The 288,358-nt window shown below is 41.2% G+C and overlaps 2 protein-coding genes across 2 annotated transcripts; one reads left to right on the forward strand and one right to left on the reverse strand.

Moving 5' to 3' along the window:
* The first annotated feature begins 32,094 nt into the window (after nucleotides 1-32,094).
* MAOB (monoamine oxidase B) lies at nucleotides 32,095-153,082 on the forward strand. Its single transcript, XM_068962953.1, has 15 exons — nucleotides 32,095-32,217; nucleotides 73,245-73,339; nucleotides 76,222-76,359; nucleotides 122,783-122,887; nucleotides 123,587-123,678; nucleotides 130,356-130,497; nucleotides 131,934-132,083; nucleotides 133,080-133,239; nucleotides 138,518-138,614; nucleotides 139,770-139,823; nucleotides 143,056-143,113; nucleotides 146,444-146,541; nucleotides 149,945-150,056; nucleotides 150,800-150,862; nucleotides 152,074-153,082. Exons 1-15 carry the CDS (start codon nucleotides 32,172-32,174, stop codon nucleotides 152,224-152,226), a joined length of 1,563 nt encoding a protein of 520 aa, XP_068819054.1. The 5' UTR covers nucleotides 32,095-32,171; the 3' UTR covers nucleotides 152,227-153,082.
* A 20,527-nt stretch (nucleotides 153,083-173,609) lies between these two features.
* On the reverse strand, nucleotides 173,610-253,498 carry MAOA (monoamine oxidase A). The gene is made up of 15 exons (XM_068962044.1): nucleotides 253,426-253,498; nucleotides 236,423-236,517; nucleotides 225,145-225,282; nucleotides 201,929-202,033; nucleotides 200,919-201,010; nucleotides 197,436-197,577; nucleotides 191,293-191,442; nucleotides 190,518-190,677; nucleotides 189,543-189,639; nucleotides 184,211-184,264; nucleotides 177,969-178,026; nucleotides 176,673-176,770; nucleotides 174,454-174,565; nucleotides 174,141-174,203; nucleotides 173,610-173,954 (listed from the first exon to the last, which is right to left on the reverse strand). Exons 1-15 carry the CDS (start codon nucleotides 253,496-253,498, stop codon nucleotides 173,808-173,810), a joined length of 1,584 nt encoding a protein of 527 aa, XP_068818145.1. The 3' UTR covers nucleotides 173,610-173,807.
* Nucleotides 253,499-288,358: the final 34,860 nt, after the last annotated feature.

The raw sequence follows: 288,358 nt of genomic DNA on the forward strand, positions 1-288,358 counted from the left end.
TAGAGTAAAAAAGAAGGTGAAAGCAATTGACCCCAAGAGTCTTTTTCACTAGAAATATAGTTAAAGCTAACTCTTGAATGATTTGAACAATCTCTCAAAATACCCCAAATTCCAAATAATGTATATTCTTTTTGTTTTTAATTCTGCCAAATATTTTATTTTTTTTCTAGATGATCCCCAAGTAGTAAATATTAAGTAAATTTTAGTCGGACATATTGGTATTTAAAACTCCCTCTTTGAATGAATACATTTATAGATGTGACTGAGTCACTCTTCTGTGCACCTGAAACTATCACAGCATTGTTATCAGCTATACTCCAATATAAAATAAAAAGGTTTTTAAAAAAAGAAAACTCCCCTTTTGAGGAAACTAATGACATAATTACATCTGCTTTGATTCAGACCTCTCCACCCCTTTCCTGGATGATGGAAATCCATAGTTTCTTGACAGTCTCGGTTCAGTTCAGTCACTCAGTCGTGTTCAACTCTTTGCGACACCATGAATTGCAGCACGCCAGGCCTCCCTGTCCATCACCAACTCCCAGAGTTCACTCAGACTCACGTCCATCGAGTCAGTGATGCCATCCAGCCATCTCATCCTCTGTCATCCCCTTCTCCTCCTGTCCCCAATCCCTCCCAGCATCAGAGTCTTTTCCAATGAGTCAACTCTTCACATGAGGTGGCCAAAGTATGGGAGTTTCAGCTTTAGCATCATTCCTTCCAGAGAAATCCCAGGGCTGATCTCCTTCAGAATGGACTGGTTGGATCTCCTTGCAGTCCAAGGGACGCTCAAGGGTCTAGAGTCCCCCAAATCACATTAGGTTGCTGAAGTCAGCAAGATCAGTCTGAAACACAAATTCTTTTCCAGCTTAAAATTATTCAGTGGTTTCTCTTCAATTTTGGGATACATATCAAATTCTTAGCCATGAAATAAAAAGATGCTTACGCCTTGGAAGAAAAGTTATGACCAACCTAGATAGTATATTCAAAAGCAGAGACATTACTTTGCCGACTAAGGTCTGTCTAGTCAAGGCTATGGTTTTTGCTGTGGTCACGTATGGATGTGAGAGTTGGACTGTGAAGAAGGCTGAGCGCCAAAGAATTGATGCTTTTGAACTGTGGTGTTGGAGAAGACTCTTGAGAGTCCCTTGGGGTCGCAAAGAGTCGGACACAACTGAGCGACTGAACTGAACTGAACTGATCAAATTCTTTATCCTTGCTATGCAAGCAACATGATTATGCTCCTGTGTCTCTCCACCATACCTTCTATCATACCCTTCAGATTCTCTTCCTTTTGGGAACATTAAGATTGCCTGGATATTCTGCTGCGTTCATATAGCTATTCTATACCCTTCTCACACAGTTACAAATCTTTCAAATACCGTCTATTCATCTTGTAAACTCCTACTTCTTCAAAATGAATTTTTGTTTGTAACATTCTCCAGAAAGCCTCCCTAGTTAAAACTTAATTTTCAAGTAACAGATACTACTTAAAGGTAGGTTTAAAAGGTGTGTGTCTTTAGTAAGTATGGTAACAATGCTTTGGTCAGCAAATCATCATAGAGGAGAGACATGATAAGATAAACCTTTATGAATGGGGAGGACTTAGATAGGAGAAGAGACTTAAACTTTTAGGCAAGAAAGAAAGGTTCAAACAAAAGTATTAGAAGAAAAGGTAATTATGCCATATTCTGAACAGAATGGTTTTAATATTTATTCTGATCCTGGTATTACAGTTTATGAGTAGATATTCGTGTTTACCTTCTAAGTTAAGAGTATAGACATCATGTACCTTTAAAGATTTGTAATGTATAAGGAAATGCCCTAAGAAGATAAGCTTGTGTTATTACAGAGCAATTAGAGACTTTGTAGATTAAAAATAAGGACAACACATACTAAAGGGCTGCGAGGGAGATTAAGTAAAAAGGATATTGGGACATCAGTGAGAACTGGTGAGGAAGAAACTCTAGACTTAAATTCCTTGAAATGTAATACATTTTGCCCTAGTTAATATCAATGGTCTGCATGTTCATGGCTTTTTAGTAAAATGCATCTAAGGGAAAGCATAAGAATAGCAAAAAGAATGAGTTTCAGCTTACTTTGGCAAAGTAATCCCTTTAAGGTGTAGGGCACATGAGATATTAATGCCTAGTTACAGGGCAGAAGTACTGGGATCTCAGTGGACTCACTATGAATGAATAATGAAAGCTGCTCAGTCGTGTCCAACTCTTCACAACCCCATAGACTACACAGTCTATGCCAGAAAACTGAAATGGGTAGCCTTTCCCTTTTCCAGGGGATCGTCCCAACTCAGGGATCAAACCCACGTCTCCTGCACTGCAGGCCGATTCTTTATCAGCTGAGCCACAAGGGAGTCACTATGGATAGCAGTAAAATTATGTCGTGATTTAAAGTGGGTGACATTATCATGAACCACCAATTAAAAGCCATTTTCTCTACCTTTTTTTCTTTAAAAGAAATGTGATCATAAAATATATAACGATGTATGAAAATGTACTGATTGTAGTTCTTTCTTTATTCTCAAAATGAGCAGAACCATGCTAAAATGCCATTTCTATGCCATGCTCTCTGATGTAGGACATATCTAAAGACCTAATAGTTCAAAAGAGAGTCACTTGGTCCAGGAGAACAAACTCCATAAAAAACTGTCTTTGTTTTTGCCGGAGAATGAGATGACCTAGGAATCAACTTAATAGTGCTTTAAATATACAAAGCACGGTTTGATGAGAGTGAGGTTTATTTTTCCGTTTTATTGAAGAACTAAAGCAAGAATTTAGCAGGATGAAGCTCTTAAATAAGATGGAAGGGAAGAAGGACTTTTTGATAATAAGAAGCTAATAAACACTCAAATGACCTTGGAAATTGTCCATCCAAGTTTTTTGTAGACAATCACCAGTGTGCTGGGCTGGAGATCAAAAGATCTTTAAACCTTAGTCACTAATTAGTTCCATGACCTGGGACAAGTTACTTAGCTTCTCTGAGTCCTAATTTCTGTACCTGTAAAAGGACACTTGATTCTTAGCTAGATTCTCATCTTGCTGATATGATTCCTATCTCAAGTCAAGGAAATGGGTTAGATTTCCTTGCCAGGCTACCTAATGACTTACCTTTTAAATAATGCTTTTCCTCTTAAAGCACTAATTCTTCATATGTACTTATCATTTAGTCAGCATTCTGAAATAGAAAAAATGCAAAATATCCTTTTTTCTAAAGTTTCATGTCAAACATATAGTTACACTGAAAGGTCAAACTTCTATGTTGCTTGAACTTTTTGTTGCTTTGCAAAGATTACGATATGATTTCTTGGAATTCTTTCTGACAATTCACCCAGTACCAAGGATAACTTCACAAAAATGTTCTCTATGCTATGATGGAGGCACATGTGTGAGTCCAGAAGGGCCCAGAAGAAGGTATTGGGGCAAACCAAAGTGCTCAGGACATTTGAAATGTATCCTAAAGAGTGAGTAAGAAAGCATTCCAGTTAGGGTGGCCAGATATAATACAGACACACAGTTTAATCTGTCTTACTCAAACAATTTTTAGTATAATTTTTAGAGTAAAGATGTCCCAAATATTGTATGGGACATACACAAAAAAGTATTTATTGTTCATTTGAAATTTAAATTTAACTGGACATCCTATTTTTTCATTTGTCAAATCTGGCAGCCTGGATTCTAGCCCCAGCTCTATCTGCTCATCTATGCCCCTGATATATTACCATAATCATCTTTCTCCAAGGCAGCATCTCACTTGTACAGTATCTTCCCAAAATGACCATCTCTGACCATGCGGTCCCTCCTTCATTAAAGTTAATTACTCTCTACTTTGTGCCAACACCATTCTTTAACATTAATCTCTATATAAAGACATCACATTGTATTGATGTTATTACATTTTATTATCAAATAAGAGCCAAAAACACACAGTGGGGAAAAGGCATTCTTCAATCGATAGCACTGGAAAAACTGAATGTGTGTGTGTGCTTCATTGCTCAGCTGTGTCCAAGTGTTTGTGACCCCCATGGACTGTAGCCTGCCAGGCTCCTCTGTCCATGGGGATTCTCCAGGCAAGAATACAGGAGTGCGCTGCCATGCCTTTATCCACGGGATCTTCCACCCAAGATCAAACCCAGGTCTCCTGTGTTGCAGGCATATTCTTTACCATCTGAATATTCACATGCAAAATACTGAATATTCACATGCTTTCTCTTATACCACTTTAATAAACCTGAAATAGATTAAGGGCGCAATTGGAACTGTAGCCATAAAACTTCTAGAAGAAGATATAGGAGAAAATCTCTTTGACATGGGTCTAGGGGATGATTTTTTAAGATTTGACACCAAAAATTCAAATGATGAAAGCAAAAATAAACAAGAGACAATCAAATTAAAAATTTGCTGTACAGTAGAAGTAACAATAAACAAAATGAAAAGACAATATGCAGAATGGGAGAAAATATTTTCTTTTTTTAAAAAAAATTGGTTGGAGTATAGTTGACTTACAATGTTGTGTTAGTTTCAGGTGTGTATTGCAATTATTTGTTTAGTGTCTATCTTACTATTGGAACATAAGCTTCCAGAGGACCATATCTTATTCATCTTGATGTGCTCAGAATGCCTGGAAATAGATGAGCTCTCTGTGAACATTGTTGCCTAAATGAATATATGGATGTGGATATGAGTGAATGTCCCATGTACCACTGATTTCCAAATGAATCAGAGAGCAAATAGAAAAGACACTTCTAATAAGGTCATTTATATATTTTTTAAAATTTTCTTCTGCAAGCTAAGCATATTGGACATTTGTTGCTTGGTACACATTTTTCTCCCTTTTGATTGCCCAGGATCTAAACTTCCTTCTTGAATTTGGGGAATCTACTATTGAATTCACACAACGACATGGTGGGAGACAGGTCCTGACAACTAGAGCATGGTCATGTGACCCAAGCCCAGTCAATTGATATGGACTTTGAATTCAGAATGCATTCGGGGTTTGGAAATCAGAATGAATGATAAGGAGAGTTTAGGCTTTATTCTGCCATTGCTAGTGGTGGCCAACAGTGCCCAGGGTTGACATGCTAACCAGTGAATTTTCCTTCTGCATGACTGTATCAGTCCTGAGTACTATTTGTCATTGACTTCCAGTTCTTTCCTTCCTCTGGAAACGTGGTACAATTTCATTTTCTGGCTGCCTTGTTGTTGGGTGCAGCCATGTGGCCAGTTATGGCCAATGAACTGGAGTGGAAGTGAAGAGTGTTCCTTCAGGACTGAGAGTTTAATTGGTCAAGTGGTGGATCCTAGTAAAGAATCCACCTGCCAACGCAGGAGATGGGGCTTCCCTGGTGGCTCAGAGGTTAAAGCGTCTGCCTCCAATGTGGGAGACCCGGGTTCGATCCCTGGGTCGGGAAGATCCCCTGGAGAAGGAAATGGTAATCCACTCCCGTATTCTTGCCTGGAGAATCCCATGAACGGAGAAGCCTAGTAGGTTACAGTCCACGGGGTCGCAAAGAGTTAGACACGACAGCGATTTCACCTCACCTCACCTCACCAATGCAGGAGACATAGGTTCAATTCCTGGGTTGAGAAGATCCCCTGCAGGAGGACATGGCAACCCATTCCAGTATTCTTGCCTGGAGCCAGAATGGACAGAGGAGCCAGGCAGGCTACAGTCCATGGAGTTGCAGAGTCAGACATGACTAAGGAACAGAGCACACACCCACACAATCCACTAGAGCTATCTTTTCCTTCTGATGTGACTACTGGCAAGGTTTGAGATAGTGGCTGCCTTATCCACCTAGGGCCCTGAGGGACTATGTTGAGCAGAGATCCTTTGTCAACTCAAAATGGACATGCGGATTGAGTAAGAAATAAGACTTTATTGATTTAAGCTGCTTAAACATAACCTAGCCAACCCTGTAACTTTGATTCCTGTTTATTAGCCTAGTTCATAAGTCTTCCCACTGATTCTGTTAACCAACCTGTATCTTTCCAACACATTCTTTGTTTCATAAGGTAGATAGAATTGATTTCAGTTGCTTACTCAAGAATAATGACAACTGTGACAGAAGATGGTCATTGCAATGTCCTACCTTTAATTTGTAAGAAGAAAATTATTTTGGCCTAACAGCTATTTTTTTCCAGATTGTTGTAAAGAAAATGTAGAATCTAGGAGGAAAGAACATTGTTAGAAATCCTAATATTTTATGGCTTGGTAGCTATGCTACCTCTGGAATGCAGCTGTCACTTTTACTATTTGAAATTGATTCCTCCAGGGCTGATGTGAAGGTTAAACAAGAAATGTCATGTGAAAATGTTCTGTAACTTTAGCAGGGTTGTACAAATGTGACACCTTATTCCTGACCCAGGCTGGGACTGAGCCAGTCTAGGCCATGGAGAATTGAAGGAGTCCCATTGCAGTAAAATTTGAGACTGAATTATCAAGTCATTATGCAAAGAGCAGATCACTGCAGTCACTGTGCAAATATGAGAGGAAAGTAGGGACCTTAGGAAGGAAGAAACCTGAAGACAGCAGCTAGAGTCTCAGCTGGGGTTGGTTACATGGTGTGTTAGTAAACATCTGCCTGGATGTAAACTATTATATATAGAATGGATCAGCAACAGGGTCCTGCTGTATAACACGGGGAACTATATTCTATATCTTGTGATAAATATAATCAAAAAGAATATATATATATATACATATATCGGTGTCACTTTGCTATACACCAGAAAGTGAAAGTGTTAATTGCTCAGTTGTGTTCAACTCTTTGCAACCCCATGGACTGTAACCCACCAGGCTCTGTCCATGGAATTCTCCAGGCAAGAATACTGGAGTGGGTTGCCATTCCCTTCTCCAAGGGATTTTCCCTGGTCTCCTGCATTGCAGGCCATTTTTTTACTGTCTGAGCCACCTGGGAAGCCCCTCAAGGAAGAAAGAAAGTTAAAAAAGAAGAACTTCCTGCCCACTGAAGCTGTCACTGGGCCAGAAGTGCTATAGGCTAATGGAAAGAGCATTATATTCAACTGAAGATTCACTTGAAAGCTTGTTGTTTATCATGAGGCACCTGCTTCTGGATCCTTCTTCTACTTGACGAAAACATTGTATCAGACCCTTCAGATGCATTGCCTCAAATCCTCCTAACACATCCTTTGTTCCCACTTTTGAAGTAACAGTTTTGCCCAGGCATATGCTCATAGTTCTGTCATTTATCAGTTGTGTGATGTTGGAAAAGCCCCTATCCGTGGTACTCTTGATCTCGAGTGGCCCTTGGCCTACAGTGGTTTGAAGCGGGATTTCAGTTCTCAGCCAGAGACTGAGGTCAGGTTGTCGAGATGAGAGCACCAGATCCTACCCACTAGACCAGTAGTCAGTGACGAGGCCCTGGCCCTGTGGCTTTGCAGAAAAGAATTCCCACAAAGATGAAAAGTAGCGAAGCAAATATTTATTAGGGGGAGAAAAGAGTACCATGTGTGTAGGTAGATACAACACATGGGCAGACTCAGAGGGAGGGTTGTACCCTTATGGCGGTTTGAGTCACGTTTTGGGGGCATTTCTTCCAGGTTTCTTTTGGCTGATCATTATTCATTTGCTTGGTTCTGAAGCCATAGTTGACATGTCTCAGGGTCCTCCCATGTGTGCCTGCTCATCTCTTAGCCAAGATGGATTCCAGCGAAGAGGTCTGTGGGTAGCTGACATCACTCATTATGAGGTGACTACTCCTCTTCCTTTATTGACCTCCAAGGAGCCTTTCTGTGCATGCGTAGTTGGGGGGTTTTAACTTCAAGAATGAGGAATATGTGGCCTTTTATCTCTTATCTGGACAGGGCCCAGCCTCCTCCATCATCCTGCTTTTATGGAGTTTCTACTATTATGGAGTTTCTGTCCACAAGGGAGAAACTGTTCAGTCTGAGGCCCATCTATCTCCTGCCTCCCGATCTGCGTGTGTTTTTACTGAGGAGGTGACTTGGATTTCAAGTCATCTTATAAATAACCAAAGGTATGTCTGTGACCTCTGGAATTCGGACTTTGCCACCAATGTCCCTCTGACATTGAGGGCCTCTACCAGTTCCCACTCTGGGGTATAGCCACTCCCAGTTAGGAGGTCTCAATCACTTTGTTATCGCTTGCGAGGCTATTTTTGCTCACAGTGATGGAGTATATATATCCTTTATTTTAGAATTATTTGTACCTTGGCATTTATGGTTTTATACATTCTTTATTTTGTTTTATTATTGTTCTTTAGTTGCTAAGTTGTGACCAACTTTTTTCTGACATCCATGGACTGTAGCCCACTAGGCTCCTTTACCCGTGGGAGTCCCCAGATGAGAGAACACTGGAGTGGATTGCCATTTCCTTCTCCAGGGGATCTTCCTGACCCAGGGATTGAATTGCCATCTATTGCATTGGCAGGTAGAGTCTTTATCACTGAGCCACCTGGGAAGCCCCCTTACTCTGCTTAGCCTATTTTAAATTATTTTTTTTATGGCTTAGTACATCATTTTCTGGCTCTATGATTTATTCCTTTAAAAATTCTTCCTTTTGATTATCTCTTTATTTTATATGATCTTTAATTTTAAAAATCACCTTTATAGTATTTTCATTCTTTAATTTCAAGACATTAACCAATTATTTTCATTTCAACTCCTTATATTTTCACCATTCTGTTTAATTTTATGTAATTGTTTATGTGCTAAATATCCCTTTTAGTTATATGTTTTCAACTGTTACTTTTCCCCATCATTTCTAGCATTCATTGTAACTGAAACCTGCTGTTACAGTTTTTTCAGAAAGAAACTTTTTTCCCCACAGTCACATCCCAAGCTGAGATAAGTTCTTCTTCTACCTTTCATGCAGGTGGCTTGTTTCCAATGAACCTTTCACTGAACCATTCTTTTCAGTGTTGTGGCTTCATCCAGTGGTCTCACCTGATGCAGCATGTATCCAAAGCACTGCCTCCTGCCCTGTGCTGCGCTTAAAAGTCAATTCCCTTCATTGGGAAAATCATATAGCCCCACTAGAGCTATAGTTTCATATGATCACTTGCATTTCCATCTGCCTCCTAAGTTTTAGCCCTTCATAATTTCTACCACTTTATTATTAACCTGGCCACACATGTAAACAGATGTTTGTTACATCTCTCTCTGTTTTGTATTGAGAGAAATTCCACATAACATGAAATTGACCATTTTGAAGTGTACAGTTTAGTGATGTTTAGTACATTCACAGTGTTGTGCAATCACCACCTTTGTCTATTTCTACAAATGTTTATCACCCCCAAGGGAAACCCTGAACCCATCCAGCAGTTAATTCCCTGTTTTCCACCCCTCAGGCCCTGACAATTGCTATGCTGCCTTCTGTAATTATAGATTTACCTATTGCTTATATTTCATATAAATAGTATCATTCTATCTGTGACCTTTTCTGTCAGCCTTCTTTTGTTTTGCATTATGTGATGTCTGTTATATTTTATCTAGCATTTTTAGCTGTTTTGTATTGGAAAAATTTTCAGGGCATCTACTATATACATCATGTTGCTGGAAATAGAAGTCCTATATCTGATTATTACCATGAGTAGGAAATTAAGGGACTTTACTGAAAATCCCTTTGATTATCTCTTGGAGTTCCAAAACTTTCACTCAATGTTTTACTTTTTAAAGAAAACAAGGATAAAAGAGTTTCTTCTAATATTTGGTCAATAATTCCCTAAAACAGTGTGCATTCAAAGTATACATTCATTTAATCTATTTTTGAATCCATTAATCCATTGCACTTGATAAATTCCTAGAAAAAGTGATTTTTTTCTAACTTCACTAAAGGGAAAAATTTCTTGAATCAGGAATACATCTTGCTTATCTCTCCCATAGAGATTAATTCTTAATTAACTTCCAAATAGTAGCTTGCTGTGTTGTTTAGTTGCTAAGTTGTCTCTGACTCCTTCGCTACCCCCAGGCTCTTCTGTCCATGGGATTCTCCAGGCAAGAATACTGGAGTGGGTAGCCACTCCCTTCTCCAGGGGTTCTTCCTGACCCAGGGATCAAACTGTCATCTCCTGTATTGGTAGGCAGATTTTTCACTGCTGAGCCACCAGGGAAGTGCCAAATAGTAGTTAGCAGAGAAGAAATGAACTCTCTAGGATAAGATAGCCAGAGATGAACAATATGGCAACTACCTGTTTTGCTGGAATAATTTTGAATATGCAAAATTTTCAAGCATTTTTGAATTAACAGAAGTGTTTATCAGCTAAAGAGCTATGCCTCTTGCGAGGGCCTCCAGATTTTCAAGGGTCTTTCTTTTTTTCCTTTATCATGGGCAATTTTTTTTCTCCCCCCCAAATTGTAGATATAGAAGCATTTATTAAAGGTAATCATCTCTATAATTAGCCAGTAATGATTTCCCTTTCATTTTCAGATGCACTTATTTTAATGAGCAAGTCTGATGAGGTCAACCCAGGACCACTGAAGTCAAGATCTTTGAAGTGAATGTGTGTGATCTTAATGGGTACAATTCATCATTTGCCTTTTCATCATCATGTATTCATGTCTGGCAGCACCTTTATTCATCTTAGAAATGAGCTTTTCAAATGCATAGGCTTTATTTGCTCAAATTGTCCCTGATTTGTCTCAGTTGGATAGGAAAAGAATTATATTAGAGACTTGTTAGACATCTAATTCAATCAGTACAAGGTGCTTTCATCTAGACCAATGGTTCTCAGCAGGGGCTGGTTCCCCCTGCCCCCACCAGGGGACATTTGGCAATGTCTAGAGACATTTTTGTTTGTTGCATGCAAATGATGGGGAAGGGGAGAGCAGTGGTGGTGCTACTGGTATCCAGTGGGTAGAAGCCTAGTGTATCATTTAGGGTTCTCCAGAGAAACAGAACCAGTAGGATGGAGATATATAGATGATGAGGAATTGGCTCACACCATTGTGAAGGGTGAGAAGTCCCACAATCTGATCTGCCATTTGCAAGATGGCAACCCAGGAAAGCCAAAAAATGGGGTTCTGTCCAAATCGGAAAGCCTGAGAACCAGGAGAATCAACCAATGGTTTAAATTCCAGTCTTAGGGCTGGTAAAGATCAGATGAGATGTTCAAAGTTAAGCAGGCAGGCAGGAAACAAGAGGGGCAAATTCCTCCCTCCCCCCTTCACCTTTTGTTCTGTTTAGGCCAGCGGATTGCACGTTGCCCACTTACATTGGAGAGAGCAATCTGCTTTACCTAGTCCACAGATTCACATGCTAATCTCATCCAAAAACACTCTCATAGACACACCCAGAAATAATGTTTAATCTGGACACTCTGTGGCCAGTCAGTTTGACACAGAACATTGACCAGGACACCAGGAGTCCTGCCAAGCATCCTGCAGTGCTCAGGACAGCCACTATAACAAAGAATCGTCCTGGCCAAAGGGTCAACTGGGCAGAGGTTGGGAAACCCTGATCTAGCCTGAAGCGATTTCAGAATTTAAATCATGTTCCTTCTTGGTCTCAGATTATTTTAAAAGACTTATAAAAATGCATTTGAAGTCTGCCAGGCCAGAGAGTATGCTGTTCTATTAACACTTTCATATCAAAATATTAGAGATTAAAGATTTAGTCTCTCACTTTTCAGTGTTCCAAGTCAAGAAACTTAACACCTATATTCGAGTTAGACATTTCCCAAAATACAATCCTTAAACCACTAATGAGTGACAAGGGTTCCCTGCAAAGCTGTAAACATACCTAAAAATGTAAATTTTTAGTGTTTCTGATTACATATAATCCCATAGACTTTTACTGAATTTTGTTGCACTAGTTCTTTTCCCACTGGAAAGTGCAATGAGTAGTTTCATCAACAGTTATGAAATTTTTTTCTCTGCTGAAGTCTTTCTCAGTCAAAAAATGATTGAGAACCACTGCTAGGAAAATTTTTCCTTTGAACAGCTCCTCCCGCTCAGACTCCTGCCAAGATTAGTTCATGCCTTCTCTCTACTGCTTTTTACCTATAGATCTTGATCTTCCTTCAAGACCCACCTCAAGTTCCCTAACACTCATGGGTGTATTCATTTACTTGTTCATTCATTACACACACTGAGAATCTAGTAAACATCTCTACCACTATGCCAAGGGCTGGGGACATCGGAAAAACCCCTAAAGACAGAGTTCCTTGAGTAACTCATTGCTGGAGGAATTCTAACCTCTGCTAACACTTCCCTTTCATTACAACCCACAATTTAATAATTATATCTTGCTATTTTTTACTCTCAAATTGACTTTTTTGATTTCTCCTTCTGAATCATAATAAAATATCTTTTTTGGGCTAGGGTTGCCAGATAAACTATGGGCCATCCAGTTAAATTTGAATTTTGGATAAACACTGTCTAATGTTTTCAGGATGAGTGTGTTGCAAATGTCGTATGGAACACCTTTTGGGTTCCAGGCAAGAATACTGGAGTGGGTTGCCATGCGCTCCTTCAGGGGATCTTCCCGAACCAGGGATAGAACCCAGGTCTCCCACATTGCAGGCTCTTTACCGTGGGCCGGCAAGGATGTTTCACCCTTATATTTTAAAAGTTTATTCAGACAATAAGGTTCTACTGTATAGCACAGGGAACTATATTCAATATCTTGTGATAAACCATATTGTAAAAGAATATGAAGAGGAATTTATATATATATATATACACACATATTGTACATTGCTGTACAGCAGAGATTGACACAACATTGTAAATCAACTGTACTTCAATAAAATAATTTTTAGTATAAATTTATTTATTTTAATTGGAGGCTAATTACTTTACAATATTGTATTGGTTTTGCCATACATTGACATGAGTCCGCCACAGGTATACATGTGTTCCCCATCCTGAGTCCCCCTCCCACATCTCTCCCCATCCCATCCATCTGGGTCATCCCAGTGCACCAGCCCCAAGCGTCCTGTATCATGCATTGAACCTGGACTGGCGATTCGTTTCACATGTGATAATATACATGCTTCATTGCCATTCACCCAAACCATCCCACCCTCACCCTCTCCCACAGAGTCCAAAAGACTGTTCTATACATCTGTGTCTCTTTTCCTGCCTTGCATACAGGGTTATCATTACCATCTTTCTAAATTCCATACATATGCGTTAGTATACTGTATTGGTGTTTTTCTTTCTGGCTTACTTCACTCTGTATAATGGGCTCCAGTTTTATCCACCTCATTAGAACTGATTCAAATGTATTCTTTTTAATGGCTGAGTAATATTCCATTGTGTATATGTACCACAGCTTTCTTATCCATTCATCTGCTGATGGACATCTAGGTTACTTCCATGTCCTGGCTATTATAAACAGTGCTGCGATGAACATTGGGGTACACGTGTCTCTTTCAATTTTGGTTTCCTCAGTGTGTATGCCCAGCAGTGGGATTGCTGGGTCAAAAGGCAGTCCTATTTCAGTTTTTTAAAGGAATCTCCACACTGTTCTCCACAGTGGCTGTACTAGTTTGCATTCCCACCAACAGTGTAAGAGGGTTCTCTTTTCTCCACACTCTCTCCAGCATTTATTGCTTGTAGACTTTTGGATAGCAGCCATTCTGACTGGCGTGAAATGGTACCTCATTGTGGTTTTGATTTGCATTTCTCTGATAATGAGTGATGTTGAGTATATTTTCGTGTATTTGTTAGCCATCTGTATGTCTTCTTTGGAGAAATATCTGTTTAGCTCTTTAGCCCATTTTTTGATTTGGTCATTTATTTTTCTGGAAGCAAGCTGCAGGAGTTGCTTGTATATTTTTGAGATTAGTTGTTTGTCAGTTGCTTCATTTGCTATTATTTTCTCCCATTCTGAAGGCTGTCTTTTCACCTTGCTTATAGTTTCCTTTGTTGTGCAGAAGCTTTTAATTTTAATTAGGTCCCATTTGTTTATGTTTGCTTTTATTTCCAATATTCTGGGAGGTGGGTCATAGAGGATCTTGCTGTGATTTATGTCAGAGAGTGTTTTGCCTATGTTTTCCTCTAGGAGTTTTATAGTTTCTGGTCTTACATTTAGATCTTTAATCCATTTTGAGTTTATTTTTGTGTATGGTGTTAGAAAGTGTTCTAGTTTCATTCTTTTACTATATTCAATATCCTGTGATAGACCATATTGCAAAAGAATATGAAGAGACATTTATATATAGATATATATATACACATTGTACATTGTTGTACAGCAGAGACTGACACAACATTGTAAATCAACTATACTTCAATAAAATAATTTTTTAAAAAGATTATTCAAATGTAACTGAACATCTTGTATTTTTGTTTGCCAAATGTGGCTATCCCATTTAGAGCAAGAATTCTCTAGTATTTTTCCTACATCTCCAAAGATATATGAGAGAGGCCTGGAATGTGCAGTCAGGACTCAAATGAACACTCTTATTAGCAGTTGTCTCATTCCTTTGAGGAACACAGAAAGTTAAAATATTTTTTCCTCCAAAGGTAGGGACAGTGAGTATTTTGTTCTAGTTGATAGTGACATCATAGTTAAATCAGTTGTGATCTGAAGCAGGAGCAGGCTTCCAGGAAATCATGGGGTTTAGGATGTAACTTCTAAAATATCAAATTAGGAAAGAAGAGAATCCAGGCTCTAAGAATTTTTTTCTCCCCCATAAGGATAGAGTGGGTGAGAGTCTGTCTTTTAGTCCCATCCATTCCAGGGTGAGTTTCACACAGGGCATTGGTAATATTGATAGTGCAGGGAAACAACTTGTTTCAGTCTCAATTATTTGGACAATCAATCATGGAAATTTAACCATGAATAATATTTTCTTTTCAATCTAGCACTTTGCAGTCAAAGAACACTATGCTTTTTCTACAGTCAACATTGTAACTGAAAATACCCAGAGTTGCTCCTGAAATCTCGGCATCAATGAAATGACTTGACTTAAATGCCCAGAAGGCATAAACAGCCATTGTTAAATAGCATCCATTTTGAGCCCAGCAGGTTTCTATTTGCAATGCCAAATAAAAGTATTGCTTTATGGAGCCTGAAAATGCCCTGCTACACGGAATGTGTTGGTGAATGTCACACACAAATAGATAGCCCAAGTATTATATAAACAGGCATTACTGTCACACAAAATTACTGCCATGGCAACTTCACAACGTGAGCTCTTTAATACTTGATTTTCATCACCAGGAGTCCAGCATTCTAATCTTGGCTATATAAATGAGTGCTGCTGTTTGTAGGAGAAAGGGGTGTCTGAGATGATATTGCTTCCTGTTCCTGTTTAAAACCTTCTTTCTGTCCCACCGCCTCACTATTAGGGCCTACCTGACTCAGACCTTGAGCCTTGATCCCCAGGCTTACTTGTGGAGATGTAGACCAAATAGCTCCAAATGTTTTTTCTGACTCTGTGGCCCAAATCATCAGTCCTCTTAAGTTGGAAAAGTATTAACTTATCTGTTTTGAGGAGATGAAAATTTCATCTGAATTTGTTCCAGATTATTCCAGGTGGAAAACCAAATAACTGAATGATTTACAAGAGTAGGAAGTAAGGAAGTTGGGGAGGAAACTTTATTTTCTTTGAAATGCAGCAAATCTTCTATTATCCAACATGACTGGACAGTATTTTTCAGATTAACACAAATTTATCAACCAATTACCAGTTTTTAAATCTTTTGTGCATAATGAAATATGCTTAACAAAATATAGTCAACAGGTTTTAAAAACATTTAATTCTGAAAGTTTTCATGAATGCACATAAGTAGAAATTTACACAGTGAAGTAAGTCAGAGAAAGACAAATACCATATGACCATCACTTATATGTGGACTCTAAAAAATGATATGAATGAACTTATTTACAAAGCACAAACAGACTCACAGACCAGACATAGAAAACAAGCTTATGGTTATCAAAGGGGAAAGAGGGGGAGAGATAAATTGGGGGTTTGGGATTACCAGATGCAAACTACTATATATAAAATTGATAGGCAACAAGGACCTGCTGTATAGCACAGTGAACTATACTCAATATTTTGCAATAACTTACATGGGAAAAGAATCTGAAAAGGGTATATATATATATATTATATATATTATTTTATATTATATATAATATATATACACCTGGATCACTTTGCAGTATGCCTACAATATTGTAAATCAACTATATTTCAACTTAAAACTATAGAAAATGGTATAACTTTTTCTTCATGCACCTATTACCTATCACCCAATTTCAATATCTGTCACTACTTTGCCAGTCTTATTTTATTTACATCAGTCACTATTTTCTATTTTCTCTTAGTGTATTTTAAAGCAAATCTTAAATATTACATTGTTTTACACTCTAAAAATTTAGTATACATCTCTAATTGATAAGGTATTTTTATATAACCACTATGCCCTTATCACATATATCAAAATGAACAATAATTGCTTAATATAATCTAGCAGCCAATCCATAGTCAAATTTCTCCATCTGTCCCCTAGATATAATTGGTTTACTCTAATCAAGATCCAAACAAGTCTACACATTGCATTTGGTTGAATCTCTTGTTTCTTTTATAGTGAGCACAATTTAATCTCTTCACTGGACAATTTAGAAAACATTCCAGAATTTCAGAGTCTTCTGGGATTCATAGTATAATAATAATTATACTTCAGATGGCTGGATATCTGTGAGTAACTAGTTAATAATATGCAGAATATGAGACTGTGGTTTAGGACTTTGGGATAGAGAGCTGCTTCCAAGTGATACACAAAGAACCAAAGAGAGATCATGGTCTTTGTCACGTAGTTTCTTTCAGAAAATATGTAAAGGACTTAGTTGAGCTTTGTTGGCTTTGTCATACAAATGCTTTCAGCTAACATTTTCCAATTTAAAGCAAACACCTCCAAAATATCTACCTAAAGTCAAGCTTTTTATTAGAGAAATCACAGTATTAGTAAAATTTGAAGATGTTTCTACTGCAAGGTTTTTTATGGGTGTAAGGTATGTCAAGGAAGAGCTAATGGGTCATTTGATTTGCTGAAAGAGAAAACACACTATTTCTAGTAGGATAAGAGACTTCATCAAAGCAAGCAGCAGTAACACCGAAGGTACATGGGGCTTCAGCCAAACAACTCAGAAGAAGGTACCTGAAAAGGGCTAAGAGTAGAGGAGAAAGAAAAATCCTGACATTGTGCATTAATCTGCCATAACAAAGTATCATACACTCGGTGGCTTAAACAACAGAAATTTCTCATTTTGGAGGCTTGGAAATCTGAGATCAGCACGCCAAGCTGGTCGAGTTGTAGCCAGGCTTCTCGCCTTGTACTTGGCCACCTTTTCATTCCCTCTGCCTTCTCACTTGGCATAGGAAGTGGGCAGGGGAGAGTGAGAGAGAGAGAGCACTAGAGGGTTTTGGTGTCTCTTTCTAATGAAGGCACTAATCCTGTCATTAGGGCCCCACCCTCATGACCTTGTCTAAACCAAACTACCTCCCAAAAGCCCTACACTTAAATATCATCACAATGAAGAAAGGGCTTCAGCATAGGACATTTTCCCATCTTTTCTCTTAATATTATTGTATCTGAGTCATTGTTAGAAAAGTTTTCCCTACTCCTAGTTTATAAAGTATTTTTTTGAGCACTTGTATAGTCTAATCTGGAGAAGGCAATGGCACCCCACTCCAGTACTCTTGCCTGGAAAATCCCATGGATGGAGGAGCCTGGTAGGCTGCAGTCCATGGGGTCGCTAAGAGTCGGACATGACTGAGCGACTTCACTTTCACTTCTCACTTTCATGCATTGGAGAAGGAAATGGCAACCCACTCCAGTGTTCTTGCCTGGAGAATCCCAGGGACAGAGGAGCCTGTTGGGCTGCCGTCTATGGGGTCGCACAGAGTTGGACATGACTGAAGTGACTTAGCAGCAGTAGCAGCATAGTCTAATCATTTACATTTAAATTGCTGATCTATTTAGAATATATCCTGGTATATAATGTGAGATATGTATTCAATTTTATCTTTTGCTTTATGGCTATCTAGTTATTTAAATGCCATTTATTAATAGCTCCATCTTTGGGGTGACATATCAGAAAGACAAAGAAGTCAGCTTGAAGGGGCACCCCAATTCACAGACAATTTGAACATCAAAATAAATATAGTAGTGGATTAGAATCTATTGAATAAAATAAGAATCCATGAGTCCATCCTGTTGTACATCGTAAGGGAAATACATTGAATAGTTGATGAGGAATAAGATACAGTGTTTCTCAGGTGGCTCAGTGGTAAAGAATCCTCCCGCCAATGCAGGAGATATAGGAGATGCAGGTTCAATCCCTGGGCTGGAAAAAACCCCTAGAGGAGGGCATGGCAACCCACTCCAGTATTCTTGCCTGGAGAATCCCCATGGACAGAGGATCCTGGTGGGTTACAGTTCATGGGGTTGCAGAGTCAGACACAACTGAAGCAACTAAGCACAGCACATGGTAGAGGTGAGGGCTTCCCAGGTGGTTCAGTGGTAAAGAATCTGCCTGCCAGTGCAGGAGATGCAGGTTCAATCCCTGGGCTCGGAACCCCTGGAGGAGGGCATGGCAACCCACTCCAGTATTCTTGCCCAGGAAATCCCATGGACAGAGGAGCCTGGCAGGCTACAGTCCATAGGGTCACAAAGAGTCAGACATAACTGAAGTGACTTAGCACACATGCAAAATCTCAATAAAACAATAGAAATGGAATATTCAAAGATATAATAAAACCAAAGACCTTATTCACAATAGAAAAAAATCTAGACATAAAATTAACACCATATGTCGAAAACCTATGTGAAAAAAATTACAAAACAGTTTGGAAATACACAAAATTATACTTGATTGAGTAGAAAAATATTTCATGTGCTTGGATAAAAAGAGTCAGTGTCAGGGAAATATTGGTTTTTCCCAAGTTAATTTTATAAATTTAACAGATCCCAGTAAAATCTGTCAGCCTCCTTTAGGGGTTGCCTCAGCTGTCAAAACTCATGGCACCATCCCCAGGCAGCCCAAAACCAGCAGAGAATCAAGGCAAGAGTTCAGAGGCCTGCTCCAAGGAGACACAAGTCTATAGGGGCGGTCCAGTCCCAGAATTCCCTGAGCAGTTGGCCAAATCTTCCAGTGGGACTGAATTACAGGTCAACTTCTTCAGCTTCCTGCTCCCTTCCTTTCCCTTCAGGGATCCTAGATCCTGAGAGCACTCCCTAATAAATCTCCTGCTCGCTAACCTCAGTCAAAGTGGTTAAACACTCTGATGCTTTGCTAGCCTATGTGAGCAAACTGATACCTAACCCAGTTCATGCACATGTATCTGAGAAATGGAAACTTAGGAACAACCAGTCATAAACAGCCAACTAGGTTTTCCCAGATAGGCAACTTAATCTCTAGCTAATTGAATGATTTCCTTGCTTTGCTTTCTTCTCTGCTGTGTGAAAAAGCCTTGCCTTTAGCACTGAATGCCTTCAATCACTTTCAGTTTGGCTTCCCTGGTGGCTCAGATGGTAAACAATCCGCCTGCAATGCAGGAGACCTGGGTTTGATCCCTGGGTCAGGAAGATCCCCCGGAGGAGGAAATGGCAACCCACTCCAGTATTCTGGCCTGGAGAATTCCCGTGGACAGAGGAGCCTGAAGGGCTACAATCCACGGGGTCGCAAAGAGTCAGACATGACTGAGTGACTAAGCACACCACTGGAAAAGATTGTTGCTCAAATAAACTCCTGTAACTTTTAATGTTCCTCGGTTTATCTTTCAGTTCAGTTCAGTTCAGTCGCTCAGTCGTGTCTGACTCTTTGCGACCCCATGAATCGCAGCACGCCAGGCCTCCCTGTTCATCACCAACTCCCGGAGTTCACTCAGATTCACGTCCATCGAGTCAGTGATGCCATCCAGCCATCTCATCCTCGGTTGTCCCCTTCTCCTCCTACCCCCAATCCCTCCCAGCATCAGGGTCTTTTCCAATGAGCCAACTCTTCACATGAGGTGGCCAAAGTTTATCTTTGAACACCTCTATTTCAGAGTCTGCTTCCTTAATAATCTAGACCATGACCCAGGCTGTAGGATGTGACTTGATCTGTGAGCACAGACTCCTCAATCCTGTGGGATTAGACATGGTACCCTCAGCCTCATGCTTTACTCTCTGTCCTTGAAGAAAATTATCTCGGTCTCAGTATGATACCACTATATTCCTGAAGGACAGCAACTTCCTGCAGTGTCTCTAGTTTTCCCTCTCATGTGGAATATTTTTCTTCCTTGTAGATGTGGGTGCCTGAATTTAAAAACATGATGATGTTATGCACATCTTCTGTAGAGCTCAGCTTTGCCTCTACATCCTCAGCTGCAGCTCTGCAATCTGCCACAGACAAGAGGATCTCAGTGTGAGCTGTCAAACACCCATTTTAATGACTTGTGTTATATCTACCTAAGATATATTATTGTATGTGAATAGTTATAATACATAATTAATTAATATAGACTACATTAACATATGTATAAGTAATATATAGCTCTGGGCTTCCCAGGTGGCTCAGCAGTAAAGAATCTGCCTGCCAACACAGGAGACTCAAGGGATGTGAGTTTGACCCCTGGGTCAGGAAGACACCCTGGAGATGGAACTGGCAACCCACTCCAGTATTCTTGCCTGGAGAAATCCCATGGATAGAGGAACCTGGTGGGCTACAGCCCATGGAGTTGCAAAAGAGTCAGACACAACTGAGCAACTAAAACAGCAATATGTAGTTCTATTATTATAATCAATATATTCAGTTCAGTTCAGTACAGTCCAGTTCAGTCGCTCAGTTGTGTCTGACTCTTTGTGACCTCATGAATCACAGCACGCCAGGCCTCCCTGTCCATCACCAACTCCCAGAGTTCACTCAGATTCATGTCCATCAAGTCAGTGATGCCATCCAGCCATCTCATCTTCTGTCGTCCCCTTCTCCTCCTGCCCCCAATCCCTCCCAGCATCAGAGTCTTTTCCAATGAGTCAACTCTTCGCATGAGGTGGCCAAAGTACTGGAGTTTCAACTTTAGCATCATTCCTTCCAAAGAAATCCCAGGGTTGATCTCCTTCAGAATGGACTGGTTGGATCTCCTTGCAGTCCAAGGGACTCTCAAGAGTCTTCTCCAACACCACTATAGGTTATATGTCAGAGGTATGCTCAGGTTTTCTACCCTTTGTAATACAGTTCAGGTTTTTGCAGTAGTTTGCCCAATTCCTGCTTCACTTATCTTTACAGTTATTCATAGTTTAAATCCCTAAAAGTCACAGCATCCATAGTGAAGAATATTTTTTCCTTCTTTAATACATTGATTTCAATCATTTCATAATGAGTGAATGTCTACTACTGAGAAGAGTTCAAGTCAATGCAAACCTCAGCTATTAACATCATTTTGTAATGTGTAACTGTCCCCACCAGGAACATGTCTTGCTGTGGTAGCCATCCATAAGGGCAGCTCTTCTTCTCATCTAATTACCATGGTTGCCAGACTTGATTGCAATCGTCCTCTGGAGTCCATTTCTTATAAGTAACACAAACGTCTTATTTATAAGAAAACATGGTGGGCTTTCCTGGTGGTCCAGTGGCTAATACTCTGCACTCCCAATGCAGGGGGCCTGAGTTCAATCCTTGGTCAGGGAGCTAGAACCCACATGCCACCAACAACTAGAGATCCTGTATGTTGCAACTAAGAGCTGGTGTAGTCAAATAAGTACATACTGAAAAAAAAAAATGAAAGCATGGAGAGATTACTTAATGCAGCACTACATAAAGATAGCCAGTGTTCATTCTGCATCCATGACCTCACAGTATGAAATGAGAATCATATAAAGAATAATTAATTGAAAATAACTTTATTGAATAACCAATAGCTAGCATATATAAAACAATACTCTAATAGTTATTGGAGTGTTGGGGCTCTAATACTCATTTCTGATTTCTTCTTCCCCCAAAGAATTGGTGAAAACGCTTAACTGTGTTCTTGGGAAACGTTCTGAGCTTCTCTTTTTCCTGAGCTGAATATTTTGCAGTTTGTTCTTCCTCTGTGGCTCCCCTACAATCCTTGTTTTCTGATTATCACCCTTGTTTAGGAAACTTTATTATGATTTCTGGAAATAGTCTCGACATACAGTCACTGTTAAAAAAAAATCACTTTGGTCCAGTTGGTTTAGCACTTAGGTTGCAGGTAAGAGTTGTTTTTCTTCATCAGACTCTGCAACATGTCTAGATATTACCTCTGTCTTTCTGAAGCCTTATTGCTTGGTAGCTTTGGCCTGAGGCCACGTGTTCTGGGGCCTGCCTCTGTCTGTTGTGCCTCTTTGTCCCATCCTTCTCTGTTGTGGCAATAAGGTCATGGAGGAAAGAGCCATCCTGCGGTTCTTTAAGCAGGAAGAGTCTTTTCTCTTCCCTCTCAATCTTGTGTCGATGGGCCAGCTCAGAGCATCCATCTCACTGCCGGCCTGTTAAGGGAAGTCATGCAGACCCACCTGTTTTTTGCCTTGTACCCTGCCAACTGTACTTTGATCCAGTTCGTGACCAGTCCCTTGGCCTTTGGCATCTTAAACCAGCGTTTGGATTTTTGAGTTGGATCTCAAGCTTGTAGCCCAATGCCCCATGAAGTGCTTTGATTTGGATTACAGCTGCACTCCCTTGACTCTCTGGCTGTTTGAGTATATGATTCCCCTCTAAAGTAAGTCCTTGAAGCCAAAAGTAAGGTTTTGGCCCAATGAAAGTTTCCTTACTGCCTTTTTGTTGTCCCCAAGGAGAGGATTTGGACACTCTCAGATTAGGATCCAAATTGATGACAGATTTTTCACTGGGCAGAACCGGAGGTCCTATAACATTTAACCATTGCTAAAAGTTGTTAAAATTCTTATTTAACATTGTTACAGAGAAGGCATGGCTGAGACCCTTTCATCTATGTTTCAGAAAAAGATTAACAGAGAAGTTGGGGAAAAGAAACTGGTGAACTCTAGAGGATCTAATTTTAAAACAAATTTTCTATCCCTTGTCAAGCTTTCAGCATTCAAAAAAAGTGAAATGTACAACGTAGATAATATCTGGTGAATTCTGCTCTGCACAGTCTGCCTCTTTATTGAAACCTCCTGTAGCATCATAGGAGACTCACTGAGATATCTGTTAATGAAAAGTCAGACAGCAAGAAAGAAGTAATAAGGACAGTTTATCTCTTTGGCAGGCTTCTAATAAAAAAATGAAAAGAAAGTAAGTTCATTTTAATTGATGAAAGAAACACAGATTTCATCAAGTTGGAAAAGGCAGATAAACACTGCTCAGGGCAAACAGCATTCTTCTGTGCTTCTTGGTTATAGATGCTGAGGATCATATCTATTAGAACATGAATTAGGCTCATGGTAATTGTCTGTTTTCATATTTGGTTTTTCCTAGGATTAGCATTGGAGAAGGCAATGGCACCCCACTCCAGTACTCTTGCCTGGAAAATCTCATGGATGGAGGAGCCTGGAAGGCTGCAGTCCATGGCGTCGCTGAGGGTTGGACACAACTGAGCGACTTCAATTTCACTTTTCACTTTCATGCATTGGAGAAGGAAATGGCAACCCACTCCAGTGTTCTTGCCTGGAGAAACCCAGGGACGGGGGAGCCTGGTGGGCTGTCGTCTATGGGGTCACACAGAGTTGAACACGACTGAAGTGGCTTAGCAGCAGCACCAGGATTAGCATAACAGTGACTGACGCAAAGTTGGTGCTCAACAAATTGTTTTGGAATGGATGAATAAAAGATAACACATGATCTCTTCCTGTAGGAATTTATTATCTACTTGGGAAGAGAAACATGCTTGCACACACACATACATACAATGCTTCCCACAATTTTATTCCTTGTTAATATTTCACTGTTGTTATTAATGCTTTCGAACTGTGGTGTTGGAGAAGAATCTTGAGAGTCTCTTGGACAGCAAGGAGATCAAACCAGTCCATCCTAAAGGAAATCAACCCTGAATATTCATTGGAAGGACTGATGCTGAAGCTGAAGCTCCAATACTTTGGCCACCTGATGTAAAGAGCTGACTCATTTGAAAAGACCCTGATGCTGGAAAGATTGAGGGCAGGAGGAAAAGGGGATGACAGAGGATGAGATGGTTGGATGGCATCACTGACTCAATTGACATGAGTTTGAGCAAAATCCAGGGATTACTGAAGGACAGGGAAGCCTGATGTGCTAGAGTCCATGGGGTCGCAAAGAGACACACGACTGAACAAGTGAACAACAGCAAGTCTGAGGTCAGAAGAAACTCAGGATTCTTTGGCAGCAAGTGGATATAGGGACTGGGGTGTGATAAGATAGGGGCTCACTTCAGGCTCTCATCAATTCACCAGACCTGGAGCCAGCCCCTTACCAGGCCCCCAGCTTCCCTATTCTGAACAGAAGAACTTCTCAATTAGTTCTTGAAAAGCCACCCTACACTGCTTCTTTCTGTTTTTGGTTCTCAAGGTGGCTTTTCAAGTGGTCTGAAAACCACTTGAAACCACTGAAAACCTCTATTTTACTACTTCAGCTTAAACACCTGTCATCTTGCTGAATCACCCTACTTTGGCATATCCCAGGCTCATAGCTAATTCCCCCTTGCTGCTTCAGGGCAGGCTCTGAATTCCACTGTGCCCCTCCAAAGTCTTGCCTGGACATCACCAATTTCCTGGGCTCCTGCCTCAGCAGCTCCCAGAGGGGACACACTGGGTTGCTCCGGGAGCGGTTGTCTGTTTTGATCACTTGCAAACATGAGAATTTTAAGATAACCTTTATGTGTTGCATTTGCAATACTAGGCAAGAGCCTGCGTGAGTTCACTGGGGGCTTCAGGGCAGGGAGAATGGGGACAGAGTGGGTATCCAGAAGGAGGATGAGCGGGGTTTGTGCCATGCTCAGTCGCTTCAATTGTGTCCGACTCTTTGCAACCCCGTGGACTGTAGCCCGCCAGACTCCTCTGTCCATGGGATTCTCCAGGCAAGAATGCTGGGGTGGGTTGCCATTTCCTTTTCCAGGGGATCTCCCCAACCCAGGGATCAAACCCATGTCTCATGTGTCTCCTACACTGGCAGGTGGATTCTTTTCCACCGAACCACCTGGGAAGCCCATGAGCAGGATTAAGGATCCCATTCAAGTTCAGTTCAGTTCAGTTCAGTTCTGTTGCTCAGTCATGTCTGACTCTTTGCAACCCCATGGAATGCAGCATGCCAGGCTTCCCCGTCCATCACCAACTCCTGGAGCTTACTCAAACTCATGTCCATCCAGTCGGTGATGCCGTCCAACCATCTCATTCTCTATCATCCCCTTCTCCTCTTGCCTTCAATCTTTCCAAGCATCAGTGTCTTTTCTAGTGAGTCAGGTTTTCGCATCAGGTGGCCAAAGTATTGGAGTTTCAGCTTCAGCATCAGTCCTTCCAATGCATATTCAGGACTGATTTCCTTTAGGATGGACTGGTTGGATCTCTTTGCAGTCCAAGGGACTCTCAAGAGTCTTCTCCAATATCACAGTTCAAAAGCATCAATTTGGGACACTCTCTGTCCCCCTTCTGATGTCTATGTCAGAAGCTTTCTGTCTCTTTTTATGCTTTAATAAAACTCTGCTATACAAAAGCTCTTGAGTGATCAAGCCTGGTCCCTGTCCTGAAGTTAAATCTTCTTCGGAGATCACAAATCGGAAACCGTTCACCATAAGATATCATCTTGGGGGCTTATCTGGGGTCTTCAGGACAAGGTAAGAACACTCAGAGCTCTAGCCTCTCTGCTTTCTCAGTATATGCATTTTTCTGCTTTACTTTACTAACTCTACAGTGTGCTTGTGTGAATGAATAACATGCCCTGCGTGAAGCAAGTGATGAGTCCTGCTCTGCGGTTTTGCAGTGCCTTCTAATGACTGAGTAAGTGTTAGTTGCTCAGTCGTGCCTGAATCTTTGCGACCCCGTGGACTGCAGCCTTCTGTCCATGAGATTTTCCAGGCAAGGATACTGGAGTGGGTTGCCATTTCCTTCTCCAGGGGATCTTCCCAACCCAAGAACTGAACCCGGGTGTTCTGCACTGCAGGCAGATTCTTTACCAACTGAGCTACAAGGGAAGCCCTCCTAATAACTGAAGGCAGTCCCAAAAAGGGGAGCCTTGTTGGGGGTTTATACAGACCTGCCAATGCCAAGAGACCCCCAACATCCCTGTGGGGGGAGCAGCCAGAAATGGGCAAAGCAAGTGGACTTTCCTTTCTTGGTCATCTTTTCCTGGTCTCTTTGACCATTTCATAATTGTGTGGGGAATTAGAAGTACTAACCAAATCCGTCAGATCATAGATTTCTGAGGAACTTGTGATCCATGCCATTACTGTGTACTTTTTCTTAGACCTCAAGCTTGGAATAGTTATGTGACACCCGGACTTGCTAGGAGCATGTTTGGGAATGAGGTGGAATTCTAGCTTCAGCAGCATTTCTCTTGGCTGCCTACCTCAGGGGCCAGTGACCTGAAAGTGAGTCCTTGTCATAGCTGTGCCTCCAAACTATATGGATGGACGCACTGCTAGAGAGCATGAGGTTTCTAAGAACATAGGTGGAGAATTCCAGATTGGAGGTACAGCTGGCTTCTTCCCTTGGTGGTGCTGTTAGTGGATCAGAGGAGGCTCTCTGGTGGCATTTGTCTCAACTCCTTAGATAATCCTTTTGTGAAATCTGTGGAAATGAACTGAAAGGATTGGCGCTAATAGTTTGAGGATGAAAAATCACTTTTTCCTCCATGGATGACCCTTCACTAATTCTTTTGCTATCACATATACTGGTGTGGCAACTCTCAGAGAAGGGACATCTTGGTTGTTGTTCATCTCTTTATGACTCCCCACTTCTACTGTGGTCAGTACTGAGTACCCAGTACTGAGTACCCAGTACTCAGGAATGTTCACAGACACACATAAAGATGGATGCTTCCCCTAGTAGGCCTGGCTTAGGAAACATTTCTGGGAAATCTACTCTGTTACACTCTGGGTGGCATCAGAGAAAAGAACAAATCAAATTGAAGGTCTTGGTGGTATGAAACTAAATCAATTTGGGATGCCATCAGGTCTACCTCTGGGGCATCTCCACCCTGCCTCGATGGTAGAACTGAGAGGGACAAGTAAGGCGCCTGCATCAGTAAGGGACAGACTAAGTCCAACCAGGGACGAAAGCTTCAGTGGAAAGTCTGTCTCCACCCCCATGTAGAGCAGGGAGGGATGCCTCTGGTGGAAAGAAGCCACAGCTGTGGATGCCACTTTTCTGTCTCTTACAGATGGGAGCTAATAGTTTCAGAACCACTCTTTTACAATGTATTAAAAAAAAACTGGGACAAGTTTGATCCCCAGAATTTAAAAAGACACGCCTGATCTTCTGTGATACTGAATGGCCACGATATCCTTTGGAAGATGGGGAATGCTGACCTGTTGAAGGATCTCAGTTATTCCTGTTTTACAACTAGACCAGTTCTGTAGAAAACAAGAGAAATGGGTACAAGTGCCATATGTGTTGCTCTTTATTTCTCTGTGAGACATGCAAGACTTATGTCTTTAGGATGCAAATTTGGGTGTGAAACCTTCAGCAGCCTCCTGTTCTCTTACTTTGCCCCTGTATCTGGGGCTCCCGACTGAACAGACTGAGAATAAGGGCACCCTTCCAGGAGGGGTTGCCCCAGTCTCAGTAGAAATATTATGGTCGAGACTATCGACAGGATCCAAAAAGTACACAGAGACTTTACGGTGCTAACTTTACATTATGACCTTACTTGGAGAGATACTTACTTGGGACAGACACTGACTCCTGACTCGAAAACTTGAGTTTTGGGAGAAGCTACTACTTTTGGAGATGAATGGCTTGAACGTGAGATAAGGGGAAAGAGGAAACACAAAATAGTCCTCCTCCCTACTGGGAGCCAAGCAGTTCCTATAACGAGCCAGTTTGTCAGGTGTAGTCTTGAAGGACTCACGTGAGTGCACATCCTGAGGCTTTAGACTATGCTAAGTTGGTTAACATAGAACAGGGAGAGAAGAAACTCCTGGTAAATGCCTAGGGAGACTACATGAGGCTCTCTGCAAGTTTACTGATGTTGATCCCAAAAGTTCAGAGGGAGAAATGATCTTAAAAGATAGATCACTCAGTTGGCTCCAAATACTTGCTGTACGTTACAAAAACAAGAGTTTGGACCAAATCAGTCTTTAAAAAAACTGTTATAGCTGGCCCAGACAGTATATTATGGTAGAGAAAACAAGGAGGAAAAAAGAACCAGACAAAAGACTGAAGCCCCAACAATGACAGTTAGATCTGATCTGAAACAGCCTGAGGAAAAATGTCCAGAGGAACCCAGTTGAAAAGGGATGGACTTGTTATTACTGTGGAAAAAGGGGGCATCTCAAGCAAGATTGCCCTCAGGCATCTATAAGCTGCCCCTGGCTCCATGTCAAGTCTGCAAAGGACCATACTGGAGAAGAGACTGCCCTCCGAGGTGTAGGCCCCAAAGGTGGAATCTCAAGACAATTGGGACTGAAGGTGCCCAGGGGTCCCCACACAAGCCCTTATTCTAATAACACCTGAGGAACTCCAGGTATTAATAACTGTGGAGGGCCTATCAGGGCCCCGTCGATTTTCTTTTGGACACTGGGGCAACTTTCTGCTCACTGAAGCCCCTGGTTTGCTTTCCTCCTGATCCACTACCATAATGAGGCTGTCTGGACAACCCAAATGCTATTATTTCAGTCATCCTTTAACCTGAAATTGGGACTCTGTGCTATTTTCTCAAGTTTCTAACCTTGCCAGAGTCTCCCTCATCCCTTCTGGGTAGGGATATACTGAGCAAGGTCCAGGCCTCTGTTTTCATAAATATGGAACCTGCTCTTTTAATTGAACAAAATTTAAATCCTAAAGTGTGGGCTGATGGAAAAACTGTGGGTCAAGCACAAAATACTGTTTCTGTTGTTATCAAGCTCAATGATCCTCACTTATTTTCACATTAAAAGCAGTATCCATTAAAGCCTGAAGTGTTAAGGAAAGGTTAAAACCAATCATTGAAAATTTAAAGGAACAGGGGTTATTAATTCCCTGTAACAGTCCATACAACACTCCTATTTGGGGTGTAAAAAAGTCAAATGATAAGTGGAGACTTGTTCAAGATATACAAATAATAAGTGTCTAATCCTTACACTTTATTGTCTGAAATTCCTAAACAAGCCAAATATTTTTCAATCATTTATTTGAAGGATGCTTTCTAGAGTTAAACCTATATTAGATCATCCTCTACCTATGATTTTAAAACAATTGAGAGGATTCTTGGGCATTACAGACTATTGCCGCATTTGGATTCCAGGTTATAGGGACTTGTCCAGCCTTTATATGAACTTATAACTGAGACTCAGCAGGTGCAAACCCACTAGCTGGTTTGGTCCCCAGAGACTCAAAAGGCTTTTAAGGCTCTTCAAACTGTTCTCTTGCAGGCTCCCACTTTGAGCTTGCCCACAGGATCAGAGTTTGTTTGTTACTGGAAACAACAACAACAACAACAACAACAACAGGCTATGGCCACCTTGCTTAAGGGTGATTATTACTATTGTTTTGCTAATGCTTAAAGCTCATAAGTTTACTAATGGGCAAAATTTTACTGTACTGACTTCTCTTGATGTAAGTGGGATCTTAAACTCTAAAGTTCAGAGCAAAGATGCTCCACTTTTAAAGCTGCTATAATTCAAGAGGTATTGAAAGCTCTAGGAATAGAATATCACTTACACTGTTTCTGAAAACCCCAATCTTCAGAAAAAGTTGAAAAGGCTAATGACATTATTAAAAGACATCCGTGTAAGCTAATTCAGGAAACACAAGACAGTTTAAAGCTTTACCTATAGCTTTAATGAGGGCTTGAACTACCCCTAAGAAGAAGGGACTGTCCTAAAACCTTAGAACTAACTATTTGAGTCAGCTTTCAGCTTTTCAACCTCCTCATCAATTGAAGGCTTCCCATGGTGGGTTTCTCCACTTCAAGGAAAGGACTTTCTTCAGCTCTGCGAATACCTTTACCAACAACAATCATATGTGACACCTCTTCTTGATCTGATGACATCTAACAATCTTAAGATGGACTGATGTAACTATGGACATAATGTAACTTTTAATTTTGATTAGGTTTTCAGTTCAGTTCAGTTCAGTCGCTCAGTTGTGTCCGACTCTTTGCGACCCCATGAATCGCAGCACGCCAGGCCTCCCTGTCCATCACCAACTCCCGGAGTTCACTCAGACTCACGTCCATCTAGTCAGTGATGCCATCCAGACATCTCATCCTCTGTCGTCCCCTTCTCCTCCTACCCCCAATCCCTCCCAACATCAAGGTCTTTTCCAATGAGTCAACTCTTCACATGAGGTGGTCAAAGTACTGGAGTTTCAACTTTAGCATCATTCCTGTTTTAACTTGATTTAATGACTATTTCACCTTACATCTGTAACTATATAATGGGGTTTATTTCTAACTGTGTGAAGGCTTTTAGGTTACAAATGGTTGTCCAGGCTCCTACGAGTGTCATAGCCTCCTCCAACTATTACTTGGGGCTTCTGGATCAGAAACCCTCAATATGAGGTTTAGGAGAACATGTTGCCTCAACAATTTTGGGATGATGCCCTTCAACAGCAGGAAGTAGTTATGGAATGAGAACGATCTCCCTTTCCCTTTTCAACATAATTCTCCTAAAAGAAAAGGGAGAAATGAGAGAGTCAGTTCCTAGCCAGGTTGACAAGAAGTCCAGGGTCCTCAAGGAGAAAGGGGTCTGGGGTTCTTGAGGAGGATAGGGGTCTGGAATTCTCAAGGAGGAGGAAAGGGCAAACATCTTTTTTTTTTTTCCCTCTACATTCCTTAGTCTTAGTCACGTAAAATGTTTTTTTCTTTAAGCCCGGAACGGATGATTACATAACAAATAACTCAGTTTGAACTCTGTACTAAGGATTATATAACAACAATGGATCCTGCTTGAGGACAGTTTCTCCTCCTGAGAACCTTCTGGCTAATCCTGTTATCTTAAAATGTAAATTATGAGAGTGGATCTAGTAAGATCTTTACAACTTTGAGACATTCTTTTGATTTATTGTAATAATTAATTAAAAAGTATCTAACTCCCTTGCTAACACTAGTGAAGGGGGCACTCTCTGTCCCCCTTCTGATGTCTATGTCAGAAGCTTTCTCTGTCCCTTTTTATACTTTAATAAAACTCTGCTATACAAAAGAAAAAGCATCAATTCTTCGGCACTCAGCTATATGGTCCAACTCTCACATCCATACATGACTACCGGAAAAACCATAGCTTTGACTAGATGGACTGTTGTTGGCAAAGTAATGTCTCTGCTTTTTAATATGCTGTGTAGGTTGATCATAGCTTTTCTTCCAAGGAGCAAGCATCTTTTAATCTCATGGCTTCAGTCACCATCTGCAGTGACTTTCGAGCCCAAGAAAATAAAGTCCGTCACTGTTTTCGTTCTCTCCCCATCTATTTCCCATTCAAGTACAATGCCAAGATAATGACAATCCTGGGTAGCAGATCAAGGTAGGGCTTGGAATCTTCCTGGCCCTCAGGAAATTGTTATTTCTGAGTCTTTCTCTTGTCTTTGCCCCTCCTTAACGACTTTATCTCACTTTCCTCATCCATAAAATGGGTTGTTGTAAGGTTTAACTGGAATTATGCATGTAAAATGCTGAGGACGGTGCCTGGTACCAGAAAAGCCTTCACATTATGTTTGCCCTTCTCTACTGCTCCATTCCAGGGAGTCATTTGAGGCGCTGGAGGAGGACATCCCGATCTGCCATCCTCCCAGTCCCCGAGCTGAACAGCGCACCCGGGAAGCTGATGGGAAAATACCGCGCAGCGCATAAGGCCAACAGGGAGTGGTGGCCCCGGGGATGGACTCTTGGGGGCCCTGGGTAACCTTTCTGCCCTGGCGTCCACCCTCCCCAGATTTGAGCCGCAGACCTCCGGGCGGGAACGGGGGCGGTGCGCTCCAGCCCCGCCGGCGCGTAGGCGGGCGGGCGGGCGGGGCTCCGCGACCCGAGCCCTGGGCCGCCAATATAGGCGCTCGGCGGAGGCGCTAGTGCGCGGGGGCAGCGCTGCGGGCGGGGGCCGAGATCCAGACACCGAAGCAGCTGGCACCCGGGTGGCCCGGAGAGGGGCGAGCAACATGAGCAGCAAATGCGACGTGGTCGTGGTGGGGGGCGGCATCTCAGGTCAGTGGCGGCTGCGCGCCCTCTTTCCCCCTCCCCGGGCTCCGACAAGTGGCCGCTCCGGGAGGCACGCGGGGCGGCCGTGCGGCGGGGTGTCCCCCGGAGCCCCTAGACTCTCCGTGCGCAGGAGGGGATCTAGAGGGTCCCAAGCGTCGCACACAGAATCCTCCCTCAGGGGGAGAAGGATTTGGTGGCCCCCCTCCCCTCCCCGGACAGAAGCCGGAGGATGTCTTTTGAAGGTCTGGGGCTAGACTTTGAACTTCTGCCCCGGACAGCTGCCAAGCCTGAGACTGCTGGAATTTTCAAAGCGCCGGGGGGCGGGGAGAGAGGGTGGTGGTGGTGAGAAAACGGGCAGGGGAGAGACTCACTGCTGCTGCTAAGTCACTTCAGTCGTGTTCGACTCTGTGCGACCCCATAGACGGCAGCCCACCAGGCTCCCCCGTCCCTGGGACACTAGGGGGTGGCATAAAGGTCAGTCGCTTGCCCCAAGCAAAGGTCAGTCCTTTTGCTCCAGCCCGACCTGGACACTCTACACCCTCACCCGGAGCAGGCATGGACCACGACGTGTTGTTATTCTGGAACCAGGAAAACGACCTTGAACTGCTTCCGGTTCAAAAAGAAGGGATTGGACCCTGGGGTATCGACCCTTTTGACCCCGATTCTTTCTGATTACACGATTGCCATGGGTCTACCTGTGGCTGCAGGGCCTTCTTGTCAAATGCCTTCTTGTCGAATGTCTCCTCTCCTTCTGCCCCTTCTTCTCCTCCCCCCACCCCCACACTCAGTGGAGGGTGGCCAAAAGGCTTAGAAAGGATGGGGGACAGAAAGTACCCTCATAGACACGAGGAAGGGAAGTGGGACTGGGCCTCGAGAAACAGACGCCAGAAGATGGATGGGGTCAGCTGGGGAACCCACCCTCTGAAGAGAGTCAGGCAGATCCTATGGGGAGGGGTCAGTGGAATATTAAGTGATGCTTCCAGAACAGCCTGTCTCACAGACCCCTGAGAATGCTTTGGTCCGACCCCCAGGGCCTCCTGGTACTTGAGCAATAATGAGGACACCTCCAAAATCCACCACTGTGTTGACTAAGACGTGCCCTAACCAGACATCAGGAGCCGGCCTCCAACTTGCTCCCTGGGGGGTGGGCAGGTCAGAGGCCCTCAGATTCTCTTGTGGCAGGTGAAGAAAGCAAGGTGCTGGATGTTGGATGCCATGCCTCCATTCCAGCTTTCCTCACCTTTGAGTCAGACCTCAGGCTATCCCTCTGTTTTCCGGGTCCCCCACCCGCTCCCCGGGCTCACCCATGCCAGGCTCTGTGCACAAGGCTACAGATGCTTTAAGTACAACAGCATGCTGTGGTGGGCTTTGGCTCTATAGATTCCATTTTCATTCAGTATTTTAGACATCATCTCTCCTAGAGGAACTCGGTGTGTGTCCATGCTGCCTTGCACAGCACTCCCATCTTATAGAAGAGGAAACCTCTCTTTCTAGACCTTCAAAGTCCTTTTCTTACCCAAACTATGTCTAACGTGTTCCAATTTTTCATTTCCCCCTTTATTTTGTTTTTTCTGATTCATTCTTCAAACCTTCACTCTCACTCAAATTATTCATGTAAGACTCATACTGGAAAGATAGATAAGGGTTTAGCTATTTTTTACAGCAGTGGTGAATCTCTGCTTTTGGCTCCCAAACTCTCCAAACAAGGGGCTGGTGAGTAGATCTGCCTTTTCTCAAGAATGTCACCTGGAATAAGCATTATTCTAAAAACTGAGAAAGCAGGGTTCCAAGGCCTTACTCAATTGCTTTATCTGCTTTGTGAGGATAACACCAACTAGTCATAGCTAGATTACAACATCAATCTAAAAGGTAGATGAAGCAATGTGTGTGAAAATGGCTTTGCAAAGTCTGATGTATGTATGACACAAGAGATTACAAGAGTTTTGCTCATTTATTCAAACAGTACACATTAGGGCAGGCTGTGGTTGATGATGCAAAGCTAGATCACATTTTTCTTGTCCCGGAAGATTTATCAGTCTAGGAAAAGAGATGCGGTATCCAGACAAAGACAATACAAGGTAGAAAGTGGTAGGTGCCACAAGAGAGGTCCATTCATTAGTTCATTATCCATTCATTCAACGAACATTTGCTTCCTGTCCCGCATCCTATCCCAAAGGGAAGGAAAGATGAATTAGTCAGAGCCATTGCCCCTGGGGTACTCACAAGCTGATGTGGGAGGCAGAGTCGTGAACGAGTGATACTAATGACCTACGATATATACCTTTCAATAGGACCTCCTACTGAAGGTTATAGGAAAGGTGAATGTTGACCTCTAGGTGAATGTTGAACTCTGCCTGAGAATATCCAAGCAGATTTCACAAGGATGGTGAAGTAGATCTTAAGGAATTGATATGAATTCACCAGGAGACTGGATGAAGAAAGTATCTGAAGCTAAAGAATAGCTTAAATCACAAATATGTGAGATATTCTCATGCTTAGGAAAGATAAGAACTTTAGCACAGGGACTTCCTTGGTGTTTCAGTGGTTTAAGACTTGTCCTTCCAATGCAGGGGGTTGCAGGTTCAATCCTTGATCGGGGAGCTAAGATCCTACATGCCTTAAGGCAAAAAAACCCAAAACATAAAACAGAAGCAATGTTGTAACAAATTCAATTAAGACTTTAAAAATGGTCCACAGGAAAAATTCTTTAAAAAAAAAAAAAAAAAAGAACTTCAGTGTGGAGAATTGAGGGGGACTTGTGGGAGACCAAGCTACAAAGGTGGGTTGGGATGAGTTGTAGCCTTGTATGTCATCACCCAAAGATTTAGCTCCCTGGTGGCTCAGATGGCACAGAATCCACCTACAATGCAGGAGACCCAGGTTCAATCCCTGGGTCAGGAAGATTCCCTGGAGAAGGGAATGGCTTCCCACTCTAGTATTCTTACTTAGGAAATCCCATGGACAGAGGAGCCTGGCGGGCTACAGTGCATTTGGACACAAAGAGTTAGACAGGACTGAGTGGCTAATTTTGGGGGCTTCCCAGGTGGCGCTAGTGGTAAAGAACCCACCTGCCAATGCAGGAGACATAAGAGATGCAGATTCGATCCCTGGGTCAGGAAGATCTTCTGGAGGAGAGCATGGCAACCCACTCCAGCATTTTTGCCTGGAGAATCCCATGGACAGAGGATAGGGTCACAAAGAGTCAGACATGACTGAGTGACTTAGCACACACGCGGTCAATGAATAGCCACTAATGAATTTTCATTCACAAAGTGATATGTCAAGTGACAGGAATATGATGTACAAAAAGAGGGATGTGCAGAAGAGCAGGTTTGGGGAAAGATGGAGCATCTAGAATTGAAGGTGCTGATAGAACACCCAGGGAGAGATGTCTAGCAGCTGTGAGTGCAAAGAACAGGTTGGGCTGACAGATTTGTGTGACAGAGACGTTTTAGTTGAAGCCCCTGAAGTCTGTGAAATGACCCAAACCAAGAGTTGAGAGAGAAGAGAGGATGCCTAGGACAGAACTGGTTGAGGGGGTGCTCACCTCCTCCACTGGGAGGAAGATATTTCAGTCTTTATAGTTTGATGAGAGAGATGAGGAAACTGAGAAACTGAAAAACACTTGCTGCTGCTAAGTCGCTTCAGTCGTGTCCAACTCTGTGCGACCCCATAGACGGCAGCCCACCGGGCTTCCCCGTCCCTGGGATTCTCCGGGCAAGAACACTGGAGTGGGTTGCCATTTCCTTCTCCAATGCATGAAAGTGAAAAGTGAAAGTGAAGTCGCTCAGTCGTGTCCAACTCTGAGCGACCCCATGGACTGCAGCCTACCAGGCTCCTCCATCCATGGGATTTTCCAGGCAAGAGTACTGGAGTGGGGTGCCATTGCCTTCTCCAGAAAAACATTGGTTAATCTCAAATCTTAGCTCATATGTCATTTACCGGGGGCAGCCTTCCCAAATCCCTCCAAATGGGTTGAGATGCCTTTGTTTAACTCTCCTCTGCCGTCTTGTTCTTTTCCTTGAGTTTTTAATTGTTCACATTTTAGTGTCATTTCTTGTTCAATCATTTTCTCCTCCACTACACTGTAGGCCCCTGGAGCCCTGGGAAGTGTTTCTATGTCTCCTGGAGGACCCCCAAACTCCAGCTCCAGAGCTCTGCCTGGCCTAGTTAGCACTCAATAAATGTGTTAAATGAACAAACTTTAACATTATCCCCACAAAACAGCAGTTGATTGCATCTGAAATTCACATCCACTTACTCCTGACCCTTTTGCATGTCCTGCCAAATCTTATTGAGTAAGGGAAAAATGGTAAAATCAGAATTTTAGGATTAGTTGGTGACTGACTCAGTTAACTTTGTTAATTATTAAACTTGGGCCATTCTGGTAGTTCTCTGATAGTGTTCGAAGCTGTCAGCAAATTCTAATCACTCCCTTTGGCTAAAGTAGAGATGGACTGGGGGTACAGATAGTTAATATATAACCTTTTCTTTTTTTTTTTTTTTTAGTGTTTGAAAAATTCCAAGGCGACTGTAGAACAGCTTTTTGTTTTGGGAAATGCGTGTGGCATATAAACGCGCACCTGCTGACATCTCTTTCACCCAAGGAGCAGGTCATCTCTGGGGACTTGGCAGAGTAATGGCATTTCCCACATGGAGCTGGACAACAGCATACGGCTTCTGTTCCGAGTCTCGATTTTAATGTTTGGTTTGGTAGAACCATGGAAACTATCTTTTGCAATTCTGAATGGCTCTTGCTCAAGCCTCAAAATAAAAGCTAAAAAAGGGAAACTTGAAACAGAAAGGAGATTTTTTTCCCCCAGGCTTGAGAGAAGTGATCTGGCCATCTGAGGGTGGCAGGCACTGGGCTGACAGCCTTTAAGAGTCAAAGTCAGCCTTCCAAGTGGTAATCAACACCTGGAAGGTGATCTGTCCAGCCAGAAGGGCCAGGGGGCAAGCCTGCTGCAGGCTGGAGGGACTGGCCTAGGCAGGGTGCATCAGAGAGGGCCCACAGGGGATCATGAGTTGAGGGATGTGATAGGCAGATTAGGCCTGTGTGTTAATGGCAAAGCCCCCGCCTCACCTTTAATGAAGAAAGATGGAGAACTTCCCTGGATGCCTATAACCCACCTGAATGTTCTAAGAAATTGTAATTGGATGGAAGTGCTTAGAAATGTGTATATCCCAAAGACAGGCTATAAAGAGGCAATATGCAGTGTTAAAAGAGCATAGGTCAGACGTCAAACAGACTCGTTATGAATTCTGTTTCCTCTACTTAGCTATTGTGTCACCTTAAAATTTCCCTCACCTCTCTGTTCTTCAGCTGCCTTTTAAAATGAGATTCCCAGCGCCGTTATTGGCCGAGAGCTTGTTGCTAGGAATAGAAAGAATGCACATAAAGGACTGTACACAAGAGGCCATTATGGCGATAGCTTGTTTTAAAAAGACAACTTGTCTTTTTGGAAAAGACATCCTTTTTTTAGCTTTTAGGGTTTTTTAATCTGTGGGAGCAGAAGCAGGCATCTCTGTAATCACGTCTTCCTCTTTACTGACCAGTCATTTTTCTTGCTGTGAGGCATTTATAAGCATTTATATGGATGCTGTGACTATAGGATCCATACAGGCATCATTCCGACCTCATCCTGCCCCACCCCCATCCCTTCAGTCCCTCCAATGAGGAGTCTGAGAACTCAGGCTTATCCTGGGCTTCAGAGCCACCAAACCCATTGTGTTCCTTATCAGAAGAAATTTTCAAAGCCCTCGATATGTATTTCATCACTACCCCAGCCTGGCTGCTATTCCCTTTCTGATCTGGTCTTCATTTCAGCCACCTGACACCCGTCTTAATTATAAGAAATAATAAGTGGGATTATTATTTATCTCGAATAATATTAATTATTTAATAATAATAGAAGAGTCAGCATTTTGAGTGCTCTCTGTATGTTAAATTGAGTAACAGTGAGGTGATCTTAATATTAGCATCTGCCAGGCACCAAATGAATTCAAACTCTTAGTGTAGAAATCTGTTCTGTGTTTAGAATCTCTGACATATTTACCTCTTAACTATATACAAAAATTAATTAGAATTTCAGAATTTTCTTTCAGTTTAGCTGCTACGTTTCTTACATCATCTGTGTTGGTAAATCATACACAAGCCAAGAAAGTAGGGCTGTGAAACACAGCCCTGTTATAAAACAATATTCCATGAGTGTGTGTGTGTGTGTGTGTGTGTGTGTGTGTGTTGGCACATGTACATGCATAGCCACTAAGCCACTAGCCACCTCCTCCAGGAGGGGGAACTCATTCTAAAAGTTAGTTTGTCCCAGGTGCTAAGACTATACATAAAATGGCTATCAAATCCAAAGATGAAACTAAAATTAGTGTGAGTTCCAAATCAGAGTGACATGCTACTGTACACATTTCATTTGTCCCAGGTGTCCCAGGTGACATTATACTATGACCTTGCCACCTGTAATAATTCAATATTACCTAATTCTAAATGTTATTTAAAATGCAGAAGTTCTAATTCAGTGTACATCAGTTAAGGGCATGTGCATATAGACTTTGAATCTTGACAAGAATAAAGAAATGTACAAACATTAGAATTCGGTGATAGCAACATTTGTTGTCATTACTGATATCTGGAGAAATGCTTGATACTGGAACATTTTATTGACTTTATTGTGTCACTAGAACATGAAAATGCCACTGAAGCCCAAAATATTAGAGAAATAAGTTAGAAACTAAATTATCTCATCAAGTTCACAGGGTAAATTTGAGTCAGAGCCCATCTGTATATTTATTGACAAAAATGTATAAATCATTAAAGCAGCTGATTTATTCTTTCATCTTTGGATTTGATGGCCATTATACATATAGTCTTGACTTCCCTGGTGGCTCAGACGGTAAAGCGTCTGTCTACAATGTGGGAGACCCGAGCTCGAGCCCTGGGTTGGGAAGATCCCCTGGAGAAGGAAATGGCAATCCACTCCAGTACTATTGCCTGGAAAATCCCATGGACAGAGGAGCCTGGTAGGCTTCAGTCAATGGGGTCACAAAGAGTCGGACACAACTGAGCAACTTCACTTTCACTTCATACATATAGTCTTAGCAGTGTTCCATGTGTGTGTCTATTACTGGATCTCACTTACCCTGTTTAAATTACTTGTTTAAGCATCTGTGAACGTTCACCTGATCATAGGCTGCTCAAAATCAAAGACTTTGTACAATGTATCTCTCTATCTCTGGTGGTTTAGCAAAGAACCCAGCTCACCTTAGCCTCCAGAAATTGAATTAAATTGATAGAATCCCTTGATCAAGATTGTGGGTCTTCTCAGGCTTTGGGTTCAGAGAAGGTAAGCCTTACAACCAGAGATCTATTGGAAGGATGGGACTAACTTTTTACTTCCTGGAGGAAGCAGGATAACACAGAAGTTAAATGCAAAAACCCTAGGAGCCTAACAGTTGGGTTTAATCCTACGTGTCCCTAACTGTATAGCTTTGGTTAGTTACCTACTTCCTCAGCCTCCAGATACTCACTTATTAAGTGGAGTGATGTTCCTGGGATGCTCAATCAGTGTTAACTCTGCTATTTTTATAAGTCAGCAGGCAGGGCTTAACTGAGGGGATTTTGGAAATGTACAAGATTGAATACACTTCTAGGTCCCCAGAACCGAGCCAAATGGAGAGGCCATATTTAGGATGAGGGTTTTTGTTCCCATAGTAGAACACTTTGGAAATTTCCTCATGTGAAAATACAGCATTATCATTTTGCAAGGGCCCCAAGCTTCTTGGGCTTAGCTTTTTAAGGACATCTCCAGTAGCTCTGCCTGCAATGTAGGAGACCCTGGTTTGATTCCTGGGTCAGGAAGATCCCCTGAAGAAGGGATACGCTACCCACTCCAGTATTTTGGGGCTTCCCTGGTGGCTCAGCTGGTAAAGAATCTGCCTGCAATGTGGGAGACCTGGGTTCAATCCCTGGGTTGAGAAGATCCCCTGGAGAAGGGAGTGGAGAAGGCAATGGCAACCCACTCCAGTACTCTTGCCTGTAAAATCCCATGGACGGAGGAGGTTGATAGGCTACAGTCCATGGGGTCTCGAAGAGTTGGACACAACTGAGTGACTTCACGTTCAATTTTCACTTTCATGCATGGGAGAAGGAAATGGCAACCCACTCCAGTATTCTTGCCTGAAGAATCCCAGGGACAGAGGAGCCTGGTGGGCTGCTGTCTATGGGGTTGCACAGAGTCGGACACGACTGAAGCCACTTAGCCACCACCTGGAGAAGGGAATGGCTACCCACTCCAGTATTCTGGCCTGGAGAATTCCATGGACTATTCCATGGGGTCACAAAGAGTTGGACAAGACTGAGTGACTTTCACTGACTAGAAATCAGTAATTCCCTTGATAATGGTATAAATTTTTTTCCTGACTTTGACCATCCAAATCCCATAAATTTCTTCTGAGCTAAAAACATGTTCTGAGGAATTCCCTGGTGGTCCAGTGGTTAGGACTCTGTGCTTTTGCTTCAGAGGGGCATGGCTCCAATCCCTGGTAGGGGAACAGAAATCCTGCATGGCATGTGGTGCAGAAAAAAAAATTTTTGCTCTAATAGAGTCATTGATAACTGAAGATGGAAGCATCTTTAGTTTTATCTACTAGTGACAGCATCTGGTTTTCCAGTGAATAAAGTCCCTGTTCTGGAGGATGAACCCTCAGCTTTAGGAGAAAAGGCAGTTGGAACAAGAACCTGACCAAATGATGCTATGTGGAAGATAAAAATGACTAACATTTTGAATGCACTGTTTTTACTTTCAAGTTTACAAAACAGATCCATGTTCAGGCTCTTTGGTTAACTCAGTAAACAAAGTACTACAGAAAATGAAGATGTGTAAGCCATGATCTCAAGTCATCGTCTGTCAGTTTACTTAAGGGAGGTACAGAAAGTCTTCTGTAAGAACAAGCTCTTACTCTCAGAAAACTTAAAATGCAATTGCAGACACAAGCCCAGCACATACAGGCAATAATAAATGACTAGAAGTAATAAATAATTGAGTTCTGTACTGTGGGACCCAAGTAAATCATAGAAGACCCCAGGAATTGGAGAAGTTCTTCTTAGAGGTGTGAAATTGGAATAGTTCCTGAAGAACAGTCAAGGTTTGGGGTTGGTAGAGAAAGAGAGGCTTTAAAGATGGGAGGAATAATATAAATCATAAGGCCATAGGCTCCAGTTTACAGGTGATATTTCTATTTATAAGAAGGTAAAAAGTGTAATAAGTCTAAGATAGTAAGCTATGGAGATATGGGTAATAAATTTGGAAGGAGGAGGGCAGGATCAAGCAATGAAATGTTGAAAAGCAAAGTGAGTTTGTTAACGTTTTTCAGTGGTTGGAACTAAGGAAGCATTGACAGTTTTTGCTAAAAAGATAAGATGGGCAGTTGTGAAAGAGGGCAGCCCTAGAGCCAAAGAAACCAAGAGATGGGTAGTAATTCAGGAATAGGTTGAGAGGTGATTAGCTGATTATCATGAATTGAGTTATCCTGAAGCTCAAAGCAGATTGCAAGAGAAAGTGAGGGGAGGCAAGAATGGGAAGAAGTTCTTCTGTTTTACTGAGAAAACACCTAGAAAAGAAGTATCACAAAAATTAATTAGTATTTTTCCCCTGAAGTTTCATAGTTGAAATGGAAGGACTTGATTGTATTTAAAATTTTCCTTTTTTGAAAAAATAAGATCAAAGAGATTTCATCCCTAAGGGTTGTGACCCAGCTTACTAAATGACAAACACACATCTTGAGCAATCTCAAACACAAAGTGAATAGTTCAACATATTTTGTAATGTAAGAGTTTTCATTGAAACCTGTTGTTTTGTGAGAGAGGGCAAAATCAGAAAGCGAGGTCAAAGTTTGACCTTTCAAATGTTAGGTATGTTACCAGAGTCTCTGTTTAATGGCATCTTAAATGTCATATTCTGGTTAAGTTCCATTTTAAGTCAGAAGTTTACATTCTTGATCTTATGTTAGTCATCTCTTACCTGGGTCACTTTCACTCTGGACTCACCATCAGTATCAACATTTAATCTAAAAAAATGATGCAAATGAACATATTTATAAAGCAGAAGCAGACTCCCACACTTAGAGAAGGAAACTAGTGGCGCTAGTGGTGAAGAATCCGCTTGCCAATGCAGGAGACACAAGAGAAAAAGGTTTGACCCCTAGGTCGGGAAGATTCCCTGGAATAGGTAATGGCAACTCACTCCAGTGATATTCCATAGACAGAGGAGCCTGGTGGGCTACAGTCCGTGGGGCCGCAAAGAGTTGGACACGACTGAGCGACTAAACACACATGGGGGAGAAGGCTGGGAGAAAGGGATAGTTAGGGAGTTTGGGATTGACATGTACATACTGCTTTTAATATATATAATGACTTGTATGTTCATTCATTTTGAGAAGCATCCATTTGCACCTTGTACCTCAAGCAGTCTTAAAAACTTGTTATAAACTTAAAAAAAAAAAACACGTTTGTCAGAATTGCACAATGCTGCAAGTGTCCTTCTAGGTATTTAGTTTTATTTGCTCTCCTTCCAACCTAAATAGCCCTCCCTCCTTTTAATTTATCTTGCAGACATTTCCAATGATTCATTTATAGTGAATTTGGAATCCTGACCTCATCTTTTGTGTTTTTTTTTTTTTATTCCTGTGATCCCAGTCGTGTTTCTGGGAAAAAATTGTGTCTTTATAATCATGTTTAATTCTATCTTACTTTTTGGGTTATTTTCCAGTTTTTTACATTAAAGCAACTTTGGAAAAATTTTGTTAACCAACACAGCCCCCTTTCAGATAACTTTGGGTAAAGGGTTAATCATCAAATTAATGACCAAAGTTCCCTCGAAAATTTTTAGAAAGATAGGCCACTGATGTAAATGAAAGATGCAATCACATTCCTTCTTGGTTATTTACAGCTTAAGGAGTTTTTTTTTGGAGAGGTAAGAATGTCTTTTAATAATGTGAGTTGAGGAATAATACATACTTATTGTGAAAATGTGTAAATTACAGAAAGGAGCAGAAAGAAAACAAAAATAGTCTATAATTGATGCCTACCAAAAAAGCCACTGTTATAATTGTCACCTGTATTTTCTGTTTGCAAATCATCTACTGGATTTACCATACTCACTGGTAGTCCTTTTAACACAAATAACAACATATTATGAATGTTTAACCATGTCTTCAATTCTCTTCTATACAATATTAATAACTTTATATTAGATTGTATTTATTTACCAATCTTCGATTGCTGAACATTTGTGTTGTTTCCAAATATCTATTTTAAACAAAGTTATTGTGAATATCCTTGTACCTAAACCTTAGTGCATAATTCTGATTACTTCTTTAGGAAATTCCTAGACATAAGTGTTAGGAATCATTTTAAGGCATTTGGTAATGATCACAAAATTGTTACTCCAAGAAAGTTTTGTCAATTTAAGGTAAAATTTTAATAATGGGCTTCTTAGTTATTTCTCTAGGAAGCCAGTATTTTTCCATCTTTGACATAACACAAAGAAAACCAGGGATCTTCACCAGTTCAGAGTTGTAATTTAATGAAGTTGTAGGTACTAGGTTTTGTAAATGTTCTTTAGTTTCATAAAATTTCAGTGGTGGCATGTAATTCTTGCTCTTCTTGCTCTCTATAACATGCAGGCAAAGCACTTTTGCAATGAATGCCTTATGCCTACCACTGTTTACTAGGTATTTATATATTATACAGTGCTTAAAAATTTTTTGAATACCATTATCCTGTGCTTCTAGAAGTTTTATATCATTAATTAAATCATTCTGTGTGTTTCAGCACAGAAAAGAAAAAAGAATAGTCCTGTGGCAAACCATTTTCTATGATTATTTTTGCCCATCTAGATAAGAAATTAATATTGCCTGGGTCCAAGGTCTATTGTAAAAGCTAATCAAACAGCTGTTTCATGTTTTACATTTTAATTTCCTTTCCAGTTTGCATTCAAATCCTGTGATAGATTTTGGTTTGTTTAGGAGTCCTATAAGATACAGTTGGCTGTTTCGGAATAGCCCTTTTATGCTATGCTTGTTAAAATTAAATAGCCCTTGTTAAGTAGTGATGATAGACACCCATAAACGCATAAACTCAGATGAGTTATCCTCATTTCATCAAACGTGTTTTATTTTGTTGTTTCTGCAGGGGAGAAAAAAGAAGTCGTTTGTTAATTCGTTGATTCATCCATTCATCCAATAAACCCTTATTGAGGGCCCTATTTACCAAGCATGGGGCTAGACATGGGAATATACAGATGGGTAATCCATGTTTCCTTCTTTGAAGGGCACACCAAGCAGAGGGAGGCACATTCAGCTACATACTGGTGAATTCTCTGAGCAGTGGTGGGTGCAGAGAAAGATAAATTCATCTGGTTCAGGTGATACAGAAGAGAGGAATATGGCAGTTTCATCTCTGGGCCTCAGAGGACCCAAAGGAAGACTTGGTGATAGGATTTATTGGAAAGATAGTTAGCCAGTTCAGATATTCTTCCACCAAATAGAGTGTTATGTGCTTGACATTTAAATCTACATTGGTATCTACCTCTATTCTTCCCCTAATCTACAACCATTTTATGGAGCTCCCTGTAGGATTTCTCACAAGGAATCAGAGGATACTGAAAGTGATTACAGAAATGGATGATGGAATCCCAGATGAACAAGAGAGAAAGTGACACTGTGAGGGAACTGTTGATAGGATTTGAGTGGAAAGGTTGATAGATTGAGGATCTTGGGTTAAAGGGCATTCATATTAGATGGATTTAAACAAGTGAACCAGAAAGATAGAAGATCATGATTGCAAGGGAGAGTGCTATAGTGTTTTGACAGAAAACCTTTTGATTGTACTTCTTAGAAATGACCATTAATAGCATTTACATGAGCTGCAACATTTTGAATCAGCATATCCAGAGATGGGATTCTCTGTGTGATTCAACAAATGGTTTAAAGGCCAGAAAAATAAATGCCTTAAAAAAAGTAATTAATCTGCTATTTTACAGTTGGGCAGAGGAGACAACTAGTCATTTAGTCTAAGTTTAGGGATGTCTGGAAGGTCCCTCTGCTGGACTGAGAAACGCAGGAATCTTGAAGATGATTGGAGAAGCATAGAAAAAGGCAAGGGCTATATATAATGCAGCATTATGTAAAGTCCAGTAGGGACAACACACTGTCCCATTCCATGGCAAAACAGGCGAGAGAAAGAGAAAGTCCATCCTTCCCATGCCCCAGCAGATCAAACGTTGTAGAGCTAGACTATTAGTATTATAATGACATTGACAATTGGAGGATTCTGTTCTCTGATTGAAAAAGATGAAGCCCATGACTTATGGAAATATCTGTAAAAGGAAATTGTGGTCTACTTTTTAATCCTGTGATTCAGCTTCTTCTGTTTGCAATCTATCATAAAATCTTGGCTGGCAGCATGCCAATCTGTCTTCATCCATCTGCTGCTAGTCTTAGATTGGGAAAACATTAAGTGAGAGCCTTTTTCACTCTCCTCTTTCACTTTCATCAAGAGGCTCTTTAGTTCTTCTTCGCTTTTTGCCATGAGTGGTGTCATCTGCATATCTGAAGTTATTGATATTTCTCCCAGCAATCTTGATACCAGCTTGTGCTTCATCCAGCCCAGCATTTCACATGATGTAGTCTGCATATAAGTTAAATAAGCAGGGTGACAATACACAGCCTTGAAGTACCCCTTTCCCGATTTGGAACCAGTCTATTGTTCTATGTCCAATTCTAACTGTTGCTTCTTGACCTGCATACAGATTTCGCAGGAGACAGGTAAGGTGGTCTGGTATTCCCATCTCTTGAAGAATTTCCCACAGTTTGTTGTGAGCCACAGAGTCAAAGGTTTGGGGTTAGTCAGTAAAGCAGAAGTAGATGTTTTTTCTGAAACTCTCTTGCTTTTTCAATGATCCAACAGATGTTGGCAGTTTGATCTCTGGTTCGTCTGACTTTTCTAAATCCACCTTGAACATCTAAAAGTTCACGGTTCACATACTGTTGAAGCCTGACTTGGAGAATTTTGAGCATTATGTTGCTAATGTGTGAGATGAGTGCAATTGTGTGGTAGTTTGAGCATTCTTTGGCATTGTCTTTCTTTGGGATTGGAATGAAAACTGACCTTTTCCAGGCCTGTGGTCACTGCTGGGTTTCCCAAATTTGCTGGCATATTGAGCACAGCACTTTCAGAGCATCATCTTTTAGGATTTGAAATAGCTCAACTGGAATTCCATCACCTCCACTAGCTTTGTTCGTAGTGGTGCTTCCTAAGGCCCACTTGACTTCACATTCCAGGATGTCTGGCTCTAGGTGAGTGATCACACCATCGTGGTTATCTGGGTCACGAAGATCTTTTTTGTAAAGTCCTTCTGTGTATTCTTGCCACCTCTTCTTAATATCTTCTGTTTCTGTTAGGTCCATACCATTTCTGTCCTTTATTGTGCCCATCTTTGCATGAAATGTTCTCTTGGTATCTCTAATTTTCTTGAAGAGATCTCTAGTCTTTCTGATTCTATTGTTTTCCTCTATTTCTTTGCATTGATCACTGAGGCAGGCTTTCTTATCTCTCCTTGATAACTTTTGGAACTCTGCATTCAAATGGGTATATCTTTCCTTTTCTCCTTTGCCTTTAGCTTCTCTTCTTTTCTCAGCTATTTGTAAGGCCTCCTCAGACAACCATTTTGCCTTTTTGCATTTCTTTTTCTTGGGGATGGTCTTGATCACTGCCTCCTGTACAATGTCACTAACCTCCGTCCATAGTTCTTCAGGCACTCTATCAGATCTAATCCCTTGAATCTGTCTGTCATTTCCACTGTATCATAGTAAGGGATTGGATTTAGGTCATACCTGAATGGCCTAGTGGTTTTCCCTTTCAATTCAGACTTTCAATTTAAGTCTGAATTTGGCAATAAGGAGTTTATGATCTGAGCTATAGTCAGCTCCCAGTCTTGTTTTTACTGACTACATATAGCTTCTCCATCTTTGGCTGCAAAGAATAGAATCAGTCTGATTTAAGTATTGACCATCTGGTGATGTCCATGTGTAGAGTCTTCTTTTGTGTTGTTGGAAGAGGGTGTTTGCTATAACCAGTGCATTCTCTTGGCAAAACTCTGTTAGGCTTTGACTTGCTTGATTTTGTACTCCAAGGCCAGATTTGCCTGTTACTCCAGGTATTTCTTGACTTCTTACTTTTGCATTCCAGTCCCCTATAATGAAAAGAACATCTTTTTTGGATATTAGTTCTAGAAGATCTTGTAGGTCTTTATACAACCATTCATCTTCAGCCTCTTCAGCATTGCTGGTCAGGGAATAGACTTGGATTACTGTGATATTGAATGGTTTGCCTTGGAAACGAACAGAGATCATTCTGTCACTTTTGAGATTGCATCTAAGTACTGCATCTCGGACTCTTTTGCTTACTATGATGGCTACTCTAATTTTTGATGAAAGTGAAAGAGGAGAATGACAAAGTTGGCTTAACACTCAACATTCAGAAAACGAAGATCATGGCATCTGGTCCCATGACTTCATGGCAAATAGATGGGGAAACAATGGAAAGAGTGGGAGACTTTATTTATTTATTTATTTTTTTGACTCCAAAATCACCGCCAGTGGTGAGTGCAGCCAGGAAATTAAAAGATGCTTACTCCTTGGAAAAAAAGTTATGAACAACCTAGACAGCATATTAAAAAGAAGAGACATTACTTTCCAACAAAGGTCCGTCTTGTCAAAGGTGTGGTTTTTTCCAGTAGTCATATATGGATGTGAGAGTTAGACTATAAAGAAAGCCGATTGCCGAAGAATTGATGCTTTTGATCTGTGATGCTGGAGAAGACTCTTGAGAGTCCCATGGACTGCAAGGAGATCCAACCAGTCAATCCTAAAGAAAATCAGTCTTGAATATTCATTGGAAGGACTGATGCTGAAGTTGAAACTCCAGTACTTTTGCCTCCTGATATGAAGAACTAACTCGTTGGAAAAGAACCTGATGCTGGGAAAGATTGAAGGCAGGAGAAGGGGACAACAGAGGATGAGATGGTTGGATGGCATCACCAACTTGATGGACATGAGTTTGAGTAGGCTCCAGGAGTTGGTGATGGACAGGGAAGCCTGGTGTGCTGCAGTCCATGGAGTGGCAGAGTTAGACACGACTAGTGACTGAACTGAACTGAAGTGAGAGCCTTCTATGTGCCAGGTGCCAGGAACGAACAATCAAGAAACAGTTCCAGTTTAACCAGGTGCACACACAAGGAAAGATGTTAAATTACATTTCTTGTGCCCATTTATTGTTATTGCATGCACCAAAATGTCCTTTTTTTTGATGAAAGAAGCTTTTGGGTACCTTTCAAGAGATCACCCTTGGACCAAGTCAGAATAGATGCTAAGATAACTTGGGGTTGAGTTTCCAAGTGTTATGTCTTATCCTAGCTTTTTTAGTCTTACTCATAGATAGTGTGATATTTCTGGCCTCAGGAGGAGAGGAGAACATCACAAACGCCTTTTCTGTCATCAGAAATTGGGTTTCATGTGGGAACAGTCACAATTTGAAAGGAAATCACATGGTCCACCCTAGTTGATAAAAGGCAGAACATCCAAAATATACTGTCTGTTGTCTGCTTTTCTCCCCTTGGTCCTTTCTTTCTGATTTCATGAAGAATATGTCCAAAGGGAAATGAGTTTTCTGTAGATAAATCAGTCTGCTGGCCCACAATATTGCACTTCCAGTGGACAGGTCTGAGAAATGGGGAAAAGTACAAAAAGGTTGAGCTGACTGTAAGATAAGGGAGGCAAAAATATTTTATTTGCAAAAGAAAAATCTTTGGGGTTTATGCTTGCTTTATTTCTGGGTTTTAGTTTATGAACAGAATAGTATGAGAAGTGATGGAAATGAGAAAGCATTTTCTTCTCCTACTGCATTCTTTTAAAAGGTATATTTCAGTAAACAGGTATCTTTTAAATCTGGCTTCCTTTCTGTTAGGTGTGAGAGCAAGTTTAAAACCAATCTTTAAAATTCTAAGCATTAGTGAATTATAATTTCGAAAGAATGCTTGTGTGTTAGGGATTTTAATTTTTTTCTTAGAAAAATAAGGGTTTTTAACAGTATTAGCAATTAGAGGAGCCTGGTAGGCTGCAGTCCATGGGGTCTCTAGGAGTTAGACACGACTGAGCGACTTCACTTTCACTTTTCACTTTCATGCATTGGAGAAGAAAATGGCAACCCACTCCAGTGTTCTTGCCTGGAGAATCCCAGGGACGGCGGAGCCTGGTGGGCTGCCGTCTCTGGGGTCGCACAGGGTCGGACACGACTGAAGCGACTTAGCAGCAGCAGCAATTAGAATTTAAACCAGTATTCGAATTGTGCATTCTATATAGAAACTCTTAGCATTATTTTTCAGTGTTTTTTAAATACAGTGGATAAAGATCTCAATGACAGTGAAAAATGATGTCTGCATTTTTCAAATTACAAGTAACTGGTAAAGTGAGAGCTTATTCCATCTTGTGAAACCATTGGAATGAGGTGTGAAGAACAAAACACATATACAAAATATAGTAACAGAAATATCTGCCTGACATTGCTAAAGGACCTTGATTACGTGCTAATATAAGGACCTTCTGTACATATAAGAACATATAAAGAAAGGCAATATTAGGATTTTTTCCTCCCCAAATACATCCTTCCTATAAGGTGGTATGTGCAGTATATTGATTTGTATGATTTTACATATAGTGGAAGGTCAGAAAGAGGTGGAATGTGGGACTGCATTGGAAGCTTTTATTTCAGTCACTGTGAGTTGTCTGGTTGAATAATGTTTCCTCCATCTTTGATATCTGAGCCTTGTGGTACAGGATAAGGGTGTTTATTTTTTGTATTTAACTGTATTTTATTTAACTGTAACCTTTTATTTAATAACTGTTTTCCAAAAGAGTTCCCACTGTCTGAAAAAAAAGATTTTTCAGCTTTTTATGCTATGTATTAACCAAGCATTTTAAAACAATACTTCTCATCACTCCCACAATCCCACTGTTTCCTGCTTCCCTCCTCCTTCTCTAGCTGCTCCTTCAGTCTCCTGGGGCAGCATCGACACCCTTCACCTCCAGTGTCCCCTGTTTTGGGAAACAGGATCACCTTCAGACAAGTTCTCAAGCCAAGCCCCTTGACATTGGTAGCAGACCTTGGAGGGGCCCCACTGTCCCTCCGCACTCCCCTGTATGGGGACCTATGGCTTCTGAGTGCTGCAAGTCTTTGACCACTAGAACCCATAAGGGGCTCCCACTCAGGACAGGGCTGCAGTGGGGTGGGGTTAATGCCCCCAAGAGCAGCCATCTTCCTAAGACTGACACGATGGCTCACCAGTTAGTTAGAATCACCAAGGCGTGTTCCACACAGTCTTCACAGGTCCCGAGCATGATCCATCATCAGTCGCCCACAGTGACAGTCTGCTGGCTACTACACCTTTGCTACCTCCTTCTCTTCTTTGCCCTGAGCCCTACCTGGGCTTCTTGAGGTTTCCTTACAAATAAACTAGTGGCATCCAACTCCTTGTTTCACGGTCTGCTTTGGGATATTAGACATTTTCTTCTTTTCTCCTTTTCTTCTTCCTAAAGCCCTATTAGTTGCAGTTTCAAAATATAACTTGGATCTGTCCATCTCACCGCCTCTGTGTCCCTGTGAATCTGGGGTTCTGCATGTGGGCCACTCTAGTTCTGAGTCTGCTTGTTTATGTCTGTCATTTGGTCCAGTCCTTCTCCAGTCCATTCTTTTTCTTTGTTTACAGTGACAGAATATGCATAATGTAAAAAATACCATTGTAACCATTTTAAGCACACAATTCAGTAGTGTCATGTACATCCACATTGTACAACCATCACCACCATCCATCTCCAGAATTTTGTCAGCCCTCTACATTGAAACTCTGTCCCCATTTAACACTAACTCCCCATTCCTCAATCCTTTCAGCCCCTGGTAACCTCTATATTACTTCCTGGCTCTATGCATTTGACTGCTCTGGGAACTTCATGTAACTGAAATCATGCAATATTTGTCCTTTTGTGTCTGGTTTATTTCACTTAGCATAATACCCTCAAGATTCAGCCATCCAGTCCATTCTTATAACTGAAGGAAGAAGAATAATTTGTCTTTAATAGGAAAGCACAGGTTTGATGTTTCTAAGTGACAAAAAAAATTTACTGTCAGAAGTGATGTAGACAAAGTTGTTCAGAGACAAAGCTAACTACCCGTCAGACTTTACCCCATCTCAGCCCTTCAGAGGTGACTCGTGTTGACAGTCTGGCATGTATCTTTCCAGACTTTTCCCCAGGAAGGATAATCTTCCCAAAATATAAATCTCATGAAGTTACTTGTGTGCTTCAAACCCTTCAGTGGCCTTCCATTACACCCAAGATCATGTCCAAAATGATGACTCTGGCCCAGACATGCTGCAAACCTGACCCCTGCCTACAGTGGAAGCCTGATCTCCCACGACCTCTTTGGTTCACTCTCTAGCCACCCTAGTCCACTTTCAAGTTCTCAGTCTACCGCAGTCTCTGGCCACTGCACTTGCTCTTCTTGTGGCTCTCTTCCTAGCTCTCGCCTTCCTATCACTTTGGCAACTTGATTGTCTTTCAGAGTTTATTTTAAAACTTACTTTTTTGAGAGTCTCCTTATCTAATAAGTTTCTGCACACTACCCTGCACCCCCCACTTCTTTCTTCCTATAGCACCTTGTTTTATACCTTTCTTGCCCTCCCAGAAATCTACTTTCTGTCTCTAGATATTTGCTTGTTCTGGACATTGCATACTGATGCAATCATACCATAAATGGCTTTTGTGTCTGGCTTTTTTCAGCATAAGGTTTTCAAGGTTCACCTACTTTGTGGCATGTATGAGTACTTGATTCCTTTTTATGACTGACTAATATTTCATTGTATGGATATACCACATTTTGTTTATCTGTTCATTATTTGATGGGCGTTTTGTTTGTTTCCACTTTGGAGTTATTGTGGATAGTGATAGTGTTGCTATGAACATTCATGCATGTGGGGACTTATGCTTTCATTTTTTTGAGGGGGTTGTTAGATGTCTAGAAGTGGAATTGCTCGGTTGTATGGTAAATCTATGTGTAACCTTCTAAGATTTTTTAAAATTTTATTGAAGGATAGTTGATTTACAATGCTGTGTTAATTTCCTCTGTACAGCAAATTGACTCAGTTTATATGCATATATGTGTTATATTGTGGTTGTTTAGTTGCTCAGTCACGTCTGACTCTTTGCGACCCCATGAACTGTAGCCCACCAGGCCCCTCTGTCCATAGAATTCTCCAGGCAAGAATATTGGAGTGGGTTGCCATTCTCTTCTCCAGGGGATCTTCCTAACCCAGGGATAGAACCCATGTCTCCTGCATTGCAGGCAGATTCCTTACCACCTATCCACCTTGGAAGCCCCACATGTGTGTGTGTGTGTACTTTTCCTTTATGGTTTGTCACAGAATATTGAATATAGTTCCTTGTGCTATATGGTAGGACCTTACTGTTTATCTGTCCTGTATATAATAGCTTGCCTCTGCTAACACCAAACTCCCATTCCTTCCCTTGCCTATCCCCCCAGCTTGGGAACCGCAAATCTGTTCTGTGTACCTAATGTCACCTTCAGTGGTTGTCTGGATACCACATTGTGTGGATGCACCTAGAAAGTTGGTATTTTTTGTTGCCTTCTGAGAGAAGAAGTTGACTGTATTAATCCAGGAAATTGGAATGAGACAGGGGGAATTTGCCTGCTTCTCCTGTATGCTTTCCCCAGATGATTGGGACTGAAAGAGATCCTTGGGGCAAAATGTTCCAACATTCACATGAAAACCCTTACCAAAGAAAATACTTACCTATATATTTAAGTATATGCTTATATAGAGAATGTGTATATTTACAGGAGTATATTTATGTGTATATTTAGATATTATATTTAACATAGAAGTATTTTTCTTAGTTACAATTTTTCTATGAACATTGGGGAAATTTAGTTGGCCTGTGAGCCTGGAATACAGATCATGATGCCAAATTCAGTCTCTTAATGGGTGAACAATAATTACATTGTATTCATCAGTTTAGAAAGCACAATATAAACAATATTATTAAGTTCCAAAATTTACAGGGTAATCTAATAAAGATATATTGGTGATGTTCAAAAAACAGTTAAGGGAAACAGCTCCTGAGCCTTAAAAAAATAATGTACATCCTTTGCTTTTTTCCCCCAATCCCATCATTAGGTTGTAATTGGAGTAAATTTCATAAAATATCAAGTAGTTGAGTTTATTAGATTTGACAGCTTTGGGTAAGCACTTCTATGAATTTACTTGCATGCAATTTTCTTCTGAAATAGGGAGGGTTGGTGTCAATATAAAGGCAGACTATGATTTACAGAGAAGTTTTGCAACTGTAGGACTCTAAGTGCTTAATTTTAGGTCTCTAAAAAGTATAAATTTATAACAAAAAGTCAATTATTTACACAGTGAATCCTGGAAATAGCCCAATAAACTAAACTACTCATTTGGCATCACGATAATTTTTTTCTTACTATTCCTGGATGAATTATTTTCATAAGTTCATTTTTAAGTCTTACCATCCAAAGAACCACTCTTAACACTTGGATGTGTTTTCTTTCAATCTTTTTTCATGCATTTGTTTGGTTTTCTGCGTGTGTGTGTGTGACACATTGATATTTATAGTCATAGTACAGACACAATTTTATATCTTTTCACCTGATATTAAAACATGAATATTTTCTACATTTTTACAGTCTTTATGAACACAATTTAATATCAAATAAGCTTACCATAGCTTACTTAACTAATACCAGATTATTGGACATTGTATTTTTTGTATGAGTAATGACATTAACCCAAAGATCTTTAGGAAAAATATTTTTCCACATTTGATATTATTTCTTGAATTAAATCATAAAGTAACAATATCTGATTTAAAGATATGGACAGTTTAAAGGTTTTGATAGATACTGCCAGATTGCTTTTCTCAAATTTCTTACGAATTACTATTCCAGCCAGCTTTGTTTCCTCACATTGTTGGCAGCCTTTAATACCATCCTTTTTTTCCAAAACTTTCTTAAATTGTGAGTGAAAATGGTATTTCTCCATTTCTCAAATTGAGAGGTGTAATAGTTGTTTGTAATTTTTACTTACTGAAAAGTTGAACATTTTTCTTCTATCTATTAGTCAATTACATTTTCTGGAAAGGCTACTATTATTTCATTATTTTTCTTAATTTGTGGTTAGAATATGGGGTGGAATCTATTCTTTTTGAATAAACCAGTATTTATGTATATGTTTTTGAACCGGTAAGTAACTAATACTAGAAACATTTTAACCAAGATATTTAAATGCTCTTTGAGAGCCATTATGCATGCATGCATGCAGTCTTCTGTGAACTTCTTAGCCCCTTTCAGGGTACAGATTTCACACCCAGGTGTATGGCCAGTAGCCATAGGATGGTTCTGATACTATAATTAAAGTGGTTTAATCCAATAAGTAAATGTCCTTGAACATGTTTTCCTTGAGGTATTATTCTATGCAAAATTCTTGCTGTGATTCTCCTGCTTTCACAAAGCACTCCTACGGGACAGAGTGATTTCAAACTTCACCTGTGCTAAGATGAGTCCCAAATTGCTACATATTTTCAGCCAAAGTCAACAAATGGGAAAATAAATAAGTAACTATTGGCTTTGTAGTTGGGTCAGTTATGAGAGACAGAAGGAACTGGGGAAGTATGGGATATAGACGGACATAGTAAGACGGAGCTAAGAATGTATTAAATACATGGAGCCCCACACACTTAGAGGAGCCCCAGAAATAGACTCACTAGATCTATAGAAATTCAGGGGGACAGAGGAGCACAGAAAAACAGAATATCACAGCATAACTTTCCAGATTTAGAATTTTGTTACTAAAGGCTGTTAAATATAATTTTTGCAACTGTGGGTTATGAGTGGTGATGCTGGCATTTTCAGTTCCATTTGCTCCTTCATCTAGAAGTATTTTGTCAAAGATCACAGGATCCCTAGTTCTGGATTCTACTTCCATTTAATAAGATGAAGTGGCCTTTCCCATTAGAAGTGGTTTCTCCTTTCAATTTGGAAGGGGGCTATGCCCAGAGCTTGTGAGTACAGAGAGTTTGTTTAAGGTACTTAAACACACACACACAATTTCAGCCAGGATATATTAAAACACATTTAATGTATAAGAAATTTGTGTAAGTAGGTAGTTCAACATAGGCCAGTTACCTTTCTGTCCCATAATCTCATGGTGCAGACTTAGGATTTAAATGCCCCAGAGGATTTAGTAATTAACAAAGCCTTTAAAATATCAGTTGCTCCAGTGATCTTTGATTGAGTTTAGTTTTCTGACCAGTGCCCAGGTTGTGTTACTGATTAAAAGGAACTCTAATGCCTTTAGAAGGCAATGGCACCCCACTCCAGTACTCTTGCCTGGAAAATCCCATGGACAGAGGAGCCTGGTGGGCTGCAGTCCATGGGGTCACTAAGAGTCAGACACGACTGAGCGACTTCACTTTCACTTTTCACTTTCATGCATTGGAGGAGGAAATGGCAACCCATTCCAGTGTTCTTGCCTGGAGAATCCCAGGGACGGCAGAGCCTGGTGGACTGCCTTCTATGGGGTTGCACAGAGTCAGACACAACTGAAGCGACTTAGCAGCAGCAGCAGCAAAGCCTTTAGATGTGAGGAAGGCAGGCAGGCTATGGAGCTGACATTATACTATTAATATTTGGGGGCCTATTTGAATCCTTAACCAGATGGAAGGCTCCATTTCTATACTGATACTTTTTCCCTTGAAAAATTTTATGTTAAGTTTGTGATTACAAGATATTCGGAACAGGAAATTTGGGGTTGAATATTTTAAAGGGCACTTGTAATCAAATGGTCACACTGACATTAAAATAAGTGTCATGATACATCAGATTTTGAGTAGAAATGCATTCTGATGAATCCACTAGAGTAAGTTCTTTGCAAGATGAGCCCCTCTTCACCTTTCACATCTGAGCTAACTAACTTGTCTGACTTGTTTCAAGCCAGCAACAAATATTGAGAATGTCTGCATGTCAGATACTCTCCCTGGTGCTGGGAATAAAGTAGGAAACAAAACAAGTAAGATCCCTGCCTTCATAGAGCTTATAATCTAGTAAGGAAGATCATATAATTAGTTCAGTTCAGTCGCTCAGTCGGGTCCGACTCTTTGCGACCCCATGAACCGCAGCACGCCAGGCCTCCCTGTCCATCACCAACTCCCAGAGTTCACTCAGACTCACATCCATCGAGTCCGTGATGCCATCCAGCCATCTCATCCTCTGTCGTCCCCTTCTCCTCCTGCCCCCAATCCCTCCCAGCATCAGAGTCTTTTCCAATGAGTCAACTCTTCTCATGAGGTGGCCAAAGTACTGGAGTTTCAGCTTTAGCATCATTCCTTCCAAAGAAATCCCAGGGTTGATCTCCTTCAGAATGGACTGGTTGGATCTCCTTGCAGTCCAAGGGACTCTCAAGAGTCTTCTCCAACACCACAGTTCAATAGCATCAATTCTTCGGCACTCAGCCTTCTTCACAGTCCAACTCTCACATCCATACATGACCACTGGAAAAACCATAGCCCTGACTAGACTGACCTTAGTCAGCAAAGTAATGTCTCTGCTTTTGAGTATGCTATCTAGGTTGGTCATAACTTTTCTTCCAAGGAGTAAGCATCTTTTAATTTCATGGCTGCAGTCATCATCTGCAGTGATTTTGGAGCCCCCAAAAATAAAGTCTGACACTGTTTCCACTGTTTCTCCATCATTTCCCATGAAGTGATGGGACCAGATGCCATGATCTTTGTTTTCTGAATGTTGAGCTTTAAGCCAACTTTTTCACTCTCCTCTTTCACTTTCATCAAGAGGCTTTGTAGTTCCTCTTCACTTTCTGCCATAAGGGTGGTGTCATCTGCATATCTGAGGTTATTGATATTTCTCCCAGCAATCTTGATTCCAGCTTGTGTTTCTTCCAGTCCAGCGTTTCTCATGATGTACTCTGCATATAAGTTAAATAAGCAGGGTGACAGTATACAGCCTTGATGTACTCCTTTTCCTATTTGGAACCAGTCTGTTGTTCCATGTCCAGTTCTAACTGTTGCTTCCTGGCCTGCATACAGATTTCTCACGAGGCAGGTATAGATAACCAATAAGTCAACCAGATAAATTCCTATCCATCTACACACATTGCTGTTGTTTAGTTGCTCAGTTGTGTCCAACTCTTTTGCGACCCCATGGACTGTAGCCTGCCAGGCTCCTCTGTCCATGGGATTTTTCCAGGCAAGAATACTGGAGTGGGTTGTCATTTCCTTCTCTAGGGGATCTTCCTGACCCAGGGATCAAATTGCAGGCAGATTCTTTACTGCTGAGCCACCTGTATATATATGTACAAAGTACTACCAGTGGTAAGTAATCCACGAAAAATAAAATAGATGGTGTGATGGAGCAGAGTCAGGGAATACTTCTTCCTTAGACTTGAAATATAAGTTGAGATCAGAGATGCTCAACATGCAAATATCGGGGGGGGGGAAATTATCATAGGAGATGGGAACAATTGATCCAAAGCCCCTATGGTGGGGAAACCTTGAAGTGTTCAAGGAACAGAAGGAAAATCAACAGAGCTAGAGTGGAATAAAGTGGATAGGAAGGCAGGATACATAGACAAGTGTTCATATGTATCCCGGTAAGTTAAGTAATGAGGTGAGGTTGTCTCTTTGCACTAGAAGTCATTGGAAGATTTGAAACAGGGAAATGTCATAAATTTGATTTTGCTTTAAAAGATATTCTATGCTATGTAAATTGAAACTTTAGAGATGTTAGAGTGGAAGCAGTTGCAAGGCTATTGCAATAATCCAAAGGAGAGATTCTGTCCTCTTAGATCAAGGTAATAGTAGTAGTAGTATGGTTGCTAAGAAATGGTTGTATTCAGGTCAAGTTGGAAGAGTCGGACACGACTGAGCAACTGAACTGAACTGAACTGACTTACTGATGTATTGTTTGAAGGTTGGAGTGGCCAGGGGAAAAAGAAGCAAAGACAAATTCTGGATTTTGGCCTGAACAACTGGGTGAAAAGAGGTACCATTACTGAGATGGAAAAGCATGCACAAGAACTGATTTGGGGGAGGGGACTCACTCAAGACCTCTGTTTGGAATGTGTTCAGTTTGAGATGATTTTTTAAATAGCTGAAGGCATAATTAAGGATCACCCAGAAATGATTTTTTAAAAAGAGGTCCAAGAAACCTAGTCCCGGGGTTCTCCAACATTTAGAAGCTGGAAAGGGGAGAAAATCCAGCAAAGGAGTCTGAGAAGGATCAGAGTTAGAGAGGAAGAATCTCAAAGAAGTGTGTAGCCCAGAAACCAGTGAAGAGAGTGGGTCAAGAAGGAAGATAAGAGAGTTCCAGGTGGCCTACTGGTTAGGATTCCAGCCTTTCACTGCCATGGCCTGGGTTTTATCCCCAGTCAGGGAAGTAAGATCCTGAAAGCTGCATGGTACAGCCTAAAAAATAAAGACATCAATGCAGATCCTACAGATATTTAAAGAGAGAGGGAGGATAAGAAGGAGGACAAGACCAGAAGCTGCTAAGAGGACAGGTAATTTAAGGACCAAGACTGGACTGTGGGGTTTGCACTATGAAAATCACTGGCATCCTTGACAAGAGTAGTCTAGGTGGAATGGTAAGGAAGAATGTCTGATTGCAGTGAAATGGGGAAATAGAGGCAATGGCTGAAGATAACTCTGTAGTATTATGAAGAGATGCAGAGGGAAGGGGTTTTAGCTAAAGGAGATATTGGGCCACAGTTAGGTTTTTTGATGATGGGAGATACCAGAGCAGTTTTGTTTGCTGATAGCAGTGATCCAAGAGAGAGGGAGAAATTGATGTTGCAGGAGAGAAAGTATATGATAAGAGGTTCAAAGCCCTGGGGGGAATAAGATCCAAAGAGAGTCGCGAAGGTTGACTTCCTTAAAGAAGCCGCTTCATTTGAGTCATAGGAGGTAAAGCAGCACATATAGGCACAGGTGAAGGTATATAGCTGGATTTATTATGAAAAGATAAAAGAGTTATTTTATTTTCTCAATAAAAAATGAAACAGAGTCATTAGTTGAAGAGGGCTGGGGTCAAGGGTTAGTGTCATGGAAGTTTAAGAAGAAAAGGTATGAAATAGCCATTTTGGACAGTGGGATGTGTGAGGATACCTGTCAAATAGGCTTCCCGACTGGCTCAGCAGTAAAGAATCCACCTGCCAATGCAGGAGATGCAGAGGAAGTGGGTTCGATCCCTGGGTCAGGAAGATCCCTTGGAGAAGGAAATAGCAACCCATTCCAGTATTTTTGCCTGGAGAATCCCATGGACAGAGGGCTACAGTCCATGGGGTCACAAAGAGTCATACACGACTGAGCGACTAAACAACAATCTGTCAAATACAATGGTCTTAATTTTAGAAAAGAGATTGCAATATTAATTCCAAGGATTACTAACCAAAAGATATTGCTTAGATTGCTCCAAGTCCATGATAAAAATGTTACCAACAGAGAAAAAATTGCTTTACCTCTTCTCTGCTATGGTCAGTGGGCACTCACACAGTCTATGATACAGTTTACCCATTTGTTTTGTATAGGTTAAAAATAAGGTGGCTTAAGATCCAGTTATTTTTTTGTTCCATCAACTCTGCCTGCAAGGGACATCCCTGTTTTACAGACTGGAATTAAAAGGAGTTTGGAAGTTACTTGCCGAAGATTTCACAGGGCCTAAGGGGCAGAGTGAGATCGGAACCTCATTCTTCCAATTTCAAGGCCAAATACTTCCTAAGATGCTGGATTCATTCATCCATCGGTTATTTACTGAGTATACACCATGCAACAGGCAATGTGCTGAGAGCCTTATATATTTGGCCTCAATTTCTTTTTACAACTACTTGACGAGGTAGGGAGTAAATAAGGGGGTGACAGATGATGAGATGGTCGGATGGTATCACTGACTCAATGAACATGAGTTTGAGCAAGTTCTGGGAGAGAAGGACCTGGTGTGCTGCAGTCCGTGGTGTCACAAAGAGTCAGATACAATTGAGCGACTAAACAACAACAAATACCTCCACTCCTTTACAGATCAGGGACTTGAGGTTTAAAGAAGGAGGATACATTTATTTAATCACCTAATTCATGGTAGACTGTGAATATGAGAGGGGTTGAATTTTTTGGAAAGAAGAAGATTTCCTTTTTAAAGTGATATAAAGGCAATTTCACACAAGGAATTAATAAAGACAATTGGATTGGTAAAGGTTGGGGCCCACTGCTCAGCATGAAATCTAGATATTCTGGCTAAAAGCACCCAAATTTGTTTCTGATTTGGGATAACTGAGTAGATGTCCTAAGGTGAATGAGGAAACTAGATCCCAGTTACAGATACCCCTGAAATAATTTGCCTAGACAGCAGTAGCTATTGTTTTCCTGTACAGTTTGGCACTAGTATTCATTTTTGTGTGGCAGGTCCTCTTTTGATATTAACCTGACAACTGAATCCAGGGCCTCTCACTGAGATTTAGAAATCTTTTTTTTAACTTTTTTTTTTGAGGTATTTTTTTTTCTTCCTTAGAAAGAATTGAACCTAATGAACACATAAGTAATTTCATCCGAGTTTCATTTGAGGCCTTGTCTTCACAGACGTTGCCAGCTCATTTTGGCTTTCTGAAAGGCTTTTATCAAACCACAGGCTGAGTTTTGAACAGACATGCAGTGCTTTCAACCTATCTCTGAACTGTTGATATGAAATAACAGGAAAATCCTCTTTCCAAAAGTAACTTGAGTGAAAAGTTTAAAATAATAGAACTCTCAAAATAGTCTTGGGGATTTAGATACAAATTCTGCCTCAGCCCCAAATGGCCTACTCATTCTTATTGTAGGTGATCTAAAAGGGGGTAACATATTAATTGTTATGAAAACCTCGACTCTGGGCTCCTAACCCACCTTGGGGTGGGGAGCTGGTTAGGGCAAATTGTCTAGAGCCTGAGCCACAATTTGGGGGGTGAGATGAAACTAAGTGAAATCTTTCCAGTATAACGAAGGTCTAGAAACACTAAATTGTGTGGGATATGGAAAGAATCATGGTGGGTGGGGTGGGGAAGGATTTCAATATTGCTGGAGTATAAGGTGCCAGGTGGGGAGCCTAAGGATAAAGATAGAAAAGTTGGCAGGGACGAAGTCATGCTGGATCTTTAGGGCATTAAGGGTAAGATGGGAGAAGGGACCAGGAAAATTAAAAGGTGAATTCCAGGTTTCATTCCATGGGCTCTTGGGCAAATGACTGGGCCCAAGTTATGAGTCAGAAAAAAACCTGGGAAAATGGATAGGAGTTGATCATTCACAAGTTTCAGGTTTGTCAGTTATCCCTACATTGTAAATATGCTGAAAACTAGGGATTTCCTTACTGGTTTGATGAACAGCCCTGCTTTGTAGTTGGAAGGACTGCCATGTTTGAAGCCATCTGAGGAGCTAATGCATCCATAAAAACCCAAGAAAATGGTGTCCTCTGCTGAAGCCATGTCACTATTAATGAGTTGAGGCCCAGATAGTAGTTTAGAGCAGAGGTTCTAAGCTGGTAGCCCATGGGCCTTCCTGCTGTACTGCAAGTCTTGAAAGAAGAAGAAAGAGAGAAACTTCTAGTTTCATTCTTGGTAGGACACTTTTTCCTTCTCGTTTCACTATTTTCCACTTGGTGGAACTAAATACACTTTTCAGCCTCTCCAGGAAGCTCCCTTTCCAAATACATTACAGTCATCTTCTTCCCACTGCTCTGGTGCCTCTCTTGTTGGGTGGTGTTCTTGTCTAGAAGCAAATCATGCTTGGGAATCAACTCCTTGACTATGTGCAGCTTAAGGACAATGGTGTGGTTGAGAATGTTTGACATGTAGGGAGAAAGACAGGAGGACTCTTTCTGAGAGGGGTTTCTGTGACCAACCTACCACCAGATGTAGCCACATTGACCAAATGGACCAGTTGCTTTAGGATAGTATGTCCCAAAATATATAAGGAGACATTTCTGCCTTTGAGAAAGTCATTTTCATCCCCTGTCACCCAATAGGTTATAGAGACTAAGAAATGATATAAATACCTGGGCTTCCCAGGTAGCTCAGTAGATAAAAAATTCGCCTGCAATGCAGGAGATGCAGGAGACATGGGTTTGATCCCTGGGTGGGGAAGATCCCGTGAAGGAGGGCATGGTAACCCACTCCAGTATTCTTGCCTAGAGAATTCCATGGACAGAGGAGCCTGGCGGGCTACAGTCCATAAGGTGGCCAACAGTTGACATGATTGGAGCGACTGAGCATGCACACAAGCAGGCATATGTAGTATCTGCTGATGCAGGTACGCGTGTTAGTCACTGAGTCATGTCCAGCTCTTTACGACCCCATGATCTGTAGCCCGGCAAGCTCCTCTGTCCATGGAATTCTCCAGGCAAGAAGAAGGGAGTGGATAGCCATTCCCTTCTCCAGGGGATCTTCCCGACCCAGGGATGGAACCTGAGTCTCCTGAATTGCAGGCAGATTCTTTACTATCTGAGCCACCTGGGAAGCCCTGATGGAGACATGCAGTACATTAATTAAAGACTTTGAAAGTCCCATCTGGATGGAAACCAGTTTAACTTGTGTGTGTGTGTGTGTGTGTGTGTGTGTGTGTGTGTGTTTATTTTATTTTACAGCAGCTTGGTAACATATTACTAACAGCAATTGTTGATACAGAAAATGTCAGCAAACATTTGAACGTTTGTACTTAAACAGTGCTTCACTCATCTTTAAGTTGGGTGAACCTTAAGTATTCTGCAATTAAAGATACGCATATGTGTGTGTGTGTGTGTGTGTGTGTGTGCGCATATATATATATATATATATATATATATATATATATATATAGTCTAAGAAAATCCACCTATTTCACACTTCAAATAATCATCCTCATAATTTTGACTTTATAGCCAATTTTAGCAAATAGAGATACAATTGACATGTACCATTCATTATATCAGTTTCAGGTACACCACATAAAGTTTCAATATTTGTATATCTGTGAAATGATCACCACAATACGTCTAGTTAACACCATAACCACATAGGTGATGTGTGTGGATGTGTATGCAGAAGGAAATGGGAACCCACTCCAGTATCCTTGCCTGGAAAATCCCATGGATGGAGGAGACTGGTTCATGGGGTTGCAAAGAATCAGACATGACTGAGCAGCTTCACTTTCACCACACAGGTACAAATTTTTTTCTCGTGATGAGGACTTTGAAGATCTACTTTCTTAGGAATTTTCATATGTACAATGTAGTATTATTAATTATAGTCACCATACTATACATCACATCATGATGACTTAGTTTATAACTGGAAGTTTGTACCTTTTGACCACTTACTTGATTTAATGTTTTTTTCCCCCAGATCTTTCTTATTGTGAAAAATTTCAAGGAATTATACAGTCAACACTCATATACCTACCAACTAAATTCTGTGGTTAACTTTTTTGCTGTATTTGCCTTATTCCATATTATCAATCTATCCGTCCTGCTCTTGATCCATCAGTCCTTCTTATTTTGTGATGCATTTCAGAGGAAATGACAGCATCAGAACCTTTTACCTCTAATTACCTTAGCATGCCTATCCTCAACCAGCTTTGTTTGAATCTGCATTTCCTGGTTCCAGCAGAGCACAAAAATCACATGTTTTTTATTAACACCTCTGGAGGTCACTCAAATTTCATTCTCCACAGGGCAGGCTTTGGGATAATGCTTTGGGGCTGTGAAGACACCACCTATATCATGAAATCTTGGATTATTTAAAGTTGTTATCTTGTCTCATGTAGACTAATCACAGAATGGAAAGGGGGTTGATCTATTCACTTCATTTTATAGATGGGGAAAGTGAGGGCTAGACAGGTGAGGACTCATGCTTTTCTACAGAATGCCTTGTTCTTGAATGGGGCTCCGTTTTCCCTTCACTCTAGTCCTTGCACACCACTGACTGCTTTGGTCTCTGGCTCACAAGAGTGTTTCTGAGGTGAAGTAAAACTCCTGGGCCAGGCTCCAAACTAGGCTCCCAAGTGACTGCTTTGTAACTTCATTTCTTCCAGTTACTTGTTAATCTCATCCAAATTTCTTTTCCTTAACAATGCCCACATTTTATTCTCTTCTGGAATTCCAAGTTGATCATCTCAGTTTTGGTGAATGGAGCTGTTTAAATGAGAAGTATTAAAAGTATTCTACAGCAGACTTCTGACCCTTTTCTGGGCATTTGTAACACCCAGCTCTTTCAGAGACTAGGGTGTAGAGAGTGGGTGAGCCGAAGTGGGAATGATATCTCTGCAATTTTATATTCTACCTTAAGGATGTTCGTGATTCTAAAAACCATATTGGTAAAAAAAATTTTTTTAATCATGTTGGTAAACCATAGGAGGGCTGCTGTCATGGCAATGAGATATTTCACCCTTAAATCATAGTCAGGGAAATTATGGTGGAATCATATGATTATTTTCGATACTTCAAAAACAGTATTGCTAAAGGAGTGTGTTTATTTATTTATATATATTCCATTGAATTTCCAAAAGGATTCAAGGCAGGTGAATTAAATGATTATAGTTTTATGTGCCGATTTAAAAAATGAAGACTATAACACACATATTTGGGAAAGACCAAGCTGGAATTTCTGGGTTTGTCTCCTTTTTTCTTGGGAGATCATACTGAGGTAAGACAAGAACAAATTTTGTCCACCACGATTGTAGAACACAAAAGATTACCCCACTCCTTTCATACTTAAAAGAAAGACAAGAGCTTGGCTATGAAACAAGACTCATGATGATGGCTGACATTTTAGGAAAATGCAATAATTTACATATAAAGCATGATAAAATGATTTGTATGGTTTTAGATGTATTCTCAGAGAAGGCGATGGCACCCCACTCCAGTACTCTTGCCTGGAAAATCCCATAGATGAAGGAGCCTGGTAGGCTGCAGTCCATGGGGTCGCTAACAGTCAGACACAACTGAGTAACTTCACTTTCACTCTTCACTTTCATGCATTGGAGAAGGAAATGGCAACCCACTCCAGTGTTCTTGCCTGGAGAATCCCAGGGACGGGGGAGCCTGTTGGGCTGCCGTCTATGGGGTCACACAGAGTCGGACATGACTGAAGCGACTTAGCAGCAGCAGCAGCAGATGTATTCTGAAAGGCCTTGGAAGGCAGTCTCATTGTAGTATTTCAGAAGCAGCACATCTGGAGAAAGGTTTCTATGGCAACTCATGAAAGTTTGATTTTTTTTTTTTCCTCTCCTTTTCAAGAGCATAAATCATCCTACGGCCTAAGGCTTCAGTAAAGGTCTCCTGTATTTTAGCAGCTATTGCCATTTGTTTTGGGGGTTGTATATTTTGACTGTCTAAGAGAAAACAGAGCAAAGGGCTTCCAAGAAGTCTTGGAGTCTTACATTTTTCATATTTGGGAGCAAGATGTCAATAATGTTATTCTAGAGTTTGCTTCTCCGTGATCAAATGGATGGTGCACATTGGTATGTTTGGTTTATAGCATGTGTTATTTCAGTTTTCAAGAAAGTTGTGGGACTTCCCTGGTTGTCCAGTGGTGAAGACTTGGCAGTCCCAAAGCAGGGGCATGGGTTCAGTCCCCAGTCAGGGATCTAAGATTCCCCCACATGCCATGTGGCACTGCTGAAAAAAAAAAGAAAGTTGTGATCAGTGTGTTCTCAGGAAAGAGGAGTCAGTCTAGACTTAAGAAGGAGGAACTGTTTGGCCAAAGCATCTCCTAATCAGTAGTTTAGTGGAGGTGTCCTGCTGTCTTCATGTCTGCCTGTGAATGACATGGTCCTGGGGTTTTGCACACTGATATGCTTAAGGTGGTTTTTATCAATATATCCTTTCCAAGAAAGGCAATAAAGAAACATTCTGTTTTTAAAACTTAGAACAGTTTTAGAAATTGTTTTAAGCAACTTTGGCCTTTGTATATTATAGGAAGTCACGTGACTAATGAAAAACACCCAGGACACAGAAACAGAGCTAAACTTTAGACCGGGCTCTGCCATCGCTAATTGTGTCACAGTGAGCAGGCCCTTGAGAATCTCTTTGAGCCTCCATTTTCTAATCTGAAAAATAGGATAAACAACGCAAGTCTCAAAGGCTTATTGTTAAGAACTGAATGTGTGTGAGTACTGGAAACCATAGTGCTGTACCAATGTAAGGTGGTTATTACAATTGATTGGCTGGCTTTCTTTCCAGCTCTTCTTCTTTGGTAAAGTCCCTTTACCATTTCTGATGTGACAAGAAGAAATCAGTTTCAATGTGCATAAATATTTTAGTTTTCTTATACTATGTTAAATATGGTTATATAGACACCACTGCAGGCAGTTGTCTATTTCTTGACTAAGTAATTAAATATCATCTTTGCTGAAGGCTATTAAATGAATCCAGGTAAGTGCCAACTGTGTACTCACATTGAGAACACAAAGACTAGGTAATTAAATTCTTATCATTCAGGAAATAAGTTCTCTGAGTTTGGAGGCCACAGCATGAGCTATTCAGGCTGATGCAGTGAAAGAGGGGGGATCGCAATCCAGCCCACACACTGCTAGCCAAGCATCAATGTGAGCTGTATTCACCTGAAGAAAGGATGCTTTTTTGAAACTTACCTGCTACAAGTGTAATTTCTTCTTTCTTCCTATAATTTACACAAAGGCGTGGAATGTGCTAGCAGTGGCCCTTGTATTTATGTGGATCGTGATGTTCTACAGAAGGCTTTCAGTATTTCATCATTTAGTATGAGGAAGACTGCTTTCCATGTTTGTTTTCTGGAGTTACATTGCCTAGATTTGAATACTGGCTCTACTGGTCGCCAGCTGTGTGACCTTGGGTACATTACTTGACCTCTCTGTGCTTTGCTTTTTACATCTGCCAACTTCATAGAGTTGTTAGGAGAATAAATAAATTTTGTAAAACATTTGGAATTGAAACTGGCATATAGTCAGTGCTCAAAATATTCCCGTCTTTTGGGAAGTAAACCACTAAACTACTTATTAAGAAATGCTTTGAGCAAACAGTTCCTCCTGTTTAAGTCCAGACTAACTCCTTTTTCCTGAGGACACACTGATCACAACTTTCTTTTTTCTTCTTCTTCTTTTTTTTTTTTTCTTTTGGCAGGACTGCACGGCATGTATGATCTTAGTTCCCTGACCAAGGATTGAACCCGTGTCCACCTGCCTCTATACTCTGTGTTGAAGAGTTCAGCAATTAATGTCTGAATTGTACCTATAAATGCCACTTTCCTTTAATGAATTTAGTCTCACATTGGTGATACTTTTTCTTCTTACCCCAGCCTCTTTTGTGTGTGTGTGCATGTGTTAAATAACTGAAAAGGCATTCTTTGTAGAGACATCAAAGTATTCTAGTTCTTTGATTAGAAGGTCACTTGGTTGTTTCTAGAATTTTCTCATAAAACCGTTGCTTTGTCAGAGGTGACAGATGTGATGAGGGCTATTTGCATGGTTTTGGCTTTTTTCCTTCCTAAGAGAGTGCTTATAAGGTTTACTAGAGTTATAAGTTTAGAGATGCTTTGAGGTATCGTGAATTTCTTTTTTTTCTCAGTTTTGATCAATGATACTTTTTTGGTAACTTTAAACTGAGAAAAAGTCCTTTGTAACATGGAAGTACTGATATTTGATAATGTTTTCAGAACAATTAGTCTTGTATTTCAAAGTGCCGAAAAATTCTGTTAAATATCAGCTTTTGAAAGGAAGGACATGAGACAGACTAACAAAGCGAAGAGTGAGGCAGATGGTGATTTTGATTTTTATCTTCCTTCAAATCCCAGCTCCTTCACTGTTCTTAAGACTCTTAGAAGAGGCCCTTTGGTTCCTTGCCCTGTGTACTTTTCAGTCTCCTACAGTCTCTAACTCTTAAGCCCTTTTCCGTGGCACAAAACAGGACGCATAGAATGTTAATAATGCTGCAAACCACTGATTTCTAGGTATTTAAAATAATTTGGGTATCTAATACAGATTGAAATATCCAAATAATTGAGATAGTCATCACTTTGAGGAAACATTTTCCAAGTGAACTATGTGGAAAGGGAGATACAATATTTTGATCATTTCATGCCATTAGGCTTTCGTCTACCATTTAGTCAGCTATGCCATACTATGCTTATTCATCCAGAGGAGACTCCCTGAGGCAAAATACCAAGGGCTACTTCTGAAAGTGCCAAATAATCACTTGTTTGTGAAATATTCATTGATCCTGCATATTAAACTCAAGTTTTTATTAGCTTTTTAAAAGTAGGCAGTGATTGTGTACTTGTTTCTAAACTGGTTGCCTAAAAGAGTCTGCCACAGTGTGGGAGACCTGGGTTTGATCCCTGGAGAAGGAAATGGCAACCCACTGCAGTATTCTTGCCTGGAAAATCCCATGGATGGAGGAGCCTGGCAGGCTGCATGCAGTCCATGGGGTCACAAAGAGTCAGACACAAGTGAGAGACTTTACTTTCACTCTCAAATTGATTGCAAAAATTAAATCTCTGTTTAAAAGAAAAACCAATACTTTAAGATTCTTCTGTTTAGATGGGCAGCAGAATGTTTTTAAGATATTGCATCAATCTGTGTATAGAGTTACTGCATTTTTAACTTTTGCTTTTTGGTCCAAGGGTTTTGGCTAAGAATTCCAGTTTGGGGCTGAACCCTCACCGTTTACTAATTGTATAGTCTATGGCAAGTCAGTGAATGTCTCTTAATCTCCATTTTTTTTTTCTTTTTAAAATGAGGATAATAATACCTGTCAGTACTGTGGTGAAAATCAAATGGGTTTTTTATGTGAAATGCTACTTCTTCACACAGAGCAAAGCAACGTTCAATGCTTTATGGTGGTTTGTTATTATCGTAGATATTTTCTTTTCCTTTTTTTAGCTGTTACTGCATTGTGTCAGGAAATGATTGCCTAAGGGTTTCAACAGCACTGATTACATTGTTTAATGTTTCTACTTTATATTATTTTTCACAATAGTATTACATTTTAAAATTCTCAGACTTCCAAGAGAATATACCATTTCTCCTATTTTTGTTTTATGGCACAATGTGTTAAAAGTTCCAAATTACTGACATAAACATGAACTCTTGGGAAACAACCCTGTTGTCAGCCCAGGGGGCTTTGGGTCCTTGTTGTTTGCTTATCTTTTGATTAATCAAACCATTAATCCTTTTGCCAGTCATCGGTGAGGAATCCCTTGAGAGCTCAGTTGCTCACTTGTGTAACACCGAACAACACCATGGACTGTGGACTGTAGCCCACCAGTCTCCTCTGTCCATGGGATTTTCCAGGCAAGAAGACTGGAGTGGGTTGCCGTTTCCTCCTCCAGGGAATCTTCCCAAGCCAGGGATTGAACCCACATCTCCTTGTCTCCTATATTAGAAGGCGAATTCTTTACCACTGAGCCACTGGGGAAGCCCCTCCCTTGAGAACTACATGTAAACAAACTTTTTAAATTTTCTTTATTGAAAAAAATTTTTATTGAAGTGTATAACTGGTTTACAATATTTGGGTTAATTTCTGCTGTATAGCATAGTGATTCTGTTATATCTCTCTCTCTATATATATATACACACATACATTGTTTTTAAAGTATTTCCATTGTGATTTATCAGAGGATATTTAATATAGTTCTCTGTGCTGTACAGTAAGACCTTGTTGTTTATACATCTTGACAGTCTTAATAACTTCTGGACCAGCCTCCAACTCCTCAGTTTCTTTGGTACCCTAAAACTCCCTCTTCCTAAAATGCAGAGGATGAGATGGTTGGATGGCATCACCAACTCAATGGACATGGGTTTGAGCAAACTCCAGGGGATAGTGAAGGACAGGGAAGTCCATGGGGTTGCAAAGAGTCAGACACAATTTAGCGACTGAACAGAAACAAACTGCAGGGACTTTCTTTAAGCTATTGTTATTTGGATCAATTATTTTTCAAATCAGTCTTTGTCAGTTGATGTCCAACAAGCATTTTGAATACCACCCCACAGGAGCATGAGTGAGACAAATTGTGAGGTATTTCCCACAACATATTTTTGTATTGCTCTATTTAAAGATACTTTTGTAATTTATATTTATGCCTTTTTAAGGCACACGAACCTAGAGAACTCTAGTCAATGATTTGATAAGACCCTGGCTCGTTCTAGTAAATGTTTCTGTATAGCATCAGGTACTTACTTAGTAGTATCTTTTGTGGAATATAAAATACTAGTGTATTTGAGTGATATTGTGTTTCATTCTGAGCCACTTTTTAAGCCTCAACATGCTTAGCAAGTCTATCTGATTTCCATGATAACTGCTGTTACTATGGCTGCATGTTATTTCATATTTCATTTGTTGAACTGATGCTTGATAAGAGAGATGGCATTGAATCGTGGGCAATTTTGATTCAGTAGAAACGTTTTCTTTTTTTTCCTTATGGAGGTTAAATTGGGAAACTGTAGTTAAAAATCCAAGCCTTGTATTTCTAAATTAGGGTTGTGCAATGCTCGTGCACACTGTGTGTGGGGGGTGGACTTTGGCGCCATCACCCCACCACCTGCTGGATGTTCTGGCCTTGACCCCAAGGACAGTTATCAGAAGGTGGATTAACTCAAATAATGAAACGTCACATCAGCCTCGTAAAAAAAAAAATGGGCTGCTTCTTTTAGGACAGTTCACAGAGGGTGAATGGAGCCTCCTCTTTTCATTCTGGCTTCAACGGTAGACTCATTTCTTATGTTCCGTGGATTCTTATCAAACCACAAGATACAAGTGTGCTTTCAAAACATGGTGACCCAAACAAAGTAAAAAACACTTTTGAAATGTAATTTCTCCCTGAAGCAGAAATTGAGAGATGCGATCTATGAAAAGGATGGCTCCATGGCCCCATGGAAACCAATGCTCATAGTGGTTATAGAAGCGGACACTGAAGTGAAACTGCCTGGCTTTGCTGCTGGCTCATTATGTGATCTTGGACACTTCTTTGTGCTTCAGTTTCCTGAGCCATAAAATGGGAATATCAGTAGCACCTTTTTTTAAATTGGATTGCTGTGAAAATTCATTGAATTGATACAATAAAACACTCAGAATAGCATCTGAAATGTGGTGCACACTATGGGAATATGAGCTATTTTTGTAGGGATTTTTTTTTCTCACTTGTACTTGTGCTCAGTTGCTCAGTCATGTCTGACTCTTTGCAACCCCATGGACTGTAGCCCGCCAGGCTCCTCTATCCATGGAATTTTCCCATCAAGAATACTGGAGTGGGTTGCCATTTCCTCTTCCAGGGGATCTTCCTGACCCAGGGATTGAACCTGTGTCTCCTGCATTGGCAGATGGATTCTTTACCACTGAGCCACCGGAGAAGCCCTTTTTCACACTGCTGCTGCTGCTAAGTCACTTCAGTTGTGTCTGACTCTGTGCGACCCCATAGGTGGCAGCCCACCAGGCTCCCCCATCCCTGGGATTCTCCAAGCAAGAACACCGGAGTGGGTTGCCATTTCCTTCTCCAGTGCATGAAAGTGAAAAGTGAAAGTGGAGTCACTCAGTCGTGTCCGACTCATAGCGACCCCATGGACTGCAGCCCACCAGGCTCCTCCGTCCATGGGGTTTTCCAGGCAAGAGTACTGGAGTGGGGTGCCATTGCCTTCTCCGCTTTTTCACACTGCTACTGCTGCTGAGTTGCTTCAGTCGTGTCCGACTCTGTGCGACCCCATAGGCGGCAGCCCACCAGGCTCCCCTGTCCCTGGGATTCTCCAGGCAAGAACACTAGAGTAGGTTGACATTTCATCTAAAAGTTCCAGAACTATTATTTTTAAAAGACAAGGTAGAAATTACTTCATTTCTCTTTAAGGCACAGCATCTTGGCATTTCCTTGATTTTATTTGATTTCATAAAGCAAATGAGTAAAGTATTTGGAACTGAGTAAATTCAATTCATTGTGATAAGAATACGAGTTATCTTGTCTGAAAAAACTCTTACTAAACTCTGTAAGTTAAAGATGCAGAATTTTAAGATTTGTGAGATCAAAAACTACATTCAGGATGTACTTATACCAAAAATTACATATTTGAACTTTACACTAAGCTTTATACTTTATCAAAACTCACTGAACTCATTGGTTAAAGTTTATTGTATGTAAATGTATCTCAATAAGCTGTTTTGTTATGTTGAATTCATGATGTTGGAATTGTAGTAGGCATAAAGTATTTTTGACTGCATTAATAGATGAATAAATGAATGAAGTCATTTTATTCTTCAGTGATGAATCCTACAGGGAATGAGGACAATTAAATGAGTTGCATTTTATGTCTTTGGTTTTGTAACTTTACATCAACTTCGAAAAGTTCAGTTTTAATAGTGAATTTAAGGTCCTTTCACATGCTTTGAAGATTGACTCCCCCCTTTGCTCCTTCACTTAAATTTATTGGATTTTCAGATTTACCTTGAGAATGAAGTCAATTGCTCCATTTGGTCCTGGGTTTGCTGGGGGCTTATACATTTCTATTTTATGGGGCTCTGTGTTTTCTTTCATGTTGTCAGACACATAATCATGTAATTTAGTCTAAGATAAACATTTTGATATAGTGACCAAAGAAGTTTTTTAGGGTTTGAGACTTTTACTAAAAATGAAACCCTTTTTATTCTTTCAAGAAATAGCAGTTGGTTTCGCAGACTTGGAATCTGGGTCTCTATAGAGAAACCCTAGACACCAGTAAGTTGGTTAAGTTGAACGTGATGATACGCTATGTGTATGAGCCAACATGGACTTTAATCATTGGCTGTTAGCACGGGGAGCTTATCTGGAGTTGAGTGTTTGGTTCTGATTTCTTCTTGTATTTTCTACCAGGTATGGCAGCAGCCAAACTTCTGCATGACTCTGGCCTGAATGTGATTGTTCTGGAAGCCCGGGACCGCGTGGGAGGCAGGACTTACACCCTTAGGGTAAGACAGTAAGAATGGGCTGGAAAAATATGACCCTGAAACTGAGTTTCCTTTTTTCTTTCTGAAAGTCTTGAACTTCACTTGACTCTTTTCAAGAGAGTGAAAATTACTTCAGAACACTCCATGGTCTCTCAATTTGCTTTCTTTCCATGGCTTTCTTCTGTCCCTTTTCTCTTCTTGCCTCATAACACTTGGCACTTTCCCCATAAACGATTGCCTCAATAATTAGATATTTGAAATACATTAGTGAGTAAAACAAAGATTCCCTGCCCTTGTGAAATATATATTCCCCCCTTTTTTAAGTGGGGGAGCTATAGTGACTCAGTTGGTAAAGAATCCGCCTGCCAATGCAGGAGACCCAAGTTCCATCCCTGGGTCGGGAAGGTCCCCTGAAGAAGGAAATGGCAACCCACTCCAGTATTCTTGCCTGGAGAGTCCCATGGACAGAGGAGCCTGGCGGGCTATAGTCCATGGGATCTCAGGAATTGGATGCAACTTAGTGACTAAATCATACCACCATACAATAAACAAACAAAAGCACAAAAGGAGGACCTGCTCTAGTGTCCCTGACTATTAGGAATCCAGTTGTGTTTGGATGTGTTCACTCTTTTTTAAAGGTTGGTCCTCAGTCATTGCAAATGAAGCTAATTCAAAACCATATGAAAACCTTTCTACTGAACATAAGAGCAATTTCAAAGGTTTAAATTAGGACTCTAATGCTATCTTTCAAGTATCTGGATTAACAAACCACAAAAGAAATGGTCATTTCCTGGATGGACTTAGAGTTTATCATACTAGGTGGAGAAAGTCACACAAAGAAAGAATTATCATATGATATCATTTATATGTAGATGCTTTAAAAATGATACAGATGAACTTACAAAAAAGAAACTGACTCACATAGAAAACAAATTTATGGTTACCAAAGTGAATAGAGGGGAAGGGAGTTTGGGATTAAAATTAGGAGTTTGGGATTGACAGATACACACTGCTGCTACTGCTGCTAAGTCGCTTCAGTCATGTCCGACTCTGTGTGACCCCATAGACGGCAGCCCACCAGGCTCCCCGGTCCCTGGGATTCTCCAGGCAAGAACACTGGAGTGGGTTGCCATTTCCTTCTCCAATGTATGAAAGTGAAAAGTCAAAGTGAAATCGCTCAGTCGTGTCCGACTCTTCGTGATCCCATGGACTGCAGCTTACCAGGCTCCTCCATCCATGGGATTTTCCAGGCAAGAGTACTGGAGTTGGGTGCCACTGCCTTCTCCGAGATACACACTACTATATATAAAATAGACAAACAACAAGGTCCTACTGTATAGCACAGGGAAGTATATCAAAAATTTCTAGTAACCTATAATGGAAAAGAATCTGAAAAAGAATATATATATATATATATACACACACACACACACACACATAAAGCTGAATCTTTTTGCTACACACCTAAAACATTGTAAATCAACTATACTTCAATTAAAAAAAAAGTGGTCCTTTCCTTTCTTGCTTTTCCTCTAGCATTAGGTGCCTCAAAATTAGCCAGAAATGCTAAGTAAAGAGAAATTCATCAATAATTCATAGTTTACAAATCTAAGCCAGTAAAACCCAGAGCACTGTGGTACATAGTGAGAATGATGGGGTTCAGAAATCTCTTCCTTATTTCAAGTCCAATCAATTTTGCTTTAAAATTAGGAATGATGCAATAACCATTTAGTTGCATGAATGAGGTAGAGTTGAGAACAGAGTCCAACTTTCTATAGATACTCCTCAAGGTGTGTCTCAGTTCAGGTCAGTCACTCAGTCGTGTCCGACTCTTTGTGACCCCATGAATCACAGCACGCCAGGCCTCCCTGTCCATCACCAACTCCTGGAGTTCACTCAGACTCACGTCCATCGAGTCCGTGATGCCATCCAGCCATCTCATCCTCGGTCATCCCCTTCTCCTCCTGCCCCCAATCCCTCCCAGCATCAGAGTCTTTTCCAATGAGTCAACTCTTTGCATGAGGTGGCCAAAGTACTGGAGTTTCAGCTTTAGCATCATTCCTTCCAAAGAAATCCCAGGGTTGATCTCCTTCAGAATGGACTGGTTGGATCTCCTTGCAGTCCAAGGGACTCTCAAGAGTCTTCTCCAACACCACAGTTCAAAAGCATCAGTTCTTTGGCGCTCAGCCTTCTTCACAGTCCAACTCTCACATCCATACATGACCACAGGAAAAACCATAGCCTTGACTAGATGGACCTTAGTCGGCAAAGTAATGTCTCTGCTTTTGAATATGCTATCTAGGTTGGTCATAACTTTTCTTCCAAGGAGTAAGCGTCTTTTAATTTCATGGCTGCAGTCACCATCTGCAATGATTTTGGAGCCCCCCAAAATAAAGTCTGACACTGTTTCCACTGTTTCCCCATCTATTTCCCATGAAGTGATGGGACCAGATGCCATGATCTTCGTTTTCTGAATGTTGAGCTTTAAGTCAACTTTTTCACTCTCCTCTTTCACTTTCATCAAGAGGCTTTGTAGTTCCTCTTCACTTTCTGCCATAAGGGTGGTGTCATCTGCATATCTGAGGTTATTGATATTTCTCCCAGCAATCTTGATTTCAGCTTGTGTTTCTTCCAGTCCAGCGTTTCTCATGATGTACTCTGCATATAAGTTAAATAAGCAGGGTGACAATATACAGCCTTGAAGTACTCCTTTTCTTATTTGGAATCAGTTTGTTGTTCCATGTCCAGTTCTAACTGTTGCTTCCTGACCTGCATATAGATTTCTCAAGAGTGTGCCTAGAACCTGTGAAATGCCAATCTGCTCTTTTTTTAGGGATATCTTTTTTATCTTAAGAAAATCATTTTCACAAATATTTATTTTTATTTCTTTCCATGGGAAACAGAACCAAAAAGTTAAATATGTGGACCTTGGAGGAGCTTATGTTGGGCCAACTCAGAATCATATATTAAGATTATCCAAGGAACTAGGATTGGAGACCTACAAAGTGAATGAAGTAGAGCGTCTGATTCACCATACAAAGGTAAGTTTGGACCAACCTTTGAAGGATTTGGAGATTTTTCTATCGGTATTTCCATGCTGCTCCTGCCAAGTCACTTCAGTGGTGTCCCGACTCTGTGCGATGCCATAGGTGGCAGCCCACCAGGCTCCCCCCGTCCCTGGGATTCTCCAGGCAAGAACACTGGAGTGGGTTGACATTTCCTTCGCCAGTGCATGAAAGTGAAAAGTGAAAGTGAAGTCGCTTAGTCGTGTCCGACTCGTAGTGACCCCATGGACTGCAGCCTACCAGGCTCCTCCGTCCATGGGGTTTTCCAGGCAAGAGTACTGAAGTGGGGTGCCATTGCCTTCTCCTCGGTATTTCCATATATTAGTACAAATTCCAGATTGTCCCCTCAGACAGTCTCCTTCATCCTTGAATGATGCATATGTATTTTATAAGTATATTTCAACCATTCTAAGAATTTTTTTTACTGTTATCAAAGGCTAATTCTAAACCTATTTGGGAAGGTTATTGATGAAGTGGTATTAACCATTTGGTAACATGTTGAACAAAACCAATAGAGAAAAAACATTTGTGATTTATTAAATACCTCTATTAGAATAATTAGGGCTCTTTCATGTGATATAAAAACTTGTGTACAGTTTTACAAATGCTATCTTAGACATCATGTGATAGAGTATTTGCAATATGTCTAATGTAATTATTTTGAAATTTGGTTATTATGTCCTATATATGGGCTAAACTCACTCTCTTTTGGAGATTTGCATAAAAATAGGTCAAGTCCCAAATTTCATCTTCTGTGGAAAAGCTCCATTGATCTCCCTCAAATTTCTATGAGTTTACTGGGTCTCACATTCTCATGATCCATTTGTGATCCACGGTTCTTGCTTCCATGATACATATGCTCATTCACATTCGTGGCCTGTGACTCTCTTCTTTCCTTTGCTCTATGTCAACCTGGGTTAGAATTCACCTCTTTGTCTTGACTTTCTCTGGACTACCCCGAGCATTTGTGTGCAGTAGACTGGACTGAAGTTTTGAACAGTGGGGGTGAGGGGTTCAATCACAGAAACAAACAACTTAGAACTTAATATTGGACATTGTAATTCTAGGTAGCTCTTCAAACTGGGTGCCCTTGGTGATTTCTCACTGGCTACATTTTTCTGTGGATTCCAGTCTCCCACCATGTTTCTCCCTTTAGACTCTTCTCACACCTCTCTGATGCTTGTTTTCCCAGCATCTCTGTCTTGGTACAAAATATCACTGATGTTCTCTGACAGTCACCTGTCCTGGATCCTACTCTGAAGTCCCACAGAAGGACTGGCAGACATTTTTAATTCCAATCTTTCCTCTTTTCCTCACTTATCTCCTTAAATGGAATTGAGCAATATAGAGACAAGTTCCTCACTGGAAAAAATTATACCCTTAGGAGACAGAAGAAACTATCAACAGTTAGTTTTGAATCACATAATAGTGTTGACGTGTATATTATTTGTGGGTGATAATATTAAGAAGGACAAATAATAGACTATATGTTGTGAATTGTTTAGTGAAACAGAAAATTAAAATCTATCTGATTTGGTATAATGTGGGTAATATTTATAAGAAATGTTTTGTTTGACCTTCAGATTTTGTTTTATGAGCCTTTTCACCTTGCTTCCATATGTGTCTAGTGGGAAAAGAGACACATGAATTAAAAATGAAAATAAAGCATGGTGATAGCGTGATTTATTGAACATTCATCAGCAACTCTTTGTAAACATCGTTCATTGTGTTCCCAGCTTTTATATGTAGATCATCTTGACTGATTTCTTCTGTCTTCATGTCCTAACATTTAAGACTTGCAGAGACTGAATTTCCAGAACACTAGGATCTCTTTTAGATTTCTCTGGACAAAGGAGATGATGACTAGAAATTAAATTCATTTTTCTGTCTTTGTGTGGGCAGAGTTTCTTGGCAGTCAGGGGTATGTTCAGGACGCTTTGTTTTTTCTGGAAATCTTTCCACCGACACTATGTTCCTTGTTTGAAAGAGATTGCTCATAGTCATCAGTTGTGGCAAGGATGTTATACTTGAATTTCTCAGAGTGATGACCAAATATGCTTCTTTCTTTAGCTATTTTGTATAATCCACATGTAGCTAAGAAAATAATTAAGCACTATCTCTGATTTGATACAGAATAAATACATATGCCAACATTGGTCTTCATGAAATTCAAATGAATGTTATTGCTTTCAAATTATTACAAAAGGAAAGCAGGTTTATTGTAAAAAATATAAGAAGAAAACTTGGGTAGAGAAAAACAATTTAAAAAACCCTTCAATAATCTTATCTAGAGAAAATCACTCTAAAATATTCTTTTGGTACATAGATTTTCATGTTCCTGTATTGCTATTTTCTGACCTCTGCTGGAGGAAATAAGAAATATCAGTACACTTAAAAATATTGTATACATATACATATGTGTATATGTTTGATATATTTACTCTTTAATTCTCATCCTGACACAATTAAAGCACTAATGAATTTATGAAACAAAGATTTCAGTTTTCAGTCGAATCCAGTGAAGTGTTACTTGATAATAAATAATAATAAAGATTTTAGAGCAAAAAAGTCCTCCCTAAACTAAAAATTTGTTCTCCACCACCATCACCTCCATGTCTTTGCTTATATGTTGTTTTTCTTCTTTTGAATCTGTAAAAAGCATCTGAGATGCTTCCATCCATTTCTGGAATTATTGACCAGACTTCTGACATCTGATCTCCTACTACATGACAAAGAATGTAGTTCAGAAATTTGTTTCCTCTGTAATGGTAGGAAGTACTTTAGCCGTTTGGACATTACCTGTTACCTATTTCAACAACTACTGTTCCCAAATGCAAACAATGATTCATGCAAATATCTAGTATATTTGTGCCTTGTTTCTTCAGTGGACCTGCATTGTATTTCTCAACCCAAAACCTGAGAATGTCAAGAGTATCAAGTGTGTTACTTCTCATATTGTCAGATCCTGCTATTCAAATCAGCCTGCTCAAGGACTCTGTGTTTTTCAATTTCTTACATGATTGTTAACATAAGACACAGTTTTACATGCAGTCTTAATAACATTAAGCTAAAGAATTTGAAGGTGGTGGTTGGAATTGAAACTGGTGAAATGGATGGTTGCTGCTGCTACTCACAAAGAGGGGTGAGGGGCTATAGCAGCCCGTGATAGGCTAGCTATCCAAAGGAAGGACGTCTTTTCCAAGAAACAAGGACCCTCAGTATCACCAGTTCCCTGATACCACTAGAAGAAGTGGTCTGTTGACAGTTGGGTTGTGCCCATGCTAGTCCCATAACAAGCATTCATCAACCCCTGATGTGTTGTGATATACAGGGCGTTTTGCTCTCTGCCTCTGATCTCCAGAAGTGTTTCTGTATACTGAGTGGTACTCATTTTTAGTGCTACAGTAGATCTGTCTTACGTTGCTAAAAAGTGACTTTCCAAACCCTTGTTCGTGAATCAAAAATGTGGTATCAAGCTATAAGAGGATTTAATTATCAGTGGGAAAATGATCGCTTAAGCTCACATCTATATAATTTAGAAAGTGTTTTCCACACTTGTCAAATCAGTGATGCAGTCCTTCATGCTTAACAATTATTGTGAAACATCTACTCAAGTTTATAATCTATTTCACAGATAGTCATGTTGATTTCTGCTAGGATGGTTTAGAAGGCAGTTGTTTACATGCCTTGGAAATGACTTGTGAAAAATGTCCCCTTTTAGAGACTAACTCATACTTAAAGAGAAAAATACAAGAAATAAAAACCTCTTAGGGAATGTTGCTGCATTTTGCTTTGTGCCTCTTCCTCTTTTATCTTGTGTGTGTGTGTGTGTGTCTGTGTCTTTGCATGCTCACATGTGTGGTTATTGTGTTGTTGTTTGTTTTTTTTTTTCTTTCAGGCTCATACTTTGAAGGAGTTTTGTACAATGTAAGCTATTGACATTCAGAGTTTCTCTGTCTCAGAAGTTTTATAAGTCTGAAATTTAGAACTAGTGTCAAGTGAAAGTATGCATGCAATTGCTTTAGGCCCAAAGGCTGCACTGTTAGGAGTCTGGTGAATGTAAAGATGTAGCATAACTTAAACTTAAGAGTCCAACTTCACACTGATAGTTGTGTGTTTCCAAACTTCAGCTCTTGTGATAAACTGAGAAAGAAAGAAAGAAAGAAAAAAAAGATGCTCTGGTCTTAGTCTACTTCCCAATGAGCAGAAGCCAAGATCGCTGTCAAAGTCCCTTTTGTGTTGTATGTGGTCAATATCAATGCTTGAAGGGATGAGGAGCCATTTCTCAAATACTTTGCCTACGTGTCACTGCTACAACTGCTATTGCTTAAACAACTTTGTGGAGGAGGCACCATTTGGAAGAACTTTTCTATTTGTTGAGAACGCTAAAAGCCAATAGAAAATACAGTACCCTCAAAGGACAGAAAGGCATAGAGTGGAAACTAGATCTCTAGTGATCAGACAAGTTGGGTGAACTTCTTTGAAGAGATCACTGTCTCTCCGTGTTGAGGAGCAGCAACAGAATTAGAGGAGACATTGAAAAAGAAAATACTCAAATTTGAATCACATTTGGGGGATGAAAATCATCCTAAGATGTAGGACCTCAGCATCTTACAGAAATCAACAGACCAGGAGTGTCCAGTCTTCTTCAGACTCTTAGTTTCCCTTTCTGCATGCCTCTCCCTCCAACATTATTAATCCAGAGAAGTCTGGATCAAAGTCGAGGGTGTACTTGCTTTTCTCACAATGACAGAAGAATCCAGGAACAGGTTGGACAAAATCTTGTATTTCACCCAGGAACAGCTGCCATTTTCCCATGAACTTCACACATGCCACCCAGAGCTCACTGGTTCTGAGATGGGCTTCCTGAACCTTCTCTTCCATATCCACCCCCACTCCACTTCATTTCTTATTTGTTGGAAACAGATATGTCTTATCATCATGGGAATATCCCCCCTGCTAAATATGTAGAATAGTAATTTCCTCTTCAGCAGGCAAAACCTATTTGTCTAGTGATCATTCTGAAGCTTATGTTAAGTTCTTCTGGAAAACAAAGTGCTAATTTGCATTTATGAAAGACAAGCAGATTTTTGACATGTGATTGATGAGGATGATGCTTTCAGTGGCTGAATGTGGGGGAATATTTGGAGGATACGAGACGAATTTATTCTAAGCCTTCAAGGTTTCCTTTTAGAATTTAAAATATGATAAAATCAGTAAAGAAAGTGAAGTCGGTCAGTTGTGTCCTACTCTTTGCAACCCCATAGACTGTAGCCTTCCAGGCTCTTCAGTCCATAGTATTTTCCAGGCAAGAATACTGGAGTGGGTTGCCATTTCCTTCTCCAAAATCAGTAAACATAGTCTCTATGTAAAAACACACATGCACACACATCTGGATAAATTTAACATAGGTTAGAGTTGTGGGTAATACAGAGTTTTAAATTATTGTGAAGGTAGAGGGTAGAGAATGTATAGAATTCAGTTATGGTGGTGAAGTTCATGAAAGGAAACAAGCCTGTGGCTTAAAATCTTGTGGGAAAAGTTTACAGCAGCTGTACCATATCATCATGGAGTATGGCCAAGTAGTCCAACTACTTGACTACCTGCATGCTCAGTCGTGTCTGACTTTTTGTGACCCCATGGACTGTAACCCATCAGGCTTCTCTGTCCTTGGAATTCTCTAGGCAAGAATGCTGGAGTGGGTTGCCAGGGGATCTTTCTGACCCAGGGATCAAATCCTAGTCTCTTGTGTCTAGGGCATTGGCAGGTGTGTTCTTTACCACTGTGCCACCTGGTGTTTGCTATGACCAGTGCATTTTCTTGGCAAAACCTATTAGTCTTTGCCCTGCTTCATTCCGCATTCCAAGGCCAAATTTGCCTGTTACTCCAGGTGTTTTTTGACTTCCTACTTTTGCATTCCAGTTCCCTATAATGAAAAGGACATCTTTTTTGGGTGTTAGTTCTAAAAGATCTTGTAGGTCTTCATAAAACCGTTCAACTTTAGTTTCTTCAGCATTACTGGTTGGGGCATAGACCTGGATTACTGTGATATTGAATGGTTTGCCTTGGAGACGAACAGAGATCATTCTGTCATTTTTGAGATTGCATCCAAGTACTGCATTTCGGACTCTTTTGTTGACCATGATGGCTAAGCAAGGCAAAGACTAATAGAGTTTTGCCAAGAAAATGCACTGGTCATAGCAAACACCCTCTTCCAACAACACAAGAGAAGACTCTACACATGGGCATCACCAGATGGTCAACACCGAAATCAGATTGATTATATTCTTTGCAGCCAAAGATGGAGAAGCTCTATACAGTAAACAAAAACAAGACCGGGAGCTGACTGTGGCTCAGATCATGAACTCCTTATTACCAAATTCAGACTCAAATTGAAGAAAATAGGGAAAACCGCTAGACCATTCAGATTTGACCTAAATCAAATCCCTTATGATTATACAGTGGAAGTGAGAAATAGATTTAAGGGCCTAGATCTGATAGACAGAGTGCCTGATGAACTATGGACTGAGGTTCATGACATTGTACAGGAGACAGGGATCAAGACCATCCTATGGAAAAGAAATGCAAAAAAGCAAAATGGCTGTCTGGGGAGGCCTTACAAATAGCTGTGAAAAGAAGGGAGGTGAAAAGCAAAGGAGAAAAAGAAAGATATTAGCATCTGAATGCAGAGTTCCAAAGAATAGCAAGAAGAGATAAGAAAGCCTACTTCAGCAATCAATGCAAAGAAATAGAGGAAAAGAACAGAATGGGAAAGACTAGAGATCTCTTCAAGACAATTAGAGATACCAAGGGAACATTTTATGCAAAGACGGGCTTGACAAAGGACAGAAATGGTATGGACCTAACAGAAGCAGAAGATATTAAGAAGAGGTGGCAAGAATACACAGAAGAACTGTACAAAAAAGATCTTCACGACCAAGATAATCATGATGATGTGATCACTAATCTAGAGCCAGATATCCTGGAATGTGAAGTCAAGTGGGCCTTAGAAAGCATCACTATGAACAAAGCTAGTGGAGGTGATGGAATTCCAGTGGAGCTCTTTCAAATCCTGAAAGATGATGCTGTGAAAGTGCTGCACTCAATATGCCAGCAGATTTGGAGAACTCAGCAGTGGCCACAGGACTGGAAAAGGTCAGTTTTCATTCCAATCCCAAAGAAAGGCAATGCCAAAGAATGCTCAAACTACTGCACAATTGCACTCATCTCACATGCTAGTAAAGTAATGCTCAAAATTCTCCAAGCCAGCCTTCAGCAATACGTGAACCATGAACTCCCTGATGTTCAAGCTGGTTTTAGAAAAGGCAGAGGAACCAGAGATCAAATTGCCAATATCCGCTGGATCATGGAAAAAGCAAGAGAGTTCCAGAAAAACATCTATTTCTGCTTTATTGACTATGCCAAAGCCTTTGCCTATGTGGATCACAATAAACTGTGGAAAATTCTGAAATAGATGGAATACCAGACCACCTAACCTGCCTCTTGAGAAATCTGTATGCAGGTCAGGAAGCAACAGTTAGAACTGGACATGGAACAACAAACTGGTTCCAAATAAGAAAAAGAGTATGTCAAGGCTGTATATTGTCACCCTGCTTATTTAACTTCTATGCAGAGTACATCATGAGAAACGCTGGACTGGAAGAAACACAAGCTGGAATCAAGATTGCCTGGAGAAATATCAATAACCTCAGATATGCAGATGACACCACCCTTATGGCAGAAAGTGAAGAGGAGCTAAAAAGCCTCTTGGTGAAAGTGAAAGAGGAGAGTGAAAAAGTTGGCTTAAAGCTCAACATTCAGAAAATGAAGATCATGGCATCTGGTCCCATCACTTCATGGGAAATAGATGGGGAAACAGTAGAAACAGTGTCAGACTTTATTTTGGGGGGCTCCAAAATCACTGCAGATGGTGACTGCAGCCATGAAATTAAAAGACGCTTACTCCTTGGCCGAAAAGTTATGACCAACCTAGACAGTATATTCAAAAGCAGAGACATCACTTTGCCGACTAAGGTCCGTCTAGTCAAGGCTATGGATTTTCCAGTGGTCATGTATGGATGTGAGAGTTGGACTGGGAAGAAGGCTGAGTGCCGAAGAATTGATGCTTTTGAACTGTGGTGTTGGAGAAGACTCTTGAGAGTCCCTTGGACTGCAAGGAGATCCAACCAATCCATTCTGAAGGAGATCAGCCCTGGGATTTCTTTGGAAGGAATGATGCTAAAGCTGAAACTCCAGTACTTTGGCCACCACATGCAAAGAGTTGACTCACTGGAAAAGACTCTGATGCTGGGAGGGCTTGGGGGCAGGAGGAGAAGGGGACGACTGAGGATGAGATGGCTGGATGGCATCACGGACTCGATGGATGTGAGTCTGAGTGAACTCCAGGAGATGGTGATGGACAGGGAGGCCTGGCGTGCTGTGATTCATGGGGTTGCAAAGAGTCAGACACGACTGAGAGACTGAACTGAACTGTGCCACCTGGGAAGCGAAGTAGTCCAAAGGAGATGCATTGACAGAGGCCCAGGTCATCAAAGGATGGTGACTAACAAGGGTGATCATGTAATAGGTCAAAGCTTCAGCAGCCTGTAGGGACTGGCAGGAAGTAGAAGATGGCCTAAAATATGTTAGCCTACCTTGCCACAGCCTCACAGAGCCCATGCCTTTCTATTAGCTTCTGCTTCAACTAGTAAATAATAACAATGGGAGCATTGCTCTGGCATGGACATCTAGAACCTTCCAAGTGCTTTCACACATGACCTCTTTGTTTATTATTATTATTTTTGACTGCTTGGTATATGGGATCTTAATTCCCTGACCCGGGGATGGAATCCACACCCACTATAGTGGAGTCCTAACCACCGGACCACTAAGGAAGTCCTCATGTTATCTTATTTGGACCTCACAAATGTGAGTGTCAAATATCTAGAAGTTTTTTCCCTGTTTAACAGATGAGAATGTAAAGGCTAAAGAGATTAATTGCATATGGCAGGAAGCGATGCAGTTAGAGCATGAACTGAGATGCCAAGAATACACATTAAAGAGCTTGCTGTCCTCTGTATGGGAGACTTTCTGTTTTCCATCTGAGCCCCAGCCCCTGCCTTTGTCCTCCTTCTTTCCTGCCAAACTTACACTCTAGCATCTTGGAAAAACCCAGTTGAAGATCTTTCCTTCTTTAAAATTATCTACAATTGACTCCAGTTATTCCACTAACTTCTTCCCAAGTCCTGTATCCTCCTCACTTTCTTAATTACGTTCTGTGAAAAGCGGTTTGGAAGTAGAAAATGAAAGTCACTCAGTCATGTCCGACTCTTTGCAACCCCATGGACTATATAGTCCATGGAATTCTCCAGGCCAGAATACTGGAGTGGGTAGCCTTTCCCTTCCCCAGGGGATCTTCCCAATCCAGGGATTGAACCCAGGTCTCCCTCATCTTAGGCAGATTCTTTACCAACTGAGCTGTATGGGAAGCCATTGGAAATAGAAAGAAGTCTGTTATTTGTACTTTAAGATTGAGGACCCTGCCCCCTACCTCCCACACACACAGAGAACATATTTTGTTTACATTGACATTCTTGGATTCTTATTTTTGTATTTTCACATAAAATTTTTAGGTTTGCTTTTGTCACTTATAATTATTCACAGATATTTTCTAATATCCTTAGATGTTCTTTGTAGATACCATTTAAAATAGATATATAATATTCTGTCCCAAGAACATTCTGCAATATAGTGGCTATTTTGCCAATCGGTTGCCTTAATTAAGCTTCTCCACTCTATTCAAATGGTCTAACATGTAATACAGATCTAATATAGGTTACTATTATGCAAGGAACAGGACTAAATGAGTTTGTGACAATTTTAAAGTCATTGTGGGATTTGTGGAATCAAAAAAAATTTTTTTAATATGAAAAGAAATCAAAAAAGGCACAGTGATTAAATAAAATATAGCAGGGGAAAAAAGATTTCCATGGAGCAATTAAACCAGGAAAAGACTGCAGCCATAGATCATAAAATTTGAGAATTGATGGCAAGAAAATTCCTGGCTGATGGCAAAAAATAATTCATTCCTGGCTTTTCAATCCCAGAATTACTCCATTGCTGAAAGCAAACGTGTTACAAAGTAAAAAATCACTAAGGGCTCCCACAGTTTCTCTTGGCTGCTTCAAGGTCATTATTTGCTCTGCTTTCCCAATCATCCAGGTGACAGTTTTACCAATGCCTTACCACTTTCTCTGGTGGCTTAGATGGTAAAGGATCTACCTATTAATGCAGGAGATCCAAGTTTGATCCCTGGGTCAGGAATATCACTGGCAGAAGGGAATGGCTACCAACTTCAGTATTCTTGCCTGGAGAATCCACATACGCCATGTACAGAGGAGCCTGGTGGGCCCCAGCCTATGTGGTCATGAAGAGTTGGATGCGACTAAGCTACTGCTTTCTCTACCTTTCAATCGTATGCCATTTCTTTTCTGGGCACTTGCACCAGGTCCACTAAGCTAATGGTACACAATTTAGAATTTTGTCTTAGCAGTGCTCCGCTTCGAGTTATCATCACATGGTGACTCCAAATAAAGAACTCTGAAATGGACCAGCTTGGATGAAATTGGCACTGAACATTAAATACATTTAAATAAAGATTTAAACATAAAGAATTAGAAGAATTATGATTGTAGTACAAAATGTACTATAGTTTGTTTTTTTAAAAAGCCCTTATATGGTAAAACATTATGGAATCTATAAAATCAGAATGTAAGGAAGGTGAGAAAGGAAGAAGTATAAGAAAGATGAGTGTTACTTGAAATTTTCCATCATAGCATGGAATCAGTATATACCAAAATTATACTTGTAGCTAATAACAAAAGGAGTCAAATCTCTAAATGATCTTTATAATCTTTTGACTTTATGCTACAGGGCTCTTTCTCTTGTTTTAGGCAACATGCATTTGAAGTTTAACCCTTTCTTCAATTCCCTTCAGTTTGTGTTTCTTCTGACTGAAGTGACTACGCATGCATGCATGTCATTAAAAATTTGATCTCATATATTTGTATTTCTTTCTTTGCTCCTTCTTCTCTTCATTTCTTACTTTTCTGTTTCCTCCCTCTTTCTCTCATTCATCCGTTTGTTCACTTGTCCATCCATACCAACCATCCATCCATCCTTCTTTTGATGTTGTAGACATATACACAGAGGTCTGGAATGTCATGTTATAGCTATTTTTTTTTTGACCTGGAGTAGGGAGATCAACCCTGGGATTTCTTTGGAAGGAATGATGCTAAAGTTGAAGCTCCAGTACTTTGGCCACCTCATGCGAAGAGTTGACTCATTGGAAAAGACTCTGATGCTGGGAGGGATTGGGGGCAGGAGGAGAAGGGGACGACCGAGGATGAGATGGCTGGATGGCCTATGGACTTGATGGATGTGAGTCTGAGTGAACTCTGGGAGATGGTGATGGACCGGGAGGCCTGGCGTGCTGCGATTCATGGGATCCCAAAGAGTCGGACATGACTGAGCGACTGAACTGAACTGAACTGAGTACGATTTGAAGTAATGTGCGGCCTTCTTCATTGTATTTTTGAGTACTGCTCAAACTTTTTATGAAGAGCTCCTTTCATTTTTACTTTTAAGATGTAATTAGACAAATACTCTACTTTTTCGGATTCTTTTCCATTATGCTTTATGCCAAGATACTGAATATAATTCCCTGTGCTATACAGTAAGAATTTGTTGGTTATCTATTTTGTATATAGTAGTGTATATCTGCTAATTCCAAACTCTTAATTTATGCCTCCCCATACCTTTCCCCTTCAGTAACCATAGTTTGTTTTCTATGTAAAGATGCTACTTTGACAGTTCATGGTCTATGAGAAGAGGTTAGGCCCAGTGTTTCCAGCAGATCTCTATTATTCTCACATGCCCAGGCAGCAGTCTCCTGGGTGACATAACTATTAACAAGAACCAAACTGCTTCCAGCCAGGTTTAGCTACTGAGCTTTGACCCTTCGAGTTTAGACAGTCTAGATCCCAAAGCAGCTGTTTGAATGCAGACCCTCAAAGATTCTGATCCTGGTATTAATGGGCTGCAGAATTTTCCCAGTGTATTCTACACACACACACACACACACACACACACACACACACACACACACACACACTTCATCATTGAATTTTTTCGTGACCTTGGCCATGTTATTTCTGCTTTGTACCTTGATTTCTCCATTTGCAAAAGGTGGATATTTGTACCTGTCCTATTTAGTGCTTTGAGATTTTAAAGAAAAAAGAGAACAGAAGACACTGATTAACATTATTTTCACCAATAAGACTACTGTGGTACACTGAAGATACTAAGAATGTTTTGATAGAGCCTGTTTCCTTTCCTTTTGAAAACAAACTTTTCTAATAGGCTCTGAGGATTCTTATTACCAAGTAAAAATTTAAATAGTGAAACACCAGATAGGATAAAGCTATACAAATTCTTTTCAAAAGAAAACCAGGTCACTAAACTCACCCTGAAAATATTTTAACAGGCGCCTTATACAATGACATATAACCTCTCTTACTATAAAATCCAACCTTCTTTATTTAATAAAGAAAAAATCTGTATTTATTTGGCTATGCTGGGTCTTACTTGAGGCATGTGGGATCTATGTCCCTGACCGGTGATCACATCCAGACTCCCCTACATTGGAAATACAGCATGTTAGCCACTGGACCAACAGTGTGTTGGCTGTTCAATTGTGTCTGAGTCTGCAACCCCATGAATGGTAGCCTTCCAGGCTCCTCTGCCCATGGAATTCTCCAGGCAAGAATACTGGAGTGGGTTGCCATTCTCTTCTCCAGGGGATCTTCCCAACCCAGGGATCAAACCCGGGTCTCCTGCATTGCAGGCAGATTCTTTACCATCTGAGCCACCAGGGAAACCCATTTGAACTACCCCCATACTAAGTGCTCTAGTGGCTACTGTATGGGAACACAGAGGCCTAGAAAGTTAGCAGATTCTGTGTATTTTTTTCCAAATGTTTCCAATCCAGCTTCAATTTTTTAAAAAGTTTGTCTAAAACATGTTGAGATCTTACAACAGAAATACTACATTGTGGCATAGATTAATTTTGCTTATTCTGGCAACTCCAAATATATGGCATCACAAAGAACTTGGAAATAAAGAGTGAAATTCCTTATGTGCCTGTTGCTTCCTAAGAGCGAACCAACTTCAGTTCAGTTCAGTCGCTCAGTCGTGTCCGACTCTTTGTGACCCCATGAATCGCAGCACACCAGGCCTCCCTGTCCATCACCATCTCCCGGAGTTCACTCAGACTCACGTCCATCGAGTCCGTGATGCCATCCAGCCATCTCATCCTCAGTCGTCCCCTTCTCCTCCTGCCCCCAATCCCTCCCAGCATCAGAGTCTTTTCCAATGAGTCAACTCTTTGCATGAGGTGGCCAGAGTACTGGAGCTTCAGCTTTAGCATCATTCCTTCCAAAGAAATCCCAGGGTTGATCTCCTTCAGAATGGACTGGTTGGATCTCCTTGCAGTTCAAGGGACTCTCAAGAGTCTTCTCCAACACCACAGTTGAAAAGCATCAATTCTTCAGCGCTCAGCCTTCTTCACAGTCCAGCTCTCACATCCATACATGACCACTGGGAAATCCATAGCCTTGACTAGACGGACCTTAGTCAGCAAAGTAATGTCTCTGCTTTTGAATATACTGTCTAGGTTGGTCATAACTTTTCTGCCAAGGAGTAAGTGTCTTTTAACTTCATGGCTGCAGTCACCATCTGCAGTGATTTTGGAGCCCCAAAACATAAAGTCTGACACTGTTTCCACTGTTTCCCCATCTATTTCCCATGAAGTGATGGGACCAGATGCCATGATCTTCATTTTCTGAATGTTGAGCTTTAAGCCAACTTTTTCACTCTCCTCTTTCACTTTCACCAAGAGGCTTTATAGCTCCTCTTCACTTTCTGCCATAAGGGTGGTGTCATCTGCATATCTGAGGTTATTGATATTTCTCCAGGCAATCTTGATTCCAGCTTGTGTTTCTTCCAGTCCAGCGTTTCTCATGATGTACTCTGCACAGAAGTTAAATAAGCAGGGTGACAATATACAGCCTTGACGCACTCCTTTTCCTATTTGGAACCAGTCTGTTGTTCCATGTCCAGTTCTAACTGTTGCTTCCTGACCTGCATACAGATTTCTCAAGAGGCAGGTTAGGTGGTCTGGTATTCCATCTCTTTCAGAATTTTCCACAGTTTATTGTGATCCACACAGGCAAAGGCTTTGGCGTAGTGAATAAAGCAGAAATAGATGTTTTTCTGGAACTCTCTTGCTTTTTCCATGATCCAGCGGATGTTGGCAATTTGATCTCTGGTTCCTCTGCCTTTTCCTAAACCATCTTAAACATCAGGGAGTTCACGGTTCATGTATTGCTGAAGGCTGGCTTGGAGAATTTTGAGCATTACTTTACTAGCATGTGAGATGAGTGCAATTGTGCAGTAGTTTGAGCATTCTTTGGCATTGCCTTTCTTTGGGATTGGAATGAAAACTGACCTTTTCCAGTCCTGTGGCCACTGCTGAGTTCTCCAAATCTGCTGGCATATTGAGTGCAGCACTTTCACAGCATCATCTTTCAGGATTTGAAAGAGCTCCACTGGAATTCCATCACCTCCACTAGCTTTGTTCATAGTGATGCTTTCTAAGGCCCACTTGACTTCACATTCCAGGATGTCTGGCTCTAGATTAGTGATCACATCATCATGATTATTTGGGTCCTGAGGATCTTTTTTGTACCAACTTAGAATCCCTTTTTAAAAACTCTCCCAGGTACCCAGAAAGAGGTCAAGTCCCTGAGGTTTTCATGTACAGTGAGCAAGTTCGAATTAAACAGGATTGAGGTAGTTAGAGATGCTTCCACAGAGAGTGCTTAGAACACTTCTCAAAACCTTGAAAGACATTGCTAACTAAATTTAAGGGGCTAACTTTGTGGAGAGCATAAATACTTTTCCTATGGTGGCATTACTTTAATATTATTTTAATTAAGTTGTTTAACTGTCCCTAACTGTGACTGACTCTGGAGAAACCAAAGAACTGGCCCAAAGTGTTATAAATTATTATTGTCTTAAAATAGAGTTAAGGAAAATTCCCACAAGTAATGAGCTGTAGAGAAGATAAAGCTATAGTTAAGAGAAAGATGTTTATTCATTTCATCTTTGAACACACATGCTGCATGCAAAACTTTGAGCCAAAGGGCTGCAGAGTGACCTGGAGCCTTTTACTGCTGACATTTACTGTTGCCTCTTTTTTAAGTTGGCAAATGTTAAGGGCAGCTGCTGCAGACAGTGTCTAGTCACATACAAACCAAGAAAAAAAATTACAATTCACAATCACCTATAGTTTAGGTTCTCACATGGAATCAAACACACATGTGCCTTGTGGTTCCTGGAAACTCAGTTCAAAATTGAATGTAGTAATAGCCAATACCTTTTGAGATTCAAATATGTGCAAAGCACCATTCTAACCATTTAATATGCATTATCTCAATCCTCAGGAAAGCCTTACAGCTATTACTATCTCTTATTTACAAATGAGGGCATTTTAGCACAAGATGTCTGGGTGATTCGCTCAAGTCTCTCAGTTGGTGAGTGATGATGCCCCTCACTCCAGAGTTTGTGTACTTGGCTCCATAGCTGCGGTGCCAACCCCAGAAATCCTTATGTGAAAGGATCGGAAATCTCAAGAAAAAAAAAAGAAAAGGGTAAAGGTGCTCAGAACTGAACTGTGGACTCAACCCTCCTCTTCTTTCTGCTCAGTCTTGCTCCATAAGGCTACCTTTTTTCTGTCTTATTCCTCATTGCTAATTTTTTAAACCTCCATTTCACCTCCTGAGACCTACCTGATCTCCTGGTGGCATTAGGAGCCCATGGAGGCCACTGACATGAATTTTCCTTTTGGTTTAATCAGAGGCTCTCAGTATCTCTATCTCAGAGAGATATTGAACCACCTCATTTCATTCATAATCCAGGAGTTTAAGAAAGTATTAAAGTTGCTCATTCTGGTAAGACTGCTGGAACTCTGTTATACCAGATCAGTCTGAGAGTAGACAGCCATACATGTGTCTCACATTTATTTCATTTTCCCACTGCAAATTGTAAACATAATATAGTTAGAAAAAGAAGCATTGTTCTATGTATAACTTGATGCTAAGGCAGAAAAGGAAAAGTAAGATTATATATTTAAGGGTGACCTATGTAGGGTAGGTGTTTTGGCAGTTGAAGGGGGTCATTATGATACCTAATGACATTAATCCTTTGGATTAGAAAGGATGAGAGTACTTCTAAAAAACAACAGGTTGTTTTAAGCTCCTACCTCTCTTTTCTAAGGCCAGGGTGGTTGTACTGCTGCTATTTTAGGGATCTCATATTTCTCCATTATTATTTCCAGGCATTTTTCCCAGGTCATTCTTGACATCTTTTCTATGAATACAGGCTGATTTCTTGACTGTAGAACCCTGGAAGAAAAACAGCAGTAAAAAATAAATTAGAATGAATGAAACTAAATTTTTATTATGGCTTACAACTACCTACATGCTATGCCCCTTCCAATGTCCTGACCCAGGTCACTCTAGTCTCCAGGCACTCTGGCTTCTAGTATGTCAAGTTTATTCCTATCCCAGGGCTTCTTCGCTTTGAAGTAGATTAAATATGAAACAATGATACAAATGAATTTATTTACAAAAGAGAAACAGACTCACAGGCTTCAAAAACAAACTGATGGTTACCAAAGGGGAAAGGTGGGAATGAGTGATAAATTAGGAGGTGGGAATTAACAGATACACATCACTATATATAAAATAGATACAAAAAGAATTTACTGTATAACACAGAGAACTATACAAATGTCTTATCTATAATGGAAAAGAATCTGAAAATAATATATATGTAGATATATACATGTATGTGAATCACTTTGCTGTATACTTGAAAGTAATATAATGTAAATTAACTATATTTCAAATTTTAAAACATTTTAAAAAAGTGACTAGATATTCTTTGACACCCCTCCCATGGGTAGGGAGAGGTGGATTCTATGACCACCTCCCCCTACTGAGAGGGCTCTGTTGCTTATTTGACAAGTAGAATATGATGGAAGTGATGCTGTTCTAGTTTTGGGGCCGAGGACTTAAGAAACTGGCAAAAACACTTCTGTCTTGGAACAGTCACTCTGGGAGCCTTTGAGTTACATCATATGTGAAGTCCAAATACCGAGACCACTGTGCTGGAAGAAACCGCATATGCATAATCTCCTGTCCCAGCTGAATGTATAGTCTCCTGTCCCAGCTGAATGCTGCCTTCCAGCCTTACCTTTCAAAGCACTAAACTTGGCAGTGAAGCTGTCTTGGACGTCCAACACAGTCAAGCCTTCAAATGACTCCAGTCCCAGCCATTCTCTGACATAAGCCACACTAGTAACCTCAAGCAACAACAGCCCAGCTGAGCCCAGTCAATTCATAGAACTGTAAGAGATAGTAACAGGCTAATGTTTTCCGACATGGACTATTTCTTTATGCATCAATAGATAACCAACACATACTTGCTGTTTTTTCCATTTGGAATGCCCTGTCTCAGGTCTCAGCTCAAAGATCCCCTCCTGGGAGACCTTCCCTGATAACCTCACCTTAAAGAGTAGCTTCTCCCACCCCCACCTAATATTCTCTATTCCTAATTTATCCCTTCCCTGCTTTATTGTTTTTCCAGTGCATTTATACATGCTTAACATCATATATGTATGTATTAGTGTTTTTTTTTTTAATACTTATTTATTTTTGGCTGCCTTAGATCTTGGTTGCAGCATGCGGATCTTTCATTGTGGTGTGCAGGCTTCTCTCTAGTTGTGGTGTGGGCTCTGTAGTTTGTGGCACTCTGGCTCTCTAGTTGTGGCGCACAGGCTTAGTGGCCCCACAGCATGTGGAATCTTAGTTCTGTGACCAGGGATCAAAACCACATCCCCTGCATTGGAAGGTGAATTCTTAACCACTGGACCAACAGGGAAATCCCTATGTATTCAGTTTTCATATGCTTTCTCCTAGTAGAATATAAACTCCATGAGGGAAGAATTTTATTTCTATTTTGTCCGCTGAGATACCTCCAACACTTGGATAAGGACCTGGTGCATGTTAGGCTTTAGGTAAATGTTTCTTGCATGAATGACTGAAAGAATGGATCTTCACCCCCATGTGAGCCTATCTTTTAGAACACAATTGGGCGGACTTTGATTTGGTATTGCTCTTAGGGGAAAAGTGAAATATTTTAGTCACAAGAAATCTAGTCTTACAAGATAACAAATGCCTACCTCATCTGATGTCAGGAAACCAGGAGATCCTACCCCCATCTCAATACATACACCACCAGTTCCCACCAGAATTCCACAACTAAAGACTTACTTTCTTTGTTCCCGTTAAGTTACAAATAAACTTACAAATACAGAGGCGAACAAAACATACAAAAATCCTTGTGTTCATGGAGCTTATGTGTTAACTGGGTAGGACTGGCGGTAAACAAACAAAATATACAGAAAACCCAACTTGTATACCTAAAATAGAACTAGAATTAACCATGTTTGGTTTTATATTACTTTTGAGGCACAATCAAGAAATATGAAAAAGTGCAAAATAAAAAAGGATATAAAATATGGATTTTCTTAAAAGTGAAGTTAATTCAAATGTACCAAAAATTCATATATTTCTTTGTCTGAAACTTTTTTTTAAAGTTCATTTATAATTTACCACTCTCAACTCTAATAAGTAATGAGTTAATTTTCAAATATATTTTAGAGTTAAAAATCAGTTAACCCACCAACTTGTGGAATTATGCAGAAAGCTTTGGCTTTTAAAACCTGTTACTTTTCCCATGTCAAGATTTAATTAAATTTCTATGAAGGGTTTAAACTTTTTAACCAGGTCTGCTAAATCCCGTGTATACATTAAAGCAATGTGTAATAAAACATCTGCTCAACCATATTTGGATGAATATATATATATATATGTTTTTTTTTTCTAGAAAGTCCCAAGTGCTACAAAGAATTGGAGGTATGGGAGTGTTAGAGAGTGGGATTGAATATCAAACAAAGTAGGGCCTCACCCAGGGGGTGACATTCCAGCAAAAACCTAACTCTAATCTGTAGGGTTTGCATGATGTAAATATTTCACTGTGGCTCAGGTCAACCTACCAACGTACTGTTAATTAATATAGACGTGGGAAGAGACAAGCACAGTGGGTTTTCCTGACTCAGTATGCACAAGCCCCAGCAACCCCACTGGAAGGTCAGTTCATATAGGCAGTTATAAGAATATCGGCTTTTATTCTGGGTGTTATGAGAATCCATAGGAAGATTTTTTTTTTTTTTTTTTTTTGGCTATGCCGTGGCATGTGGTTCCCTGACCAGGGATCAAACCCAAGGCCCCTGCATTGGAAGCACAGAGCCTTAACCCTGGACAGCCAGGGAAATCCCTGTTGGAAGATTTTAAGTAGAGAGGTAACATGATCTTAATTTTGTATACCTGTGGCGCACTCATGTTGATGTATGGTAAAACCAATACAATCTTGTAAAGTAATTAACCTTCAATTAAAATAAATTTATATATAAAAAGTTATATTCTACAGAAGTTCACTCATGAGAAAATAGATACTCTGTGTGTGTGTAGGCTCATATACATCTATGCACATGAGCACATGGTTATGTGTGTATTTCTTCTTCATAGATGTCATTCCCCCCAGCTACCACTCTGCTTTTTCTTTGGGGCAGATACAAGAGAAGAACACACATCCTTTCCTGTGAAGGGCTGATCCTTTTGCTTCATTGAGACATTTAGCCAAGAGCTTGCTGAAATAAAAATGCCATATATTATCTTAGCTTTTAAGAATATGTGGCTTATTCAACCCTAGAGCTTCTCATAAAAGCAAAATTCAAGATACGTGGTGAAGCCTTAAGTTGTCATCACAACTAGTTATATGCATTTCATTAAAAATATTCTTAGGGTCCTGCTCTGTCCTCCAGTTTGGAAGCTCATAGCATTCTATTTGAATGGATTTATGTACATTTAGGAAACATAAGGGTTGTCAGCAGACATTCAATAACTTTGAAGGGGAGCTTTTTGGAACTATACTTTGACAGTCTGCATTTCTCGTTGCTATGATCATCCTTTAAATCTAGTTTCAGTGAGCATAAGTTAGCTAGCACCTTGTGGACTGTTTTGGAATTTAAAACAACCATATGAGACAGTATCCCTGAATGGAATTTTACAATTGAAGCTATGCATATGAATGGTGTTAGAGGTATTTTAGGAACCGTCTCAGTTAATAGATTAATTTCAAGTGAGTCTAAATGATACAGACCAAAGAAAGAAAAAAAAAAAAAAAAAACTTGTATGGTGACAGACTTCCTGAATGTAAATACATAGACTTGGAGACAGAAGACGTGAGATGGTTGAAAATAAAGTCCAGAAGAACAAGGACATAAATGCTTATAAATTTAACAGTGACCATGAATATGTCTTAATTACAATTAATCTTAAATATAAGACATCTTAAAAAGTGTCTCTTAGCTATGAATGAAACAGCCTTTGTCTCAATAGTCTTTTGCTATGATCTTCCATCAGCTTGAAGATGTGTTGGCAGTATCATATTAAGGTTCTTCATAGCCTTGAAAATACATTTCAGGGAAAAATCAAAAGATTAAAAACAGCTCTCCCATCTGTAATAATATAAAGATTAGGAACAAAATAGTGCCACTTGGAGCAACATGGATGGACCTAGAGATTGTAAGTCAGAAAGAAAAAGACAAATGTCATATAAAATATTTATATGTGGAATCTAGAAAAATGGTACAGATGAACTTATTTGCAAGGTATAAAAACAGCATCACACATGTATAAAACAAACTTACGGCTACCAACAGGAGAAAGGATGTGGGATGAATTGGGAGGTTGGGACTGACATACATACACTACTATGTATAAAATAGATAACTAATGAGAACCTACTGTACAGCACAGGGAACTCTACTCAGTGCTCTGTGGTGACCTAAATGGGAAGGAAATCTAAAAAAGAGGAGATATATGTATAACTGATCCACTTTGCTGTACAGCAGAAACACAACATTGTAAAGCGACTACAATAAATATTAACTATTGGGATCATACGCTTAGAAGCCAGAGGATCTGAATTTGAATTTGAGTCACTACTTATTGGCTATGCAATTTGAGGCAAGTTTCTTAATCTTTCTGTACCTCTATTTCTTAACCTAAAGTGAAGATAATGATAACACCTTCCTTGTAGGTTGTTGAGAGAGAAATGAATGAAACTTGTAAAATCCTTGAAAGAATGCCTGGTCCAGAATTCCTGGTACAGAAAGTGTTAGCCATGGTGATGATGGTAGTTACGATGCTTGCCTATTACAATCCTTATTTCTCTTACCCACCTTCTTGCTCATGACTTCCCTTTTGCAGTGGTGGGTTTTTGGGTTTTTTTGTAAGCATATGGATGTCCATCAGAAGTACCCCTCAAGTGAATTTCTTTGAAAACTCTTTGTTCCTGATAAGAATTTTTTTCAAATAAAATGATACTTCTGGGATATTCCTTTCATCTCAGGCTGGTTGGTAAAGTTTGAATTCCCTTAAAGTGTCTACAGAGTGTGTGTAAAATTCACAAGTGGCCTCTTTGCCAGATTTGCCTCTTTCTTCATCTAAATTTCACTCTAGGTTTCTCCTGCCATGTCTCTTCTCTACCAGATTCCACCCCCAAGGATTAATGTCCATAACAGTAATGTTCATTTTGGGGCCAAGGAAACCTTTCTATTTATGCATAAAATCTCTTTTGATTTATTCCAATGTGGAGTTCTTATTTCAAAGCATTGCATTTGAAATCTTGAAATCTTCTGACTCATCTAAAGTGAATCATCGTTTTAGTCTGTACCGTTAGAGAAAGTAAACAATTTGCCCCAAACTATTTATGGAGTGAAAAGTTGAAATCTTTACTGGCGTTAATCAGTGGCTGACTTTGGAACTGGATGAGTTCTTCAGTGGAAAGTAGAATACATGTTGTGTTGGATACATTCAAGGATATGAATTTCCATCTTGGGAGAGGACCTCTCCATAGACGAAGGCAGACTAACTCGGGAGTCATGGCCCTTTGTTAAGTCCTGGGCTTTCAGAGAGGACCTCCCCATAGACGAAGGCAGACTAACTCGGGAGTCATGGCCCTTTGTTAAGTCCTGGGCTTTCAATAAATTCGCTATGGACTCTAGATATATCACTTACTGTTTCTTAGAACCCTCAATTTCTAGTCTGTAAAGAGGGACTACTAGTTTCCACTCCCAGTGTTGTCATAAAATTAAATATGATAAGATATAAAATGATTTTATAAATATCAGGTACTTTTACTATTTAAAAAAATCTTATGTGGCAGAAAAACCTTTCAGGTGGGAATTTTTTTTTTTTTTGATAATTTACTTTTTAGACACAATTTTTCCAGACCTAGATCATCATATATCCTCAGATTTCAAAATGATAGTATGGTAACCCAAAGAGGGTAATAATTGACATCTGAGGAAAAACCCATTGTGAGAAAAATTATTTCTTTTAGGAGACTTAATCTCTCCCTTTCTCCCCTTTGATGTTGTGTATGCCCAAGTTACAAAGAGCTTTTTCATCTTCTCATTACTCTATATAGTTTAGGGACATCAAAAGCATTTGGATAATACCTTTGAAAGACTGGGGACGCACCTGTCGTCTGGCACCTGTGAGCCCAGTGAGGCTACAGTTGGACCAGGAGAGGGGTGCAGTTGTTTGGGATTAGTTGAGCTGCTTTCTGAGGCTGGAGTTCAGGGTCCAGGTCAGGAGATTGAGAGAGTCCTTGACAGAGAAGGTGGCTGGATGAACACCTTCCCTGACAAGGGTGTTTTGGGGTGAGCAGTGAGGATTGATTGTTTTCTGCTGGTAAACCTCAGCATGCTGAGTGACGCCATAAGGGCAGGAAGCTTCGCACCTTCTGCTGCAAAGTCCTCCAGGGACTCACACAGTGGAATTCCCCTAGAGGACCCCAGGGCATTGTGTTTGTAAGGTTCAGTTCAGTTGCTCAGTTGTGTCCGATTCTTTGCAACCCCATGGACTGCAGCACGCCAGGCTTCCCTGTCCATCACCAACTCCAGGAGCTTGCTCAAACTCATGTCCATCAAGTCAGTATGTGTTTGTAAAGAGATATTGTATTTACTAAAATAATAATACTAAAATAAAATAAAATAATAATACTAGTATCCTTCTTAACACTTTACATATAGTAGCTCATGTAATCCTCTCTTCAGCCCTGGAGGTAGGTATTATTATACACATTTTATAAATGATGAAAGTGTCAGCAGTGTAGAGTAACTTACCTACGGTCGGTCAGAGAATCAGCCTCTTTCTATGCAATCTGTTTCTTGCAGTCTCTTGGCCTCTAAATGACAGTTGGTAAATAAAAAAGAATGAAATAATGCCGTTTGTAGCAACATGAATACAACTAGAGATGATCATATTAAGTGAAGTCAGAAAGAGAAAGACAAATACCATATGATATCACTTATCTGTGGAATCTAAAACGAGACACAAGTGAACCTATCTACAAAACAGGAACAGAATCAGGGAAGTAGAGAACTGACTGGTGGTTGCCAGGGGAGGGAGTCTGGGGAGAGATGGAGTGGAAGGTTGGGGTTAAGAGCTTTGAGCTATTATATACAAAATGGATAAACAACAAGGTCCTACTGTATAGCCCAGAGAACTATAGTCAGTATCCTATGGTAAACCAAAATGGAAAAGAATATATTTTAAAACATGTATATATATGTATAACTGAGTCACTTTGCTGTGTAGCAGAAATTAATACAACATTGTAAATCAACTATATTTTAATTTAAGAAAGATTAATTGGTGATACTTTTTGTGGAAAGAAAAGTGTAGGGACAGTAGTGATGATATTAGTCAGTATTTACCCATTTGCTATAGACAAGGCACTCTGTTAAGAGATGTACTGCTTCCCGGCAATGACACCATGACATTGGTTCTATTCAAAGCCATATTATACAGAGATTAGACAGTGGAAGGTGCTTGCCCGAGTTCATATGGTTACCTAGTGCTGGACATCACAAGCTGTGTTCTCATCTCTAATCGCGTGTAATTGGGCACATAAAGGGATATTTTTCAAGTGACTTCTGATGTCTCAATATTCTAAAATAAGAGTTGGCCACATTTACTATTAAGCCAGTGTCCCTTTTTTGCTAGGACTAATTGTATTTTTCAGAGAAGGCAATGGCACCCCACTCCGGTACTCTTGCCTGGAAAACCTCAGGGTTGGAGGAGCCTGGTGGGCTGCAGTCCATGGGGTTGCTACGAGTCAGACACGACTGAGTGACTTCACTTTCACTTGTCACTTTCATGCATTGGAGGAGGAAATGGCAACCCACTCCAGTATTGTTGCCTGGAGAATCCCAGGGACAGAGGAGCCTGTTGGGCTGCTGTCTACAGGGTCGCACAGAGTCTGATGCAACTGAAGCAACTTAGCAGCAATTGTGTTTAGTTTTATTTCTTTAATGTCCTAAAACCTACACCAACCAATTCTTTAACTCTTTACACATTGGCTGGGTAACCTACAGTTCAGTTCAGTTCTGACACTAACTACTTTGCCAGTTGAAATTTCCAGGCCTCACCTACTTCCGACTGACCAATAGAAATCAAAGGTTCCCAGGGCACGCTCTTCAGGTTCGAAAATTTGCTAGAACAGCCCACAGAACTCAGGGAAAACAGTTTACTATTACTGGTTTTATTATAAAGGGTACAGATGAACAACCAGATGAGAAGGTACACAGGATGAGGTCTGGAAGGGTCCTGAGCACAGTAGCTTCTGTCCCCAAGGAATTGGCATATACCACCCTCTAGGTATATGGATGCATTCTAGTTCACTGACCTGAGGCTCTCCCTTCTTAGGGGGTTTTATAGAGTTTTCATTATGTAGGCATGATTGATTAAATCACTAAGCATTTGATTACATCAGTAATCAGCAACCGCCTTCCTCCCTGGAGGTTCTGGGGCGGGGCTGAAAGTTCCGACTCTGTCATCACTCGGTTGGTTCCCTTGGCAACCAGATCCCATCCCGAAGCTATCTAAAGGCCCATTAAGAGTCACCCTTATTAGCATAAACTCTGGTTTGATTGAAGGGGGCTTGTTAGGAATAACAAAAGACACTCTTCTCACCCCAGTTGCTCAAGAACTCCTAAAGGTTTTAGAAGCTCTTGTGCCAGGAACTTGAGATAAAGACCAAATATATATTATCACAATATCACACTATTGAAGTAGCATTTTCCAAATATCTATATAAGTTCTTACAGCTCTTTAGTAATGGCTATTTTAATAAGCATTTGTTCTATTTTTTCCTATGAAAAAACCATATTGGATTTATTAATTAAACTCTAATATTAGAGCTGAGAAAACTATCTTTCATGTAAATTATTTATGGAGGATTTTATAAAGTCTTTTAGTGAGACTACAATGATCTTTTCTCTAATTTAAGATTGTGTATAAGTTAATGCAGCTAACAGAGCATGTTAAAAATGCATGGAAAGGAAGATTTCGATATTTAGATTTGTTTAAAATTTATTGGAATTTGGAGACCATGTGGATTTTAATTACCAGGTCCTTGCCTAAATAACTCAAAACATGCAATAGGAATTATTTTTTTAAAGTCCTTGGAGATACTTTTATGATGGCAAATTCACTCTTGCTCCTGGTACAAACCTCTATGTGACCTTAATGAGATTTTAAAATTATGACGTATGATATAAAAGTGAGTTTTGCTTTGTAGGCCTTCTGTCACCTGAAAACTTGGTTTACTCATGGGTGTCAAGCCAATAGACACACCCAAGTCAAAGTGAAGGAGAATTTATTATTAACTCGCAGGAAAGAAGAACACTGGGGATCTTTCCCAAAGCAGTGTCTCCCCACAGCAAAATTGTGCTGTGCTTAGTCACTCAGTCACGTTCAACTCTTTGTAACTCCGTGGAATGTATGTATCCCTCCAGGCTCCTGTCCATGGGGATTCTCTAGGCAAAAATACTGGAGTGGATTGCCATGCCCTCCTCCAAAGTATCTTCCCAATCTAGGGTTCGAACCCAGGTCTCCCGCATTGGGGTGCCTTCTTTACCATCTGAGCCACCAGGGAAGCCCCAGAATACTGAAGCAAGTAGACTATCCCTTCTCCAAGGAAACTTTCTGACCCAGAAATCGAAGTGGTATTATCTCCTGCATTGCAGGTGAATTCTTTACCAGCTGAGCTACCAGGGAACCCCCCAAAAAAGTTGAGGAAGTTAAAGGTATATGCATATTCATGAAAGGGCTTTAGCAAAGGAGAATTCAGCATAGAATTGGGACAAAGGTCGACAGAGGCCAAGTTTTAGTTGATTGAAGTCTGGAGCGTCATGGGGGCCTTAATTCCTGCAGAAGACCTCAAAGATATTATGTATATTCCTTGAGCAGGAACCAGGACTCTGCTTTAATGGCTGTGCTATTGTTTCTTATTCAGCTGCAAAGCATTGGATACCACTTAACCACCGAACAACAGCAACAACAAATTGTTTCTTGATTGCTCTTCCTTTGTTTCTGCATTCCCTCCCTTCCTTGATCAGCAACTGGTTGAATCTGCCTTTTGGAACTCTGAAAAGGTCAGGGAGGCTGAATGAAGCCTATTTCCTATGAACAGGAAACATGCATGCATGCTAAGTCTTGTCCAACTGCTTGAGACCCCATGCACTGTACCCCACCAGGCTCCTCCATCCATGGGATTCTCCAGGCAAAATACTGGAGTGGGCTACCAATTCCTCCTCCAGGGGATCTTCCCTACCCAGGGATCAAACCCACGTATCCTGTGGCTTCTGCATTGGCAGGCAGACTCTACCACTGAGCCACCTGGGAGGCCCCACAAACAAGAAACAGGGACTGAGGGTGGGACTCGGAAAGGATTTGTACCTGGAAGTCCTGCAGGGTCCTGCTCAGTTTCACTTAGTTTTGATTACAGTCTTTCTCCTCTCAATTTCCCCTGTCAGTCTGTTAATCTATCTGAATATGTTTGTAACAGCTATGGCTGTATTTCTTATTTCCTTTAGTGAGTCTCTGGTCAGGATCACAGAGAAGAAGATTGGGACCTCCCCACTAATCCTCCCCAAAGAAAACCCGTATTCTCAAAGGGGGTCCCGTTGTACCTGGTTCTATATATTTTCCTGAGATTAACTCCCCACCCCTACCCCCAGAGCCTGGAGATTGAGAGTCTTTAGACATTGCTACAATCTGTTGTGTCTATTCCGTTAAATGGCTGTTATGAGGGAGTTTCCCAGGAAGCAGATCTCTGAGATGGAGAGGAGCATCACTTCACTTCACTTTAGTTGCTCAGTCGTATTCAACTCTTTGTGACCCCATGGACTGCAGCATGCCAGGCATCCCTGTCCATCACCAACTCCTGGAGTTTACTCAAACTCATGTCCATTGAGTCAGTGATGCCATCCAACCATCTCATCCTCTGTTGAAGGGGTTCTCCTCCCACCTTCAATCTTTCCCAGTGTCAGGGTCTTTTCAAATGAGTCAGCTCTTCACATCAGGTGGCCAAAGTATTGGTGTTTCAGCTTCACACCTGTCCTCCCGATGAACATTCAGGACTGATTTCCTTTAGGATGGACTGGTTGGATCTCATTGCAGTCCAAGGGACTCTCAAGAGTCTTCTCCAACACCATAGTTCAAAAGAATCAATTCTTTGGCACTCAGCTTTCTTTATAGTCCAACTCTCACATCCATACATGACCACTGGAAAAACCATAGCCTTGACTAGATGGACCTTTGTTGGCAAAGTAATGTCTCTAGCATGCTGGAGGGTTATTGGGGAGTGCTCTGGGCATCAACAGCTGTGGACGGAAGGGGAAAGAGGCAGGACCCAGCAGAGGGAGAAGTCAAACTGTGATATATTTTCAATGGAATCCTCAGCCCACCCTGCAAGGAATTCTGAAGACGGGATGACACTTCAGAGCTGTCCTGACCAGGGCAGGAGGTCTACCCTCACATCAGTCAGTCACTGGAAGTGCGTTGCTCAGAGAAGGGAGCATGACCTTGGGTAAAGTGGTTTTTTTCTGCAGCTGGGGTCGTCTCTGAGCCAAGGGTTGCCTGCCAGGAACACTCTTAGCAGGTAAAGAAATAAGACCTTTACTTCCGAGTGGGGAGATGGCAAGCTCATCACAGCGTTCACTGTATTGACCATTTGGGTAGACCACTTAGCTCTTATGTAGTTCTAGACCAAGTTTTACTTATTGAGGCTTTTGTAGACTTAGCCCCCTGGCTAACAGAATGGCTCTGGATGGATATGCATAGGGGTGTTTGGGATAAGATAGCTGCAGTCACGAGGCTTCCTTTGTGGCTCAGGGGTAAAGAATCTGTGTGCAGTGCAGGAGAGGCAGGAGACGCAGGTTCGATCTCTGGGTCAGGAAGATCCCCTGGAGGAGGGCATGACAACCCAGTCCAGTATTCTTGCCTGGAGAATCCCATGGAAAGAGGAGTCTGGCTGGCTATAGTCCATGGGGTGGCAAAGAGTTGACATGACTGAAGCGACTGAGCACGCACGCAGGCAGATGACCTCATGAATCCTGCTGACTGCACTCTGCAAAGCTCCCTTTACAGCTATGTAGCCAGGTGACACCATGAAGTCAACCATGTGCCATGTTATAATTATGGTGCTGTAACTGTTTCCATGGACCTGCTCTCCAACTAGACTTTGGAGCTCGTTGAGCCTGGGATTGTGTCTTATTTCGTTTCTGTGTCTTCAGAGGGTCACATGGTGCTTGTCTCGTATCTGTGGTCAGTATGCTGTTAGTGATTGAAATAAATTGCCCTAATGTTCTTAGCACTTAAAAATTGATGCCTAGAGATTTTTCTTCTGGGCCTATCCAAGCCTATCATTAGGCTTCCCTGGTGGCTCAGATGGTAAAGAATCCACTTGCAATGCGGGAGACTTGGGTTTGATCACTGGGTTGGGAAGATCCCCTGGAGGAGAGCATGGCAACTCTCTTGGTATTCTTGCCTAGAGAATCTCCATGGGCAGAGGAGCCTGGTGGGCTACAGTCCATGGGGTCTCAAAGAGTTGGACACGACTGAGCAGCCGCTCAGCACAGCAACATCCAAGCCTATCAGTAAAATGATCTTAATTCTCTTCATCATTTAGCTAAATATAGTATCAGTTCTAATTTGATAGTTATCCTTTGCTTGGTCTTTTAAAGTCACAAACACATTTAAGCAGACAGAGTGGAATGGCAATGAGGTGGGCCACATTGGTGCCTGCTGTTGTTTATGCCCTTGGGACCATCCAGATCTTGGATCTCCTGCTGTTACTGAGTCCAAGTTCACTTTGCTTGCCGCATGACAGGCCAATGAATCTGAGAGATGAGGTGTTGAGGCCAAAAGAGACTTTAATAGGGGAGCCAGCAGACTGAGAAGATGGCAGGCTAGCACCTCAAAATCACCATCTTATTGGGGTCCAGATGGCAGGTTCTTTTATAGATCAGAGAGAAAGAAGCAATAAGTAACTGAAGTAAAAGGGCAGAATAGAGAGGGAGAGGCGGTGGGGAAGTAAAGTGAAAGGGTCTTAAGCCTTGCAAAACATCTCAAAGGGAGTGGCCAGCCTTTGGAAGGGGTGTGTTAATCTCTTCTATTCACAGGAGGCCACAGACAAGCTGTCTCTCCAGGAGCTTAACAAAGGCCCTTTAGTTTACAGTCAAGCAGAGGCTCAGGGTTCTCCAGGCAAGCCATTAAGTATGATTATAATAACAAGAGCAATGAAAAGCAAGTCAAAGAAACAGTTTCCAACGTGGAGTCAGAATTGGCTTTCTCCCTGCAACACTGCTGCATCATGAGAGGTGGCATGAGGTGGAGAACCAGCTTGATTTTAAGCACGGCTGAACTTGAACCCCTCTCATTAGCTGGGTGATCCTGGGGAAGTTGTTTATCCTAAGACTCGCTCTCCTCCTCTGTAAAATGGCTCAATACACAAATGTTCATGGACATTTCATATTCTTGTGTAGGTGTTTGGGGACCATTTTCTTGGGCATTTACCTAGAAGTGAGTCATAAACTGTGTGCATAAGCATCTTTAGTAGTTACTGCCAAAAGGTTTTCCAAAGTGGTTATACTATGTCACACCATCATGATCAGGACATGGCAGTTCTGGTTGCTTCTTAATTTCACCAACACTTGGTGTTGTCATCAAGCTTTGTCAACCTCAAATTCGTGACTCTTGAGAAAGGGCTCAAGTTAAGTTTCATTTATACTCTCTGGTTTTATATACAGAATTGTTTGTATATGTGTGCTTTACTGGAGAGATTACATGGTTTTCTACAGAGCTTCAGGGGGGCCCTTGTCCCAGAGAAGGGCAGGGGCCACGGCTTCAAGTTGTTGGCTTTCTTATAATCCTTAACACTGTAATGGTACACGTAGTGTTTATTCGAGCCAAGATTCCTCTTGGGAAAACTAAAACTGCTGGGTAGCTGTCTCTATTTTTGAAAAGCACATTATGGAAGGCCAAAGCACTCTGGCATTTTGCTAGTGCTGGTGGATGTCGGGAGATGCTGGCAATGTTCAAAATTTCATGCCCTAAAAAAAGTGATGATATTTATTGGGGGTATTTTAGGTGTCTGTGCTAATTTGATCAAATAAACACGTACGTGTCTACTAATTGAAAGAGTGAAAAAATTGGCTCAGGAAGATAGATTTTAGCTGTGGGCGTTATTCTGCTTTGGAAACAACCTCTTGACATCAGTAGTGTGTCCTGATGGTTTGCAATGTGATACAGCTGGAAATGGCTAATACAAGTAGCAGAGGATTAGAGGCATAAAATCCTGCATCCTTCTCAATACACTCTTATTCTTTGAGGTAAATGTATGGGCTTATTTTGAGAACTCTTTCCTGTGGAGCTCTCCATCTCCATCAGCAGGTATATTTAGAAAAGATTAGGAAAGTAAAGAGAACAAAGATACTGATCAAGTTTTGGTGGGGGAAGAATTACAATGTTCAGTTTCCTAGTTGAAACACTTAAAGTTTTTTTTCAGAAGATATTAAATTTCATGGTGTTTAGAAAGCATTTAGTCGCTCTTCTGTTTCAGACGGTGAAGAATTCCTCTTCTTATTTTAAAACTATTTGCCTTCATCCGTTTGGGTTGCTATAACAAAATACCACAGACTGGATGGCTTATAAACAACAGAAATTTATTTCTCCCAGTTCTAGAGGCTGGGAAGGCCAAGATCAAGGTCACTGGCAAATCTGGTGATGCTGTCTGCTCGCTGTGTTCTTGCTTGGCAGAAGCTTCCAGACGTTCTTTTATAAGGGCGCTGATCTCATTCATGAGAATGAAGCCCTCATAATATAATCATCTCCCAAAGACCCCCGCCTTCACATCCCATCACGGGGCGGGGTGCGGGAGTGGTTAGGCTTCAACATACAAATTTGAGGGGGAAACAAATATTCAGTCTGTAGCGCTATTTATCCAATCAATCATCTATCCATCCATCCAGTCATCCAGTTATCCAACAGTTGTCAAACATCAGTCAAATATACATCACCTTTAAGCATTATCAGTCAGTCAGTTCAGTCACTCAGTCGTGTCTGACTCTTTGGGACCCTATGGACTGCAGCACACCAGGCTTCCCTGTCCTTTACCATCTCCTGGAGTTTGCTTAAACTTATGTCCATCAAGTCGGTGATGCCATCCAACCATCTCATCCTCTGTCATCCCCTTCTCCTCCTGCCTTCAGTCTTTCCCAGCATCAGGATCTTTTCCAATGAGTCAGTTCTTCACATCAGGTGGCCAAAGTACTGCAGTTTCAGCTTCAGCATCAGTCCTTCCAATGAATATTCAGGACTGATCTCCTTTAGGATGGGCTGGTTGGATCTCCTTGCAGTCCAAGGGACTCTCGAGTCTTCTCTAGCACCACAGTTCAAAAGCATCATGGGAGGAGGTAAATGATTGATTTTTTTCCTGAAGTGGCTGGGGAAAGAAGACAAAATCACGTGGAACACCTAGAGAATAATGTTGAGCTGACATGGGCAAATATTAATATAAGTTACTATGGTAAGAATTCAAAATGAGGTGAACTTTGTGTTTTGAAAAGTAATGGGAGATGAGGTCAATTTTTGAAAGGCTTCCTGAAGAAAGTGAGTCTTGAGCTGGGTGTAGAAAGTAGTTTAAGTTTTGCACTGCCAGAAGTCAGAAGGCAAAGGAACATCTGAGGGCACATGGAGCCACGATGCAGGGGTCAGGTTGTCCTGCAGAGATCAGAGCACAGAGGCCTCTCCTTGGCAACCACCTCTTTCCAGCCTGGATTATTCCAGTGAGCAGAAGAAAGAGGATGAAACAGGCCTCCTTTCTGTTCCTTGTACATCTGTTTCATCTCAGGATGCTTGCCGGGGCCTCTAAGTAAAGCACTCTTTCCTCTCCCGCCCCATCACACTGAGAGTCACATGGTTCCCTCTTCTCTTCTTGTCTTTTCTTTCAAATGGTACCTTCTCAGTCAGGCCTTCCCTGACCACCTTATTTAAAATTGCAATCAACCCCAAACCACCAACACTCCCTCTTTGCCTTTCTTACTCCCTTTTTCTTTCTGCTTTTTAATCAGTGTAATTGCTTTACCATGTTGCATTAGTTCCTCCTATACGATGAAGTGAATTAGTTGTATGTATACATATATCCCCTCCGCCTTGGACCTCCCTCCCACCTGCATCCCCCATCTCACACCTCTGGGTCACCATGGAGCACCCAGCAGTACTTCCTTCATAGCACGTATCATCTTTTAATATACCACGTGATTTTCTTTTTTATGTTTTTAGCCTCTGTTTTATTTTGTTTCTGTCTATTACAGTGTAAGCTCCCAGGAGAGCAGAGACTTTTGTCTTTTGTCACTGTGCCCCCAGAGCCTGGAACAGGTGCTTAGGAGGTGGTCAAGAAATATTTGTTCACCTATGTAATTTTAAAATTTCTGTTTAAAAAAAATTATTTATTTTGATCTGAGGATAATTATTTACAAAAATGTGATGGTTTTTGCCATACATCGACATGAATTGACCATAGGTATACATGTGTCCCCTCCATCCTGAATCCTCTTCCCAGCTCCCTCCCCACCCCATCCCTCTAGGTTGTCACAGAGCAGCAGCTTTGGGTGCCCTGCTTCATGCATCAAACTTGCAACTAGTTATCTATTTTACATATGGTAACATATGTTTCAATGCCATTCTCTCAAATCATCCCACTCTCTCGTTCTCCCAGTCCAAGAGTCCACAAGTCTGTTCTTTGTGTTCTGTGTCTTGTTTTACAACAAAAAAAAAAAAAAAAAGAAGAAAGAAAAAGAAGTATCTGTGAGCTAATGAACTGGCATGGAAGTCACCTGAGGAGGGAGGTGGACTGGTCTTTGCCTGGAGAGTCACAGAAAAGATCTGGCAGGTTATTGAACACATCATTAGCTTCCACCTGGTTTGTAAGAATCTCAAGTGGTTCCTGGATCTAAATATCTGCCAGAGACCTTCTTGAGCAGCGGCTCACAGAGCTGAGATCTAAGTAAGTGCTTGAGCTCTAAATGCACAAACCTGAGATTAAGTTCTGTTCTACTTGCGTGCAAGCTGTGTGACCTTTGAACATATTACTCAACCTCTGTGTGCTTCAGAACACATCTGTAAAATGAAACATACAATTAGCAATTTACTCACTGGGTTGTGAGAATTAATTTAAGTAAAACCATTAACCTAGTGTCTGGCAAATGGTATTCAATAATTCTAATTAAAGGCTGGAAAGTTTCATGATCAAGAGCATTGACTTTTGAATGTCTGAATTTCAATCCTGTGCCACTTAGTAGTTGTGAGACCTTGATAATTATTTTACCTCTCTGTGTCTCAGCTTCTCCATCTGAAAGGGTGGCTGTGAAGATTAATGAATTAATACATGCAAAGTATACAGAACAAGGTCTGAATGGGGTAAACATTCACTATTAGCTGTTGCTGTTAATGTTATTATAATTCCTGCAGAACTTTGCCTAATGTTTCAGCCACTATCACAACCACCTTCCCTATTTCTCCCTACATGGACAATTCTGTTGCAGGAAGAGGGACCCTTCAAGGGCCCAAGAGTGAGCTCCTGTCTAACACTTGGAAATGGATTGCCCGAGGAGGTACACGTACTGACAAAGTGAGAGACTTTATTGGGAAGGGGTGCCCAGGAGGAGAGCAGGAGGGTAAGGGGACCCAGGAGAACTGCTCTGTCATGTAGACTGCAGTCTCAGGTTTTATGGTGATGATGTTAGCTTTCTGGGTTGTCTCTAACTAGTCACCTTGCTTGGTCTGACTCACGGTCCTTTCAGGTGGTGTGGATCTCTCAGCCAAGATGGAATCCAGCATGAGGATTTCTGGGAGGTTGTTCATCTCCTCCCTCTTTCGGCATCTCCCAAATTCTCCTGGCTATTTTTTGGAGGTAGCTTTCTATTCCTTATCAAGACCTCCTGTTGTGAGAAAGTCAGGCTGGCCTGGCCAAGGTGAGTGAGTTACCTAACCACTCCAGGCCTTTCCTGTACTAAGTGTCGTTGTCTGTGCCTCCCTCCAGCTTCATCCATGTGATGATGCAATCAGAACACAGTGTTGACACCAGGCTCCAAGCACTTAGAAATGAGAACACATTAACAGAGGAAGAAAGCCATTTGTCTAAGTAGAGCTTCCTGCCCTCCTCCTCCATGAAAGTGAAATTGAAGTCATGTCCAACTCTTTGCAACCCCGTGGACTGTAGCCTACCAGGCTTCTCCATCCATGGGATTCTCCAGGCAAGAATACTGGAGTGGGTTACCATTTCCTTCTCCAGGGGATCTTCCCGACCCAGGGATCAAACCTGGGTCTCCTGCATTGGAGGCAGACGGTTTAACCTCTGAGCCACCAGGGAAGCCTAACTTTCTTTTCTTCCAAACTGGAAATATAGATCAAAAGTTAAGCTCAGTCCTCCTCCTGTTTTGTCTGTGACTCGATCGGAGTCCTTGCCAAGAGCTGTAAAAATGACTGCGTTCTCGCCAGGTGGCTGGCTCTGGCTCCCAGGAGGAAGGCATGATTTCCATGAACAGCAGAGGAGACACTGAGAAGGAATCTGTTTTGAATCTGTTGTTTAGACTTTTAAAAGTCACCCTGTACCCCTTCTCCTGTAGTTGTGTTCCAGCCCTTCTTAGACTCTTTTCATTCTTGAAGATTACTGAGAACTGAAAGTAGCTTGGCCTCACCTGTTCTTACTGTAGAGACTGGGGTCAGCTTGGGAAGTTCAGTTCATTTGCTCAGTCGTGTCTGACTCTTTGCGACCCCGTGGACTGCAGCATGCCAGGCCTCCCTGTGTATGACCAACTCCTGGAGCTTGCTCCAACTCATGTCCATCGAGTCGGTGATGCCATACAACCATCTTATCCTCTATCTTCCCCTTCTCCTCATGCCTTCAATCTTTCCCAGCATCAGGATCTTTTCCAATGAGTAAGTTCTTTGCATCAATGTGGGAAATAAGATGGCAAAAGGGCTTCCCAGATGGGACTGAATTCAGGGTGGGTGGTCTTTGCCTCCAGAGAATGAGGGTCAGGAGAAGGGCAGAAACACCTGGAACATCAGGATTGTCACTGTCGTTAGTGATGTATGTGCCTGCCAAGCCAGCCCATCTCATTACGGGCCAAGAAGGCAGATTTCAGGTGTTTTCAATGGGCTTGCATGGCTCAAAGGCTACAAAATAAGGCCATGAGATAATCAAGTTGGTTGCTGGTTGTCTGCAAATTTCCTTTAAAATGTCACACATCAATCTCCTTGCTAGGTTTTCTGATTCTAGGAATTTACCCAAAGGAGATTAATTGATAAACCTGGATTTATGGGTAAGAAGTGGTTGTATAAATGACAGGGCATGCCTCATGATCCTAGAACTGTCAGCACCATCCATTTAGTGAGTGCATCCTATTTGCTCTGTACCATTTGGGTTAATTCTTATAATACCCCTGTGAGATGGGTACCATTATTCCAAATCTAAGGATAGGAGTACACAAATGTTGAGCAACTTGCCTGTAGTCACACAGCTATCAAGTTTCAGAGCCTGTTTTGAATCCATTCTTTGGTCTTTTAAAGCCACCCTGCATCCCTTCTCCTGTGCTTCTGTTTCAGCCCTTTTCAGACTTTTACATTCTTGAAAATTGCTGAGAACTTCAAGTAGCTTTGGCTCAAGTGACTCCATCTGTTTGTATTTTCCATATTAGGAATCAAAACTGAGAGTTTTTAACAATATCTATTAATTCACCTAAAGTGAAAGTGAAAGTTGCTCAGTTGTGTCCAACTATTTGAGACCCCATGGACTGCAGCACACCAGGCTTCCCTGTCCAACACCAACTCCCAGAGTTTGCTTAAACTCATGTCTATCGAGTCAGTGATGCCATCCAACCATCTCATCCTCTGTCGTCCCTTTTCCTCCCGCCTTCAATCTTTCCCAGCATCAGGGTCTTTTCTAATGTGTCAGTTCTTCACATCAGGTGGCCTGAGTATTGGAGTTTCAGCTTTAGCATCAGTCCTTCCAATGAATATTCAGGACTGATTTTTTTTCAGGATGTACTGGTTGGATCTCCTTGCAATCCAAGGGACTCTCAAGGGTCTTCTCCAACACCACAGTTCAAAAGCATTAATTCTTTGGCACTCAGCTTTCTTTATAGTCCAACTCTCACATCCATACATGACTACTGAAAAGACCATAGCTTTGACTAGACTATATATAGTCCATTTGAGTAGACCGTATATAGTCCACTAGACTATACAGTCCATGGAATTCTCCAAGCCAGAATACTAGAGTGGGTAACCTTTCCTTTCTCCAGGGGATCATCCCAACCCAGGGATTGAACCCAGGTCTCCTGCATTGCAGGTGGATTCTTTACCAGCTGAGACACCATGGAAGCCCAATTCACCTAAAGTAACAACAATACCCCTATGACAAGTTAAAATAGCTTTATGGAAAAAAAAAAAAAAGATGTTTTCTAAGGCAAACACATGAGTGAGTGGCATTGATTTTCATTTTTGTGTGTCTTTCCCACCTGGCTGAAGAGGAAATAGCTGGATTCTCCTATCTGCCTTTGGCATTCAATCTGTTGTGATATGTTGCTTTGTCCCTGAGCTGGGGACTTACTGTGATGTCTTCCCATGATTTCCTCAGATGAGACAGGCCTCCCTGGACAATATTCTAAATAGTAATAATCACTGGAATGTTTCTACAAAAGCTGAATCTGAGGCACAAAACTCTCACAGTATCTTTGGTCATGTCAAATAAATTTAGACCTTTCCCTGCTTCCCCTACTTATTCTCTGAAGCTTGAAGACTTGAGTTTTTATGGCTCTAATAATAGTTATTTCTTGGGTTCATCATAAGATTTCTGTAATCTTATACAACAATACAGTTGGCTCTCCATGTTTGCAGATTCAACCGACCACAGATCATGTATTATATTTATGATTGTGGTTGGTTGAATCCGTGGATATAAAACTCACAGATACAGAGGGCCTGCCCTGGGATTTGAGAATCCATGGACTTGGGTGTCTGCTGTGCGTCTTGGAAACAGTACCCCGAAGACACCGAAGGATGTAATCGCTTTTATAAACTTAGCTAAGGTTCTACTTGCTTGGATGTAAGACACCAAGGACTGTCAGTAAATGAGCACATAAAAAGGGTAAAATGTTTTATTCTTCTGCATCACAGTACTCTTTGTACATTGTTTGGTTTCCATTTACTCACACAGAGCTCTTTGTGGTGGTCACTTCTCACTTTGGTTTTGGCTTTAGAGTTCTGAACACATCTCCTGTCTATGAGCATTCCTGATTTAGGAGGGCTTTGGCAGCTGATCTCTGACCCCATCATGTTGCCAGAATGATTGCTGTTGGTGCAGCCCCCACTGTGTTTAGGACCCAGTTGAATGCCTGGCCTTCAGTGGGGGTGACGTCTCAAATGGGCTGCTAAGCTGGCATCTATCAAGTGCAGTCTTGGAAGCCCCTCGCCCACCTCCTTCATATCCTTTCCATATGATGTGTGCTTTACAAAGGTGTTATCCTTGAGAAAGGAGGGAGGGATAGTGGAGAGGTACCCATCTCACAATGGGTCGAAGGTTAACCAGGAAGGAGAAATAGGTCACTGTTGTTGGATGGGGCTCTCTGTGCAAGTCATGATAACTCTGCCCTCACCCAAAAGCTGTTCTTCACCTTTTCCTGGGCCAAACCACATGCATCACATGGAAGTTCACAATTTCTGAAGCCACTGCTTTTATGTTCCCAGCAGCTACCATGGCTGTTGGTGCAGACCTTGGCAGTGACAGAGCGGACACCAATTAACCAAATGTGCTGGGCTCACATGCTTCTTCAAGTCATCTGCTGGTGATTTCTGGCAGAAACAAAGTGTTTGTGAAAACAAGCACACACAAAGGGCTGAATAACCTGTCTGTCTGACTATTAATTTCTTCCCCTCCATTCTTGGTCCTGGAGCATGGAACAACAGACTGGTTCCAAATAGGAAAAGGTGTATGTCAAGGCTGTATATTGCCACCCTGCATATTGAACTTATATGCAGAGCACATAATGAGAAACGCTGGGCTGGAGGAAGCACAAGCTGGAATCAAGATTGCTGGGAGAAATATCAATAACCTCAGATACACAGATGGCATAACCCTTATGGCAGAAAGTGAAGAAGAACTAAAGAGTCTCTTGATGAAAGAGGAGAGTGAAAAAGTTGGCTTAAAGCTCAACATTCAGAAAACAAAGATCATGATATCTGGTCCCATCACTTCATGGCGAATAGATGGAGAAACAGTGGAAACAGTGGCAGACTTTATTTCCTTGGGCTCCAAAATCACTACGGATGGTGACTGCAACCATGAAATAAAAAGATGCTTGCTCCTTGGAAGAAAAGTTATGACCAACCTAGACAGTGTGTTAAAAAGCAGAGACATTACTTGGCCAACAATGGTCCATCTAGTCAAGGCTATGGTTTTTCCAGTGGTCATGTATGGAAATGAGAGTTGGACTATAAAGAGAGCTGAGTGCCAAAGAATTGATGCCTTTGAACTGTGGTGTTGGGGAAGGCTCTTGAGAGTCCCTTGGACTGCAAGGAGATCCAACCAGTCCATCCTAAAGGAAATCAGTCCTGAATGTTCATTGGAAGGACTGATGTTGAAGCTGAAATTCCAGTACTTTGGCCACTTGATGTGAAGAATTGACTCATTTGAAAAGACACTGATGCTGGGAAAGATTGAAGGCGAGAGAAGGGGACAACAGATGATGAGATGGTCGGATGGCATCAACAACACAATGGACATGGGTTTGGGTGGACTCCGGGAGTTGGTGATGGACAGGGAGGCCTGGCATGCTGCAGTCCATGAAGTCACAAAGAGTGAGACACGACTGAGCAACTTAACTGAATTGAACTGATTCTTGGTCCTAAAGGGGTTTGCAGCAAAAATGGGCTGTTCTTCCCATTTAAGGGGTGATTATTCAACCTGCTTGTGGTTTTACCTCTTTCTGATCTCCTTTACCTGTGGCAGAAGACCCAAATAGTCCAGAGAGAGGTCTTCAAGTGCCAGCCTTGGGTGTACTCTGTCTTTGCAAGGTCAGTTCAGTTCAGTCACTCAGTCATGTCCGACTCTTTGCGACCCCATGAATCACAGCACGCCAGGCCTCTCTGTCCATCACCAACTCCCGGAGTTCACTCAGACTCACGTCCATCGAGTCCGTGATGCCATCCAGCCATCTCATCCTCTGTTGTCCCCTTCTCCTCCTGCCCCCAATCCCTCCCAGCATCAGAGTCTTTTCCAATGAGTCAACCCTTCTCATGAGGTGGCCAAAGTACTGGAGCTTCAGCTTCAGCATCATTCCTTCCAAAGAAATCCCAGGGTTGATCTCCTTCAGAATGGACTGGTTGGATCTCCTTGCAGTCCAAGGGACTCTCAAGAGTCTTCTCCAACACCACAGTTCAAAAGCATCAATTCTTCGACACCCAGCCTTCTTCACAGTCCAACTCTCACATCCATACATGACCACAGGAAAAACCATAGCCATGACTAGACAGACCTTAGTCAGCAAAGTAATCTCTCTGCTTTTGAATATACTATCTAGGTTGGTCATAACTTTTCTTCCAAGGAGTAAGCGTCTTTTAATTTCATGGCTGCAGTCACCATCTGCAGTGATTTTGGAGCCCCCAAAAATAAAGTCTGACACTGTTTCTACTGTTTCCCCGTCTATTTCCCATGAAGTGATGGGACCGGATGCCATAATCTTTGTTTTCTGAATGTTGAGCTTTAAGCCAACTTTTTCACTCTTCTCTTTCACTTTCATCAAGAGGCTTTTTAGTTCCTCTTCACTTTCTGCCATAAAGGTGGTGTCATTCTAGGAATCAGCGAACTAAAATGGACTAGAATGGGTGAATTTAACTCAGATGATCATTATATATACTACTGCGGGCAGGAATCCCTCAGAAGAAATGGAGTAGACATCATGGTCAACAAAAGGGTCCGAAATGCAGTACTTGGATGCAATCTCAAAAATGACAGAATGATCTCTGTTTGTCTCCAAGGCAAACCATTCAATATCGCAGTTATCCAGGTCTATGCCCCAACCAGTAACGCTGAAGAAACTGAAGTTGAACGGTTTTATGAAGACCTACAAGACCTTTTAGAACTAACACCCCAAAAAGATATCCTTTTCATTATAGGGGATGGAATGCAAAAGTAGGAAGTCAAGAAACACCTGGAGTAACAGGCAAATTTGGCCTTGGAGTATGGAATGAAGCAGGGCAAAGACTAATAGAGTTTTGTCAAGAAAATGCACTGGTCATAGCAAACACCTCTTCCAACAACACAAGAGAAGACTCTACACATGGACATCACCAGATGGTCAACACCAAAATCAGATTGATTATATTCTTTGCAGCCAAAGATGGAGAAACTCTATACAGTCAAGAAAAACAAGACCGGGAGCTGACTGTGGCTCAGATCATGAACTCCTTATTACCAAATTCAGACTCAAATTGAAGAAAGTAGGGAAAACCGCTAGACCATTCAGGTATGACCGAAATCAAATCCCTTATGGTTATACAGTGGAAGTGAGAAATAGATTTAAGGGCCTAGATCTGATAGATAGAGTGCCTGATGAACTATGGACTGAGGTTCATGACATTGTACAGGAGACAGGGATCAAGACCATCCTCATGGAAAAGAAATGCAAAAAAGGAAAATGGCTGTCTGGGGAGGTCTTACAAATAGCTGTGAAAAGAAGGGAGGTGAAAAGCAAAGGAGAAAAGGAAAGATATAAGCATCTGAATGCAGAGTTCCAAAGAATAGCAAGAAGAGATAAGAAAGCCTTCTTCAGCAATCAATGCAAAGAAATAGAGGAAAAGAACAGAATGGGAAAGACTAGAGATCTCTTCAAGACAATTAGAGATACCAAGGGAACATTTTATGCAAAGATGGGCTCAATAAAGGACAGAAATGATATGGACCTAACAGAAACAGAAGATATTAAGAAGAGGTGGCAAGAATACACGGAAGAACTATACAAAAAAGATCTTCACGACCAAGATAATCATGATGATGTGATCACTAATCTAGAGCCAGACATCTTGGAATGTGAAGTCAAATGGGCCTTAGAAAGCATCACTATGAACAAAGCTAGTGGAGGTGATGGAATTCCAGTTGAGCTGTTTCAAATCCTGAAAGATGATGCTGTGAAAGTGCTGCACTCAATATGCCAGCAAATTTGGAAAACTCAGCAGTGGCCACAGGACTGGAAAAGGTCAGTTTTCATTCCAATCCCAAAGAAAGGCAATGCCAAAGAATGCTCAAACTACTGCACAATTGCACTCATCTCACATGCTAGTAAAGTAATGCTCAAAATTCTTTTGCAAGCCAGCCTTCAGCAATACATGAACCATGAACTCCCTGATGTTCAAGCTGGTTTTAGAAAAGGCAGAGGAACCAGAGATCAAATTGCCAACATCCACTGGATCATGGAAAAAGCAAGAGAGTTCCAGAAAAACATCTATTTCTGCTTTATTGACTATGCCAAAGCATTTGACTGTGTGGATCACAATAAACTGTGGAAAATTCTGAAAGAGATGGGAATACCAGACCACCTAACCTGCCTCTTGAGAAATCTGTATGCAGGTCAGAAAGCAACAGTTAGAACTGGACATGGAACAACAGACTGGTTCCAAATAGGAAAAGGAGTACGTCAAGGCTGTGTATTGTCAGCCTGCTTATTGAACTTATTTAACTTTGTGAGGTAGCCTGTCGTATTTCCTTACTGTGCTAGTTCTATCTCTTAACTCCTTTTATAAGTGCATCTCTGGTGTGTAGTGGGAAGGGGGGCAAGGATTGATGGTGGGGAGCTTCAGGGGCCAGGGGAGGGAACTTAAAAACAAAGAAGTTAATAAAAGCATAGGAAACCTGCTATAAACCAAATGTTTGTGCCCTCCCTCAAATTCATATATTGAAATCCTAACCCGCAGTGAGATAGTGTTAGAAGACAGAGCCTTTGGGATGTGATTAGGTCATAAGGACAGAGTCCTCATGAATGAGATCAGTGCCCTTATAAAGAGACCTGGAGAGGTCCCTTGTCTCTTCTACAGTGTGATGATACAGCAGGAAGATGATCATCTGTGAACCAGGAAGTTGGTCCTCACCAGATACCACATTTGCCAGTGTCTTGACTTTGAACTTCCCAACCTCCAGAACTTTGAGAAATAAATTTCTGTTATTCCTAAACACCCAGTGTATTGTATTTTGTTGTTGTTGTTGTTAGAGCAGCCCCAAAAGACTAAGACCAGAGATCTTTCTTAGAATTTAGGACATTGTGTGTCAAATAAGTAAGTTCAAGGTCACACACCTGAGATGATATCCAACATTTATTGTGAACTTACTGTGTGCCAGAAATCTATGCCCACAGGTCCTAGACATGCAAAAATAATAATTACAGCAGTGGTAACCGCTGCAGGAATAACAACAACATTATTTGTTGAGAACTGACAATATGCCAGTTGTCACAGTAACTCACGTGAGTCATCTCACTTTATCTTTACAGTACATCTATGAGGTAGTGACTGTCATCCCATTTTACACATGGGTAAACTGAGGACAGAGAGCTTAAGCAGCTGAACATAGCTAGTGAGTGGCAGAGACATGACTTAATCATAAGATTGGCTCCAGAGTGTGTGATCTTGTAGCTTAAAGTCCAGTGGGTAACACAGAGTGGTTAAATGACACTGGTGCAGTGGAGTTAGTGGCAGCAGAGCTCTGGGACATAGAGAAGGCCCCCTAACCCAGTTGTTTGTGGTAATCTGGACATACTTCCTGGAGGAAGATGATGGGGCCAAGAGTTGTCGAGTTGGAAAGATTGATATATGGGGCCTAATGAGATCAAGCAACTTACTTGTTCCATGTCAATCAGCTTTGGAGAGGCAGTGCTGGGGTGGGACTCACATGTCCTTTGTAACGAATGATCCTGTGGATCCAAGTTTTCAGAAATGTACAGTGGTAATGTACAATATTAGCATTAGGGAAAATTAGTTGAAAGGAATAAGGACACTTTCTGTACTGTCTCTGCAATTTCTCCATAAGTCTAATATTCTAAAATCAAAAGGGTACTTAAAACATAAAAGTCAACCAAGTGTTGATCAGGCTGCGGAGCAAGTAGAACTCTTGTACATTTCTGGTGAGAATGTAAAGCAGTAGAATCACTTTGGGAAACTATTAAACTTGAAAAGTTCAATGTACAGCTACCATGCAGCTCAGCCATTCCACTCCTAGGCATTTATTCAAAAGAAAAAAAAAATACATATGTATGTGTGTGTGTGTGTGTGTGTGTGTGTGTGACAAAAAGACCTGTACAAGGATGTTCATAATAGCTTTATTCACAATGAATCAAAACTGGAAATAATCATCAGCGGAGGAATGGATAAACAAACCATGGTGCATCCATACAGTGAAACACTCAGCAATCAAAAAGGACCACTGCAGCATGGATGAGCCTCAAGAACACCATGTTGAGCAAAAGAAGCCAGATAAATGTGGAATCATACATACCGCATGATTCCATTTGTTAAAAAAAAAAAATTCTAGAACAGGCAAAACCAATCTATAGAGACAAAAAACTGATCAGTGGTTGTCTGGGGGCAGAAAGGGAATAGGAATTGACTGGGAAGGGGTAGGAGAGAACTTTCTGGGGTGATGGAAATGTTTTATATCTTGACTGTCATAATGGTTACACAGGTACATACAGTGTGTCAAAAACTTCCCAAATGGTGCATTTAAAATAGTTTCATTGTATGTGAATTATACCTCATGAAAGTGTTAGTTACTCAGTCTTGTCCCACTCTGTGATCCCCTGGACTGTATCCTCTGTCCATGGAATTCTCCAGGCAAGAATACTGAAGTGGGTAGGCATTCCCTTTGCCAGGATCTTCCCGACCTTGGGATGGAACCCGGGTCTCATGCACTGCAGATAAAGTCTTTGCTAGCTGAAATGTGTAGTAGTTAATTTTATGTGTCAACTTCGCTAGGCCACAATACCCAGATATTTGATCAAACACTCTTCTAGATGCTTCTCTGCAGGTTTTTTTTAAGATGAGATTATCATTTAAATTAGACTTTGAATAAAGCAGATTCCCCTACATAATGTGAGTGGACCTCATCCAAGCAGTTAAAGGTTTTAACAGAACAACACTGAGGTTCCCCAAGGAAGAGGGAATTCTGCTAGCAGATGGTCTTTGGACTTGAACTGCAACTCTTCCCTGAATTTCCAGCTAGCCAGCCTGCCCTGTAGATTATGGAGTTGCCAAGCCTCTACAATTGCCTGAGCCAATTCCTTAAATTAATCTCTCTCTCTCATCACTCCCATGCACACACACATACACACACATTCAATTGGCTTTGTTTGTCTGGAGAATCTTGACTAATAGAAGAAAAGTAAGCCTATATGATAACTCTTCCCTGAGAACCTTAGGACGTTGTTGGAGAAAGAGCAATATGACCATAGAGTTTGTAATTAAAATTATTTCTGTGAGCGCAAAATCAGTATGAGATGAAACTTTGCTGAATGACTGAGACTATTGTGAGATATGGGTTGATTGTGGACCTTGAGTTACTCCAATTTGGTTGCAAGATGATGTCAGAATACACATCCTGACTTCTGACTCAGGTTTTCAAATAAACCAAAAGTGATTAATGGTAGTTTTCTTCCAGCATTAACAAGTTAAGTTTCCCAGAGATGACTTATATGCTGCCATATTAGTAATCTTTGCAGAAATATTAATATATGCCTTTTATCTCTGTGTTGAGGTATCCCTACTCTCTTGGAAGCACCAGGTAGTGTAAACATGTCACAAAGAGATCCTTGAAATCGTCTGTTATTGTGTGTGTGGCTGTAACTCTGCTTGCAGGATCTTAGTTCCCCAACCAGCGATTGAACCAGGGGCCATGACAGTGAAAGTTAGGAGTCCTAAGTGGACCACCAGGGAACTCCCTAAGTTGTCTCTTCTTTTTGTTTTGACCTTGATCCTTGGGAACTCTTGTGTTGACCTAGTGTATCTATTCCTGGGAAAAACTTGCTGGGTCCTCTTTTGTGACTCTTCCTAGAGATATTTCCATTCCAGCAATTGGTTTTCCATCCCCTTCTAACTTGTGTAATATTTATAGTTTCCATTTTCTGACCCTCCACCATGCAGGGATATCCTGGCTCTGAGATATTTGTAAGTACCATTGGAAAATGAGATTAGGTAACCTCACTTCTGTACTGCCATTTATATTTTACATGGTAAGAGTTCCAGTTTCAGAAAGTAGCTTCTCTATTATGTTGGGTGTGGCACCAAATTTCTTTAGTAACAGGGAATTCTGCTGGAAATCTTCATGCTTAAAAGTTAAGTTCTGAGGACACAAGGAACTAAAACATTTGAGTATCTATCACAAACTGATAGGGGGCTTCCCAGGTGGTGCTAGTGGTTAAGAACTCTCCTGCTAGTGCAGGAGATTTAGGAGACCTGGGTTCGATCCCTGGGTGAGGAAAATCCCTTGGAGGAGGAAATGGCAACTCACTCCAGTATTCTTGCCTGGAGAATCCCATGGACAGAGGAGCCTGGCGGGCTACAGTCCATAGGGTTGCAAAGAGTCAGACACTACTGAAGCGACTTAGCATGCACATACTGATAACATGATTTTGCTTACAGCTATTTAACATCGAAGTAAATGTTTCCTTTGAAAAATATCTTGTATCTCACAGGGCAAATCCTACCCCTTCAGGGGCTCATTCCCATCTGTGTGGAATCCTATTGCCTACCTAGATCATAACAACCTCTGGAGGACGATGGATGACATGGGACGAGAGGTAAAACTTCCACAAGCTTCTTTGATGACATTTGTATTCTTCATGATAAGTTTAGTCCTTGAAAGAAGGTGAAACATGTCACCAATGCCTAGCACATTGTGTAGCACAGTGACTCACAGTAAAGATTTGTGAGATGGATGAATAAACTTGTTTCTAACCTTTAAAAGAATGAGATGTCCAACAGGCTCCTATTTGTATACTACCAATGGCGGGGGGCGGAGGGAAGATTTTATATCATTCAGCTTTCCTGTGATAATGTTTCTAATGTAGAATATCTTCAGAAATAGCAAATAAGATTTCTGGATCTTTGAGTCATCACCATGCCCAGACCTGCATCTCCTAAGTAAACACACACAGAGTAAACACACCTGAAGGCCCAGTTTAAACATGATTTGGTGCAACTGGCTGATCTTTGTTAAGGCGTTGACTTTCTGAATTGTTCTCTCTAAATTAGTAACTTAGTAGTTATTTGGAAACCACCTGATTACAGCATCATGTCGATTTATGGTAGAGGAAAGGTTAGCATAAATTAAATATGGATTGAGTGAATAGGAATAGGAAATGGATTGTGCAATAAAAACCACTATTGAGGGAATTTGGAATTTTCTTTAAGTTAGAGTTTTTAATACTATTGAAATGGTAATTTAAAATGGAAAATTGCATTTGTTTTTTCCCCTCTGAATCATCACCCGAATGTAGATTCCCAGTGATGCCCCGTGGAAGGCACCCCTTGCAGAACAGTGGGACCTGATGACAATGAAGGAGTTGCTGGACAAGATCTGCTGGACAGAGTAAGAGTCGCCATCAGGCACAGGCGTTGACTGTGATCCACTTTCAGATGTATTTAGCAATTCCATTCAGCAGCTCTGAGATAAAGAGCTGTTTTATGTCTAAAACCACAGTTGGTCAAGTGGAGGGCTGAAAAATATTGGGATCATGTCCTAAAGGTGTCTATACATCAAACTTACTTCTTTGAAATAGGTTTGCATCACAAAGGTGATATTGGCCCATAAAGTCCTCAGGACAGTCTAGAATGTGCCATCTCTTTTATTTAGAACAGCTTAAAGGGAGACTTCCCTGGTGGTCCAGTAGTTAGGACTCTGTGCTTCCAGTGCAGGGGGCACTGTTTTAATCCCTGGTGGGGGAAACTAAGATCCTACATGGCATGGCCAAAGTAAATAAATAAATATGTGTTTTTTAAAAAGGAACAGCTTAAAGATCTCATTTATCAAGCTGTTGAAGTAAAGATAGTTTTGTACTCCTTGCTAAAGTTCAGGTATGGAGATAGTGTATCAGGATATACATTTCAAACACCTATGGAATGGGGTGCAACTCTTTAAGGCTTTGAAGAGGAACTTCTAGAGAAGTTCTCTGGATCATTCACAAGTATCCAGGAAACATGGATGACTACTCCCCATTAAGGAGAAACATGTAGCATTGAAAGAAAGTGTGCATGAGTCAAGTATTAAATTGCAGTTGGTAGAGTTGTGGAAGCTGTATAGACAGACATGATAGAGAGGCCTCACTGATCTTGGACAGCAGGGAAAAGGGAAAGGATTGAATCTCAAGCATGTGGTGAATTTGTGGTAAACAAAGTAAGAAAATGGAATTGCAATGAGGGTATTTGCCCATGCTAAACAGCATTAGTTGGGAATATGACTCTGCGGTTGATATCTTCATTCTCTAGGCATTGGGGAGGGAAGTTGGAGCTCTGGCAACTAAAAGTAAAAAAGATTTTAGGGATATCTGAATCTGAGATATGGAAATAATCAAAAGACATAAAATGTACATATGTTTTTATATGCAAATTCAACTTTTAAAAATTTAGCTTAAAAAAGGAGAGAAAAAAAGGAGAGAGAAAGGGAAATTCAAACCATTATTATTATTATTTTGGCCACGTGGCTTGCAGGACCTTAGCTGACCGTGGAAGCAGAATCCTCACCACTGGATCACCAGGAAATTTCCTCAAAGCATTATTTTTAAAAGGAAAATCGAAAGATCCCCAAATTGAAGATTGGTTAAATTAATTATGCTTTGTCTGAAAATTGGAATACCCTAAAATCTTTAAAATTTTGTTGTAGAAGAATATTTAATGGCTTGAAAAAATTGTATTATTAAACAAATAGAAAAGCAGACTATAATCAAGTATGTACAATGTGATCTCATTTCTAAAAAGAAAACAGTATATGCACTGCAAGCAATGGACATCCATCAGAACTTTTTTTTTAACATATATTACAGTGCAAACATTTGTCCGAGTAATTAAAATTCTTCATCAAACACCATATTTCATGGTTGCAGACTATTCCATGAAAAGTAAATATTATAATGTTTTTATCTATTATCATTAGACATTTTAGTTACTTCCAGTTTTTAATCATTGCCATTATTATTATATAATAGTTTGTGATGAGCATGTACTACTCTTATGTCTTCAGCCTTTGAAAAAAACCAATTTTGAAAGAATAAAACCCTTTTATTGTCATGAAATCATGCCTATTATTAATTACATCATTTTAACACGTGATTTACCACATTTTTTGAGAATGTAGCTTGTGATACAACTGGGTTTTTTGGTAATAAAATTGCAGTATTCAGTTTTAAATTTTATACATGAGATTTTCAAAATATAATGAGTATTTATTACCTGCATTTATTTTATAACTCCCATTATAAAAAGCTTTTAATAAATTCATGAGTTCTTCTCTCTCCAGAGAGCTTTAAAGCTCACTGAAGATAAGACTAATTATATTTCTTTGGTCTCATAGAGATCTGAGTTTTTCTGTCATAGTCCTTGGCCTTGTCCTCCTGTTAACGAATATTTCAGGTTGTTGGCTGACGAAATACTGCATTCTGAGATGTTAGGACTATATGAACACAAGCTAATTTTTAAATTTTTCCTAAGCAAGATAACTATGAGATCATTTCCTAGTTTCAAAGGAAGTAACCCTTGGGACTTCTCTGGTGATCCAGTGGCTAAGCCTCTGCTCTCCCAATGCAGGGGGCCCAGGTTTGATACCTGGTCAGGGAACTAGATCCCACATGCTGCAACTAAGATCCAATGTAGCCAAATAAATATTTTAAAAATAAATAAAATAAAGGGAAGGGGACAACAGAGAGTGAGATGGTTGGATGGCATCACCGACTCAATGGAGATGAGTTTGGGTAAACTCCAGGAGTTGGTGATGGACAGGGAGGCCTGAAGTCAAGTGTGCTGCAGTCCATGGGGTCGCAGAGTCAGACATGACTGAGCGACTGAACTGAACTGAACAAAATCCCCACCATATCCAACCTATTGTGATTCAAACTAAAGTACAGTCATACATTCAAAGATTAGTGTTGATCATTCTGTCTGTTATTATCATTTTATAATATGCTTTAAGAAACACATTGAATTTATGATATAGTCACAACTATGTAAATATACTTTTAAAAATCTATAACTAGAAAAAAATGCACCAAAATGAGTCTAGGGATTATCTTTGGCGGAGGCAGAAATGTGGAAGATACTCATTCTCTCATCTTTTTATTTTTATGAATTTTCCAAATTTTATAAAATATATTTATTTTTTTCCATGTAGAAAATATAGTAACGTTTACCTTTTAAAAAGTCAACAGGGCAAGGAACACAAAAATATTATTGCACTAGCTTCCTTGACCTTCCATCCCTCAAATATTTTTCTTCTAATTCTTTTTCCACTAAAGCTCCCAGAGTAAATCAAATAAAGCATTAGATATGGCCTGACCCTCCAGAGAGAGTGACTTATAGATATCCCTTGATTTCAAACCAGTTATTTCCTTCTCATCAAAGTGGCAACAGTAACAATCACAGCACTATTTTTATGTTTAATGTTGGTTATCTAGCTGACTCCCTTCACCTTATATTGTCCGAATTCACCTATAAATTAAAGAACAAAGGAAACAAGACATCAGGAAACAGTAAAGGATCTTTTTATTTTGAAGTAATATTTTAAACCATTCTTTGGATATTTGCTTTAGATAGATGACAAAAATTGCCTCTGCAAAGGAAGCATGAGTCAGCAATTTCCGTCCTTTCCATTATCATGAGGAGTTTTGCAAAACTAACTTTAAGTCACTTCAACATATATATTACACTATTTTCAGGCTTAATGATGGGGACTATCACAAAAGTGCTACCAGGTGGTTATGGTTGCAAACATTGTCACAAGTAACTGGTGTGTGTTATGTGATTCTACAAACTTCCAGAGCTAAAGTACACAAGGGTAGAGAGGTGTCCCTTGGTCAGGGGATTAGTCCCTTTGAGGTCAGCTGATTAATTATAAAGCATTTTGAGGTAATAAAAGCATGAGGTTTTAATCATGTATGATGTGGTTTACAGTGGTACCATTTAGTGAGCTCCCTGAGACTCAGTTTTGGGGCTTGTGAACTGTGGAAAAATAATAACTGTCATTTTTATAACAAATCAGTAAGACAGTGGGTTTAAAAAACCATGGAGTATGAGAGTTCAATAAGTGGAAGACAGTATTATTTATCCCATGCATTGTCAGCATTGCTGCTGCTAAGTCGCTTCAGTCGTGTCCCGTAGACGGCAGCCCACCAGGCTCCCCCGTCCCTGGGATTCTCCAGGTAAGAACACTGGAGTGGATTGCCATTTCCTTCTCCAATGCATGAAAGTGAAAAGTGAAAGTGAAGTCGCTCAGTCGTGTCTGACTCTTAGTGACACCATGGACTGCAGCCTACCAGGCTCCTGCGCCCATGGGATTTTCCAGGCAAGAGTACTGGAGTGGGGTGCCATTGCCTTCTCCGATTGTCAGCATTACCAGGTAGCAAATTTTGCCTCAGATGTAAAACAACATGCAAACTTTATGTCAAAGTCAAAAGCGAGGTTGGTCCTAATTAAAGATATCACAGATTACACATTACTCCTGGTGAATTTTAGGATCTGTTAGACATAACTGAGTTGTTGGAATTGCATGAGATCTTTCACCTTCTGGTGTGGCTACAGGTAGGACATAACTTCTCATCATTTACCTGCCACCCTCAAGCAAAAGTTCATCTCTTTTTTGCCTCCTCCATTCTTTGGGCTGGTCTTCCATTAGGTGGTAAAATAACTGAATAGCTAACTGTGACTAATTTTGCACTTGGTACATCACCTAGCATATCCTTTGAGCATTATCAGTTCAGTTCAGTCATTCAGTAGTGTCTGACTCTTGGACTGCAGCACGCCAGTCTTATCTGTCCATCACCAACTCCCAGAGCTTGCTCAACCTCATGTGCATTGAGTCAGTGATGCCATCCCACCATCCCATCCTCTGTTGTCCCCTTCTCCTACTGCCTTCAGTCTTTCCCAGCAGCAGGGTCTTTTCCAGTGAGTCAGTTCTTTGCATCAAGTGGCCAAAGTATTGGAGTTTCAGCTTCAACTTCAGTCCTTCCAATGAATGTTCAGGACTGATTTCCTTTAGGGTTGACTGGTTTGAGCTCCTTGCTTATAGATCATTTAAAAATAATGTTTAGGGAGTTCCCCCTAGTGGCCTAGTAGTTAAGGATTCCAGGCTGCAGTACAGCTTCAACCCCTGGTTGGGAAACTGAGATCCCACAAGTTGTTTTGTTGTTCAGCTGCTCAGCTGTGTCCAACCCTTTGTGACCCCGTGGACTGTAGCCCACCAGGCTCTGTCCATGGGATTTTCCAGGCAAGAATACTGGAGTGGGTTGCCATTTCCTTCCCCATGGGATCCTCCCGACCCAGGGATCAAACCTGGGTCTCCTGCATCTGCTGCACTGGCAGGTAGATTCTTTACTCCTGAGACATGAGTGAAGCTCTGCAAGTTGTGTGGTATGGCCAAATAAATAAATAAAATGAAAGTAATGTTGAATTGATATTTCTCATCAACATGTGTTCATTCAGTCATATAACAAGTAATCTATTAAGTGCTTACTATGTGCCAGACTATTTTATTAAAGAGGACACTATGGTGAGCAAAAAAGTTAAGATTCCCTTCTCACTGATGATATTCTAGTGTGGGAGACAGAAATAAAAAAATAATCATGTTTGGGAACACATGTAAGAATTAAAGATTTTAAAATTTAATAAAAAAAAAAATAAGCCAATAATTAAGACCGTGAAAAGAGTTTAAATGATATTGTGGTCAAATGATAGAGAATGCCAGTGTGCTGGGAATATAGAAGCTGGTGCTCACTTTCCTGAACATGTAAGAGTTCATTTGGGGCTTCGCTGGTGGTCCATGGGCCTGGTTGCTCTGTGGCATGTGGGGTCCTCCTCGACCAGGGATCGAACCCGTATCCCACATGCCATAGAGCAACTAGGCCCATGTGCCACAGCTACTGAGCCCACACAGCCCTAGAGCCCGTGCTCCACAGCAAGAGAAGCCCCATAGTGAGAAACCTGCACACCGCAACTAGAGAGTAGTCTCCACTCGCTGCCACTAGAGAGAAACCCACACGACGATGGAGATCTAGCAGAGCCAAAAGTAACTACAGAATTAACTAACTGAACAAAAATTTTAAAATTTAGTTTAAAAAAAGAGTTCATCTTTCTGAGGAGATATTAGAATAAATAGAGAAGGTACGGGATGAAATAGAAAACATAGGAATGGATTAGACCCCTTAGGACTTTGAAGGCTATGGTAAAAGATCTGAATCTTATTCTGGTTTTGAAAGGATGCCACTGGAAAGTTTTAAGAAGGTGGGGGGGGGGTGACGTGACTTGATTTACACTTGAAAAAGAGCATCACAGAGGCAAAGGCAATAAAAAGATTTTGGCTTCAAGCATGGTAAATAGATATTAGGTGTGGACAAGTGGAACCTTGTCCAGGAACCAGTCTGGAGGAAATAATTGCAATAACCTTGGCAAGAGAGGTTGCCAAATGGGTAGTGATGAAGATGGAGTGATGTGGTGAGAAACAATAGGACTTCCCAATGGATTGGGTGGGAGGGAGAGTGATGGAAAGAGAAATGAAAGTTGATTTCTCTAGTGTTGGCCTTAGCAAGTGGATGAATGGTGATGCCTTTTACTGAGATGGGGATGACTGGAAGAGTAGCAAGTGTGTGGAAAGTCATGCCCGACTCTTTGTGACCCCATGGACTGTAGCCCACTAGGTTCCTCTGTCCATCGGATTCTCCAGGCAAGAATACTGGAGTGGGTAGCTATTTCCTTCTCCAAGGGATCTTTGCGACCAAGGGATTGAACCTGGGTCTCCTGCATTGCAGGCAGATTCTTTACTACCTGAGCCACCAGAGAAGCCTGATTCTGAGTTAGGTCTTTTGATGAAGGGGAAAGTCTATCTCTTATTCCCCAAATCTCTGATGTCATGTTTTATAATATTAAATTCTAGTGATTACGAATTTCTGCAACTTGCCAAATTGCATTCCACTTAGCCAAGTAAATTTGCTGTTTGAATAATTTCCAGACAATGAAGAAGATGCTCCCCTGCATTTGTCAATGTTGCTCTTATTTCTTCCTGAGCAGATCTTCGAAGCAGCTTGCTATTCTCTTTGTGAACCTTTGCGTCTCTGCAGAGATCCATGAGGTCTCCGCTCTCTGGTTCCTATGGTATGTGAAGCAGTGTGGGGGCACGACCAGGATCTTCTCAACATCCAATGGAGGGCAGGTACCCATTCATACCCGGACCATTCCAATAAAAAACCACCACCACCTAATTGAAAGATCGCCATTATCCATCCTTCAGTCATGAACAGACGGAGCTGGAGGCACGCTTGTGGCTTTTGGAGTTTAAGCATAGCAGCTCAAAGTGACTTTTGAAAGGGGGAGTCTGTTGTTAGGTACCAAATGTCACAACTCAGTGGCCAATAGCATTTAAAAATTAGGCTTTTTAATATACTTTTGCAATCTTCCATTTGGATATACATCCAATGATTAGTATGTTTGCAAGAGACCAGCCGATGAACTGGGTACTTCTTAGAAAGCTCAACAGAGAAAATCAGAAATATATTTTCAATTAAAAACACATACACCACATGGAATTCATTCATTGCTTATTTCCTGAACCCCAGCCTTGTATAAGGGGCTGTGCTGGGCACTGTAGGAAATGGATTAGAGTTCTTACATAATGTGCTTAACAGCCATTTTCCTTTTCTCTCCTTACTCTTCCTCCCCCTTCCTTCCTCTCATCTCCCTTCTCCTTCTTCCACTCCATTCTCTTTCTCCTTTACCTTCTTCTTCTGAGAACTATTTGAAATAGTCTTTTTAAAATTTAGCTGAACCGAACATGTAGGAGGAAGTGGTCAGCTCAAATGTATGTACAATCATGCAGAACATTTTGAAGCGTTTTCCTGGGCTTGGGACAAGGGGGTTCAGGGAGGTGGAATGACCTCAGTGACCACAGAGACAGCAGGTACCTGACCCAGGGTGAGACAGACAGACTGTAACAGGGAATAAGCTGGCCTGGGGACGGGTAGGCCAGCAAGGTTCTGAGACTGAGTGACAGGGAAAGGGGAAACAGGCCTATGTGGGCTCAGGCAAGTGATTGACCCAGCAACCCAATCAAAGGATGCAGGTATGGCACAGAGCCGGGGCAGTGGCCAGGCAGGTGGGACTTGGGAGTCAGGATGAGGATGTCCACCTGAATTTGAAGCCTAGGAGCCCATCAGAACATAGCATGAAATGTGACTGTTAGAAAACCGGTGATTTTGTTGAAAGCGGCTTCCCAGGTGGCACTAGTGGTAAAGAATCTGCCTGCAATGCAGGAGACCCAAGTTGGATCCCTGGGTTGGGAGGATCCCCTGGAGGAGGGAATGGCAACCCACTCCAGTATTCTTGCCTAGAGAATCCCATGGACAGAGGAGCCTGGCGGGCTACAGGCCATGGGGTCTCAAGGAGTAGGACACGACTTAAGCTACTGAGGACAGATGCATCCATCATTAGTTAGAAAACAAAGGTGAAAAAAAAAAACAGCCACGAGAGCAACATGAAGCTAAATACCTCACACAGTAAAGATGTGTGAGGAAAACTAGCAATTTAGCAATTTGTATCTATTTTTATATTTCCTACTCACTCCTTGGGTCTTTTTTTTTTTTTTCTTTCCAGGAGAGGAAATTTGTGGGTGGATCTGGTCAAGTGAGTGAGCGGATAATGGAACTCCTGGGGGATCGAGTGAAGCTGGAGAGGCCTGTGATCCACATTGACCAGACAGGAGAAAATGTCCTTGTGGAGACCCTAAACCATGAATTGTACGAGGTAACCAAGAGCCTTAAACCAGGTGGAGGAGACCAGAGTACCATAGGTAACCAGAGCGTAAATAAAGCCAAGAACGCTCCAGATTTCACAGACAATGTCTTTGCCCAAAGTGAAAAAGCTACCTCTATCTGAAAGAAAGGAAAATGGAACCATAATATTTGGGGCTAAGTTGGAAGATTTATAAAATATATATTATCAATCCTCTGTATTGGGCTCCTGCAGAATTAGAAAACCAAAGAAAGCATTGATTTGATACATATTAAGTGTTTCCTATGTGCCTGGCTTTCTTCTAGGAGTTGGAAACATAGCAGTGAACAAAACAGATAAAATTGCCTGCTTTCATGTGATTTATGTTCTAGTGAAGGAGAAAAGCTGTAATCAAATATATAGTTAAAACATAGACGATGCCAGATAGTGATGAGTACTGTGGAAAAAACCAAGCAGGGAAGGGACAGGGGGATGATGCCAGAGGTGGGGTGGGCCATTGGTCATGCAATTTGAAATAAGGTCATCAAGGAAGGTCTCACTCAGAAGGTGATGTTTGAGAGCAGAACCCAAAGAGATGACCGATTGAGCCAGGTGGCTCTCTGGAGAATAATTTTTCAGATAGACTTAACATCAGTGCAAAGGCTCTGAGGTAGCAGCAAGCCTGGCATAATGAAGTAATGGCAAAGTAGTAAAAATGGTGATATTAAGAGGATTGTGGGGAAGAGTAACAGAAGATGAGATCAGAGATGTGACAGGGGTTCCTCTCATGTATGGCCTTGAAAGTGACTGTGAGGAACTTGGCTTTGACTCCAAGTGTGATGGGAAGTCATTGGAGGTTTTGAACTAAGGAACAATCAGAGCTCATTTTGATTTTAACAGGGCCCTTCTAGTTTCTCTGTTAAGAGATTAAGTGGGGGACAAAGGTAAAATGAGGGAGAAACATTAAAAAAAAAAAAGAGCAAAACCAACCCACCAACAATGTTTAATCACACCATTTTTTTTTTCCAGGCTAAGTACGTGATTAGTGCTGTTCCTCCTGTTCTGGGCATGAAGATTCACTTCAATCCCCCTCTGCCAATGATGAGAAATCAACTGATCACTCGTGTGCCTTTGGGTTCAGTCATCAAGAGTATAGTTTATTATAAAGAGCCCTTCTGGAGAAATATGGGTGAGTACTTTTCTTTGGTAGAAGGTCCAAGAAACTTGGTGCAAAGTTACACATTTGTGTATAACTGTTTTTGTTAGCATGCAGACATAAAACATTCATCCAGGTTCTAAGGTCAGTTCCATCAAGTAAAGTACATTGGCACAAACTCATGGAATTAACTTTCCTTAGAATATGATTAACTCTTTTTATGATTCAATATGGGCTTCCCAGGTGGTGCTAGTGGTAAAGAACACACCTGCCAATGTAAGAGACCCTGGTTTGATCCCTGGGTTGGGAAGATTCCCTGGAGGAGGAAATGGCAACCCACTCCAGTATTCTTGCCTGGAGAATCCCCATGGACAGAGGAGTCTGATGGGCCACAGTCCATGGGGTTTCAAAGAGTCGTACACGACTGAGGCAACTTAGCACAGCACATCGTAACTCAATATAATGTTTACTTAATCCTTTCACAAAATTTTGTGAAAATAGATTATTAACACTTTCTGATACAATTTTTTTAAAGTACGAGTTTATAGAGCCATTCACAAAGATGGGGATTCTGAAAATTTCCAGGCAATTTCTCCCTTGTGTCAGGATTCTACTGTGTAAAATAGATATTCAATAAGTGTGTTGCTCTGCTGGATAGAACATTACAGAGATGCCCACTAAAATATTAGATTCTGCAACGATGGAAATGTTCCAGAGTGATTCTCTCCAGTACAGCATACACTGATCACTTGTGTTGAGAATTGAATACTTGAAATGTAGCTAATGAGACTGAGGACCTGAATTTTTCAATTTTGTTTCATTTTAATTGCTTTAAGGTCAAATGTAAGAAGCCACACATGGCTACTTCATTTTAATTGCTTTAAGTTTAAAAATATTATGCAGCCATTAAAAAAGAGAGAAATAATACCATTTGTAGCAGCGTGGATGGACCTAGAGATTATCACACTGAGTGAAGTAAGCCAGACAAAGACAAATGCCATATGATATGACTTATATGTGGAATCTAAAAAGAAAAAAATACAAATGAATTTATTTACAAAACAGAAACAGACTCACAGACTTAGAGAACGAATTTATGGTTACCCTGTGGGGAAAGATTGTGGGGAGGAATGGTTAGGGAGTTTGGGATTGACATGTACATACTGCTGTTTAAAATGGATAACCAACAAGGTCATAAATGTATAGCACAGGGAACTCGGCTAAATATTCTGTAATAACCTAAATGGGAAAAGAATCTGAAAAAGAATAGATACGTGTATATATATATTAATGCATTAACTGAGTCACTTTGCTATACCCTTGAAAATATCACAACATTGTTTTTTTTTAAATTAATTAATTTATTTTTTTACTTTAAAATATTGTATTTGTTTTGCCATACATTGACATGAATCTGCCATGGGTGTACATGTGTTCCCCATCCTGAACCCCCTTTCCACCTCCCTCCCCATCCCGTCCCCCAGGGTCATCCCAGTGCACCAGCCCCGAGCACCCTGTATCATGCATCGAACCTGGACTGGCGATTCATTTCACATGTGATAATTTACATGTTTCAATGCCATTCTCCCATATCATCCCACCCTCGCCCTCTCCCACAGAGTCCAAAAGATTCTTCTCTACATCTGTGTCTCTTTTGCTGTCTTGCATACAGGGTTATCGTTACCATCTTTCTAAATTCCATATATATACATTAATATACTGTACTGATGTTTTTCTTTCTGGCTTACTTCACTCTGTATAATAGGCTCCAGTTTCATCCACCTCATTAGAACTGATTCAAATGTATTCTTTTTAATGGCTGAGTAATATTCCATTGTGTATATGTACCACAGCTTTCTTATCCATTCATCTGCTGATGGACATCTAGGTTGCTTCCATGTCCTGGCTATTATAAACAGTGCTGTGATGAACACTGGGGTACACGTGTCTCTTTCAATTCTGGTTTCCTTGGTGTGTGAAAATATCACAACATTGTTAATCAACTTTACTCCAATATGAAATTTAAAAGCTTAAAAAAAGAAAAAAAAATTCAAATGTACAAAAGCCACACATGCCTACTGTATTGAACAGTGCACTGCTAGAGTCTTATCACATTTACCCTCATCACAGCTCCTTTTCTTCCAAGAGGAGGCCCGGTAAGAACAGTCAGTACCTGAGACTGAGGGCAAAGGGAAGGGTGGACTGAGATGACGACCTAGATTACAGAAGATGAGAGGAAGGTTGTGCTGAAGGCAAAGGGGGAAAGTTACACATTTTTCCCTTCAGACAGTTCTTACTGTATCTACCCCTTTCCACTACATTGCGGCCTCCTAATCCTCCGCCTTTGCAGGACATTCTATTTAGGGCTGTTACTGGGTTGGTGCATCAGTTGAGCAAGTAATCTATCTTTTCCAACGAACCGGACAGTGACCCATCATGGAGAGCTTGCTGGTGCTAAGCTGCTTCCCTCTGTGACCACAGACATTTCTCCACATCTTGGCATTTAAATCTACTTTATTTCAACAAGTGAATAAACAGTAATTCCCTGTATGGCTCTATCAAAATGTGTCCAGTAGTTATGCTGATAATAGGCATTTCCATTGTTTTTAAGTTTTTACTATTATATACGATGCTGCAGTAAACAGCTTCTTCTGTATTGCTCTGAAGATTTGAATAGGAGCATTTCTTTTTGATAAAATCTGCAACTTTTATCATTAATAAGGCTTCAGAACTATGTAAAATCATTTTGTCAATTATCTCTTTATCCTGTGCTCATTAATTTTTTTTTCTGCATCTGTTGCAAATATTTTCTTCCAGTGCATCATTTTTAAAAATGTGTTTATGATGGTCTCATCCTACTAGGAAATATATCTACATGTGCTTTTCTGGACCAACCATTCTTTTTCTCTGATCTTTGTCACTGGGTTACAAATGTGTTTTTTTGGTAGCACTCTATATAAAAGGGGCTTCCCCAGTGGCTCAGCGGTAAAGAATCCGTCTGCAGTGCAGGAAATGCAGGTTGGATTCCTGGGTCAGGAAGATCCTCTGGAGGAGGGCATGGAGACCCACTCCAGTATTCGCGCCTGAGAAATCCCATGGACAGAGGAGCCTGGAGGGCTACAGTCCATAGGGTCGCAAAGAGTCACATAACACTGAAGCAACTTAGCACGCATACACATTCTCTCTTCATTATTTTTCCTATAATTTTGTCCTTGGTAAATATCAGTCATTCTTCCAGATGAATGTGATCATCAGCTCAGCATTCCTCCTTCCACACTCCCACACTAAAAAAAAGCTTCTCATGTATTATTTGATTCTGAATAGTCCTCTTTGCATGCATGTACTAAGTCATTTCAGTCGTGTCCGAATCTGTGTGACTCGCAGGCAACAATATTGGAGTGGGTTGCCATACCCTCCTCCAGGGCATTTTCCTGACCCAGGGTTTGAACCCACATCTCTTACATCTTCTGTGTTGGCAGGCAGGTTTTATTTTATTTTTTTTTAAACCACTAGCGCCACCTGGGAAGAGTCCTCTTTATCACTGACCATAGGTACAATATCTTCTCTTTTCTCCCTGAGGATGTTACTTGCCACTTTGGGGGGTATTTCTACTCTTTGTCTTTTTTTCCTGAGGGTTTTTTTGTTTGTTAGTTTGTTTCTGCTTTTGTTTGCTTCTTTTGTTAAAGGACTTTCTTAAATGTCTAGATGTCCTTGAATGCCCCTTTTTAAGAGTAAGGCTGGACCAAGTTAATCAGAAGTCCCCTATGCATGGGCAGAACTCCTCAGCTTTCTACCTACAAATGACAGAAATACTACTGTTGTCACATGACTTGTCCTGGCATGAACAGGACTCTTCTCTTTGCCCCTTGGTCCTTTGCTTCTTCCCAGTGCACCTGGGTGGTACAGAGGCCAAGCAGCGTCTCTGCCCAGGAAGCAGGGCCTCCACCCCAGCCAGTTCAGCTGACTGTGTGACCAGTGTGCCCTTGCTCTTTTCTCTTATCACATCCTATCTTCTTTCTTGTCTTCTTATAACATGGTGATTCCTTAGCTCTTTCTCTTGTATTCTTAAATCTTCTTAAATTCTCGGACAGACTTTAAACATTTCTTCTCCCCGTAGTTCAGTTTTTCTCAATGTTTTTTTCTAGCCCCAGTACACCTGAGGGGCATGCAAGTGCCCCTCAATCCAGTGACCAACTAGGATGTTGATTCTCACAGATGCAAAGTGGGGAGGGTCATGAAGGGAGACAGAGAAGCAAATGCGGGTTAAAAGGTCTACAGGTGTGCCTGCTCACACACAAGTTGGGGACATTGCATATCCTCCAAGTTCTTTCTCTAGTCTTTATTCCTCATTTTGAAGCCCTCTCATTGGATTTTCTATACAACCTTTGTTCCAAGGTGTCCCACCATAATTTTGTTCAAACAAGCCCAATTTCCTAGTAAATGATGGAGCAGGAAGAGTGGTACACTGTAGTCGGATCTTATTCTAACGTTTAAAATTCTGCCCTGACATTTTCACCATTGCTCTGTTGTATTCTTTTGATCAAATTACATATCTTTTTTGTTCAGGAGGGGAATCAGATAAGCACGTTTGTCCAGAATGAGCTGAAATTGTTTCCCAAGTTATTCTGGAGGTGCTATATGAAATGCTCTTTGCCCTATCTACAGATAATCAAGAACTGGTTAGAATAAGTACGTGTGCACTATGTCACTTCAGTCATATCTGACTCTTTGCGGCCCTTTGGACAGTAACCTCCCAGGCTCCTCTGTCCATGAGATTCTCCAGGCAGGAATATTGGAGTGGGTTGCTATACCCTCCTTCAGGGGATCTTCCTGACCCAGGGATCAAACCCACATCTCTTATGTCTCCTACATTTACAGACGGGTTCTTTATCTCTAGCACCATCTAAGTGGCCCCTCATAAAGTGTGAATGTTCGGTGCCTTCTATTTTACAGGAATAGACTAGCATGTCTTCGACACATCTTTGATTTTGTATAATTTCTTGTGAAAAAAGAAATGGGGACACACGTGGTAACAGTAAGGGAAAACAAGATTTCATTTAATGGTGGCCTAGGTTAATTCATGATATCACATTGCTTCTTTGCAGAGAGGAACTTAGCATTTGAGTTTTTCACCAAATGTTGGCTCCTTCATTCTCCAAACATCAGTTTGATTTGCCTTCATATATTTAGAGTATAGGTCTTATTTTCATCCTTTGGGCTTCTCAAATTGAAAACTGTATGCTTCATTGTAACTGCTACAGGCAGTTTTATAGGGTGATAAATGTCTTTTTCCATTTTGTTTTTCTCCAAGATTACTGTGGAAGCATGATTATTGAAGGAGAGGAAGCTCCAGTTGCCTATACATTGGATGATACTAAACCCGATGGCAGCTATCCTGCCATAATAGGGTAAGGCATGCTTGTGGTGGTGTGATGATCTTCCATATTGACAATATATTCCTATACTATCAATAATTGTGTCCCAAACTTTGTTCAATAATTTTTTACCCAATGTCACTTTTCTCCAAATCCAGCAGTAAGAAAGATCTTATTGATTTTCTGCAAATAATGTCTTCTGGTAATTCCCTGATAGTCCACTGGTTAGGACTCTCTGCTTTCATTACAGGGGACACGGGTTCGATCCCTGCTGGGGTCCTACAAGCCACATGGCAAGGCCAAAAAATAATTTTAAATAATATCTTACAATGAATAAAAATTTAGAAAGGGATTAAAATATCAATAACATTTTAAACTGTTATACTAGTTTTCTTCCTCATGTTTAGCACTGGGAGTTGATATATTATGGTAAGCTATCTTTTGTGAAAGCATGATATGAAGATTTGACTTATGGTGTTCCACTAAGAAGGCTTCTTGTGGAGGCTGCATGAGCATCAATGGTACTTATGTGGGATGCTGAGATTTCCCGTAAGAGAGAAGCCAAGACCAGCCCAGTTCTCAGTTTGGTAGGGAAGAGCAACGTAGATGTGGATGTCATGGGGATGGAGAGGTGGTGATTACCTGGAGCAGCCAAAACTGAGATGGGTCTTAGGATATGTATGAGTTTATTTCAGAGAGAGCCAAAGGTCAAAAGAGGGAGATCAAAACCAGTTGGTTAGTTGAAGACAATCATAGGGCTGGAAATGGAGGCAGATTCTAGAAGGCTGGGCAATTGGGAGAAGCATATTGAAGACAGAACCAAAGAACAAGAACTGGATGGAACTGTAAAATCTCAGGCACATCTTAGATAGGCATTTGAGACCCAGGGTGTATTCCTATTGACCACCATCCATATATGGGGAGATGGCTTAGTCATGGTATACCCCCAGGCAAAAATTAAGGCCAGTGATCTGTTTTTAGTCCCTTGAATTCCTAAAACAAGAAGGTATCTTTTAATGTCAGGAATGTAACACCTAGATAGTAAAACATGGAACATAAGATAGTGTGTTGTTTGTTTCTTCTGGTTTACTTTTGATTTGTACACTAGACACATGTGTAGCTATAGAAATGAGCCCAAGATGATAGCATCCATTGATTTTCCCCCATTTTCTTGATTGTATGTTTTAGATTTATCCTTGCCCACAAAGCCAGAAAACTGGCCCGTCTTACTAAGGAGGAAAGGTAAGGAAAAAAGTATCTGTTCTTTCTTTCCTCCCTCTCTGCCTCCCTCCCTTCCTTCCTTTCCACCTCTCTCCCTTCCTGCGCTACCCCATACCCCTCTCCTTTTTTTCTCTCTGTTTCTTCTTTCTACCTACTTTCAACTTCACTTAACTTTTTAACTTAGAGACTGCTTAATGTGTATTCCTAACATGACATGTCTGTTATGTTTCATCATGAGGGTCTTGTAGAGAGGCACAAGGCTGATAACTGAAGAACAAAGTATTCAAAATAATATTTGTTGAGTTTATCATATATAAGATACCATGCAAGGGGCTATGGAGAATACAAAAATGGATATAGCCCAGGAGCTGAAAACTTACTGGGGGAGGTGAAAACCAGGTAAACAAACGACCCCTTGCAGGGCACTCTGCCATACATCCTGCATGAATGATGCATAACAATGAAAAAGTATAGGTACAGACTGACTAGGTTCCCTGGAAGTGGCAATTTCTTTCAGCAGTTGGTATTCACCACTACAAACTATTTATTCCCATACCACCCCTGATAACACGGTGTGCTTCTGGCATGGTGTGCGTGCTTAGTCATGTCCGATTCTGCAAGTCCAAAGACTGTGTAGCCCGCCAGGCTCTTCTGTCCATGAGATTTCCCAGGCAAGAATACTGGAGCAGGTTGCCATTTCCTTCTCCAGGGCACATTCCCAACCCAGGGATCAAAGCCATGTCTGCTGTGTCTCCTGCTTTGGCAGGCAGATTCTTTACCACTGCGCCATCTTGGGAGCCTCCCTGATAACATACTTACCAACTAAGAGCCCCTGGAGGGCTTCCCAAGTGGCACTAGTGGTAAAGAACCCGCCTGCCAATGCAGGAGATGCAGGAGACATGGGTTTGATCCCTGGGTCGGGAAGGTCCCCGGAGAAGGAAATGGCAACCTACCTCAGTATTCTTGCCTGGGAAATACTATGGACAGAAGAGCCTGGTGGGCTACAGTCCATGGGGTCACAAAGAGTCGGACATGATGAGCGTGCACACGCAAGAGTCCCTGGATACATTATGGCACATCCTCTCCTGCCTCCATTCTTAACTCGCTGCTTTATGACTATTGCCACCACTGTGCTTGGCCAGGGCTATGGAGGTCTGATTGGGCCACTTATCTAAAAAGTGTCCCCACTAGAATATTAAGATCCAAGGAGGGATGGATTGGGAGTTTGGAATTAGCAGATGCAAACTCTTGTACATAGAGTGGATACACAACAAGGTCCTGCTGTATAGCACAGGGAACTATTTCCAATATCTGGTGAAAAACCATAATGGAAAAGAATATGAAAAAAAGAATGTACACAAATTACATACAATAAAACATGTTATAAACCAATAAGAAAGTAGTATTATCTGTAAATATTAATAATTACAGTATTAAGTAAAATAAAATGTTGCAAAACAGTAAAAAAAAAAAAAATCTATGAAAATAGGAAGTTTTGTCTGGTTGGTTCACTGCTGAATCTCCAGTGTGTGGAACAGATCTTTTCCCAATATGTCTTTTGATCATATGTATGGCTTATTCATTTTATACTATAGTAAAGATTTAGCTTTTTATGAAATTAGGTTGATCTGTTTTTAAAAATCATTGCTTCTGAATGGTCTATCATGCATAGAAAAGACTTTTCCATTTCAAGATTGTTTTAAATTACTCATTTGCAGTGCTTTTCTGTTTTCGCCTATTCTGTGTAAATCTTTAATCCTTCTGAAATATATTTTGGTGTAAGAAGTCACATAGGAGTCCAATTTTGCTTCTTTCAGGGTAGCCATTTGTCCCAGTGACATTGTATCAAATAACCTATCTTTTCTTCATGAGTTTAAAATGCTCACCTTTATGATTCTAAATTCCCTTATATATTTTTGGTTCTATTTAATTTTCTTTGTTCTGTTTGACTATTCCTCTGTTTCTGCTAAATTAGTCCTTTTATGTAAAAAGAAATTAGAAAGAAAAAATGAGAGAGAGAGAGATGGTAGGGTAGAAGGAAGGGAGGAAGGATGGAAGAGAGGGAAGAAGGGAGGAGAAATTAGGAATTTTCTTTTTAAATTTATTTTATTGAAATATAGCTAATTTACAAGGTTATGTTAATTTCTTCTGCACAGCAAAGTGACTCAATTATACATACATATACTAGGCATCTTCATATATTTTTATTTGTAGAAAGAGTTCCTGTATTTAAAATAATAATAATGATAATATTTTTGAAAATCATTGACCTAACTTTATATCACCTGTAAGATCCCATTTAACAATACTATTCTATAAAAATCAGAATCGAAATAAGTCTTTTCTTGTACCTTAATTAACTAATTATAACTTTTGGCTTATATCCGATTCCCCCATAATCTCTTAAGGGCTATCATTTATCAAGCATTATTACATATGTACCAGTTGTTGTGGAGATAGTGAGGGACAGGGCAGCCTGGAGTGCTGCATGCAGTCCATGAGGTCAAAAAGAGTTGGACACGACTGAGCGACTGAACAACAACAACCAGTTACTCAACTGGAAACTTTATATGCTTTCTACCCATGGTTCTCAAACTTAATCACCTAGAAGGTTTGTGAAATCACAGATGCTGCCACTGCTGTTTCTGAGTTGGCAGGTCTGGGATGAGATCTGAGAGTCTGCATTTCTGACAAGCTCCCAAATGATGCAGTTGCTACTGGTCCTGGGGCCACACTGTCTTACCGTGATTAGTGAAAAATTCAGGCGAGTTTGTGGACAAAACTAAAGGTCGAAGAGCTTAAGTAACCTGCTTAAGACTTCACAGCATGGAAGAGACAGAAGCAGAATTCAAAGTTGTTCTTTCTCCACTTTGCCCATTTCCTCTTAGTGGGATGAGGAGAGAAGGAGGGTAGCAGGAATCCTATCTTGGTCCTCCCAGAATTTCCAGTGCTTAGGAAATTGACAACAGGTACACAAGGTTTCCTTTGATGAATGAGTAAATTGCCCTGTGCCCCTGGTGATACAGGCAATGCATCCCTTTCTTTTCATTATAACTTTTTGTGACCTCGTAGATTTCAGATACTGGAACTAAAATAAAGTGCCTTGTTTTGAAAAGTTAAGATCAAATGTCAAGTGGAAGCAAAAGTTCAGAGGCTCAGAATCTTTTTGAATGATGAGAATCATAGGTACCTCTTCCACTTTTGCTTCCTTCTTCATTTTCATTTATTTATTTTTTCTCCCCTCTTCCCATAGGTTGAAGAAACTCTGTGACCTCTATGCAAAGGTTCTGGGCTCACAAGAAGCTTTGCACGTAAGGCTTCCCAACCCTTCCCTATGAGAGAGAGATCTTGCTTTTCTTTTTCTCTTTTTCTTTCTTTCTTTCTTTCTTTTTTTTTTTTTTTTTTCTGACTTTGGCAGCGCTGTGCAGCATGTGGGATCTTAGTTCCCTGACCAGGGATTGAATCTGCACCCTGTAGTGGAAGCTGGGAATCTTAACTACTAGACCACCAGGGAAGTCCTGAGAGATCTTTCTTTGTTGTCTTGGGCCTAGCAGTGATGGGCTCAGGCAAGTCAGGTTCTAGAGCTCATGTTTTCCTTGATCTTTTCTTGGAGGGGTGTGCACAACAGGGCTGGTCAACTTATGAGTTGTCCCAGAAGGGATGGGCCCTGGCTAGTGGCAGCTTGAAAAGTGAGTGAAGTCACTCAGTCATGTCTGACTCTTGGCAGCCCCATGGACTATAGCCTACCAGGCTACTCCATCCATGGGATTTTCCAGGCAAGAGTATTGGAGTGAGTTGCCATTTCCTTCTCCAAGTGGCAACTTAAAGACCCTGCAAACTAATGTGTTTTACGTGATGCTACCCTTGTCCCTGAGTTTAGAGCTGTTCCTGGAGCAGGGAAGCAATGCTGATTGGCTCAAAGTGAACCTTAGCTAAGCTTCCTAGACATCTTTGCAGGTAGTTCTCCTCCCCTCCACGTGGCTAAAGGCGGGATGATATGGGAGGCAGGGCAGTAGGGGCATTTGGTGATAATCAAAGGACCCAATGTGCCCATAACCAGTAACTATAACCACCACCCCCATCAATATTTAAAACAATAAGCCGACATTTCCTTCCATTCACCAGACTGCTGGGTTTTTAATGTTTTGACAGGGATTACATCACCTTTTGAAAGCTTTTATTAAATCCAGTTATCCATGAATCATTTGAAGACAATGGAAAACAATGTACAAATGAGCGATTAAAGCATAAGGAAAATCTAATGAAGGGGCTAAGAATGTTTAACTTGTTAAGCTTCTTAAATCCAAATCTCTGCACCGCACATCATGACCTAGTTGAACAGCTCCATGGCTTCATCTTATCTCTTGAACATTTATTTTGCTCAGCTTTGCAATGGCTGACTTCCTCTTAGTCAAAAGTTGTTGTGGTTTTTGAATTTGTCATTTTTTGTTCATCCTTTTAAAGCAAGAGTTACTTGTCATAGGTGAAACACATGCTCTTGAAGCTTCACAGAATTAATCCTCAGCAAATGAACAAGAATGACAAATTGATTGGTTTGGAGAGAAACATAATTATAATGAAGAATGGGTTTTGTTTCATTTTTCACTGTCATACACCATTTAACAAGATTAAATATAAGCATAGCCTCTGGACACAAGGGTACTGTGAGTGAGGTAGCAAAATCCAAACTCTATGCACATTAAAAATTAATCCTGTCACAGCTGCTAAAATTGGCTGGTCTTTCTATTTAAAAAATACAGTTCAAGATATTTCTTCCTGGTAGATACTCAAGCTTTGTTGAAGTTACGTTCTGAGACACCCTCAGGCTGAGGCAGTGCAGAGCTGAGGTTCCTCCAACCACCTGTGAGATGGTTGTTTGGGGAACCCCAGTGAGAGAGGAAAGCAGTTCTCATATTCCCAAAAAGCTGATCATTTTTAACAGGGGAACAGTCTCTTTTTCTTAGAAAAATATATATAATTAATTTCTGATGATAAAAATGAGTTGTTTGCTCTTGGCAGAGAGTGGCACTTGCTTTGGCATTTGTTCTGGGAGCAGGGAAAGGTGAAACATGAAGTCCAAACTTTCTTCTGATTGGCTGACTGGATATAGACAGAGAAGGATGCTTATCACACTCAGATGCAGAGAGGGAAGAGGGCTGGGCCAGAGACATCAGAGCCACTTATACCTAGCAGAAAGGGCCTTGTGCTTTGTTCGTTGTTACAAATAGCTATCCAAAGTCCCATGTGTGACTGCAATTGTTTTAAATGAAACATCTTTTCCAAATCTATTTTTACAACTAACATTTTTCTCTTAAGACTTGCCATGTTGATTTTATTAACTTTTCAAAATAATGCTTAATGATAAGACTTATGTTTACTTTTTTTAATACAACTTGAACTTCACAAAACCTCAGCTAATGTTTTGCCTATTCATGGCAAAAACCTATTTTTCAGGCTGATCGTTGCCTGCATGTATTGCCATCAATGGGCTTCAGCTGGTAAAGAATCTGCCTGCAATGCAAGAGACCCCAGTTCGGTTCCTGGGTCAGGAAGTTCCCATGGAGAAATGATAGGCTACCCACTCCAGTATTCTTGGGCTTCCCTTGTGACTCAGCTGGTAAAGAATCTGCCTGCAATGCAGGAGACCTGTGTTTGATCCCTGGGTTGGAAAGATCCCCTGAAAGAGGGCATGGCAACCTACTCCAGTATTCTTGCCTGGAGAATCCCCATGGACAAAGAAGCCTGGCGGACTACAGCCCATAGGGTCTCAAAGAGTCGGACATGACTGAACGACTAAGCACAGCACCACACCGCACATTGCCATCAACAGAATTGCCTACATCCCATGAAAACATTAATTCGTCTGTCCTAGCTTCTCTTAACAAAGTTGACTTGCACCGAAAATGTGAATCTGGTCATTCTTTTTATTTAACAGGCAGTCTTTCTACTTTTTTTCCTCCTCCTTACTCCAGTAAGCATAAATCCTTTTTCAAACTTGTCCTGAAACTATTAGGCACTAAAAGCTTCTTAATACCTAAGACCACTTTAAACATGGAGCTAGACAATTGCAATTTATGAACGGTACCTGGGACATGAATGAAGCAAGTGTGAAAACTGTCTAAGTCAGAATTTCTTAGAAGTTTATAACCAAGGACATTTACATGTCCAAAGTCATATCTCTGAAAACATCAGAACAGTAAGGCTTTATTTTAGACATAGGGCTTCCTCAATAGCTCAGTTGGTAAAGAATTTGCCTGCGGTGCAGAAGACCCCTGTTTTATTCCTGACTCAGGAAGATCCACTGGAGAAGGGATAGGCTACCCACTCCAGTATTCTTGGGCTTCCATTGCGGCACAGCTGGTAAAGAATCTGCCTGCAATGCGGGAGACCTGGATTCGATCCCTGGGGTTGGGAAGATCCCCTGGAGTAGGGAAGGGTTACTCACTCCAGTATTCTGGCCTGGAGAATTCCATGGACTGTATAGTCCATGGGGTCGCAAAGAGTTGGACACAACTGAGTGGCTTTCAGTTTAGATATACGTTGGTTCTCCAGTATGAAGCCTACTGTGATGTGTTTGATTTATTCTGGATGAGATCACTTCCTTTGATTCTCCTCTGAGTTTTTGTCACTCTGCCTTGCAGCCAGTGCACTATGAAGAGAAGAACTGGTGTGAGGAGCAGTACTCAGCAGGTTGCTACACTTCCTACTTCCCTCCTGGGATCATGACTCAATATGGAAGGTAGAGTAAAAGTGGGCTCAGTTCTAACTGAAATTCCCTGAACCCGAATCCATAACTCTAAGAAGGTTCATGTAGCTCTTCTCCCTTGTTTCTTATAAATGCTGGGGAAAAAAATCCCCAAATCTCCAGGTTCCTTTGTATCTTGTGAATCTCACTACTGCAGTCATTGCAATGCCACATCATGGTGGTGCTTTGGGCTCTGAATTCCTCTGAAGGAACAATCCCAATCAATAGAACCAAAGAAGACTGCAGCCTAAGATTAGGAATTTAGATAGGGGGTTCATGTATATTGTCAGAACTGTCTTTATAGCAAGTGTAGGGCTCAGTGAAACTTCCTCAAATGGTACCACATAAGTGGCAACATGGGTACAGCATTATAAAAACAAATTGAGTTCTAGACTGGGGATAAAGGGACTTGGGTTCCACTCCTGATTCTACCAATAACCAACTTTTCTGTCCTGGACAGGCCACTTCTCTCTGAACCTTATTTTCCGTATCAGGTGTATGAGAAAACACAAGGTAGCATACAGTAGACAAGAATCAGTATATTAATGAGAGCATACTTTTTTTAAACATCTTTATTGGGATATAATTCATATACCATTACTTTGCCAACAAAGGTCTGTCTAGTCAAAGCTATGGTTTTTCCAGTAGTCATGTATGGATATGAGAGTTAGATTATAAAGAAAGCCGAGCATCAAAGATTTGATGCTTTTGAACTGTGGTGTTGGAGAAGACTCTTGAGAGTCCCTTGGACTGCAAGGAGATCCAACCAGTCCATCCTAAAGGAAATCAGTCCTGAATGTTCATTGGAAGGACTGATGCTGAAGCTGAAACTCCAATACTTTGGCCACATGATGGGAAGAACTGATTCACTGGAAAAGACCCCGATGCTGAAAAAGATTGAAGGCAGGAAAAGAAGGGGATGACAGAGGATGAGATGGTTGGATGGCATCACTGACTCGATGAACATGAGTTTGAATAAGCTCCAAGAGTTGGTGATGGACCAGGAAGCCTGGCATGCTGTAGTCCATGGGGTTGCAAAGAGTCAGATACAACTGAGCAACTGAACTGAATTCACATACCGTAAAATTCACCCATTCAAAATGCATAATTCAATAGCTTTAGCATTTTATAGCATTCTGCAGACGAGTATGAATCATTAGTGTTTAGCTTATTGTAGTTAACAAGGTATGAATTAATAATACAGCAGTAACTATTACGACCATTAGAGTATTACTAAACCAAGAGATCATTTGGTACCAAGAGCTCAATCTAAACAGAATAGGAAATGTAGAGTGATGAGTAAAAGCCTGAGTATGCAACAGAAAAAAAAAAAGGGGGTGTGAGTAAATGTAAATGGCTAATCAATCTGTTCGTGAAAACCAGTCAAAGAAGGATTGAAACCTGCTTGTGAGAAGATACATAGTGGCTTTGGTTAGCACTGTCCCCTCTTCCTGAAGATGGCAAAATATCATCTACGAGATCATTCTGGGGTAAAAGGGCACCACCTGATTAGTTACTGGGTCAATAAGCTAATTTTTGTATATGCTAGTTGTAGACGATGTCAGTAATAATTGTTTCGTTCATCACTTATTACCTATGTGCCAACTATTTGCCAAGCTTTCTGCTGAAAACTTCAGTATAGGCAGACCTCGAAGATATTGAGGGTTCAGTTCCAGACCACTACAATAAAGTGAGTCACACAATTTTTTTTGTTTGTTTCCTAGTGCATAGTTTCCTTGTTGGTACAGTGATGAGTATCCCCACCTGTCAGGTGGGAGACCAGGGTTACATTCCCCGAAGCGGAGGTGAGCTCTTTTGGTGCTTCCCAGGTGGCACTGTGGTAAAGAGTCTGCCTGCAATGCAGGAGACTCCGGTTCGATCCCTGGGTTGGGAAGATCCCCTGGAGGAGGGCCTGGCAACCCACTCCAGTATTCTTGCCTGGAAAACCCTTCCTGAATACCCTTAGGCTCTGCAACCCATTCTGGCTATGGATAATTTCAGATGATGCTGTGTATTTTTATCAGCGTTCTAGTCTTTTATAATATCTTCTATTCTCCTCCTGTATTTTTTTTTTTTCTTGATGGCTGCAATAAGGGTAGGTGAAAGAAAACCCACCAATTCAAGCCAACTTTTGTTTTCTCTGAAAGGTCCAGTGGTGTGCAGTGTTGGCTAAGAGTGAGGATATTAGCTCTGGACATCCACATCCATTATCTGGAATATAATGGAAACATGGAATAGGATGAATAATGCCATATTGATGGTGCCTCCCTTATGGTATTTTTGTCAGGGTAACAGCAAACTACCCCTCTTAGAAACCAAGTGCTGTGACCTCCTGTCCTATTATGTAGCATATGGGCTTCTTGTTGCTGTTGTTTAGTCACTCAGTCATATCCGACTCTTTGCAACCCTATGAACTATACCCTACCAGGCTCCTCTGTCCATGGGGATTCTTCAGACAAGAATACTGGAGTGAGTTGCCGTTTCCTCCTCCAGGGGATCTTCTTGACCCAGGGATCAAACCTGCATCTCTTACATTTCCTGCGTTGCAGGGGAATTCTTTACCACTAAGCCACCAGGAAGCCCAGGGCAATTTTCTTTAGTGGAGGCAATAGCCAAACAGTGCTGACATCAGAAGACTACCTTTCAGCAGCTGGAAGTAAGTTCTTCATTCTTGAAGGAAGGTCTAGGTGGACCTAATGTCCACCATAGATCCTGTACCTCCATATTCTCATCTGCAAAATGAGGATAATGATAGTATTGACCTCATAGGGTTGTGGTAAAGATTAATGCACTTAGAGGAGCACTTGGTGCCCCCCAAAATGTTAACTGTTTATCAATTAATGCAATAAAACTCTTTGCACTGATAAAGTGCTCAATGAATGGTTATTGTGGATAGTGATATGCACAGATTTGTTGAATGTTGCTGGTAAGAAAGGTTTTAAAAATCACTGGATCGTGCCCCTTACGGGACGGGAAAGCTGGAGCTCAGTGAGAGGACACTTTGCCAAATTCACTGGTGGAATGACCAGGTGGGAAACTGGGGGCACGGGTCTCCTTGCTCAAACCTGGTGAATCATAAAAGGAGCGTATCCATGACCGGGCACATATAGTCCCTCACTTCATGTACTCGAAGCAAATGCTTCTTTTACCTCGGTTGATGGCAGCCCCTTTACCTGTAAGCTCTTGGGGCAGGAGTGAATTTTGGCTTTTATTCCACTTTCGTCTGTGACAGAGATCATGCAAGAACTGAAGGAAACTGTGAACCTCATTCCAAAATTGCCATTGGACCTCCTGACATTTAAAATCTGAGGGAAGTGATCAGCCTTGGTCTTTGTAGGAAGGCTCTCCTCTGGCTCTCTGAGACTGACCACTTTTATCTCTTTGCTTTCTTTTCAAGGGTTCTACGCCAGCCAGTGGGCAGGATTTACTTCGCAGGCACAGAGACTGCCACACACTGGAGTGGCTACATGGAGGGGGCTGTGGAGGCTGGCGAGAGAGCGGCCCGGGAGGTAGGGCCTGAGGTCATGCGCTGTGGAGAAGGAAGTAACTCAGGGTCCTAACAAGCAGGTTAAAGATGTCTGAGATCCTGGAGGCCAACTCCCCATTAACCCCCATCTGAAAAACCACAAAACACCCTTTAACAGTAGTCTCGGGTGAAATGAACACCTTAACCCCAAAGTAATGGGTCCAAGGTAAAAAGACTCCATGGGGCAAAATATCACCATAGCTATACTTGAGAGAGAACCTCGGTCTAATATGATGAAACCAAACATGTTTACCCTAGGACTCAGAATTCATTTATGTATTTTCTGACAGTTCTGCTGGTCTCATCCCTATTAAGGTGTGTTTGCAGCTACTAAGATTTATTGTGAGTCTAATGATTATGCTTAGTCTCTCAGTCGTGTCTGACTCTGTGTGACCCAGGCAAGAATAATGGAGTGGGTTGCCATGCCCTCCTCCAGGGCAACTTCCCAACCCAGGGATCGAACCCAAGTCTCCTGCATTGCAGGCAGATTCCTTACCACTGAGCCACCAGGGAAGCCCAAGATGCCACAGATGAAAGATCTTTCGGATATTTTTTGAAGGTTCAGTGGACTACACTGGCTTTTACCCTGGGGTGTTTAATGGATATCCTAAAAGACATTGTTAGTCTGTATTTAAAGAGCAGATTAGGAGATTAAGAGAAAGATTAGTAGATTGGGAGAAAGACAGTGTTGTTTTTGTTATTCACCAAAATGCTCTTTCTTTTCAGATCCTGCATGCCATGGGCAAGATCCCAGAGGATGAAATCTGGCTGCCTGAACCAGAGTCTGTGGTAGGTTCTATTTTATTTCATGAATTTAAATTTCTTTACTTTGAGAACAGTTATTTGCAAATAGAACACACTTGTATATATTCACAGACCCTCCCCGTAGTGATTCAACCCATGGATGTTTAAAGGGATGTCATGGGTTAGGGCAGAGGGGAGGGATTTAGAAGAACTTTGATAAATTTGTAGCTGCCACATGCCTTGCAGATTATCAGGAAAAATATTTTTTTGGTCAGGTGAGATTACTCAGAGAGTTCTAGGCTTATTAAGAACTCGATAAAGGTCTCTTGAATAAATCTCTAACCTGGTGATAGGGTGGAGGAAATGAAGGGAAGATAACTCAGTATCCTCCGTTCAGAGGGCAAAGAAGTAGAATGAAACAGAGCAGATTTAAATTAAAAATGCATTTTCAATATGCCTATCATTTTGTAATAAGACCCCAGGAGATTTTTCTGACTGGAAGGAAGGATACACAGAGGGATAGAGTGAAATGCATTGTAGAGGACAAGTGTCTGAAAGGTCAGAGTTACTTGTCTATCAGGTAGAAGGTCAAAGGCAATAGCCTGGCCACCCCCAAAGTCTTTCTCTTAGTGCTTCTGTCAGAGATGGGATTGAGGACTGAGTGGACCACAGATCAGTTCACTCAACACATATTTATTGTGCAACCTGCCACTGGCACAATACTTACTGTGCCATCAGCCACTGGGATAATGGTACAACCTCACTTTCAGAGCTCAGCACGTGGTGGGGAGAAGAGATGACAACCTAAAAGCCCCATGTGCGATGAAGATGACGTGCTGAGAATGTAAAAAGAGAGTCAGCTTAGCTTGTGGACACTGGAAAGGCTCCTGGAGGAAGTGAGGGGGAAACTGAGGCTTGAAGTTAGTGGTCAGACTTAGCTTATTCAAGGGCCCCGTGGTTGGAGAGCATCACTGACTCAATGGACATGAACTTGGACAAACTCTGGGAGTTGATGAAGGACAGGGAGGCCTGGCATGCTGCAGTCCATGGGGTCACAGAGAGTCGGACATGACCAAGCAACTGAACAACAACAACTGGTGGGGAATGGAGATGAATGTTCTGAGCAAAGGGAATGTGATGTTTCACGGCCCGAGGTTGGCAAATGTGAGTCACATTCAGAGAACTGGGGGAAATACAGACTTCTTGGAGCAAGGCGCACAAGCCCTGTACTGACACCAAGTATTCTCTGACCCCAGGATGTCCCTGCGAAGCCCATCACCACCACCTTCTTGCAAAGGCATTTGCCCTCCGTGCCAGGCCTGCTGAAGCTGATTGGATTGACCACCATCATTTCAGCAACTGCTCTCGGCTACCTGGCCCACAAGAGGGGGCTCCTGGTGCGAATCTAAAGAGAGGGCATCTGTAACCACACCCTGGTGTCTGGGTTTGGGGGAAAGCATTGTAATAAAGTTCCACAAAGATGCAAAGAATTTAGAGTGAGGAGGGGAGCATGACGATCAGTCAGACTTTCTGACCACAGGATACACAGTCTCTCTTTCTCCATTTGGACACCTGTGTATTGTCTAGTACCTAGCTTAGCACTCTGTCTCACCCACTTCCAAGTTCACTGGCTCCAGAATCTTTACAGTAGTTAAATTGGTTTGTGAAAGGTCCTTGCTACCCTACTATACATTGCCCAGGCACACACACACACACACACACAACACTACTGTTTTCTTCCCTCTATGGCTTTGTGCTCGTCCTTCCTCTTTCCTGTAATGTCCACAACCTTCCAGGTTCTCTGCATTTGTCCTTAGAATCCCATATTGTTACAGCTGGAAGAACTTAGACACCATCCCAACCCTTACTTTCTATTTTAGAGTTGAGCAAACTGAAATGGAGAGAGGAGGAACTTAATGGCTCAATGTCCACAATAAGCCACTGATATTTTGGTGACTAGGACACAGGTCCATTGCTTTATCCTGTCTCTCGGGATGGATTGCCCAATCACCCTTCTCTACTCCCTGCCAAGGTCGCTGATAGTGTTCCCTTGGGTAGATTTACTCTTTACTAAGTTGTTTTGTGCTACTCAGATGCTACTACTCAGTGTATATCCTTAAGTCTTACTGTCTTGGGCAGTGTGTCTTCAGCTCATTTTACTTTTTTTTTCATGGTAAGAGTTCTTGTCTTGTCTTCCTTTTGTATCCTCCACTGAATCTGGATACAAAGGTTGGTGCACATTTGGGTAATTCAATAATTCAAATAAAGTTGATTGACCAGATGTCTGTTGTCTTTTCTTTTTGGGTAATGACTTTCAGGGGTTTTGATAGATCAAATCAAGATTCAGTATTAGGCATATAATTGAGGCTTAAAAGCATTTAGTCAAAATTTCCTTGAAGCTCAGATGATGCATGCATTTTGACTGTGTGATCCATCATGGGTGGCGTCTATGTGAGCACTTGGCAAGTGATTTATAATGATATGATAAGGATGCTAAAAGACAGAGCTCCTTGTTCCTGCCCCCCAAAATGCTGTCAAAATAATTGACATATTAATAAGCAAGATGCTTTAACAATTAAGATAATTGCAATATTTCAGTTGACCTTGCATATGCCTGTTAATGCAAAGCTTTTTACTAGGTACACTCATTAATTTAAAACCACAGTCCACAGTCCATTAAATCCTATTTGAACTACTTTTTAAATGAGATCTTCATTTCAAAGTACTCATACATTTCAACTCCCAAGGTCAGCTTTTATCAGGATATATTTTAAATCCATAAATGACACTTCTCACATGCTCCTTTAGAAAATGAATGTTATTATTCTTAGCATAAATGACATTTAAGAAATCTCCCAGGAGTAATCAATAATAATATAGTTTCTGATTTTACAGTGACATTTACACTTGTGAATTTGTAGGAACTTTAGAGACTAAATGAGGAGATGAAAAAACCAACTAAGACTTATGAAGTGATTTCCCTAGCAGCTTGGTGGTTGGACTCCGAGTTTCTACTGCAAGAGGCACAGTTTGGATCCCTAGTCAGGGTACTAATGTTCCCACATGCTGTGTGGCACGGCCAAAATAAAAAGACTTCTGCAACAATTTTGGTTTTTGTATCTGTCTAGAAATATAATGTATTTGGCCTAGGAGTGTCTACTTGAGCATGTTGCCCTTTAAAACAGCCCCACCCACCCTGAGAGTTGTCGTACTACTCAACTCCAGCATATCCATTAAGTTAAAAATGTTAGTTGCTCACCAGGCTCCTCTGTCCATGGAATTCTCCAGGCAAGGATTCTGGAGTGGGTTGCCATTCCCTTCTCTGGGTTATCTACCTGATCCAGGGATCAAACCCGGGTCTCTTGCATTGCAGGCAGATTCTTTAGCATCTGAGCCATGAGGGAACACCCATTATGAAAGAGTCAAGTAAGGGATTACCTGCTTCAGGAATCTCCTGGACCACTCGTCCTCCAACCAGGCCAGTGGAGGATGCCCAGTGTTCTCCCAGTATCACTTCTTGTTCTGTACGACATAGAAAAGAAAATGAAAGTGTTAGTCACTCAGTCATGTCTGACTCTTTGAGACCCCATGGACTGTGGCCCCCCAGGCTTCTCTGTCCATGGGATTCTCCAGGGAAGAATACTGGAGTGGGTTGCCATGCCCTTCTCCAGGGGATTTTCCCAACCCGGGGATCGAATGTGGGCCTCTCACACTGCAGGCAGGCTCTTTACCATCTGAGCCGCCAGAGTAGCACTTAAACTGTGATACTGCAATTATGACATCTTGTTAAATTACATGACTTGAGGTGCCAAGTTACATTCGATATTAATTACCAGGGTAAATCCTGAGATAGATGAAAATGGGAAACTTTAAATGAAAGACCTAAAAACCAATTTCTTGTCTGATGAAACCTCTCACCAGTTTTGAGTGTATGAAAAGAATGAGAATTAATTTTTTTTCTTGAAATATAGTTGATTTACAATATTCTGTTAGCTTCAGGTGTACAGCAAAGTTATTCAGTTACATATACATATATACATACATACATACATATATTCTTTTCATTCTCTTCTGTTATAGGTTTTTTTTTTTCATGAAAATGAATATATGTGGAATCTAAACAATTATACAAATGAACTGTTTTACAAAACAGAAATAGACTCACATAGTACACAAACTTATGGTTACTAAAGGGGAAAGGGGGGAGGGATGAATTAGGAGTTTGAGATGAAAATATGAACACTACTGTATATAAAATGGAATTCCCAGGTGGCATTAGTGATAAGGAATCCGCCTGTCAATGCAGGAGAATTAAGAGACGAAGTTTCAATCCTTGAGTCGGAAGATCCCCTGGAGGAGGGTGTGGAAATCCACTCCAGTATTCTTGCCTGGAGAATCCCATGAGCAGAGGAGCCTGGTGGGCTACAGTCCATGGGGTTGCAAAGATTCGGACATGACTGAAGTGACTTAGCATACATGCATGAGAATATAAAATAAATAGCAAGGCCCTACTGTCTAGCACATGCAGGGGATTTGTTCAAGACGCTTCTGACTAGAGAGTGAGGGTATGCCACCGAAACTGCCAGAAAACAGAAGCTGCATGGGATCAACACTGAGGAACAAAGGAGGGGTCTTCCTGTGTTATGGTAGTCAAAGTTAGAAAAGGCCAGCACAAAATTCCCTGAAAAAAAAAAAAAATCTGTAAGTGTCCCCACAAGAAAAAGTCAGTTCTCATAACAGCCAGGCCCAGAGCACATAAAACTATCTTAGAAGAGGACGGGTCAAGTAGGAATGTTCAGGAGCCATTTTCCCTCCTCCCTTTCCACACTCAACCCATGAAGTCCCAGAATTCACAGTTGGCAAGATAAGCAAGGAGCGGAAAAACTAACCACAGGCTCCTGCAAGATCCTAAATCAAGTTTAGAGGTTTGCTTTTTCCACAATATTAGACAGCTTCCCTGGTGGCTCAGATGGTTAAAAAAAAAAAAAATCTGCCTGCAATGCAGGAGACGCTGGTTCGATACCTGGGTTGGAAAGATCCTCTGGAGAAAGGAATGGCAACCTACTCCAGTGTTCTTGCCTAGATAATTCTATGAACAGAAGAGCCTGGCGGGCTACAGTCCCTATGGTCACAAAGAGTTGGAGATGACTGAGGGACTAACACTTTCACACGTTTAATATTAGACATTCAAATTATTGAATTGAAGCTGTGCTTTGTGATTTAAAGAAACTTTAGGATTGCCTCTAATTTAAGAGTGATTGGTAAAATCATAGACCTGCCCAGGTTTTCAGCAAGAAGGGAAGACATTTCTCTCACTGTTCAGGTTTAAATGAACAACAGAAGATAAACTTGTGATGTCTATGCATCCTATTCAATGCACTGGTGTTATTGTCACCTATTCATGAGAGCAGAGACTGTCTTCTATTCATCTTTTCATCTTCCTTATCACTATAGTGTATAAACCATCAAAATTTCTCAAAAATAAATGAATAGATTCCTGTAACTTTCATTATAACTTTGGATTCGATGATCCTATCATACCTACTCTTTTTAAAGAGAATGTATCAGTGAGAGCTAATTTTCATGTTTCCTCATATTCATTTTGAAAGTATCAACTGCCTTGATCATATTTTAGTTGAGGTAGCTCTAATAAGTGGTTGGATCTGGTTTTCTTCTTGAGTAGGTGATGAGTCTAAAGCAATGATTCTCAACTGAGGGTACACACCAAAATTACTGGGGTGCTTTGGAAAGACCCACATGTCTTCACACTTTACATGGGGAGTTTAATTTAGCAGATTGAGAAGAAGGCAAGTATCTTCATAGAACTTTGTGAAGGTTTTGCATGAGTGATAAGTGCTAAGTCACTTCAGTCATGTCCGACTCTGCAACCCCATGGACTGTAGCCCACCAGGTTCCTCTGTCCATGGGATCCTCCTGGCAAGAATACTGGAGTGGGTTGCCATGTCCTCCTCCAGAGGATCTTCCTGACCCAGGGATCAAACCCATGTCTCTTACATCTTCTGCATTGACAGTGGGTTCTTTACCACTAGTGCTACCTGGGAAGCCAGCATATACACATAACTAAAACTAAAACTGAAAAATTTTTTAAAAATTGTTTTAAGTGGTCAGAAGTGGATCCTTGCAGGTAGGACAGCTGCTTTTGTGATCCTACTGCTCTGGCCACAACAGATTGGACTAGGGTTGATTCCTGAGTTAAAGGTAGAACTCTGTGAGTGGGCAGTAGCCCATGAGTTGGCCTGACCCAAAGCCTTTCTATGGCAGTAGTGAAGATAAAATGGACACAAGGAGGGGCAGACTAAGGCATTGGAATGGAGAAATGATGGCTGATTCCAAGGGAGTGACAGTAGAGTGGTTCCTGTGTCACTCGACCTATTGATGCCTCTCAGCAGCAATGGCCAATGTTCCAGGGCATTAGAAGTGTCCTGAACCCTAGTGGCCTAATCTCCCCGACTTCTACACTTCCTCTAGTTTTCCTATAGAAACTCAATATATCTAACAGAGATGTCTTTTTTTTCCTGCCAACATTCACCTCCCTCCTATCTGCTTCCTCTTGAACTTCAACTTCTGCTTGTCCCCAATGACCCCTGTCACTGTATACCTTTTAGGGTCTTGTCTCCTGGATAATCTGGTAGGATCCCTTAACTTCCATCTTAGCCTTGGCTCCAAACTAAGAAGAATGGGTTCCCATTTCCACAATAAATTACGTGTTGTAACCAAAGAGAGGACTTCCCAGGTGGTGCTAGTGGTAAACAATCTGCCTGCCAATGCAGGAGACATAAGAGATGGGAAAAGTCTAGAATGCTCTGTACTCTAAGTGAATGTAAAGACAGCTTGGTGTAATGTGGTGGTGGGTTTGTCATTTGTTTCCTGTTAGTTTGTTTTTTAAGTGCTGAGCAAGGCACATCCGAGTGGAAACTTCTCCTGGAGAGTGATCTTAATGACATTTCAGCCTGTGGACAGTGGAAGCCAAACCCCTGTATTAGAAACAGCTGATCTAATCAGACCCTGCACTTAGCCTGGGCTGCTCCTTTGTGATGTGATTGTTTTTGGCATTTCTGCTGAGATCTCACAGTGAGTCACTGACAAGACACACCACTCCAGCAGAAAGATATTTTAGCCTCTGGCCTCCATCCATGATCACTTTGACCTCTTCTTTCACCCTTCTTTACATCTCTAATCCTCAGCCATTTCTTCCTCAAGCATTCTGGTTCAGTTTATTCTCTTCAAAAATCCATTTCCATGCCAGGCAGAATGCTCAGTGGCACTGAGCTTTTTGCTCTTGAGTTTGACGTATATAACTGTCTTACCTCTAGGCCATCTTCATTGCATTACAGTTTCTTTTCCCTAACCTGCTGTCAAAAATCTTTTCATGACAACCCACTCCAGTATTCCTGCCTGGAGAATTTCATGGACAGAGGAGCCTGGTGGGCTACAGTCCATGGGATCTCAAAGGGTCAGACACAACTGAAGTTTCTTAGTACACACAGGCTTGCATGTAGAAGACACTGTACATCATCTCATTTTATCATGAAATCATCCCTATCTACATTTTTCAGATGAGGAGTCTGACTCTCAGAGATGCTATGAGCCTAAGGTCTCATAATCAGTTAAGAATGGACATGCCTTCTAAGCCACACTGTTATAGCTTTTCAATGATTATAATAACCTGATGTTAAAAAGTGAGTAGTTGTTTTTTTAAAAATGTCCTTTCAGCATTTGTGTTATATATTTCTGGAGCTCAGACACTTAGTTAAACAATCTGCTGTTGTATTGAGGTATTTGTTTATTGTCTGCTACCTCCCAAAGAATTTGAGACAACATCCAGCAGTACATGAACATATAAACTTAATAAAACAAAAACAGAAGCTCAAGACTCATGCCAAAGAGGAGATGATGGGTAAACTCTAAGTGGATAAAGAGAAGATGGATGAAGAGCTGGCCACAGGGAAGGACAACTGCTATCTAAGTGCAGAATCTGAGTTAGCAGGGACACATTGACCCAGGCCTGAGATGATGCTATTTTGTTTTGTCACGCTGGTGAAATATTACATTAGAAATCCTCTTGGATCAGGGTTTCTCAAAATGGACATTCAACTCACCAGGTCGATTCCTGGCAGTCTTTGTTGTTGTTCAGTCGCTCAGTCATGTCTGACTCTTTGCAACCCCGTGGACTGCAGCACACCAGGCCTCCCTGTCCTTCTATCTCCCAGAGTTTGTTCCAACTCTTGTCCACTGAGTCAGTGATGCCATCCAACCATCTCATCCTCCATTGTCCCCTTCTCCTCTTGCCCTCAATCTTTCCCAGCTAGTATAAATAAGCTTCATCAAATTGTGGTCAACCTAGAATAAAATCTACTCTGAAAATGAATTTCTGGGGAGCATCAGCTTGAGGTGACTGAAGAATGTTGGGAGGCCCAAGGATTCCTCCTTCCCCATGGCTTTCTGGGCTCCTGTTTCTGCCCTTTTCTTCCACATCAGCTTTTCCTCATGTATTTCCTTGACTTCTGCTAGGAGCCCTTTCAGTTCGTGTCCTCCTCCTTTCCAAGATCCTGTTGATGCCCAGAGACAAACCCACGCACCTATGATCAATTAATCTATGACCAAGGAGGCAAAGGATTCCAAGGAGTCAAGGAGAATTTTCCCTGGTGGCTCAGATGGTAAAGAATCTGCCTGCAATGTGGGAGACCTGGATTCGATCCCTGGGACAGGAAGATCCCCTGGAGGAGGGCACGGCTACCCACTCCAGCATTCATGCATGGAGAATTCCCTGGACTGAAGAGCCTGGCAGGCTACAGTTCACAGACTCCCAAAGAGGCAGACATGACTGAGTGACTCATGCTTTTACTTTCAAGGAGGCAAAAATATACAATGGAGGAAAAGACAGTCTCGTCAATAAGTGGTGTTGGGAAAACTAGACAGGTCCATGTGAAAGAGTAAAATTAAAACCCTCTCTAACATCATACACAAAAATAAACTCAAAATGGGTTTAAGACATAAATGTAAGACCAGGTACTATAAAATTCCTAGAGGAAAGCATAGGAAGGATACTCTTTGACATAAATGGTGCCAAGATCTTGCTGATGGAGAGAAGATGGTGCCATGCATGTCCAGTGTTTCCCAGGGACCAACAGGAGGATGCTACAGGATACTTTTCATGGCTTGCCCTCAGAAAGGTGGGTTCCTTATTTGAATGAGCTCCATGAAAAAGTGGATGGGTGAGAGAACCAAAACATAGGTGGAGGGAGCGGGGAAGGCTCCAATGAGTTTGGCTGGCCTTTTGTCTACAAAGCTGACCGTGGCCTGAGAACCTTCTCCCAGGACTTGTACCTGTGGATAGTACTATTTCCTCTGCCTCGAGTGTCCTTCCCTGTTGTCAGCCTGAAGAATGGCTATATTTTGTCTTCAGCCACTCAGCTCCAGAATATCCTTCTTCAGGAAGGCAAGGGGAAGAGAGCCAGCCCATATCCTTCCCCCTAAGCCAACCCATCGAGGCTTGTAGTGCCAATCACACAGAACACCTGGCTTGGTAGGGTGACCCGGACAGCTGAGTGGAGGGTGTTAGTCAGTCAGTCATGTCCAACTCTTTGTGACCCCATGGACTGTAGCTCACCAGACTGCGCTGCCCATGGGATTCTCCAGGCAAGAATACTGGAATGCCTTGCCATTTCCTCCTCCAGGGACTCTTCCTGACCCAAGGATCAAACTCAGGTCTCCTGCATTATAGGCAGCTTCTTTACTGTCTGAGCCACCAGGGAAGCCCAGGTGAGTGGGGCAGAACACCAGATCCCCGGTTGGTAGGTGATTCAGTCGTGGTTCCATGGAAACGAGTGCAAGTGGATTCAGGGGCCCAGACCTCAACAGGGGTATGAAAGGTCTACTTCAGCTGGGAGGGTGGGGAGGTAGGAGACTGGCAGCATCTGGGCTCCAGTGATATGTGTGTCTCATAGGGAGATGTGGTGAGAACAGGGTGAGATGCTCAGTGCTGACCCCTGACCTAGGACCACCCCAGACCCCATCTTTTCACAAAGGGTCTACCTGAGGGGACATGACAGAGGCTCCATGTCCAGTAGCCATCAGCAGTCCCCTGGGAATTCTGTGGGAGGCTCAGCCTCTGCTCATTGGCCTGGGGGAGGGAAAGCCTTCCTGCCTGAACTCGAAAGGGTATCCTGCCCCAGATTAAGATTTCCTGTTGTTATTCTCTGCCAACTTCCAGAGAAACCCAGACTGAGAATGGCTGGACCCTCGCATGGCAAGCTCTTCTTTTCTGCTGAATGCTCCTTGACCACCAAGACTGTCATTTCCCTTTGGCTCACCCTGGCTGCCCCCCTCCCCCTATCCCCATGATGCCTCTGCCCCAGGAGACAGAATTGTGCCAGGCATGGGCTTCTTCTTTCTGTCTCACAAGGACTGGCCATGCAGATCCAGTTTTCCTGGACATTGATCCATGAAGGATGTTATCTGCCAAGTGCTTGAAAGCACCCACCTGATGCTAAATAACCCTGCTGCATGCATGCTAAGTCGCTTCAGTCATATCTGACTCTGTGACCCCCATGGACTGGAGCCCGCCAGGCGCCATGGAATTCTCCAGGCAATAATATTGGAGTGGGTTGCCATGGCCTCATCCAGGGGATCATCCTGACCCAGGGATCTTCCTGACCCATGTCTCTGGCATCTCCAACATTGGCAGGCAGGTTCATCACCACTAGCGCCACCTGGGAAGCCCAAACAATGCTCATACTGTCCTAATACTGTCCTGTGTCTTTACCTAACTAGAAATGTCTACATTGGACATATTCAAGCATACTTGGCTCTGGGGGTGCAGAAGGTGGAGGAAAAGACTGGCCCAACTTTGAGAAGCCAGAGGTGACCCTCCTGGATGCCTCTGTCAGTCCCAGCCCTTGAAGTGAGCTGAGGCAAGACTGGATTTGTTCCTTCCTGTGCTTGTTAATTTTAATTTGTTAATTTTGTATTTCAGCCAGACACCTGGTTTCCCCTCAAGATTGGGCATGTCACAAATGATCGAGTGAAATAAATAATGAATAAATGCTTCTCCCTTGGATTCCAATTTAAATCCAAGGAGCCCTGGTGAGATCTGAGGACTGGTCTTGTCAATTATTTCTTCCAGACTGACCTCCGGTTACTAATTGGCTCATTTAAATTCCTTCTTTTGAGGACATGTTACAATGGAAGTAAAATAATTAAAGAGCAAAAGACTTGAGTTTGTGGTTGGATATGTTTGAAGCTATGTGATTATCATTATGATACTGGGCACCATATGAAATTGTGGGCCAGGGAAACGATAGAGGGTTTTTATAATTTTTCTCTTGCAGATGATGTTTCCTAGTAAAATCTGAATATTAATGAAGATCCTTGATCCTTACTTGCTTATATCTCTATGTGTACCCCAAATGCTATCTTTAAGGCAGTGCATTCCAAACTTTTTCACATCATATCAAAAAGAGGAAAAAATGATTGAATTTATATGGCATATTTTGTAAATGGATAAGTTTACTCCAGGTGGCTCAGTGGGTAAAGAATCTGCCTGCAATGTAGGGAGACCCAGGTTTGATCCCTGAATGGGAAGATCCCCTGGTGATTGGGAATGGCAACCTACTCCAGTATTCTTGCCTGGAGAATCCCATGGACAGAGGAGCCTGGAAGGCTACAGTCCATAGGGTTGCAAACAGTCGGTCATGACTGAAGTGACTGAGTATGCATGCATGCAAGGTCAGTCCATGCTTGGAAGTGAAGTGAGAAGCTTGAGTGCTCCAGCCATATGACACCTCCGCCCAGAGGGTTAATGGCCTCCAGATTCTGCACACATTTGAGGCAGCCTTATCATCTGGGAAGACATGAAACATAATTTAAACAAATATGTAATTTTAAATCTTTATGGAGGGAAAGTAAATACAGTGATGTGCTGTGCTTAGTTGCTCTGTTGTGTCCAACTCTTCGTGACTCCATGAACTGTAGCCTGCCAGGCTCCTCTGTCCATGGGATTCTCCAGGCAAGGATACTGGAGTGGGTGGCCATGCCCTCCTCTAGGAAATCTTCACAACCCAGGGATAGAACCCAGGTCTCCTGCATTGCAGGTGGATTCTTTACCATCTAAACCACCAGAGAAGCCCAAAGGCAATGATAAGGCATTCTAATGGAGAGTCCACAGTGGGGAAAGGATTGTCAGGACAGGCATCTCTGAGGAAGTGATATGTCATTGGTGACCTGAAGGATTTAGTCAAGTAAAGAATGGAGAAAAGAACCTTCCAGAAAGAGGGAACTGAGACTGAAAAGGACTGGCTGTGTCTAAGGATTTATAAGCAGAACTAGATGGCTGGAAGCCTCTGAGGGAAGAGAGTGGCTCTGGGCTAAGACAGGGAAGCAGGCAGGGGATAGAAGCTTTGTGAGCCCTGATCTATCACATCCACAGTGCAACAGCAGCCATTGAAGGGATGTTGTCTCTGACTGAGGCTCAGATTTGCACTTTTCTAAAAGATCCCTCAGGCTACTGGTGGTGTGGTAAACAAAAAGAAACCAGGGCATTTTGATAGAAGAAGACCAGTGAGAAGAGGATAGCACAGAGAGAAGTACTTCAAGTTGTATTTTTAGAAGCAGGAGTCATAATAGACCATGGACTGCTATTTGCATCTTCATTTTCTTTTTTTTTTTTTACTTTATTTTCAATTTAATTTTTCTTAAGTTGTGTCTGACTCTTCTGCAACCCTATGGGCTTTCCATGGGATTTCCCAGGCAAGAATACTGGAGTGGGTTGCCATTTCCTCCTCCAGGGGATCTTCTCGACCCAGGAATTGAACCCATGGCTCCAGCAGCATCTCCTGCACGGGCAGGTGGATTCTTTACCACTGAGCCACCAGGAAAGGCCCCTATATTGGACTATAGCTGGTTTACAGTAGGTCTATCAGTTCAGTTTAGTTCAGTGGTTCAGTCGTGTCCGACTCTTTGTGACCCCATGAATCGCAGCATGCCAGGCCTCCCTGTCCATCACCATCTCCCGGAGTTCACTCAGACTCACATTCATCGAGTCCGTGATGCCATCCAGCCATCTCATCCTCTGTCGTCCCCTTCTCCTCCTGCCCCCAATCCCTCCCAGCATCAGTCTTTTCCAATGAGTCAACTCTTCGCATGAGGTGGCCAAAGTACTGGAGTTTCAGCTTTAGCATGAGTCCTTCCGAAGAAATCCCAGGGCTGATCTCCTTCAGAATGGACTGGTTGGATCTCCTTGCAGTCCAAGGGACTCTCAAGAGTCTCCTCCAACACCACAGTTCAAAAGCATCAATTCTTCAGCGCTCAGCCTTCTTCACAGCCCAACTCTCACATCCATACATGACCACAGGAAAAACCATAGCCTTGACTAGACAGACCTTAGTTGGCAAAGTAATGTCTCTGCTTTTGAATATGCTATCTAGGTTGGTCATAACTTTTCTTCCAAGGAGTAAGCGTCTTTTAATTTCATGGCTGCAGTCACCATCTGCAGTGATTTTGGAGCCCCCAAAAATAAAGTCTGACACTGTTTCCACTGTTTCCCCATCTATTTCCCATGAAGTGATGGGACCAGATGCCATGATCTTCGTTTTCTGAATGTTGAGCTTTAAGCCAACTTTTTCGCTCTCCTCTTTCACTTTCATCAAGAGGCTTTTTAATTCCATAGTATTTATCTATTTTATATATAGTGGCGTGCATATGTTAATCCCAAACTCCTAATTTATCCCTCCCCCATGAATTTTTGTATTTAAGAATAACACTTACTGTTACCAACAGCTTTACCTGCCTTATCCTACTGAATGCTCAGAATAAATGAAAAGCTCCATTTAACAGGTGAGAAAATCTACATTCAATATCAAGATTCAAACCCAGGCTGAGCTGGCTCCAGAAACCTGAGTTGTTCACATTTAAGCTCTTCCCTGGTGGCTCAGCTGGTAAAGAATCTGCCTGCGATGTGGGAGACCTGGGTTCGATCCCTGGGTTGGGAAGATCCCCTGGAGAAGGGAAAGGCTACCCACTCCAGTATTCTGTCCTAGAGAATTCCATGGACAGTCCATGGGGTTGCAAAGAGTCGGACACGACTAAGCGACTTTCACGTTCACTAAGAAGGGTAATTTAACGAAGAATCAGTTTCCAAAGAAAATTCTTAGCACTCGTAAAGCAAAATGAACATGTAGGAATAGTAAGTATTCTCAGTTATGTGTGAAATCTTAAACTGAAACTACCATGTCAAAAATAAGTTGGCTACTTGTCCCAGGAAGGACTTGCTGCTGGAATACAAAACGTTGAACTAACAAAAATAGATTATTTATTGAGACTAACAGCTTGCTCATCAAGACTCACTTCAAGACCCCAGCCTCACTATGCTTCCAATTGTAAGCTATTATGTCATCGACTCTGCCAATCTGAATCAGTTTTCTGCCTTTCAAGACTGGCTTTAAAAAGCACCCACCCTAAATTGAAACGTATAGACCCTACAAACCCATAAAATCTATATACCTATAAGTGAAAGTGTCGGTCCCTCAGTCATGTCCGACTCTTTAAGACCCCATGTATTATAGCCCACCAGGCTCCTCTGTTCATGAGATTCTCCAGGCAAGAATACTGGACTGGGTTGCCATGCCCTCCTCCAGGGGATCTTCCTGACCCAGAGATCAAACTTGAGTCTCCTGCATTGCAGGTGGATTCTTTACTGTCTGAGCCACCAGAGAAACTCGTATACCTATAAACTCTGCTCTAATTTCTCCACTTTGAGACATGGCTAAGACTCTGTTAATGTGATGTTCACGTTTACAGCAGTGAGTCTAATAAACTAAGCTTTACTTGATTTGACATGTTTCCTGGTAATCTTTTGGGAGGTCAGCAGCTAAGTGTCTGGTAGGAAGCTAAGGGGAGGCCTAAGATTCTTATAAGAGCACACTACTCAGTTGTATGTAGAGTCTGAAATGTTTTAGATTAGAACAGGAATCCTAAACCTCCGTGGTCTGATGGTTGATGATCTGAAATGGAGCTGATATTATAATAATAGAAATAAAGTTCACAACAAATGTAATGTGCTTGAATCATCCTAAAACCATCCCCACCCCAACACCCATTGAAAAATTGTCTTCCACGAAACCAGTCCCTAGTGCCAAAAAGGTAGGGGACTTCTAGATTAGAAAATAGAAATTTACTTGGATAGGAGAATAGAAATTTCTGGTCTCTAGTTTATTAAAGGTGCAAAATTAGAGTCTACTTTTGTGTTTGTGTCAGGCAAACACATTTGCATCTCAGGACCACAGATTCCAATCTTTTTGTATCTAAAAGAAAATCTAATTCACTGCTAGACCTATTTGGTGTCTATTCAGTCTGGGGTGCATGGTTTACCAGCTTAGCTGCTGCTACTGCTGCTAAGTCACTTCAGTTGTGTCTGACTCTGTGTGACTCCATAAACGGCAGCCCACCAGGCTCCCCCATCCCTGGGATTCTCAGGCAAGAACAATGGAGTGGGTTGCCATTTCCTTCTCCAATGCATGAAAGTGAAAAGTGAAAGGGAAGTCGCTCAGTCATGTCTGACTGTTCGTGACCCCATGGACCACAGCCTACCAGGCTCCTCTGTCCACGGAATTTTCCAGGCAAGAGTACTGGAGTGGGGTGCCATTGCCTTCTCCAGCTTAGATGTTGCTCTTTTCGGGGCAGAGTGGCTGAGGTTCTTTCTATTTAGTTCCACTGAGATCCCATAACTGAACCTATGAGACTCTTTGGCATCATTTAAGATGTCAGACACTATTACCCATATGTTTTCTAAATTCATAGAGCCCAGAATAATATAGGCTGTTTGGGGGGCCTCCAAGGTGGTCCTAGTACAATATAATGTGTAGTCACAATTTTGACTCCCAATGCTTAATGAGTAGTTGCAGATGTTTATTGCACCAGACGACTCCAAGTTAAACTTCATAAAAACCCTCCTTACATTCTGTCTCCCTAGGCTGTCAAGGCAGCTTTTGAAAACCCGTCCTTCTCTCCACCTGCACTCGGTAGCCCCAAGTTGATTTTTCTGAAATTTTCTCTTCTCCTACCCTCATCCCTTCACCTGCTTTTCGCAAATTAGTTCCCTGCCCAATTTAAGTCGAAAGCAATTCCATCTCTCTCAGCTCCCACCAATATTCTTCCTCATCCATTGCCAAGATGGATACAACAGAGATCAAAGGACCAAGCAGTTCTAACCAAAAATCTTACTGGGTAATTAGGACAGTGGGAAAGCTGTGGATATTAGACATTAATATTTTTGACCCATGTTGCAACTGGAAACTAAGAGAAACACAGGCAAGTATGTTTGGAGGAAATTCTGAATGCAGGGAATGCCTTTTATTTTCTTGAAAGATGAAACTGTCTTGAACACTTCAGGATTTCTGTTGGAAGGAAACAGCAGTGTTTGGCCAGAAGATGGCACTCTTTGAAAACAAATTTAGGCAGCCCCTTAGCACAGAGGGCTGGCAGACAGTCCTAGTGGATAAAGATCTTGGAGTACAGAGAAGGGCCGGGTAGACAGGAACAGAAAATGACTGAAGGGATGAACAATAGTCAGTGGAGCAAAAGGGACTTAACATTCAGCGCTTACTGATGATACTTGTGGTTTTCTTACCATTTAGCCATGCTAAGTGCTGTGGCCTGAATGTTTGTGTCTTCCCAAAATTCATGGTGAAATTCTAACCGCAAAGTTGATATTTGGGGCTGGGACATTTGGAAGGTGATCAGGTCATGAGGGTGGCATCTTCATGAATGGAATTAGTGCTCTTATAAAGAGGTTCCACAGAGATCCTTTGCCCCTTCTGCCATGTGAGGACACAGCTAGATCTCTATGAACCAGAAAGCAGGCCCTTACCGGACCTCGAATCTGCCAGGGGCTTGACCTTGAACTTCCCAGCCTCCAGAATTGGGAGGAAGTAACTACTGCTGTTTATAAGCCATCCAGTTTATGACGTTTTTGTTATAGTAGCCCAAAGAGGCTAAGATAACAATCTTATTTTTTTTTATTTCCTTTCTCTGCCCTCTGTAAGGTTCTTTGTCTTTTATGTATGTGTGTATATATATATATACACACACACATAAATTTGTTTTTGGCTGTGTTGGGTTTTGTTGCTGCACAGGCTTTCTCTAGTTGCGGTGAACGGGGGCTACTCTCTAGTTGTGGTGCTCGCGCTTCTCACTGTGGTAGCTTCTCGCTGCAGAGCACAGGCTCTAGACACATGGGCTCAGTAGTTGCGGCTCCCAGGCTCTAGAGCACAGGTTCAGGAGCTGTGATGCACGGGTTTAGTTGCTCTGCAGCATGTGGGATCCTCCTGGATCAGGGATAGAACCCGAGTCTCCTGCATTGGCAGGCGATTCTTCGCCACTGAGCCATCAGGGAAGCCCCAGCCCTGTGTACGGTTCTTCCTGATGTGTCCCATAGTGATGATGCTTATAGAGGTTTGAGGACGGATCCTCAAAACCTCCCCTTAAATCTCATGTCCTTCTGGAAACTCCCCCTAGTGTCTCGTGAATGTGCTGGTGTCTGCAGCGCTATGGGCTCCATGAGGTAGGCTCTGTCTGTCTTATTTGCTGAATACCAGGGAACAGAACCCTAAGCTCTGACAGAGGAGAAGAGATTCTTACTAGATATCCAGCACCTTCCTTCGTTTGGATCCTGTTCCTCCAATGTCTCAGCCAGTTTCTCCAGGCTAAGGGATGTGTCTTGCAGTTTTACCACCATGTCAGTGTAAAGTGGATGGTGTGGTTTTTAAAAGTTGATCCATTCAATATTGATATGCTGCTTACTAGAACTGTATCATAGAAAAAAAAAAGAATTATAGTCAGCAGAGATTAAATGCTGACCGAAGAGCTATGATTTCTATCTTATAGAGGGGGTGCAGTTTTCCCAATAAACTTTGGCACTGCTCCTGACATGGACACAGCAGAAGATAAGAAGTGCCTTGGGATGGGCCGCTGGAAGTGTTATTTCACGAGAGGGATTTCTGATCTAGGAGAGCTTTTTTCTGTCTTTTTCGCCCCTCTCTTTTTGCCCTTAACCGGGCCTTTTTTGCTGGTCTTGGTTCTCAGAACATCCAAGGCATCTGAGAAGAGTTTGGCATTCATGTAATGTAAAACCAAACCTAGCATTTATTTATTAGAGACGTGAGAACAATCTGGACCTCTGAGCAAAGCCTTCATATGTTTTGCTTGGCTAGGAATCTTTTAAAGGAATTTGGATATAAATGTTCCTCTGAGGGGCAGATACTTCCCAGGTCAGCTACAGGCCATACTACTCCCTAATGTCTCATGCCTGCTGCTGTTCATTTTAAGCTGCCTGACTCCTGAACACATGGGATTTTGGACTCTTGCTTGTAAGTGCACATCCCTCCTCCACTTTAATCTTTCTAATAGTAACCTGTAGAGGGGGGTTCCTTTGTCAAGACAGAGTTTGAATCACTTCCAGGGTAACTTCTAATTTTATTTTTCTTCCACATAAACAGTGCAGAATGCCATCTTTAAAGGCAATTCCCTTACCTAACAGGGATAGATTCACAGAGATAGCTCCATTCTATCTGTAAAACCAAAGCTCAAGTCCATAATATCTTTTACCTGACAAAGGGCAACTCTATTTTTGGATGGTGCAGAGTATCCATACTGTGGGTACCCCTGCCTGGACTCCCCTGGCTGCCGGAAATTCAGGCTGAGCTCAGTTCACAACAGCAGTTCCTCACCCAACATAACAACCCTTCCCAGCTCCGTTCTGCTTTTCAGTTGCTTACTAGTGTCCAACTCTCTGTGACTCCATGGACCATAGCTTATAGCTTGTCTGTGGGATTCTTCAGGCAAGAATACAGGAGTTGGTAGCCATTTCCTTCACCAGGGGATCTTCCTGACCCAGGGACTGAACCTGCGTCTCCTGCTTAGCAGGTGGATTCTTTACCGCTGAGTCACCTGGGAAGACTCCAGAGGGAAGCTAATGAAAGGATACAGAAGCCAGAACCCTTGCCTCAATGGGAGATGATTCTAAAGGGCCCTTTCAGCTCCCTCGTAAGATCTGCTGAGGCTCTGGCTGCAACTGCTCTGTAGGTCAACTCCTGCCCAATCCTGCCTTCCTTACCCTCTTATGTGTATTTCCTGAGAGTCATCCCCAATTAACTTTTTGCTCTGACTCTGCATCTCAGAGTCTGTTTCTAGAAAACCTGACTTAAGTCAAGGAGTGAACTGAGATACAGAAAGGCTGAGTGACTCGCCCTGTCATATAGATAGGCAAGCACAGAATTCTGGCAACAAATGCATAAATCACATAATGTTGCCACAAAAAGAATCCTTGAGAACCATCAAGGTCAACCCACCCTTTTCCAGATGGGGAGACTGAGGCAGAGAACCAAGGCATTTGTTCAAGGAATCATAAGCTAATTAAGTGAAAAAGCTCTGATCAAACTCCACATCTTTTGTGGCCCAGTTGGGCAGATAATATTCTAGTGTTTAATCAGCTTCCAGGAAACCTTGAAAAAATCCAACTCAAACTGAACTTTGAGAATTTGGAGTCCATACCAGGTGGCTTTTTAAGCCCATCCTTCATGGACGACACCTCATTGTAACCTCCTGCTATAAGAAGCCATTTAACCTTCAAGCCATCACCTAAATAGAGGAGCCAGGTCTGAATCAGAGGTGATAGTGCACTTTATTAACAAACAAAACAATACCAGACAGGCAAAACTGTACTTCAGTGTCAGTACATACACACATGTGTACTCCCACATATAGCACTGGGGCACATTTCAGACAGAACATTAGGCACCAAGTTCACAGACTAAACATGGTTCACAATCCTTCAATACTGTCTCTTCAGGCTGATATACGTCCTTAAAAGCTGTGACAAGAAGGTTAACTTCTCAAATCTCATTCTTAACCTTACTATTAATGAGGCTGACAGCCTTCAGAACTGTGAAGCAGGTGACTGAACAGGGCCAGGCTTGATCAGCTGCTTAAACTGACTTGAGAGTGGGTGGAAGAGAAGACCTGTGGCATCTCGGGATTGGATCACCTCATGTATGTGGGGAAGTTCTCAGCTGCCATTTTACCCATAGGCACCACCTGGGCTGGCATTCGTTTTTAATAATCTGTAGCTTAACAGGATTGATCTAATTAGGATGAATTAATGGGTTTGCTAAAAGTTTGAGAAGAGGGTAAATCCCATATTCTGAGAGTCCTTTGACATTCGAGACATGTTAACTATGTTAACAACTTGATGACTGTTAAAACTGTTGCCGGTTAAATTTGTCAGCATTTCCCCAGAGGTGTGTCAGAACCAAGTTAATCAGTAAGCAAACAGAAATAACTGAAATAGATCAGGGATGTGATTTCTCAAAGCACTTTGGTATAAAATGCAGCAAGTTCTTACGTATTAGGGCATATCCAAGACAATACCAAAACTCTCAACTTAGCTAAAATGCTTTTCAATTGCAAGGTATAGACTGGCAGAAAATCCTGCTCTTTGCTCTCAGGATGTAATTTTGGATTTACAATAAGGTTAATTATGTAATAAACTTGGGTTGGTTCCTCTGGCAATCTTTAATTCCCATTCAATAAAAAAATAGACAGCAGATTAAGAGTTACTGGGAGGTAATAGAAATAAGGATGTGACATGAATACTGAATATGGGAGAAGACAGAAGCAGCAGTAGACTCATCAGCTTTGAAACAACCGTGCGGCATTTAGTACAGGGGCAAAGATGATGGTATCATGCTATTAAAAATGGTAATGCTCTATTAAAAATTGCATACTCTATTATAAAAGTATAAAATAATCCAGAGACAGAACGGTTGACAGGATTAATTCTAAAAAAGGAATTTGAATCTAGCTTATGTACTAAATGTGTGGAAGTGACTCCATCAAAATTTTAGTTGATTTAAATATTTTGGCACACAAAGAACAAGCTTCAGCTAGTTAGAAACTTCATTTAAAATGAAATGCCTCATTCATCAATGATGCAGGATATTACTGGGTATCTACCACCTGGGTAGCTGAGTCCACAGAATCTTCTGAATCTTCTCGACCGCTTTATTTAATCACATCTGTGCTGATTTTCATATATATATATATATGTGTGTGTGTGTATGTGTGTGTGTGTGTATACACTTTATGGCTGAAACTTTCGGGTTTTTAAAAAAAATCTGACAGTTTTTTTTTGTTTGTTTGTTTGTTTGCCACATGGGGCAGGTTGTAGGATCTTAGTTCTGCAACCAGGGATCAAACCCTGGACCTGGCAGTGAAAGCACAGAGTCTTAACCTCTGGACCATCAGGGAACTCCCCCAACAGTTTTTAAAATGCGGAAGATAAGAGGTGAGCACTTTTCTGAACTCACATTTCTCCTAAGATAAACTTAGTCTTCATATATAAAATCATTCAATTTCATGTCTTTTATAAATCTTAATAATGAAAGCAAGTGAGGTTATAACAAGAGCCCTAATTTCCTTTCTGTGCTTGATTAGTCTCATGAAATAACAATCAGAAATTTGTCCTGTGCATTTCAGTACTTATTTGAGAGAAACTGGCATGGTGGTATTACTGAAAAGTAACCATGTGGAAGTGCTTCCCTGGTGGCACAGTGGTAAAGAATCTGCCTGCAATGCAGGAGACACAGATTTGATCCCTGGGTCAGAAATATCCCCTGGAGAAGGAAACAGCAACCCACTCCAGTATTCTTGCCTGGAAAATCCCATGGACAAAGGAGCCTAGCGGGCTACAGTTCATGGGGTCACAAAGAGTTAGACACAACTGAGCCAGTAAACAACAATAATAAACCATGTAAAAAACATACTTAAGTTAACAGATCTGCCTGATTTTATTATGGCTGTAGGAAAAAAAAAATCTGCCACTAGAGGCCTTCAGAAGGGTCTACCTGAAGAAAGGAAAATACTGCTTCCTTGGAACTGGCAGAATTGTTATCAAGGACAATGGGCCAGATAATGTCTGGCCACCTTCCAGGAGTTTGCGAAGAAGCCTACTGTAGTCGGTCTCACGAGGAGTGAAACAGGGAGCCCTCTTGGGGGATAGTCTTGCTACTATTTGCTCATCTAGGGAGCTACATACCAGTCACAGCAAATCAATTTAAACATCCCTTGGTAAACACTGTCTTCTGTAAGAAAAAGAGGAAAAATGCAAGCAAACTAGCACGAAGACTAGAAGTTTAGTTTAGTTTTAGTGTTAGTCGCTCAGTTGTGTCCAACTCTTTACGACCCCATGGACTGTAGCCCGCCAGGCTCCTCTGTCCATGGAATTCTCCAGGCAAAAATACTAGAGTAGGTTGCCATGCTGTCCTCAAGAGGATCTTCCTGACCCAGGGATCAAACCTGGGTCTCCTACATTGCAGGCGGATTCTCTGCGGTCTGAGCTACCAGTGTCTAGAAACTTCACAGGAATTAGAAGTGGTCAAGAGATCCCTGAGACAACAGCCCACAAGATGTTGTGGTCTGAGGGCCTGAACCCTACCTCCACTGCTTTCCCTTATCCAAAGTGGGGGCTGCTCACCCAGGAAGCTTCGAGTCTCTGGGCCTACACTTTATCCTTTGCTAAGGACTTCAAAGGACAGTCACAGGCTGGGCCTTAATCTACTCAACCTCTACAGAGAGAAAGTTAAATGCTTCATTCCTGCGATCATCAGGTATTTTATGTTAAAGGGGAGAAAAATAGGACACAGAAACTGTTTCTCATGAGCATGTCAACTTTAACTTCTTGATGTTAAAAAATTGATCACAAGGTTATTTTTCTACCAATCAACACGAGCTGGTCTACAGACAAATCACAAGATGGAGCTTGATCTTCTGGAAATTAAGGAGGTCATACACTGAGATTAAACTGAGGGGTTAAATCGGTTCACTTAAAGATGATCTGATTGCACGGTTGTTCTATGGGTCAGCAATTTGCTTTTGATGATACCAGGGAAGGCTAAGCAGAAAGCATGAAGCCAAAACTTCAGGATCGGCTTAGCAGCCTGAATCTGTACATCACAAACCACAGGGCAGTCATCGATGTGGAAAACCCAACGATCTTCAGCAGGCCTGGTACAGAAGGCAGGTTTCTCTCCCAGAAGCTGGGGGTGATCTCTACAGCTGGAACATCCTGGATGAATGAACATAGATTATTAGCAAAAAAAACTCTTACAGGAATAAGGAGTGGTAAAATATATCTGTAAAATCAGTGTCTGGATCTGCCCTGGAGAGTGGCATCTACAAAGACATCAGAGGCTAGAAGTTGAGATTTTTATATGCGATTCCTGGTCTATAGAGATGGAGCTTCCAAACTTACTTCAGCTTCAGGTTCTTGGATCCAGATATCTTTGGCAGCCAGCTTCCCCAAAGCATTCAAAACCTGAAAGAAACAAAAAAGAAAAAGGTAAAAAAAGAAAAGACTTGAAAGAAAGTGGCCATGGTATTATGAGGTTCTGTACTTTCGACAGATTCAAGGCCCTGCTGGCCACAGATGAGCCTCATGAGTGGAGTGAGGGGCAGAGAAGCGGACATCTATTAATAGATAGATGATCAGTGGCACGATCTGGAAAGACCAGATGACAACTATGTCAGTGGACTCAAGAGGGAGAGCCATTTGCTTCCTGTCTTACCTCTCTAGCTGCTCGTTCACCAGCCTCTACTGCTCCTTCCATGTAACCGCTCCATTGTGTGGCAGTCTCCGTGCCAGCAAAGAAAATCCTGCCTACAGGCTGGCGAATCACCCTTCAAGGGAACAGAGAGGTCACGCAGTTACCTGGGAAGGCACTGAGGGTAAATGAGCCAGTCGTGGCCCTCACCTAAAACCCCACAGAAGACAAGGAAGCCCAAATTGTTTCCAAAACTCCCATGCAACTCAGCCAAAGGTGAAAGGCTCCTCCTTGTTTCCTGGGTCTGCACCAAAGGGTCTGAACTTTCAAGCCAGAGAGAATCAGGATATGAGATCATCAATCGCTAAAGGTAATGAGACCTTTTTCTAGCTAGCTAGAATTTAAATGTAAGAACATACATTAAGCCCACACTCAGATTCACTAGCTGCATGTTCCCTATTTGCAGTCCATTCTGCTACCTACAGTAAGGGGTATGTTCTTCATGAGATCTCATCTGACTGCCGGGAAGAACAATGGTGGTGAGGAGCAAGACAGAAAGAGGAACTCATTTCTAGCAAAGGAGAGATCCAAAGGATTATGTGTCTATCTTCTTCAAGAACAACCTCGGGAGTTTGGGTTAGTAGATGCAAACTGTTACATATAGAATGGATGGACAACAAGGCCCTATTGTATACATCTCAGGGAGCTATACTCAATGTCCTGGGGTAAACCATACTGGAAACAAATATAAAAAAGAATGTGTAAAATGCATAACTGAGTCACTTTCCTGTATGGCAGAAATTAACAAAACACAGTAAATCAATTACAATTAAAAACAAACAAACAAACAAACAAACCTCTGTACAATTAGCTTCTATGGATGTATCCAGAGACTGGCTGAGGGTAGTGAAATGGGCTTTCTCTTACAAAGAGGTCTTGGTGAAAAGAATCACGTAAAGGCTGGGCTGAATGAGCCACTGTCCCCTCCTACCTTGTTGGCTTTGATTCTTACAGCCACTTGCATGAAATCTCCTAAACCATGTACCTCCACCCCAAAGGACATCACCTCAACCTGCTGTAATGCCTTTTTCTGACTCAGGAATCCTTGGCTTCATCTATCCCTGATCCTAGTCCCATCTCCTAGACTTCTACTTTGATTCCAGAACCACTCCACCTCATCAATACTGTTATCACTAACAAAGGCTATTCATTCTTGGCTTGAGATTTGACAGAAATAGCCAACACTAACTGCCCTTTGGAAAAGGAATTGTAAAAAGCACCCAAGACCTAAATAGGGTTTCCCATGAATTGTTTAATCTTGCATCAGATATTGATGACTTTCACTGAAATACTACATGTGTCTATTGAACTAAAATCATTGCATAATTAATAATTCAATTAAGAAAAACAAATGAAAAGCTCATACAAGGAAAGGATTAACAAACCCTTCTTCCTTCTCTGTGGACACACATGACCTTGAGTTAACATTTTAGGTCTGTTCCTCTAGAAACCTGATGAAAGCATAAGGCCATATATGTTACCAGGCAACTGCTGCTTATGGTAAAAATGGCTGTCCTCCACCCCTCACTGGTAGCTTGTATCTAGGCTGGGAAAACTCATAAATTGCAAATATCTGGAAAGAGTCTAAATATCTGGGAAATGTTTGGGCTTTCTTGAGCATGCTGCCTCTTAACTGGGCATGTCCTTTGTGAGGATCCTAGACACTGCCTATGAGGCTGTTTTAAGACACAAAGGCTCCTGTGACCTAAGGGGTTTCTAAGCTAAGGTGAATTCTCCCATCTTGTGTGCATGTCAACTGCTCACACCTTAGCTGTACACAGTGAGATGCTTCCCCATGATGTCTGATGCTGGCAAGACATCTTTAGCCCATGTCCTTCTCTGTAGATTGGTGCCCAGGAGCCTAGGGTAGTTGTGCAAGACTAAATGTTTAGTTGAGCTCAAGAAGGCCCCTTGGAGGACACTGCAGCTTGCAGGATCCTCACGTAAACCAATGACCCCTGAATTCCTCACCAGTGCGCTCTGCAATTGTTCTATGTGCTGCCAGGGACTGTTCTACGTAGAGACATACTTCTTTTCCTATGGACACCTAGAATATACAAACTATCTGGGACATTACATATAGGAATGTTGATTCCTGTTTCTAAAATCCCCCTGAGCTTGGCTCATCTAGCTTTAAGCTTGGCACACATCTGGTATCTATTGGTGTAGTGTTTGGGTAGTACCTTCCATATTGAGTCATGATCCCTGGGGGGAAGTAGGCAGTGTAGCAGCCTCCGGAGTACTGCTCCTGACACCAGTTCTTCTCTTCATAGTGCACTGGCTGCAGTTCAGTGGGGAGAAAATTTCAAAGGGAAGACAAAGCTGAAATGCTGCCAGTCAACAATAAAGGCTCTTATGTGCTTTACTGTAACAAAAAGTTTGAAGTTTATTTTTTTAAAGTAGTTCCTGGTTTTCTAACTTAGGGGGAAACATGACAGTACCAAGTAATGGCCTTTTGTGAGGTACCAACAGACAAAACACATATACTTTGACTTTCTCAACCTCTTGCCTAGGAGAGACAGGAAGTATTCCAATATCTGGAAGAGAGGGTATCTCTATGTGGATTCTGAAGTCTTTAAGACTCTATCAACAATCGGGTTCTGGAAGGGTCTGCTTAAATCTCTGCATTCTTTAAATAACAGACCTTACTTCCCCATCTACCAGGGCATTACTGCTAAAAAAAGGGGTGGGGGTAGAAGGGAGAAGGTAGAAGGCAAGCATAGTGTCTAAGAAAAAGGCTTCTTTTCAGAACCACTTCTCTCAGCTGGCAATGTGAATGATGGGAATCCTATTAAAAAGAGGACAGTTAAAGATGAAAAATATTTTCCAAGGGATGTGAGAGGACCTTCTCTGATTTCCCTAACGCAAGTTTAGTCTTCCAACAGTTCAGAGAAAATCCCCTGGAAGAGCCCCCCACTCTCTGCTTGGGTCTTTAAAAAGAATTTCATTCTCTTAATTGCTTTCAGTGGTAGACTGAGGGCACTGAAATTCCTGAATGAAGTGTAAATTGAGTCTGCAGATGGAAAAACAAATTAGTATGACTTTGACCTGGGCAGAGAGTCCAGATTCAGTCTATCTTATCAAGTATATACTGCTGTGCCTGCATCAACAAATAATGATATAGCTGGGATTTTATTTGGCAGTGATCAGTTGACACTGACAAGAGGGCAGGGCCTCTGTTCCAGGGACTGATCTCAGTCACCCTGGAGATAATACCTGCAGCTTCTGCCTCTCATTACTACTGGCTGCCAGTTATTCAGCGAACATTTAAACAGCCCAAGGAACTGTTGCATCAGAAATTGCATCCACCGACAGCAGCGTTTTAATGGCCCTTTGTGACTGCTGAAGTTAATCCTCCAGTAAGCATATCCCTTTATACTCTCTTCATAAGACTGTCAGGAAACCAGAATCTGCTTTGCTTTACCACTCAGAGCAAACAGAGCAGAACCTGCTAGGGATTAAAGATGGGGATTTCTTACATGTAAAGCTTCTTGAGATCCTAGCACTTTGGCGTACAGTTCACAGATTTTCCTTTTTCTATAAAAAAAAAAAAAGAACCAAAGAATGTGAAGGAAGTAATGACTGATGAGTATGGAATAAACACAGTGAGTTCCAGGGTTCTTGCAATGAACCAGATTTATTAAGTGAAAAATTAAAATCAATGGCCTTCAGTCACTACACTAAATGACCAGTTCCTTGAATCTCTGCCCTCAAATTAACTCTCTTTTTCCCGACACAGTTATGTGCTTTGAAGATTCAACCGACTGTTTGTTCTCTTTTACAGTTTTGCCTCTTACACTACCTACTACCATATCTAATCAAGATTAAAATGGAGAAAATGAGATTGAATTAAACTCAGTTTTAGGAATTGATTCTAACTCACTATTTGGAAATATGTAAAATCCTAAAGTAATCCCTTTTATAAGTCTATAGTAAGTATGATGGTGTCTTTTAACTATCCTATGTTTATGTTTTAAATATCTACCAACATATAAAGCTCATTTAATCTTTAAAATGTAACATAACACATGCTATACTAGGAGAGGCTTATGGTCATTCCAGGGTAGTAATCTGTCACTTGACAGAATGGTCTGTGGACACAGTACTGGGTCCTAAGGGCATGGAGGGGCAGTGGGCATGATGTGTGATGTGATATTACCTTAAAACAGTCTCTGACTACCCTCATAATTCATTGTGCAAATGACCAGCACAGAACATGGCACATACTATATCTTAAAAATCAATAGTTTTATTCATCTAAGCACTTCTTTGTTAAAACAAATTTACCATTTAATTTATTTATTTTTATTTGGCCATGCCATTTGACCTGCAGGATCTTAGTTCCCCAACCAGGGATTGAACCAGAAGTTAAAGCATTGAGTCCTAACCACTGGACTGTCAGAGAATTCCCTATCTAAGCACTTCTTGAAACAGATACATTTTAAACTCACAATCACTCTTGGTAAAGTTTAAAAGCTCTAATTTACTAAAATTACCTATTTTGGAAATGAATAGTTCTGTTTTAGAAATTGTTTAAACAGGTTAACACTGATCCAGTTATACACTTTAGGTATTTATCTTTTTTAGTCTTTATATAGGTTAAATATTGAAAGTGCTCCAAAATACTTTCTTATACACTAATAAACGACTGGAAGAAAATTGCTAAAAATGTGGTAAAGGGTTTAATCCAAATCTGTAAGATAAGCATTAAAAGCTAAAGAGACAAATGGCAAAAAAAATATTGGCGGGAAGGAAGGAGGTAAGGAAAGGTTATAGTTATTAAAAATAAATTTTAAAAGATGCCAATTTCATGTTGCCAGTTACAATAGAAAACAAGTGTTCCCAATTTCACAGGTGTTCCCAATTTCTCTGAATAATGTTGGACAAAGTGTAACTTTATACATTTATCTGAATGCTCACACTCACATGATTTATGCAACTCCTAGAGTTTCCATCTCGTGGCTATGTAGTAGTAAATCAAGAGGAGGTGGAATGACGCAGAAGGGTAAATGTTCTTTACCGACACCACTTTACCATGGGAGGCTTTAAGGGAGAGACAAATGCCACTTCTGAGGTGATGTCACACATCATTAGATAGCTATTTAAGTTCCAGTACAGACAGGCAAGATTCACTGTCCTTCAAGGAGCTGTTCATACTACAGCTCAATAATGATAAAGGAAAGGCAGAACTGGAAGAAGTCTCAAGACTACTGTGTACTTGTCTGTCTCTCTCTGTGTAATCCAAGCCATTCATTTCAGACATGAGGAGACTGAGGCTCAGTATGCTCAAGAGACTAGCTCAACATCACTCAGCTCATTAATGGCAGGGTCAAGGGTCTACTCTCCTGAGCATCCCACTTGTAGTAAGTGCTCAATAAAAATTTACTGAATCAAAATCCATCCTCAGTCCAGTGTGGTACCCTCTTTTCTACTCTATGATATGACTGATTCTTACCTACTTCACATGAGTGTTACAAGAAATAATTCTGACATTTTGAGTCAATAAGAAAACAAAAATATTGACAATCATTATCCTGAAAACTTAACAATGCTTCACTTACTTTAGGTACATGTAATAACATCTTTGTTAAAATAGAGTGAACTCTAAAATGTAATCAAACTACTCTATAGTTAACTTTTCATTCAAGAACAGTAAACCAGTTATCATAGAAATTTGTCATTATTGACTGTATTTCACATTATTAAATGAGTCAATGATTAGTTCTAATGAACACATAGGAAATTATCTTCTCCATCCCTTCCTCCCATTAATATAAAAAATTTTTAGAAAAGGTATATAAGATAAGGATGGTACAACAATGCACTGGTTGCTTAGCTGGGCTCTAAAAATAACAGAACATACTTTAATGATGTACAAAAGAAGTCACTGTGCAAGTTGGACATACCTACTGGTTTCTAAACCTGGCTGCTCATCATAATTACTCAAAAGGCTTGTTAAAATATGCAAATACTCAGGCCCCACGCCTAACCTACCAAATCATAATCTATCAGCCTCAGAAAAAATATATTTTCCAAACATCCTTTGGGAAATGTTGACGCAGTTCGTTCTGGGAACTATTACTTGAGTCAATGACATTCAGAATTCTAAGTGGTTTTGCCTTATAAAAACTTTTGAGAAGTTTAGCCACTATGTGGAATCAAAACCAAATGTCTACATCCAGGCTGGTATTTATTTTACTATTAATAAGGAGGGAAGGCAGGAAATCCAAAAGAAAATGTCAAGCTTAGTATGACATAATGAAAAAAAATACACATTAGATGCTATTCGTGACTTTGTCACAAGCTGGCTATGGAGCCTTGAACAAATCATTCCCCATTGCCAGACCCCCAACTTCTTCCTCTATTGAGTGAGTAGGCAGACACTAAAACAGTTCCCCTTTCCTGACATCAAATCTCATGGTTGCTCAAATAAACAAACTCATGTGCAAATGTGGGAACGTCTGCGGCCTTTCCCTAACTTGCAAAGTCATCAAAGTAACTCTCAAAGCAAGGTTTGCTAGTTGATTTGCTGCTTAATTTTTAAATCAAATGCGGACAGAAGTATATATTTGCATGCACACCCTCTTCAAAAGCTAACAAAGGATTTAGGGTTATCCCTGTCGTAATGAAAGGGTTTGCATAACTCAATGAAGCTATGAGCCATATCGTGCAGGGCCACCCAAGATGGAAGGGTCATAGTGAAGAGTTTTGAGACAATGTGGTCCACTGGAGGAGGGAATGGCAAACCACTCCAGTATTTTGACTGTGAGAACCCCATGAATTGTATGAAAAGGCAGAAAGATATGACACCAGAAGATGAGCCCCCCCAGGTTGGAAGGTGTCCAATATGCTACTGGCGAAGAGTAGAGGGCAGTTACTAATATCTCCAGAAAGAATGAAAGAAGCAGCTGGGCCAAAGCAGAAATGATGCTCAGTTGTGGATGTATCTGGTGGTGAAACTAAAGTCCAATGCTGTAAAGAACAATATTACATAGGAACCTGGAATGTTAGGTGCATGAATCAAGGTAAATTGGATGTGGTCAAGCAGGAGATGGCAAGAGTGAACATCAACATCTTAGGAATCAGTAAACTAAAATGGACAGGAATGGGCGAATTTAATTCAGATGACCATCAATCAATCAACTACTGTGGGCAAGAATCCCTTCAAAGAAATGGAGTAGCCCTCATAGTCAACAAAAGAGTCTGAAATGTAGTACTTGGGTGCAATCTCAAAAATGACAGAATGATCTTAGTTCATTTCCAAGGCAAACCATTCAACATCATGGTAATCTAATCACAGTAAGTCTATGACCCAAGCAGTAATGCTGAAAAAGGGATAGTTCCATGAAGACCTACATGACTTCTAGAACTAACACCAAAAAAGAGATGCCTTTTTCATCATGTGGGGGTTGGAATGCAAAAGTAGGAAGTCAAGAGATACCTGGAGTAACAGGCAAGTTTGGCCTTTGGAGTACAAAATGAAGCAGGGCAAAGGCTAACAGAGTTTTGTCAAGAGAACACACTGGTTATAGCAAACACCCTTTTCCACCAATACAAGAGATGACTCTATGCATGGACATCACCAGATGTAATCAGATTAATTATATTCTTTGCAGCCAAAGATGGAGAAGCTCTATACAGTCAGCAAAAACAAGACCAGATCTGACTATGGCTCAGATCATGAGCTCCTTATTGCAAAATTCAGACTTAAATTGAAGAAACTAGGAAAAGCCACGAAGCCATTCAGGTATGATCTAAATCAATTATACAACGGAGGCTATGAATAGATTCAAGGGGTTAGATCCAGTAGAGAAAGTGCCTGAACAACTACGGACAGAAGTTTGTAACATTGGACAGGAGGCAGTAACCAAATCCATCCCCAAGAACAGAAATGCAGGAAGGCAAAGTGGTTGTCTCTGGAGGCTTTACAAATAGCTGAGGAAAGAAGAAAAGTGAAAGGCAAGCGAGAAAGGGAAAGATATACCCAACTGAATGCAGAGTTCCAGAGAATAACAAGGAGAGATACGGTCTTCTTAAATGAACAATGCAAAAATAGAGGAAAACAACAGAATGGGAAATACTAGGTATCTCTTCAAGAAAACTGGAGACATCAAGAGAACATTTCATGCAAGGATGGGCAAGATAAAGGACAGAAATTGTAAGGACCTAACTGAAGCAGAAGAGATTAAGAATAGGTGGTAAGAATACACAGAAGAATTATACAAAAAAGGCCTTAATGGCCCAGATAACCATGATGATGTGGTCACTCAACTAGAGCCAGACATCCTGGAGTGTGAAGTCAAGTGGGCTTTAGGAAGCATTGCTATGAACAAAGCTAGTGGAGGTGATGGAATTCCAGCTGAGCTATTTCAAATCCTAAAAGATGATGCTGTTAAAGTGCTGCACTTAATATGCCAGCAAATTTGGAAAACAGTAGTGACCAGAGACCTGGAAAAAGGCATTTTTCATTCCAATCCCAAAGAAGGGTAATGCCAAAGAATGTTCAAACTACCATACAATTGCACTCATTTCACATGCTACTAAGGTTATGCTCAAAACCCTTCAAGCTAGTCTTCAGTAGTACATGAACTGAGAATTTCCAGATGTACAAGCTGGATTTAGAAAAGGCAGAGGAACCAGAGATCAAATTGCCAACATCTGCTGGATCATAGAGAAAGCAAGGGAATTCCAGAAAAACATCTGCTTCATTGACTCCACTAAAGCCTTTGACTGTGTGGATTACAACAAACTGTGGAAAATTCTTAAAGAGATGGCAATATCAGACCACCTTACCTGTCTCCTGAGAAACCTGTGTGTAGGACAAGAAGCAACAGTTAGAACCAGACATGGAACAATAGACTGGTTCCAAATTGGGAAAGGAGTATGATAAGGCTGTGTACTGTCACCCTGTTTATTTAACTTATATGCAGAGTACTTATATGCTGGACTGGATGAATCCCAAGCTGGAACCAAAACTACCAGGAGAAACATCAACACCCTCAGATATGCAGATGATACCACTCTAATGGCAGAAAATGAAGAGGAACTAAAGAGCCTCTTGGTGAGGGTGAAAGAGGAGAGTGAAAAAGCTGACTTAAAACTCAGTATTCAAAAAACTAAGATCATGGCATTTGGTCCCACCACTTCATGACAAATAGAAGGGGAAAAAGTGGAAGTAGTGACAGATTTTATTTTCTTGGACTCCAATATCACTGTGGATGGTGACTGCAGCCATGAAATTAAAAGACGCTTGCACCTTGTAAGGGAAGTTATGACAAACCTAGATGGTATATTAAAAAGCCGAGACATCACCTTGCTGACAAATGTGCAATAGGTTTGAAAACCTATGTAGGGTGTTCTGCTTTTCAGAAAAAAGTACATGTTGGAGAACCTTGGAGATGGAATAAAGGTCATTGGGACTTGGCCTCTTAAGCTTTATTCAGAGCTAACATTGTTTTTACGATTTTTCTCCATCCATCTTACTGAGAAACCCTACCTCTCAACCCCTGTAAAACAAACACAGAGATGTAAAACTAAATTAATATATGCATGTGGGCAGGAGTGAGTCAAAAGGGGGGCTAGCAAAATACAAAAAGGTTGACTTGTTAGGATTTTGAGATTAACAAATTACTGCATTTTTCATAATGTTATTATACTGTTGTTAGTGCAACAAGCACAATATAAAGCTAACCTTTTACACGTTTCAGATGTAAATTCTTACCTTATATCTTTATGCTCTTTAGCAAGGCGGTCAGCTTTTCGAGCGAGGATGAAGCTGGGGAGAGAAATTACGTTTGAATGATTAGGTGACAGTGGTTTATCTTAAGAGTTGCCTCTTTTTAAAGTGTTCTTGCCTATATCTACAGTAATACCCTAAATACAAGCAAGTTCTATTCCAAGAATGCATCTGTAAATCCAATTTTTTCGTAAGTCCAACATAGTTAGCCTAGGTACCCAACTAATACAATCAGTTATATAGTACTATACTCTAATAATAATAAGTAAGTAAGTGTCAGTCACTCAGACGTGCCTAACTCTTTGCAACCCCATGGACTGCAGCCCACCAGGCTCCTCTGTCCATGAGATTTTCCAGGCAAGGATGCTGGAGTGGGTTGCCATTTCCTTCTCCAGGGGATCCTCCCAATCCAGGGATCGAACCTGGGTCTCCCTCACTGCAGGCAGATTCTTTACCAACTGAGCTACAAGGGAAGCAGGCTTATAATATTTTTCACACAAATAACATATAAAAAACAAACACAGAAATGAACACTTTTAATCTTACAGTACAGTACCTAGAAAAGTGCAGGAGTATAGTACAACAGCTGGCATATGGGGCTTGCACCCACGTTTGTATCTTTGAAAGTTCACAACTTGAAGGTATGTACATAGGGGACTTACTGTACTCAGCACTAATACACTCTCCCATTATTTCCATATCCTAGAGCAAATGCCAAGCTGTCCTCATCTGCTTCTGGGTCCAAAACCCCTGCCAGGGGTGGGCTCCTAAACAACAGATCACTACCTACTCAATATTTTATAGCCAAAGTTCAGTACAGTTCTTGGCATACAGTAGGAAATTGACTATGTAGATGAATTAATGTTGCGTTAAATGATGAGCCTGGTAATGACTGTTGCCATCTGTCAAGTTACTTGATAAAAGCTGGAAAAACAAATATCAAAAAGTGCTTGTTGGGAATTCCCTGGTGGTCCAGAAGTTAGGACTCCGAGCTTCCACTGCAGGGGGCATGGGTTCAATCCTCTGTCAGGGATTTAAGATCCCACATGCCAAAGGCATGCCCCCCCCCCAAAAAAAATAATAATAAAGTGCCTGAAGTTGATGCCATGGTGGGCCACCCAGATTCCTCTTCAGGACCAAACACTCATTACCCTCAGCTCACAGCCAAACCCCTCCCTAGCAATTACACTCTGCAGCAGAGAACTGCCTGGTGAAAGGTCCCACTCCTTCTCAGAATGAATGCCAGAGTGCAATGGGTACCAAAGCCTACTGCACAGTGCAGACACCCAGTGCAGACACTTCTGAAAGGCAATCCTTACTTTGAGGCCTCTGTTGGGACAACACTGGAGCCCAACCGTTCCCTCTGGCCAATCCTGATTCCTTCCCTCCCCCACAGGCAGTATGTGTCTGTGTGCTCAGTCACTTCAGTCGTGTCCAACTCTGTGCAACCCTATGAACTGTAGCCTGTCAGGCTCCTCTGTCCATGGGATTCTCCAGGCAAGAATACTGGAGTGGGTTGACATTCCCTTCTCCAGGGGATCTTCCCAATCCAGGGATAGAACCCGCATCTCTTGTATCTCCTGCATTGACAGGCTGGTTCTTTACCACTAGCGCCAGCTGGGAAGCCCAGGCAGCACTCCACAGAGCAATTCCTGATGAACCTCCTAAACCCAAATCTCCACCTCCAAGTTGACTTCCTGGGAAACCAGTCCAGCACAGTCCTCAAATTCAGTGACTCTGTAAAACTCAGTTATGATCCGTCTGCTTCCCTTTGATCAAGTAGATTCTACTTATTCAGTTCAGTTCAGTTCAGTCACTCAGTCGTGTCAGACTCTTTGCGACCCCATGAACTGCAGCACACCAGGCCTCGCTGTCCATCACCAACTCTTGGAATTCACTCAGACTCATGTCCATTGAGTCAGTGATGCCATCCAGCCATCTCATCCTCTGTCGTCCCCTTCTCCTCCTGCCCCCAATCCCTCCCAGCATCAGAGTCTTTTCCAATGAGTCAACTCTTCACATGAGGTGGCCAAAGTACTGGAGTTTCAGCTTTAGCATGAGTCCTTCCAAAGAAATCCCAGGGTTGATCTCCTTCAGAATGGACTGGTTGGATCTCCTTGCAGTCCAGGGGACTCTCAGGAGTCTTCCCCAACACCACAGTTCAAAAACATCAATTCTTCGGTGCTCAGCTTTCTTCACAGTCCAACTCTCACATCCATACATGACCACTAGAAAAACCACAGCCTTGACTAGACGGACCTTTGTTGGGAAAGTAATGTCTCTGCTTTTCAATATGCTATCTAGGTTGGTCATAACTTTCCTTCCAAGGAGTAAGCATCTTTTAATTTCATGGTTGCAGTCACCATCTGCAGTGATTCTACTTATTATGCTATTATTAATTGCATGTATATTTTAAAGAATGGAATTGTAACAAGAAATCCTTAGTTATACTATGATTACAAAGCTTGCCAAAAAATCCAAATGAGCTAAAGGACAATGGAGTGATTTCTCCATTTAAGAAAAGTTTTAAAATTGTATTTTTTTTTGTTGTTCTAGACAAAGACAAGTAGATCAAGACTGAAAATGCAAGGGATGAAGACAGAAATTTTGTCCTCTCCCTCAATTCCGTCTCCCCCAATTAAACTGTTCCTCAATTTGATTGACCATTCCTTTAGAGTTGTTATTTGAGATCTTTCTGGGAAGCAAAGATATAAAATGCATTTGTGTTCACCCAGAGAACAGTATTTCAGAGGAAGCTGTGGAATGTTTAAGAAATTTGAACCACTGAACTCTGGGAGATATAGTCATGGTTTTGCTTGATTTAACTAACACTTTATGTTGTGGCTTGCTTGTAAGGTGCTAGGTGCTAAGTCACTTCAGTCATGTCTGACTCTTTGTGACCCTGTGGACCGTAGCTCACCTGGCTCCAACCCAGGGATCAAACCCACATCTCTTACATCTCTTGCACTGGCAGGCAGGTTCTTTACCACTGCACCACCTGGGAAGCCATAGTAATAATGATTTTAGTTAAATTTTAGGTTTATGCAACAATCGTACGTGGTATTTCAGTGAAAATCACCAATAGCTGATAGAAGACTAAATGATCTATCTGAAAGCCTTTTAGATCCTGGGTGCTTTTCACAGTTCCTTTTCTTTTCTTTTTTTTTTTTTTTCTTTTTTTTCACAGTTCCTTTTCTAAAGGGCAGTGAGTGTTGGCTCTGTCTGTCAAATCTCAAGTCCTGAATGAAATAACCTCTTTGATCTAACTGTAAGAATGGACAATTATCATCCAACTTTCTTTGGTGTTTTATTGGGGAAATTATACACCCTGGCTTTGGGGTGGGAACATTTCACAGCTCTAAAGTACAAGGTCCTTTCTAGTTTCCAAAGGCAAGTAGTTATCGCACACAGTGCTGGGCAATTACAGCATCCCTATCTTCAAGGCTTTCATTGCTTAGAGCAGAGAGCAGGGTGGAGGCAATATAGCTTCAATGCAAGAACAGGGTGGAAGCAATTGTCCAGATAAAACAGATTAGAATATCAGTGTCTAAGTGTAAGTGTTAGTTGCTCAGTTGTGCCTGACTTTTTGGGACCCCATGGACTGCAGGAGCTGCATAAATAAACCCATTACCATCTAGAAGGCTTCTGCAATCCGTATCCTTGTTGCTGTGCTGTGCTTAGTCACTCAGTCGTGTCCAACTCCTTGTGACCCATGGACTGTAGCCTGCCAGGCTTCACTGTCTTTGGGGATTCTCCAGGCAAGAATACTGGAGTGGGTTGCCATGCCCTCTTCCAGGGGATCTTCCCTACCCAGGGATCGAACCCAGGTCTCCCATATTGCAAGCGGAGACTTTTTACCATCTGAGCCACCAGGGAAGCCCATATCCTTGTTAATAAAGCTAAAGAAAGCCCAGAACAGCGGATGCCACAGTATTTCATTCCCAGGGCAAGAAAAACATCAATATTCTTTCATCTACAGTCAGATAGGTCTTGACCAGTAGTCTTCAGAAACCTCTGTCTCAACTTCTTGCTTTTCTTTGGCACATAAAAAGGGACGGCAAACTCCCCAAACAATCTACGTATTTTCTTGCCCAGTGGGGTCAGAGATGAATAGGGTACAATGTTCCTATAATCTTTACATTGTGAGCACCTGCCCTTGCCAGGGAGGCTGGTGCTCCTTCTTACATCTTGCAGAGAGAGAAGCGGTTACAAAATGTTTTGCTGGCAGTCCAGTAGCAGAGTCTGCTTTCTAAGTCCCTAGGGTCATAGGTGTGCGCCTTTTGATTTTGTAATTTCCCTTCAATGACACAATGCACATGAGCTTAACTCTCCTGGGGCACAGGGGAAAACCAATGGTCTCCAAAAGTCACTTGACTGCTAGAGAAGTTGTGCTCTTTTATTGCAACGTGCTAGAATACATAGCCCTTTTGTTGGTATTGCTTTGAGGCGGACTAAAATGTATGACAACTGGGAGGCTATGGCACTCCTTGGAAATTTCTTTGTGGGAGCTCCGATTCCCTCCCTGGACCCCTAGTCTCCAGAGGGCAGAGCAGCTGTGTGAGGCAGGAAAGGAAAAGAGAGTTCCTCTTTCAGACACAGAACCTTGCCCTGGCACCATTCCTCATGGAGGACAGCCATGGAGTGACTTACTGGAAAAAGTGCCCTACATTCAAGGCCTGGCTGGCTCTCCTTCAAGCTGCACTTCATTGGTCATTCATCTTATCTCCCAGGGTAACAGTGAACAGATTTTTCTTTTCTTTTCTTTTGGCCATGCCACATGGCTTGTGGAATCTTAGTTTCCCGACCAGAGATTGGATCGGGGCCCTTGGCATTGAGAGCTTGGAGTCCTAACCACTGGACCACCAGGGAATTCCAACAATTAAAATATTAACCTTTGCTATGTAGTGATGTCTAGTATGGAGAGAGGACTAGAGCCCAGAAAACATAACTTTGGAAGGTTTTACAGGACAAAATAGTTCTCGTTCCAGAATGGCTATAAACATTCTGTAGGCAAAGTGGTCTACCATGCCATCTGTCTAGCTGTATTTTTCACTCTTGTCCTCCACGTGTAAGTTTCATGGGGGAAAGAAATCGATGGACACAAGTTCAAAGTGGCGTTCACTTTAGTAAAGTTTCCCAGTGTTCTCGTGCCACGTACTCTACGACTCTAATATTACCATACATGAAAACATGATATGTTGTCTATAGGGTTACTTACTGTTGCTTGAGCTTGAGTCCGAAACAACATGCTCTGCCAGGTCCCACACCAAGACACCAACATAGTTTGCAAAATGCAGAACATCCAGGTCTCTCTTACCCCATGATAGCAGGCAGCGATCCATCTGGCTTGGTATCATCCAACGTTATTGAAATTGGAGCTTCCTCATCTTCGATGATCATACAGCCACAGTAATCTTAACCGGAAGAAAAATAATAAGAGATTGAGAAACTTCATCAGGGATTTAGGAAGGACATTTTAAAGTATATATATAAAACTATTTCACTAAAAGGAAGGCAAAACTTAAACTATTGGTCTTTGCCCTGATCCTAGAAGTTCTTTCCCATTAAATACACTCACTGATTAAACAAGGATGTCTGGTCACCCAGACACATTAGAAAATGACCCATCTCGATGACCTTTGCATAAAGGTCAGGTATGATCAATGTATGAGTAAAATTTTAAGATGGCCTTGGAGTTGTGGAATACACAAGAAATAGTAGGGTGTGTTAGAAGGAATCGCCTCTGGGAAACCAGGGAAGAAGTGGCAAGAAGGAATCCTTTTAATATGAGATGAAGGCTTAGCAACAACCGACACTATATCCGCCCAGACCCTGCCTCATGCCCGACAGGAAGTCTCATTGTTATCATTTTATACAGAGGCTGAGGCTGAGAGGTGAAGTGTCACCTGAGGCAACACAGCTAGTAAGCAAGTGGGGCCCAGGAATGTGTCACTTCAAAGGGGTGCTCTTTCACGGTGGTCCTTTGTCTCACTCCGCTCATGAAGAGGAAGTGGTGAGACATATGCCAGGGGCCTGGGCAATGTGGCCCTGCAACTGGAGGGCCTGCTTCCTTGCCTCTCACTGCCAGCAAGCACTCTTGGGGCCATTTTCTGTTGCTGGGGACTATGAAGAGATGGACAGACTAAGATTTCTGATCCTTTCTCTACCAACTGGAAACACATCTTTTTCTGTTCAATGTATAGTATATGTTCCTACTGAACTGAACTGATACGTTCCTAAAAAAGAGTGCAGTCTTCTCAATACAATTTCAAAATGAATAAACACAGCCTACCCTTTTTCTTCCAAAAGGCCTCCTTGTAATACATCATGCACTTAATGACAGCCCCCATTGGAAGACGCTGTATCAGCTGGTTTCGCTCTGATGGAAGCTCTGGTCTAAAGTGTATCTTGGCAGTCAAAGTTGGTGGGATGGCGCTAATGACATATCGGCACTGAAACAAACAGACACAAAATACCATCTCAAATGTGAGCCACAGTCTTTGCAGGGGACATGAAACATCACATTTATCATTTTGAGGGACACTAAGCAGTCACAATGTACAGTATGAGACCACTGTGAGGCAAGAACACAGAACAAGGCACATCAACTAAGGCTGATAATTTGGAAGACTGAGTCAGAAACCTGCCAGCATCAATCATGCCACTGCTTGGATTAGATTTGGTTAGAAGCTGCAGAAGACAGAAACACGTCAGTCGCTCAGTCGTGACTGACTCTTTGTGAGCCCGCCAGGCTCCTCTGTCCGTGGGATTCTCCAGCTAAGAATATTGGAGTGGGTGGCCATTCCCTTCTCCAGGGGATCCTCCCCACCCAGGGATCGAACCCAGGTCTCTTGCATTGCAGGCAGATTCTTCACCATCTGAGCCACCAGGCTATCAGAGACCTACTTAATATAAACTCTTTAAATTTTATTTATTTATGGGCCACACCGTGAGGCAGGCAGGATCTTAGGTCTCTAACCAGGGGATGGAACTTGTGCCCCAAGTCCTAACCACTGACCATCAGGGAATTCCCATAATACATATTTCTTTTGACAAAACTGAATTACCTCATAAAGTTCACGATTCAGGGTCTCTATGGTGATGTTTTCACTTGACTGGTCAACGTAAGTGACAGGACTCCTCAGTTTCACCCTGTCCCCTAGGAGTTGCATTATCCGTTCGCTTACTTGACCAGATCCACCTACAAACTTCCGTTCCTACAGGAAAAAGCAGGCAGGGATGGAAATGTGACAAACGCACCACAAAGGAAAGCCATATTTACCACTGATTAGAAACCTCTGGAAAATCACAGGCCATACCTCCACTCTCTGCACTGTTAACTGTTAGAAGAACTCATTAGGACAGGGGCAGTCTACCAAGACACCTCAGTCACCATGCTCTATGCAGCTTCACGTGACAAAAAGCTGTTACCAGTTTATGGAATCACAGAATCAGTGCAAAGGGATGAATTGGGAGATTGGGATTGACATTATATATATAAAATAGATAACTAATAAGAACCTACTGTGTAGCACAGGGAACTCTACTCAATACTCTGTTAAAGGCCTATATGGGGAAACAATCTATTAAAAAAAGGGTAGATACATGTGTATGTATAACTGATTCACTTTGCTGTATACCTGAAACTAACATGACATTGGAAATCAACTATATCCCAATAAAAATTTAAAATCAAATCACAGAATCAGAAGAAAGGTTTCCCTAGACCACTGGCACCTTGACTGAATGCAAATATCAGCAAGCTTCAAATGCTCAAGAGTGTAATGCATGGAGGGTGTCCGGCGACAGGGAGGGTGCTGTGCTTCTCCCAGGGGGAGGCGGTTTCCTTTTTAAAAAAAAATTGATTATTTTTTTCTAGTTTCACTGAGATGGGGATGCAGTTTCTTAACTCCCCTCAGTTTCTTAAAGTTCCAGGCCAGGACTGTCTAGGTGCAACAGGCTCATGGTGCTCTCAAGGATCACCTGGTCATCACCAAAAGATGTTCTAAGAATCTAAATCTCAGCTGTTGAGAACTTTTTGCCAAAATGCCTGGAAGTTTCACTGGGAGGACAGAAGAGTGAAGGCTAAGCATCTGCCTATTCCTCCAGACATTGTGGACTAGCTTCCTTGAGCAGCTCTATAAGACCATGAGTGCTGCACCCTAGCGCCATCTGCTACACTCACCATGGAAATGCTTCCAGCTTAATCTAAGGGCAGTCCTTAATACAGTGCATTTTGTAAGAATCAGGGGAATATTTTTAGCCTGCTAGAGATCGATGATTCTTTGAATGATTAGAAATACAAGTAGAGAGACTAAAGCACAGCCCAACATTGTTCAATTAGTTACCTTAATCCCGTTCCTCCAGAAAGCCTATGCCAGCAGCCACACAATAATTTTTACACTTGAATAACTGGCTATTGTCTTAATGACACCACTATAGCTCCTTATAAAAACATTCCCAAAGTAGTTTAGTTTCATGATCTGTCCATCTGCACAAAACCAGAACCACTTAATTTATAATTTGACCTCTGTTTTCCAAGAGTTACTCTGAATGTTAGTATAGTGGAAAGACCAGGAACTCTTTCCCATCTTCATGTCTAGTATTTGTTGAACTAAACTATTAAAGGATAAATCTAAGTTCTTTGTAAAGGTATTGTGATAATGGTTTTACATTCATAATCTGAACTATGCCCTCCAAAAGGTCATGTGGAGTCTGCCTAGAAGTATCTTGGCTCCTCTGAATGAAGGATATAACACAGTACTATAAAGAAATTATTGTTCAATTAAAAAATAAATTAACTAAATACACACATATATATATATATATATATATATATGAAGAAGAAGTGAAGCCACTCAGTCGTGTCTGACTCTTTGCGACCCCATGGGTTGTAGCCTATAAGGCGCCTCTGTCCATGGAATTTTCCAGGCAAGAGTACTGGAGTGGGTTGCCATTTCCTTCTCCAATATATATATATATATATATATAGAGAGAGAGAGAGAGAGAGAGAGAGAGAGTCAAGATATTTCCAAAAGACAAATATAGATTAAAAGGAGTAATATGGGATTTCTAGATGTAAAGGCACTTAAAAATGTGACTGCCTTAAGTTTGCTAAAGCTGAAGGTCAAACTGACAACCATAAGTACAACTTAGGGACTTCTGGAGGTCTCCCAAGGAGAGGAATAATTCACTAAGTTGACAATGACTGTACACCTCATACTATGAAACAGAGCATAAGTTAGAACTAAACTGCTCCCAATTAAACCTTATCCCATTGAGGCATAACATTCTGAGAAAAGATATACCCATTTTCTTTCACTAAGGGAGTCTTGAAATAAAAAAATCACAGAGTTTGGAAAATCTGGGAATTAAAATTTTGGCTTTACTACTGGCTTGTTGTGTATCCAACCGGGGAGCCAGATGAGTTACATTCACTAGTAATGGCTGTGGTATCAGTTCATTTCAGTTCAGTTGCTCAGTCATGTCCGACTCTTTGCAACCCCATGGACTGCAGCACACCAGGCCTCCCTGTCCATCACCAACTCCCAGAGTTTACTCAAATTCATGTCCATCAAGTTGGTGATGCCATCCAACCATCTCATCCTCTATCGTTCCCTTCTTCTCCTGCCTTCAATCTTTCCCAGCACAAGGGTCTTTTCAAATGAATCAGTTCTTCACATCAGGTGGCCAAAGTATTGGAGTTTCAGCTTCAGCATCAGTCTTTCTAATGAATATTCAGGACTGATTTCCTTTAGGATTGACTGGTTTGATCTCCTTGCACTCCCTGGGACTCTCAAGAGTCTTCTCCAACACCACAGTTCAAAAGCATAAATTCACTGGGGCATCAGAGTCTTGATGATCTTAACCTGCTTCTTGTTGGTTCAATATTTCTTATGAAGAAGAGCTTGAAGTATAGAGCTTGAATTATTAAAAATACTAAGTCATTCTACGTTTCCATTTTATTAATGGGATGTTGCAATCAGTTGTAAACTAATAAACTTATATAGTGATTTGCACAAAGACTCCTTGAACAAAAACTGCACAGTTAAGTCCAAAAAGATCTAATTTGGAGACTTAAATTTTTCCATAGTCATAATAATGGCCTTTACATAAAAGACTAATAGGAATTCTACATATATTAATTCTAGACTCAAATCAGTGTACTCTCCATTATATTGCCTTACCTGAATCAGTCCTATTAGGTTGGTAATAGATTTTTTTATATACCCAAATTTAATTTTAAAGTAAACTCTAGTTATTAAGCACTATTAAAAAGAAATCCAGAAGCACATTTTTCCTGCACAAATCAGTTACAAAGTTCAAAACTGTTTCTTATGCTCTAAGACTCAGTTTTTAACTTTGTAAACCACATCTGAAAGACTTGGCACTTCTGCATTATTGTGTTTCATTTCTTTCTCTTTTTTTCTATTTTGATTAAGAGGAGAGTAGAAAAAGATTTTCTGGTATTCTTATTCACTTGGTTAATTTGCATAAGTTTCTGATTGCCGGTTGCTCAGATAACAAGTGACAAGGCAGAATTGTTGAAAGCATTAAAGTACCTTAAACCTAAGGCTAAATCTTGAACATATTGAATTCTTTACTATCCTGATAGCTGGCAGATTGACAGCTGCACATTTGGCATGCTTTGATTTTTGGTTCTGGGGGTATTTTAGGACTTTATTTTTCATTGCAGATTTATTTGGCAATGTACAGTAAAATTTGTAAACTTGCTTCAAGTTTATGAATAAAGAACCACTTAAAAAAAAAACATCGATTCATTGGTGCTTAGCTTTCTTTATAGTCCAACTCTCACATCCATACATCACTACTGGAAAAACCACAGCCTTGACTAGATGGACCTTTGTTGGCAGAGTAATGTCTCTGCTTTTTAATATGCTGTCTAGGTTGATCATAACTTTTCTTCCAAGGAGCAAGCGTCTTTCAATTTCATGGCTGCAGTCACCATCTGCAGTGATTTTAGAGTCCCAAAAGATAAAGCCTGCCACTGTTTCCACTGTTTCCCCATCTATTTGCCATGAAGTGATGGGACCGGATGCCATGATCTTACTTTTCTGAATGTTGAGCTTTAAGCCAATTTTTTCACTCTCCTCTTTCACTTTCATTAAGAGCTCTTTACTTCTTCTTCACTTTCTGCCATAAGGGTGGTGTCATCTGCATGTCTGAGGTTATTGATATTTCTCCTGGCAATCTTGACTCTAGCTTGTGCCTCAGTCAGATCAGCATTTCTCATGATGTACTCTTCATATAAGTTCAATAAGCAGGGTGACAATATACAACCTTGACATACTCCTTTCCCAATGTGGAACCAGTCTATTGTTCCAGGTCCTGTTCTAACTGTTGCTTCCTGACCTGCATACAGATTTCTCAAGAGGCAGGTCAGGTGGTCTGGTGTTCCCATCTCGCTCAGAATTTTCCAGTTTGTTGTGATCCACACAGTCAAAGGCTTTGGCATAGTTAATAAAGCAGAAGTAGATGTTTTTCTGCAACTCTCTTGCTTTTTCGGTGATCCAATGGATACTGGCAGTTTGATCTCTGGCTCCTCTGACTTTTCTAAATCCATCTTGAACACCTGGAAGTTCACAGTTCATGTATTATTGAAGCCTGTCTTGGAGAAATTTGAGCATTACTTTACTAGTGTGTGCGATGAGTGCAATCGTGCAGTAGTTTGAGCATTCTTTGGCATTGCCTTTCTTTGGGATTGGAATGAAAACAGACCTTTTCTAGTCCTGTGGCCACTACTGAGTTTTCCAAATTTGCTGGCATATTGAGTGCAGCACTTTCACAGCATCAGCTTTTAGGATTTGAAATAGCTCATCTGGAATTCCATCACCTCCACTAGATTTGTTCATAGTGATGCTTCGTAAGGCCCACTTGACTTTGCACTCCAGGGTGTCTGGCTCTAGGTAAGTGATCATGCCATCATGATTATCTGGGTCATTAAGATCTTTTTTCGTATAGTTCTTCTCTGTATTCTTGCCACCTCTTCTTAATATCTTCTGCTTCTGTTAGGTCCATATCATTTCTGTCCTTTATTGAGCCCATCTTTGCATGAAATGTTCCCTTGGTAACTCTAATTTTCTTGAACAGATTTCTAGTCTTTCCCATTCTATTGTTTTCCTTTATTTCTTTGCACTGATCTCCGAGGTAGGCTTTCTTATCTCTCCTTGCTACTCTTTGGAACTCTGCATTCAAATGGGTATATCTTTCCTTTTCTCCTTTGCCTTTCACTTCTCTTCGTTTCACAGCTATTTGTAAGGCCTCCTCAGACAACCATTTTACCTTTTTGCATTTCTTTTTCTTGGGGATGGGCTTGATCCCTGCCTCCTGTATAATGTCATGAACCTCCGTCCATAGTTCTTCAGGCACTCTGTCTATCAGATCTAGTCCCTTGAATCTATTTATCACTTCCACTGTATAACCATAAGGGATTTGATTTAGGATGTGGTATGGAAGCAGGGCAAATGCTGCTGCTGCTAAGTCGCTTCAGTCCTGTCCGACTCTGTGCGACCCCATAGACCACAGCCCACCAGGCTCCCTCGTCCCTGGGATTCTCCAGGCAAGAACACTGGAGTGGGTTGCCATTTGCTTCTCCAATATGTGAAAGTGAAGTTGCTCAGTAGTGACCCCATGGACTCCTCCATCCATGGGATTTTCTAGGCAAGAGTACTGGAGTGGCTTGTCATTGCCTTCTCCGAGGGCAATGCTAGTAGGCAGCAAAATTTATCCCCAAAATGTAGAATTTACTATTGAAAGAGTAACCAGAAATCACTTGTATTAGAAGAATAGCCACTTCCATTCTATAACAGTTAACATAAAATAATAACTCTGAGACACAGAATGGGACATGAAGTCTCATGCTTGGAACAGAGATGACTTTAATGACAATTTTACAACCACTAGATTTTTTTGGAAATTAGTTGATTTTAATAAGTGAGCTCCTCCTACAAGTCTAATTTCACCTACTTCAAAAGGAAGGAATTGACTTCCTCAAACCAAATTCAAAATGAAACATTCTTTAGTCGTGAACTTATTTTTAGAAATGAGAAAATTTTGTTTTCAGAAAACTTTTTTTGAAATTGTTTCAAATTCACTCATGTTTCAAAATATAGAAGCAATTATTAAGATACTGCACTGGCTGAGGACAAAATCAGACATGAAGTTTAGTGTGAGAATGGACACTTCATACCTGGCCCCCGTTGGTAATGGAGAATATCCGAGTGGTGCCTCCACATTGTTTCACGTACCACAAGAACCACAGGGCAGACACCTCATGGGGTTCAGAGGTCACATTGATATTCACAAAGAGAGATGCAAACTGCCGAGCAGTCCTGGTCATAGAACAAGAGTCAGGAGTAGATACATACATGCTTCACGTGACATTATCTTTAAAAACATAATTTAGTATATTTAGAAACCATTTCTATGCCTTTAAAAAATACTCATGGACTCAATCTCTGACAGAATGCAGATTTTTAACTCGGGGAAAATAATTTTTTCCTGACTTGTTGGAAATTATGGGTTAGCTCCAAACATGCTAATCCCAGTGTAGTCTAAAAGGTTAATATGCTTGTCAGGTTCATTGACGATACTGTTTTCACTTATTTGAACAAACTTCCTCTCCTCAACACCTCCACTGCCCCAACCCTGGTCCAGGCTACCACTGACCCTCACCTGGGTTAAAACAGTGATGGCTGCTCCTGGGTATCCCTATCTAGTCATATGACTACATCCCCTCATGTTCCTTACAGCCAATTAAGTCTTTCCACAGTCCAAAACTAAAACAAACAAACAAAATAAACAAAAAGCAAACACTCTGCTTGGTGGTGGTGGTTTAGTTGCTAAGTCGTGCCCGACTCTTGCGACCCCATGGACTGTAGCCTGCCAGGCTCCTCTGTTCATGGGATTCTCCAGGCAGGAATACTGGAGTGGGCTGCCTTTTCCTTCTCCAACCCTTCAATGATGTTAACGGCAAAAGGCAAAAAGTCTTGTATATGGTCAATAATGTGTCTTGCACCATCAGCCTCTCAAGTTCTGTAAACTCCCATTACATCATTTCTTCATGGCATCTTTATGGTCTAGGCATACATACTGTTCACTCATTGTTAAAACATGTCAATCTCCCCATCTTGCGGGCCTTCATAAGCTGCTCCCTGTTCTCTATACTGGGCATGGGGGTGGGCATTTCCCACACTATCCAACCTTCACATCTCCCACCATTATTTGTGGTCGATTACTGGAAAATACCATGCCTCAACCATTCATCCTTCCATCCATCCCATCCACTATGACTTATTCCTGAAAGAAACCATCCCTCCCCCTTTACTATTTTTCTCGATTACTATGGCTCGCTACTGCAACATTACCCCTCCTCACCAACCGTATCTCCTGTCTCCTCCATCCACTATGGCTCATTCCTGAAAGATACCACTCACTGCATCACCCACTTTTCCTGTCTTCTTCCATCACTGTGGTTCACCTGTGAGATACCAACACCCCACACCATCCATTTTTCCAATTCATTGTGATTTATTCTTGGAACATATATCCTCCCCATACCCTGATCTCCACTCATCTACTGGGCTCATTTGTGGAAGACACATCATCCCCCAACACCATCCGTCAGTCCTATATCCCCCCATCAACTGACTCATTCCTTTAAGATACTTGGACAAAAACATCCTCCTCACCATCCATCCTTCCTGACAGCTTCCCACCATTAATTGCAGGTCATTATTGGAAGATTCCATCCTGCCACATCGTCCACCTTTCTCCATCTACCTTCATCCACGGTGTCTCATTTCAGAAAGATGTCACCATTCAAATCATCCATCCTTCCTTTTTCCACCATTCCTTGTTGATACCATCCCCTCATACCATCCTCTTTTCCTCCCATCACTATGGCTCACTTTTAAAAGACACATCCCAGCAATCCAACCATCCGTACTATCTCCCCCCATCCACTGTGGCTTATTTCTGGAAGATACCATCCCCTCATACCATACTCTTCCTGTCATCCATCAACTGACTTATTCTTGGAAGATACCATTTCCCCACGTCATCAACTCTTCCTGTCTCCTCCATCAACTGACTTGTCCTTGGAAGATACCATCTACACATACCATCCCTCTTTCCTCTCTCCCCCCATCCACTGTGATTCATTTCTGAAAAATACCATCATCTCACATAATATATCCCTTATATCCTCCACCAATTGGTGCATATCTCAAAGATACTATCCCCACAACCATACAACCTCCCCACCTTCCTCCATCCACTGTGGCTTATCTTGGAAGACACCATCCCACCATATCATCCATCCTTCCTGTCTCTACCCATGCACTATGGCTCATTCTTGGCACATACCTGCCTCCCACACCATCCATCTTTCCTGTTTCCCCTGTCAACAGAGGCTCATACCCAGAAGATACCATTCTGCTACACCATCCACTATTTCCTGTCCCCTGCACACAATTTGGTTTATTCCTGATCATAGCAACCCCACATACCATCCACTCTTCCTTTCTCTCTCATCAACTGGGTCATTCTTAAAAGACACCATGTTCATGCACCATCTTTCATGTTTCCTTCCATCCCTTGTGGTTCGTTCCTGAAAGATACCATCCCCTCACAGCATCCATTTTCCTGTCTCCCTCATCTACTGGCTCATTCCTGGAATATACCATCTCCTCACACCATCCCCTCTTCCTAACTTCCCCATCCCATTACTCATCCTGCAAGATACCATTTACTCACACTAAACACCCTTCCTGTCTTCCCCCACCCACTATGGCAACTTCAATGAAGATTCTTAATTCCCACAGCATCCACCCTTCCTGTCTCCCCCATTTATTATGGCTCATTCATGGAAGATGCCATTCTCTCTCACCATCTATCTTTCCTCTTTCCCTCATCCATTAGGCACATTCCTGGCAGATAGCTTGCCCTCACATCATCCATCCTTCCCTGCCCCTTACCACCCTCTGTGGTTCATTCTTAGTTGATGTAGTAACTCCTTTGTTTCAACAAGGAATCTCTCCTTCAACCTCAAGAGAGGTCACATTTCCCCATTTCAATCTCTCCTAGAATTATGTAACATGTGTATAATTAAAGTCTCTCCTGCTAAAAATATATCAACTCCATGAGGTTAGGGGCCATGCATCGTAAGTTCACCGCCATTCCTCAGTGCTTCATATGGTGCCTTCACACAGCAGCCCCAAAATGCTGACAGAATGATCTGTAACTCAGTTAATAACACAGATTCTCATTTAAAACATAATTTATAGTTTTCATTAATATAGACTAGCTTCCCTCTAGTTCTTCTATATGTATATGAAATTACTTTAACACCTTTCCAAACTGCTTTTGCAGCTGACCTCTATATTATCTGAAAACACAATTACTTCTTTTATGGAGAAGCACACAATTCTTTCATTAAAAAAAAAAAAGTTCAACTTTCTTCACCTACTTTTCTTCTTATGTTTTAGATTCACTTTATGTTGAATCCTGCTCCGAGTGTCTCAAGGGCCCTTAAAGTCACTATTGATGGAAATGTCATTAAGTTTCCCCTTAACTTTTCCTATAACTTATGAAGAAAAACTCTGAAGTTCAAGATAGGATAGGGACAATATGAAGGGAAGATAAAAAATACATTTTAAATAGTCAAGATTACTTTGTCCAGCAGATTTTTTCGATGAGATCTTTCATAGTCATCTTATCCCATTCCACTGCATGTGGGGCCTCCCATGGTGCATCAGCTGGAATCTGCAGAGAAAGGAAGGCCAACATTTAGGTCTGATGGTTACTGCCCACTGGACTGACAAGAGGCCCTCAGGAGAAACTCTGAAAACTGGTTTCTTTATGTTGGAGTGTGTGATGTGCATAGAATCCTATGTACATATAGACAATGGTGTATACATACATTACATATGTACACTGCATACCCAGTGGTGGGTTTGGGATGGGTAGCTCTTTGGATTCTATGCCTTAGTGCTGTTTCCAAAATAATACCTAAATATATGCATTAATATAAATTAATATGTAATTATGATGGTCATCATCATAATTATTATTGAAAGGTAATGGAAGAGGGTATGGTAACCCACTCCAGTATTCTTGCCTGGAGAATCCCATGGACAGAGGAGCTTGGTGGGCTACCGTCCATAGGGTCGCAAAGAGTCAGACATAACTGAGGAGACTTAGCATGCACACATGTGCCCATAACAGCCATTTTAAATTTCCAAATTAAGTTTGAGAGATGGATGTTATAGTTATTGAGTTACTGATACTCAGTGAAAAACCACTTTGAGGAAACAAATCTTCCTCCCCTTATTATCTCAGGTGGCATAATATATGGCTAAGATCACTCTAAGTAGGATTCCCAAGAAAAATATGTCATATAAATACTCAGTGGCATAGAGTTGAAAACACACAGGTACACACATTAATATCAGAGACATGTGGGTTTGAATCCTGGTTCCCTTGTTGTATGATCTTGGGGAAATTATGTAACCCCTTGGCACTGAATTTCTTCTCGCTAAAGCAGAAATACTACCAATGGGGCAGAGTTATTGGGTACATTGGAAATGATATACAACAATGTTCCCTGCACTGTGGAAGGATATTAAACATTTGCTATTGATTTCAGCCACAGGTTAAGGGCAAGCTGAACACACTCTTTACCTCTTTTCCCATGTTATCCATGGTCCGCCACAGGTTGTTGTAATCCAGATAGGCAATGGGATTCCATACTGGAGGGAAGGCACCCCGAAATGGATAAGTTTTTCCCTAAAAGCAAAGGATAATATGTTAAATTAGAATAACATTCTAAAAATCCCAACCAGTCAACCTCAGAGCCATTTTCAAAGAAACAGGATCCTCTACTGTGTCAAAAAGCAATGATAGACAGCACCTATACAAGACTCAAATTACAGTTAGATTATTAAGAATTCCCTAGTGTCATTTTAGCTGGTTTTGACTGATTTTTTTTTTTTTTTTGGCTGCTTGGCTTGTGGGATCTCAGTTCCCTGACCAGGGGTTGAACCTGGGTCCTGTCAATGAAAACCTAGAATCCTAACCACTTAGCCACCATTTACTTCATTTCAGCTGTGTGACAGGCACTGTGCTACTATGAGGGAAGGGTGAATCCTCAGGAAAAGAGAGCAGGTCTAGAGTCTTCCTAAGCCTTTCTTTTTTTTTTTTGGTCACACCATACAGCTTATGGGATCTTAGTTCCCTGCCGGGAATTGAACCCATGCCCGCCCATTGCATTGGAAGCACCAGGGAATTCCCTTTATTTCCTAATTGAATTCATTTTTCTTTAAAACATCTTGTAAATCTTCATAAGGTCAAAACACTGTCTATTAATACATTTTGCACACAATTTCAATTTTATTGAATAGAAATGTATTCAGTATTTGTAGAAAGCCTACTGTGTGTACTGTGTGCACTGAACAATATTAAGAGCTGGATTTTTAAAAAGAGCTAAAGTAACACTCCTGACCATCAAGGCAGAGACACAAGACAGAAGAGCATTGGCATTCATGGACGCACACTCACACACACTCTCCAACTGAGTAAGACTACATGGCGGCCATTAAGTGACCAAGAAGTAATTTTCCTTCCCAGAGTAGCAAATTCAAATAACCTTGGCAGATTATGTGATCTGATTTCTTATCTGAAAATGCTGTGTAGTAGTGCTGCAAGACAACTTTTTAAGACTCCAAATCCTTTATCATCATCACTACCACCATCACCACCATTATTACTAATACTCACTAAGATCTTTGTCCATGCCTGGCATTGGCCTAAGCTCTTTCTATGCATTGTCTCCTGTAATGCTCACCCCAACCCTCTGGAGGAAAGAACTATTAATATTCCCATTTTACAAATGAGGAAACCGAAGCTTAGTGATATTAGCTAGAAAACAGTAGGACAGAAATTTCCTGCTCCCACAGCCTTTTCTCATAAACAATAAGGTTTCCGGCCTCTTATATGATTGATGGAATGTTGAGATAGTTTTGTCCAAGAGACATCTTAAACTTCCTGACTAAAAGAAAGAGAACTCTGAAATGTGAACCTTATAAATCTCCCACACATCTTTTATGTTTCTAAGGAATGAAAAAGGAGACTAAGAAGCTCAAGGGTAACAGGGTCAACTTTGAAAAATGTGCAAGAATGTTCTGAGAGAAACTGGCAGACACAAAAATAACTCTGCACAGGAGAGAGACTGGGTTAAATAATAGTTCACCAGCAGCCTTCAGAACAGTTGGCTCTTGTTGCAATTCTTCCTTTAATTGAAACTGTAAAAAAAAATCTATATTTTATATTCAAGTAATAGTCTCATACCAAACTGATATTTGCTTTGAAAAAAACTGTTTAAGAAAATCTTTCAGTTCAGTTCACTTCAGTTGCTCAGTCGTGTCTGACTCTTTGTGACCTCATGAGCTGCAGCACGCCAGGCCTCCCTGTCCATCACCATCTCCCAGAGTCCACCCACACTCATGTCCATCGAGTCAGTGATGCCATCCAGCCATCTCATCCTCTGTTGTCCCCTTCTCCTCCTGCCCCCAATCCCTCCCAGCATTAGGGTCTTTTCCAATGAGTCAACTCTTCGTATGAGGTGGCCAAAGTATTGGAATTTCAGCTTCAGCATCAGTCCTTCCAATGAACACCCAGGACTGAGCTCCTTTACAATGGACTGGTTGGATCTCCCTGCAGTGCAAGGGACTCTCAAGAGTCTTCTCCAACACCACAGTTCAAAAGCATCAGTTCTTCAGCGCTCAGTTTTCTTTATAGTCCAACTCTCACATCCATCCATGACTACTGGAAAAACCATAGCCTTGACTAGATGGACCTTTGTTGGGAAAGTAATGTCTCTGCTTTTTAATATGCTGTCTAGGTTGGTCATAACTTTCCTTCCAAGGAGTAAGTGTCTTTTAATTTCATGGCTGCAATCACCATCTGCAGTGATTTTGGAGCCCCAAAAAATAAAGTCTCTCACTGTTTCCCCATCTATTTCCCATGAAGTGAGGGGACCAGATGCCATGATCTTCGTTTTCTGAATGTTGAGGTTTAAGCCAACTTCTTCATTCTCCTCTTTCATTTTCATCAAGAGGCTCTTTAGTTCCTCTTCACTTTCTGCCATAAGGGTGGTGTCATCTGCATATCTGAGGTTATTGATATTTCTTCTGGTAATCTTGATTCCAGCTTGGGCTTCTTCCAACCCAGCATTTCTCATGATATACTCTGCATATAAGTTAAGTAAGCAGGGAGACAATATATAGTACTCCTTTCCCTATTTGGATCCAGTCTGTTGTTCCATGTCCAGTTCTAACTGTTGCTTCCTGACCTGCATACAGATTTCTCAAGAGGCAGGTTAGATGGTCTAGTATTCCCATCTCTTTCAGAATTTTCCACAGTTTGTTGTGATCCACACAGTCAAAGGCTTTGGCATAGTCAATAAAGCAGAAATGGATGTTTTTATAGAACTCTCTTGCATTTTTGAAGATACAGCAGATGTTGGCAATTTGATCTCTGGTTCCTCTGCCTTTTCTAAAACCAGCTCAAACATCTGGAAGCTCATGGTTCACGTATTGCTGAGGCCTGGCTTGGAGAATTTTGAGCATTACTTCACTAGCGTGTGAGATGAGTGCAATTGTGTGGTAGTTTGAGCATTCTTTGGCATTGCCTTTCTTTGGGATTGGAATGAAAACTGACCTTTTCCAGTTCTGTGGCCACTGCTGAGTTTTCCACATTTGCTGGCATATTGAGTGCAGCACTTTCACAGCATCATCTTCCAGGATTTGAAACAGCTCAACTGGGATTCCATCACCTCCACTAGCTTTGTTTGTAGTGATGCTTCCTAAGGCCCACTTGACTTCACATTCCAGGATGTCTGGCTCTAGGTGAGTGATCATACCATCGTGATTATCTGGGTCATAAAGCTCTTTTTTGTACAGTTCTGTATATTCTTGCCACCTCTTCTTAATATCTTCTGCTTCTGTTAGGTCCATACCATTTCTGTCCTTACCATTTCTGTCCTTTGTCGAGCTCATCTTTGCATGAAATGTTCCCTTGGTATCTTTAATTTTCTTGAAGAGATCTCTAGTCTCTCACATTTTGTTGTTTTCCTCTATTTCTTTGCACTGATCACTGAGGAAGGCTTTCTTATCTCTCCTTGCTATTCTCTGGAACTCTGCATTCAGATGCTTATATCTTTCCTTTTCTCCTTTGCTTTTCACTTCACTTCTTTTCACAGCTATTTGTAAGGCCTCCTCAGACAGCCATTTTGTTTGCTTGCATTTCTTTTCCATGGGGGTGGTTTTGATCTCTGTCTCCTGTACAATGTCATAAACCTCCATATATAGTTCTTCAGGCACTCTGTCTATCAGATCTAGTCCCTTAAATCTATTTCTCACTTCCACTGTATAATCATAAGGGATTTGATTTAGGTCATACCTGAATGGTTTAGTGGTTTTCCACACTTTCTTCAATTTAAGTCTGAATTTGGCAATAAGGAGTTCATGATCTGAGCCACAGTCAGCTCCTGATCTTGTTTTTGTTGACTGTATAGAGCTTCTCCATCTTTGGCTGCAAAGGATATAATCAATCTGATTTCAGTGTTGACCATCTGGTGATGTCCACGTGTAGAGTCTTCTCTTGTGTTGTTGGAAGAGGGTGTTTGCTATGACCAATGCATTATCTTGGCAAACTCTATTAGCCTTTTCCCTGCTTAATTCTGTACTCCAAGGCCAAATTTGCCTGTTACTCCCGGTGTTGCCTGACTTCTTACTTTTGCATTCCAGTCCCCTATAATGAAAAGGACATCTTTTTTGGGTGTTAGTTCTAAAAGGTCTTGTAGGTTTTCATAGAACCGTTCAACTTCAGCTTCTTCAGTGTTACTAGTTGGGGCATAGACTTGGATTACTGTGATATTGAATGGTTTGCCTTGGAAACGAACAGAGGTCATTCTATCGTTTTTGAGACTGCATCCAAGTACTGCATTTTGGACTCTTTTGTTGACTATGATGGCTATTCCATTTCTTCTAAGGGATTCCTGCCCACTGTAGTAGATAAAATGGTCATCTGAGTTAAATTCACCCGTTCCAGTCCATTTTAGTTCGCTGATTCCTAGAATGTCGACCGGAGAAGGCAATGGCACCCCACTCCAGTACCCTTACCTGGAAAGTCCCAGGGACGGAGGTGCCTGGTGGGCTGCAGTCCATGGGGTCGCTAGGAGTTGGATATGACTGAGCGACTTCACTTTCACTTTTCACTTTCATGCATTGGAGAAGGAAATGGCAACCCACTCCAGTGTTCTTGCCTGGAGAATCCCAAGGAGGGGGGAGCCTGGTGGGCTGCCGTCTCTGGGGTCACACAGAGTTGGACACGACTGAAGCGACTTAGCAGCAGCAGCAGCAGAATGTCAACATTCACTCTGCCATCTCCTGTTTGACCACATCCAATTTGCCTTGATTCATGGACCTAACATCGGAGCTTGCTTCTATCACCAGTCACATCCACAATCAGGTGTTGTTTTTGCTTTGGCACCATCCTTTCATTGTTTCTTAAGTCATTTCTCCACTGATCTTCAGTATCATATTGGGCACCTACCGACCTGGGGAATTCATCTTTCAGTGTCCTATCTTTTTGCCTTTTCATACTGTTCATGAGGTTCTCAAGGCAAGAATACTGAAGTGATTTGCCATTCCCTTCTCCAGTGGACCACATTGTGTCAGACCTCTCCACCATGACCCCTTCGTCTTGGGTGGCCCCACATGGCATGGCCTAGTTTCATTGAAAATCCTTAAATATGCTTAATCATCAGGGGACATTAAGTACGAAAAATAAATATGATAAGTATGATACCAACCAGAATAGGATTTCACCCAAGGTCCTAAAGACCCTGTGGTGTGAGCTTTGAACAACAAAAAGAGGTGGCAGGAGAGGTGAAACATTCAGCCAGCGAGAAGGGTTTAGCCTGGCCATCTTTTTTAGAAATGGGAGTCATGGAATATTTTAAAAGGAGATCATAGAGGCCCGCCACAATGTTAATTTTTATCCTGCTGACAGAGGTACTAAGTTGATAAAAGGTGTTCATGATTTTCTCTCTTAGCATTGTTTGGCTTCTTTGTTCTTATTTCACAGAAAATCTCAGTGTGCTAAAGAAATGCATGTATGTGGAAACACTCACATACCTCTTCCTTTCTCACCAGTCCCTGAAGGCTTATTTCCTCCATGGCCTGCTTCTAAACTAGACAGTTCAAGACTACTTTCTGCCTGGGTAAATCCCTAAAATAGGGCGGTGGGAGGGCCTGGAGATGGCTCTTAGCTGGGTGAAACTGTTTGGGAATGCACCTTCACGTTATCTTAAATGTGATTCTATACATGTGTGCATGCTAAGTCACTTCAGTAATGTCTGACTCTTTGCGACCCCATGGACTGTAGCCCTCCAGGCTCCTCTGTCCATGGGGATTTGCCAGGCAAGAATACTGGAGTGGGATACCATATCCTCCTCCAGGGGATCTTCCCAACCCAGGGATTGAATTCCCATCTCTTACATCTCCTGCATTGGCAGGTGATTCTATAGTTTTCTCCCCAAAGTGTCAGCTGTTTCTCAATCCTAAACCACTTTTCAGCAAGAAATGCCTTTATAACCTAAGAATGTGAAGCAGGATCTCCTAGAATACTACAGTTTCCAAAGAGCATGGCTAAAGCAAAAATTTAAAAAAAAATCTTGGGGAAAAATAATGTTAATTTTGTGCCTATATTCTGAAACCTTTCTACCCTTTCTAAGTGGCTTGTAATTTCTGTGCCTTTGACACAGCCAGAGTTGTTGATGTCAAGTAGAATGCAATGTCCCTGGAATTGTGCCCCAAATACTTAAGTCTCCTTGAGAAACCACATCTTCACTCTACCAATGTTCATAATAAAGGGAGACTGTTGCCAGGAGAGGATAAGTTTGTTGTTGCTTTTTTTTGTTTGTTTAAAGTTTTTGGATGCTTGCCCAATTAAGGCAAGGGGAAGGCGTTCTTAACAAGTCAAAGTTACTGAGCAAGCTATTTAATGCTATTAAATTTTTACTATGAAATGTGCTATATATGATAAAAAAACTGATAAAGAGAAATAATAGAAATGAACAACCACATGCACCCCATCCAATTTGAGAAGCGTGATATCACCAGAAATTTAGACGTACACCATGTTTCTCCCCAATCACATCCAGTCTCCTCTGCACAAGAGGGAGCCACTGTAGTGAATTTTGTGTCTAACATTCCTTTACTTCCATCTCCCTCGTATACATACCTGCATGATACATTGTTTGGTTTTGTCTATTTTTGAGCTTTAGATAGACAGACTAAGATACACATGAATGTCCATTCTGGAGCAGTGAAAATGAATAAACTATAAACAACACCAATCAACATGGATGTAACTTTAAAATATATCAGTGAGGGAATTCCCAGGTGATCCACTGGTTAGGACTTGGAGCTCTCAGTGCCAGGGCCCCTGTTCGATCCCTAGCTGGGGAACTAAGATCGCACAAGTCATTGCAGCATGGCCATGAACAATTAAAAAAATATGCTGGTCAAAGAAGAAAGTCAAAGAACACATAGAGTTTGAGTCCATTTACATAAAGCTCAAAAATAAAAGAGGAGGACAGTTGATGCCTCCCACATCATTCTTTATTGTTGAAAGAAAAGTGAAAATGCAAGTTGCTCAGTAGTGTCCAACTATTCACAACCCCATGGCCTAGACAGTCCGTGGAATTCTCTAGGCCAAAATACTGGAATGGGTAGCCTTTCCCTTTTCCAGGGGATCTTCCCAACTCAAGGATCAAACCCAGGTCTCCCACACTGCAGGCCGATTCTTTACCAGCTAAGCCACAAGGGAAGCCCAAGAATACTGGAGTGAGTAGCCTATCCCTTCTCCAGGGGATCTTTCCCGACCCAGGAATCAAAACAGGGTCTCCTGCATTGCAGGCGGATTCTTTACCAACTGAGCTATCAGGGAAGCCCAACAGATTTATTGTTGGTCCTGTAAAATAAGCCAGAAAGTAGCATTTACCAATTAGCATGGTGGTGAGTTTCAGCTCTGTACTTTTAATATTTAGTTGAACAGAAGGGAATCAGTGTTATTAAAGAGTATCATAGGCCACTGAGGGAAGCTGACAAATATTTTTCTTTAATCATCTTGAAAATAAGCAGGTATGTTCTGGATTGATTTAGAAACATGTCTCTGCAACCCATATGAATTCCTTGGCACCTTTCTAGTCTCACTGTTTTGTGACTGGCCTGTATGAGAAATATCTTGGTGGTTTATTTTTCTATAGTTCATAATAATGCTTTAAATAAAGAAATTATCTAAAAAGAGACCAATTAAATAAGATTGTGTTGTATTTTAAGTTTAAAAAATCATTGTTTACCTCTTTCAACATGCAGGTAGCCAAACTCTTTTCAAACATTATACATAGTACTACTTTACCTAGAAAAAGCCATCATAACTTACAAAGAAACATCTATCCTATCTTTTTTCCCCTCCTTTTTTGGCCATGCCACGAGGTTTATGGGATCTTAATTCCCCAGGGACCAGGGATTGAACCCAGGCCTTCCCTAGTGAAAGTGTGGAATCCTATCCACCAGCCTGCCAGGGACTTCCCATATCTTATCTTAATGTATTGGTTCTCCCAAGTGGCCATCTGGTTTGTAAGACCCTCTCTTCTCTGATCTACTGACTCTCCCAGGGTCCAATCCTCAGCCTTCCTTAGCCCACCCATTTCCCTGGGGAACTCATTCATCATCTGGATTTGTTGTTATTTTATTTGCACAACATTATGGCTTGCAATTTTCATGCCTCTGCTCCCTCTACCTCTTATCCAATTTCAAGGGCTAACAGCACATTCTTAAGTTCATGACCTCATTTTCATCTTATGCTCAGCCCCCTCTCTCAGGACTTGTACAACTAACACAATGGGCACTTGAGTTGTGCAATCTCATCCATGGAAAAAGAGAATCATTAAACTCAGGTATAAATGATACCATAATATTAAGAATAAAAGGTTTCAAATGCATAGTTATGCCATCTTTCCCAAGGGACTCTAGGTATATACAAACATTACAAATAAAGCAATTAATATAGAAATAATATGAGTTCTTCTGGATGTTCTTGGGTAAGTAAAGATAACTAACAGGGCATTGAAAAAAAATTTTTTCCTCTTTCACAAATGCTATTAACTCAAGAGAACTAGGAAGTTAGAAAAAAGATGAAACTATTACAGTGTGATGATAAGTGGCTGTTTTTCTTTCACAGTTTTACTAAGATATCAGTCACATAATCTACAATCCATCCATTCGAAGTGCAAAATTCAATGCTTTTTAGTATATTCAGAGTTGTGAAACCATCACCACAGCTAATTTTAGAACACTTTCATCAACCCAAGAAGAAACCCTTTTTCATTAAGTCACTTAATTTTCTCCCACTCCATTTTGAAGAACTGTCAAAGTATTTCACAAAGCAGCTGCTGCCAACTTACATTCCCACCAGCAATATATGAAGATTCCAATATCTCCATATCCTTGCCAACACTTGTTATTGTCTGTCTCTCTGATTATAGTCACCCTGGTGGATGCAAAGTGGTATCTAATTGTGGTTTGGACTTACATTTCCTTAGTGACTAATGATAGCCAAAATCAAATCTGTCTTGGTGAGTGGAAGGTCATATTGTTGAGACCATACATTGTCTCCATCCTTGATGCCATGGATGCCATTTTGTATGTGGGCTCACTGAGCAAGCGATAGAGGGAAGAGATGATATAATGGCTTTGTACTCTGTCAACTTGTTCAGGCCGAACTGGATTTCTGAGTTTTCTTTCCTATGTATTTCTGGTTAGGATAGGTCACAAGAAAGATTCTTATGGGAAATCTAAAGAGTAAAAGTGAAGCAGCCACTCCTTTTGAGGGTCACACACATTGCTGGTGATTTTCATGGCATGAGGGCCTGCAACTATTCCACCCTTCTAGGATCCTCCTTCACCTTCTCCAACTCTTAGGCCAGGTATATGTATTTAGCTCTATGATGAAGAATCCCGACTTCTGCAAGACACCCACACTGTCAAGATCAGAGGCAACAAAGACTAATCTGGACTCCAGTTCACACTTGTGGGTTCCAGCTTGTTCTTGCTTTCCCCCATCATACGTCTATCTTCCCTTCCTGACTGCCTGCCCTTCAAACTCCAGCATCAGATGCAAAGACTTTTTTCCCCACAGTTAGGTAAGGCCAAGTCCCTATAATAAATCCTTTACTCATTTTGCTTATCTCACTGAACCTTGACTGATGAGGCTGATATCCTAAGGATTGATCATCTTATACCTGATTACTGAGGCTTACTCTGCAACAGATGTTCAATGGTCAACATCCACCATGGGACATAAGGGCAACCCCAGCCAATGAGGAACATGGATAAATTCTCTCAGCTTCTCTGTTCTTTTTTTTTTTAGCTTCTCTACTCTTGGTGGGGCAATTCTTTGGCATAGTCCACACAATTTCTCAGGTAAAACTATGGGGAACTGAGCCTCAGTTGCCCACAGCTGCAACAACTCATTAACCCTTTATTGGCATTTATTTCCTTCCCTTCTATAACCCAGCCTACACTTCAGGTTCTATCTATGGAGGCTGGTAAAGTGCTGTATTGAGATCTTTTGTATATTTTGAGTGATACACACTCCAGTAGAAAGTGTAAAGGGGAAATGTGTCTTATACCAAAGTCTACATAAGTTGATTATTAGTGTTTGGTGTGTCTAGTACTTGAGTGGGATAGCTGAGACATTAGAGGACAGGTAGACAGACCCTTCTGAGAATGTTTTCTTTGGGGACCTCAAGTTTTTAGAGAAAGGTGCTCTTCACTGTTAACAGATTTGATCTAGAAAGATCAGTATCACTATCTCTAGTCTGACTCCTGGGGCTTTGGTCCCTGTTGAGGAGTGCTTCTCAATCAGGATTGACTATGCTCCCCACGTTATATGTGGCAATGTCTGGAGACAGTTTTAGTTGTCATAATTGATTTGGGGTTGCTGCTTGATAGCCTACAATGCACAGGACAGACTCATTACAACAAAGAGTTATCCAGTTCCAAAAGTCAGTAGTGCCCTGTTTGAGAAACCCTGCTGTAGAGTAATATACATGTGAATGAATATCATAAACTTTTCCAGAATCCAACCCTTTCCATTTGCAGGATTCCTGGATTTATAGCAGAAGTTGCTCAGAATAACTCAGGGTACAGATTACAGGGATCCTGTCATCAGGCCTATTAATCAAGGGTGTGTGGGCAGGCAATCTATATTTTGAACAAATCCCACAGGTCATTCTAATATTCACTAAAACTTCGTTCTTATCACATTACAGTGTTTGTGTAAAATTCTTCTTATTCATTTAGCCATGCATGCATGTGTGCTAAGTTGCTTCAACTGTGACCAACTCTCTGCAACCCTATGGACTGTTGCCCGCCAGACTCCTCTATCCATGGGATTCTCCAGGCAAGAATACTGGAGTGGGTTGCCATGCTGTCCTCCAGGGGATCTTCCCGACCCAGGGATCAAACCCAGGTCTCCTGCATTGCAGGCGGATTCTTTACCATCTGAGCCACCAGGGAAGTCCCATAATGCTCCTACACACTTAATAGTAGAGCGTAAATATAACTCTTATATATGGAATGAGAAACAAAGTTGTGTGGCTCACTTTATTGTGATATTTTTGCTTCATTGCAGTGGTTCTAGAACCGAACCTATAGTATCTCTGAAGTATGCCTGTGTGTATGTGTGTGTGTGTCTAATTTATTTAAACCCAGCTGGTACCTGGTAGTGGCAGAACCAGAGTTCATGTCTCCATGCTTTCAGTTCAGACTCCTCTGGCCTCCAGCTCTGTGTCTCAGTCTCCATGTCAGAAAGATTGGACCTGCAAAGCCACTGAGCTGGATCCTCCACTGAGAGCCTATTTAGGATGTGCTTCCACGCCTGGAGGTTGTAGGCATGAGTGAATACTGATCTGAGAGGGACATGGTCCCAAAGATCTCACCTAGCTGCCTGGATCAGAAACCACTTTAGCTTCCTCTGAATGCACTAGAGCACTTTGTTCATTTGTTCAAAGCCCTTTGCCATTCTTTACAATGTTAAACTGAGTTAAGTACATGTCTTACCATCTGGACTAGTCTCAACACACCTGAGAAGAAGAATTATGCCTCATTTCCTACATTGCCTTGTTTTATAAATACCAAGGTTCTAAGAAATGCTTGTTAAATGAAGGAATGAGAGGAAGACTGGAAATCTTGCTTTTTATATCCCATCTCCTATCACACTTAGTTCCCCTAGTCCCCAGAAAGGATCCACTCTCTTTTTATGCAAATGACGCCCTCTTTTCCCAACTCAGACAAGAGCTTCAAATGAATGCCATTTTGGCACTGATTTTTCCTTATCAATTCACAGGCACAGCTTTTTAAACATAACCATAATCAATATTACCATTGGTAGTAATTACCAAGTCTAGTAAATTACCATCAAAGTTATTAGAACTCACTATGTGTAAGGTGCTAAAGAGAAAAGAAAGATGAAAGACTCACTTTCTTAGGGAACCTAAATCTCTAAACACATTTATGTTAGCATTTCTCACTCTAATCTTTCTGGATGCTATATGAAAATGAGTTCCATGGCCATAAATCTGGAGAATGCTGACTTATAATTAAACAGCTTAAAAAAAAAAAACTACTAGCTTAAAAAAAAATCTGCTAGCCCTCATAATACTTCTAATTTGCTAATGGACATCTTGGCTCTCAAAGACAGGCTTAGAATATGGAGCACTTCCAAAATTTATCCAACCGACAAACTCCCTCTTTTGCAAAGCATTTTTGGAAATAAAATTGCTTGGAAAATATTCCCTTAGGCATGCTTTCTTCATATGCTGCCTGTCACTGGTAGGGGCCTGAGAGAACACAGGAAAACACAAGCTAGAAAGAAAACCCAAAATAAACAGAATATTTATTTTCCAAATGCTACAAATGGGAATAAATTCTTATGCATGCCTCTGCTGGACAAAAGGCACATAGTTCCACAACACTGAGTCAAACAGGAGAAGTCAGATGAAGTTGCTAGGGGAACCACTGACTGAAACCTCCTGCCCTGGCCAAGCCTGACAGTAAGCACATTCAGGAGGCATTGGTCCTGGTAAAGAATGAGAAACTAAGAAGCTACCAACAACTGGAAGAATTGGGAAAGGTCAAAAGGAAGGAAGAGACTTCTGTCCATATGTCCTACCAACCTCCCAGAATCCTCCTCGCTGGAATCCATCTTGGCTGAGCAATGTGTGTGCCACCAGGAAGGACCTTGAGCCAGAATGATTGGCCAGGGACAACCCAGAAACTAATCCCATCACCATAAAACCCAAGATTTCGAGCCATGTGGCAGAGAGGTTCTCCCGGATTCCCTGCCATTCTCTGCCTGGGCGCCCCTTCCCAATAGTCTCTCTTTGTCAGCATGTGTGTCCTCGGGCAATTCATTTCCAACTGTGAGACAGGAGCCCACTCTCGGGCCCTGGAAGTGGTCCTCCTTCCTGCAACAAATTCACTTGTTCAGTTCAGTTCAGTCGCTCAGTCATGTCCAGCTCTTTGTGACCCCATGAATCGCAGCACAGCAGGCCTCCCTGTCCATCACCAACTCCCGGGTTTCACTCAGACTCACGTCCATCAAGTCAGTGATGCCATCCAGCCATCTCATCCTCTGTCGTCCCCTTCTCCTCCTGCCCCCAATCCCTCCCAGCATCAGAGTCTTTTCCAATGAGTCAACTCTTCACATGAGGTAGCCAAAGTACTGGAGTTTCAGCTTCAGCATCATTCCCTCCAAAGAAATCCCAGGGCTGATCTCCTTCAGAATGGACTGGTTGGATCTCCTTGCAGTGCAAGGGACTCTCAAGAGTCTTCTCCAACACCACAGTTCAAAAGCATCAATTCTTCAGCGCTCAGTCTTCTTCACATCTAGTTAAAACTGCAAGGGCTCTGTGTTGAGTCTCAGGTCTGGGTCTCTGCTCCCCTAGGAACAGGGCAGTGCAGACAGAAAGTACAGCAGAGCCGGTTGACAGGGTCAAGGGTAAAGCAGAGCTTCTTGCCAGATAGGCTGTTAACTGAGAGCTTTCACTTTGTGTATCCCAGTGACCAGGCAGAGGCAGCCCTGTCCCTGTACTGGGTGGAGTTTCGTCTGTGATGGCTCCTGCACTCAGGCTGGTAGAGATGTGATGAGGGCTTGCAGTGGGAGGGAGGGGGGACCAGAAACCATCAGATTCCTAGCACAATCTCTCCAACATTTGGACATCAGAAAAGTATTTTTTAAAAATCTACCAACTGGGGGAAAGTCACGGATATTCAGGACTTCTCGGGTGGGTGCCCAAACAATTATGTGGATTAGTGAGTGACTGCACCCACAGCTTGGAGAAGGAAATGGACACCCACTCCAGTACTCTTGCCTGGAGAATCCCAGGGACAGAGGAGCCTGGCGGGCTGCCGTCTATGGGGTCGCAGAGTCAGACAGGACTGAAGGGACTTAGCAGCAGCAGCACCCACGGCTATGCCCCAGGGTCTACTTTATCACCTGCTGCTGGTCAGGAAGTGTGAGCTGATGGTGATTTCCTACCATGTCTCTAAAGCCTGATGTTTTTTTCAGAGCCGTTTATCTGCTGGATGTGGCTGTGGAAACTAGGCCATTGGGTACTTTGGCAAACACACAAAATTAAATCTCAGCCTGAGGTTCACTGTGTATCATCTGAGTCTGACAAATTACATGAGAGCTATGGGACTGAAAACAAATGTACTAATAGTTTGGTAATTGTTCTCTTAGTTTGAAAAACCTGACATAAGCAAAGTCTTTGCAATGAAGAGGACTCAGCTCAACAGCTTTTGCGAGCGAAGTATTCATTACATTTAACAATAATTAACACTCAAATTTTCTGTGCTCCCACCTAGAATTTTCTTCTTCCAGTTGCACCAAATCCAATCACAAAGCAAAACAATACAATAAAGTGCTATGAAAACAATACTGGACCATTCAAATATAAAGTATCAACACTATTTTCATTATTTGGTTTTTTTTTTCAGTTCCAAGTTCTATGTTTACTAAGAGTAATTATCAACTAGGCTTTCACATCTGCCTGTTTATCTGTCTGTCTCTCTCATTCACTTCTTGTAGGACCTGGAACCAAATACTTACATTCCTATAACTGAACAAGACGCTATGGGGGCCTTCCTGAGACGGGCCTTCCCCCATATCCTCTGCTTTAGCTCCTCTCTGAAGTACCTAGACAATAGTACTTGATGAACATTTCCTGAGTTGTTTTACAGATGCTAAAAACTTCCCCCTTTCTTAGAGTGGGAAATGCCAACCCGCTACAGTATTCTTGCCTGTAAAATTCCATGGACAGAGGAGTCTGGCGGGCTACAGTCCACGGGGTTGCAAAGAGTCAGACACAACTTAGTGACACACCCTCTTCAACAATGGAAGATGTTAACTACTTGAGCACCAGAAGCATATAGCCCCAGGCCTTCTGTAGTCCAAGGACTAATAATGAAATAGATGGGGAAACAGTAGAAACAGTGTCAGACTTTATTTTGGGGGGCTCCAAAATCACTGCAGATGGTGACTGCAGCCATGAAATTAAAAGACGCTTACTCCTTGGAAGAAAAGTTATGACCAACCTATATAGTATATTCAAAAGCAGAGACATTACTTTGCCGACTAAGGTCCGTCTAGTCAAGGCTATGGTTTTTCCTGTGGTCATGTATGGATGTGAGAGTTGGACTGTGAAGAAGGCTGAGCACCAAAGAATTGATGCTTTTGAACTGTGGTGTTGGAGAAGACTCTTGAGAGTCCCTTGGACTGCAAGGAGATCCAACCAGTCCATTCTGAAGGAGATCTGCCCTGGGATTTCTTTGGAAGGAATGATGCTAAAGCTGAAGCTCCAGTACTTTGGCCACCTCATGCAAAGAGTTGACTCATTGGAAAAGACTCTGATGCTGGGAGGGATTGGGGGCAGGAGGAGAAGGGGACGACCGAGGATGAGATGGCTGGATGGCATCACGGACTCGATGGACGTGAGTCTGAGTGAACTCCAGGAGATGGTGATGGACAGGGAGGCCTGGCGTGCTGCGATTCATGGGATCGCAAAGAGTCTGACACGACTGAGCGACTGAACTGAACTGAACTGAATGTTAACCCCTTTGACACCACCCTGCTACTTCACCATCAGCCAAACAGAGAACTGTGCACAAACTGGTCACAGACCCTGTGACTCCCCCTCCCTCACCTGGCTTTTAAAAGTGCTTTGCCAAAACCGTTCAGGGAGCGCAGGGCTTTTTAGGGCATGAGCCTACCCAGCTCATTGCATGGCTTTGCAATAAACCTTTCTCTGCTCCAAACTTTGACTTTTCAGTTTGTTTGGGCTCATTGTACATGGGGCACACGAACTGACATTAACGTTCTTACAACTTTCTCCTATCTCTGAAGTGAGGATAACTGTCACTTACTGAGATCCACTAGGTTTTCAAAAGGTATTTGTTCACTGAGTTTGATATACAAGTGAAAAGGCTTAGAGTCCACACCTGAGACAGAGGGCTGTTGATCCTGTTAAGTGGCAAGACAGGGCAATGACAGAAAAGACTTTCTGGCTGGGCCAGTGGGACAAGAGAACTTTCCCTTCTTCAGGAGGCTCAGAATGGACAAAAAGTTAAAAAAAGTTAAAAAATTCAGGACCTTGGGGTTGCAAAGAGTCAGACACAACTGAGCAACTGAACTGAACTGAATGATTGAGTCTTTTGGTTGGGATACTTGGGTGTGTGCTCTGGGGTGGGAATAGGGGCTACTCAGGGAGGAAGTAGAAAGCAAGGAGTGGGGAGGCAGGGGGAGATCTCTGGCTGGAAACTACATTCTGTCCTGAAAGGTCGGAACCTCCAGGAGCTGGGTCATCATGGAGACTAGAACAGTCTCTCTTGACAAAGCTGCTTTTGTAATGTTTCATTCTATTCACAAGTTCTTTTTGCCATTAACCAAAATGCCAGAGTCCCACTTGAAGAGGTAATCGAAAAGTCCCACAGTCTCAGTGAGAGAAAAGCTTTGTGTGTGACCTATTGCCCTTTCTAAACTGCCAGTGAAGGCCAGTCCAAGGCAGGTAGGTGATTCCAGACTATTTCTCAATGAATGGCTAGAAAAATGATTTCTGTAGTGAATTACTTCCTATTAAAAATGAATGAAAGGAATATAAAAAGTGAATGTATTTAATGTCGCTAAATTATACACCTAAGTAGGTTAAGATGGTGACTTTTAGATTACGTCTATTTTATCACATTTTTTTTAATTAATGAAAGGGAAAAATCTAATAATTAATCTGACTTTGCTGTATATTGAGAAAATGGTTAACGCTGACCTAACTTTCTAAACAGCGCAAGGCTTTAAGGGCAATTTGTCATTAAGCTTTCCTATGATCCACAAGAAGTATATGAAGCCCTTTAAAATAGAGAAGAAAAAAAGAATGGAAATTACTAGCAACTATTTCTTACAAGCTATATTTCTTTATACTGAATACTTGATAGAGCAGAGTGAAAATATGTAAATATTTTTAGTCTTTCTGCTTTTAAAATCCTATGTATAATTGAATTTAGAGAAAAATATCCCTTTTGTATTATTTCATTTCTATGATCAAAACAATTTCTTATCATGAACACAAGCCCATTACCACTTGCCTGTCCTTACCTAACTGTCTTTTCTCATCTTCTACTCTGACTTATACAAATTACTTTAAATCCTTTTCTTCTTTTGTAAACCAGGCAGAGTACAATGGCATAAAATAAAATACTCTTATCGATCATACTTAGCCTAATAAGTTCACATAAGTCACTTATAAAAAAGAATATATAGCCAACAATTCTAAGCCATGCCCCAGGCCTCTAGCTTTAGTATTTTAACACAATAGCAAAATCCATCTTCTTCAGCCTGCTGAGCCTAGCTGGGGCGGCCTGGGGCTTTCTCAGGAGTCAAGTCCTCACTGAAGGCCAGAGGGGGACCAGATCTATGGCTAAGGGTATAAGCGACGAGGCCACCCTGGTGAATGGTGCCACATATGACTCCTAGGCATACCCACTCCACACCAACCCCTGGAATCCATAGGAGCCCTTACCGCCAAAGTGGCATCTGAGGACTCCAAAGCCTGTTGGGGTAAGATGATTTCTGTTGTATCTTGGAGTAGTTTGTTAAAGGGGTTCACAAGTTAACTCTGCCCACAGAATAAGGAATGGTGTGATGTAACTCACAGAACCTGAGTTCAATACCTGGAAAGCCCCACTTTGGCTCCTAAACTCTCTAAGCCTCAGTTTTCTCATGTGTAAGATGCGGTAAATAATGCTACTACCTCAGAGGATCACTGGGAAGCTCAAGTGAGGTAACGTAGATATATGTATATTACAGACAGAAGGCAACACCAATCCGTGGAATCAGGAGGGATGAATTCAGGTGATTAAAAGAAAGGAGGTGAAGACAGGACAATCAACATCCCTACAAATGCCTAACACTTTTGGCTTCTTGGGTTTCCTACTGAGAGGGGTGGAAAGTGAAAGCATAACTTTCTTTGAAGACAAAAGAAAAGACTTCTATGAGCTGGTATGGAAAGGTATTAAAAGCGGCTTAAAAATATATGTCCCCGATCCAAAAGAAACACCTTATTAGAGGCAAAGGGTCAAAGTCGCAGTTATATCTGGCAAGCATTAAGACAAACTAACAAAAAAAAACACATCTTGTGCTTTCAACACAACCTACTGGCAAAAACAAAATTCACCTCTTAGCAACAACAAAGAAAATTACTTAGCATTCCAGAACACACACATTCTGAAAAGCCTTTGATTTCAGTCGTTGGCACAGAAACATGGAGTAAATGTGTGGGAAGAACAGAACAAATACTCAGAAAAATTGCTTGCTGAACTGTTACTATCAGGAAAGCCTAGACTGTTTCAAACAAATCTTTATCACATCATTCTCTAAAAACAAATGTGTGGTCTATCTAGTCTGTATTTTTATTTAGGGAGGATTCAAAAAGCAGCCAGAAAGTGAGAATGCGTAAAAACATCAATGTCTCCTTTAAAGCAGTCCCTGCCAAAAGCCTTACTCCATCTCTGGCAGTGTTCACCCTCTTGATACCCTACCTGCATTATTATGGTCTGGAGAAACGCATGGAAAGCAAAAGAAAAGAAAATGAAGTATTTCTTCCTCTTTTTCCAAGATGCGGCAATGTAAAACTTAACCCAAAAGTCTCCACAACTCAATGGAAGTAACTCATTAAACAACTGCAAAGATGGGGCATCTTCTTTACTAACACAAGCAATCAATCAATCAGTCCAAGAGATGTTCAAGTCCACCTGCTTCCTGTACACCTTCCAAAAGAAAAGATCCATAGAGTGCATTTTAAACTAAAGTATCTTGCTGACACCATCTCAAAGCTACCTTTTACGTTAAAGACATGATTAATTTCTGTTAATTTCACAAATCAGATACAGTCTCCCAAATAAAGCCATATCAAATTCACAACATATATAAAACCTGTTCACTGTAGGAATCAGTCAGGAACCTATGATATGAGAATTGGATTTACTAAACCAGAGTTAGAATAGCAACTCTATTCGCAAGATCCATGAAGGATACAGGCAGAAATGTTACTTAGTATTACTTACTGTTTGTTGTTTACTTATTTCCTCCCCTGAAATGGCAAGCTCTATGTGAGCAGGAACCTGAATCATGTATCCATCAGTCTATATCCAGCCTAGAACAATATCTGGTACACAGTTGATTGTCCAGTGACTACTTACTGAAACAAGTGAATTTAGCATAACCATAAGCATCTTCTAAAAATAAAGTAGATAGGGACTTCCCTGTCAGTCCAATGGTTAAGACTCCATGCTTCCACTGCAGAGGGCCTGGGTTTGATCCCCAGTTGGGATCACAACAAACTGGAAAATTCTTAAAGAGAAGGGAATACCAGACCACATGACCTGCCTCCTGAGAAATCTGTATGCAGGTCAGGAAGCAACAGTTAGAACTGGACATGGAACAACAGACTGGTTCCAAATTGGAAAAGGAGTATGTCAAGGCTGTATATTGTCACCCTGCTTATTGAACTTATATGCAGAATATATCATTTCTATGATGAGCTGGATGGAGCACAAGCTGTAATCAAGATTGCTGGGAGAAATATCAATAACTTCAGATATGCAGATGACACCACCCTTATGGCAGAAAGTGAAGAAGAACTGAAGAGCTTCTTGATGAAAGTGAAAAAGGAAAGTGAAAACGTTGGCTTAAAACTCAACATTCAGAAAACTAAGATCAAGGCATCTGGTCCCATCACTTCATGGCAAATAGATGGGGAAACAATGGAAACAATGACAGACTTATTTTTCTGGGCTCCAAAATCACTGCAGATGGTGACTGCAGTCATGAAATTAAAAGACACTTGCTCCTTGGAAGAAAAGTTATGACCAACCTAGAGAGCATATTAAAAAGCAGAGACATTATTTGCCAACAAAGGTCCTTCTTGTCAAAGCTATGGTTTTTCCAGTAGTCATGTATGGATGTGAGAGTTGGATTATAAAGAAAGCTGAGTGCCGAAGAATTGATGCTTTTTAACTGTGGTGTTGGAGGATACTCTTGAGAGTCCCTTGGACTGCAAGGAGATCCAACCAGTCCATCCTAAAGGAAATCAGTCCTGAATATTCATTGGAAGGACTGATGTTGAAGCTGAAACTCCAATACTTGGGCCACCTGATGCGAAGAGTTGAGTCATTTGAAAAGACCCTGATGCTGGGAAAGACTGAAGGCAGGAGGAGAAGGGGACAACAGAGGATGAGCTGGTTGGATGGCATCACCAACTCAATGGGCATGAGTTTGAGTAAACTCCAGGAGTTGGTGATGGCACACTGCAGTCCATGGGGTTGCAAAGAGTCAGACATGACTGAGCAACTGAAGTTAACTGCACTGAACTGAGGGGCTAAGATCCCACTAAAGCAGGTAAACTTAGTCCTCTTGGGGAAGGGAGAGAGTGGAAAACACCACCCAGCATCTATCCCCAGTGCTTCAGAGGCTCAGGCTCGGGACCACCATCAAAATTTGCCCCATAAACACAATCTAGCTAAGGTCAAGAATAGCGCACTGGTGAATAGTGAAAATCATCCTAGCGTAGGCGGAAACTGAACGCACTACAGTCTGCTGACAGAAGAAACAACGGAGGTATTCTTGAAGGTTGCAGATTAGTAAAATTTAAGAGCTGGAGCAATCTGGATCATAAAGAATATGCTTGGTTTAACTAGACAGCCGCAATCGTCCAGTTATTTGCCCACTTCATTTCAGTGTTATTTACTGACAAGAATATACTGTATTAGATTACAGAAGCTGAGCTTGTGAGGAGAGCTAATGTAGAGTGTCACAAAAACAATTTGCATTATTAGCCCAATTCATGACCATGCTGGCAGGAAACGTCCTTTCTTCTCCCTAGAAGCAAACATAACACTCAGAGTGGAGATATTCTTAAATAAGTGGAATTATTTTTTGCTATACAATTAATTGGGCTTCCCTGGTGGCTCAGACGGTAAAGAATCCACCTGTAATGCAGGAGACCTGGGTCCTATCCCTGGGTCGGGAAGGTCCCCTGGAGGAGGGCATGGCAACCCACTCCAGTATTCTTGCCTGGAGAATCCCCATGGACAGAGAAGCCTGGCCGGCTACAGTCCATGGGGTAGCAAAGTGTTGGACACAACTGAGCGACTAAGCACATACAGTTGATTATCATTCTTACTTGGAATAGTTAAATATCTTCCTGCTCTTTCCCTAATCCGGCCTCCTCACTTTCTAGTTTCCTGGTCATTATAAAAACATCCACTACCTTGAGTATTTCTCATTGCAGAAATTATGTGATTTATCAGAAACACTAGCAGAAAGGCACTCATTCAGGTAAAATAAATTAACCTTTAACTGGTGCAGTATTTTTTTTTTTTTACCTTAACTTTGTAGTCTACCTTGGGTGAAAATAGGTGCTCCTTGGAAGGTTAAAGTATGTGAGAGGATGGTTCAATGGAAAGTGTTTATTTATTTACTGGCTGTGTCACGTGGCTTGTAGAATCTTTGTTCCCCAACCAGGGATCTAACCCAGGCCATGGCAGTGAAAGTCCTGAGTCCTAACCACTGGACTGCCAGGGAATTTCCTAACAGCATATCTATTCTTCACCTTTCCATTAGATGAGACTGTCTTAAATTAAAAGAACAATCTTTAGCATCTTAAGAATATAAGTAAGTCCTAAACTTCATAAAGAGCACGTATGTTCAGGGGATAGGTAGACCATTACTAGTTTTATACCTTTGTCAAGTCACTTGACCTCACTGAACCTCAGTGTTTTCCTCTGTAAAGTGGAGTATAAATTTGCTCAGGTTCCAAGATAATCACCAGACTTATTTGAGTCCTAGTTGGACTAGACAGTGAATTTAGATGACTGTTTAACTAGCAGTTGAGTAGTACAAAGGATTTGGTTTCTCTCTCTACATTAAATATGATAATACAGGTCAAAGTGCTCAATACATGTTATTTAACAGTTGCTATTACTGTTACCTTTGTTATTACTTACTAGTCCAAGTAAACATCATGCCGTGCAGAGAAGACAAAGTGGGGAAGCAAAGGAGTTTTTCCTTTTTGATCCTGGCCTATTGAAGCCAGTGTTCATAAATTTACTTTGTCTAACTTTTTTTTAATACTTTTTCCATTTCTCACTTGACCTCTGAACCCAGTTTTTCTAAAGGCTGCTGGTTTCTTTTCTCATTTGTCTGACTGCCAAACTCCCTCAAGCATTGCAAACCAATGCAAAGCAGCTAATCAAAGTTTCCCAAGATTCCTGACCTCACCAACTGGGCATCAGTGGCCATATGTACATTCAACGATCCTCAAATCTCTGCTCTGAAAGGCCTTGAAGATGGCACACCCACATGATTGCTGGGGGTTGGGTGATGAATCTGTTGAGAAGTGATATGTTTAGTGGTGTGGGAATCCTGGCATTAGAAGGAGTAAATGACCCCTGCTCTGGTGATACTAGTTCCAGGAAGTGAGCTGCAGTATCAGACCAGAAACTTGATTTCTCCAGGCCCTTTTTCAGACTCCATCTGCTCCATGTTTGGCTTCAGGAAAAAAGAATAACATGGGCAACAGCTGCTGTTCCTTGAAGGGATAGCAGCACTTTGAGTTTAAACAATCTCTTGTTTAAACAGTAGGAAATTGTACAACTGAGCTAGACTTCCCAAGAGTCATGGCTAGGTGCAGAGAAAATGATCAAAGTGTGCAAAGAAATGTCAGGTAAGGATGAGGATGAACGACCCATTTAGAGTCTTAAGTGGCCTCAAACTGTTGTGTTCCTTGGGGCCTTAGAATTGCCTCATAGATGCCTCAGGAGCTGCCTGGGCTGTGTGTGTGTGTGTGTGTGTGTGTGTGTGTGTGTGTGTGTGTGTCTATTCAAGGTGCTTCTCTTAGTCCCAGAGGGATGGGAAGAAAGGAAGCTGAGAGCCTTCCACCCCTATTCCAGCTGGACTAGGTAGGGTGTGGCCTTCTAGGGCCGCAGTGGGTGAGGTGGAGGAGGACAAAGCTGAAGAATGCCCACTTTCAGTGACTGCAGGAGTCCACAAGGACTTTTTTAAAAAGAAGGAAAGCAAGGCAGAATACTCCTTTAAAGCTGAGAACCTACTTTCGTGATTGCTTTGACAAAAACAAAAACTGAAAACAAAACCAAATGTTTTCCCCAATAAAATACTTCCCCATTGAGTAAAATACTTGAGTAAAACATCAGGCTTACCTTGACATAATGAACAAGACGCTCATTTACATTCACTTTGTAAGTTTCTAAACCCAGTTGCTTAGATAACCGTAAGATCCTATTCTGGGTTGGGCCTACATAAGCACCGCCAACATCTACGTAGTCAACATGTTCATTCTGTAGAAGAGAAAAAGTGGCCAGAAGACTTTGGTTAGAACTCTAAAAAAAATATATATATATATAATATATATATATATATAATATATATATATATGTTGCTAAGTCTCATAAAAACAAAAAGAACCTGTTTATTTTTTACAGTTTAAATGTGCCTTACATCTCTCTTTCAAAGGAACACTGAAAATAGCAATCCTTTCACCTCAAGAACTGACCCCCAATCCCATATGATGTCACTAAGCAGTCCCATTTGTTTAGGTACTGATGAGGCAAATTTGCCAAGAACACGCACAAAGAATAAAGAACACTATAGTACATCCTGCCCATCTAGGTCTTTTTCAAGGCATTTAGGTCATCTGTGCTTTTCTTTGGAGTTGTTGCTGGGAGGGCCACCCAGAGATTTATGAGGCCTAACTTTCTGATTTCCAGCAGATGAACTCTTCAGTCAGCCCAAACTGGTGGCCTCCTGATCCTATATTATTTATTTGGCTGAGCTCACTAGTTGTGGCCTATGGACTTAGTTGCCCTGCACCATGTGGGATCTTAGTTCCCAGAACAGGGATGGAACCTGAGTCTCCTGCATTGGAAGGCAGATTCTTAACCACTGGACTGCCAGGAAAGTCCCCTGCCTGATTATTTTTTATTGTGTGCCACTCATTGAACATGAGAAATGAAGAAATAATCTGAATCCTGGAAGGATTATATCTTTCTCAGAGAGGATTTATGTCTGCTTCCGCTCAGCACTTGGGGATGCTAACATTACTAGATAATTCTATTGCATTTTCTGTGCCAAAAATGATTTGAAAGCAGGTTGAAATGCAACATGGCCTAGTCATTTTACTGTTCTCCTTTAGTGCTAGGATGCAGTCCAACCCAAAGCACAAGGAGTTTACAAACACCTCCTTCCGTAAACACACACTTCGGTGGGCCCCGCTGAAGAAGCTGAAGTTGAACGGTTCTATGAAGACCTACAAGACTTTTTAGAACTAACAACGAAAAAACATGTCCTTTTCATTATAGGAGACTGGAATGCAAAAGTAGGAAGTCAAGAAACACCTGGGGTAACAGGCAAATTTGGCCTTGGAATACAGAATGAAGCAGGGCAAAGGCTAATAGAGTTCTGACAAGAGAATGCACTCGTCATAGCAAATACACTCTTCCAACAACACAAGAGAAGACTCTACAAGTGGACATCACCAGATGGTCAACACTGAAATCAGATTAATTATATTCTTTGCAGCCAAAGCTGGAGAAGGGCTATACAGTCAGCAAAAACAAGACAGGGAGCTGACTGTGGCTCAGATCATGAACTCCTTATTGCCAAATTCAGACTTAAACTGAAGAAAATAGGGAAAACCTCTAGACCATTCAGGTATCACCTGAATCAAATCCCTTATGATTATACAGTGGAAGTGAGAAATAGATTTAAGGGACTAGATCTGATAGAGTGCCTGATGAACAATGGACGAAAGTTCGTGACATTGTACAGGAGACAGGGATCAAGACCATCCCCATGGAAAAGAAATGCAAAAAACCAAAATGGCTGTCTGGGGAGGCCTTACAAATAGCTGTGAAAAGAAGAGAAGTGAAAAACAAAGGAGAAAAGGAAAGATATAAGCATCTGAATGCAGAGTTCCAAAGAAAAGCAAGGAGAGATAAGAAAGCCTTTCTCAATGATCAATGCAAAGAAATAGAGGAAAACAACAGAATGGGAAAGACTAGAGATCTCTTCAAGAAAATTAGAGATACCAAGGGAACATTTCATGCAAAGATGGGCTCAATAAAGGATAGAAATGGTATGGACCTAACAGAAGCAGAAGATATTAAGAAGAGGTGGCAAGAATACACAGAAAAACTGTACAAGAATGATCTTCACAACCCAGATAATCATGATGGTGTGATCACTCATCTAGAGCCAGACATCTTGGAATATGAAGTCAAGTGGGCCTTAGGAAGCATCACTACGAACAAAGCTAGCGGAGGTGATGGAATTCCAGTTGAGCTATTTCAAATCCTAAAAGAGGATGCTGTGAAAGTGCTGCACTCAATATGCCAGCACATTTGGAAAACTCAGCAGTGGCCACAGGACTGGAAAAGGTCAGTTTTCATTCCAATCCCAAAGAAAGGCAATGCCAAAGAATGCTCAAACTACTGCACAATTGCACTCATCTCACATGCTAGTAAAGTAATGCTCAAAATTCTCCAAGCTAGGCTTCAGCAATATGTGAACCGTGAACTTCCAGATGTTCAAGCTGGTTTTAGAAAAGGCAGAGGAACCAGAGATCAAATTGCCAACATCCGCTGGATCATGGAAAAAGCAAGAGAGTTCCAGAAAAACCTCTATTTCTGCTTTATTGACTATGCCAAAGCCTTTGACTGTGTGGATCACAATATGGAAAATTCTGAAAGAGATGGGAATACCAGACCACCTGACCTGCCCCTTGAGAAACCTATATGCAAGTCAGGAAGCAACAGTTAGAACTGGACATGGAACAACAGACTGGTTCCAAATAGGGAAAGGAGTATGTCAAGGCTGTATATTGTCACCCTGCTTATTTAACTTCTATGCAGAGTACATCATGAGAAACGCTGGACTGGAAGATGCACAAACTGGAAGCAAGATTGCTGGGAGAACTATCAATAACCTCAGATATGCAGATGACATCACCCTTATAGCAGAAAGTGAAGAAGAACTAAAAAGCCTCTTGATGAAAGTGAAAGAGAGTGAAAAAGTTGGCTTAAAATTCAACATTCAGAAAACGAAGATCATGGCATCTGGTCCCATCACTTCATGGGAAATAGATGGCGAAATAGTAGAAACAGTGAGAGACTTTATTTTTGGGGGCTCCAAAATCACTGCAGATGGTGATTGCAGCCATGAAACTAAAAGACGCTTACTCCTTGGAAGGAAAGTTATGAGCAACCTAGACAGCATATTCAAAACAGAGACTTTACTTTGCCAACAAAGGTCTGTCTAGTCAAGGCTATGGTTTTTCCAGTAGTCATGTATGGATGTGAGAGTTGGACTGTGAAGAAAGCTGAGCCCCAAAGGAATGATGCTTTTGAAGTGTGGTGTTGGAGAAGACTCTTGAGAGTCCCCTGGACTGCAAGGAGATCCAACCAGTCCATTCTGAAGGAGATCAGCCCTGGGATGCCTTTGGAAGGACTGATGCTAAAGCTGAAACTCCAGTACTTTGGCCACCTCATGTGAAGAGTTGACTCATTGGAAAAAACTCTGATGCTGGGAGGGATTGGGGGCAGGAAGAGAAGGGGACGACAGAGGATGAGATGGCTGGATGGCATCACTGACTCGATGGACGTGAGTCTGAGTGAACTCCGGGAGTTGGTGATGGACAGGGAGGCCTGGCGTGCTGCAATTCATGGGTTCGCAAAGAGTCGGACACGACTGAGCGACTGAACTGAACTGAACTGGACTTGACCTTCAGTTGCCCTAGCTTTGTTAAGATTTTGAAAATACTACTCAGTCTCTCGCTTTCTTTTCTAGTAGTCAGCAAGCTCGCAACTCCCCACCCCCAGGGAAAAGCAGGTCAATGTTTTCTGGATGTTGGTCTAGTGATTCTTCACTACCTTGTTAGCTCTCTGGTGCTTTGAAGATGTGTGTGTGTGCGTGTGTGTATGTGTGTGGTGTCTATGTGCAATTTATCTAGTATCCTTGTATGTAGTAGGAGGGCTGGGACAATTTACCTTATCTGCTATTTCCAGAAAATTGAATGCCTAGAACCTTGCCTTCCTCGGGTAATATAATCTGATATTACCTTTCCATGGCTGGATATTCTTTGCTAACCTTTTGTTTAGAATTTTTATATCTGTGTTTATAAGAGATACTGAGATTGCCCCAGGAGTCTCCTCTATTCTCCAGCCCTTGTCTGTTTTCCGGCATTACAGTATTGTTAATCTCATGAGTTAGTGATTATACTTTCTTCTGTTCTTTAGAAGGGTTCATATATAAACAGAATAATCTCTTCTTTGAACAGTAGGTAGGACATGCCTGTAGAGCTATCTAGGCTTAGTGTTTTCTTTGTGGGAAAAACTTAAACTACAGATTTAGTTTATTTTGAGGTTAAAGCACTACTCATATTTTCTATTTCTTAATCTGTTAATTTTTATAAATTATATTTTCTCATAATATATACATTTCATATGTGTCAAAAATATTGCTGTAAAATTCAGGACCTCCTCTTCTCATTTACTGTTTATTCCATCAGTGGTTATATCTTCATTTTCGTCCCTTTTATTTGTTTAGAGATCTCTCCTTTTCCTTTTTCTTAAAATACTTAGCAAACATGTCAGTTTTTAATAAGACTTTAAAAAATCAACCTTTCTATTACTGATCATTTTTATCAAGTATTTATTTTATATATCATTGATTTATGCTCCTTTTTCCTTTTTTTTTGGATTTTTCACACTCAATTTTCTATTTCTTGAATGCTTAGCTTATTCATATTGAGCCTTCTATCTTTTTCTGATAAATATTTAGGCTGTGAATCTTCCTCTCATATGATTTTAACTACACAACTTTATTTTAGTATTTCCACTACTGTGTAGTTTTAAGTGTTTGCAAATTTCCATTACAATTTCTGTCTAAATCAATGTTTCTAAAAGTTTTGCTGTGTTTTCATTTCCATAGCTGGAATTCTTTTCAGTTATCTTTCTGTCATAACTGTATTGTGGTAAAAAAAAAAATGGATTTCATGGTATCAATCCTTGAGGTTTACTTTATGACCTAGCACATGGTTGATCTTCAAAGATTTTTCATTTCAGAATGAAAAGAACATATAGTCTTCTGTTAAGTAATATGTATGTTTTATATAAATCCATTAGAAAAAGATTAATTGTGTTCAGCCTTTGTTTGCTTCATTTATTGTTAATTTAGAAAAGTATGTTAAAAATCCCCTAGTCTATTGGGCATTTATGTTTGATTACTATCAATTTTTGCTTTATATTTTGAGGCTACATTATTCAGGATATACAAGTTTAGAACTGTTTGGTCTTCCAGGTCTCTTATTGTACTGATACTTAATTCAATGAAACATTTTTTTGTTTAAATCTTATTTTGTCTGGTATTAATCTAGTTAAAAAAGCTCAGATTAGTATTTGTATACTATCTCTTTTTCTATCTTTCAGTTAAAGTTTTCTTTATTCTGACATTTCCCCCCTTTTAACTGAGTTAAACGCATTTATATTTTATTTCTTTTAAAATGTCTTAATTTTACTTATTATGGCTTTCCATTTATCCCACTGTTAACAGTTTCCTGCCTGATTTCTTTCCTTCTTTGGGATTAAGGGTTTTCTTTTGTTTTCTTTTTAAGATTTTTCTTCTACTTGTTTGGAAATTATACACTAGGCCTACTCTTTTAGACATTTCTTTTAGTGCCTAGATTCCTTGTATGTTTTGTCACTTTTTTTTTGGCTCTGTTACTTTTGACTGTAAGTCATTTGTTTTCTTTAGAACCTTTTCTGTGTAAGTTATTTGTCCTAGGTGGACAGAAATTGAGTCTATTTCTGCCAGCATCCTTGGTACTTTATATATTCTAAGGTTTTTTTCATGCCACATAGGTAGTGTGAATTTAGATGGAAGCCACAGAAAAAGGCAAGGTTTATTTTTATCCCTTTTTGAATAATAGGATTTATTTCACTTTCATGTCCAGAGTATAGCACAGGGAATTCCAATTTGGAGTGTTTCCTATTAAACTTCCTACCTTTGACAGGGTTAGGATTTTATCTCCTGTTCTCTGCGTGCCATACATCCATCCCGGTGGAACTGCAAAGTCTTCAGGGTTCAGTAGGCATTCAAGGTGAAAGTCAAATTTTGAGTTCAAATTTTGAATTCCTAAGCTTCATGTTTTTACTTTGCTTTGGGGATTCATTAGTTCATTCAATAACTATATCTTGAGTTCCTACAAGGTACGTATGGATCAAGATGCTTCTGTTATATCAGTGAACAAAATAAAGATCTCTGCTCTCAAGGAGCTTTCATTTAGTAGGAAGAGACAGAAAATGAACAAGAACCATAATAAGTAAATATCATAGAAGTAGATAACATTTACAAAGAAAAAACTAGAGAATGACAAGACAGATTGAAACTGCAGAGAAAGGAAAGATTTCAGATTCAAATACAAGCGACACATTGGCCTCCAAAAAAAGGTGATCTTTTCATAAAGACTTGAAGGAGGTGAGGGAGTTATCCATGTGGCTATCTGGGACAAGAACATTCCTGGCAGAAGAAAGAGCCAGTGTGAACATTCTAAGGCAGAAATGTGCCTGGTATGTTCACAAAACACAGACTAGTGTGTCTAGAAAAGAGTGAGCAAAGGAAAGAGAACTGGAGATGAGATTAGAGAAGTCAAAGGCAGGGAGGACAGGTCATGGAACACCTCACAACGCATTGAAAGAACATCAGCTTTTACTATGAATGAAAAGGGGAGCCTTTGGAAGGTTGAGAGCAGAGAAGTGCCAAGATCTGACTTAGGTTTGAGAGCTCATTCTGGCTGTCACACTAATAGTAGATTTTAGGGGGCAAGGGTAAAAGCTGAGAAAGTAGTTAAGAGGCTATTGCAGTAATCTTCCCTGGTGGCTCAGACGCTAAAGAATCCGCCTGCAATGCAGGAGACGTGGGTTCAATCCCTGGGTCGGGAAGATCCCCTGGAGAAGGAAATGGCAACCCACTCCAGTATTCTTGCCTGGAGAATCCCATGGACAGAGGAGCCTGGTGGGCCACAGTCCACAGGATCCCAAAGAATTGGACACGACTGAGAGACTAACACTTTCACTTTCTCTAGAGATGATTGTGGCTGCTCCCAGGTGGTAGCCCTGGAAGTGGAGGGTAAGGTTGAATTCTGGATATATTTTGAAGGCAGAGCCAAAAGAATTTCCTGACAGAATGAATGTAGGGCCTCATGGGGTTAAACATGATTCCAGGTGTTTGGGGGAGTTGCCATTCTCCCTTATGGGGAAGGCGGCAGGAATAGTGTTCTTGATGAGGAAGACAGGAAATTCAGTTTGGATGTGTTAGGTCTGAGATGTCTGCTTAACATCCAGGAGATCTGCAATTTTCTCAGTTCAAGGTAGCACAATATATTTTATTCAGCATTTTACTTATTTTAAGAGGGACACTCAGTCATTCTGCCATAATACCAGAAATGAAGTATTCCTCTGACTTCTGTCCCTCATATAACCTAATGTTCCCTTTTACCAACTACTGGTGTTGTGCTCCAGACCTTCTCCAGTCTCCAACATCCTTATTAAGATGTGAAGAACAAAAGTGGAGTCAGTAGTCCAATACATTTAACTAAGACAGCAAGAGAACACTTGGGAGTTTCTAAACAGGATGTCTTTAGAATACTGACACTATTTAAAGTAAATAATCCTAAGTGAAGCAGTAAAAAGAATGAGACATTTCATAGAATCTTTCTTTACAAAGTGGAAACACTGGAAAGGAGACGCCTCAGCTTCGGCAGGAAGACAGTAGAACTATGACACCATATTCTGCTATGCTGCCCCTCAGTCTTTAGGATCTCAGTTTGGATCTCATTACTCTGGGAAAGATTGAAGGTAGGAGGAGAAGGGGATGACAGAGGAGGAGAGGGTTGGATGGCATCACCGACTCAATGGGGACATGAGCTTGAGCAAGCTCTGGGAGATGGTGAAGGACAGGGAAGCCTGGTGTGCTGCAGTCCATGGGGTTGCAAAGAGTCAGACACGACTGAGTGACTGAACAACAACAACTCAGCCTTTGAAGAGGCCACCAACACACAACCTATTAGGAAAACTAATACACCACCCCTGTGGTAGCCTTGCAGGCATTTCAACTTCATTCATTTGGTCCTGAAGAATTATGGGGGAATCATGCTAGCACAAACTAGGACGTTTTGAATGAACAGAAGATATATCTGAACCACTGCCAAGGGACAATATCAAATTTGATATTTCAGTAGTTAAAGATCCAGAGTAATTTTTATGGCATTTCCTCCCCACACTCTAATTGATTATGCTAGTAGAAGCAACTGTAACAATATTCAATTCAGTTTCTGATTAAATACCATTTCTGTGCCTGCTTTACAAAGCCCTTTTTACCCCTTCTATTCATTTGAATTCATTTGAAATCTTATAGATGTCAGGTCCTAGTTTCTCAGCCTTTCAGAGTTAATTTTTCACATTCCATAAGGGAATTTTAATATCATACTCAATACACAATAGTTCATGTATGCCACTGATATACATAAATGATGCAGCATGAAAAAGCAGCCTGGGGCAATAACATAGATGGGGCTAAGCATGTTGGAATTCTCATTTCCCTTGCACAAAGAAACTGTTTCTAGACTCAAAGGTATAGAAAACAAACTGGTATTTACTAGAGAGAAGAGAGAAGGGAGGAGGGGCAAGATAGGGGCATAGGAATAAGAGGTACAAAGTACTATGTATAAAATAGATAAGGAACAAGGATATATTGTGGAGCACAAGGAATTACAGCCATCATCTTATATTAACTTTTAATGGAGTATAATCTGTAAAAATACTGAATCACTATGCTATAGCCTAAAACAATATAATATTATAAATGAACAACGTGTGTGTTAGTTGCTCAGTCATGTCTGACTCTTTGCAACCCCATGGACTATAGCCTGCCAAGCTCCTCTGTCCATGGAATTCTCCAGGCAAGAATCCTGGAGTGGGTAGCCATTCCCTTCTCCAGGAGATCTTCTTGACCCAGGGATTGACCCCAGGTCTCCCACACTGCAGGCGAATTCTTTACCATCTGAGCCACCAGGGAAACTATACTTCAATTAAAAACAAAACAAAACAAAACTAAGTTCTGCCAAAAGAGAACTGAAAAATCCACAACACGACTGATGCTCTTATCTGATAACCAAAAGGTTTTAGAGATAAGCAAAGTAGGGCAAAGTGACAACTTAATACCTATCTCCAAAATGAAGGAATATTCTTCGGAAAATGACAGATGAATCATATCTATTAAGGTGGTACAGGCAGAATATGCAATCCTTCTTTTGCACTATAACACACTACCTTCAATTAGAACCTGAAGTTGGAGGGAGCGTCAAGCCCATTTATATCTCACTGCCCAGATGAGAAAACGGAGATGTAAGGTGCTAACAGTACTTACCCAAGGTAAGACAGGGTGTCAGGCCAGTACAAGGGTCAGAGCCCCAGTCGCCTCACTCCCAGACCAATAGCCTCCCTCTGAGGAGGTACTCAAATGCTTCAAATGCAGTTTATGTAGATTCACATTAATTTAAAGCAAGTGAGCCTACAGCAAAGAGCAGCACTTCTGTAGGGTCCCCTAAGGATCTTGTCAGAATGCAGAGTCAGCAGGACTAGGACAGGGCCTGATACTCTGCATGTCTATCAAGCTCCAGGGTGATTCCCAGGCAGGTGGCTCACGGTATACTTTGAGTAGCAGGCTGTAGGGTACTCTTAGAGCTGAGCAAAGTAAAAATAGGGCTATGATACATCCTTGTACATTTGAAAAGGCAGAAAGTGATGGACAGAAGGGGAGCTTGGCTTGGTGTGACTGAAAAGAGCTGGTACAATATCCTTGTTTAGATGTTGGTTGACTATTTTATACCCATGTATGTTCCTTTTCCCATGCCTGCTTCTATTATGCAGCCTGGAAATCTTAAATACTTGCTTTCCCAGGCTCCCTGGCAGCTGAGGGTAGCTGTGTGCCCCAAATCTAACCAATGAGACTAAAGTAAATGTCTCACGGGGTCTTCTGGAAAAAGAAAGGTTTTGTTGCAGATAAGACTTGGGCTGCCTCTTCACGCCTTTTCCTGCCTTGAGTGAGGGTCTGATGCTGCCAGATGCTGAAGCCATCTGGTTACCACTAGGCAAGAAGCCAACAGGAAAAGAATGGCTGGGCAGAAAGACAGAAAGATCCTAAAAATTTGCTGACAAAGCTGAACCCCTGCACCAGCCTGGACTACCATAAGACTTCTTCTTATGTAAAAGCACTGAATGCTTGGATTGCTTAAATCATTGTTATTATCACTGCATAAGCCATTCTATTATAAGTCTGATACATCTTCTAATGAGATGCTTCCTCTCCTTCCAGTCACTTCAACAGTCTGGTTTTGTCCCTATTGCCAATCCTCAGCCTTTAATGCTCAATTTGTGTGCTCTAGCAAAGGGGCTCATTAATGACCTTCTAAAAGCCAAATACAAGGGCCTCTTAACAGCCTTCATCCTGTGTCAAATGCCCCTGGCATTTGATTCCATTCATCATCCCATCCTCTTTACTGATTTTCATGGCACTGCCCCAATCTGGTCTTCCTCCTCTGCCTCCACTGCTCCTCTCTGGCTTCTCTGCCTCTGGCCCCCTCCTCAAATCTGCATGTTTCCCAACTTCCATCTTTGTCTTCATTTCTTTCCCACCCTAGATCCTTCCCTGTATACTTTCATCAGATCTCACAGATCCAACAACCTGCAACCATTTCTTTAAATAGTTGTAAACACCAGTTAGCTTGCATTTTTCCCAAAATGGTGATGTAAGCCTAAGTATTAAAAGGCTGTGATGTAGCAAGAACTGGGATTCCTTCTTATGTCTCACTGACCCACCTGAGCAGAGTGCCTCTGTCAGCAGTGCACCTCTTGGAGAACAAGGACTACGGAAAAAGTTGCACAGAAATACGCTACATTGGCCTCTGCTTTCTGTGGTCACACTTCTTTTAAGTTGTGTGTCCTTGGATAAATAAACAAGGAATCTATATTTTGTGTGTGTGTGTGTGTGTGTGTGTGTGCGTGTGTGTGTGTGCACGTGTGGTGAACGTATAGTCACTTCAAGTCCAGCTAAACCTTATCTCACCTGAGATACTGTATCTTCCATTTAGGTCTCTGGTATGGAAATGATGATGCTGTATTGAAATTATTTGTCCAGGTTTGTTTTCTTCACTAGAATGCAAGCTACTGAAGGTCAGAGGCTGACACTCCTTGGTTGTTTGTTGAGAAGAATAGATACTTATTTAATAAAATAGTCTAGGACTGTGGTGGATCAATGGCTTAACTACATACACTCTTGAGATTTCCCCCAGCTCTGGGATTTCCAATGACCCCACTTCTAGTTTGTGTGAGATTTTGTATTTATGTAGGTATCAAAATCATTTACCCTCACTGTGTATGTTCTTCCTCCAACTCTCTCCCGGGCTTCTAAAACCAAAACATTAACTTCATGTTCGGCTAAGAGTTTGGCAGCAGATAATCCTAGAAGGGGGGAAAAAAAAGTCGAAGAACATATTAACATCTAAATGTGAAACACTGAAGATTTAAGCAGGTCTACATATAATATAAACGCAGAACATCATATACAATTCATTGATTGTCCTGTCTATCTAATAAATTTTGTGATTCTATCTAATCACCTCACTGTGATTACTGAACCCCAAATTTTATAATCTAGAATATATTATATTATGTATCATAATTTAATTTTATTATCTATCATAAGGTTGGTTAAAATGTAATAATTAAAAAAAAATATATAGGGGTTTGGTGATAATCAAATCATATGCAAAAGAATCTATTGACCCCCTCAATCAACCCTTATCATTCCCCTCTTCTAGAAATCCTGACTGTATAAACAGAAGTGTTTTCCTGGAAACTCGCCCTGCCTTACACCAGCCCACAGTATCTCTGTGCTTTACTCAATTTAACCCCCCCCGTAATGACCTCTGATTATTTATATCTGGATTACATGCTAGCTAGATCTTGTCTTCCCAACTAGATTAAAAATTACCAAAGGCAGGAACCACGTTTCATACTTTATTTATTTGCTCAAAGCTGTGTACAGGCTTTCACTCATAAATAAAAACTTTCATAAAAAGTAGATTTTTAAATACGGTATAGTAAGGGAATTCTCTGGTGGTCCAGTGGTTAGGACTCATTGGTTGCACTGCCGTGGCCCAGGTTCAATCCCTGGTTGGGGAACTAAGATTCCACAAGCCAAGTGGTAAGAAAGCAAATCAAACAAAATGAAAGAAACAAACAAAAAAACCCAGTATAGTTAATACCAGAAAAGTAGAGGCAAATGTTGTAGATTAACATTATATCAAGGGTGCATGCTATGAACATGACTTATCACTGATGTTAATCTTGATCACTGAGGCTGAGGTAGTGTTCGGCCAGGTTTCTCCACTGTAAAGCCATTCTTTTCTCTCTCCTCCCATGCTATACTCTTTGGAAAGAAGTCTATGGAAAGTCTGCACTTAAGAAGTACACTCCACCCTCAAGGAAGTAGGACATAACTCTCTACTTCTTAAGTAGAAAGTGTTAGTCACTCAGTCGTGTCTGACTCTTTGTGATCCCATGGACTGTAGCCCGTCAAGCTCTTCTGTCCATGGGGATTCCCCAGGCAAGAATACTGGAGTGGGTTGCCATGCCCTTCTCCGAGGGCATAAATTATTTGAAATTCATCTGCACAGGACATTTGTCTCTTCTCCCCCAATTATTTATTTATTTAACCATTTACTTAAATCCTTATGGATTCATAGACAGTAGTTTTATACTTTCGGGTATAATCCAATATTATGTTACTTATTTTGTTGCTCAAATTGTTTCAGCTTTGGCCACTTAGCATTTTGTGTGTATGTATGTAAATGAGGACTTCATTACTTTCTAGTATCACAAGATGTACCAGGCTCATCTTTCTCTGCCCAGCCCTACAATCAGTTATTTCTCCAGTGAGCACTGGTTCCTTTTATTAGAGAACAGGTTTAGAAACCAAGATCTGGGCTCTAAGCATGCCCGCTGCTACTAGAGAATCATGTTTCTAAGACCTCTCAGCTCACAGAGTAAGGAAAAAAGGGCATGTATACACATTTTTAAATCTACCTTTTTTGTACTTCAATTTCTGTCTTATACCTAGTCATCTTTATACTCCTCTATTTAAAAAAAAAAAACATGAAGCAGACTACATAAATATACTTCAAGGAGAAAAAAAAATGTCAGAATATTAGGGTGAAAAAGAAATAAGAATGACACCAGAGATAAGATTAGTAAAATGATATCTAAATATGTGTACAAGTGGTTAAGAGGAAATGTTCTTAGTGATTTTACAGCCCAGTAACTTGACAGTTCATTTCTAATGGTATATATGCTAAAAACAGAAAAGAATTGCAAACATTTTAATCAGTAATCATTTTGTGGGTGCTAGGTTTAGAATTGTTATTTTGAGGCCATTATGTATGTAATGTGAAACAAAGCAAATGAGTAATCAGGCTGCTATCACTGTGATCCAGGATTTGAGGCCTAGGAATAAGGAAATTCAGATGTAAGAACAATGAGACTAAGTAGAAATCTGGGGCAGGAAATGTACAAGATGGGTCTGGAACATCAAATCATAACAGAGAGCAAGGAGGCTAACAGAGACCACCAGGATCAGGAAAAAATGGCTCAGAAATCTATCTATAAGAACTCCCACTGGCCAAAGATGGAACAGTTTGAGTATCAAATAAAAACAACTGCAGGGAGTTCCCTGGTGGCCTAGTGGTTAGGAATCTGGGCTTTCACTGCAGCGCCCCAGGTTTAATCCCTTGTTGGGTAACTGAGATCCTAGCAAGCTGTGCAGCATGGCCATAACAACAACCCCCCAGCTGTAATGGCTTGAATTCACTCATAATAATAATAAATAAATAAAAACTCTCATTGATCACCTTTGGAAAATACTAAGGAATCAAGTTATTAAAAAAAAAAAAAGAATTCGGCATTCATCCTATCTTCCCATTTTACACTGAACCTCAAAGTAACCAGGTAGCTAACAAAGGGAGATTTCACTGTATGAAAGTATGCTAGCTCATAAGTGAAGACAGGAATAATTAGAATATCAGCATTTTGCAACCTTTAAGGAATTAATAGATATAGTGCAATGATTGTCAACAGATGCTAACATGACACACACAAGAGAGAGATAACCAGACATTAGCAGTCTCTTAAAGGAAGTGCATACCACCATGTATGAAGTAACTAGGAAGAAAGGAAGGAAGGAAGGGAGGGGAGAACGGGAAAGAGCAACCAAACTAAACTCTAATGTGATCTAGACTCTAGATATGACACTTAGGGGCCAGAAGAACATGTTAAATAATATCACTGGGATGCAATCAACAAAATCTAGATTGTAGGAAATCATACAGGAGTACCTGGTTTCTTTCATTTTTTAAAAAACAACTTGCCTGCTCCTGCTCTCTCTCCCCCTTTATCCTTCACCAGCTTTTCCTCTAATAAACTTCTAAACATGGCTAGTTCTGTTTTAATGTCTGTTCTCAGAGGACCCAGACTGACATGGTATTTTGTTGATACAGAGAATGGTGTAAAATATACATACCCAGAATCAAGGATGAGTTTGTGTATACAAGATCTAAAATGCAGGCTAAACCATAATATCCAGCGCTACTCTCTGCTAATGTTTGTATGCACCTTTGACTACTTCAAGTACAATGTACCGTTGCATTACTGACATCCATCCAAGATTTAGGTATGCAGCAAATATTTAGAATCTGCTCACAAAAAAAGGCATCCCATGACAGTTTAAATAAATGTGAGCCAATGTCTGCAAACTTTGGTGCAATGTGTTTTCTGGGACAGAGCCAAAGGCCTCTTCTGCTGACCATCATAAGAAAAGAAAAAGGATGAAGGTGTGATGAAAAGCACTTATGCATAAATCTTTGTTATGTTTATTTCTGTAGGATTACGTCCTAGAAGGGAGATTACTAGGTCAAAAGATATGAACATTTTTTAGGCTCAAAGCACTGTTCTATATTGAAAAGCAGAGAAACTCAGATGAAAAAGTTTAATTTCTTCCCAGTTCCCCTTAATCAATCTAACCATAAACCAATTAGATTGATAAAAAAAAAACCCTTGGGTTTGCTAGAATTACTTGATTAGCTGCTCTTCTAAGGGAGGAGGAACTTGCCCTCCGCATGCTGCCTAAGGAGAGGCAGAGGTGGCTCTGAATTCCAGCAGCTGTTGGGCCCTGTAACAATTGTGCCCCCAGAGGCAGCCTGACAGTTGGTTTAGTGCTTCACATCCTACAGATCAATTTCAGGTGCCTTTCGTATTGCCTCTCAGTCTTTCTTCAGAATAGATTTTATTATCCCCATATTCCCGATAAGGAAACCAAGTGCCTGATATGTCCACAACAAAGTCTCCTAACAAGTGAAAATTTTTATTTCTTGCACCCTAACTTATAAAGCTGGAGCCTCAATAAAGTAGAATCTAATGTGTAATTCTAAACAAGCTTGATGAGTGGGGTTCAGTGACAGTAGTAAATAAACACTACTCCAGCGGCTAAAGGAGGTTGAGGAAGCAGGGCTAGCTGAGCCAGGACAAATGAGCATGCCAGTAACAAAGGTCATTTTGCACTTTGGCATTTAAGGATATAAACAAAATTAAAAAGCTTGGGGGTGGGGGGAAGGTTTCATTACAGGAAAATGATTGGCCCTATCTCAGTAAGGGCCAAAAAAGTTTGAGCTCTTAGAGAAATAAATAACATGTTTAAAACCTTTCAAAGGGATTCCAGAAAAAGTGGTTTTCAAAAGGTCTGTTAGGGAAATTAAAATGGAAGCAGTCTTGTTCAGGCTTCAGAAGTAGGGGAGCAGGCCTCTGATCAATTTCTGATCCTGCTTGGACTACATGTTTGCCTATAAGCACACCAATTATTATCAGCAAGTTAAGCGGCACTTTATAGATAAGAAAGAGAGGAGGTCTTAGAATTCCTTAAGCCCCTAGGGACCTAGCCAGGCCCCCAGGATTTAAGGAATCTTGTGACTCACAAGATGAAACAAACAGCATTGTAAAAGTTAAAAAAAAATAGAGCTGCATTTTTGCATGCAAACTGATGATAATACCAGTTTGTGGCCTAGGGTTATAAGCAGGACCCCCAAAGCAGCAATCTAAAGTCTCGCCAGTGGGATGGAGGCATCTGCTTGGGCCTTTTTCCCAACTGGGACTCCAGATTGCTGTTGCGTGGAGCTTCCCGGTGCTGTTCAAATCTAGATGCAGGTTTCAGCCCAATTTGGTGATGTATACACTGTTATTTCTCTCTATTGTTTCTATACCTTTCCTTTAAATGACTGTATATTGAAATTAAGTTAAACAAACTTCTATTAAAAATTGAAATTCTTTATTCATGTATAACAAGTGGTTTCTTTTGTTAATGAATCCTTCAAACCCAAAATGAAAGTAAAGCTTTAGGTAAAACAAGGCCTTGGAATTTTAAAGGGAAAGATTTAAGTCATTTTAAAAAATACGCTTTCTAAGATGCTGAATAAACTGGGGATGGGGAGTGAATGTTTCAGTTTATATATTTACTGTGAAGAAGACTCTGATAAAGAACTTCCATGATAATTTAAAACTAGAAAATACAGAATATGAAAATACAGTCAAGATGCCATTAGAACATTTACTTTTGAATAATAACTAATAGCTAATTTTGAATAAATAACTCGGTTAAGTCATAAATAAAGCACAGGCAAACACTTGTGGTCCAAAAGGGCTTTTCCTAATGTATCAACTACCCTCTTGATTTGAATGGGAAAAAAACACACACTAAAATAATGCCTGCTTCAAGGTATAATTATTCAGTTATATTTCTTAATTCTTTTTTGTCCTTATTCTGTGTAATCACTATGATTTCTACCCTCCCCTCATCACTACAAAATTCAATAATCACCTATGGGAAAAAAAATCGTCTCTCAAATGTCAACTCCACAGATTAGTTTAAGGGCTTTTGACATATATTTCAAAATCAATAAATAGAAGTTGGGGTTTTTTTTTTTTTGATAAATGGGATAAAGTTGTTAGGAAAGAAAAGATTTTTAAGTCTGAAGGTAAGTTATCAAATACAATGTAGCTACTAAAAATAAATTTTAAAATCAAATTTTTAATTTACATATTTGTTATAGAAAATGTCATATTAAACCTATTTCATTTTGTTCCAGAGATACACAGATTAGCCAAAGTTAAGAGTATTGTGCATGGTAGCTCTTCCTGTCATACATTTTCTATAATTTAATGGCCACATGAAATCTAGGGCAATAAAAGAAGCCAGCTTCCTCCCCACCTCTCCGGGCACCCCTCCCCACCTTCAAGATAGGGGAAAGGGTTTTAATAGTGGTAGGCTAGTAAATGGTTAACAACCATCCCTGGCCTCAGGCCATGGAGAGGACACTTGATTTGCAACATTTGTATCTCCATGATATGTATACACTCTTGTGGCTGATTTGGAATCACCAGTGTGATTACAAGATACCGTTGTGATATCACTGAATGTGAAACTGGGAAGACATATGTTTGATCAGGCTCAGTCCTTTCAAGACAGTAGAAGCTGGCTCCAACACATGCTGTAAGACCTATAGACTCCTGGACTCCAGTCAGAGATGGGAAGGAAAAACAAGTCTTGCAGAGACAATCTATTGAACTTGCAAGTGTATGAGATTCATTGGTATGCTAGACTCTTAAGTGTCGTAGTGTCTAGCCTGTGAACCTCCCATGGGCATGTCTGAAGAAAGAGATCTAAGGGGGGCACTGGTAAAATATTTCTGCACCTGCACCAAGAGCTCTTCCTCTCCCAAATCGTGGCAGACCAAGTTCATTAGGAGGGAAAGAGACTCAGACTCCCAAATGTGCAGTGGTTTTCTGTGACAGTAGTAGGTTTTCTGTGACAGTGGTCTTCTGTGGAGAAGCTAAACGCACAAAAGTTTGTTAAAGTCCTATTAGGTATATAAGGATCTGATCAGTTTCAAAATGCAAAAACCCCCAAAAAAGGGAAAATAGTAGAAGAGAATCTTTAATCACTTTGCAATTAAATATTTTAAATAAGGATGATGAGCTTAAAACAATATAATTTCTTTTCTGGTTTCTCTCTCTTCAACCATTTGGGTTTTAGAGAAACCAAAATAAAATAGGTTAATGGATTTATTAGAGAGGCTTAAAAAAAACTCAAGTCTGCTAAAAGCACACCTCATATGAGAGTTCAGGCAATTGTTAATCCTGGTTATTAGATCAGGAAAGCCTGGGTGAGATGATGTATGCAGCCAGCATCGGTGTTGCCATAGCAACCTAAAACCAACCTCCAGCTTCTTACAGCCACTGCCCATGGAAACTGTGCTTCCACAGATTCAGCAGTGCTTCTGATGTCCTGAGATGGCTCCTCCCCATAGAAATGGAATAGGAAATGATTTAAGCCACAGAGCACACCTGGAGAAGGAATTAATATCAGCAACAAAGCCTTTGAGGAAATGGCCCTTTCCCTCCTGGGCTATAAATCTGTAACTGTGGAACCTAGCTTCATACCTGCCTTCTCTACCTCCTCGCCAAGGGCCCTTTCTTTTACCTTACTTCTTCAAGTACATTCACATTAGGAAAAGATGAAATTTGTCCATTTGACTTGTGCTACCCTTTCCAGTTCAATTATTGATTTTCCTTCTACAACAAATGATTAGAATAAACCTTGAAATGTAGCATATTCCTCATGAAACATGTCCAGTGACCCCACTTTCAATATGGACAAGTGATATAATCATCTCTCACAATCTGTTACCCTGCTGTACTGTTCTTCTTAGCACACATCACCACCTGGCGCACTCTATACATCTGCTGCTTCCCATCACTACAAGGCATAGCCACTCTTGTCCAAACCACTGTGGCCTTTTGCCCTCGTCCAAGGCAACATAACCTCCTGCCCAGAGATCTGCCTCTTGACTAGTGTCTAATATGTGTTATACACCTTTGCATCCCTGGAATGGAGCCTGCCGTGTTGCAGGTGCTCAAATGCTTGTTGCAATGAACAGAAGAACTACATACCAAGAAAACAAAACCGTGCTCACCTGTATGAGGGCAACAGGTAAGTTTCCAAAGCTACTTAGATTATATTTATCTCAAGCAACTAAGAAAGACTGACAAGGATAGAGTGCCTGGTCATTTAAACCTTTATGCCCTGGTAAGTTAGGAGATTCTTTACTAGTACATTTTCTACATACATACACATGATAAAACCATTCTTGTTATCTATCTACCTACCTATCTGTCTATATCTACCTGCATTTTGTGCTTCCTTTCAGAGAAATAATTATCTGCTTTTGAAAATGCCAAATCTCCTAATCCCTTTGATAAGCTAAAAAGACAGAACGGTCTCAAATGATAAATAGATAAAAACTAGCAATTAACTTTAATTTGCCCTCAATTCGACAGACTGGTTGTCTAGACAGTCCTAATTTATTTGATTATAGTTCAGCATTCATCTTCACTTTTAGATAAATGGATCTCATCCAACTTAGGGAATGCAATTACCCTTTAATTCATTATTTGCCCCATTCTTTCACTGAAACTGAAAATACACTCAGGGGCACTCCACACTGCTGTACTCAGATTCTGCATACTAGGATGCACTGTGGTTAGGCAACAATTTCCAAAATGTTTTATGGAATACTAGTCTTCAAGATGCTCTGGGGTAAAGTATCAGTGGTCATGGAAGTTGGGACATATGCTGTTTCTCCTTCTGGGAAATGTATGATGCATGCTAGCATACTAAAGGCTCTGATAAGTCCTGCAGTGAAGAGACTCATTTAACTTAGCATTTCTCCACCTTTTGCCTAAAAAAAAAAGACATCTAAAAAAATACACTTTGGGAAATCTGGTCTCATTTCTTAAAATATTGGCAAATATTTAGTAATAAACTCACCTAAGCAGGGTCCCAAGTGAACAACGCCTAGAGCACAAGCTAAGGGTTGAAGCAAAGCTTTAGTGTAGCTATTGTTTATGTTCTGCTGGCTCTCCTAGTTCTTCCTGTTTATTTCTTAAAGTGGGATTTTTCTTCAACTTTGACGTTCATCAACACCTATGAATGTGTATAGTGTACATCACATATTAAATATTTTATTAATTTTCTATTATTCAGTGAATGTTCTCTGACCAATGAATTCTTACATAATGGCACTTTTGGACTCTTGGATCGAATACTACAAGGAAAAAAGTACAGTCAAACATCAGTTCATACTGAAGTTTTAGAAGCAATATTCCCAAAGAAAGAAAAAAGCTAAAACCATAAATTTTGTTCAAAGCACACATTGAGCATTCAATCAATATTTACTGAATAAATAAATAAATGAGTGAAGAATACATGCAGACATGCAAGAAAAAAAGGTTTTTAACTTAGGCCACAGCTAACAGAGTCGGACACGACTGAGCAACTGAACTGAACTGAATTGAACAGTTAATTAATTTAATCTGAAAAAAAAGTCACCTGAAAGGTCATTCTTGTTACATTTAGAATTCATCCAAGATCCACAGCACTTCTGTCAAGCATTATTTCCACCATGAAACACTTCCCTGCCTGTCATTTCCTTCTCCTTTTTGTGTCACCACTGAACTAGCCTCAAACATCAAGGGCACCTCAGGTTCATAGTTGTAACCCCTGCTACATAGAGGGGTCCTAAGCCTCACATGGTCACTGGATAGATAAATGGACTAACATAACTTAACTCTTCCATTTGGGTCTGAATTTTGTCAGATGCCTTCAATGACCAATGACCTTATTTGTTATTACAAATGCATATTAAATTGAAATGTATATTTAACACTGATGGTTTCAATTCAATACATAAAATCTGTAAATACCAATATTAGTATTTAAAAATCACATTGACCACCACAGCCTTCCATTTTCTTCACCAATGTTCTCTCCCCAAGTTCTTTCTTTTCAAAATAGGCAGGTTCACTGTTCTATTTGGATGAACCACAGCTGGAATCAAGATTGCCAGGAGAAATGTCAATAACCTCAGATATGCAGATGACACCACCCTTATGGCAGAGAGTGACGAACTAAAGAGCCTCTTAGTGAAAGTGAAAGAGGAGAGTGGAAAAAGTTGGCTTAAACCTCAACATTCAGAAAAGTAAGATCATGGCATTCAGTCCCATCACTTCATGGCAAATAGATGGAGAAACAATGGAAACAGTGAAAGACTTTATTTTCTTGGGTTCCAAAATCTCTGCAGATGGTGACTGCAGCCATGAAATTAAAAGATGCTTGCTCTTTGGGAGAAAAGCTATGACCAACCTAGGCAGCATATTAAAAAGCAGAGACATTACTTTGCCAACAAAGGTCCATCTAGTCAAAGCTATGGTTTTTCCAGTGTCATGTATGGATGTGAGAATTGGACCATAAAGAAAGCTGTGTGCCGAAGAATTGATGCTTTTGAACTGTGGTGTTGGAGAAGACTCTTGAGAATCCCTTGGACTGAAAGGATATCAAACCAGCCAATCCTAAAGGAAATCAGTCCTGAATATTCACTGGAAGGACTGATGCTGGAGCTGAAACTCCAATACTCTGGCCACCTGATGCAAAGAACTGACTCATTGGAAAAGACCCTGATGCTGGGAAAGACTGAAGGCAAGAGGAAAAGCGGGTGTTACAGGGTAAGATGGTTGGATGGCATCACTGACTCCATGGACATGAGTTTGAGCAAGCTCTGGGAGTTGGTGATGGACAGGGTGAATGAGTATCTGGAAGAAAAACCCAAATACTGATTTAAGTTAGAGTAGGATATCAATATGAAGGATGATGAAAACCATTTCCAAAATACAACATGGAAGGAAGAAATAAAAAGCTTTGAAGACGGGGTCCAAAAGAGAAAGCTGAAGACAGACCCTTGAACCAACTATATTGAAAAAGATACTGGAAGATAGATCATGTATAACTTAATACAACCTCTAATTTTACAGATGACAGAACTGTGATTCAAAGATGTTAAGCTGCTTTAATTCATAAGGCTAGATGACAAGAGAATAAAAAACAGATCATCCAAAGGAAAACACAAATTGCTGGTAAAACTGCAAAACATTTTTCAAATAAAAGGATAAAGCAGTCCAAATAATCAACTTGTCTCAAACACTTACAGCATTTAAAATGTAACTTGACTTCTTTTGATTCATTTTATGCACTTCTAAACACTTGAATTTAAAATGAAAAGTAACTGATATTATGAAATCCATCTATCTCATACACGCAAGGAATTCCCTGGTGGCTCAGACGGTAAAGTCTGCCTGCAATGCAGGATAACCAGGTTCGATCCCTGGGCCAGGAAGATCCTCTGGAGAAGGAAATGGCAACCTACTCTAGTACCTTGCCTAGAAAATTCCATGGATGGAGGAGCCTGGCAGGCTATAGTCCATGGGGTCGCAGAGTCAGACACAACTAAAGCAACTTCACTTCACTTCATACATGCAAGTGTTGTTTTCAAACCAGTGCCGATTGGATGCCTACACTCTTGCAAACCCCTGTATGTGATATGAAACTGCAATATTACCTCAGTTTTGGGGAGTATACCTCCATTTAAATACTGGCCAGATTTATCATATGTAAACTATGTGTATGTCACACCTGCACAAAGGCTGCATGACCCGATATTTGCCAATAACAGACTTCCACATTTCCTTTTCTCAAATATTGGTCTCTGTGATCCAATTATACTATAGTTATACTATACTTCTATAATTATATTATACTTAGATCTATTGTTTTATGTTTGCTTGGGTTTTTTGCTTGTTTGTTTTTCCTTTTTGGCAATGTCACAGCATGTGGGATCTTAGTTCCCCAACCAGGGATCAAACCCATGCCCCCTGCAGTGGAAGCACAGTCTTAACCACTAAACCACCAGGGAAGTCCTTAGATCTATTGCTAAATAGCCAAGAATTATGTATAGATTCATATAAATTAGTATTGGTCAAATGCTAAAACTGCCCATTAAATGTCAGATAAACCCCAAAGCTCATTCAACCATAAAGACATCAAAAAATCAGAATCAAATAAATTTAATTCTTGTATTCTTTGTTCACCATCAAAAGTTAATAAAGTCAAAGAATCCTAGCTTAGAGAAAAAAAAATAGGGGCAAAGAAGTGGTCCTGAGAGGCAAAAAATGAATGCTTAAGTTGCAGTGAACCACAGAGTATCTAAATAACCAAGGCATGGAAACTTAGTGACATATTTTTTACTGTAAGCTTTTCTTAATCACTACAAAACCATACAGTATGTGCTGCCAAGTTCTGGGTTAAAATGCCTAAAACGCTGCTAGCAGAAATGATTCTTCATGGTGGTGTAGTTCAACAAAAAGGGAAACTGTGGTATGTTGTGGACTTGCTGGCAGGATTCAGAACATTAGTCAATCTTCTTGCGAAACGACTTTCTGTCTCCAGTGATAAAAAAGATTCCATCCTTGCGGCTCTTACACAGCACAACATTCTGAGTGGCTAGTGTTCTCAAGTCTTTTAGTGGAGCTCGGCTTGTGGATATAAAGATAGGGAGGTTTGTTGCTTAGTCACTATTTAGAAATACCTCTCTCTACAAGACACTTGAAATTTAATCTAACAAAACAAAACAAAACATGGAAAGACTAATCACCCAGGACTATCCAGTGTTATGATGAAAGTGCTTTCACTGTGTCCTGGCTAACCAAGGGGCAGACGTGACACACTAGGGTGACCTCAGCGACTACCAGGATCACATCACTAGAGGCACAGCCGGCAACTGTTTTCCTTCCCTGGAACTCATGTTATGGGTTTAAATTAAACACTGCTCATATGTGGCCTAGGGCTTCCCGACTCTGTATCTGTACTCCTTTGGACTCTCTGGTATGTCTTTTTTCTATTCTCTTATCTCTACCTGTTAAAAATCCTACTTATCTCTCAAGGTCCTGGCGTTTTGTTCAGATTCATAATATTAATATTTCTCTCATTGTATGAATGTCAATTATTTTCTCACCTGGTTACTGCTCACAAGAGGGTGGGGCACTGTGTGAGCTGGGACACTTGTTATTCCTCTTTATCTACCTCTAGCCCTTGTGATCTGGTAGGCATATGGCAGCGGCTCCCAAAATGCTTGAACGAGTTTCCAGGCCCCAGAGCCACTCCTGCTCAGAATGAGCTGCTTTCAGGGGTACAGCATTCTCTTTTCCTAGATGTGTTTGTTCAAAGTTATAGCCAGGAGATGCTGTGGAGATGATTAAAATCTTAGGGGACTGGACTAGATTGTCTTTTAAAAACTCCTCTGGCCCAAAGACTCTGAGGTATTCACTGTCCCCTGGAGTTGGGATTTTTTTTTCTCTCTTTCCCTTTTATTTTCTCTTCCTAAAGAGATGTAATTCAGAAATCCCCAGGGGCAGATTTTAAAATCTTACACCACTGGATTTCTGTCATTTGCTTTATCTGTGTTGGTTCGTAAGAACTAGCATGTAAAGTCAGTGTTGGTTTGTGAGTAAGAACTCGCATGTAAGTCAGTGACTCAACTGCTATCCTTAAAATAACATCAAGACATAGGACATAAAATAAGTTCAAATGGTCAGATATAGATTACAAGCTCCACATGAGAGAAAAGTCAACGAGAGGCAAAAGGATCAAGCAAAGGGCTTTAATCAGGTATTGAAGAATGGATAGGATGCAAATGTTCAGAGAGAAGCACTTCTGTGTTAAGAAAAACAAAAACAGGGAAGGACCAGAGGAACAAAATCAACATGGGATAGCACCGAAGACAAGACGGCAGTGTGCCTAAAGCCATGTTAGGGATGGTGGGAAATGCTATTTCTCCAACAAGGTGAGACTAGATACATGTGTGGGGTGGGGAGGGGAGCTTGAGAGGCTGGCAACAGACCACTGAATGTCTTGAGCAGAACAAGGTGATGAAAGAAGTATTTTTAAAAAATCAAGTCTTAAAAAAACTTAAAAAAAACCAAGGGATGGATATGAAGGGAGACCCCAAAGGGTGGTCATTAGGAAGATGGTTAAAACCTGGTTAGTCGAAGGGGCTAAGGGTCCTTCCTGGGGATGGCAGACATACAAGAGAGGAAGGAGCTCCAAGAAGGAGTTAGAAGGATCTGCTGACTGGCTATAGAAGATAAAACAGAAGGAGTGCCCAAAATGATGGAAAGGATATGGTGCCAAGAACAGAGTCGAGGAAGTGAGTAAGAGAAGCTGGGTTGGAGGACAAGGAGGCTTTGGAACATGTTGAATATGAAGTAAGAATAAGACAGTCCATTTTGAAATATAAATATCCAAGAGCAGACAAGCTATGGTACAGGAGTTGGGACAAAGCAAAGGATTTAAACTAGACACTTCAGAGCTTTGTGTGAAGCAAAAGGTGAGGTATTGGAATGAAAAGAGAGGGGGAGAATGCATATGAGCCCCAAAGTGATGGATAACTGAACCTTGAGGCCATTTCAAAACCAGAAAGTTGCAAGAATATGGGCCCAATGAAAGGACTAGAAAAGGAGCAATCAGTGTAGAATAAAAATTCAGGATCTGATGATGTCACAAAAAGCTTGAAAGAAGTTCCAGAAAGGACTTGGTGATGGATGACAGATGATGGATGAAGGGCCAGAGCATATTGAAGATACCATAACACTACTTACAAATGAGTAGGAAGGGTTGCCCCTTCTCAATTAAATACATAAAATTTAATTGGTGAGTGGGAGGAAAAAGGGATCTTGTGGCTGTAAGACATGCTCTGTTCTATGATTTTTAATGACAAAGGGGAGATACGTTAAGATGTTGCTGTTCTTTGTGCAGAGATAGTTACAAAAACTGAAAGATAATTCCGTGCATATGGATTGCTTTTGAAGAATTTAGGATTTGTATGCTTTGGAGAACTATTTTATTATAGAACAGGAACAACACAGCAGATGCAAAGTATTGGCCATATATTATAAGTATGTATATATGTGGCACACTAAAATGTGCCAGTTCTGACAAGAGTTTTAAGAAATACCCAAAAGCATTTAAAACTGATGTGGGAACTGTTAAGTAACTCATGGGATACTCCTAAGAACACACAAAGATGATGTATTTCAGAGCTCAAGAACCATTGCAAAGTAACGCCTCTCACGTGCTTGGGAAACACCCCGTCTGTGTGCAGGGTTTATCCTGAGCTAGACTTACATCTACTTTCATTTTAGTTGTGAAGCATCTGGCAAGACACCACAGCCAGAAAGCAATGTTTCCGGTCAATTTTGGTGTTAAAATAAAATCTGACTGATAAGAGATGATATTAAAGGAATCCCAGTGCCTTTTCCACTGTCACTGATGAAGTGGAAGTTGGGTTCTGGAATAAGAGTGTGAACTACCGTGCAAGAAATACTCTCTTCTTCCTGCATGTGGAAATGAACAAAGTAATAATTCTTAGTGACCATGGAAAGATCCAGATTTTGAGGAACCTAAAGCTTACATAATTTGGTTACCTCTTCAAGAAAAAAAAGAATGCAAAATTACAAATACAAGATTCAGTATGAAATTGGTTATTTTTTTAGGATGAGAACCAGAAGGGACCTGCAGTTCTAAGGCTGTAGAATCTTACATCAGCTACATGGTAAATCCAATTCTGTTCATGACCAACTACTTCGAGTAAAGTATGGAAAGGGAGAAGAGCCAGTCATCAGGCAGAGAAAAAGTAAAAGACAAAATGCTCCTTAAGGGATACCAGAACAAGAAGACAGGCATAAAATCACAGTAAGAACCCTAAACTGTGAAATATGAATGATATGGAGATGGGGAATGGAGACGGAACTGCTAGTCAATTTACACAACACATTATCGTCGACTTTATTTTCCAGTGATGAACAATCACATTGCTTATCTAGGAGGCTTGCATACAAGAATCAGGCTTTTAGAAACACCAGTCCACTTCATTGCAGGCACTCAACAAGTGTTTGTTGAATGAATAAATAAGCTAATAAATGAATGAAGGGGAACAAGAGAAATACTTTTTCATACTCTCAACCAAGATCTGCTTTCCTAATGGTCTGACATACATGTGTGTTTTTGCTGGCCCTTACTGGAGTTGTTAGAGCAATAGCTCAAGTCAGTCTCTTCCCTGGTGGTTAAGAATGTCACCCGAAACAGGCCAAGCCAAAAGCTATCTCCAAGCAAAATTCGTCTGTAAGCATGTTCAGAGTCTCCTCAAAAGGATTATACATAAAAATGGCTACTTGGAGGCACCCTACTAACTCCCTCCCACCTCATTTCTCCCTCCTTCTAAATTAGATCCTGCAGGTATATTTCAGAAATGATTAACATCCTCTTAGGTCGTGGACAGACTAGTGTGGGGCTCTATCTAGATGTGAAACACAATTCTTAAGTTTCAAACATTTTACCAATTATGACATCATAAGTGACAATTTGATGTGTCAGTCATGATGAGGTTTCCAGGAAGATCCGAGGAAACTTCCTACACCACTCAGTTGGTCAGCTACAAACCCAAACCGAGACTAGAGGAACATAGGCTTGCCAGCTGCCTCATAACAGGGCAAGATTCAGGCGGTGGAGAAAGACACAAACAGGGCATTCCCTCATCTGCCCGCAGCCCCTGCTTCACAGAGGGATTCCCTTTGAGCAATAAATGCCCTACACTTTCTACGAGTTCTTAAAAAAAAAAAAAAAAAAGAGGGGGGGTGGAGTCTGTTAAAACTAAGAGCCCACCTTTCTCCGCCTGCCCCCACCTTAAAAAAAAGAAAGAAATCTTTTCCTAAAAGATTCTTCCTCCTTCTTCTCCAGTTACCAGATTTTCTAAGGAAAAGAGCCTGGAGAATAGCAGGACTGGAACAACACTATTACTACCTCGATACTACAAAAATCCATAAACTGATGTTCTGTTTGGGGCAAAGGGCGTGAAATCAGTAAGGCAGAACAACCACCGCCGGAATTAGGAGTAAGGGTCTCACGTGAGAGAAAACCATTGTCACTTTCCCAGCTGGGTGAGGTGACTTCGCCGAGTTTCCTCCGTTTCTAGGTTTTGTAAAATAGGGACGAATAGAGTACCCACCTCACAGGACCGCTGAGGACTGAGAAAATACACGTAAACTGCTAAATGCAACTGCACGGCAAGAGCTAATTAAATATTAGTATTTCGTAGTAGTAGTAAAAATTATTGTGCCTGCCTCCCCCAGGTCACACCACCGGCTCAATCCCATTCCCTCCTCGCAGGATCGGGGGCCCGGCAGCTGCAGCAATCTCGCATGCACAAGGGAGACCCCCCCCCCCCCCACCAACCTCCGCCCCCAAACGCCACTTTCAGACTGCAAGTCCCCCACACTGGGCCGGCCAGGGTCCCTCAGGCTAGTGCTACGGTCCACACTGACCTGAGATGCCGCCTCCTATCACGACTACGTCGAACATCTGGCCCGCGTCACTCGTCTTCTGCAGACTCTCCATGCTCTGGTTGCGGCTCTCCCGGGGCGTGGGTACAGGAGTGGGTCTGGCCGAGGGCGGAGCGGACTTTTCTACCGAGTCTCGGGGGGGAGCCCGAGGGCGGAGTCGATTCCTCCACCGATTCCTGGGCGGAGCTGGGCGCCGAGGGCGGAGCCACCCCTGGTACTGGTACCCCGGGGGAATTCGGGGGTTGAGCCGATCCTTCTACTAATCTTTCGGGGTAACTTTGCTCTGAGAGCTGAGTGGACTCTTGTGTGGACACTTGAGAGTTCACGGGAGTAAGAGGTTCTGGTATCGAACTCCGAGGGGTGCTAAGATCTGAGGGCGGAGGGGACCCTCGAATCGACACTCGGGAGGAGTCCGAAATCGCTATAGATCCTCGCGCCAAACTCTCAGGAAACCTGACCACCGAGGGCGGGGCAGACCCTTCTAGCGACTCTTGGGACAAGGCTGAGAGTGGGGCAGATCTTTTTGCAGATAACTGCTGGAAGTTGGGCATGGAGACACGGCTGGACTCTTGTCCTGAGAGTCGGGGGGAGTTACTGGGTGTAGGTGGTCCTTGCACCGAACCCAAGGGGGAGCCGGATATCGAGGGCGAGGTTAATCCAAGTAGTGACACTGGGGGAGTGTCATTGGGTGGTGGAGGTGCTGGTGCCGATATTTTGATAAAGGAGGGCTTCACGGGTGAGATGGACCCCTGCACCGACCCTCTGAAGGTGTTAGTGGGTCTAGGAGTTTCTCCTATTGATATCCGGGTGGAGCCCGGTGCTGAGTGCAAAGTGGCATGTAGGGGCAATCGGGGAGACCTTGCGGGCGGGACAGATTCTTGTGCGGATACCCGGGGGTTGCTGGGGCCCGGGTTAGAGGCCAAGGCTGCCTCGTCTGTGGTGGTCGGGCGGAGGGCAGACATATGGACCCTGTCGTTCAGGCCGCGGGTGCCAAAGCCCCAGATGCCAACCCTGAGACCTGTTGTCAGTTCTTAAGCCAAAACCCGGGATGAGTTGGGAGGGCGCGCTGCAGCCTCGGGTGTTATCTGGCGTCCGCCGCTGTGGACTTGTTCGACAGGCAGCTGGAATGCTGGTGGAAGATCAACCACTCTGAACTGGTGTTCCAGGACGAGGAGATCGAGGCTACGCCCGCAATGTTGGCGGCCTCCAGTATCTAGGCCGGGAGGTTTCCGACTCCCGGCGAGCGTTGTAACTCGTGTCTATTCCTGCCGCGGCGGCCGCTGCTGAAGGGGGCAGCCGAGTTGGGTGAGCTCGTTGATCCGGAGCGCGGGGCGGAGGAGAGGGAGCGGGGCTGGGGGCGATGTTCTACTCTCCTTCGCTCCTCACTCAGGGGCGCGCGCCTCCCCCGCCCAAGCTGGCCGAGATCGGCACTCTTAGAGCCGATAGCGGGAGCCAGGCCCGCTATAGGGCTGAAACACTAGGCGCTGGAGAGGCCTGGCTCCGCCTTACCCGCCTGTACGCGCCGCGGTGGGAGCCCTCCTGCCGTTGGTGCCCTCCTGCCGTTGGTGCCTGGGGGACGCCAGCCAAGTAGGGGGTGTGGCCTGAAGAGTATGGGCGTGGCCACGTGGAGATTCAACCTGGTGCTTTTATTATTAACGATTTAACTAAAAGGGGAGGACTGGGCGGGGGTAGTGGGGTGGTCTTAGGGAAGGAAGCAGACCTGAAAGGCTGGTCGCAGGGCTGCCCCCCCCCCCAACACCCCGCCACCTGGTTTGGCTCTTTTGTGACATCACAGGGAGGTCTGCGCAGTCGCAGTCCCTCCCTCGAGGGGGGGGCGGGGCGCAGTGGGAGGTGTCCCTAGGGGAAGATTAGGCAGTTATTGGTAGTCTATAGGGTTTTTCAAGCTGAAGTTCTTAAACAAACTGAAGCAAGTAGGCAAAAAAGTTAAGAACTCAATATCACAGATTAAGTGGGACATACAGTTTAAAAGCGAAAGTCAATGAATGGCTAAAGTGCAGAAAAAACTTAAGAAAGCTTGTTTCCCTTTGAACTGTAAAGAATATTAAGTGGGTATATTTTATTGTGCAATCAGTCTCTTGTTTTGCTAGTTTTATCCCTTAAATTTCCACCTTATCCTCCTAGAGCTGGATTTGTTATCACTAGAGCCCTCAAAAAGATGTAATTTTGACATCAATTCAGAGTAAATGTTGAGAACTCTAAGAAATTAATGAAAATCTATTGGCACTTACAAACATTTCTCTTGCATGCCCGCCTGCCCTGATACCTCCATTCGTATCAAATAGCATCTTCTTGAAGAAACTAAAATACAAATTTATTTTTTTTCTTTATCCAGTTTTAATAGCTTTTACTTTCTAGTAAGGAGTTGAAGCATGACTAAACTGGTATCATTTTTAGACTTGGAAGCAAAGACACGGGAAATAATAAAGAATTCAGCACTTTCTAATATGATTCTGTCCAACTTTCTCATTAGTCCCACTGCATTATTTTCATTCAAATATTTGTTTTCATACTATGGGCTAGGCATGGGACAAGGTACTTGGGATACACAGGTAACACAAGACAGTTAAGACCTTCATTGACATACAGAGGATCTGTGGAGGAAATAAACCACATGCTTGGTGTGTCAATTCAAACTCTGATAAATATTATTTTGGAAAGGTCCATAGTGATAAAGTGTCAGAGTGTCTAGACCATTCTGGAAGTTAACATTGTCGGGGGGTTGGGGTGGGGTGCGGTTTATGTAAAAATGTTCCAGAAAGAGAGAACAAGGAGGCCCCATAGTAGAAAGAAGCATAGTTCATTGGAGCAGTTGAAAGCCAACCCATGGAGCTATGGCAAGGAGAGAAGCGCAGGAGGCAGAGCTGCTGAGATCAGCTGGGTCAAAATAAGATCCTTGGTATGTATTCTAAACCAGTGGAAGCCACTTCCTGGTTTTAAGCAAGGGGCACTATGACTATATTGAATTTTGAAAAGGTCTCTCTGACTGCCGTGTGAATAATAGATTGAAGTGGACAAGAGTAGATGGATAGATACAGGGAGACCAAGGTTTGGAGTTCTCCAAAGAAAGAGATGGTGTCTTGGACTAAGATGGGTGGTGGCAGTGGAGCTGGAGAGATATGGACATACTGGAGATATTTACATGTAAAATTGACAGGACTCGGTTGTGGCTAGGATTTGGAAGATCATGAAAGAACTTGTTTTTGGACATGTTGAGTTTCAAGTGCCTTTGAGACATCCAAATGAAACATATATAATAAGAAATTGAATATAAAGCCTGAAGCTCAATGTAGGAATTTGATGAGATAAAAATGTGGGAATCTTATTAAATATATAATGGATAGAATAGATGGGCAGAAATGTATTTTCTCTCTTCATTTTGCTTATTTGTACTGAATATTATGCTTATCTTTTCTAATAAAAAATACAAGTTAATTTAAGATAGATACATAAATAATTGTGACATATCCTACAAGTATCATTTCCTCCCTTTGGGACCTTGGGCAAATTACTTAACTCCTCTCTGCCTATCTCAGCAACAATATCTCTTAAGTTGTTGTATCTGTCAAGGTTTCTGCAGAGAACAGCAAACCTCATTTGGAGAGAGTTTCACAAAGGAAATATTTAAAAAGATATGGGAAGGGACTTCTCCAGTAGTCCAGTGATTAAGACTCCAACTTCTGATGCAGGGGGGGAGGGTTCAAGCCCTGGTTGGGGAATTAAGATCCCACAGTGGGGAAAGATATACCCATTTGAATGCAGAGTTCCAAAAATAGCAAGGAGAGATAAGGAAGCCTTCCTCAGTGATCAATGCAAAGAAATAGAGGAAAGCAATAGAAAGGCAAAGACTAGAGATCTCTTCAAGAAAATTAGAGATACCAAGGGGACATTTCATGCAAAGATGGGCACAATAAAGGACAGAAATGGTATGGACCTAACAGAAGCAGAGATATTAAGAAGAGGTGGCAAGAATATGCAGAAGAACTGTACAAAAAAGATCTTCATGACCCAGATAACCACATGGTGTGATCACTCATCTAGAGCCAGACATCCTGGAATGTGAAGTCAAATGGGCCTTAGGAAGCATCACTATGAACAAATCTAGTGGAGGTGATGGAATTCCAGTTGAGCTGTTTCAAATCCTGAAAGATGATGCTGTGAAAGTGCTGCACTCAATATGCCAGCAAACTTGGAAAACTCAGCAGTGGCCACAGGACCGAAAAAGGTCAGTTTTCATTTCAGTCCCAAAGAAGGGCAATGCCAAAGAATGTTCAAACTACCACACGATTGCACTCATTTCACATTCTAGCAAAGTAATGCTCAAAATCCTTCAAGCTAGGCTTCAACAGTATGTGAACTGAGAACTTCCAGATGTACAAGCTGGATTTAGAAAAAGCAGAGGAACCAGGGATCAAGTTGCTAGCACCATCTGGATCATAGAAAAACTAGAGAATTCCAGAAAAATGTCTACTTCTGCTTCATTGACTAGGCTAAAGCCTTTGACTGTGTAGATCACAACAAACTGTGGAAAATTATGAAAGAGATGGGAATACCAGACCACCTGACCTGCCTATTGAGAAACCTATATGCAGGTCAGGAAGCAACAGTTAGAACTGGACATGGAACAACAGACTGGTTCCAAATAGGAAAAGGAGTACGTCAAGGCTATATATTGTCACCCTGCTTATTTAACTTCTATGCAGAGTACATCATGAGAAACACTGGGCTGGTAGAAGCACAAGCTGGAATCAAGATTGCCGGGAGAAATATCAGTAACCTCAGATATGCAGATGACACCACCCTTATGGCAGAAAGTGAAGAGGAGCTACAAAGCCTCTTGATGAAAGTAAAAGAGGAGAGTGAAAAAGTTGACTTAAAGCTCAACATTCAGAAAATGAAGATCATGGCATCTGGTCCCCTCACTTCATGGGAAATAGATGGGGAAACAGTGTCAGACTTTACTTTTGAGGGCTCTAGAATCACTGCAGATGGTGACTGCAGCCGTGAAATTAAAAGACGCTTACTGCTTGGAAGAAAAGTTATGACCAACCTAGATAGCATATTCAAAAGCAGAGACATTACTTTGCTGACTAAGGTCCATCTAGTCAAGGCTATGGTTTTTCCTGTGGTCATGTATGCATGTGAGAGTTAGACTGTGACGAAAGCTGAGTGCCAAAGATTTGATACTTTTGAACTGGGGTGTTGGAGAAGACTCCTGAGAGTCCCCTGGACTGCAAGGAGATCCAACCAATCCATTCTGAAGGAGATCAACCTTGGGATTTCTTTGGAAGGAATGATGCTAAAGCTGAAGCTCCAGTACTTTGGCCACCTCATGCGAAGAGTTGACTCATTGGAAAAGACTCTGATGCTGGGAGGGATTGGGGGCAGGAAGAGAAGGGGACGACCGAGGATGAGATGGCTGGATGGCATCACCAGCTCGATGGACGTGAGTTTGAGTGAACTCCGGGAGTTGGTGATGGACAGGGAGGCCTGGCGTGCTGTGATTCATGGGGTTGCAAAGAGTCAGACGTGACTGAGTGACTGAACTGAACTGAACTGATAGCATTGTTTGGGACCTCCCTGGTAGTTCAGGCAGTAAAGAGTCTGCCTGCAATGTGGGAGACCTGGATTTAATCCCTGGGTCAGGAAGATCCCTTGGAGAAAGAAATGGCAATCCACTCCAGTATTCTTGCCTGGAAAATCCCATGGACTGAGGAGCCTGCTGGGCTACAGTCCATGGGGTCATGGAGAGTCAGACACAACTGAGCCAAGGAACTAAGGATTCCACCCAGGTGGAGGATGGTAACTTCAAGCTGAGCGCAAGATTCCTGGAACACCACCCTGTTATCTCACCACCCACCGATCAGAACAAAGTCACACAGCCTGCAGTCCTCACCCTAAATCTGTGGTAGTATTGGTAGCTCAGTTGGTAAATAATCCACCTGCAATACAGGAGACCCCAGTTTGATTCCTGGGTCAGGAAGATCTGGAGAAGGGATAGGCTACTCACTCCAGTATTTATGGGCTTCCCTGGTGGCTCAGTCGGTACAGAATCCACCTGCAATGTAGGAGACCTGGGTTCAATCCTGGGTTGGGAAGATCCCCTGGAGGAGGGCATGGCAACCCATTCCAATATTCTTGCCTGGAGAATCCCCATGGACAGAGAAGCGTGGCAGTCTACAGTCCATGAGGACAGAAAGAATCGGACACAACTGGGTGACTAAGCACACATATGGCATTTTAGATATGCAGAAAATTTAAATGTATGTGATCCTATCTATTCTCTAGTGACTTCTTTCCTTGCTTTCTAACAAATTTTATTTATTTATTTGGCCACACCACTTTGCTTGTGGGATCTTAGTTCCCTACCCAGGGACTGAACCCAGGTCGTGACAGTGAAAGCGCTGGTCTACACTAGGGAACTCCCTTCCATTGCATTTAAACTTAGAGACTGGAAGGGACTAAAATCTATGTTTTCTTTTCTTTTTTTTTTGATGGTTTGATATTTTAAAAATGAATTATTTAATCCTAATCTATTGGTATGGATTTTGTTATGTGTTGATGTGTTGTAGAATGAGGTTCTAAATAACACTCCACCACACATACACACACACAAATAGTTAATCAATCATAACAAAACTATCTGTTGAAAAATCCTTCCATTTCCCACTGATTTTTTTAATATCATATAATAAATACCAGATCTGGTTTTGAACTGTTTCTTTTGCTTTATTGACCTACTTATTTTTGCCACATTGCCATCAATGCCACATTGATTTACTTGTTATCACTTTATAGTAGATTTTACCAGAAGGAAAGATGAATCCCTTCTCAATATTCTTTCTTACAAATTATTTACTATCTTCTAACATATTATTTCTGTTAATATATTCCTATAGAGTTAAATGAATTTTAGAATAATTTCATCAGGTAAAAACTCTGGTGATTAATTTAATTGAGATGATGATTATACCTAAATTAGGATCTAGGAAGTTTATATTTGGCATTTTCATTTAATATCTTTTTTAAGGGATTCTCTAGTGGCTCAGATGGTAAAGAATCTTCCTGTAGTGTGGGAGACCCAGGTTGGAAGCCTGGGTCAAGAAGATCTCCTGGAGAAGGAATGGCAACCCACTCCAGTATTCTTGCCTGGAGAATCCCCATGGACAGAGGAGTCTGGTGGGCTACACAGTACATGGGATTGCAAAGAGTTGAACATGACTGAGCAACTTCACTTCACTTTCAGTTCAGTTCAATTCAGTCGCTCAGCCGTGTCCGAGTCTTTGCGACCCCATGAATCACAGCATGCCAGGCCTCCCTGTCCATCACCATCTCCTGGAGTTCACTCAGACTCACGTCCATCGAGTCCGTGATGCCATCCAGCCATCTCATCCTTGGTCGTCCCCTTCTCCTCCTGCCCCCAATCCCTCCCAGCATCAGAGTCTTTTCCAATGAGTCAACTCTTCGCATGAGGTGGCCAAAGTACTGGAGCTTCAGCTTTAGCATCATTCCTTCCAAAGAAATCCCAGGGCAGATCTCCTTCAGAATGGACTGGTTGGATCTCCTTGCAGTGCAAGGGACTCTCAAGAGTCTTCTCCAACACCATTCAGATTTGACCTAAATCAAATCCCTTATGATTATACAGTGGAAGTGAGAAATAGATTTAAGGGCCTAGATCTGATAGATAGAGTGCCTGATGAACTATGGAATGAGGTTCATGACATTGTACAGGAGCAGGGATCAAGACCATCCCCATGGAAAAGAAATGCAAAAAAGCAAAATGGCTGTCTGGGGAGGCCTTACAAATATCTGTGAAAAGAAGAGAGACAAAAAACAAAGGAGAAAAGGAAAGATATAAGCATCTGAATGCAGAGTTCCAAAGAAGAGCAAGAAGAGATAAGAAAGCCTTCTTCAGCAATCAATGCAAAGAAATAGAGGAAAAGAACAGAATGGGAATGACTAGAGATCTCTTCAAGAAAATTAGAGATACCAAGGGAACACTTCATGCAAAGATGGGCTCGATAAAGGACAGAAATGATATGGACCTAACAGAAGCAGAAGATATTAAGAAGAGGTGGCAAGAATACACGGAAGAACTGTACAAAAAAGATCTTCACGACCCAGATAATCACGATGGTGTGATTACTCACCTAGAGCCAGACATCCTGGAATGTGAAGTCAAGTGGGCCTTAGAAAGCATCAGTACGAACAAAGCTAGTGGGGGTGATGGAATTCCAGTTTATTTCAAATCCTGAAAGATGATGCTGTGAAAGTGCTGCACTCCATATGCCAGCAAATTTGGAAAACTCAGCAGTGGCCACAGGACTGGAAAAGGTCAGTTTTCATTCCAATTCCAAAGAAAGGCAATGCCAAAGAACATGCAAACTACTGCATAATTGCACTCATCTCACACGCGAGTAAAGTAATGCTCAAAATTCTCCAAGCCAGACTTCAACAATACGTGAACCGTGAACTTCCTGATGTTCAAGCTGGTTTTAGAAAAGGCAGAGGAACCAGAGATCAAATTGCCAACATCCGCTGGATCATGGAAAAGGCAAGAGAGTTCCAGAAAAACATCTCTTTCTGCTTTATTGACTATGCCAAAGCCTTTGACTGTGTGGATCACAATAAACTGTGGAAAATTCTGAAAGAGACGGGAATACCAGACCACCTGACCTGCCTCTTGAGAAATCTGTATGCAGGTCAGCAAGCAACAGTTAGAACTGGACATGGAACAACAGACTGGATTCAAATAGGAAAAGGAGTGCGTCAAGGCTGTATATTGTCACCCTGCTTATTTAACTTATATGCAGAGTACATCATGAGAAATGCTGGACTGGAAGAAACACAAGCTGGAATCAAGATTGCCAGGAGAAATATCAATAACCTCAGATATGCAGATGACACCACCCTTATGGCAGAAAGTGAAGAGGAGCTAAAAAGCCTCTTGATGAAAGTGAAAGAGGAGAGTGAAAAAGTTGACTTAAAGCTCAACATTCAGAAAATGAAGATCATGGCATCCGGTCCCATCACTTCATGGGAAACAGTTGGGGAAAGAGTGGAAACAGTGTCAGACTTTATTTTTTTGGGCTCCAAAATCACTGCAGATGGTGATTGCAGCCATGAAATTAAAAGATGCTTACTCCTTGGAAGAAAAGTTATGACCAACCTAGATAGCATATTCAAAAGCAGAGACATTACTTTGCCGACTAAGGTCTGTCCAGTCAAGGCTATGGTTTTTCCTGTGGTCATGTATGGATGTGAGAGTTGGACTGTGAAGAAGCCTGAGTGCCAAAGAATTGATGCTTTTGAAGTGTGGTGTTGGAGAAGACTCTTGAGAGTCCCTTGGACTGCAAGGAGATCCAGCCAGTCCATTCTGAAGGAGATCAGCCCTGGGATTTCTTTGGAAGGAATGATGCTAATGCTGAAACTCCAGTACTTTGGCCACCTCATGTGAAGAGTTGACTCATTGGAAAAGACTCTGATGCTGGGAGGGATTGGGGGCAGGAGGAGAAGGGGATGACAGAGGATGCAATGGCTGGATGGCAATACTGACTCGATGGACGTGAGTTTGAGTGAACTCCGGGAGTTGGTGATGGACAGGGAGGCCTGGCGTGCTGTGATTCATGGGTTCGCAAAGAGTCTGACACGACTGAATGACTGAACCAAACTGAAATTAAACAATTTTGTAAGAATACTATGACTATATGTGTTTGTTATCATAAATCCTTTCAATCTGTGGATTTTAAATTTAATTAAAAATTAAATTTATTTGGCGTTAAAATTTGACTCTAACTTAGATTATTGCATCGTTTTAAAGTGATTTCTTCCTAAGAAACACCTATAATTATGTTATTAGTGCATTGTCAAAACCAGGAAATGTACTTATAAAGGTTAATATATGCTCACAGCAGCACTAAAGTTATTTCTGAATGATAGGCCACATAGACCGTTAGGAATTATACTTGATTCACATGCATATCACTATTGAAGTGCTAACATTTTAATTTTTAAAATATTGTTATTAGCTAAACTCTGAGTAAGAGATATAGTCTAGCTGTATTTTCAATGTCGGTTTCCTTGTTTGGCCCTCCACACTCCTCTCTGTTCTGCTTCCCTACCCCCTACTCCCAACAGGGCAGCACAGTGGTTCATATGTTTCTGTTAATGTCCTGCCTCTGGGGCTTCATTCTCCCTCTACATGATTTTTTTTGCCTGGATGTTCTATATCCATTATTTTATTTATTTATGATTGCAATGGGTTTTTGTTGCTGCGTGGGCTCTCTCTAGTTTCTGTAAGTAGGTACTCCTCTTCACTGCAGTGCAAGGGCTTCTCATTGTGGTGGCTTCTCTTGTTTGGAGCACAGGCTCTAAGCACATGGGCTTCAGTAGCCGTGGCTCCCGGGCTTCAGAGCGTGGACCTAGTAGTAGTAGCACATGGGCTTAGTTGCTCCTCAGCTTGTGGAATATTCCCAGCCCAGGGATTGAGCCTATGTCCCCAGCATTGGCAGGAAGATTCTTATCCACTGTACCATCAGGGAAATGCTCTGTATCCATTATTCTAGACCTAATTTCCAAATGAGGCTGCCACAGATTAACGATTCTGTGGGTAGCAGATATTGAGTTGAAACTAGGAATGCAAAAGCTTTAGTAGAAAAGGAAAAGGGCAGAAGTGGAATTGGGCAGGAGCCAGCATGCAGCATTGCAGATCTAACTGCTGACCGCTCAGCAGGAGCTCCAAGCAAAAGGTACCATCAGAGGAGCCCCAGGTTGGGTGGAAATGGCCAGTCTGGAGTACCAGAGCTTTGCTCAGTCATCACTGGGAGTTGCCCTGAGAAGGTCGTGCATGCATGCTCAGTTGCTTCAGTCGTGTCTGGCTTTTTGCAACCCTATGGATTGTAGCTCACCAGGCTCCTCTGTCCATGAGCTTCTCTAGGCAAGAATACAGCAGTGAGTTGCCAAGCCCTCTTCCAGGGGATCTTCCCAACCTAGGGATCAAACCCACGTCTCTTGCCTTATAGAGAAATTCTTTACCATTGAGTCACCAGGGAAGCCCCCTAACAAGACTGCTTTTGCTTAATTCTTGGATTGTGCTTCCCCAAGAATATTGCCAAAGTGAAGTCGCTCAGTCGTGTCCAACTCTTTGCGACCCCATAGACTGTAGCCTATCAGGCTCCTCCGTCCATGGGATTTTCCAGGCAAGAGTGCTGGAGTGGATTGCCATTTCCTTCTCCAGGGGATCTTCCTGACCCAGGAATCGAACCTGGGTCTCCCACATTGCAGGCAGACACTTTACCATCTGAGCCACCAGGGAAGCCCAGAATATTGCCAAGCAGGCTCTAAAGTTGAGGCAGATTCTGAAGAAAATCACATCTAGAGCCCACGAGCTAACCACACTCCTCGCTTTTGGGCAGAGAGTCCTTTTTTTTCTTTTTTTCCCCCCTTTCTGTCAAATTTTTAAATCTGTTTTATTGATGTAGTTAATTTACAATGTTGTGTTTGTTTCAATTGTATAGCCAAATGATTCTGTTATATACATATTCATATACATGTACATATACAGGCTTCCCTGGTGGCTCAGACAGTACAGAATCTGCCTTCAATGCAGGAGACTCAGGTTTGATCCCTGGGTGGGAAGATCCCCTAGTGATGGGAATGGCAACCCACTCCAGTATTCTTGTCTGGAGAATCCCATGGACATTGGGGCCTGGTGGGTTACAGTCCATAGGGTCGAATAGCGTTGGACACAACTGAGCAACTCACACACACACACACACACACACACACACACACACACACGTACATATGTATATTCTTTTTCAAATTCTTTTCTATTACAGGTTATTACAGTATGGTTCTCTGTGCTATACAGCAGTTCCCTGTGTGTTATTTACAGAAGGTCCTTTCTTGAAGAGGGATATGAGTGGCACATGTCTACGACAGCACCTGGGGCTGGCTTGCTGGGCATGTGACCTGTGCAGTCCCACAGGGCTCCACGTTCAGGAGGGTCCTGCCATTATTTTAACACCCTGAAGTCACTGTCTTTAAATAATAATTTTATCTTTGAACTTGTGTTTTGTAAGTGAAGCCCAAGGAGACAATAACGCATGCACATGAACTGAGGAGATAAACGCAAAATGCATGTTCTCTGTTTTTTATCGCCTCACTTGCATGTAGCATTAGCGATGTCCTTTTTGAACAAAGGGCTTTGTCTTTTGATTTTCACGGGGCCAAGCAAATTATGAAACTGGCCCTGACAATGGCCCTCTTTGACCAGGCTCCAATCTTGAATAAATGCTTGTCTTCTGATCCTACTGTATTACATCTTCTACTGCACATAGTATAAATATATTAAAATTGGCTGTTCCTATATCTGTTGTCACATTATAGGTTCAGATTTTTTTTTTTACCGTACTTCATTCTTAAAAAGGATAAATGTCAAGAATTTATGCATTTTTTGTTATTTTAGCTCTTTCTCTCTCTAATTTTCTGTTAATTCCCATCTTTCATTCCATTATAAATTGTTATAAAACAAAATTCAACTGAGTAAAATTTTAAGATCTTATCGGCTTTATTCAGTGATTCAAGAATCAGGCAGCATTCGATCTAGCAAAATGAAAGGAGCTCCAAGGCACTGTACAAAATGAAAGATTTTTATAGGCAGAGGAGAGCAGGAAAAAGAAAGTTACACTAGGCAAAAAATATATTGGTGATTACACAGTTACTTTCCCTTCAGAGATGACAGGGCTCTATCTTGCTAACCTAACTAGTGTTTATCAGGCAATTCCTGATTGTCTGGTTTAAAATTCCATTTCTAAGAGAGCTGAAATTGTAATTAAGTCTCAGTATGATGATGTGGGGGGCTTCCCTGGTGGCTCAGCTGGTAAAGAATCTGCCTGAAATGCACGAGACCCCTGTTACATTCCTGGGTTGGGAAGATCCCCTGGAGGAGAGCATGGCAACCCACTCCAGTATTCTTGCCTGGAGGATCCCCATGGACAGAGGAGCTTGGCGAGCTACAGTCCGTGAGGTCACAAAGAGTTGGACAAGACTGAGCAACTAAGCACAGCATAGCATGATGACGTGGGGCTTAGCATAAGTGACCCCATTTGGGGCCTGTTGTCTTGTTTTTAACAAAATAAAAGAAAATCACTGTGATTATCTTCATGGAAGACACAGTTAGTTATACCCCAATATCTGTTTTCCCTTTTCTCCTTAGAAATAGAACCCACAGATTTTGCTGCTCAGAATAAAGACTGTAATTTTCGAGCCTTCCTTGGGTGACTAAGTTCTGGCAAATAGATATAATTGGAAATATCATGTGAAACTCCCAGAAAGTTTTCTTAAAGGAGAGATTGTCCCCTCATTTTTCCTTCCTGTTACCTGGAATATGGGCATGAAGGCTGGAATTCCCATTGCTATCCCATTCCCTGAGACTATGAGATGAAAGGAGGCTGGCAGAGTCATAAGATGCAAGGAGTATGTATGTTTGTAGACTTCTTTTACATGAGAGATTAGCTTCCTTTTATTTAAGCCATTATTATTTGGAGTTTTGAGTCACAAGCAGGGAGCTTAATGCTTCCAATATAACTCTTTAAATGAATGCGAAACAGTAGATTGTATCTATCTACTGTTTCCCTGCTCAAAAAGGATACTCCCAAATGTTTCTGTTTACGTTCAGCTTACCAGGGGCAAAGATTCTTCTTTCTTACCTGCCATCCCCATCTTGTGGTCAAAGATGGGGTGGGAAAGGAGACTTATACATGTCCAGTATTTTCGAAAGGTGTTTGTCTGGAGATTGTCAGTTGGCTAGGAGGGGGGGAGGGGATTCCTTTTACTCAGCACTCTGGTTGTTGTGACAGAGAATTCATTCCTCCCACTATTCACTGCTTCTTCCATTTGGGCTTCTGTTTTGCTACCTCTTTCCTCTTTGCCTAAACTCTGTCTCAACTAATTCCTGGGGGAGGAAAAACTGGTATACACATTTCTGAGACTCTTCATTTGGCACAAAAGTTAGAAGTTTCTTTGAATATCTTTAAGATATCTTTATTTCATCTACAATGTAGACTGGAGGAGAGTGAAACTGACCCTCTGTGTATCCGTGAAGGGAAAATCATAGAACACTAACAGAATAATACTTTTGCATAAAACCCCACTGTGGGAAGGAACCACACTGATTATCATGGTGATGACCAGAGATAGGGCATATGTGGGCTGAATGAAATTCTCAGAAGAGTGTACCACACCCAAGAAGTAGAAATGTTTGCGGTTGAGTTTCTGAAACAGTGACAGGTGAAAGGTGACCTAAGCGCAGAGCAAGGCATTGAATGTAGAGCAATAAGATAGAAACTAACTTTGTCATCTCAGCTGCTGGCCCCTTTAAAGAGGTTCTTGTGTGCAGTGACATTGATCGGGGATAGGTAAGACTTTCCAAGCACATCAACCTCAGTTCTTTCCCAGACTTCTGGTCAGCAATGATATTGAATCAAGCCCTTTAGATAATTTTTTTTTAATGCCGTCTCTGGCTGTCTGCATCAATAGCCCCTAGAGGGGCTGTGTCTGACATTTATAAACGTGTTTACTTTTTCCTTCAACTCAACAGTCGAAGAGTCAGAGAACCCTCTGTATTATGTTGCTCTAGGCAATTTGAAGTCCAGTTTCTTTGAACCATTCCTTTAATTTTTAATATTTCAAGACAGAATTTGAACAACAAGAATGATTAAACAACAACAACAACAACAACAACAACAACAACAACAAACAGGCAGTGCTTTCCTTGGAGCAGATAAAAGAATTAAGCTCAAATCTGTCTCACTTTAGAGATAAGCTCCAGGCATTCCCACTGACTGGGACCAGGAAGGCAATGTCAGATGGTAAGGCAAACAAACAATTATCTCCACAATTTGATCAATAAGGGGCTGGAACGACAGGCAAACAAGATGTTCCTTAAAAGCATCATCTTCTGAGGGACTTGAATTATAAACCAGATAACCGTTTTCAATTTCCCCAACTTGTTCTTTTGTATAAATACTGTTCAAAAAAGCTGAGGCCATGTGCTGGTTAGTCCCCATTTCTCCCTTCTGCACATTGGTTTTCCACCCTTTTCTACCCAGCTCTGACACCCACGGAATACATGGCCTGGGCACCCCTGCCCTTTAACATCTCATTGGGCTAGGCCATAGGAGTGGGTGTTGCCAAGAGAGTGAAGGGCACGGGAGAAAGGTCAGGGTGTTTATTCCATTAATTTCAACATCTCTGCCCCCCTTCCTCCGCTCCCGCACCCTCTCCCCAGTTGTATGAGGTCATGGCCATGGTTGTCTTCCTCTAACTCCTTCATTTCTTCCCCACGCCCAGTTAGGCCAAGTAATGGCTCTCCAACATGGCTAATCACTGCAAGTTTCAGCATCTCTTACTGGTTCTCTCAATGCAGTTCATACTTTTGTAAATGTTCCCTTCTTTAAAAGCTTATTTTAAAAAATGCCATCTGGGATACATGTACACTGATGGCTGAGTCCCTTCTCTGTTCATCTGAACTATCACGGCATTGCTAATCAGCTATACCCCAATACTAAATAAAAAGTTTTAAAAAATGCCCAAGGGAGTCCCTGAAAGGTAACCTCTAGTTACTTAAAACATCAACAACAACAACAGGATACAATAGTCAATGCTTAATATGGAATGTAAATTCAGCCCAGGTGGCACTAGTGGTAAAGAACCTGCCTGCCAATACAGGAGACATAAGAGATGTGGGTTTGATTCCTGGGTTGGGAAGATCCCCTGAAGGAGGGCATGGCAACCCACTCGTTCCTGCAGAATTCCATGGACAAAAGAGCTTGGCAGGTTACAGTCAATGGGGTCACAAAGAGTCAGACACAACTGAGCGACTAACAGTTTCAATATGGAATGTAATCAATCTTTATCTCTTAAAAAAACTCATTCTCTTGTATCTCTGATCAGGCTCCTGATTACCAGTCAACTGCATCAATGTGACCCTCTGAGAAGCAGGAATTTGGAGCTATGTTTACTTTCCAGGTTCTATTTTTGAATGAGTCCCTTAAACTATTTCAGAAATGAAGTTGTAATCCCAGTGTATACACATGGTTGAGTATACCATTCTAAATTCGCTGAGCTGGGAAAGAATGTTTAAAAAGAGAAGGTGTGACCTGATATCTATTATCATCACCATGATCCTTTGCATGGAGGTGAAAGTTCTTTAGAACAGTTTGGATTGATAAGTATGATCCTGAGTCAGCTTCATCACTTTCAATTGCTTCACATTCCATATTGAAAAAAAATGGATCTAACAGCTCTTGCTACAAGTACAGAGCAACTGTGTTCACGGAAATCCTTTCAGTGTACATCTGTGATACATTAAGATGAAAAAATTTTGAATGTCCTGAGAGAACTAAAATCTGAAATCATGATTATGATACATTTTTTTCAGAAGATGAGTTACATAAGGCCATCAGATACAGGGCAAGCTGGGAGAGTTATAGGTAAAAATTTATGAACAGATACTATGCAAATAGCAGAGTTGCCAGACACTGCCCAGTCTTCTGACCACTTTTCTATGGTTCAAAAAGGGGGTGGGGGTCTGGAAAGCCTTGGGTATTGTCTCTGAGTACATAGTTTGCTATATAATGGGGATTTTCTCAGGACACACTAGCAGAGCCAGTTTTGGGGGGGTGTATGAGAAGACCACAGATTATGGGGGGTTCTTAACGAGGATTAACTAATAGAATTCAGAAAGATCTGTAATCTTGAGAAGGAAAAATCTTACATCTTCATTTTTGATGCTAAAAACTCATCCTGCGTACAGCAGTGCTGAATTGAATTTTGGAGATAGAGTTTTGTGAAGTAGACAAGAATAGCTTTATTGCTTTGCCAGGCAAAGGGGAACACACTGGGATTTTGCCCTCAAAATTGTGTGTCCCAAGCCAGGAGGAATTGAGGAGTTTGATAGCAATGTTTCATGTATGGGGTTGCTGATAAAGATAAGGGTATGTGTAGGGCTTACACTTCTTTAATGTGGTTTCAAGTTGTCTCTTGATGAGTTTCTCTTGTTTCTTTAATCTGGCCTCAGGTAGTCCTTTCTGGAAAGAAGAATGCTGACATCTTCCATCCCTTTGGGGTTTCAATTCTGTAAAGAGCTCAGAGATAGTGTTATATGCATCCCCTGAGGTGGAACCAGGGCCCTGACCCAAGACTGTACTATTGTTTCTTGGCTTCTCCTCCCTTGTCTCTACATTTCCTCCCTTCCCTTATTCATGTTCGGGCTCAGTCCTGTCTGACTCTTGTTACATGGACTGCATCCCGCCAGGCTCTCCTGTCCATGGAATTTTCCAGGCAAGAATACTGGAAAGGGGTGCCATTTCCTCCTCCAGGATATCTTCCCGACCCAGGGATTGAACCCACATCTCCTGAATCTCCTTCATTGGCAGGCAGAATCTTTACCACTGAGCCACCTGGGAAGCCCAAGGTGTCAGTCACTCAGTCATGTCCGACTCCTGTAGCCTGCCAGGCTCCTCTGTCCATGGGATTTCCCAAGCAATAATACTAGAGTGGGTTGCCGTTTCCTTCTCCAGGGGCTCTTCCCAAGCCAGGGATCAAACCTGGGTCTCTTGCATTGTAAGCAGATTCTTTACCATTTGAGCCACCAGGAAAGCCTCTTCCCTAACAGATTAACAACTATTTGAAAGGCTTCTGTGCCCAAGAGTCTCACAGGGTCCTGCTGGGTACACTTTCACCCACCTCTAACTGAAATTAGCATTTTTTCAATTTCAGATGTGGGTAACAAACCCCAGTAATATTAGCAGTACCTGTGACTTTGTCACCAACAAGAATCACAAGCATTGTTATATGGTAGTTCTTGCAACAATCTTGAAAATCATTTATACTTATTACAATACTTCAAACTAGTCACAAAATCCACGTCTACACTTTCCTATTTAATGCACTAATTAAAAAATCACATGTATACTGTGTTACAACTTCCCAGATGGCTCAGCGGGTAAAGAATCTGCCTGCAATGCAGGAGACAGAGGAGATGTGGGTTCAATCCCTGGGTTGAAGAGATCCCCTGGAGAAGGCAATGGCAACCCACTCCAGTGTTCTTGCCTGGAGAATCCCAGGGATGGGGGAGCCTGGTGGGCTGCCGTCTATGGGATCGCTAAGAGTTGGACACAACTGATGACTTTACTTTCACTTTTCACTTTCATGCATTGGAGATGGGATCGCACAGAGTTGGACACGACTGAAGTGACTTAGCAGCAGCAGCAGCAGCAGCAGCAGCAGCAGAGTGACTAAGCACAATACTGCACCATAAAAATTTTAATACTTTGATAACTGTGTTTTGATGTAATTGGTTTCCTTTGTAATCTTAGATCCTTTGCTTTATTTGTTTAGAAAAATTGTTATCCGTACTGTCAAAAGGTCCATGCCACAAAAATCTTTAATATCATCTACCTTAGTCAACCAGCTATAACTTAGAAAGTTACAGCTAGTCTCTATTTTAGGAAGTTTTTTAATCCCTATTGAGTCTTAGGTCCCAATGATCACTTCAGTCATTACTTTCTCAATGATCAGAACAGATATTTCTCTTCTGCTTTGTTTAGGAGGGAGTAAATTCCAAAAACACTGTCCCTGGGGACAGAGAAATCCTTTTCTTTTACCTTTGCTGTTCCCATCAAAGGATAACAGAATATGCCATACCAAAATGTCACTTTGGCATAAAGATCATTTTGAACTGGAGGCAAATGGGAATCAACAGAAGCAAAATGAAGCCTTCCAGAGCTTTCCTTATCTATATAAAAGGAGACAGTTCTGAGAAATGAGGACTGCCATAAATCCCCTCTCTCAAGTTTTATGACCATGAAGAAGATGGAAAGTCAGCACCAAAATGGGCCTGAACAAGTAACCTTTACTTGCTATTAGTTTCTGCCCTGTATTTACCTTCCCACAGTTTGCTACCTTCAGAAGCCTAAAACCCTGGTTCTTGGCCTTGTCAAATTTCTGCAAATTTATTGTTCTGTTCTTAAGATATTAATACTATATAAGCCCAAGTTTTGACCACTCCTTTGAGTTACTCACCGCCAAGTGCTTCCATGTGCACACATCATACACATGTTAATAAATTCTGCTTGTTTTTTCTTGTTCATCTGTCTTTTGTCAGTCTAGAGTCTTTCCCCTCCTACACCATCTTGCAAACTTCACTTGCCCACAATTGAGGAGCAAAGGACAAAACTACCAAGTCTGATAGGTCAAAGTCATAGTTTGCTTATAAATACCTGATGTCTCAGCAAAAATAGCAAACAACCCTTTGAACACTTAGACTGAAACTTTTGTCAGCCCTATTATCTTTGGGCTACATGGGATTACCACTGCAGCAAGTTTCCAGCTGTTCCAACAAAACTGCTTGCATTTTGAGCTCTTCAGAACTTAGTGTATTCATTTCTATTTGCATTGTTCAGCTTCCCAGCTGGATTGCATGGTTCCATATGACAGAGGCTGTCTGCATTTCATGCCAGTGATTGTGATAATGATAGTGAAAAGTCACTCAGTTGTGTCTGACTCTGTGACCCCATGGACTATACAGTCCATGGAATTCTCTAGGCCAGAATACTGGAGTGAGGAGCCTTTCCCTTCTCCAGGGGATCTTCCCAACCCAGGGATCCAACCCAGGTCTCCTGCATTGCTGGCAGAACCACAATGTGGTTTGTTACCAGCTGAACCACAAGGGAAGCCCAGGAATACTGGAGTGGGTAGCCTATCCCTTCTCCAGCAGATCTTCCCAACCCAGGAATTGAACTGGGGTCTCCTGCATTGCAGGCAAATTCTTTACCAACTGAGATATCAGAGAAGTCCTTAAATATACTTAAATTGGTTGATGCATGCTCACCATCATCAATGAAGTTATTTCTTTCTCTTTTTTATGTGATCTTTCTAAAGAAATTATTTATGTATTTATTAGCTGTGCTGGGTCTTTGTTGTGGTACATGGGTTTCCTCCAGTTGTGGTGCACAGATTTCTCTTGTTGTGGCACAAGGGCTTCTTGTTGTGGTATGTGGACTTGGTTGCCCTGCATCATGTGGGATCTTAGTTCCCTGACCAGGGATTGAATCCATGTCCTCTGCATAGGAAGATGAATTATTAACCATTGGAACACCAGGGAAGTCCCATTACTGAGGTAATTTCTACATAATAGTCCACACAAACCATTAGCAATCACCCTTTATTTATATACATATTACTATTGGAATGCTAACACTTTAATTTTTAAAGTATTTTTATTTGGTAAATTCCAAGCAAGATCAGTAATCTAGCTAATCATATTGCCAATGTCAATTTCCTGTTTGGCCCCCCACTCTCCTGCCCCGATCTCCACCTCCTACACATACATTCTAGGTACCAGCAAGAGCAGCACAATGTTTTATAATGTCACCTCTTTATTTGTGCTGCTTTCTGGGCTTCAATCTCCCTCTGTATGAATTTCTGCCTGGATAATCTTTATTTGTTCTTTTAGGCTAATTTAATCATTATCTAAATGAAACTAAAGAGCCTCTTGATGAAAGTGAAAAAAGAGAGTGAAAAAACTGGTTTAAAACTCAACATTTAAAAAACTGAGATCATGGCATTCACATCACTTCATGGCAAATAGATGTGGAAATAATGGAAATAGTGATAGACTTTATTTTCTTGGGCTCCAAAATCTCTGCAGATGGTGACTACAGCCATGAAATTAAAAGACACTTGCTCCTTGGAAGAAAAGCTATGACTAACCTAGGCAGCATATTAAAAAAGCAGAGACATTACTTTGCCAACAAAGGTCTATCTAGTCAAAGCTATGGTTTTTTCAGTAGTCATGTATGGATTTGAGAGTTGAATTATAGAGAAGGCTGAGCACTGAAGAATTGATACTGTTGAACTGTGGTGTTGGAGAAGACTCTTGAGAGTTCCTTGGACTACAAAGAGATCCAACCAGTCCATCCTAAAGGAGATCAGTCCTGAATATTCATTGGAAGGACTGATGCTGAAGCTGAAACTCCATACATTTGCCACTGGTTACGAAGAACTGATTCATTGGAAAAGACCCTGATGCTGGAAATGATTGAAGGCAGGAGGAAAAGGGAACAACAGAGGATGAGATGGTTGGATGGCATCACTGACTTTGAAGCTGTACCTATCAGTAAATGTTGTGGAGTCTCATTTGCTTCAAAGGTCTACCTTTCTAGGCAACCCAGTTTTCTTTTCCCCTAGAGCCTCTTGATAAAGGTGAAAGAGGAGAGTGAAAAAGCTGGCTTCAAACTCAACATTCAAAAAACTAAAATCATGGCATCCAGTCCCATTACTTCATGGCAAATAGATGGAAAAACAATAAAAACAGTTACAGACTTTATTTTCTTAGACTCCAAAAATCCCTGTGGATGGCGACTACAGCCATGAAATTAAAAGACACTTGTTCCTTGGAAGAAAAGCTATGCAAACCTGCTGCTGCTGCTACTAAGTCGCTTCAGTCGTGTCCCAGACAATGTATTAAAAAGCACAGACTTCACTCTGCCAACAAAAGTCCATCTAGTCAAAGCTTTGGTTTTTCCAGTAGTCATGCATGGATGTGAGACTTGGACCAAAAAGAAGGCTAAGCACTGAAGAACTGATGCTTTCTAACTGTGGTGCTGGATAAGGCTCTTGAGAGTCCCTTAGGCAGCAAGGAGATCAAACCAGTCAATCCTAAAGGAAATCAGTCCTGAATTGGAAGGACTGATGCTGAAGCTGAAGCTCCAATACTTTGGCCACCTGATGTGAAGAGCTAACTCACTGGAAAAGACCCCGATGATGGGAAAAATTGAAGGCAGGAGGAGAAGGGAGTGACAGAGGATGAGATGGCTGGTTGGCATCACTGACTCAATGGACATGAGTTTTAGCAAACTCCAGGAGATAATGAAGGACAGGAAAGCCTGGTGTGCTGGAATCCATGGGGTCACAAAGAGTCAAACTCAACTGAGTGAGTGAACAAAAACAACAACCCCAAAGTAATCAGACTTAGGGTTTGTCTTTCTGTCTTCTCATCTCTTTTTTGTATTCTTTGTCTTTCTCATCATTTTCTTGTCTGTTTCACCCTTGTGTTACCCTGGAAATCACCCTGTTCATGTCAGAACTTTCAGATGTGAACCTATTCTTTCTGTTCATGAAGGTCTTTAAGAACAAGATCCAAAGCTCATTTTCATATTGTTATCTCAAAGCCGTATGCCAAAAGGATCCGGAGAAGATTTAGGGTTAAACAACAGTTCCAAAGCAGCCTCAGAGGGAAGATATATTCAATAGGATTAATCCTTTGCTTCAAGGAAGACAGATCTAATATTCCTAACTTGTTTAGGATATCTGCTTCCGTGGCTGGCACATCAAATCAGAGATAGCAGACCCCCAGGCTTCTGGCCTTCCTTTGCTATCACTCTCTCTACTTTGCTTACCCAAGTGAAATGTAAAATCTTCCAATTGGGTTTAACTTTTAAATACTAACTGATACTTGGGGAAATTGTCCATGGGTGGAGTTTTACTAAAAGAAGAGATTCTGCAAGATGATATATGTCTTCACATGCACTTCCTAGACACCTTTCCTTGCCTACAGAACAGGCTGCAATCTGTCAGGTGAGTGCCTGCTTTGTATTCTAAGGGTTTTTAAATTTTTATATCCTTCTCTCTTGGATGGAGAAATTTTAGTTTATATTTGAGTCAGGATTTTATGTGCTCAGGATTCTACTTTGCTTTCCCCAAATCTGTGATGGAGAGATTGCATTATTGTTGATATTTAAATAAAATATCTCCATCTCTCCCAGGGGTATTATTACATAGCTGAAGACCTGGTGAATAGAAAGTCACTAAGTAACTATCCCCTCCAAAAGATTTTTCCAGCTTTGTTGCTTGTCCTTATGTAGCTTCCCAAGCAATTCCTTGACCAGGGATGGAACCCAGGCCCCCTGCAGTGGAAGCACAGAGTCTTAACCACTGGACCACCAGGGAATTCCCCTAAGCAATTCTTTAAAAGACAAGATGTGTAAATTTTATATCTTCTTTTAAACAAATTCAGTCATCACATTTGATTGTTTTTTCTTACAACCTTTTTTCTGTTGAACATTATTCCTTCTATTATTTATTTATTTTTAAAGACCTCATGATATTAATATTTATTAATTTATTATTTATCTGGCTACCTCAGGTCTTAGTTACAGCATGTGGGTCTTTGTTCCCCAACCAGGGATTAAACCCACATCCACTGCATTGTAAATGAGTGAAGTCGCTCAGTCGTGTCCTACTCTTTGCGATCCTATGTAGTGTAGCCTACCAGGTTCCTCTGTCCATGGGATTTTCCAGGCAAGAATACTGAAGTGGGTTGCCATTTCCTTCTTCAGGAGATCTTCCCGACCCAGGGATCGAACCTACGTATCCCGCATTGTAGGCGGACGCTTTACTGTCTGTGACACCAGGGAAGTCTACTGCATTGGAAGGTGGATTCTTAATCCGTGGACCACCAAGGAAGTTCCCTTTATTTTTATTTATTTATTTTTTGGCTGCACCAGATGGCTTGTGGGATCTGGGGCCATGGCAGTGAAAATGCCAAGTCCTAACCACTGGACCACCAGGGGACTTCCAATTTTTAAGGGTTTTATTGAGGTATAATTGACATACAGCAAACTGCACAGATTTAGAGTATAATTTCATACATTTTGACTTGTTTATACACACCTGAAACCATGACCACACTTTGGAAAATGAACATACTCATCGGCCCTCAAAGTTTCCTTGAGCTACTTTGCCATCCTACTCTCCTACCCCTGCAGACTCCTAATTCCTAAGCAACCATCAGTCAGCTTTCCATGACTTTAGATGAGCTTGCATTTTCTAGAATGTTGGATACAAGGACTCAAAACAGAATGTATTCTTTTTTATCTGATTTTATTCAGCATATTATTTTGAAATTCATCCATGATACTATGTATATCAGCAGTTCTTTTTTTATTGCTGATATGAGATATCTGTAGATGATGGACAACTTTAGATATGTTAGAGGGAAGAACTGACTCCACGTTGGATCTGTTTCTTTTACTTTAGCCTTTGCTTCTCATTGTTTTTGTTCATTAAAAAGATACTGTCCATATATAATGACCAGCCTTGGGTAACCCTGCCCTTCTGCCTGAATATTAAACCAAAATGCCTTTGTTAAGTACCCTGTCCACCTGTGGATGGCTACAGGAAGGAAGAAATTAACACATCCCCTTCCCAAGACTGGCCATTCCAGGAGATATTTGCAAGATTAATGGCCTTTTTACTTTACTTCCTCATCTCCCCCCACCTCTGTTCTGTAAAAGAACCTGTCATCCAGACCCTAATAGGATGGCTATTTTGAGATATCAGTCTGCCATCTTCTTGGTCAGCTGACTTTCCAAATGAAGTTGTATTCCTTTCCTCAACACCTTGTCTCTAGGTTGATTGGCCTGTCATACAGCGAGCAGAGTGAGTTTGGACTTGGTAACAAATACATCACATTTGTTTATTCACTCACCTTTGAATGGACATTAAGGTTGATTTAAGTTTTTGTTCATTACACTGGAACTGCTATGAACATTTATGTGAAGTATTTGTATAGATTTATACTTTCATTTCTCTTGGATAAAACCTTTAGTTGAAATGGCTGGATTGTACAGTGAGAGTGTGTTCAACCTTTTAAGAAACTGCCAAACTGTTTGCCAAGTAGTTGTACTATTTTACATCTCTATTAGCAATGTACAAGAGTTCCAGTTCCTCGATATCTTTGCTACACTCTGTTGAATATTGACTGTTCTCTTAACAAAATTGATTTGTTCTAATTACACCTGAGGAGAAAGATTTTTTGTTTTTATTTGTTTGTTTTTGGTTTTGGCCACACTATGAGACTTGTGGGATCCCAGTTCCCCAACCAAGGATGGAACCTGGGCCCTCCTCAGCAGTGAAAATCCGTGTTAGGACACGGAGTCCTAACTATTGAACTGCCAGGGAATTCCCTTTGTTTCTGGTATAGGCATGTATGTAAGTCTGTAGTTGAGGCAAATAATCATACTGTTACAACAAATGTTAAATATTTTTAAAATTCATGTTGTTATTACCTTCTTATAGAAAATCATATCCCACTGAGAAGAAATAAGACAATAAAAGTCAAGTATAAAAAAATAAAGAAAACCATTGATTTCATATTTTATAGCCAAGATAACACATATTACAAATAAGTTTTGCAAATTTATTCCCAGGTGGCACAGTGGTAAAGACTCTGCCTGCCAATGCAGGAGAAGCAAGAGATGCAGGTTCAATCCCTGGGTTGGAAAGATCCCCTGGAGGTGGAAATGGCAACCTACCCCAGTATTCTTGGCTGGAACATTCCATGGACAGAGGAGCTTGGCTGGCTACAGTCCGGGGGGTTGCAAAGAGTCACACGTGCCTGAGCACACATGCACACATGACAAGAAGATAAATGATACATTTCTCATCATTTTTTAATTTGAAATGCAAATTTAAACATTTAAATTATGTTATATGAACACATTTTTTTGGTAATATGTAAATGATTTCCCAAGTACTGCTCTGGTAACAGAACAGACTCTTATATGTATCAAACTCATCCAGGGCAGTGATGCTAAGGAATTAAATCACAGATCAAGCTATCTGATTAGCATTTCTTCCCTCAAGAAGTATTGTTTGAAAAATGCAGAGAAATGCAGAAGTTTGTCTGTGTTTCTAGTACCTAACTGTAGATTTTACTCTGGAACACTTATATAAAAGATAAAGCCATTACTGTTTCTTCTGGCTGTACACCACTCATTACATGGAGACTAACTGGTTAATGATGAAGCAGCTCTTCCTGCAGGAGCTAACACCAGAAGGATGCAGTCTTCCTGCCAGCAAGTCCTTGGGTTTTACTGTTGCTGGCTTTATGGGTTGAGTCACCTTGAGGTAAATTTCCTTTGGTAGTTCAGTAAATAAAGTCTTTTTACTGCATTTGCCAGAGCAAATAGAGTGAGGGCGATGATCCAGGACTTTGAACTACTTAAAAACCCTAAAGTTCTTGAAGTCATCCCACAGTGGGACAGTGTTTTAACCTGCTACTGTATTGTGTTCCAATCAAAAGTTTCAGTGAACCATTTTGTCTGATTGCTGGAGACAATGGATGTGAAAGAAACGTGTCCAAGGCAACAGGGATCATCTTAAAATGAAATAAAACTGAGACATACAATATCTTTTCAGTATCTAAAATTGTTGAGAAAAAATATTTTAAATGTGGGATATAGTTGTCCAAAAGTGATATCAGGTGGAAGAGAAATTTTCCACTCAATAGAAAAGGGGAAATGCACAATGTATGTCTCTTTTAAAATTTCACTTAGCATTAAGTTATGAGCATTTCCCAAATTTTTATAAACTCTTTGTAATCATTTATGATTGCATAACAGTCCATCAAATGCATATATAGGTTTAATGTCTCACATTTGTTTTCACAGTTTTGCAAACTGAATTAGTGCTGTGATGAAAAGAAATGTAGAATAAAACTTTTACCATATTTGGAATTGTTCCTTGAGGACTAGTTAGTTAGTTAGTTCAGTCACTCAGTTGTGTCCAACTCTTTGTGACCCCATGAACTGCAGCATGCCAGGCCTCCCTGTCCATCACCAACTCCTGGAGTCTACTCAAACCCATGTCCATTGAGTCAGTGATGCCATCCAACCATCTCATCCTCTGTCGTCCCCTTCTCCTCCTGCCCTCAATCTTTTCCAGCATCAGAGTCTTTTCAAATGAGTCAGCTCTTTGCATCAGGTGGCCAAAGTATTGGAGTTTCAGCTTCAACATCAGTCCTTCCAATGAACACCCAGGACTGATGTCCTTTAGGATGGACTGGTTGGATCTCCTTGCAGTCCAAGGGACTCTCAAGAGTCTTCTCCAACACCTTAGTTCAAAAGCATCCATTCTTCAGCGCTCAGCTTTCTTTATAGTCCAACTCTCACTGGAAAAACCATACATGATTACTGGAAAAACCATAGCCTTGACTAGATGTACATTTGTTGGCAAAGTAATGTCTCTGCTTCTTAATATGCTGTCTAGGTTGGTCATAACTTTCCTTCCAGGGAGTAAGCATCTTTTAATTTCATGGCTGCAATCACCATCTGCAGTGATTTTGGAGCCCAAAAAATAAAGTCTGACACTCTTTCCACTGTTTCCCCATCTATTTGCCATGAAGTGATGAGACCAGATGCCATGTTAGGTTCCAAGAAATGGGATTAGTTTGACCAAGGATGTTAATCTCTTAGTTTTACTATCAAACTTTAAAGTACTTCCCCAAAAAACTGCCAATTTGCACCCCACTGGCAGTAAGAACTTGTTTTATTAAAACCTTGCCACGGTTAGGAATTTTATAATTTTTTTAATGTATTTTAATTTAATAGGGAAAATATTGCTTTGTTTAACTGCAGTTTAAATTACTGGAGATTGTTCTTAATATATGCTTGCTTTTGAGTTATGTACTCACACCATTAAACATTTATATCTTTTGAAGTATTCATGCTTTTATTTATTGATATGGATGAGCTTTTTAGATATTAAAAGTATCAACCCTTGGTCTCTTCAGGCACAGTTTACCACAGACAAAAATTCAGCACTTCTGCCTGGGTCTCCAGTTCTAAAACAGCTGTAGGCTGAAACATCCCTAAAATTAAAATGATGTCTAGGCTAAATTTATTTTTTTAAATTACAGTTGTGTTATGGACCCTCTTTAGTTGGTCCCCAACAAAGATCCTTCTGCCTGGCGTCCTTGCAACCAGTGGAAGGAAATCAAGTTCAGTTCAGAAACAAAAGGAAGCTTTTAATCTTCATCAGAGAAAGACAGGAGGTGTGAGCACTTGCTCTTCACCACTGGTCAGGTTGTGGGCGGGGCTGCTTTGTAGATATCTCTGGTTCAGGGGGAGTGAAGAGTTCTCTGCAGCTGCGCAGACGTGTTAATCACGGCCAGGATTTCAGGGTGAAGCCCAGCATCCCTGCCCACTCCCTGCTGCCATCATCTTGAATCGAGGTGTGGTTGCTGCCGTTTTGCACCTGGAACTCCAGTCTTAAGTGCTGCGTGCAAGACCTCTGCAGACGGCACCCTCTGAGCAAGTGAAACTTGACTAAGCACAAAGGAAAAGCAAAAGGTTAGACTTTGTTTTATTGCCCAAATTCTATTTGTATTTCCTGGGCATTGTTCATTGGCTTTGCCAGTGAAAGTTTCACGTTGTCCTCCTTTCAAAGTGTCTCAATTTACTGCTTCTAAAATAAAATTCCAAGGAAGATATTTTCTGCTGCATTCATATTGTAGCTATTTAGACTCATGACCTTTACATTTCCCAAACTTATAATAACTTCTATATTTTATAAGGGTTTGTTTGAGGTCAGGTTCCTTGTTCCCAGAAAACTGACTCTGAGCTGGAGCTTGTGAGCTTGTTCTCAGTCGCACAGTTGTGTTTGACTCTTTGCGACCCCGTGGACTGTAGCCTACCAGGTTCCACCATCCATGGGATTTTCCAGGCAAGAATACTGGAGTAGGTTGCCATTTCCTTCTCCAGGAGATCTTGCCTCCTCAGGGATTGAACCCGGGTCTCCTGCATTGTAGGTAGACGCTTTTCTGTCTGAGCCACCAGGGAAGCCCCTCAGTTCAGTTCAGTTCAGTTCAGTCGCTCAGTCGTGTCAGACTCTTTGCCACCCCATGAATTGCAGCACGCCAGGGCTCCCTGTCCATCACCAACTCCCAGAGTTCACTCAGATTCACATCCATCGAGTCAGTGATGCCATCCGGCCATCTCGTCTTCTGTCACCCCCTTCTCCTCCTGCCCCCAATCCCTCCCAGCATCAGAGTCTTTTCCAATGAGTCAACTCTTCGCATGAGGTGGCCAAAGTACTGGAGTTTCAGCTTTAGCATCAGTCCTTCCAAAGAAATCCCAGGGCTGATCTCCTTCAGAATGGACTGGTTGGATCTCCTTGCAGTCCAAGGGACTCTCAAGAGTCTTCTCCAACACCACACTTCAAAAACATCAATTCTTTGGCGCTCAGCCTTTGTCACAGTCCAACCCTCACATCCATACATGACCACTGGAAAAACCATAGCCTTGACAAGACGGACCTTAGTTGGCAAAGTAATGTCTCTGCTTTTGAATATGCTATCTAGGTTGGTCATAACTTTTCTTCCAAGGAGTAAGCATCTTTTAATTTCATGGCTGCAATCACCATCTGCAGTGATTTTGGAGCCCCCAAAAATAAAGTCTGACACTGTTTCCACTGATTCCCCGTCTATTTCCCATGAAGTGATGGGAATGGATGCCATGATCTTCGTTTTCTGAATGTTGAGCTTTAAGCCAACTTTTTCGCTCTCCTCTTTCACTTTCATCAAGAGGCTTTTAGGTCCTCTTCACGTTCTGCCATAAGGGTGATGTCATCTGCATATCTGAGGTTATTGATATTTCTCCTGGCAATCTTGATTCCAGCTTGTGTTTCTTCCAGCCCAGCATTTCTCATGATGTACTCTGCATATAAGTTAGATAAGCAGGGTGATAATATACAGCCTTGACATACTCCTTTTCCTATTTGGAACCACTCTGTTGTTCCATGTCCAGTTCTAACTGTTGCTTCCTGACCTGCATACAGATTTCTCAAGAGGCAGGTCAGGTGGTCTGGTATTCCCATCTCTTTCAGAATTTTCCACAGTTTATTGTGATCCACACAGTCAAGGCTTTGGCATAGTCAATAAAGCAGAAAGAGATGTTTTTCTGGAACTCTCTTGCTTTTTTGATGATCCAGCGGATGTTGGCAATTTGATCTCTGGTTCCTCTGCCTTTTCTAAAACCAGCTTGAACATCTGGAAGTTCACGGTTCACGTATTCCTGAAGCCTGGCTTGGAGAATTTTGAGCATTACTTTACTAGCATGTGAGATGAGTGCAATTGTGCAGTAGTTTGAGCATTCTTTGGCATTGCCTTTCTTTGGGATTGGAATGAAAACTGACCTTTTCCAGTCCTGTGGCCACTGCTGAGTTTTCCAAATTTGCTAGCATATTTAGTGCAGCACTTGCACAGCATCATCTTTCAGGATTTGAAATAGCTCAACTGGAATTTCATCACCTCCACTAGCTTTGTTCGTAGTGATGCTTTCTAAGACTAGAGATCTCTTCAAGAAAATTAGAGATACCAAGGGAATATTTTATGCAAAGATGGGCTTGATAAAGAACAGAAATGGTATGGACCTAACAGAAGCAGAAGATATTAAGAAGAGGTGGCAAGAATACACAGGGAACTATACAAAAAAGATCTTCACGTCCCGGAAAATCACGATAGTGTGATCACTCACCTAGAGCCAGACATCCTGGAATGTGAAGTCAAGTGGGCCTTAGAAAGCATCACTAGGAACAAAGCTAGTGGAGGTGATGGAATTCCAGTTGGGAAGCCCCTAGGCTTTGTTAAATCTAATCTGGTCTCAAGTCCAATCAATTCTGGGTCTTATCTAATGCTTTATCTTAGAACTTTGTATCAAGTTCAGGTTCCTCCTGGGATACAGAACTGTCATTTCTGATGCTCACATGGGGGCTATGTGGCTATGTTGGTTTATGTGAATTACACATATTAATCTTATTGGCCCAAGAAGAGGCCTGCACCAAGCCCTCAAGATCTGATAGAATTCTGGGAAAACTGGACTTCCTGAGACCACTTTATGCCAAAGTGCATTTCACTTCTTTTCTTCTAATAGCCTACATTCTCATTCAATCAGGACTTGATAATCCTTGATTGGTTCATAAATCAATGTCTTGAACTTACATGTTGGAGAAGTGGTTACCCAGGCATTGGCTTAAATGATTCCATCAGCTTTGAGGTGAAATTTCTAGGCCTTAACAGAGGATAGTAATTTTGCAAGGTGATTTCTGTTTATTACTATTTATAACCAGAGGATAGATGTACAGAGGACCCTAGAAATAAAACATGGCTGCACTCAGAGCCTAGCTATGTCTGTGGTTAGACTCGGTTAATGCTTAATGAAGATTCGTAGTTTCAGTGCTCAAAAAAAAAAAAAAAAAATTCCAAGTGCCACTCAAAGCAGGTGGAGAGGAGTCATGGGAGATGTTAAACGGAGTCTTGAAGATGGTCATCACTCACAGGGGATCTTCTTATCAGACCGTTCTTCCTGAGATGGCCCAAGCCCAACCCCATTGGCTCTGCCTCTTCTCTTCCAGATTGCCATGTACTCATACAGGGAGTAGTAAGAGGCATACTGTACTGCTCCTAGAGTCAGAGGAACTTGACTCCAGCCTTTCTGCATGTGCAACTATAAAAAAATTGGATAACTTCTCTGGGCCTCAATGTTCTCTTCTGTAAAATGGGGTAGTGGTCCTGACCTTGTCCTGATCTTGTGGTTGTTCCAGTGGCATTAATGCATTAATATTTTATTTCTTGAGCATCAAGGAATCACAAGGTACTCCACTTAAGTCAAATTTACAGATAATAGACCCAACTCAGTGGCATGATTTAACTATTTTTAGTGGAAATCTTTTAAAAAATACGTTAACACACTTGAAATTTTAGAAAGTAGTTCAATAAACATAACTTAATCTTATTGATCACTTAGGCCACCATGATGAACATTTGTTATTGTACCTTGATGTCACATGGTCCATATAAAGTATGTTTTTCCTCAATTTTCACTTTTTAAAGAAATATACATCCAGAAAAGTGCACAAACTGAACACAGTTGGGTAGTTAGCACCCAAATAAAGAAACAGAACCCACACCCCTCCAAGAGAAAGCATCATTCTGACCTCTACTAGCATAGATTAGTTTTGCCTTAAACACTCTCATTGTCATTATATTTATTAGACAAGGAGAATTTATCATCTCTTCTTATGTGCTCTCACAAATTTTATCTTATGTGTAATTCAGTATACTTTCATTCTGCTTTGTTTATTGGTTAGTTGTTTTTGAGCAATTCATTTATTCAAGCTGCGTTTTTGAGTGTCTTCCATATGCCAAGCCCTATTCTAGGAACTGGGGACAAGACACACATTATCCCTGCCCTCATGGAATTTATGTTCTAGTGGGAAATAGAAACAGCAAAAGTAAACCCATAAAATGACTACAAATTGTCTTTGGTGTTATGATGGGAATCATTAAAGTGCTATCATAGGTAGTAAACTGAGACACTTTTAATGAAATTATCAAGCAAGAGTGACATTGGGGTTGAATAAGAGCCAGTCATGGAAAAAGCCAGAAGCATGCTTTAGGCAGAGGAACAGCAAGTTCAAAGCCCCAAGTTGAACAGGAGTTTAACATATTCTAGGAACTAAGATGGGGCCTATGTCCCAGTGTGGAGGAGATGATTTGCTTTTTTTTTTTTTTTTTCCGGTTATAACCTTTTTTTTGGAGGTGTTTTGAATGAGGGAAGTGTGGACAAGTGGTCAGGAAAACATGTAGGGTCTTTCAGGGTATGGTGACAATTTTATTTTCTGAGCAGTTGGAAACTGTTAGAAGGTTTTATGTAGGTGACTATAATGATCTGATCTATGTTATTGCTGTTGGTTATCAGGAGGAGACAAGTTAGAAGGTGTTAAAGACAAAAGACTCAAAATGGAGTGGTTTATGCTAAGCCTCACTTTACCAAACTGAGCTGTAATTTAATTACACTCTCAGCTCTCCCACTAATGGAATCTTAAACCAGCCAATCAGCAATCTGATCAGCGCTAGTCAGGTAATCTGACCAATAAGCCCCTGCCATCTCCTAAAGGAAAGTAATCTTGCAGTAATCAATCTGCTTTGTTACCTCCTCCAACTTCCTGGTTTCTGCTTCCTTCTGTCTATAAAATTCTTACCTTGTATGGCTCCTTAGAGTTCCTTTGTATCTGCTAGATTGGATGCTGTCCAACTAATGAATCACTGAATGAAACCAATAAGGTTTGTAAATTGTATTCAGTTGAATTCTTATTCTAGTGGTTTGGATCAAGATTGAGGCAGTGGAGATGCAAATACCAGTCAAATTCCAGACTTGTTTTAGAAATAGAATTGACAGGGCTTCCCAGTGTTGGATATGGGATGTGTGTGTGTGTTGTGTGTGCATGCATGGAGGGTAGATGAAGGAAAGGAAGGAGTTAATGTTGACTCCTGGGCTCTCCTCCAAGCAACTAGATGAATGGTAGAATGGTAGGGGTTACCATTTACTAAAAGAGGGAAGATTTTTTTTTTCCATTGGTTTGTAAAATTAAGACAGTTTTTTTCATCAAAAATTTAATATTCTCATAAAACCTATTATAGTACTTTACCATCTGAGCCACTGCTGCTGCTGCTAAGTTGCTTCAGTTGTGTCCGACTCTGTGCGACCCCATAGATGGCAGCCCATCAGGCTCCCCCGCCCCTGGGATTCTCCAGGCAAGAACACTGGAGTGGGTTGCCATTTCCTTCTTCAGTGCATGAAAGTGAAAAGTGAAAGTGAAGTTGCTCAGTCATGTCCAACTCTTCGAGACCCCATGGACTGTAGCCCACCAGGCTCCTCTGTCCATGGGATTTTCCAGGCAAGAGTACTGGAGTGGGGTGCCATTGCCTTCTCCGATCTGAGCCACTAGGGAAGCCCTATTATAGTACTAGGTGAATGTTTGTTAAATAAATGAATTTCATGTCCTTTAAGATCAACTGTTACTTTTGTAACAGTTGGACCCTAATAAGTCCACTCCTTTTATTTATGTTTTATTTTTTTAGGAGTTTTATTTTTATTTATTTATTTATTTATTTATTTTAACTGGAGTCTAATTACTTTACAATATTGTATTGTTTTTGCCATACATCAACATGAATCCACCACGGGTGCACATGTGTTCTCCATCCTGAACCTCCCTCCCACCTCCCTCCCCATCCCATCTCTCTGGGTCATCCCAGTGCACCAGCCCTGAGCATCCTGTATCATGCATCGAACTTGGACTGGCGATTTGTTTCACATATGATAATATACATATTTCAATGTCATTGTCCCAAATCATCCCACCCTCGCCCTCTCCCACAGAGTCCAAAAGACTGTTCTATACATCTGTGTCTCTTTTGCTGTCTTGCATACAGGACTATCGTTACCATCTTTCTAAATTCGATATATATGCATTATTATACTGTATTGGTGTTTTTCTTTCTGGTTTGCTTCACTCTGTATAATAGGCTCCAGTTTCATCCACCTCATTAGAACTGATTCAAATGTATTCTTTTTAATGGCGGAGTAATACTGCATTGTGTATATGTACCACAGCTTTCTTATCCATTCCTTTGCTGATGGACATGTAGCTTGCTTCCATGTCCTGGTTATTGTAAACAGTGCTGCGATGAACTAACTCCTTTTAATTTCTTGTTTTTTATCTTATGTGGCCTGGACAACTCAATAACAAAATCCTCTCCACTTTTTGCAATTACATCTACCAACCTTTATCAGCATTCACACTAGTCTTTTCCTTCATTCCTGCCAGTTGCAGTAGGAACTGTGCTCTGAATTCTCTCTCCTTCAGTATTTATATTTCTGGCCATTTTCATTCCCTTTCTTGTTCTTCATCTCCATCTTCCTCTCTGATGTTTATTTTTAACCCTTTCTTTTCTACATTCTCTTTCCCATCAAAGTGTGAATCTGCAAATATTTCCCATTCAAAAGACAAAAGAGAAAAAAGTCTCTTTTTAAAAATTGAAGTACAGTTGATTTACAATATAGTGTTAGTGTACCAGACAATAGAAAACAAACTAAGGTTACCAAAGGCAGAGGGTGGGGGGAATGGACCAAAAAAATCTCTTTTTGTTCCATCCTGCTTCACCTATTGCTTAGTCAATTCATCCTCATTTTCTTGCCCACTCACT

This window comes from Capricornis sumatraensis, chromosome X (genome assembly GCF_032405125.1).
Source record: "Capricornis sumatraensis isolate serow.1 chromosome X, serow.2, whole genome shotgun sequence".
NCBI classification, from domain to species: Eukaryota; Metazoa; Chordata; class Mammalia; order Artiodactyla; family Bovidae; genus Capricornis; species Capricornis sumatraensis.

Excerpts from the sequence above, each read along its gene's own strand:
- MAOB (XM_068962953.1), top strand. The coding sequence starts at position 32,172 with ATGAGCAGCAAATGCGACGTGGTCGTGGTGGGGGGCGGCATCTCAG. Across the intron at positions 123,679-130,355 it reads GACAAGATCTGCTGGACAGA|ATCTTCGAAGCAGCTTGCTA; the intron begins GTAAGAGTCGCC and ends CTTCCTGAGCAG. Across the intron at positions 150,057-150,799 it reads GCGAGAGAGCGGCCCGGGAG|ATCCTGCATGCCATGGGCAA; the intron begins GTAGGGCCTGAG and ends CTTTCTTTTCAG.
- MAOA (XM_068962044.1), bottom strand. The coding sequence starts at position 253,498 with ATGGAGAGTCTGCAGAAGACGAGTGACGCGGGCCAGATGTTCGACGTA. Across the intron at positions 236,518-253,425 it reads GATAGGAGGCGGCATCTCAG|GATTATCTGCTGCCAAACTC; the intron begins GTCAGTGTGGAC and ends CCCCCCTTCTAG. Across the intron at positions 190,678-191,292 it reads TGAATCGTGAACTTTATGAG|TGCCGATATGTCATTAGCGC; the intron begins GTAATTCAGTTT and ends TGTTTGTTTCAG.